Genomic DNA, 240595 nt, shown 5'->3' with positions numbered 1-240595 from the left:
ACATTTTTGGGTAAACAGTGTTTACCCAAAAACATGACACAATCAATGAGTCTTTTCAATATTTCCCTTCACCTTTTCATTGTGCAGCTCCGTTGCCCTGCGCGCTTGTTCTTTGAGCTGTAGATCCACTCCGGTGTCCCCAAAAGTTTTCAAAAGCACCATTGCTTGTAAGTGCCCAGCCGTACTTTGGTGTCTCGTTGCTACCTTGGTTAGACAACTCAAGTTTGCAAAGCCAGTGTGGCTCCAAACACCAAATCAATCACTTGCAAATAATAGGCATTCCCAGCAGTACAGTTTGCAGTGCTTCTCGGAGCCTGTGAGCAATTGACAGCGCTCGTAGTTGAAACTTTGAAAGTGGCGAGCGAACGAACCCCTTTCCCGCCTGTGACAGGCTTTGTGGCGTCGGGCGACCTCTCCTTACAATGTCTAACTTTTCTTGAAAAGTTCGTCTTGAGAATGGCATTATAATTATATCCTCGACCAAATCGATATCTTCTCCTCCTTCCGCAATTGTGGGTTGAAAAAACAGCTTAGTAGTACACAAATTAATTTGTTTATCAAATTCAGTTTCCTAGATCTGCATATACCTGCCCATAGGACCTGCCTCTCAATATTGGTAATCCAATCAAAAGACGTGCACCCACTACGCCTGCTAGCTGGCTCCTGTGTAACACTGGAGCCAGCCAGCAGGCGTACAATAGCAACTCTAAAGCTGATTGGTTGACACTAAATTTTCATTTCCATTCGCTATAAGCTACAAGCGCCCGCATTGTTGATTCTGAAGGCCTGAGGGCAGATTTTAGACCCCTGGCAACACATGATGGCTGAATATGATTGGATAAAAGATCTAACAAAGACCAGCCCTCCAAATCTCAACCTGGGGCTGGAAGCAGTGCAACCAAGAGGAAAGCTATGAAATGAAGAGTATAACTCTTACTCTGGGGAATAATTTAATACATATTTGTGGGAAAATATATTTAAAAAAAATATATATATTCTGATGATGTTTAGGCCAGCAGAGAAGGCCCACCACTGTGAGCTAACATAAATATATGTGGTGTTTTCGCTGTAAAACATTTTAAAAATCGGACATGTTGACTGGATTCACAAGATGTGCATCTTTCATTTGCTGTATTGGACTTGTTAATGTGTGAAAGTTAAATATTTCAAAAAAATATCTTTTGAATTTCGTGCTCTGCCTTTTCATTGGAATGTGGGAGGAGTTCCGCTAGCGGAACGCAGGAGCCAGACAGGTTTTAACAGAAGAATGTGACTGGCAGAATGGGTGTTGTATGTGGAGGATGAGGGTTGCAGTAGATATCTCAGATAGGGGGGAGTGAGGCCTAAGTGGGTTTTATAAATACGCATCAACCAGTGTTGCGCCTGGTATGCAGAGAGGACCAGTTTACAGAGGAACATAAATAGACAAATCATATGCATTAATCATATGCTTCAATGTGCCGTGGTTCACAGTGCTGTGGCAAGACAGCACAATGATAGGTTCAGGTCGTGATGTTAAATTGCAGGCACAGCTGCTCTGATTTCAAAAGGATTTGGAGAACAGTTGAACAGTTAACGAGCTGACTATACAATGGACGAATTAGACAAATAAAAGCAGTACTTTTCATTGCGTGAGATATAAGAGGTGCGGTGAGAGCGTAAGAAGAGGGTCAAATGCGTGTGTCTCACGGCCAATGCGTGAGAGTTGGCAGCTCTGTAAGAATCAGACATTCTGAAATACAGTGAAAAATCTAATGCGCATGTAGTACCCATATGACAGCATATGCACACACTAATCACAAGAAACCAGAAGATGGCGACAGAGGACAACAAATAAAAAATAAAGTCTACTGGATGTTCTAAAGGCTTTTTGATTCACCAGTCGACTTTAAAACATTTTTTTTATTAATTTGACCTTTATTTAACTAGGCAAGTCAGTTAAGAACAAATTCTTATTACAATGACGGCCTACCCCGGCCAAACCCGGACGACGCTGGGCCAATTGTGCGCTGCCCTATGGGAAACCCAATCATGGCCGAATGTGACGCAGCTTGGATTTTAGGCTTACAGCAGTACGCCTATATTCTCTACTCTAGCTAGATACATGGAGACAGGGAGAAAGAAAGACAAGGTAAAATAAAGAAAAGTTTCCATTTAACTATATAGACCTAAACATAAAGACTGTCCATGTCTTCTTACTAACGGGCAGAATGCGCAGACCAACTGGCTGGTATGTTTACGGACATATTCAATCGCACCCTATCCCAGTCTGCTGTCCCCACATGCTTCAAGATGGCCACCATTGTTCATGTACCCAAGAAGGCAAAGCTAACTGAACTAAACTCAGCAAAAAAAGAAACGTCCTCTCACTGTCAACTGTGTTTGTTTTCAGCAAACTTAACATGTTTGTATGAACATAACAAGATTCAACAACTGAGACATATACTGAACAAGTTCCACAGACATGTGACTAACAGCAATGGAATAATGTGTCCCTGAACAAAGGGGGGGGGTCAAAGTCAAAAGTAACAGTCAGTATCTGGTGTTAAGTACTGCAGTGCATCTCCTCCTCATGTACTGCACCAGATTTGCCAGTTCTTGCTGTGAGATGTTACCCCACTCTTCCACCAAGGCACCTGCAAGTTCCCGGACATTTTTTGGGGGAATGGCACTAGCCCTCACCCTCCGATCCAACAGGTCCCAGACGTGCTCAATGGGATTGAGATCCGGGCTCTTCGCTGGCCATGGCATAACACTGACATTTATGTCTTGCAGGAAATCACGCACAGAACAAGCAGTATGGCTGGTGGCATTGTCATGCTGGAGGGTCATGTCAGGATGAGCCTGCAGGAAGGGTACCACATGAGGGAGTAGGATGTCTTCCCTGTAACGCACAGTGTTGAGATTGCCTGCAATGACAACAAGTTCAGTCCGATGATTCTGTGACACATCGCCCCAGACCATGACGAACCCTCCACCTCCAAATCGATCCTGTTCCAGAGTACAGGCCTCAGTGTAACGCTCATTCCTTCAACGATAAATGCAAATCCGACCATCACCCCTGGTGAGACAAAACCGCGACTCGTCAGTGAAGAGCACTTTTTGCCAGTCCCGTCTGGTCCAGCGACAGTGGGTTTGTGCCCATAGGCGACGTTGTTGCCGGTGATGTCTGGTGAGGACCTGCCTTACAACAGGCCTACAAGCCCTCAGTCCAGCCTCTCTCATCCATTGTGGACAGTCTGAGCATTGATGGAGGGATTGTGCGTTCCTGGTGTAACTCGGGCAGTTGTTGTTGCCATCCTGTACCTGTCCCGCAGGTGTGATGTTCAGATGTACCGATCCTGTGCAGGTGTTGTTACACGTGGTCTGCCACTGCGAGGACGATCAGCTGTCTGTCCTGTCTCCCCGTAGCGCTGTCTTAGGCGTCTCACTGTACGGACATTGCAATTTATTGCTCTGGCCACATCTACAGTCCTCATGCCTCCTTGCAGCATGCCTAAGGCACCTTCACACAGATGAGCAGGGACCCTGGGAATCTTTCTTTTTGTGTTTTTCAGTCAGTAGAAAGGCCTCTTTAGTGCCCTAAGTTATCCTAACTGTGACCTTAATTGCCTACCGTCTGTAAGCTGTTATTGTCTTAACGACCGTTCCACAGGTGCATATTCATTCATTGTTTATGGTTCATTGAACAAGCATGGGAAACAGTGATTAAACCCTTTACAATGAAGATCTGTGAAGTTATTTGGATTTTTACTAATTATCTTTGAAAGACAGGGTCCTGAAAAAGGGATGTTTCTTTTTTTACTGAGTTTAAATGACTACTACACCGTAGCACTCACTCTGTCATCATGAAGTGCTTTGAGAGACAAGTCAAGGATCGTGTCACCTCCACCTTACCGGCCACCCTAGACCCACTTCAGTTTGCATACCGCCCTAACAGGTCCACAGACGATGCAATCGCCATCACACTGCACAATCCGATCTGGACAAGAGGAATACCTATGTAAGAATGCTGTTCATTGACTACAGTTCAGCATTCAACACCATAGTACCCTCCAAGCTAATCATCAAGCTGGAGGCCCTGGGCCTCAACCCCGCCCTGTGCAATTGGGTCCCGGACATTCTGACGGACCTCCCCCATGTGGTGAAAGTAGAAACAACATCTCCACCTCACTGACACTCAACACTGGGGCCCCACAAGGGTGAGTGCGGTCTACACAACGCATCACCGGAGGCAAACTACCTGTCCTCCATGACACCTATAGCACCCGATGTCACAGGAAGGCAAAAAAGATCAGCAAAGACAACAACCACCCAATCCACTGCCTGTTCACACCGCTACCATCCAGAAGTCGAGCTCAGTACAGGTGCACAAAGCTGTGACCGAGAGACTGAACAGCTTCTATCTGAAGGCCATCAGACTGCTAAACAGCAATCACTAACTCAGAGAGGCTGCTGCCTACATGGAGACCCAATCACTAGTCACTTTAAACAATGCCACTTTAACAATCTTTATATATCTTACATTACTCATATCATATGTATATACTGTATTTTATACCATCTATTGCACCTTGCCTATGCCGCTCAGCCATCGCTCATCCATATATTTATATGTACATATTCTTGTTCACCCTTTAGATGTGTGTATTAGGTAGTTGTTGGGGAACTGTTAGATTACTTGTTAGATATTACTGCACTGTCGGGAACAGAAGCACAAGCATTTCGCTATACTCGCATTAACATCTACTAACCATGTGTATGTGACAAATACAATTTTTAACAACAATCTAAATGTAATTATTGAGCAAGCTGTCGGCCACAGAGCTGCCATATCTAGAAGGGCGCAGGGCTGGAGCTGAGACGTCAGAGCCGTCCGCTGAGCTGAAACTAAGAAGTGAGCCAACCTTGAATCCAATACATTTAATTATCATATAATGCTTAATCATCCGAGGTCCCCAACGGCGATTAAGCAAGAACATGGAGCATCAGAATACAGGCAAAGTAGGATACCATAAGGCTTAAGCAATTAGGGCACGGTTTGAATTACAAAGTCCAAGTTGTTTGGGCCTCGACGTAAAACTTTAAAATGGATGAAAAATAAATATCAGTTAATTCATTTTCAGTAGTCTGTGGGATTAGAGGAGGGCATTGATCACAACTCTAACATCTCGGTATTCTGATTTCGGAGTAGGCAAATCTTGTCAAATCAGTAGGGTAGTCTAGCAAGAACACATATTTAAAATAGGCCACATTTTAACAGTGTAAACATATTTAAAAAGTTACATTTCTGAACCTAGTAGCCTATGCCTATGAGTTCCATGAACAAAAACTATAAAATGATTTTTTTTTTAACCATTCTAAAAATGTTGTTACCCTAATAATGATAAGATATCAATTTACTCAAACAAACCCTTGTCCCCGCCTACCAATATGCTATATAGTCTAGAATAAATAATGCAAACATATTAATATACATAAAAATATTTTTGATGTTTTACTAATACATTACTGATTAATAAATAGCATAACTGTGACTCAATTTGTCTCGGGCTTTTAACACTCCACAGACACCTCTTAATTCCCAAGGTGGCCCTTGTCAAGCGCGCATCAAAAAGGACGCGCCAGTTCTCACTCTAATACGCTTTGATTAGTTTCCAGAGACTCTCCCCAAACCAACTTCGCACGACGTAAACCACTAGGAGATAGGGTCCTGCATCCCTAAATAAAAGCAATAGTATCCCTCTCATTAGCTTATGACCTTAACTGATAAAATAGCCTACAGGATTATATGGTCTGTTTCTAAATGTTGATAAATGATTGCCTTTAGTAAAAGCACAGTAGGGATCCTATTGATGAAGGTAAATGCCCACATGTACCTCACCTAGCCACAGTGGCGACCCGTCATTCAGGGCAAGTAGAGCAGAGCCCCAACTATTTTGAGCCCCACCTGTTGCCTGTTTTGCATGTTATTTTGGCATTAATACATGTCACATATCTACAGGGGGAGCTCGGAAATTCAAGCCCCTTGGGTGCTGCCAAAGAGTTACATTAGAAATGCGCATCCAAGAAGGCTGAAGGTCATTGGCCACAGATAAAATGACATCAAATCAGTTACATCTACCTTAGCTTTGATTGGACTGATCATGTCAACATTATCCTTTCAAAATCTTAGCTAGCAAGCTAGACAAGCATTCCTCCTTGTGAATCACGTCGACAATCTATTGGCAAATCCATTTCAATTCTTGTCATATGAAGAGAAATTATAGATAAAACGTATTTGTGCTCATCAGCCGTTGGGCATAAACATCATACAACAAGTTGGAAATCACAAGTTCAACAATGAATGGTTTGGAAGGAATCAGTGGCGGTTAACTGCAAGTGTTATGAAGTGTAACAGTGTCGCTTCCGTCCCTCACCTCGCCCCAGCCTGGGCCCGAACCAGGGACCCTCTGCATACATCAATAACTGACACCCTCGAAGCATCGTTAACCATCGCTCCACAAAAGCCGCGGCCATTGCAGAGCAAGGGAAACAACTACTTCAAGGTCTCAGAGCGAGTGACGTCACCGATTGAAACGCTAGTAGCATGCACCCCGCTAACTAGCTAGCCATTTCACACCGGTTACACTCACCCCCCTTTTGACCTCCTCCTTTTCCACAGCAACCAGTGATCCAGGTCCCGGAAGCAATGTAACAGTGTTGCTTCCATCCGTCTCCTTGCCCCAACCTGGGCTCGAACCAGGGACCCTCTCCATACATCAACAACTGACACCCTCGAAGCATCGTTACCTATCACTGCACAAGGGAAACAACTACTTCAAGGTCTCAGAGAGAGTGACCTCACAGATTGAAATGCTATTAGCATGCACCCCGCTAACTACCTTAGCCATTTCACACCGGTTACAGAAGCAATCACTAGCGTGCTATTCAGTGGAGTGGGTGTGTGGTCCTAGTCTGGGTTTAAGGGTCTCTTTTCCAAGCTTAAAATGATAAGCATTCATGCTGTCAATCAATCATGACTTCTGCCAGGTCCAAAACAACTGGAAATTCGGTACTGGAAAATCTCAGACTTCAGTGAGTTCAAGACAACTGGGAACTCTGGAAAAAAACGAGCACAGACTGGGAAAAAAAACTTTTGAACGGTCATCCAACTTGGATTTCCAAGTCGGGAACTCAGGCCTCTTTCTAGAGCTCCGACCTGAAGATCACTGACGTCATGATTCAACTTTGTTTTTTTATGAGTTTGCATTTGTCTTGAAAGCACCATAAATGCAGAGAATGTCAGACCTTGATGACAAAATTTGCTCACAAGGACCACAACGCCACCTTCCTATTCAAGTGAGCACAGCACAACAAGGTGAGTCCAAAATTGTATTGTATGCTGCTGCATAAATTATGTAATATGCCAGGGAGATATGTATACTGTAGCTAAGAAAGTAATACTAAGTGTATGTTGTGTAGTAAGCTGTTAGTGTGCCTCACCCTAATAATGTGGTCCCTCTCCCCTTATAGCCTGTTTTAGAGAAATGTAATCATCGAATATTGTGATTGCTTTCATTGTCTAGTTATATATCCCCTTTATTTATCCTATTGTTCTAACTTGGTGTATAGGGAGAATACTGTAAGAACCATCCATGTTCTGAATTCTGTCGCAGTGTCACGTTCCTGACCTATTTCTGTTAGTTTGTTATGTGTGTTAGTTGGTCAGGACGTGAGGTTGGGTGGGCATTCTATGTTTTCTGTTTCTGTGTTGGTTTTGGGTTGCCTGGTATGGCTCTTAATTAGAGGCAGGTGTTTGGCGTTCCTCTAATTAAGAGTCATATTTAGGTAGGCGTTGTCACAGTGTTTGTTGTGGGTGATTGTCTTCCGTGTCTGTGTCTTACACCACGCAGGACTGTTTACGGTTTGTTCGGTTTGTGTAGCCTATGTTCCTATTCGTGCGTTTTTCTTGTTTTATGTAAGTACGTCGTCTAGGTCTGTCTACACCGTTTGTTGTTTTTGTTAGTTTATTCAAGTTCGTGTTTCGTTAATAAAATATGTCTTTTCACTACGCTGCGCCTTGGTTCCCTCAATACTCCTCCTCTTCAGATGAAGAGGAGGAGGACTGCCGTTACAGAATCACCCACCAAATCTCCAGAACCAAGCAGCGGAGTAAACGGAGTAAGGGACAGGAAAAGAAGGAGGAATGGACTTGGGACGATGTATTGGACGGGAAAGGTTGCTACACATGGGAGGAGATCCTGGCTGGTAGGGATCGCCTCCCATGGGAACAGCTGGAGGCACTGAGGAGAGCAGAGGCAACCGGAGAAGGGAACCGGAGTTATGAGGGGACGCGTCTTGCACGGAAGCCCAAAAAGCCCGTGAGTAACACCCAAAAATTTCTTGGGGGGAGGCTAAGAGGTAGTGAGCCAAGGGCAGGTAGGAGACCTGCGCCCACTTCCCAGGCTTACCGTGGAGAGCGGGAGTACGGGCAGGCGCCGTGTTACGCAGTAGAGCGCACGGTGTCTCCTGTACGAGTGCATAGCCCAGTGCGGGTTATTCCACCTCCCCGCACTGGTAGGGCTAGATTGGGCATTGAGCCAGGTGTCATGAGGCCGGCTCAACGCGTCTGGTCTCCAGTGCGTCTCCTCAGGCCGGCATACATGGCACCTGCCTTACGCATGGTTTCCCCGGTTCGCCTACATAGGCCGGTGCGGGTTATTCCACCTCCCCGCACTGGTCGGGTGACCGGGAGCATTCAACCAGGTAAGGTTGGGCAGGCTCAATGCTCAAGAGAGCCAGTACGCCTCCACGGTCCGGTATTTCCGACGCCACCTCCCCGCCCCAGCCTAGTACCTACAGTGCCTACACTACGCACTAGGCTACCAGTGCGTCTCCTGAGCCCTGTTCCTCCTCCACGCACTCTCCCTGTAGTGCGTGTATCCAGTTCGGTGCCTCCAGTTCCGGCACCACGCACTAAGCCTCCTGTGCTTCTCCAGAGCCCTGTACACACTGTTTCTTCTCCCCCTACTAATCCTGATGTGCTTGTCCTCAGCCCGGTGCCACCAGTGCCGGTACCACGCACCAGGTATAGAGTGGGCTTTGAGAGTCCAGTGTGCCCTGTCCCTGCTCCCCGCACTAGTATGAAGGTGCGTGTCCTTAGCCCGGTGCCTCCAGTTCCGGCACCACGCACCAGGTCTACAGTGCGCCTTATCCGGCCAGAGCCATCCGTCTCCCCAGCGCCATCTGAGCCATCCGTCTCCCCAGCGCCATCTGAGCCATCCGTCTCTCCAGCGCCATCTGAGCCATCCGTCTCCCCAGCGCCGTCTGAGCCATCCGTCTGCAATGAGCCTGCAAAGCCGCCCGTCTGCCATGAGCCTGCAAAGCCGCCCGTCTGCCATGAGCCTGCAAAGCCGCCCGTCTGCCATGAGCCTGCAAAGCCGCCCGTCTGCCATGAGCCTGCAAAGCCGCCCGTCTGCCATGAGCCTACAGAGCCGTCCGCCAGACAGGAGCCGCCAGAGCCGCCCGCCAGACAGGAGCCGCCAGAGCCGCCCGCCAGACAGGATCTGCCAGAGCCGCCAACCAGACCGGATCTGCCAGAGCCGCCAACCAGACCGGATCTGCCAGAGCCGCCAACCAGACCGGATCTGCCAGAGCCGCCAACCAGACAGGATCTGCCAGAGCCGCCAACCAGACAGGATCTGCCAGAGCCGCCAACCAGACAGGATCTGCCAGAGCCGCCAACCAGACAGGATCTGCCAGAGCCGCCAGCGAGCCACAAGCGGCCAGAGCCGTCAGAGAGCCACGAGCGTCCAGAGCCGTCAGCCTGCCACGAGCGTCGAGAGCCGTCAGCCAGCCATGAGCGTCGAGAGCCGTCAGCCAGCCATGAGCGTCGAGAGCCGTCAGCCAGCCATGAGCGTCGAGAGCCGTCAGCCAGCCATGAGCGTCGAGAGCCGTCAGCCAGCCATGAGCGTCGAGAGCCGTCAGCCAGCCATGAGCGTCGAGAGCCGTCAGCCAGCCATGAGCGTCGAGAGCCGTCAGCCAGCCATGAGCGTCGAGAGCCGTCAGCCAGCCATGAGCGTCGAGAGCCGTCAGCCAGCCATGAGCGTCGAGAGCCGTCAGCCTGCCATGAGCGTCGAGAGCCGTCAGCCTGCCATGAGCGTCCAGATTCGTCAGTCAGCCATGAGCTGCCCTTCAGCCAGAAACGGCTATATACCCAGAACTGCCCCTCAGTCCAGAGCTGTCTCTCTGTCCGGAGCTGCCTTTCAGTCCGGAGTTGCCCCTCTATCATGATCTCCCTCTCTATCTTGATCTACCTCTTTATTCTGATCTATCCCTCTGTCTTGTGCTATCCCTCTGTCTTGATCTATCTCTCTGTCCCGGTGCTGTCCCTGTCATTGATGTTACTAAGGGGATTTTGTGGGGGTAAAATGAGGGTGGACATTCTTAGGGGGAGATGGAGGCTAGGATGGATTATGGTGGGGTGGGGACCTCGCCCGGAGCCTGAGCCACCACCGTGGTCAGATGCCCACCCAGACCCTCCCCTAGACTTTGTGCTGGTGCGCCCGGAGTTCGCACCTTATGGGGGGGGGGTTATGTCACGTTCCTGACCTATTTCTGTTAGTTTGTTATGCGTGTTAGTTGGTCAGGACTTGAGGTTGGGTGGGCATTCTATGTTTTCTGTTTCTGTGTTGGTTTTGGGTTGCCTGGTATGGCTCTTAATTAGAGGCAGGTGTTTGGCGTTCCTCTAATTAAGAGTCATATTTAGGTAGGCGTTGTCACAGTGTTCGTTGTGGGTGATTGTCTTCCGTGTCTGTGTCTTACACCACGCGGGACTGTTTTCGGTTTGTTCGGTTTGTGTAGCCTATGTTCCTATTCGTGCGTTTTTCTTGTTTTATGTAAGTACGTCGTCTAGGTCTGTCTACACCGTTTGTTGTTTTTGTTAGTTTATTCAAGTTCGTGTTTCGTTAATAAAATATGTATTTTCACTATGCTGCGCCTTGGTTCCCTCAATACTCCTCCTCTTCAGATGAAGAGGAGGAGGACTGCCATTACACGCAGTACATGTCAAAAGTGCTTTTCAAATAGTTATATTGACTATGTCTGTCCTAGCTCAATAATGTCTTAATCAAAATTATGGATTGCCTCTTATCCGCTCATTGTCCCCTTATGCCATAGTTTGTACATCTCAATTGTCAGTAGAAACCACATGTTTAAGTCAGCCATATCAGCATGTTTTTTTTAAAGGCAGTAAATGAGGGTGAATTAACTGTTTTGCTGCCAGACAAGGCTCCGCTGATAACCAGGTGTAGTGGTGGTAAGGATTCACTCCTTTTTGCTGAAAGGAAAGCTCTGCTGTTGGGACAGCTTTATTTATATTTAATTCATTAAAATGCCTTTATTTGTATGGCATGTTCAATGGAAACAACGTTTTAAAACTCTGACACGTTTCGGCAGCACGGCCTTCGTCATGGAGTACAAATAAATTATAATACAATGTCCTTTTTTGAACAGCTTTTCCAATCAGCCCTGATTTAAAGATGGAGTAGTTACAGAGTTCATTGTAAAACACCTAGTAAGCAATACTATACACATAAAAAGTGAAATACTGTAGATACAGTTGAAGGCAGAAGTTTACATACACCTCAGCCAAATACATTTAAACTCAGTTTTTCACAATTCCTGACATTTAATCAGAGTAAAAATTCCCTGTTTTAGGTCAGTTAAGATCACCACTTTATTTTAAGAATGTGAAATGTCAGAATAATTTTAGAGAGAATGATTTATTTCAGCTTTTATTTCTTTCATCATATTCCCAGTGGGTCAGAAGTTTACATGCTACCAAATACTAATTGAGTGTATTGCCTTTAAATTGTTTAACTTAGGTCAAATGTTTCAGGTAGCCTTCCACAAGCTTCCCACAATAAGTTGGGTGAATTTTGGCCCATTCCTCCTGACAGACCTGGTGTAACTGAGTTAGGTGTGTAGGCCTCCTTGCTCGCACACGCTTTTTCAGTTCTGCCCACACATTTTCTATAGGATTGAGGTCAGGGCTTTGTGATAGCCACTCCAATACCTTGACTTTGTTGTCCTTAAGCCATTTTGCCACAACTTTGGAATTAATGCTTGGGGTCATTGTCCATTTGGAAGACCCATTTGCGACCAAGCTTTAACTTCCTGACTGATGTCTTGAGATGTTGCTTCAATATATCCACATTATTTTCCTACCTCATGATGCCATTTATTTTGTGAAGTGCACAAGTCCTTCCTGCAGCAAAGCACCCCCACAACATGATGCAAGCCTCCCCCTTTTTCCTCCAAACATAATAATGGTCATCATGGTCAAACAGTTCTATTTTCTTTTTCATCAGACCAGAGGACATTTCTCCAAAAGTACGATCTTTGTCCCCATGTGCAGTTGCAAACCGTAGTCTGTCTTTTTATGGCGGTTTTGGAGCAGTGGCTTCTTCCTTGATGAGCGGCCTTTCAGGTTATGCCGATATAGGACTCGTTTTACTGTGGATATAGATACTTTTGTACTTGTTTCCTCCAGCATCTTCACATGGTCATTTGCTGTTGTTCTGGGATTGATTTGCACTTCTCGCACCAAAGTACGTTCATCTCTACGAGACAGAACGTGTCTCCTTCCTGAGTGGTATGACGGCTGCATGGTCCCACGGTGTTTATACTTGCGTACTATTGTTTGTACAGATGAACGTGGTACCTTCAGACGTTTGGAAATTGCTCCCAAGGATGAACCAGACTTGTGGAGGTCTACAATTTTTCTTCTGAGGTCTTGGCTGATTTATTTTGATTTTCCCATGATGCCAAGCAAAGAGGCACAGAGTTTGAAGTTAGACCTTGAAATACATCCAAAAGGTACACCTCCAATTGACTCAAATTATGTCAATTAGCCTATCAGAAGCTTCTAAAGCCATGACATAATTTTCTGGAATTTTCCAAGCTGTTTAAAGGCACAGTCAACTTAGTGTATGTAAACTTCTGACCCACTGGAATTGTGATCCAGTGAATGATGAGTGAAATATTCTGTCTGTAAACAATTGTTGGAAAGATTACTTGTCATACACAAAGTAGATGACCTAGATGACAAAGTAGATGACCTACAAAGTAGATGACCAACTTGCCAAAACTATAGTCTGTTAACAAGAAATTTGTTTTGTTGAAAAACGAGTTTTAATGACTCCAACCTAAGTGTATGTAAACTTCCAACTTAATTTGTATGTTATCAAAAAATTATACTCAAAGCTAGAAGCATCAGAACGCCTAGAAAGGTAGTTCTAACCTTAAATAAGACTGGGCAAAGTGCCAAGAATAGGAGCCATCTATTCCATAGTACACTGTTCATGTCCAGCAAACATGGAAATGAACAGTCTGAACATAGCTGAGGGCAATAGAGCAAAATGTCCATGTCTAGATGACAGCAAATGGACCTATCACGACCCTACAGGAAGGGTGAGAAATCCATTCTTCATTTAAACCAGGGTACTTAGTGGCCTGTGGTTTGTAAATCCCAAAACTTTGGCCGGAACATGATCAATACCCATAGCTTGTAGGGAGGCAGGGTTGCCATGGCGTAAGGACTTGTAGTGCCTTGCCATGGGGTAGTGCCTTGCCATGGGGTAGTGCCTTGCCATGGGGTAGTGCCTTGCCATGGGGTAGTGCCTTGCCATGGGGTAGTGCCTTGCCATGGGGTAGTGCCTTGCCATGGGGTAGTGCCTTGCCATGGGGTAGTGCCTTGCCATGGGGTAGTGCCTTGCCATGGGGTAGTGCCTTGCCATGGGGTAGTGCCTTGCCATGGGGTAGTGCCTTGCCATGGGGTAGTGCCTTGCCATGGGGTAGTCTTCATGGCCTACTGGAATGGAGATCTTGAGTTTCGCTAAGCGGTCTTGAAGACGTTTCTTTGTCCGTCTAATGTAATACGCCTTGCACTGTGGACATTCCAATCTGTAGATGATATGAGTGAATTTGCAGTTAATGAAATGCTTGACTTAATACTCCATTTTAGAAGCGCTGTCAACAAAATACTTTTTATGTGCAATATTTCTGCAATGGTTGCACTGGTTGTATATAAAAGAGCCCTTGGGTTTGTGGTCTGGTCAAGTTTTTTGAGAGTCACCAGGAAGATAGTTGTGGACTAATTTGCCATTTAGGGTAGGACATGACTGGTGGCTCTGGGAAGACTTTGCTTAGTAGCATATCATGTATTGTTTTGTTGTGTAATGGCTTTGCTGGCATGCATCTAAAACACACTTTTTTTTTGGAGTATGCCCCACCAATATTTGCATGCTAAAATCGCCACTACCTAGCCATATTATTCGGATAAGGGGATATTTTTAAAAATAAAACATGGACTAATGAAAATAAATAGTTTTGAATTGATAGGATTCAGTTAAGTTAGATGATTCAGGCTACACATCGGAGGTGCGGAGAGACCACATTTGTGTTTTCTAGTAGATAATGTGCGCTAGATTATGGGTCCTTATTTTACCCATCCGAGTCACTGTAACCAGTTGAATTGACAAAGTTGGTAAAAAATAAATAAATCCAAATGGTAAAAAAGGGGAGCCATACTCAAGGGGAGCCTTCGTAAGCCTTTCTATTGGATATTGGTGAAACATTGTCGACACAGGTTACATGGAGACTGATTGGTGGTTGAATAGAAGAAGAGCTGCCTCTCAAATTAAACAGCTTAATCGAGCGGTTAACATTCATTACTGCGCGCACAGCTTGCAGCCCCACAAAACAAATGAGAGAGAAGGTAAAGTGCATCAAATGGACAGATTAAGGCAACAGCTTTCTTCTCATAAATGCTAAATTACGCGACATGCCAACAGAACAGAACGCCAAAAGTATAATTAAAATCCGAATAAAGGATTCTCAGAAAGGTTAGGCGTGTGGGGATACAAATAATTCATTAATTACGAGTTGCACTTCGCAACTTTGCCTGCACTGGGAGTCACTCTGTTCTTAATAAACATGCTTTAGAATATTGACATAACTGTTGTATTTATAGCATATTCATGTTCAATGACATTATTAGGATTAAGCAAAAGTGTTATGGGAAATTACTTATCTTGCCATTTTCAACAATATTTGATCAAATTCTGTAGCCTATCCATAAGGGTATGTAGCCTAACCTGGAGGTCAATGTGCTTTTGGCTAGTTTATTAAACACATCGTGTTCCTAAATGACAGTCATTTATTTCATTTGCAGAAACAGTCTACGAGAGTTTACGCAACTCAGTATCACAGAGAAAATGTATTGAAAAATCACGAACCATATCTTAATTGCATGGTCAGTGTTTTTTGTGACATCTTCTGATCCGATTTTGCAAATCCTGAAGCACTAGGCTAGATGTAGTCTAACGATCGGCTATAAAGGAGAACATGTAAAGTGTGTGAGCGACTCATAATAATTAACTCGACATTAGTAATATTACTGGATGGCCTCATTAACGCTCGCGCGTCACCCGACCTCCCCACTGTTGGAGCTGATTGGACAGGGCTTGGCCACAAACTCTTGACTTCACAAAAAAAACTGAAGGCGACCCCAAAGATAAAAAACAATGCAAGCTCATTGATGTGACAGAGTCCTCCGTCCCTCTCTCCTGTCAGCAGTCACCTCGCCCGTGCGCCTTTCATCTGAAAGGGACCGCGAGCGCTCCTTCACTTCAAAGTGGACACGGGAACCGTTCCATTCCGGCATAAAGATGCCCAGAGGATTTTTAGTGAAGAGGAGTAAACGCGGCTCAGCTGCTTCTTACAGAACGCGTAACGACGACAACTTAATGCCAAAAGCGGACCTGCCTGTGAACGCACCGGAGTGGCCAACCGGTGTGCCAACTGCGTGCCCAATTGTGCCGTTATCCGAGGACGGTACATTTGAAGAACCATGGACCAGTGCCCCTGCTGAAGCGGACCAGGCGCAGCTGCCAGAGAGCGCAGACAAGGTGGAGATTAGAGAGGACTTTGGGAAATACCCACCACACCATCCCCGCACTGAGCCCGACTACGACGGATCTCCGGGGCGGGCTGACCTCTCCTATAGCCCGATAAAACCAGTTGGCGCTGTAGTGGAAAAATCGTCCCTTGACCGGTGTATGAGTTCACCAACAGTGACAGAGCCGTACGCAATGAGCATGCCAGTGTCTTCAATAGAGAGACTTCTTCTAAATCACGCGCCCTTTGGACACTCTGATATGAAATTCGACCCACCTGTGCACCTCTACCAGTCTTTCCATCATGCTATGAAACGCACGTACATGGAGCAGGAGCGCAAGATCAAGCCAGCAGCCAAAAAGCCTAAAGTAATCCGGAAACTCAGTTTCCAGGACGAAATCTCCACCTCACCCGTGCTTGGGCTGAGAATTAAGAAGGAGACCCCCGAATTTAAAGCAGCTACAGCAACTTCTGCTAATAAGAAACCTCTGGGAGAATTCATCTGCCAGCTCTGCAAGGAGGAATACCCTGACCCGTTCTCCCTCGCACAACACAAGTGCTCCAGAATTGTGCGCGTAGAGTACCGCTGTCCCGAGTGCGACAAACTTTTCAGCTGTCCTGCCAACCTGGCCTCTCATCGCAGGTGGCATAAGCCTCGTCCGGTAAACCACAGAGAGGCACAGAGCGCCAAAAAGTCACAGCCAGAGGCACGGCTGCATGAGAGGACTTTCGTGGAAGGGAAAGAGAACGCGAGCGAGTTGAGAGTTAACAATCAGCACCACGTCTCTCTGGACAGCTCCGCGTGTCAGCGGGCCGTCACCGTGGACAGCTCCCACAGACAAGAGCAGCTGCGCAGGAGGGCACAGGAGAGCCCGCCGCCCTTCGATCCGCGCTACCGGGACCCAGATAAAACTATGGGCCTGCATATCAGAGCGGGTGACAGCCCAGGCATAATGCATTGTCCGGAGACCACTGACGTGGCACTGCCCACCCCTTCCTTCTTAAAGACCTCCGGGACAGTAGAGGAGATTTACGAATGTCACTATTGCAGCAAGAAGTTCCGAAGACAAGCCTATCTGAGAAAACATCTTGCGGCGCATGAGACAATCAAAGCCTCGACCTATAACCAGATAGAGAGTGGGCAAATCACGTTTCCCTGTCACCTGTGCGGTGCCCATTTCCCATCCACTGAAATTTGGGACAAGCACAGAGTTTGGCATGCAATGAGAGATGACATTCTGATGAATCCAGGGAAGATTGCGGGTAGACCAGACTTGGTAAGACCAGAATTAATAAGACCAGACCTCACACAGGGAGACCAACAGATATTCACCTGTAAGCACTGCCCATCTACCTTCTTCAGTTCTCCCGGGCTTATCAGGCATATCAACAAGTCTCACCCCACAGAGATCCGGCAGGTGATGCTTCTACCGATGGCAGTCAGACCCGACTGCTAGTAGCCTAGTTTAGGATGATGTAGGCAAGTCTAGGCCAGGGATTCCCAAACTCAGTCCTTGGGTCACGTTTAGTTTTTTGCCCTAGCACTACACAGCTGATTCAAATAATCAAAACATGATGAGTTGGTTATTTGAATCAGCTGTGTAGTGCTAGGGCAAAATACAAAATGTGCAGGGGACGGGACCGAGTTTGGAAAACCCTGGTCTAGGCTACAGACTTACTGGAACACTGAAACCACTGAAAAACAAGTGGATGAATTAAATACATTTGAAAGTGTGAATGTGTTCTTTTTACTACATGTGTGATTGTATTGTAACTTATTATACTACCTGATCAGGTCAAAAACAATAATAGCATTTTCTATTTTCATGACAAGAGAAACGTTTTTTTGCAATGACACACTAATAGCTGAATAGAGCCACATTGTAACACTTGCTTTTGGCCTACATTCACTAATGTACATTATTGATTGATTTACAGTGTAATGATTGTTAAAACATTTAACAGTAAAAATGGGCATATCAAAAGTTTCAAATATTTTAGAGCTGTCATTTTAAGCATGTAATGAAAATAAGAGGGTGATCCTGTGAATATTACAAGAGTATCAGACCTCACTGCCTTTATCTTAATGTAGTTCCTATGGAAATTGAATGTGCTTGTTCAGTATAGTTGTGGAATTTATTTCTAAACCAGCAAGGCTATCAATATGTATTTTCATACAGAAAATCAAGTTTACCTGTTAGAGTATAAAACTGTTTGAGTTTAAAAAATATATATATATTTATTCTCTGAAATGTACTTGCTAAAAAAATGCCTTCATGATGATGATTGTGTTACAATTTTGATGTTGTATTTTGATATGTAGTGAATAACATTTACATTGATTGTCAATAAACACAAGTCTATGTGCATACCAGTGATGGTCACTATACAGTATTTTACGATATTGTCTAGGATTGGGCAGTATGGAGATTTTCATATCATCATACTGTTCTTCTCTAATCCCGGGATTTACGGTATTATCGTTTTAATACACAATGGGGCGCTAAAAAGTAGAAAAAAAAGCCCATTGGTCATTATTACTAGAATGCTAACAAAATTAGCACAAGTAATAGCGAATTTCCATAGAGACTGCTAGCTAAATATGCTTACGAGCACAAATGAAAGTAAACTAATTGCAAAGACAGGCAATCCAGCTCAGAAAGTTATACATATATAGGTAGTAGCTACCGAATTTCCTTTTTGGTGAGTTTGGATATTTACAAGAAAATGTGAATGAGATTCATTGTGCAAATGAACGTTTGGTTGCATGCTTGTCTGAAGGAAGAACATAACTGGATCTGGAGCAGCATGTGTACACGCTGTGTCTGTATGGAGTCTGAAGAAGCTAGGGCAACAGGCCTGCCTGCTCTGCTTGGAGAAGAGGGTGGAGGAGCAGTCTAAATGAAGCCTCAACTGAGAGGAGAAAATAACACAAGGAAATCAAGATGGCAGTGGCAGCTGTACAGATAACTCATCCAAAGTGCTTTGACTTCTCAAAACAAGGCAAAAAGCTACCACTATATGATGCCCCATCTACTTATTAATTTAGTCACTTACTTAGCTAACTAGCAAGTTAAAACAAATACACAGCTGGACTCACCTGCTCCTGCTTTCTGCCCTTGTGCTATTGACAAACAAACACGTTACTGGCGCAAAGGTTCTGGGGAACTACTGTAAGCTTCATAATGTAAAATGTGACCGGTGAAATTAAGAACGCTTTCTGCTTTATCTCCTAACATATTGCGCAAGTTGACTGCAGGTATTTACTTAAACATTTGCTACAAATACAGTATTAAAATTGATTGGACAACTTCAAATAAATAGTTTCAAGGTATTGTTGGTATTGAAAAACAACCCCGTGGCTATTTCCAAATACCCCGGTATACCCCCCAATCCAAATATTGTCACATAGATGTTCAGAGAACAAGCTTGTGGTAAGAATGTTTTATTGTCAAATTCCATTCCACAGCCACTCTCCTCCTGGAACAACCATTACAAATGTGTAGATACTACAAGTTTGACAATACTATTTTAATTGTGTGTGCATGTTGTGTAGCTGTTATATCATCACATGCAATTAGTATTGGCATCATGCAGCATTTGGTCAGCAGTAACATACAGTATAAACTCACTTTACAGTATGCACAGGTTTCAGTCACTTCTGAGTGCAGGGATAGAGCTAACCAATCTCATCAGCCTAAAGTAAGGATGCAGCATGATTTTCTCACTCTCTCTGGCAAGTTTTTAGTTCTCATCCTCTGCCATTTAAAAAAATAATAAAAAAAATAAATCGGAACTGACCTCACTCATATATTCAAACATAACACAAAAATAACGTGGATTTGACCTTAGCAGTGGTAGCAGTTTTTAAAAGATATAACAGTTCAACCGAAAGGTCCAAAACAGGCATCTACAGTCCCTTTCCTCTCTGGTAGAGAACCTATAGCTGAAAGCAAATAATGATACAAAAAATTAAAATGCAGCGTTTGCTCTGTGTTAGTGTGTTTTATAAGATGCAGTTGGTAGCAGTTTTTAAAAGATTTAACAGTTCAACCGAAAGGTCCAAAACAGGCATCTACAGTCCCTTTCCTCTCTGGTAGAGAACCTATAGCTGAAAGCAAATAATGATACAAAAAATTGAAATGCAGCGTTTGCTCTGTGTTAGTGTGTCTTATAAGATGGACACAGAGTTGGGAACTGGAGTGAAGACTTGCTTGATGCTCTTGTCTTTCCATCCTCATTTGTGTTGTTGCAGACAGACACTGAACCGTAACATAAATTAGTTTGTTCTAGCTCTGGATAAAGCTACAGTACAGCGTTATTTGTATTGGCCAACTTCAGCAGGAAAGCTTTGTGAAGAGGTCCAATGCAGCAGACCTCGCATATGAAATAAGCAGAAGATTTGATCACACCTCCAACTGTTGGTCTATGTGGCTTGAGGGTAATATAGGTTTGGTATTTTTTAGCAGCTATATTCAAATATGTACACAGTTCAGGTATTGTCCTCAACACTATATTTATACCACAGCATTGTTGAATACTCAGATATGATTGGCTAGAAGGGCATTCTAGAATGGCCATTAAAACCAGATAACGGGACAGTTGGAAAAGATATCGGACACCTTGCAATCATGACACAATATGCGCCTTATTACATTCTAAATCACTACACATTTATGAATGAAAACTATTTATGAATGAAAACATCACGTGACCTAGACTAGTAACAAGAGCCAACATATTTACAACTGACAGTGAAACAAAGTAGCTACTTTACAACGATTAGCCTACACCTAGCTACAAGCCTAAAACATGGAGAAAACATGGAGGAATTATGATTTTATTTTTTTATAAAGTCGAACAGTTATCCTAAGCCCGAATGGTGGAAATAAAGTCCCTTTATCAATATAAAAAGAAAACGCACAGAGTCGACAGTTACGGACGTGACGCTCACCAAAATTGAAGTGGAGCGACATGAAGAAAAACAATTAATGAGAAAAACAATAGAATGGGCAGTTAAAACAGAAAAGGATTGGCTCAAGGAGAATAAGGACATTTGACAGCTACCGGCCAGAAGAGCTAAACAATATCCTTCGTGCCTTTTATGCTTCTGTCTGCGCAACAAATGGACAGGAGTACTCGGTACCTAATTTTGTGTAGCCGGAATAAATCGTGCAATGCGGCACAACATCATGACCAATGACAGCTTCAAAACAAGCAAGGACGTCTTCAAGTCCCTTGTGAAGAGGTATCGGATCGAGGAAAGTTCCCAGTGTCCCCAAGACGCTACATCCCTTTACCGCCACCCACTGAGGTCCCCACAAGTTGAACAAAGAAGGACATTTGGTAGGCTACTCTAAGAGCCGATGGGGGTACACTACTTCGGCAACCTGTTACCGTGTCTCAGAGAATAGGCTGGGTTGTCAATGCACTACACGAACCATAGCCTCCGGAGCACAGCCGTGGAGCTGCTATCAAATGCCGGTCTGGTGTACAGAAGAATTATAAGTGTAACCAGGCACAGGTGCGAGAGCAGTTTGAGGAGCTACTGGGCGCCTTCTGTGACAGAGAGGAAGCGGTGGATTCACCTCCTCTCATCCGAGGTAGAGAGCCCACAAAGCCCCACCACAAGCAGCAGTAACAACAACAATACAAACAGATGGAAATGGTACCAAGCGAGTGAGTCATTCGACGTACCCCGCGGCTTGAAGATGTCCCATTTCACCATTAATGACAGCATCCAATTAAATTTGAACAAGTAGCTGGCAAGACAGCTAGCTCCGAAGAACCTAACAAGCTGGTTAACCCCTGACATCAAAACAACTTATTGCATTATTTGAATCTTATTTATATATATTTTTTAATTTAGGCTGTCTTGGTGTTTCTTTAAAAAAACGTTTCATATTGATTAGTTTTTTGATGCCATTATTAAATTGAAAAAAGCACTTCAACATCCGAGTTATTTTCTTGTGTAAGAATCAATCCAATAACCTCAAAGGACATATATCTGCACACGGCCTTTATATTGATGAAATATGTATTTTTAAGCCATTAAATATATAGCTAAACCTTAGCCTTTTTAGCCTACAAACAGTGCTGTCAAATAGCCCCACATGTGCAATCACGGGATAAACTAGCTATGCTACATGAGAAGAACGTTGCCAGCCTGCATAGTGATCGAACTAAAGTAACGAGATATAGTACTAATCGAACGAACGACTGGGTCGGTCTCTGGCAACCACAAGATGAGGAAGTATAAATTAACTTATAAAAATATAAAACAAAACCATGTTATTTCTACAGGTAAATGTGTGCTTTAGTATTGTCTTCTTTGGCAACTGTGGTATGAGTGGGATAAACGCTGACGTTCTGTACATTACCTTGGATCCATTATTTCCAAGGTAACGTACATAACGTTTGCGTTGATCCCTTACATATAATATATTCATTGTGAGTGAAAAAAAGGGGTGGTTCAATGCAACACATTGTATATGAACAAAACAACCCAATCTGCAACATTCTTCATCAGGTGAAAAACTCATTTACAATCATAATAAAAATGTTATGTGACCCCCAAAAAGGCAAAGAGTAGTGAATATTATACTCAGAAAGTCAATCAGTTCCACAGTTTAGTGTGAAAATCAAAACAAAATGTAACAAGAAATGCTTCACCTCAACCAAACGATTTCCATCTTACAACTCTATAGACAAACTTATTTCAACCTCAAAACGTTTATCTCCTTATCATCAAACACTAGCCAACATTGCTTCAGTCCAAGCATAAAGAAAGTGGCAACACTTCTGTATATACAGAGTATAGTACAAATATATAAATGTCTCATGGTGGACACAGTGACCAAATATGAAAAATAAGATTTTTCTTACTTTGTGTTTCTTTGTTCTTTCTTACAAACTCAAGTTCTTACAATCACTTTCCTAGTGGGTCAGAGGCCCAGAGAGCCAGGGGGATGGGATACTAGATATTGATCACTCTGCTCAGGGACTACAACAGCTACAACCACAGCAGAGATAACACTCTAGCTCCTCCTCTCAGTCAAATATCAAGTGATTTCAACCATCAACAATCCTAATCACATTGAAAATACACATCTGTCATGTTGCCTTTACGCTTTCTGTACACAACGGAAGCGATGCTGCTTCTTAAATATATCTAGATCTAAATATATTATATTTTGCTCTCTTTCCATATTTCTCTGGAGTGAAAAGTTCGTGGTGGTGAGCATAGTTAGAAAACCTTGCCCAAGAGACATGTTAATTCTGTTGGAGCTTTGCTAGCACAAGCTCAGTCCTGGGGGACCCTAGGCTGGCCCCCAAGGGCCTGGCTCTGTTCAAGGGCCTAATCCTGCATCTTGGAAGGGTTGTACAGTAGGGGAGATGCGGAGTCTGACCATGCAGGGCAGGTGTGTCCATGTCCATGTAGTTGGAGTACATAACATGCAATGCATTGCTGTTAGCAGGTAAAGGCTGGTAGTTGCAGTGTAGTGCAGTCCTAGCTGTACGGTACAGAGAGAGAGAGTCAGTCTCTTCGTCTGAAGGCTGTGAACTCTCGCTGGGTGTGGCGTGGAGGAGGGTCAGCGGAGGGAAAGTCCGATCAGGTCTTGTTGGCCGAGCCGGAGGAGCGTCGGAGCTTCATGGACATACGGCTCTTGCTAGTACGAGGGGACATTGGCAAGGCTAACTGGTCGGCCCCGTCTAGAAGCGCTGCTGCTGGACTTTCTCCCTGCTGACTCTCGAGGCATGAGCCTGTGGAAGGAGGGAGGGGGGGAAAGGGAGCACAGGTGTTAGAGTCCCCCCTACTGTGACAGTCAATGGTAAACAGTAATGTAGAAGGCAGGGCTAGCTGCTAGCTGTAAATGTTGATTATATTATAATAAATGTTGACACATTTTAGTATAGTTACGGGTAGCTTTCTTTAGCTGTAATGTATCGAGACATCAATGTTCATGAAATAAATCTAAACAACCAATCCCAAAAGGTATGATGGTGGCGATACTATAAAACACAACTGAAATCTAGAACGTCAGAGAATAATAAACAGGAAACTAAAGGAGGAAACAGGGTAAGAAGGAACAGAGAAAAAAAAGGTATTTTGCCATGTTAATGTTTTAGCATACCATTCACAGCTAGCGTGAAAGACCTTCCGTTTCAAGTCTTTGCCTTTTACCTTGCTGAGCCCAATGTTTTCTAGTGGAGTTTTGGGAAGGAGCTGAAATATCAAGCTCTCTTTGGTTGGAAAGGTGAAGACAAGCCACAAAGCCACAGGTGAGAGAAAGGGGAGGAGAGGAAGAGGGGAGGGGAGGAGGAGAAGAGAGGAGGAAGAAGAGGGGAGTAATGGAGGGGAGTAGAGGAAATGGGAGAGGAGGAGAAGAAGAGGATACAACAGGATAAAGGAGGTCAGTAGCACAGAAGAAGGAAAATGGGACAGGAGAGGAGGAAGAAATTAAGTATTAGGCAGGGAAGGAGCGTTACAGCGGGGTAGAGCGAGCAAGGAAACGATTGGAAAAAAGCAAAAAGAAGACAAAGACAACAGGAGAGAGAAAAGGAGAGAAGAGATAAGAGGTGTGAGCAGTGACAAGGCTAAGAGGGAATCCATAGAAGGTGCGCACAGAACAGACAGAAGCACCATCTAAACACATCACACACACTCAATACACAGTCAGGTCTCTCACACACTCAATACACAGTCAGGTCTCTCACACACACAATACACAGTCAGGTCTCTCACACACTCAATACACAGTCAGGTCTCTCACTCACACACAATACACAGTCAGGTCTCTCACACACTCAATACACAGTCAGGTCTCTCACTCACACACAATACACAGTCAGGTCTCTCACTCACACTCAATACACAGTCAGGTCTCTCACACACTCAACACACAGTCAGGTCTCTCACTCACAATACACAGTCAGGTCTCTCACTCTCACACTCAAGTCTCTCACACACAATACATAGTCATGTCTCTCACACACAATACACAGTCAGGTCTCTCACTCACACACAATACACAGTCAGGTCTCTCACTCTCACACACAATACACAGTCAGGTCTCTCACACACAATACACAGTCAGGTCTCTCACTCTCACACACAATACACAGTCAGGGCTCTCACACACACAGTCAGGTCGCACACGCACGCACACACACACACACACACACACACACACACACACACACACACACACACACACACACACACACACACACACACACACACAGAGAGAGAGAGAGAGAGACACACACACAGACACATTAATGCAATGATTCCACTTTCTTACCGACATTTACGCTGTTACTTTAAATATTGATCTTCAGGGCCATAGTTATCATCTATAGTTACATACCTTGTGTGTGTCTATGCCATCCATGAATACAGAGTGCAACTGTACTGTGCTCTGACTGGACTCATAAAAGACTTAAATGACCAAAGAAATCTACTGAACATTCCAGATGTACTGAACACATCAAGGAGGTAAAGAACCCGTGTTACAATAAGTTAGTGCTCAGGAACACACAGAGGAAGATTCTGGTTAGAACAAACCAAATCATTTAGAGTGTTAGTGAAAAGGCTTGGGCCTGTCTGGCCTGCTATGGTGGAAGCATGCAAGGACTGAGGTTCACGTTAATGTTAGATAGACGTTCAACTGACAACATGATGGAGCAGATACAAGAAACAGGAAAAAAGTGAGAGAAGCAGATTTGGTCAGTGGAGAGAGAGACATACAGAGACACACAGAGAGGTATCGTGAGAAGTAGAGTGGTCATAACATTGTTACAAGTCAATCAGAACGAAGCGGCAGCAGAGGCAGCCTCAGTTTGTTAGCTGCAGGGTTTCCAGGAGTCTTACCTTTAGATATACACAAGTGATAGATTATGATCTACAGGGGGAAACATAAGACAAAGGAAAATAAAACAAAAAATGAAATTAAATTAAAATGGCAAACCAAAAAAAGAAAGAGAAATAAAATGAAAATAACAAAAAAGAAGCATAAGAGAAATATGATCATTTGCGGTTTGGAGGAGCAGAAAGTCCATGGTGGACTGGTGTTATCAACACGGGCAATAATTCATCAAGACAAGGTTTTGGGGCTGAAAAACACTAATCATTTCATTCTGTACTAGGAGAACTAAAGTTCGGTGAAGCACATGTCAGTGCTACTATAATTACATTACTACATTACCATAATAATATCAGGTATTTTTCAGTCAAAAAACATGTTTATTTTTCTCATTATGTGGAGAAAAGAACATGCACAGTGCACAGGCATGCATCTTTCTATAAATGAAAGGGTCCCAAATTCAAACTGTCAAAAAGCAACGTCTAATGGACAGATTCAAAATTCAAAAGGCACTCGCACATCTGAGCTATCTTTGTTGCAGGTGCATGGTAACAGTTGAATAACCCGAGAAAAAAATAAGAAACCCGCACACACTTACTAAGCTTTACATATCGGCCCCAAGGCCTTCGTCAGAGCTTTTGTGAATATTTTTAATTTGCACTTTTATGTAGACATTGCTCCACCCACATCCGTTCAATGCATCGAATGGGGTTGGAGTCGAGGGAAAATAAAACACGTGTTACCAAATATAACAATGCGCAGTTCATAAGTATTCTAATAAAGTGTGTACATAAAACGTATTAAACACGTCTGTAAAACCACAATGAGGACATCAACATATCAAGTAAGTTTTCATAAATCATTGAGTACAGTGCAAGAAATGTACAGATACCAAATATTTGTAGATATTTACAGTATCAGTCAAAAGTTTGAAGACACCTATTCATTCAAGGGTTTTTCTTTACTTTTACTGTTTTCTACATTGTAGAATAAACTATGAAATAACACATATGGGATCATGTAGTAACAAAAAAGTTATGTTAAACAAATCAAAATATATTTTAGATTCTTCAAAGTAGCCACCTTTTTTTTGCCTTGACAGCTTTGCACACTCTCTTTGACATTCTCTCAACCAGTTTCATGAGGAATGCTTTTCCAACAGTCTTGAAGGAGTTCCCACATATGCTGAGCACTTGTTCCTGCTTTTCATTCACTCTGTGGTCCAACTCATCCCAAACCATCTCAATTGGGTTGAGGTCGGGTGATTGTGGTATTTTATATTTTTATAATTTTTATTAGGATCCCCATTAGCTGTTGGAAAAGCAGCAGCTACTCTTCCTGGGGTCCACACAAAACATGACATAATACAGAACACCAATAGACAAGAACAGCACAAGGACAGAACTACATACATTTTGGAGGCCAGGTCATCTGATGCAGCACTCCATCACTCTACTTCTTGGTCAAATAGCCCTTACACAGCCTGGAGGTGTGTTAGGTAATTGTCCTGTTGAAAAACAAATGATAGACCCACTAAGCGCCAACCAGATGGAATGGCGTATCGCTGCAGAATGCTGTGGTAGCCATGCTGGTTAAGTGTGCCTTGAATTATAAATAAATCACAGACAGTGTCACCAGTAAAGCACCCCCACACCATCACCATCCTCCATGCTTCACTGTGGGAAACACGCATGCAGAGATCATCCGTTCACCTACTCTGCGTCTCACAAAGACATGGCGGTTGGAACCAAAAATCTCAAATCTTATTATTGGTGTCCTTTAGTAGTGGTTTCTTTGCAGCAATTCGACCATGAAGGCCGGATTCACGCAGTCTCCTCTGAACAGTTGATGTTGAGATGTGTCTGTTACTTGAACTCTGTGAAGCATTTATTTCAGCTGCAATTTCTGAGGCTGGTAACTCTAAATGAACTTATCCTCTGCAGCAGAGGTAACTCTGGGACTTCCTTTCCTGTGGGGGTCCTCATCAGAGCCAGTTTCATCATAGCACTTGATGGTTTTTGCAACTGCACTCAAAGAAACTTTCACATTTTTTGAAAATGTCCAGATTGACTGACCTTCATGTCTTAATAAAGTAATGATGGACTGTTATTTCTCTTTGCTTATTTGAGCTGTTCTTGCCATAATATGGACTTGGTATTTTACCAAATAGGGCTATCTTCTGTATACCACCCCTACCTTGTCACGAACACAACTGATTGGCTCAAACTCATTAAGAAGGAAAAAAATTCCACAAATGAACTTAAACAAATCAAAATATATTTGAACACTTTTTTGGTTACTACATGATTCCATATGTGTTATTTCATAGTTTTGATGTCTTCACTATTACTCTACAATGTAGAACATAGTCAAAATAAAGAAAAACTCTGGAATGAGTAGGTGTGTCCTGACCTTTTCCTGGTACTGGGTATATTGTTTTAAGTGTATACATTTGATTCTCTTACTGTAATTTACTACTTTATGAGCACACATCATCTTCCATCTGTGACTAACATTAGAAATATGACAACAGAGAGAGAGAACAGCTCTGTGTCACAGTATAGTAATCACCTTAAAGATTAGGTTGACTAGTCTTCTGGTTGGGTGACCTTTCATTTTCTGCATGCGTGTACTGCAGCATGTAGCCTCTGAGCAGAGACAATGAGGCTGGAGAGAGAATCAATGTGATGTGAGACCATGGGAAGACCAAAAATGCCCTGGACCTGGCAGAACACTTATCACCCCAGGAGAGAGAGGGGGATAGACGTGGCTAACTGTTCTATCTAGGGGAAACACTGTATTCAGTGTGCATTTTACAATACTTTAAAAATACTGTGGAGGTGTATAGAAGACAGTACTAGTATGGTTAAGGTTATTATGGCAAGTAGCGTGGTTAAGGTTATTATGGCAAGTAGTGTGGTTAAGGTTATTATGGCAAGTAGTGTTTAAATTATTATAATTATTATTTTTTGAACCTTTATTTAACTAGGCAAGTCAGTTAAACAGCCTACCCCGGCCAAACCCCAACTCGGACGACGCTGGGCCAATTGTGCACCGCCCTATGGGACTCCATAGGCCGGTTGTGATACAGCCTGGAATTGAACTAGGGTCTATAGTGACGCCTCTAGCACTGAGAGTCAGTGCCTTAGACAGCTGCGCCACTCAGGAGCCCAAAGTGTGGTTAAGGTTATTATGGCAACTAGTGTGGTTAAAGTAATTATGGCAACTAGTGTGGTTAAGGTTATTATGGCAACTAGTGTGGTTAAAGTAATTATGGCAACTAGTGTGGTTAAAGTAATTATGGCAACTAGTGTGGTTAAGATTATTATGGCAACAGTGTGGTTAAAGTAATTATGGCAACTAGTGTGGTTAAGGTTATTATGGCAACTAGTGTGGTTAAAGTAATTATGGCAACTAGTGTGGTTAAGGTAATTATGGCAACTAGTGTGGTTAAAGTAATTATGGCAACTAGTGTGGTTAAAGTAATTATGGCAACTAGTGTGGTTAAGATTATTATGGCAACTAGTGTGGTTAAAGTAATTATGGCAACTAGTGTGGTTAAAGTAATTATGGCAACTAGTGTGGTTAAGATTATTATGGCAACTAGTGTGGTTAAAGTAATTATGGCAACTAGTGTGGTTAAAGTAATTATGGCAACTAGTGTGGTTAAAGTAATTATGGCAACTAGTGTGGTTAAAGTAATTATGGCAACTAGTGTGGTTAAAGTAATTATGGCAACTAGTGTGGTTAAAGTAATTATGGCAACTAGTGTGGTTAAAGTAATTATGGCAACTAGTGTGGTTAAAGTAATTATGGCAACTAGTGTGGTTAAAGTGATTATGGCAACAGTGTGGTTAAAGTAATTATGGCAACAGTGTGGTTAAAGTAATTATGGCAACTAGTGTGGTTAAAGTAATTATGGCAACTAGTGTGGTTAAAGTAATTATGGCAACTAGTGTGGTTAAAGTAATTATGGCAACTAGTGTGGTTAAAGTAATTATGGCAACTAGTGTGGTTAAAGTAATTATGGCAACTAGTGTGGTTAAAGTAATTATGGCAACTAGTGTGGTTAAAGTAATTATGGCAACTAGTGTGGTTAAAGTAATTATGGCAACTAGTGTGGTTAAAGTAATTATGGCAACTAGTGTGGTTAAAGTGATTATGGCAACAGTGTGGTTAAAGTAATTATGGCAACTAGTGTGGTTAAAGTAATTATGGCAACTAGTGTGGTTAAAGTAATTATGGCAACTAGTGTGGTTAAAGTAATTATGGCAACTAGTGTGGTTAAAGTTATTATGGCAACTAGTGTGGTTAAAGTGATTATGGCAACTAGTGTGGTTAAGATTATTATGGCAACTAGTGTGGTTAAAGTGATTATGGCAACTAGTGTGGTTAAGGTTATTATGGCAACTAGTGTGGTTCAAGTAATTATGGCAACTAGTGTGGTTAAAGTAATTATGGCAACTAGTATGGTTAAGGTTATTATGGCAACTAGTGTGGTTAAGGTTATTATGGCAACTAGTGTGGTTAAGGTTATTATGGCAACTAGTGTGGTTAAGATTATTATGGCAACTAGTGTGGTTAAGATTATTATGGCAACTAGTGTGGTTAAAGTAATTATGGCAACTAGTGTGGTTAAAGTAATTATGGCAACTAGTGTGGTTAAAGTAATTATGGCAACTAGTGTGGTTAAAGTAATTATGGCAACTAGTGTGGTTAAGGTTATTATGGCAACTAGTGTGGTTAAGGTTATTATGGCAACTAGTGTGGTTAAGGTTATTATGGCAACTAGTGTGGTTAAGATTATTATGGCAACTAGTGTGGTTAAGATTATTATGGCAACTAGTGTGGTTAAAGTAATTATGGCAACTAGTGTGGTTAAAGTAATTATGGCAACTAGTGTGGTTAAAGTAATTATGGCAACTAGTGTGGTTAAAGTAATTATGGCAACTAGTGTGGTTAAAGTAATTATGGCAACTAGTGTGGTTAAAGTAATTATGGCAACTAGTGTGGTTAAAGTAATTATGGCAACTAGTGTGGTTAAAGTAATTATGGCAACTAGTGTGGTTAAGGTTATTATGGCAACTAGTGTGGTTAAAGTGATTATGGCAACAGTGTGGTTAAAGTAATTATAGCAACTAGTGTGGTTAAAGTAATTATGGCAACTAGTGTGGTTAAAGTGATTATGGCAACAGTGTGGTTAAAGTAATTATGGCAACTAGTGTGGTTAAAGTAATTATGGCAACTAGTGTGGTTAAAGTAATTATGGCAACTAGTGTGGTTAAGATTATTATGGCAACTAGTGTGGTTAAAGTTATTATGGCAACTAGTGTGGTTAAGGTTATTATGGCAACTAGTGTGGTTAAGGTTATTATGGCAACTAGTGTGGTTAAAGTAATTATGGCAACTAGTGTGGTTAAAGTGATTATGGCAACAGTGTGGTTAAAGTAATTATGGCAACTAGTGTGGTTAAAGTAATTATGGCAACTAGTGTGGTTAAAGTAATTATGGCAACTAGTGTGGTTAAGATTATTATGGCAACTAGTGTGGTTAAAGTTATTATGGCAACTAGTGTGGTTAAAGTTATTATGGCAACTAGTGTGGTTAAAGTTATTATGGCAACTAGTGTGGTTAAAGTAATTATGGCAACTAGTGTGGTTAAGGTTATTATGGCAACTAGTGTGGTTAAAGTGATTATGGCAACTATTTTGGTTAAAGTTATTATGGCAACTAGTGTGGTTAAAGTGATTATGGCAACTAGTGTGGTTAAAGTGATTATGGAAACTAGTGTGGTTAAGGTTATTATGGCAACTAGTGTGGTTAAGGTTATTATGGCAAGTGAAGGAGATTTTAGAGGCCAACACCTCCTAACTAAAAACACAAAAGAATTTGGAGAAACTTTGGGATAATTTCCCAATTAGTACAAACTTCTCTACCGCCAACTAATGTTACAAAATTGCACTACAGATATGGCAAAAAATCCTAGTTAAATCCTAGTATTTTCTGCTCTCCAAAACCATTGCCCCATTGTGGACATGCGTTGTTTGTAAAGCTGGTCCAGAACTGAGAACTGTCCAGTAGGGTGTGACGGTGCCTCTCTGGACTGCAGTATATGAGAGATGTAAGATGGGCTGGCTGTGAATGGCTAGAAACAGACAGACTGAGTATACAGTGATCTTACCTGGGTCTGACGGGAGATGGTGGTAGGGGGCGGGGCAGAAGACCCTTGCTGCATAGTCCTCGAAGGTGGTTAGCTCCAGGTGGTGCTGTACGATGGTCTCCAGGTAACGCGCTCTCTCCTCGTAGCTGGGCCAAAGGTCAAGGGTCAAAGGTCATTCAGCATGAGACACAGAACACATAAGGATCACAGGAACTCTCTCAAAGGGAGATAAAAAAATCAAATAGAAATTAGAGACTGGGAGGAAAAAACAAGGCCCTTTGGGACGGCATTACCTGGTGCAGCACTGTACCCACCTACCTACTCTACAGTCTAGATCAAATCTCAGCCTCTCATCTATTACCCCCCCGCCTCTCTCTTCTCTCTGTCAACCAAATAAGTCTCCTTAATCAGAGACTCTCTGGCTAGAATGACAACTATCCACTGCCATTAGGCGCTCCTAGGTAAAAAGAGACGAAAGACACACAACCATCTCTGTCCGACCCATAATATCAAAAGTGTATTAGGAACCTATCATTGGCTTTTGAATATCATGACATTTGGCAACAGTGGCCTTTTTACTGTCTCTATTATCCAGTTAAGTAAAAATGATGGTATTCTGTTAATGGATTGGATTGGATTAGAGTTGGGATGTTGCATATGGGTTTTCTACATGAATTCGGCAGGCAGAGAGGAGAGAGAAGCGGAGATAGAGAGGAACAGAGAGGCAGACAGAGAGAGTATAGGAGAAAGCGAGAAAAAGCAATGGAGAGAGAGAAAGGGTGATGCTCTTCTCTCCTGCTGGGGTGAGGAAGGGGAGAGGATATTTTGGGAGCAGCCCTATGCGCTGTGTATCTAGGGGTGAAGAGCTGCTTGGCGTGAGCTGACACGAGGAACAACAGCCAAACAGACTCTCTCTCACACACAAGGAAATGGAAGAGGCTGCACAGCAGGGAGAGAACAGCACTCCAGTGGATCTGCCGCCTGCCTTTTCCTGTTTCCCAGCACCCCACTTCCTGCTCGCTGTTAGAGCTACCAAAAATGCTGCTCAGACAGGGCGATGGCTGTGAGAAGCAGGGAGTGTGTGTGTTGTGTGTGTATATATGTGTGACTGTGTGTGTCACAGTAATAATGATCAAGTTAATGCACGTCTGTCAGCAGGTACCAGATCAGACTCCTTAAAACCTCTCCCATTTCATGCCACTTGCAGAGAAAAAAGACGCCCCACACGCCTCCGACACAGAGAGACAACATGTCACACTGACACCAGGGCACTAACACTGGGAGGAAAACAACATCAAAAACCAATCACCTCTCTTGATGGATGTTGGAGATTAGAGAATGAGTGCCTCATCAAGCGAACAGGTTTTCTATTGTTTACCTGCTCCATTTAATTCAAAACATCTCACAAGAACATACGTCTATTGCGTCGTGATATCAGTATCTCAGCCTTTCACTACACCCATGTTACTGTGTGAGGTTCCAACCCAATAACAGAGCCTGGCAGTGTTTCTTATGGACCGATAGGTGTAGAGTATCAGTATTGTATATCAGCCATATTCACTGCACCCATGTAAGTCACTGTGTGAGGTGCGGTGTCTGGCGGCCCTCTAGGTAGGTAAACAGACACATCTCTGGTCAGACCAGGGCAGCTGTGCCTGACATCAGCTTGGAGAGGAGCAGAGAGGAGAAGTGAGGAGGAGCAGCTCCACTGCTGTGTTATTTAATGGTAATCATCATTTCAGCCTCCTTATCCTTTCTCTTCCATCTTGTTCTCGTTCTCCGCCTGTCCCTGCCCTGCGTGATGCGATGCTAATGCCACCCTGTCAGCACGACAACTAATCCCTTCGCACTGTTGACTTGAGATGCTCTTTTGTGCGTCTGTAGAAAAACGAGGTGAAGAAAATAAAGTATTTTTTCAACCATCAAATAGGCCCTGGCCTCAGCTCCGTCTGCTAATATACTGGAATTGAATTTTTGATGTGTATTTCTTTTAACAGCTTGTTAAAGAAGAAAAGTGTCTTTAGGTTCCTCTCTCCAGCCTTACAGCCTCTCGAGTGGGGATAGGAGCAATAGAGAGGAGAGAGGAGAGGGGAGAGGAGTGAGGGGGAAGGAGAGGGGTCTTTTGTGTATTACCAGAAACTAATTTTCCCTGTGGATGAAAGGAAAAAAGAGAAAATGCTCCTGCCCCCCCCCCCCCCCCACCAAGCTTTTCATTGTCACTGTGCTCAACTCCCGGCTCTCGGAGGAAAGAGGACAAATTGCTAGTGAAGAGACACCAGAAGCGAGCTTGTTAGCACATTATGTGTGGTGGAGGGTGTGTGCTTGCGTGTGTGGTGGAGGCTGTGTGTCTCAATGTGTGTGTGTTGGATGGTGTATGTCTGTGTGTGTGTGTTGGATAGTGTTTGTCTCTCTGTCTGTGTGTGTGTGTGTGTGTGTGTGTGTGTGTGTGTCTGTGTGTTGGATAGTGTCTGTCTGTGTGTCTGTGTGTGTGTCTGTCTGTCTGTGCGTCTGTGTGTCTGTCTGTGTGTCTGTCTGTCTGTCTGTGTGTCTGTGTGTCTGTGTGTCTGTCTGTGTGTCTGTCTGTCTGTGTGTGTGAAGGGGACCATGGTGGGCTACAGGAACAGTTCACTGGCGTCGTGTTAATTCAGCACATAGAACATACTGCTGCTGATAGCCTCCAAATGTATGCCTTTTCTCCTTTCTTTCCCTGTGCCCAACCTCCCTCCCTCTCTGTGCTGAAGGAGTGAGTGTGCCAGGAGAAGGAGAGAGCTGCCAGGCCTCCAGAGGAGGAGGGAGAGAGCGCTGTGTTGCTCTAAACAAGACATTGCTCGCCTCTCTATTTGGAGGAGATTCAGGACCAAGAGCGTCTCGCCACTGAGCAGAGCTCACAGTGAGAACACAGGCCCAACATCGACCTGTGCACTTCAGAGCTCACAGAGAGAACACAGGCCCAACATCGACCTGTACACTTCAGAGCTTACAGAGAGAACACAGGCCCAACATCGACCTGTACACTTCAGAGCTCACAGAGAGAACACAGGCTCAACATCGACCTGTACACTTCAGAGCTCACAGAGAGAACACAGGCCCAACATCGACCTGTACACTTCAGAGCTCACAGAGAGAACACAGGCCCAACATCGACCTGTGCACTTCAGAGCTCACAGAGAGAACACAGGCCCAACATCGACCTGTACACTTCAGAGCTCACAGAGAGAACACAGGCCCAACATCGACCTGTACACTTCAGAGCTCACAGAGAGAACACAGGCCCAACATCGACCTGTGCACTTCAGAGCTCACAGAGAGAACACAGGCCCAACATCGACCTGTGCACTTCAGAGCTCACAGAGAGAACACAGGCCCAACATCGACCTGTGCACTTCAGAGCTCACAGAGAGAACACAGGCCCAACATCGACCTGTGCACTTCAGAGCTCACAGAGAGAACACAGGCCCAACATCGACCTGTGCACTTCAGAGCTCACAGAGAGAACACAGGCCCAACATCGACCTGTACACTTCAGAGCTCACAGAGAGAACACAGGCCCAACATCGACCTGTGCACTTCAGAGCTCACAGAGAGAACACAGGCCCAACATCGACCTGTGCACTTCAGAGCTCACAGAGAGAACACAGGCCCAACATAGACCTGTGCACTTCAGAGCTCACAGAGAGAACACAGGCCCAACATCGACCTGTGCACTTCAGAGCTCACAGAGAGAACACAGGCCCAACATCGACCTGTACACTTCAGAGCTCACAGAGAGAACACAGGCCCAACATCGACCTGTGCACTTCAGAGCTCACAGAGAGAACACAGGCCCAACATCGACCTGTGCACTTCAGAGCTCACAGAGAGAACACAGGCCCAACATCGACCTGTACACTTCAGAGCTCACAGAGAGAACACAGGCCCAACATCGACCTGTACACTTCAGAGCTCACAGAGAGAACACAGGCCCAACATCGACCTGTACACTTCAGAGCTCACAGAGAGAACACAGGCCCAACATCGACCTGTACACTTCAGAGCTCACAGAGAGAACACAGGCCCAACATCGACCTGTACACATCAGAGCTCACAGAGAGAACACAGGCCCAACATCGACCTGCACACTTCAGAGCTCACACACAATGACATGGATGAGGACAAGGATGACAGGAAAAGAGGGAGAAGTGACCTGTGAGATAAAGCAGACAATATGAATGTACTATACAGAGAGCACATATCAGGCTTTTGTGCCCAGTGATTCAAATACAGTATAGCCCACTGGTAATTACAACTGCAAATGAGAGGGGAGAGGTGTATACCTAGCTAGGGGTTCAAACTGACACCTACAGGATGTCACCCCCCCCCCCCCCTCGTTTAAAAACATTTGTACACTTGATCATTCCCCCTTCACATCAATTTCTATTATTGGAACCTAACAGTCCTCCGTGGGGTGTTGGATTGCTGGCATCTTCAAAAAGAAAACGCAGTAAGAATGTGGAGAGCCCGGAAGAGCCTACTGTTCTAATGTGAGACGAGAGCAGAGCATAGCTACAGAGAGAAAGAGTGGGGACATGTTTCCCAATGTCTCAATAACTGTCCCCCTACACTGCTTCAACACAGCTCTGCAATCTGCCAGTCAGGCCCCACTACCAAACAGAGAGCCAATCTGCCAGTCAGGCCCCACTACCAAACAGAGAGCCAATCTGCCAGTCAGGCCCCACTACCAAATAGAGAGCCAATCTGCCAGTCAGGCCCCACTACCAAACAGAGAGCCAATCTGCCAGTCAGGCCCCACTACCAAACAGAGAGCCAATCTGCCAGTCAGGCCCCACTACCAAACAGAGAGCCAATCTGCCAGTCAAGCCCCACTACCAAACAGAGACACAATCTGCCAGTCAGGCCCCACTACCAAACAGAGAGCCAATCTGCCAGTCAGGCCCCACTACCAAACAGAGAACAGAGAGCCAATCTGCCAGTCAGGCCCCACTACCAAACAGAGAGCCAATCTGCCAGTCAGGCCCCACTACCAAACAGAGAGCCAATCTGCCAGTCAGGCCCCACTACCAAACAGAGAGCCAATCTGCCAGTCAAGCCCCACTACCAAACAGAGAGCCAATCTGCCAGTCAAGCCCCACTACCAAACAGAGAGCCAATCTGCCAGTCAGGCCCCACTACCAAACAGAGAGCCAATCTGCCAGTCAGGCCCCACTACCAAACAGAGACACAATCTGCCAGTCAAGCCCCACTACCTAACAGAGAGCCAATCTGCCAGTCAGGCCCCACTACCTAACAGAGACCAATCTGCCAGTCAGGCCCCACTATCTAACAGAGAGCCAATCTGCCAGTCAGGCCCCACTATCTAACAGAGAGCCAATCTGCCAGTCAGGCCCCACTATCTAACAGAGAGCCAATCTGCTAGTCAGGCCCCACTACCAAACAGAGACACAATCTGCCAGTCAGGCCCCACTAACCAAACAGAGACACAATCTGCCAGTCAGGCCCCAATACCTAACAGAGAGCCAATCTGCCAGTCAGGCCCCACTACCTAACAGAGAGCCAATCTGCCAGTCAGGCCCCACTACCAAACAGAGACACAATCTGCCAGTCAGGCCCCACTAACCAAACAGAGAGCCAATCTGCCAGTCAGGCCCCACTACCTAACAGAGAGCCAATCTGCCAGTCAGGCCCCACTACCTAACAGAGAACAGAGAGCCAATCTGCCAGTCAGGCCCCACTACCAAACAGAGAGCCAATCTGCTAGTCAGGCCCCACTACCAAACAGAGAGCCAATCTGCCAGTCAGGCCCCACTACCAAACAGAGAGCCAATCTGCCAGTCAGGCCCCACTACCAAACAGAGAGCCAATCTGCCAGTCAGGCCCCACTACCAAACAGAGAGCCAATCTGCCAGTCAGGCCCCACTACCAAACAGAGAGCCAATCTGCCAGTCAGGCCCCACTACCAAACAGAGAGCCAATCTGCCAGTCAGGCCCCACTACCAAACAGAGAGCCAATCTGCCAGTCAGGCCCCACTACCAAACAGAGACACAATCTGCCAGTCAGGCCCCAATACAGGCCCCAAGACAATTATGCCCATCCACTGCTACATCCGATGCATGTATAACTGATATTCTTCAAGAATCAATGTGTATATGGTTAATTTAAAATGATCATAAACAGCTGTACATATTACAGAGTGGGCCTTTGGATGAAGGTCAGGGGTTTTGACACAACATTTCTCCTGCCCTTTGAAATAAGCCCAGATCAGACACATGGCTAGCATCAGTCAACGGACCAGCGACTACAAGAATCCCAGGGCTCCACATTGCTCATCTCACAGCCCAAGAATGATCAAATTGAATTTTGATGAAAATATGGGGCAGCAGACATGGACCCAATATCAGTGATTCTAACTGGCAGTGTTCGTACAGCTACCTGCTTTATTCTGCACCACAGGGCAATGGGAGAAAGAACAGAGCAGAGAGAGAAAGAGAGGGGGAGAAAAAACATCACATAAATAATTGAATTTGACGAGTTTTACAGACTATGATTACAGAAATCTATGTGTGCCCTGAAGTGCAGGGTAATCGGTTTATTCCCCCATCTGATGGCTGCGATATAGAGGATCTAACAGTGATTTTATTACTGTTAGGAGGACGGAGGGAGCTGCGGCTGACTGCCATAGCCCTCCTTGTCATTACAGCCAATGTCCCCCTCGCTCCCTCCATCGCCAGCCCCCAGATGGGAGGAGAAATAGCCCAGCTAATGCTCCTCCGCCTGGGGCCACACAGTCACAGATCTGGGGCCCTCTGGAGTCAGATCCACTCCTATTAATCTCCTACCAAACCGAATTGGAGGGCTGCCTATGAAATATGGCTCCCGGACTTGAAGCCCTGATTTATCTCTCAACCATTCTGCCCCCCCCCCAATGGGATGGGGAGATGGTGTTCACTGCTCACACTGCCTGCTGACACAAATTCAACATTTACTTCATGTTTAAAGGCGAAGCGGAGGGAGTGCTAATGTTATCACGGGCAGGAGGAAACACATACATGGGAATAATGATTCATAAATTAGAGGAGGGAAGTTAACATGCACACATGTATGTCAATTGTTTTTCTCTGAACTGTGATCTGTTCATTTAGCCAATACATGTATTCAGAGCATACATTCATTTTAACCATACATCCACAGATGACACATTTCCTTATTGTAGTGCAGTTCTCATTGGTTTAAAAGTACATTATGAAGAAGGACGCCACAGTGAGGTGGTAACACCATCACATTAACCGCTTGAATTATATATTTTCGGGCAATGATTGTATACATTGCATCGCTCGTAATGTATAGCATTGTGTAACACTGAAAGGCACTTAGAGGAGATGTGTTCTCTGTTCTGATGTGGTTCTAGTGTGTTTATCCAGGCTGCTGGTGGTCGTTGGCCTGGACAGGTCTCAGGTAGTTTACATTCCTTCAGTCTGTAGCCTTCTAATCAGACAACTCATCACTGAGCATACAGCATGCAACCAACCCACGGGACACAAACACATAGCTCATCTCAGAGCCTGTAGCTGACCCGTAGCGAAACCCCTCCCATGTGTGGGCACAGCTCTGACGCTGAGGCACAATAAGTCATTAGAAGTTGAGTCAACAAGTTTGAAGACGTTACATACAGTTGAAGTCTGAAGTTAATATACACCTTAGCCAAATACATTTAAACTCAGTTTTTCACAATTCCTGACATTTCATCAGAGTAAAAATTCCCCGTCTTAGGTCAGTTAGGATAACCACTTTATTTTAAGAATGTGAAATGTCAAAATAATAGTAGAGAGAATGACTTATTTCAGCTTTTATTTCTTTCATCACATTCCCTCCCCCCTTTTCCTCCAAACATAACGATGATCATTATGGCCAAACAGTTCTATTTTTGTTTCATCAGACCAGAGGACATTTCTCCAAAAAGTGCAATCTTTGTACCCATGTGCAGTTGCAAAAAGTAGTCTGGCTTTTTGATGACGGTTTTGGAGCAGTGGCTTCTCAGCCTTTCAGGTTATGTCGATATAGGAATCGTTTTACTGTGGATATAGATACTTTTGTACCCGTTTCCTCCAGCATCTTCACAAGGTTCTTTGCTGTTGTTCTGGGATTGATTTGCACTTTTCGCACCAAAGTACGTTCATCTCTAGGAGACAGAACGTGTCTTCTTTCTGAGCGGTATGACAGCTGCGTGGTCCCATGGTGTTTATACTTACATACTATTATTTGTACAGATGAACATGGTACCTTCAGGCATTTGGAAATTGCTCCCAAGGATGAACCAGACTTGTGGAGGTCTACAATTTTTCTTCTGAGGGCTTGGCTGATTTCTTTTGATTTTCCCATGAAGTCAAACAAAGAGGCACTGAGTTTGAAGGTAGGCCTTGAAATACATCCAAAGGTACACCTCCAATTGACTCAAATGATGTCAATTAGCCTATCAGAAGCTTCTAAAGCCATGACATCATTTTCTGGAATTTTCCAAGCTGTTTAAAGGCACAGTCAACTTAGTGTATGTAAACTTCTGACCCACTGGAATTGTGATCCAGTGAATGATATTTGAAATAATCTGTCTGTAAACAATTGTTGGAAAAATTACTTGTGTCCTGCACAAGGTAGATGTCCTAACCGATTTGCCAAAACTATAGTTTGTTAACAAGAATTTAGTGGAGTGGTTGAAAAACGAGTTTTAATGACACTAACCTAAGTGTATGTAAACTTCCGATTTCAACTGTATACACTAACTGTTATCAGCTGTATAAATATGCATAAATACGGCATTAGGAAAATAATTATGCATAGGAAAATAATGTGCTCGTCAATGTATCTTGATTTCATTTTACATTAGAACGCAATTAGACTGATAACTAGATCTAATATTTCTTAACTAAATTGAATTGACTGCTTTATGAGAGAGCACGGCGGTAGAGTGATACATCTGAATTAGTGTACAGATGAGGTCCATGCTAAAGAAATACATCTGAGTCATCAGCATCACAGTGGTCAGGAGGACAGAGCAGCTAGGGTCAGAGCCAGTCAGAACAAACAGAGAGAAGAAGAGTGGGAGAGCGAGATTAGTTGTGAGCCTGCCTCCCCTTTCTTTACTCCCACCTTCTTTGACAGGAAACAATTAGCTAAGCACCCCGCCTCTCAATCTCTCTCTCTCTCTCACACACACACACAAGGCTCCCGTGGTACTGGAACACAATGGGGCCCATTGTTTTTGATTGATTTATTTTTATTTCACCTTTATTTAACCAGGTAGGCTAGTTGAGAACAAGTTCTCATTTGCAACTGCGACCTGGCCAAGATAAAGCATAGCAGTGTGAACAGACAACAACACAGAGTTACACATGGAGTACACAATAAACAAGTCAATAACATGGTAGAAAAAAAGAGAATCTATATACAATGTGTGCAAAAGGCATGAGGTAGGCAATAAATCGAATAATTACAATTTAGCAGATTAACACTGGAGTGATAAATCATCAGATGATCATGTGCAAGTAGAGATACTGGTGTGCAAAAGAGCAGAAAAGTAAATAAATAAAAGCAGTATGGGGGTGAGGTAGGTAAATTGGGTGGGCTATATACCGATGGACTAGGTACAGCTGCAGCGATCGGTTAGCTGCTCAGATAGCAGATGTTTAAAGTTGTTGAGGGAGATAAAAGTCTCCAACTTCAGAGATTTAAAAAAAAAATTTTTTTTGTAAATGACATCGCCAAAGTCGAGGATCAGTAGGATAGTCAGTTTTACTAGGGTAAGTTTCGCGGCGTGAGTGAAGGAAACTTTGTTGCGAAATAGAAAGCCGAGATTTAGATTTGATTTTGGATTGGAGATGTTTGATATGAGTCTGGAAGGAGAGTTTGCAGTCTAGCCAGACACCTAGGTACTTATAGATGTCCACATATTCTAGGTCGGAACCGTCCAGGGTGGTGATGCTAGTCGGGCGTGCGGGTGCAGGCAGCGAACGGTTGAAAAGCATGCATTTGGTTTTACTAGCGTTTAAGAGCAGTTGGAGGCCACGGAAGGAGTGTTGTATGGCATTGAAGCTCGTTTGGAGGTTAGATAGCACAGTGTCCAAGGAAGGGCCAGAAGTATACAGAATGGTGTCGTCTGCGTAGAGGTGGATCAGGGAATCGCCCGCAGCAAGAGCAACATCATTGATATATACAGAGAAAAGAGTCGGCCCGAGAATTGAACCCTGTGGTACCCCCATAGAGACTGCCAGAGGACCGGACAACATGCCCTCCGATTTGACACACTGAACTCTGTCTGCAAAGTAGTTGGTGAACCAGGCAAGGCAGTCATTAGAAAAACCGAGGCTACTGAGTGTGCCGATAAGAATATGGTGATTGACAGAGACGAAAGCCTTGGCCAGGTCGATGAAGACGGCTGCACAGTACTGTCTTTTATCGATGGCGGTTATGATATCGTTTAGTACCTTGAGCGTGGCTGAGGTGCACCCGTGACCGGCTCGGAAACCGGATTGCACAGCGGAGAAGGTACGGTGGGATTCGAGATGGTCAGTGATCTGTTTGTTGACTTGGCTTTCGAAGACCTTAGATAGGCAGGGCAGATGGATATAGGTCTGTAACAGTTTGGGTCCAGGGTGTCTCCCTGTGGGAGCTGGCAGTGTGTGGCTGTGCTGCCTGTTAGGCGTTTGGCTGCGCCTGGCTGTGTGTGTGTGTGTGAGGGGGTGAGTGGAGGGACAAAAGGAGCCCATGCCCAAACCTTTAATCAGCTCAGTTAGGGAGGGAGGCACTGACCTAACCCTCTCTCTCTCCCTGCCTCCCCCCACCCCCCCCCCTGCCTCCCTTCTCATCTCCCTCCCCCTGCCTCCCTCCCCCTCTCCTCCCTCCCTCCCCCTACCCCCCCCCCCCCCACTATCATGCTTCACCATATGAATGTGTGTGATAAAGCGAGTGAGAGAGGCTGCCCCTACTGCCAGTCTTTTACTGGCTCACATTCACACACCACTGGACTGGCAGGGCCAATGGTGAAATCGCTTAGCAACTCTCCTCTCTCCCCTTCATCCTCCTCCTCAACCAACATTGTTTCTCCGGCTCCACAATCGGCCATTGACAGATGGCTGTGGTGGCTGTGGCTCACAGTTACATTTGACTCTGCCTTCCAGCCTTCCAAACAGCTTGAGAGAAGTCCCTCATCCCCAGCCTCGAGTCAGACAGATCAGATGGGCAAAATAGAGGGAGACGTGTGTGTGTGAGGGGGGTGAGTGAGACCGAAGGTTGTTGAATGTTATCAGGGGGCCTCAGCTCGGATGGACCACATGGTCCAACAGCTGTAGAGGTGGTCCTGTAGAGGGGGTGGATGGTCGAGCCCTTGGCCCCAAGGCCAGAGAGGTCAACCTAGCTTTAATCACCCCCAAACATTCTAACACTTACTAAACAGTGTGGTAACAGCTAACCTGTCCTGTGCTGATCTAGCAAACATCTTTCTTCCAGCCGTGACCGTCACTACACTAAAAACATTTAAACCACACAGCCCCCAAATGCACTGGGAGGCAGTGGGAAGGAGGGCTGAGGATCTAGAGGGTGTGTGGTGTGTGACTGCTGCAAAACAGATCCCCAAACTGGCTGGTTGGTGTGAAAGCAAGCGCACAACAAGGTTTCTGTTACGAAAATGTGGCGATGGACAATGTGACTGGGAAGATTTTAATTTACCAGCCATTTGAAGGAGTCTACCCACAATGATCAGAATGACATTGACTCTTTCTAAGTTCTTTAGCCGCCAATGGATCACGGTGCATCAATGTGTCCATATGGCAGAGGCTGGTGATCTCGCATTAGTTGACTTTTAACTTTGAGATTTTTATCATTTTTATTCACATTTTTTATGATTAACCAGGTGACAATACTTTTAAAAACGAAAACGTTATTATTTAAATGAAACCTTTCTATGAAAATGCGCATATGAAAATCAGAACTGGCACGCAGAACGGTAGAAATGTTACGATAAATTGTAAGCTTCTCAAACTTGAAACTCACGCGCCGCCTATGAAGTCTTTATAAAATAATTGCCTCCACGTTCCCATGGACGGATTTTGCCTTTAGGCTCCTTTAGAGTAAGGTAAGACATGAATCATAATATGAAATAAAACATACAGGTTTCAAACTATCAAGTATGTTTTCAAAATGCACACTGCCTCCAGCTCACATTGTAAAGTGGTGGGTGACCCGCTGATAGCCTGTTGCCTGCAGTAGAATGGTGAGAATGGGCGGCGCGCTTCAATTACCAGTTGAGAAATAGAAATAGTAGCTTGACGGTCAAATGTATTTACATTGATTCATTTTGGCAATAGTTTTATTTATTGGCTTTCATTATTATATATATATTTTTTTTAAATTGGCCAAAAGCTGGCAATTGAAGGCTAATTGGAAACTCTGACACACACACTGGTTTGGGAAGTAGCAACGGTGCATTCGGAAAGTATTCAGACCCCTTCACTTTTCCCACATTTTCTTATGCTACAGCCTTATTCTAAAATGGATTAAACAGTTTTTTCCCCCTCATCAATCTGTGTTTGGACCCCAGGAAGTGTAGCTGTAATGGGGATCCCTAATAAATACAAATACACAATATCCCATAATGACAAAGCAAAAACTGTTTCTTAGAAATCTTTGCAAATGTGAATATATATATATATAACAACTGAAATATGACATTTACGTAAGTATTCAGACCCTTCACTCAGTACTTTGTTGAAGCACCTTTGGCAACGATTACAGCCTCGAGTCTTCTTGGGTATGACGCTACAAGCGTGGCACACCTGTATGTGGGGAGCTTCTCCCATTCTTCCCTGCAGATCCTCTCAAGCTCTTTCAGGTTGAATGGGGAGCGTCGCTGCACAGCTATTTTCAGGTCTCTGTACTTTGCTCCATTCATCTTTCACCCGAACCGAACTTGTCTCCCAGTCTCTGCCGCTGAAAAACATCCCCACAGCATGATGCTGCCAACACCATGCTTCACTGTAGGGATGGTGCCAGGTTTCCTCCAGATGTGACGATTGGCATTCAGCCAAAATAGTTCAATCTTGGTTTCATCAGACCAGAGAATATTGTTTTTTTTGAGGAGTGGCTTCCGAGGCTCTCTCGCTCTCTTTCTTCCTCTCTGGCTGTGTTCGCCCAGCAGCTCCATGATGTGCCATGATTCTTAGCACTGTCTGATGCCAGGTACTGTAGCAGCTTTCTGCCATTTGAGTCCACCATACATTAAGACCAGCAGCAGAAAAAGGGGGCCATTTTCTCCCTTTCAAGCACTGATTTCGCAGTCATGGCAAATGAGGGATCAGTGAGTGTAGGAGGCAGATGGACGAGCCCCAGGGCCAAGAGGAGGAACTTAGTGTGGAGGAGAGAGAGAGGTCGGCGGGCACGTGCAGGAGAGAGGTACAAGGTGTCAGTGGACAGAGAGAGTGGTACAGGCTGGATGGTGGAGACAGACAGACAGACAGACAGACAGACAGACAGACAGGTAGGTAGGTAGGTACAGGATGGATGGTCGACAGAGAGAGATGTCATGAGCAGATTAGTGGCTGAATTTTTTTCAGTGCATGCATTTACAAAAAGATAGATTTAGAGTTTATTTAGATTTTTTCACAAGGACTTATAAAGGATACTACCCTCCACAACATAACCTTTACTCCAAATCAAAACTCCAAACCTACAACCTGATTTTGGATCAAATTAGATTCTTATTCCCAAGGACTATACAGCAAACACTCGGGCAAACCAATGACCAGCAAAAGTAGTACAACAGAAACTTGAAAACACCATCCAACCTGGAACTGAGTGAGTAAAGTTTAGCCTGAAGTTACTTTTAAAGCCAAGAAGAAAAACAAAAATAGATTATTGTAATTTATTTGATAAGGACTGAATGCTAAGTTAAGGCTACCAAGCTTGCTAGGACAAAACAGATCCGGGTGCAACTTCAATTATCACTGAGGTGTGAAGTAAGGGTGTCAAAGCCCTTGAGCCCAACAATGAGAGTTTCATAGCCTCCCCTACCCAAATGCAGAGGTATTTGAACCCCCCTTCTTCATAGCTTCCCTCTGTGCAGAGGTCATCACAATACAGTAACCCTTGGATGTAAAAAATGAGAAGGCACAGAAAGATTTAAAAAATAAGCTCCCCATGGACAATCCAGAGAAATGTTTTGCTAATGTCAACCTGAACAAGTCTGGAACAGTACAGGGCAACCCTAAACAGTTTCAGATGGACTTCCACAGAATCAAAGAGGGAGCACAGCAGGAGAAGCGCTCTCTTGAGGACGACTCCCCCACCTCGAGCGAGTCAAACCAGAACTCTTCTTTAAACAGCCCCACAGACGAGCAACCCCAAGCGGAAAGTCAACCCCCCAGCACAGAGCACTACCTCACTGAAATGAAGGATAAATTCACCCAGCTGGAGGTAAGGCGGAACAGCAGAGGTGAAGCTGGAACAACAGGTGAACACACTCCAGTCAGCACAGACCCAGACAACAGTCCAGCACAACAACACCCCCTCAACCAGACCCGGAGGGGGAGAAAGAAATGTCTACACTTTGGACTGTGGTGAGACAACTTCAATAGGAGAAAGAGCAGGAGTGGCAGAAGGAGACGACGAGAGCACTAGAGGAGAAGGTGAGCGTGCTGGAGGAGAAGGTGAGAAAGATGACGTGTGACAGAGAACAACCCATTAGACATCTGGCCATCCCCGCCGAGAAGCCAGCAGAACAGCCCATCTCAGATCCTGTCCAAAGTCTTAACACCACAGCAGGACAGATAAATGAAGAATCCCATTTACTACGCTGAGCTGTAGTCAATGAACAGTATTCTTACATAAGTGTGCCTCTTGTCCAGGTGGAAAAGGGCAGTGTGGAGTGTGATTGAGATTGCGTCATCTGTGGATCTGTTGGGGCGGTATGCGAACTGGAGTGGGTCTAGGGTTTTGATGTGGGTCATGACCAGCCTTTCAAAGCACTTCATGGCTACCAGCGTGAGTGCTACGGGGCGGTTGTCATTTAGGCAGGCTACCTTTGCTTTCTTGGGCACAGGGACTATGGTGGTCTGCATGAAACATGTAGGTATTACATACTCGGTCAGGGAGAGGTTGAAAATGTCAGTGAAGACACCTGCCAGTTGATCCGCGCATGCTGTGAGTACACGTCCTGGTAATCCGTCTGGCCCCGCGGCCTTGTGTTTAAAGGTCTTGCTCACATCGGCTACGGAGAGCGTGATCACAGTCGTCCGGAACAGCAGCTGCTCTCGTGTATGCTTTAGTGTTGCTTGCCTCGAAGTGAGCATAAAAAAGGCATTTAGCTTGTCTGATAGGCTCGTGGATGGTGGACAAAGAGAGAGAAAGATACAGGGTGGATGGTGGACAGAGAGAGAGAGAAAGATACAGGGTGTTCGGTGGACAAAGACAGAGAGAGAGGTATAAAGATACAGGGGTGGAAAGAGAGAGAGGTACAGGGGTGGTGGCAAGTAGGCAGATAGGTAGGCAGGCAGGCAGGTAAGCAGGCAGTTAGGTAGGCAGGCAGGTAGGTAGTTAGGTAGGCAGGTAGGTAGTTAGGCAGGCAGGTAAACAGGCAGGCAGGTAAGCAGGCAGGTAGTTAGGTAGGCAGGTAGGTAGTTAGGCAGGTAGGCGGGCAGACTCTGGAAGAGAGAAAGACCCTAGTGTTCTTCTACTTTATGATCAGGCTCAATCTGCTCCAGGGTTTGGCTCTGCTGCGCTCCAGGGGGATTGTGAGGGAACTGACCTATGTCACTCCCTCTCCACACGCTCCAGTTTGCTGCTGTAACTGTTGACTGACTCCAGCAGTTTGACCTGATTTTACAATTCTCTCTAGGCAAGAACTACCTGAAATAAGTCCACTTACAGAGAACAATACATTTAATAAATAGGGATTCAATATGTAATTCTATCAATACTTTATCGGTAAACTGTACAATAGCTTCCCAAGAACTAAAACAGCAGAACATAGGAAATAACCCATCATCCTTAGAGGAAGACAGGACATTGTTTCTTCCAGTGGATTTCACTAATAATGCATTACAATTATAATAATCAATAATGCTGTTTGTTCAGATTGTTCTGTGTACAATTACGAGCTGTCGGAGGTGCTCTATCAACAGGTAACCACACACACACACACACACACACACACACACACACACACACACACACACACACACACACACACACACACACACACACACACACACACACACACACACACACACACAAATGGCTGTGCTCTGCTGCGCTATCAATAGGTAACTAGGTACTGCTCAGTGTTTCAGTGTTGCTGGTCCTCTGGGACAGCTCAGTTCTTTCTGCTGCAGCGCTTGCTAAAAGCCCCTGAGTCGAAGGCATTTAGAGAACAGCTTCCTTAAAGGAGAAGTTAACTATTTTACAACTTGATGTTAGATGGTTCCTCACCCTGAAAATAGTCTATAGGCCAGGAAAAACTTATACATGGTAACTTCAGCTAACTTTAGCCACCGCTAGCTAAACATCTATGGAACTGATGGAGGCATTTAAGTAACATCAAACTAAATATGGAGCTGATTTCAGAGGATTTGGACATTTTTATTAAACATGCTCTCATGTCCCCATCACTTCCATAGATTTTTAGCTGGCGGTGGCTAAAGTTAGCTGAAGTTAGGTACCGCTCAGTGTCGATAAAAGACAATACTGTGCAGCCGTATTCATCGACCTGGCCAAGGCTTTCGACTCTGTCAATCACCACATTCTTATCGGCAGACTCAACAGCCTTGATTTCTCAAATGACTGCCTCGCCTGGTTCGCCAACTACTTCTCAGATAGAGTTCAGTGTGTCAAATCGGAGGGCCTGTTTTCCAGATCTCTGGCAGTCTCTATGGGGGTGCCACAGGGTTCAATTCTCGGGCCGACTCTTTTCTCTATATACATCAATGATGTCGCTCTCGCTGCTGGTGATTCTCTGATCCACCTCTACGCAGACGACACCATTCTGTATACTTCTGGCCCTTCTTTGGACACTGTGTTAACAAACCCCCAGACGAGCTTCAATGCCATACAACACTCCGTCCGTGTCCTCCAACTGCTCTTAAATGCAAGCAAAACTAAATGCATGCTCTTCAACCGATTGCTGCCCGCACCCGCACGCCTGTCAAGCATCACTACTCTGGACGTTTCTGACTTAGAATATGTGGGCAACTACAAATACCTAGGTGTCTGGTTAGACTGTAAACTCTCCTTCCAGACTCACATTAAGCATCTCAAATCCTAAATTAAATCTAGAATCAGCTTCCTATTTCGCAACAAAGCATCCTTCACTCATGCTGCCAAACATACCCTCGTAAAACTGACTATCCTACCGATCCTTGACTTCGGCGATGCCATTTACAAAATAGCCTCCAACACTCTACTCAGCAAATTGGATGCAGTCTAACACAGTGCCATCTGTTTTGTCACCAAAGCCCCATATACTACCCACCACTGCGACCTGTATGCTCTCGTTGGCTGGCCCGCGCTTCATATTCGTCGCCATATTCGTCGCCATTCCCATTGGCTCCAGGTCATCTATAAGTCTTCGCTTGGTAAAGCCCCGCCTTATCTCAGCTCACTGGTCACCATAGCAACACCCACCCCGTAGCACGCGCTCCAGCAGGTATATTTCACTGGTCACCCCCAAAGCCAATTCCTCCTTTGGCCGCCTTTCCTTACAGTTCTCTGCTGCCAATGACTGGAATAAATTGCAAAAATCACTGAAGCTGGAGACTTATCTCTCCATTACTAACTTTAAGCATCAGCTGTCAGAGCAGCTTACCAATCATTGCACCTGTACAAAGTCCATCTGTAAATAGCCCACCCAACAACCTAATCCTTAGTTATTTATTTTTTTGCACTCCAGTATTTTTGCACCCCATTATTTTTGCACCCCAGTATCTCTACTTGAACATTCATCTTCATCACATCTATCACTCCAGTGTTTAATTGCTAAATTGTAATTATTTCGCCACTATGGACTATTTATTGCCTTACCTCACTAATCTTACATTTGCACATACTGTATATAGACTTTTCTATTGTGTTATCGACTGAACGTTTGTTTATCTATGTGTAACTCTGTGTGGTTTGTGTCGCACTGCTTTGCGCTATCTTGGCTAGGTCTATCTGGTTAAATAAAGGTTAAATATTTTTTGTTTAGAAAAATCTAAATTTGTAATGCTGTTTAAAGAGAACTGAACCATGAATGACAGTTTCTCCCGTGGACTGTATTCAGGGTGACGAACCATCTAACGTCAAGTTGTAAAATAATGATTCTCTCATTTAACACGCACCCATGCATGGCTTCAAGCATTTCTATGAATCATTCCTTAGAGACTTCAATTAGCTGCCAGCTGGAAGACTAGACAAGACTTCTCTATTTCTGAAGTAAAAGAAAAGAGAAGGAAAAGAAACAAACAAACAAAAGGAGAGGGGGATGGAGACAGAGAGGCAGATAGAGAAAGATGGAGTCTGGAAAGACATCAGTCGATATTGACAGATTACTGTAATTCTGGCTGTCAGGCCCATCGACCGGTGCAACTCACGCCAATCAATAGCTCAGTCCAGTATCGAACCACGCTGTGCTCCACGCTGTGCGCATGCACGCACACACACACGAGATTGGACATGGCAGATGAGAATCGCTTTTCAGCCCCCTATATTTTGCTTTGTTTCGAGCATTATTATATATATATTTTTAAACAGGGGTTAGAGGGTTGATAGAGTATTTAAAGGGTAGATAGAGACTTTAGAGGTGGGGATTTGGAGCATGTGAGCTTGAGTGGTCGCCAGAGTCTCACTTTCCAGGAAGATATAAAATAATAATGACTGAAATGGGGAGAAAAGCATAGGTGAAATGACAAATTATTAGGTAGAAGAAAACTGGACTAGAGGGAAAAGTGGTGCTTTTGTACAGATTTGATTTCTACATGGCACAGAAACTGATGGATGGTTTTTCTACTGACTCCAGGCATAAAATACTGAATCATTAACATTCATATTAACATTATGTTAATTTTGTAACATCGTTACAAACGGCATTACTATCATTGGACAATATTGAAACAATTTGGCAAAAATAAAGCTACTTACTCCCCCCCAACATGAGTTTGCTATTCAAAATGATCAACATTAGTGCTAGACAGAGTTCAAAAGCCATGCTATTGGCGATGGTGTGAGTCACCCAAGTGGGGCGAGAGATTAATCACTACTGAAGCAAATCGCTCTGAATCACTGTGAGGAGACGATGGGCAATGATCGCCGTTTCTCTGCTGGAGAAAAATGCGGTCACCTCTTTGTACCGAGCAGAATGTGATGCTCTACATGTTGAGAAAATGAGCACGGGACGGGATGAGACATCGATAATCATCGAGCGAGAAGGACGCCGTTCTACCATTATGCCTTGTGAGCCTGCAGTGCAGTGAGGAGCTGGTCTGTGTGGCAATCTATCGCACTCCTCAGAACAGACAGGACAGGAGCAAGTCAACACGACGGGAGCTATAGCCGGATTAATTCTTCATGCCTTCCACTGCAAGGTGACACACACACACACACACACACACACACACACACACACACACACACACACACACACACACACACACACACACACACACACACACACACACACACACACACACACACACACACACACACACACACACACACACACACACACACTTCTACTGATCTCCCTTGCTAGTGCAAAATAAAATAACAATTAACGTGACAGCCATGGCCATAGGTAAGGAGAGGCATAACAGATCAGTTAGCGAGTGTGTTGTGGCTTTATCTACCCCCCTACAGGCAGGGTGCTGGACAGGGCTGTGGTTTGGAGAGTGCTGCCAGGCCATGGCAGGGAGATGGACAGATGGAGAAGGATACAAGTTCTGGTAAAGGGGGATGAGGGATTTAAGAGCCCTGCTGGCGTTGAGAGCCGTGGCCCGGACCATGGTGGGAAGGATCTTCTCATTCACTATGGCTCCATCGAACAGGGGCCCGAAAAACGATACCTAGAGGGAGAGGGGGGGGGGGGTAGAGTGAGGGAGAGAAGGGGGGGGGTAGAGTGAGGGAGAGAAGGGGGAGAAGAGAAAGAGGGGGGAGGGAGGAGAGAGAAAACAACTCTGTAAGTTACTATTGATTAGATAAAGCCATAACAATAAGAAACTTTATAAAACTATAACAGTGACAAGTGGTTTTCGTCTATCAGATCCCAGGGAATGCAATGTTCAATGCAACATTAGTTAATTTTATAAAATAACAAAAACACTATTGTTTCAGTGCCATAATTGACTTTCATAAAAGCCAGACCTCTTTTCTGTCCTTATCTGGCCATCTTTCCACATTTCCCCAGACTCTGAAGGGACAAACCCATCTTCTAGCCATATCCATACCGCAATTTAATTCCAAGAATCCTGTTGATCCGATTAGGCCGGACATAACTGAGCAGGAAGCAGGAATACCACGAGACATTTGTTTTGATTTGGTTTATTTATATATTAAAATATAACACTGCAGCAGGGATAGCTGTGATATTGTCAATTGTCGTTTTTCAAAACACAGAAATGTGTCTTTGTAGCTTTTAATAAACTCACAAAAATATCCAGAGGGATTGGAAGCCAGGGTCAGCCACGGTGCGGTGCCCCTATTGCAGTTTAGGAGTTAGGCCTAAGTGCCTTGCTCAAGGAAACAATGGCAGGAAATGGAATCTAGGATACCTTAACGTAAACGTGATGATTAAAACCGATGTAAAACAGTTTTTTTTGTGTGAACCCACCTCTGGCTTCTTGAGGATCTGGATGCTGTACATGTGGTTCTTCATGGGGTAGATGATGATGAGGACGTCTCCAAACTCCGTAGGGATGATGCCTCTCCTGTAGTCCCGCGAGTGCTCAGACCACACAATGTGCACCTCGTCATTCCCAAGATGCCTTAGCTAGAGGGACAGAGGTGAGGGAGGAGAGGAGGTGGGAGGGGAGAGGAGGAAAGAGCGAGAGAGCAAGAGGGTGAGTGTCCATGTACAGTAGTCAATGTAGATTTTTTATTGTGTTTAAAAATTCATGTTCATGTTACTCATTCACATGGCAAAGGATGATTAAACATAGTCACACATTAAAGTAACTGCCTAATGTTTCCAGATTTCTATGAAATATGAATATAATTACTAACAATATGACTGCAATAGTTTTCTTTTCCAATTTTTTTTTATTATGCATGTTAAAAAACATATTTTCTGTGTTGGAATGGTGTTGGCGTATGCCACAACAGAATGGTGTGGGCGTGGCCATTAAAAGTATGGAAGTAGACCAGTGATTGGCCAGCTCATCCTCCTCTACACCGCTGATTGGCCAGCTCATCCTCCTCAGGGAGATGACATGTTCTATGAGGAAATAGCAAACATTTCTGAAACTGTCTATTTGAGATACAAGTTTGAGGTGGGGTTTTTGATGTGTTTTTTTCTCCAATTTATGCTTTGGCCACAAATAATCTACATGACCAAAAGTATGTGGACAGATGCTCGTTGAACACCTCATTCCAAAATCATGGGCATTAATATGGAGTTGGTCACCCCCTTTGCTGCTATAACAGCCTCCACTCTTCCGGGAAGGCTTTCCACTAGATGTTGGAACATTGCTGCAGGGACTTGCTTCCATTCAGTCACAAGCGCATTAGTGAGGTCGGGCACTGACGTTAGGCGATTAGGCCTGGCTCGCAGTCGGCATTCCAATTCACCCCAAAGGTGTTCGATGGGGTTGAGGTCAGGGCTCTGTGCAGGCCAGTCAAGTTCTTCCACACCGATCTCAGCAAACCATTTCTGTATGGACCTGACTTTGTCCATGGGCCAACTTCTCGGCTGAGCCGTTGTTGCTCCTAGACGTTTCCACTTCAAAATAACAGCACTTACAGTTGACCGGCGCAGCTCTAGCAGGGCAGAAATTTGACTGAACTGACTTGTTGGAAAAGTGGCATCCTATGACAGTGCCACGTTAAAAGCCACTGAGCTCTTCAGTAAAGCCATTCTACTGCCAATGCTTGGCTATGGAGATTGCATGGTTGTGTGCTCGATTTTATACACCTGTCAGCAACGGATGTGACTGAAATAGCTGAATCCACTCATTTGAAGGGGTGTCCTCATACTTTTGTATATATAGTGTATGTAGCCAAGTGGTAAAAGCACATAACTGTATTCATTTATAGCCACTAGATGACAGTGTCCCTTTAAGAGAACAGTAAATAATGACGAGTCAACAACTTTATTTGGATATGAGTAACAGAATATGAACTTTTAAAAAGTGAGATATTCATTGGGCAGTTACTTTAAGTGAGAGCCTTGAGCTTGGTGTCCCTGATGGAAATTCACTGTCAAAACTAAGGCTGTCTGGGGCGGATTCTCATTCTCTCAGGGCCTGTATTAAAAAAAAGAGTCTCAGAGTAGGAGTGCTGATCTAGGATCAGTTCTCCCCATCCATATAATCTGTGTCATTGTGATCTTATACCAGAACTTATACCAAAACTGATCCTATACTGATCCTATACTGATACTATACCAGAACTACTACTCTGAGACTCTTTGTGAATACACTGTCCCAGGACTTCTCCATTCATCCAGGACCATCTAACACTGTCACTGTGTCCTGTGTGGGGCAGGTAGCACCAGTTGGCTGTCTAGGACTCCTCCATCCAGGGCCATCCAGCACCGTGTCATTAACCTTGACGAGTAACAGGCGAGAGGAGCCGCCTCAGACCACAGCACTCATCCATCTTCTCACACTCACTCCATCTTTCTAATGTTCACTCCATCTTCACATGTTCACTCAATCACTCCGAGGGCCACAGAGAGCCAGGCTGTCACAGGCAGTCCCACAAAGGCCACGTCACACTGTCCTGGCCTGGGTCGTGTTCATTAGGTGCAAAACTGAAGAAAGCTTTCTCAAAACAGGAGGGACTACCTGGACTACCTTTTCCCGTTGTGTGCCCTAGTGAACATGAACCTTGCCTGTATAGAGAATTCCATTTGGTAAATCGCTCTGCGCATGCATACTCAGGCTGACTGGCTCTCGTTCAGGCAAATGAGAAATAAGTGCACTCAAGCTATCCGGAAGGCCCAAGTTAGTTACTTTGAGGAGCAGTTCTCTCTCTGCGGGTCTAAGCCCAGGAAGTTCTGGAAAATGGTTAAAGACCTGGAGAATAAACTCTCCTCATAGCTCCTCATGTCCTTTAATGTTGATGATGTGGTTGTTACTGACAAGGAGCACATGGCTGAGCTTTTTAATCACCACTTCATTAAGTCAGGATTCCTATTTGACTCAGCCATGCCTCCTTGCCCGTCCAACATTTCCTCATCTAATGCGACTATCCCCGATGCTCCTCCCTTTTTTCCCATGTCCCGCTACAAAGTTTCTCCCTGCAGGCGGTCACTGAGACCGAGGTACTAAAAGAGCTCCTTAAACTTGACCCCCAAAAGACATCTGGTTCAGACCCTTCTTTAAGGTTGCTGCCCCTATCATCGCCAAGCCTATCTCCAACCTTTTTAACATGTCTCTCCTCTCTGGGGAGGTTCCTATTGCTTGGAAGGCAGTTACAGTGCGTATTTTATTTAAAGGAGGAGATCAAACTGATCCTAACTGTTATAGGCCCATTCCTATTTTGCCGTTTATCAAAAGTGTTGGAAAAACGTATCAATAATCAATGGACTGGCTTTCTTGATGTCTATAGTATTCTCTTGGGTATGCAATCTGGTTTCCGCTCAGGTTTTGGATGTGTCACTGCAAACTTAAAGGTCCTAAATGATGTCACCATTGCCCTTGATTCTAAGCAATGTTGTGCTGCTATTCTTTTCAGTTCGCTGCAGCTAGCAACTGTAACGAGCTGCAAAAAAAAACTCAATTTCCATCTCTTCATTCAAAGACTCGATCATGGACACTTTTACTGACAGTTGTGGCTGCTTCGTGTGATATATTGTTGTCTCTAACTTCTTGCCCTTTGTGCTGTTGTCTGTGCCCAATAATATTTGTACCATGTTTTGTGCTGCTACCATGTTGTGCTGCTGCCATGTTGTGTTGCTACCATGCTGTGTTGTCATGTGATGTTGCTTTGCTAGGTTGTCGTCTTAGGCCTCTCTTTATGTAGTGTTGTGTGTTTAGTCCTATATATTTTTATCCCAGCCCCCGTGCCCGCAGGAGGCCTTTTGCCTTCTGGTAGGCCGCATTGTAAATAAGAATTTGTTCTTAACTGACTTGCCTAGTTAAGGTTAAATAAAAAAATAGCACCTCATTCTCATCCTCCGCTCTCAACCAATAGGAAACTATTATTCTTTCCTCCAAGCCAGTCACAAAAAATCTAATCCTCATCCATTGCCGAGCAGATAGTGGCTAGCTGCTGCTTGAGCCATCTTTCCTTTAACATTTCACATTAGCAGCCCTCATTCATAAATCCTTGGTCCATAAGACCCAGAGGGTGTGTACGTATTCTCAGCCTTCAACCTTCAGTACGCCTGTCACTGTCTGTTACGAGGTGGGCTGAGGGGAGATGGGGAAAACAACAAACAAATAAATATGCAGAGTGTGTGTGTTTGAGTGTGACTATGTGTGTGCGCGTGCTTCCCTATGTGTGTGTGCCTGCTGGCTGAGCTGACACGCTTTAGTGTCTGGTTAACATGGTTTAGTGTCTATCTGCAGATCGCTCTGTTGGATAGCGTCTCCTCCAGCCTCTACAAATCCAATCAGCTGCTGAGGAGTCATGGTAGGAGTTTAACCAGGGGGACAGCGACGGCCAGATCTAATTTGGCTACATTATGGCCATGTGCAGCACGGACCGCCGGGTGAGGGGGGAGCGAGTGCAACGCTCCAGGTGACGAGTCCCAAATGGCACCATGTTCTCTATATAGTGCACTACTGAGCTCTGGTCAAAGGTAGTGCACTATATAGGGAATAGGGTGTAATTTGGTATGAACAAGGGGGTTTGGGGGGGGGGGGCACAAACATCACTTAGTTGCTATACATACACACCTAAACTGGAGCAATGAGTTATGAGCAGAGTGGTGAGCGCAGATGCAGAACATGAAGACAGAAAGGCCTTTCGGTGGGCTGGAGGGCTGGATGAGTGATTTCAGACATGAGATAGGAGACGGTTATGTGAAATACGGTGGTTAGAATTGTTTTCCCATCTTACACTCATTTCAAGATGGCGCCGACAGAGATGGTCGCCTCACTTCAAATCCTTATGAAACTACGCAGTATTTTTTTTTGTATGTATTATTTCTTACATTATTTCTTTAATTACATACAGCTGTGAAGAACTATTGGATATAAGAGCGACGTCAACTTACCAACATTATGACCAGGAATACGACTTTCCCGATGCGGATCCTTTGTTCAGACCACCACCCAGGACAATGGATCTAATTCCCAAAAGCCGACCCAAGACAACGGCGCCGCAGAAGGGGCAGACAGAGCGGCCTCCTGGTCAGGCTCCGTAGACGTGCACATCGCCCACCGGTCCCGAGTATACTACTCGCCAATGTCCAGTCTCTTGACAACAAGGTAGACGAAATTCGAGCAAAGGTTGCCTTCCAGAGAGACATCAGAGATCGTAATATTCTCTGTTTCACGGAAACATGGCTCACTCGGGATATGATATCACGGGCTTCTCCATGCATCACACCAACGGAGATAAACACCTCTCTGGGAAGAGGAAGGGCGGGGGGTGTATGCTTCATGATTAACGACTCATGGTGTAATCATAACAACATACAGGAACTCAAATCCTTCTGCTCACCCGACCTAGAATTCCTCACAATCAAATGCTGGCCATATTACCTTCCAAGAGAATTTTCGTCAGTTATCGTCAAAGCTGTGTACATTCCTCCTCAAGCAGACACCAAGCGGGCCCTAAAGAAACTTCACTGGACTCTATATAAACTGGAAGCCATATATCCTGAGGCTGCATTTATTGTAGCTGGGGATTTTAACAAAGCAAATTTGAGAACAAGGCTACCTAAATTCTATCAGCATTTTGATTGCACTACGCGCGGGGGTAATACACTCGACCACTGCTACTCTAACTTCCGCGATGCATACAAAGCCCTCCCCTGCCCTCCCTTCGGCAAATCCGACCACGACGCTATCTTGCTCCTACCATCTTATAGGCAGAAACTCAAACAGGATGTACCAGTGACTGGTCTGACCAATCGGAATCCACGCTTCAAGATTGTTTTGATCACAAGGACTGGGATATGTTCCAGTCAGCCTCAGGGAATAACATCGACCTATACGCTGATTCGGTGAGTGAATTTATAAGGAAGTGCATTGGAGATGTTGTACCCACTGTGACTATTAAAACCTACCCTAACCAGAAACCGTGGATGGATGGTGGCATTTGCGCAAAACTGAAAGCGTAAACCACCGCATTTAACCATGGAAAGAGGTCTGGGAATATGGCTGAATATAAACAGTGTAGTTATTCCCGCGGCAAGGTAATCAAACAAGTGAAATGCCGGTACAAGGACAAAGTGGAGTCACAATTCAACGGCTCAGACACGACACGTATATGGCAGGGTCTACAGGAAATCCCGCTACAAAAAGAAAACCAGCCACGTCACGGACACCGGCATCACGCTTCCAGAAAAACAAAAAACCACCAGCTTTGCCCGCTTTGAGGATAATACAGTGCGACCGTCGCGGCCCGCTAACAAGAACTGTGCCCCCTTCTCCGTGGCCGACGTGAGTAAAACATTTAAACGTGTTAACCCTCGCAAGGCTGCTGACCCAGACGGCATCCCTAGCTGTGTCCTCAGAGCATGCGCAGACCAGCTGGCTGGTGTGTTTACAGACATATTCAATCGTTCCCCATCCCAGTCTGCTGTCTCCACATGCTTCAAGATGGCCACCATTGTTCCTGTACCCAAGAAGGCATAGATAACTGAACTAAATGACTACCGCCCGTAGCACTCACTTCTGTCATAGTCAAGGATCATATCACCTCACCGGCCACCCTAGACCAACTTCAGTTTGCATACCGCCTAACAGGTCCACAGACGATGCAATTACCATCACACTGCACACTGCCCTATCCCATCTGGACAAGATGAATACCTATGTAAGAATGCTGTTCATTGACTACAGCTCAGCATTCAACACCATAGTACCCTCCAAGCTAATCTTCAAGCTGGAGGCCCTGGGCCTGAACCCCGCCCTGTGCAACTGGGTCCTGGACTTTGACGGGCCGCACCCAGGTGGTGAAGTTAGGAAACAACATTTCCACCTCACTGACCCACAACACTGGAGCCCCACAAGGGTGCGTGCTCAGCAGCCTTCTGTACTCCTTGTTCATCCACGACTGCGTCACCATGCACGCCTAACAGCTCAATCATCAAGTTTGCAGACAACACAACAGTAGTGGTCTTGATCACCAACAACGACGAGACAGCATACAGGGAGGAGGTGAGGGTACTCGGAGTGTGGTGTCAGGAAAACAAACTCTTTCTCAAAAAGTCAACAAAACAAAGGAGATGATCATGGACTTCAGGAAACACCAGAGGGAGCACCCTCCTATCCACATTTAAGGGACAGCAGTGGAGAAAGTGAAAAGTTTGCGTACACATCAAGGACAAACTGATATGGTCCACCCACACAAACAGTGTGGTGAAGAAAGCGCAACAGTGCCTCTTCAACCTCAGGAAGCAGAAGAAATGTGACTTTTCACCCAAAACCCTGACTAACTTTTACAGATGCACAATTGAGAGCATCCTGTTGGGCTGTATCACAGCCTGGTACGGCAACTTCACCACCCTCAACCGCAAGGCTCTCCAGAGGGTGGCGCAGTCTGCACAATGCATCACCGGGGGCAAATTACCTGCCCTCCATGACACCTATAGCACCCGATGTCACAGGAAAGGTGCTTCTACACCTGCATTGCTTGCTGTTTGGGGTTTTAGGCTGAATTTCTGTACAGCACTTTGTAACATCAGCTGATGTAAGAAGGGCTTTATAAATACAGTGGGGAGAACAAGTATTTGATAACCTGCAAAATCGGCAGTGTTTCCTACTTACAAAGCATGTAGAGGTCTGTAATTTTTTATCATAGGTACACTTCAACTGTGAGAGACGGCTTCTAAAACAAAAATCCAGAAAATCACATTGTATGATTTTTAAGTAATTCATTTGCATTTTATTGCATGACATAAGTAATTGATCACCTACCAACCAGTAAGAATTCCAGCTCTCACAGACCTGTTAGTTTTTCTTTAAGAAGCCCTCCTGTTCTCCACTCATTACCTGTATTAACTGCACCTGTTTGAACTCGTTACCTGTATAAAAGACACCTGTCCACACACTCAAACAAACAAACTCCAACCTCTCCACAATGGCCAAGACCAGAGAGCTGTGTAATGACATCAGGGATAACATTGTAGACCTGCACAAGGCTGGGATGGGCTACAGGACAATAGGCAAGCAGCTTGGTGAGAAGGCAACAACTGTTGGCGCAATTATTAGAAAATGGAAGAAGTTCAAGATGATGGTCAATCACCCTCGGTCTGGGGCTCCATGCAAGATCTCACCTCGTGGGGCATCAATGATCATGAGGAAGGTGAGGGATTAGCCCAGAACTACACGACAGCACCTGGTCAATGACCTGAAGAGAGCTGGGACCACAGTCTCAAAGAAAACCATTAGTAACACACTACGCCGTCATGGATTAAAATCCTGCAGCGCACGCAAGGTCCCCCTGCTCAAGCCAGCGCATGTCCAGGCCTGTCTGAAGTTTGCCAATGACCATCTGGATGATCCAGAGGAGGAATGGGAGAAGGTCATGTGGTCTGATGAGACTAAAATAGAGCTTTTTGGTCTAAACTCCACTCGCCGTGTTTGGAGGAAGAAGAAGGATGAGTACAACCCCAAGAACACCATCCCAACCGTGAGGCATGGAGGTGGAAACATCATTCTTTGGGGATGCTTTTCTGCAAAGGGGACAGGACGACTGCACCGTATTGAGGGGAGGATGGATGGGGCCATGTATTGCGAGATCTTGGCCAACAACCTCCTTCCCTCAGTAAGAGCATTGAAGATGGGTTGTGGCTGGATCTTCCAGCATGACAACGACCCAAAACACACAGCCAGGGCAACTAAGGAGTGGCTCCATAAGAAGCATCTCAAGGTCCTGGAGTGGCCTAGCCAGTCTCCAGACCTGAACCCAATAGAAAATCTTTAGAGGGAGCTGAAAGTCCGTATTGCCCAGCGACAGCCCCGAAACCTGAAGGATCTGGAGAAGGTCTGTATGGAGGAGTGGGCCAAAATCCCTGCTGGAGTGTGTGCAAACCTGGTCAAGAACTACAGGAAACGTATGATCTCTGTAATTGCAAACAAAGGTTTCTGTACCAAATAATAAGTTCTGCTTTTCTGATGTATCAAATATTTATGTCATGCAATAAAATGGAAATTAATTACTTAAAAATCATACAATGTGATTTTCTGGATTTTTGTTTTAGATTCCGTCTCTCATAGTTGAAGTGTACCTATGATACAAATTACAGACCTCTACATGCTTTGTAAGTAGGAAAACCTGCAAAATCAGCAGTGTGTCAAATACTTGTTCTCCCCACTGTACATTTGATTGATCTTTTTTGCTTTCAATCAAAGACAACAACCACCCCAGCCACTGCCTGTTCACACCTACCATCCAGAAGGCGAGGTCAGTACAGGTGCATCAAAGCTGGGACCGAGAGACTGAAGAACAGATTCTATCTCAAGGCCACCAGACTGCTAACCAGCAATCACTAACCCAGAGGCTGCTGCCTACATGGAGACCCAATCACTGGCCACTTTAACAAATGGATCATGAGGCATTTAAATAATGCCACTTTAAATAATGCCACTTTAATAATGTTTACATACTTTACATTACTCATATCATACGTATACTGTATTTTATACCATCTATTGCACCTTGCCTATGCCGCTCAGCCATCGCTCATCCATATATTTATATGTACATATTCTTATTCACCCTTTAGATGTGTGTATTAGGTAGTTGTTGGGGAACTGTTAGATTATTTGTTAGATATTACTGCACTGTCGGAAACAGAAGCACAAGTATTTCGCTACACTCGCATTAACATCTGCTAACCATGTGTATGTGACAAATACAATGTGATATCTTAGAGGTTATCTGATGGATTGGATGCCTGTTAGTTCACATTATCAGCAGTGTGAGTGAGTAACCACAAGCAAGCTATCAGTGGCGTTTCAGCTCGTTATTTAACTCATCAAATCAGACTGCGATAAAAGATACCCCTCCTCTCTCAAGCCTTCTCACCCAAGCCACTGCAGAACAAGGGGAAGAAAATTAAAACTCACAGCTAATGATCCGTCTGCGTATTACTGGCCATTAGACACCACAATGTTTCTCTGGTACATTTACATTTCTATCATTTAGCAGATGCTCTTATCCAGAGCGACTTACAGTTAATGCATTCATCTTAAGATAGCTAGGTGGGTCCATAGAGATCCTGGGTGAGACAACTACATATCACAATAACCTCCTCTACTACACTAACGTTACAACGAAATGACTACTGCGGCCATTGGCCTACTAAGAAACTGTGTGTGCGTATTATTGGCCATCACACATGCTCAACCAGCCACTTCAATATTCCCCTCCTGTCTGTATGCGTTCATTAATGAGTATGTTATTAGTATTAGCAGCACCTTGGCATCCGGTCAGGGCTGTGTGTGTGTGTGTGTGTGTGTGTGTGTGTGTGTGTGTATCGCCCCTGTTGAAGACGTATGCCAGAGGAAGTGAGGGGACAGCTCTAATGATACTTCATTGTTCATTCTGCATCGCCGCGGCGATCTATAGCTACAGGCCCTCTGTTTCATCGGCCACCCCGGCCTCACAGCCAAACTCATTACAGCTAATGCCCTCTGTTCTCTAATTACATTTCTGCCTGCTGAAAAATAATACCAAGACAGACGGATATTTGTAGAAGAGGAGAAAAACAAGGGAGAGGTGATGTCTATTTTAGGTTAAGAGTGACAGAGAGAGGTAGGGTGAAAGAGAGAGAGAGAGATGCTAGCATGTTCCAAAGGAAAAGAGAGAGAGATGCTAGCATGTTCAAAAGGGAAAAAGTACAGAGGCAGAATGAGGTGAGAGAGATAAAGAAGAGATAGAAGGAGAAAGGGCTTCATGAGAGAGAGGAATAAAGGGAACCATTTAAGGTGAGAATATATTTTCTCCCTCATTGCCACTGTAGCTGGAAGGAGATGGAAGTTCCTCTCGTCTTCTGTAGCAACCCATTGCCCCTGTAGCTGGAGGGAGATGGAAGTTCCTCTCGTCTTCTATAGCAACCCATTGCCCCTGTAGCTGGAGGGAGATGGAAGTTCCTCTCGTCTTCTGTAGCAACCCATTGCCCCTGTAGCTGGAGGGAGATGGAAGTTCCTCTCGTCTTCTGTAGCAACCCATTGCCCCTGTAGCTGGAGGGAGATGGAAATTCCTCTCGTCTTCTGTAGCAACCCATTGCGCCTGTAGCTGGAGGGAGATGGAAGTTCCTCTCGTCTTCTGTAGCAACCCATTGCGCCTGTAGCTGGAGGGAGATGGAAGTTCCTCTCGTCTTCTGTAGCAACCCATTTCCCCTGTAGCTGGAGGGAGATGGAAGTTCCTCTCGTCTTCTGTAGCAACCCATTGCCCCTGTAGCTGGAGGGAGATGGAAGTTCCTCTCGTCTTCTGTAGCAACCCATTGCCCCTGTAGCTGGAGGGAGATGGAAGTTCCTCTCGTCTTCTGTAGCAACCCATTGCCCCTGTAGCTGGAGGGAGATGGAAGTTCCTCTCGTCTTCTGTAGCAACCCATTGCCCCTGTAGCTGGAGGGAGATGGAAATTCCTCTCGTGTTCTGTAGCAACCCATTGCGCCTGTAGCTGGAGGGAGATGGAAGTTCCTCTCGTCTTCTGTAGCAACCCATTGCGCCTGTAGCTGGAGGGAGATGGAAGTTCCTCTCGTCTTCTGTAGCAACCCATTTCCCCTGTAGCTGGAGGGAAATTGAAGCTCCTCTCGTCTACATTAGCAAAACATGTCATGTTTCTCTGTGGGGCTCAAGTCCACACAAAAACAGCTCTCTGCAGGTAGAAATGTGACCCATCTAAGAGAGCTCGACATATAATGGTTTAGTAGTGGACTGAACAGAAAGGTCAGTGTGTTTTTGTTCCGCATTGTATGAGTTGGGGGATACACAGAGAGAGAGAGAGAGAGAGAGAGAGAGAAAACATTGGGTCTCTCTCTGCAGGGGAGCAGTGAGAGCATCTAAAAAGGAAACACAGAATAACCCACCCCCTGCTGACTAGATGAAAGGGGGTGAGAGGGACACAGACAGACATGGCTGCGGTCCAAATACTTAAAAGACACACCCTATCCCCTCAGCCCTCAAGTATACACTTGCAGGGTGAGGGAGGAAGGAATGATTTTTAAATGGACCGCCCTTGGCCGGAAATTCACCATTTGTTCATCCCGCGATGATTGTGTTTTCAGCCTGAGGTAGCTTATGGGTGCTTTATATACGCTACAGTCAATTATGAGAATTATGTCTACTTATATTAAATATATAATTCTTAATATACGCCTAATGTACGATAGCTGGCAAATTAATTTGCTAACTAATGTTAGCCTGTCTAGCTGGAACTTCTGGAGGAGAAAAATGTTTGTCTACAATTTCCAAAAGATGACCAAACAAAAACATATTTACTTTTTACGAGACGTGTTTGTGCCGTCATGTGCATTAGTAGTACAATTTCTAACTTATTTGCATTTGTTGTTACTTACACTTGTAGGTTGACTTCTCCATTGATGTTGTTTTTAAGTTTTCGCAGACTTTTCTTAGCGGATGTACAATCGTCGTGAATTGAATTTTGGGGAGTTTCAGGCCCCGGAGTGAACATAATTATACACTGGCAAAGCCGACTAAAAACGAGGGCTGAGGGGCTTACGTTGCAAACTTCCCTTGCTTGGCTAATCATTTGGACCAGCCTCCAAGATCAAGAAGGGATTCCCGCAATGGCATAAGGCGAGGGTAAGTGGATGAGGGTTAGTCTTGTGTTTGGAACGCAGCCCGAGTGTGTGCATCTCAATAAAAGTTCATAACAGGGTTGCAGTCAGACATGATCTTTTTCACACAGACACCAACTGCCGTTCATAGAACACCATAAGACCTTTTTCGTGAGTGAGTCGTCTGAGTCGGGGGGCATCCGTGTGGAGACGTGGAACATGACCTCAACGGTGGAGGTGGCGAAGTAAGGCGTGGTCAGACCAGTGCTCTTGTTCCTCTGAAGACCTCCCATAAAGCCACAGTGACTGGTCAAGTTCACCTGGTATACAGGAATAGAGATCATCAAACTTCCATAAGATACACTAAAGCAAGAAGTGGGCCATCAAAGTGTTTTCAGTGTTCTAAATCAGGCACAGAAAAATATAAATCAATAGTAATATAACTCGACAATAACCCGCTAATGAATATAAAAAAATAAAAACAGGTAACCACGTTAAGAAAACCTCTCTCTTTCCATGACATTGACTGACCAGGTGAATCCAGGTGAAAGCTATGCTCCCTTATTGATGTCACCTGTTAAATCCACTTCAACCAGTGTAGATGAAGGGGAGGAGACAGGTGAAAGAACGATTTTAAGCCTTGAGACAATTGAGAAATGGATTGTGTACATGTGCCATTCAGAGGGTGAATGGTCAAGATTACATCATTTAAGTGCCTTTGAACAGGGTACGGTAGTACAGTGGTTGCTCAACTAAAAGTTTTGAGATTATGCTGCGGGACTTAGAAGTAATTTGTGGTTTAGTACGGTACCCTGCGTCACTGCTTCATTGCTCCAGAACAGGGCAAGGGGAGCACTGATTATGCTTACTGGAAAATACTCTTTCAAAATTAATGGAAGAGGCAAGTGGTAGGGGGAAAAGACAGCGCTGCTCTGAGACAAGCATGGGGACTGGTCTTGATAAATCAATGAGATTTCTATTTTCACTGAATCTCCGTTTGGGTATTGGTTATGCTACAATTAGGGTGTGGAAATGTTATGCTCTTAGTACTGTAGCCTACTCCCGACTGGTCACATTGTACAGCGCCATATTTTCCTAACGGAAACACTGAGGGTTTCTTTGTTCTTGGAATAGAAACATATTATTAATCAAATTAATTAAGCAACATTTCTTAAAATCAATCCCATATACTATGTTCTTACCAAAAAAGGTTTTAAATTCTCTAGTACAGCCAATATTGCAGACTGTCAAATGCTTCTCAAAGATGTTAGTGCTAGTTTGACCACCAGAGGACTAGCATTAATGGCTGACAATTAAATAACGTGCCATAGAATTCTGAGGTAGCCCGCAAGGTGGGCTCCAGTATGATGCAACTTTTACAGGAAAAAACACTGTAGGTTCATGTCAAGAACTGCAACACTGCTGGGTTTTTCACACTCAACAGTTTCCTGTGTCAAGAATGGTCCACCACCCAAAGGACATCCAGCTAACTTGACACAACTGTGGGAAACATTGGAGTCAACATGGGCCAGTGTCCCTGTGAAATGCTATCGACACCTTGTAGAGTCCATGACCCGACGAATTGAAGGGGTTGCAACTCAATATTAGGAAGGTGTTCCTAATGTTTTGTGCACTCAGCGTACAGAGATGCTGAAAGGTTGTAATGGAGAGAGAGGGGTCTGTCTTACCTCCCAGCCCAGCCCAGAGACAAAGTCCTCGTAGGCCTGACTCCCCCTGGTATTACACAGGATAGAGTGCTTGTCCTCCTGCCCCTCCGCCACGTAAAACACGGCTATTTTGTGCGTCTCTCGACTACAGGAAAAGATGTCAAATGAAAGGAAAGATAAGGAATAAGAAAAAATATATAAGAAACATAAGGAAACATTTTTGTTGTTCCCTAAAAGTAAAACAGTCTGAGGAAGAAGAACCACTAACATACCACTGTCTGGAGTCAAGGTTCTTAAGCTCTCTAAGCAGCTTCTCGTTCTTCTTCAGGAGATGGAAGTTGCCCCTATAACAAAGAACAACAAGTGTATAAGCCATTGGCATAAAGAATTGTGACATAGCCTACAGATTCTATGTAGAATCTATTTACAACACAGTGATGTCTTGGAAAATATTCTAAAGTATTCGGAAGCTTGACAGCAACAAGACACTGAGAATGGACAATAAAGTATAACTTTTATTCTATTCACAACAACATTAGCCAGGCCTGTCCTCACTCCCTACAGGCAGACAGTGATCAGGTGATTAGGTCTATACTGCACAGATATTCACTAAGTAGCCTTCAGACTTCTCCCTCCGCCTGCTGCAGACTACCTCTCCATCATTAGCAGGCCCACATGTCTAATTGGCCTCCTCTTTGTTTTTGTCACAGCATTTCCTGGAACATCAGACCAATCGAGTCAAACCACAGTCAAACAAGTGGTGGCAGGAATTCTGGGAAATAAATACAAAATCCTTATCACAGTACTTATCACAGCTAAAAACACGAATACACTGCAACTTTATAGCAAGCGATGGACAGCTCGAGATCCTGAGAAATCAATACGTTTAGATCTTAGTTACCACCCCGGTGTAACAACACGTGAGATCTGGAGCTTTAAAACCTTGCCTTATTTCCCCCAATCTGGAGTTTGAACATTAGCTGCTTATGTCTGGTCAAGTTCGAACAGAGGGGGGGACAATGACGGCTCATGTAAAAGCCACGACTACTTTTAAAAAAATGACTTTGTTTCGTGGTGTTTTTCCTCCTCCCTCTCACCATTTGAGTATGGGCCTATTTATTAGCTTGTTATAATGTAACAGTCTTAATTATTTCCATTGAAAGTGAGCCATTTCAAAGGCGGCAATCAGGAACAGCACACTCGCTCGCCCACGCACCGCGGTATGAATGCCAGGAGAGAGAGTGAGAGAGAAATAAAGAGAAAAAGAAAGCGCGAGCAGGACAATGGCTCATTAAAGGCTATCTCCTCCTGACTCCTTTCTGCTCCCCCAGTAATTGAGGAAAAATGTACTTACTACGACTGTGATGTGGTTGTGTCACCGAGCTATCTTAAGATGAAAGCACAAATGGTTAGTCTCTCTGTATAAGATCATCTGCTAAATTGCTTAAAATGTCAAATATAGTCCATCCAGGGTTTCGCAGGAATACATTTTTATAACATTTGGCCACAAAAATGCTTGATTTTGCTGTGGCAATTCGGACATTTTGCAAGGCAATATGAGATGATTTTGTAAAATCTGTCGCAAAAAAGGCGCTGAAGAGGGAAGACATTTGTTGACCTGAGGTTGAATGAACCATAATATAATGTGCAGTGATTGGTTGAAATGGCAAGCCCTCGCTTTGTGCTGTGGTGAGGGGTCAGTTCTATGCAACAAAATCGCGATGATTTGACAGTTTTTTTGTGGAAATATTGCGGTGACTGGTCAAATTTGCATGCCCTGCGATCGCAGAATTACGGAATGCTGGAGGGACTGAAAATGTAAAATGTTTGGTATATTTGACATTTTCAGTCCCTCCAGGATTCCGTAATTCTGCGTTCGCTACAGTTGCAGGGCTCTGAAAAGTCTCTGTGTTTGTGTGTCTTTGTATTCTCTCTTTGCATGATGTGAGTAGGCTAATATACTGAAGACAAATATAAAATGCAACATGCAACAATTTCAAAGATTTTACTGAGTTACAGTTCATATAAGAAAATCAGTCAACTGAAATAAATGTATTAGACCCTAATCTATGGATTTCACATGACTGGGAATACAGATATGCATATGTTGGTCACAGATACCTTAAAAAAAGTCTGTATCTGGTGTGACCACCAACTGCCTCATGCAGCGCGACACTTCTCATTCGCATAGGGCTGATCAGTCTGTTGACTGTGGCCTGTAGAATATTGTCCCACTCCTCTTCAATGGCGGTGCGAAGTTGCTGGATATTGGTGGGAACTGGAACACGCTCTGTCGTACATGTCAATCCAGAACATCCCAAACATGCTCAACTGGTGACATGTTTGGAGAGTATGCAGGCCATGGAAGAACATTTTCAGCTTCCAGGAATTGTGTCCAGATCCTTGTGACATGGGGCCATGCATTATCACGCTGAAACATGAGGTGATGGCAGTAGATGATTGGCAACACAATGGGCCTCAGGATCTCGTCACGGTATCTCTGTGCAATCAAATTGCCATTGATAAAATGCAATTGTGTTCGATGTCCGTAGCTTATGCCTGCCCATACTATAACCCCACTACCACCATGGGACACTCTGTTGACATCAGCAAACCGCTCGCCCACATGACGCCATACACGAGGTCTGAGGTTGAGGCCGGTTGGACATTCTACCAAATTCTCTAAAGCTTCCTCAAAACTTGAGACATCTGTGTCATTGTGTTGTGTGACAAAACTGCACATTTTAGAGTGGCCTTATTGTTCCCAGCACAAGGTGCATCTGTATAATGATTATGTTGTCAGGTGGATGGATTATCTTGGCAAAGGAGAAATGCTCACTAACAGGGATATAAACAAATTTGTGCACAAAATGTGAGAGTGAAGCTGTTTGTGCTTATGGAACATTTCCTGGATCTTTAATTTCAGCTCATGAAACATGGGACCAACACTTTACATGTTATGTTTATATTTTTGTTCAGTATAAATTAATGTTCTAGTCCCTCTCCCTCCATTCTACTGATAAGATGACCTCTCATATACATAAATCTGTTAAAGATATATTTTGTGAAAGAGTAACGAATGGGATAAATTAACAGAAGGGGCTATTTTTATGTCCATCATTGCTCCTGGATAGATGTATGTGTTCGCTGATAAACACAGCCATTAGTGCTCAATGTGACGCGCCATTTCCATTTAGCCCAATTAGTTCTCATCATTAAAGATCCAGCCTCCATCTCTAGTAATACAATAGATAATACTTCAAAGACATCAATGAAAAAGCCATCAGAAATAGCTGCTTCAGGAAATGGATCTATGTAAAGTAATATATGTGAAGTGTGGTGATAATGAGGTGGATGAGATGACCATGTGAATAAGTGAGCGAGAGAGAAAGAGATGCGGACAGACAAGCTACTCTAATCTGACTATACTAAATCTCAGTGACGGGCTGAGAGACAAACAAGGCTGGCAGTAGCAGTGACACATGGTGCATTTTTTCACACCCATCTGAATATAGCACAGCACCTAGAACATTTTGAAGTTCCATCAACACATACCCATTTTCTAAAGAGTCTACTGGATCTCTCCAAATGTGCCAGTTCTGTAAACAATAGGCTACCTGCAGAATAAAGTTATTTTGCCATAACAACTTTGAATCAACTATAGACTATGATGTTGGTCATGTTCAGTAGGGCACACCGTAATAAAGCATTTCCAAACTGAAAAAGGGCGTTTCAAATTGAACTAGTTTGGGTAATACAGTGCCTTCAGAAAATATTCAACCCCCTCTACTTTTTCCACATTTTGTTGTTTTACAGCCTGAATCTAAAATTGATTCAATGTAGATTTTGTGTCACTGGCCTACACACAATACCCCATAATGTCAAAGTAGAATTATGTTTTTGCTCACTGTGTGCAATAATAGTGTTATACATGATTTTTAAAAAATCCCTAACTCATCTCTGTACCCCACACATACAATTATCTGTAAGGTCCCTCAGTCGAGCAGTGAATTTCAAACACAGATTCAACCACAAAGACCAGGTTTTCCAATGCCTCGCAAAAAGGGGTACATATTGGTAGATGGATAACATTCTTAAAAAGCAGACATTGAATATCACTTTGAGCAGAGTGAAGTTATTAATGACATTTTGGATGGTGTATCAATACACCCAGTGACTACAAAGATACAGTGCATTCGGAAAGAATTCAGACCCCTTGCTTTTTTCCACAGTTACAGCCTTATTCTAAAATTGATAAAAATGCTTTTTTCCCCCTCATCAATCTACACACAATACCACGTAATGACAAAGCATTATAAAAAAATATTTATATTTACATAAGTATTCAGACCCTTTACTCAGTACTTTGTTGAAGCACCTTAAGCAGCGATTATAGCCTTGAGTCTTCTTGGGTATGACGCTACAAGCTTGGCACACCTGTATTTGGGGAGTTTCTCCCATTCTTCTCTGCAGATCCTCTCAAGCTCTGTCAGGCTGGATGGGGAGCGTCGCTGCACAGCCATTTTCAGGTCTCTCCAAAGATGTTTGGGATCTGGCTGGGCCACTCTGGCTGGGACATTCAAAGATTTGTCCCGAAGCCACTCCTGCATTGTTTTGGCTATATGCTAAGGGTCGTTGTCCTGTTGGAAGGTGAACCTTCGCCCCAGTCTGAGGTCCAAAGAACTCTGGAGCAGGTTTTCATCAAGGATCTCTCTGTACTTTGCTCTGTTCATTTTCCCTCGATCCTGACTAGTCTCCCAGTCCCTGCCGCTGAAAAAACATCCCAACAGCATGATGCTGCCAACACCATGCTTCACCGTAGGGATGGTGCCAGGTTTCCTCCAGAGGTGACGCCCTAGACGTGGATCTTGGTCACCTCCCTGAGCAATCTCCCCCGATTGCTCAGTTTGGCCGGGCGGCCAGCTCTAGGAAGAGTCTTGGTGGTTCCAAACTTCTTCCATTTCCAAATCATGTCCAATCAATTTAATATATATTTTTTTATATCTGAGAATTAACCATTGATATCAGGCCACACCCGGCCATGATTACAGACACCTGTGTGTGTCCTTTGACACGATATAAACTAGTCACCCCGCAGTGTTTGTCATTATACCCTGATTAAGACAGCTTGTCTGTCGAAACGTTGGTTATTAGGTTATTCATTTATTGCATCGGAGCTCCTAGAGTGTGCGGCTCTCGTTAATTTTTGAAGTGTTCCACTCCACTAGCCAGCACCTCGCCTAAATAGGTGTGCGTTTCTTTTGCCTCTAGATCAATCAATTTAATATACCACAGGTGGACTCCAATCAAGTTGTAGAAACATCAAGGATGATCAATAGAAACAGGATGGACCTGAGCTTAATTTCGAGTCTCATAGCAGAGGGTCTGAATACTTTTGTAAATAATGTATTTCTGTTTTTATTTAAAATATTTTTGTAAAGATTTCTAAAACCTGTTTTTGCATAGTCATTATGGGGTATTGTGTGTAGATAGATTTTTATTTATTTAATCCATTTTAGAATAAGGCTGTAATGTATCAAAATGTGGAAAAAGGGAAAGGGTCTGAATACTTTCCAAATGCACTGTATACAGGCGTCCTTCCTAACTCAGTTGCCGGAGAGGAAGGAAACCGCTCAGGGATTTCACCATGAGGCAATTGTAACTTTAAAACAGTTACAGAGTTTAATGGCTGTGATAGGAGAAAACTGAGGATGGATCAACAACATTGTAGTTACTCTACAATACTAACCTAAATGACAGAGTGAAAGGAAGGAAGCCTGTACAGAATATATATATTCCAAAACATGCATCCTGTTTGCATTAAGGCACTAAAGTAAAACTGCAAAAAATGTCCTGAATACAAAGCTTTATGTTCTGGGCAAATCTAATAAAACACATCACGGAGTACCACTCTTAATATTTCCAAGCATTGTGGTGGCTGCATCATGTTATGGGTATGCTCTGCTCGTCATCGGCAAGGACCAAGGAGTTTTTTAAGGATAAAAATAAACAGAATAGAGCTAAGCACAGGCAAAATCCTAGGAAGAAAACCTGGTTTAGTCTGCTTTCCAACAGACACTGGGAGACAGAATCACCTTCCAGCAGAACAATAACCTAAAATGCAAGGCCAAATATACACTGGAGTTGCTTATCAATGTTCCTGAGTGGCCTAGTTACAGTATTGAATTAAAAATCATCTTGAAAATATATGGCAATGATCGACAACCAACTTGACAGAACTTGAAGAATTTTGAAAACAATAAATGGGCAAATGTTGCACAATCCAGGGGTGGACAGCTCTTAAACTTACCCAGAAAGACTCACAGCTGTAATCGCTGCAAAAGTTGATTCGGACTTGTATTGACTCAGTGGTGTGAATACTTACAGTATGTAAATGAGATATTTCTGTATTTAATTTTCAATAAATTTGCAAACATTTCTAAAAACATGTTTTCACTAAGGCATTATGAGGTATTGTGTTTAGATGGGTGAGAATAACATATATTTAATCCATTTTGAAGTCAGGCTGTAACGCAACAAAATATGGAATAAGTCAAGAGGTATGAATACTTTCTGAAGGCACTGCACCTCCCAGTTTCAAAAGGTTTTCTCCTGTTGTGTGCCCCACTGAACAGGACCCTGGTTTGTGGTGTGGTGTGTCTCTCTCACCTCTTCTCCCAGGAGTTCATGCCCAGGATGTTGAGTAGCAGCCTGCAGTAGTAGAAGGCTGACTGGGGCCTCTGAGGCCCTGGCTCCCCTTGCTCCACGGCCCTCATGTTCAGCCCATTCCCCCTGTGCACCGCAAAGTCCTTCTCCTCTGCACACTGCTTCAGGATGGCGTTGATCACGTCGTTCTCCTGCTTCTCCGACACGCAGACAGGGGGTGGGGCGGGGATGTTAAGGGGGCCTCCGGCACGCTGAAGGCACTCGGGGCTGGAGTAACCCAGGTACTGCAGCATCTCATCTAGAACATCTTCTTCTCGCAGGGAGTTCCAGGACGGGACCGCCTCGCGACACACACGCTTAGCTTGCGGGGCCATGAGCACCAACACACCTTCCACTTCCTCCTCTTCTTCCTCTCCTTCCTCCTCCACAGAATCCCCCTGCTCCTCCTCTCCCAGCACCAACACCACCACCTCCTCCTCTTCCTCCAGTGCTGCCCCCTCTTGCCTCTCCTCTTCTTCCTTCTCTATAGGGCCTCCAACCCAGTTCTTCTCTTTCTCCCCCTCTGTAGTCCTTCTCTCTGTTGGTGTGTTACTGTAGAGGTGCAGGGGCTGATTGGGAACACCACAGTGAGGTGGCCCGTACAGCACAGCCGAATCCCACGAGTGTTTTCCGGAGATGTCTCGGACGATAACCCTCACACAGGCACTGGTGGTGGTGAGGCCTGCAGACATTCCTCCACCAGGCACACCGTCCTCAGCACGGACCTGCAGACAGGATAGGAGGGTGGTGCCGTTCAGGACAAAGAACTGTAGGTTGGGCCCATCGAAGAGCTCTGGGGCCAGGTCAGGGCTATCGCTGTAGGGGTTGTCCATGTTCTCACACACCTGGCTGGTCAGGGTAGCAGGGCCTCCAGACATGGGGTAGTGCCCAAGGTGATTGACCAGGTGGGTGATGACTGTCCTGGCCGCGATGGAGATCAGACCGTGCTGGATACGGCTCCGCACTACAGGGGGAGAGGAAGAGGTAAATAATAAGGAGATATTAAGAGCTCTAAAACAAGAACAAGGGGATATAATGGACACTTTAATGTTGACATTGCAGCATTTCTCAAGACCAGTTCTAATAAACAGGAGAAAAGAGAGAAAAAGCCAGCCAGCCAGTCAGTAGATAACATGTGGGTATCAGCTCAACCCAGTGGGACCAGGTATTTCTAGTGTTACCCTCCAACAGAGGGTAAAGGGATGAAGGAATCTAGCCAATCAAAAGTAAAATGCTAGATACCAGTAACAACAATGCCAGACACCAGTAACAACAATGCCAGACACCAGTAACAACAACGCCAGACACCAGTTACAACAACGCCAGACACCAGTTACAACAACGCCAGACACCAGTAACAACAACGCCAGACACCAGTAACAACAACGCCAGACACCAGTAACAACAACGCCAGACACCAGTAACAACAACGCCAGACACCAGTTACAACAACGCCAGACACCAGTTACAACAACGCCAGACACCAGTAACAACAACGCCAGACACCAGTAACAACAACGCCAGACACCAGTTACAACAACGCCAGACACCAGTTACAACAACGCCAGACACCAGTAACAACAACGCCAGACACCAGTAACAACAACGCCAGACACCAGTTACAACAACGCCAGACACCAGTTACAACAACGCCAGACACCAGTTACAACAACGCCAGACACCAGTTACAACAACGCCAGACACCAGTAACAACAACGCCAGACACCAGTTACAACAACGCCAGACACCAGTTACAACAACGCCAGACACCAGTTACAACAACGCCAGACACCAGTAACAACAACGCCAGACACCAGTAACAACAACGCCAGACACCAGTTACAACAACGCCAGACACCAGTTACAACAACGCCAGACACCAGTAACAACAACGCCAGACACCAGTAACAACAACGCCAGACACCAGTTACAACAACGCCAGACACCAGTAACAACAACGCCAGACACCAGTAACAACAACGCCAGACACCAGTAACAACAACGCTAGACACCAGTAACAACAACGCCAGACACCAGTAACAACAACGCCAGACACCAGTAACAACAACGCCAGACACCAGTAACAACAACGCCAGACACCAGTTACAATAACGCTAGATACCAGTTATAACGCTAGATACCTCAATGGTTCCAATGGAGAATCTTTTTACATTTCTGGGTGGCACCACGCAGAGAACAATCTGATGCCATGACACTCAGTGTTCTACCAACCATCTCTTTCCAATAAGCATAATTACAGCCCCACAGAGCTAGATAAACCCTGAGTGAGCCATTACAGGGAAAAGGAATGTGACTATTGACAGGACAGGAGGACAGGTTTCTCTCTCGCTCTCTCTCTCCAATTAAATCTAGGGGGGCCTTTAAGGCACAGATCTTTCTTGGAAAAGCATTTTTTATCTCAATGAGACAAACCTATGTAAATAAAGGTTAAATCTCTCCCCCCCTCCATCTTTCCTCCGATACCCCAAAAGAAAAGGAAAGGAATGAAATGAACAAATAAATTGATAGATCGAGGACCGGAGGGAAAAAGGGAGTTAGTTGCTAAGGAAGGAAGCATGCCTCACAAAGTGCTCCAATGATTAGTCATTATCCCCTGCTGGGAAAAGCTGCAGGTGCCCCCCCCCCTCTGAATCTAACACAGGACACATAGGAGCCTAGCTGCATTCACATCACATCCAGTCCATAGGAGAAGGAATTAGAGTAGGGGAGAGGTAGAGATTAAGACAGAGGACGAGGAGGAGAAGAAGAGGGCATTATGTTCTTACCCTCAGTCACAGGCTGTAGTTTGGAGGAGCGTTCTGAGTCAGGGGAGTGGAGGGGCTCTGGTTCCTTCAGACTCTCCAGTAGCAGGAAGGGGTCGTAGTCTGGACTGGTCAGGTCTGACAGGTTCATAGGAAAATACCTAGGGCTGTTGAAGTTCTGGGCCCCATACACACAGCCATGCAGCACCTGGGGGGAGAAGAGGGAGAGTGGGAAAGAAGAGTAAGACACAAGAAAACAATCAATGAACACTACTGCACTATTTCACATGACTGTAATTTTCTATAGAGAGAAATAAAATGAGAGAGAAGAGAGAGAGCGCCAAAGAATGAGAGAGACAGAGAGAGAAAAGAGAGAGAGAAAATAGAAAGAAACTTGAGAGGTGGAATCCTTTACGGAAATAAGTAATTAAATTATCTGCTGATCCCGTCACAGTGCGTTTCCGTGGAGAGAGAGAGAGAAAGGGTGGTAATGGGAAAAGAGGATGCTGTGATTGAGTGCTGACAACTGAGGGAGTGAGTAGTGAGTGTGGGTGTGCTCAGTGCCAGCTGTAGCATGCATTAGGAAGGAGGCCCCCCAGTCTGTATTAAAGGTGTAACGCAGCAGTCCTGAACTCCATTAGGAAATGAAAGAACACTCAACACAAAATAAGTGCTACTCCATGGGTCAGGTTCCACACTCCACTGAATGCTTTGGTCAATGCTAAGCAAAGTAAAGACGGATATGTCGGCATCAAATACTGTCTTGAAGTATATCAATTCACAAAGCTACTACATAAAGCTACTATTCACAAAGTAACTACTACTACAAAAGTATGGGCAAGGGTTCTACTGGGCATACCTTGTAGATACAGCTGAGGACAGACTTGTCTGGCTTCTCCTTGTCAGGGCTGAGGGTTTGGACAGGCTGCAGCAGAGTTTTAGGAGGCAGAGCCATCACCCAGTCCAGCAGGCACAACAGCAGAGACACCACCAACTAGGGACAGGAAAGCAAAAACACAGTTTGATTTCATAAATAAAGCAGAGAACAAAATACTGTATTATGATGAGGAAACTGTTCTTTCTTGAGCTTCTGCAAGAAACATGTCAGGCCGGTATACTGTAAATAGAAAAGCAACAGTTGTGATCTTGTATTATTACCAGCTCTCCATGTGACTAGGAGAGTTGTGTATGAGAAGTGACATACCCTCTTGTCCAGTTCATGAGGCGAGGATTCTGTAGCGGGAAGCAGGTGAGTGATAGTCGCTATGAGGATCTGAAACAAGAGTTAACATGTCACTGTCATTCAAAAAGGATACTCTTCAAAAACTCCAAGAATAGTTGACACACTTCATTATTAAAATGGACATGCCAATTTACCTCAACTATTTTCTTTGGAGTGTCGAGGGGGAATTTCTGAAGGTCATCGACATAGTTTATGAGCAAGTGCAGAATGTCGGAGGCCACCAGCGCGACAGTTTTATTTGGAAACTGAAAAACAATGAGACACAAACACGCACGCAATTGAGAAAAGTGTAAGGGGCTCAGGGAGACGACCCACCACCTCCTCCTCCCTCCCTCCCTCCTCCTCCTCTCACTGTGACCCTTCCTCATGAATGAGTGCAGAGTGCTTTCCAGTGCAGCACACAAAACAATGGTCCGGATCACCAGCCATCCCATTTGATTGGATAACAATATGGAGAGGAGTTAGAGAAGGGGCGGTGGGGAGGGGGTCAGTTGACGAGCACCCTTATTTCAGAAGACTGAAAAATAACAATTCCTTGAGGTGGGTGTTGTATGTATTCTTCATGGGATTAGCCTTCGCCTTCTGTCTGAGCAGAGTGGAGAGCACACAGAAGCCAAAATGTTGAGTCAGGCCAGATTTAGCTGGGTTGGAGTTGTGTGAGGTGGGCCAGACCAAACCAGCCGGTACTGTCTGTAAGCTTCTTCTGGCTACTTAGAGCAGAACATCTTTCTCCCACTCCAGGCAGACTGACACTGCTGTAACTGTGCCAATCAACAACACACAGACCAGGGCAGGCCACAGAGAGATACTGCTTCTGCGCTACTGCTAACCAGGGACTGCTACAGTACAATTCCCATGGCAAGGGATGAAGGCAAAGCAACACATTTCAAAATTCTAATCACTGTGCATGGCAGATGACTCCAACAGCATCAATAACACCAGGGTTGTGTGTTCAATTCCCATAGGGATCACATATACACTACCATTCAAAAGTTTGGGGGCACTTTTTTTTTTTTTTTTTTTTAATAACATCAAATTGATCAGAAATACAGTGTAGACATTGTTAACGTTGTAAATTACTATTGTAGCTGGAAATGGCTGATTTTAAATGGAATATCTATATAGGTGTACAGAGGCCCATTATCAACAACCATCAATCCTGTGTTCCAATGGCACGTTGTGTTAGCTAATCCAAGTTAATCATTTTAAAAGATTAATTGATCATTAGAAAACCCTTTTGCAATTATGTTAACACAGCTGAAAACTGTTGTTCTGATTAAAGAAGCAATAAAACTGGCCTCCTTTAGACTAGTTCAGTATCTAGACCATCAGCATTTGTGGATTCGATTACAGGCTCAAAATGGCTAGAAACAAAGAACTTTCTTCTGAAACTTGTCAGTATATTCTTGTTCTGAGAAATTAAGGCTATTTTCCATGCGAGAAATTGGCAAGAAACTGAAGATCTCGTACAAAGCTTTGTACTACTCGCTTCACAGAACAGCGCAATCTGTCTCTAACCAGAATAGAAAGAGGAGTGTCAGGCCCCGGTGCACAACTGAGCAAGAGGACAAGTACATTAGTGTGTCTAGTTCGAGAAACAGACGCCTCACAAGTCCTCAACTGGCAGCTTCATGAAATAGTACCCGCAAAACACCAGTCTCAACGTCAACAGTGAAGAGGCGACTCTGGTATGCTGGCCTTTTTTTTGCAAAGAAAAAGTCATATCTCAGACTGGATAATAAAAAGAAAAGATTAAGATGGGCAAAAGAACACAGACACTGGACAGAGGAACTCTGCCTAGAAGGCCAGCATCCCGGAGTCACTTCTTCACTGTTGACATTGAGACTGGTGTTTTGCAGGTAGTATTTCATGAAGCTGACCATTTTTTAAATCCATCTGATATTGACTAAATTATAGCACAGAAAACATTTTGGTGGGAATTCAGGTATTCAATTTATTTTAAAATGTAATTTGTCTTAGAATGCAGTCATACATACATTTTGTAATATTATCAAGTATTTTGTAAAAACAATATGTTAAAATAAAGAAATGATATGTGCACTTATCTATACATAATAATCAGACATAATATCACTATTAATGAGTGTTCATTTTCAGAAGTTGCTTTCATTTCAGCGTATCTAATTTGTAAACATTCAACTGTATTAAATTATAACTTTTGTCTATTACCCAAAAAATGAACACCCATCAAAATAAAGTTCTTTCTTCTCTTTCTTGTTATGCAAGTGTCAAGGCGATACGTTATAGCCCAGACAAAGCTTTATCGCCGTTATAGATGCCCAATTCAGCCATTACCGGAGTGTGTTTGACAGGTCATTACAAAAATGGTTGTAACGTTAACAGGAAAAAACGACAGACACAATTAAGATGATGAAAGAGTCACAGGGGTAAAATAAACGCAATCAATCCAGTACGCTTTAAGTGACTAGTGGATTTTGCAGCTCAAACATAGGAAGTAGATGGCTGAAAATGACAGCTCCTCATGTGAGGCATAGGCATTGTTAACAATATATTCCATTTAGCAGAAGTGGCATATTACTATATCATATATAGCTAGTTACCTTTAGAGTGACACAGATGACATTGAGGGCTTCTTTGATCTGAGGGTGCTGGGTGCCGTGGACCAACTCCTCACACAGCCAGATACCCAGACTGCACAGGGCCACACACCTGACGGGGCCAAACACAACATAACACAACTCCCGTTAATTTTCCATTGGGATGTTTTTTTATTTAACGGACCCAAATGACACACATTAACCCATTATAAATAGCTTTAATATTTTGAGTCACAGTTGGTAACCAATAGACACAAATACACATACATAAATGTATAATCAACTAACAATACCAATGTCAGTGTGATATTGAATGAGACTAACATGGACAATACACAGGGAAGACTACAGTATAACCAAGGCCAGCTTATATTAGTCACCAGAGCCCCATACAGTGACACCCTCCTCCCCATTCCCTCGCCTCATTCTTCTTACAATAATCTGCTGCTTGGCAGATGTCTTCCTCCAGTCAGGGACAGGCAAAGACTGTGTCCTTTATGGTACCCTATTCTCTATACAGGGCGCTGGTCAGAAGTAGTGCACAATTTCGGGAATAGGGTATCATTTGGTTGTTTGGTTTGTGGGGATGGGTGGTTGTGGTTTGTTGGTGGGGATGGGTGGTTGGTTGGTTGGTGGGGGTGGTTAATTGGTGGGGGTGGTTGGTTGGTTAGTGGGGGTGGCTGGTTGGTGGGGTGGGTGGGTGGTTATTTGGTGGGGGTGGTTGGTTGGTTAGTGGGGGTGGTTGGTTGGTCTTCATACCTGGCTGGGGCTGAAGGCTCATCTATGGCTGAACTCAGGATGTGTTTGATGATGTGTTCCTGAAACGAAGGACAGGGTCTATCAATAAATGATCAATCAATCAATAATTAACTGATTGAGAGACTAACGCACCCATCAGCCTGTTTTATTCTCCATTGAACAACAGGTGTGCTGCTAAATCACACACACACAAAACAGACTCTCTACTGGCTGAATTAACCAGTGTATTGTCATTCACAGCCAGACCCAGGCTATCATATGCCATAATGTGAAATTCTCTGTCCAAATATGAAACACTCTCATGCATGAAATTAGCTCTTTAACCAGCAATCAACAACAACATGCGGCACAATAACAACAAGGTCCTGTGAATGGGTGCCTGTGACATAGCTGATCACCCACTAGAGAGTTAGATAACCGAGCACTACTGCTCCCTCAGTACCACAGGGGGAAGAAATTAAAAGGTAATTGGGTTTAATGTGGGTTTGATACAACATCAAACAATAGGTGGCTTGTGTGATCTAATGGTTACCAGTGATCAAGTGGTCTAATGGTTACTAGTGGTCTAGTGGTTACTAGTAGTCACTAATGGTCTAGTGGTTACTAATGATCTAGTGGTTACTAGTGGTCACTAATGGTCACTAATGGTCTAGTGGTTACTAGTGGTCTTGTGGTTACTAGTAGTCACTAATGGTCTAGTGGTTACTAGTGGTCTAGTGGTTACTAATGGTCTAATGGTTACTAGTGGTCACTAATTGTCTAGTGGTTACTAATGGTCTAATGGTTACTAGTGGTCACTAATTGTCTAGTGGTTACTAATGGTCTAGTGGTTACTAATGGTCTAGTGGTTACTAATGGTCTAGTGGTTACTAATGGTCTAGTGGTTACTAATGGTCTAGTGGTTACTAGTGGTCTAGTGGTTACTAATGCTCTAGTGGTTACTAATGGTCTAGTGGTTACTAATGGTCTAATGGTTACTAATGGTCACCAATGGTCTAGTGGTTACTAATGGTCTAATGGTTACTAGTGGTCACTAATTCTCTAGTGGTTACTAGTGGTCTAGTGGTTACTAATGGTCTAGTGGTTACTAGTGGTCAGCAATGGTCTAGTGGTTACTAATGGTCTAATGGTTACTAGTGGTCACTAATTGTCTAGTGGTTACTAGTGGTCTAGTGGTTACTAATGGTCTAGTGGTTACTAGTGGTCTAGTGGTTACTAATGGTCTAGTGGTCTAGTGGTTACTAATGGTTTTATGGTTACTAGTGGTCACTAATTGTCTAGTGGTTACTAATGGTCACTAATGGTCTAGTGCTTATTAGTGGTCTAGTGGTTACTAATGGTCACTAATGGTCTAGTGGTTACTAATGGTCACTAATGGTCTAGTGGTTACTAATGGTCACTAATGGTCTAGTGGTTACTAATGGTCACTAATGGTCTAGTGGTTACTAGTGGTCACTAATGGTCTAGTGGTTACTAATGGTCTAGTGGTTACTAGTGGTCACCAATGGTCTAATGGTTACTAATGGTCACTAATGGTCTAGTGGTTACTAATGGTCACTAATTGTCTAGTGGTTACTAATGGTCACTAATGGTCTAGTGGTTACTAGTGGTCACTAATTGTCTAGTGGTTACTAGTGGTCACTAATGGTCTAGTGGTTACTAATGGTCTAGTGGTTACTAGTGGTCACCAATGGTCTAATGGTTACTAATGGTCACTAATGGTCTAGTGGTTACTAGTGGTCACCAATGGTCTAATGGTTACTAATGGTCACTAATGGTCTAGTGGTTACTAATGGTCTAGTGGTTACTAATGGTCACTAATGGTCTAGTGGTTACTAATGGTCTAGTGGTTACTAATGGTCTAATGGTTACTAGTTGTCACGTAGAGTAGGCCAGAAGGCTAAACTGGAAAACCTAACCTCTATCAAAATAAAAAGATGGCGGAACCGCAAAAGTTCTTCTGAGCAAAGGTGTTTAATTACAAGGTGATTACGGAACAAAAACCAACAGTACTGCCATCAAACGTCTACCTTATGGGACAGCTTAAAACAATGCTGCCCCATCCACAGCTCAATCCAAAATGCCTCCCTATGAACTGAAAGAGAGGCTCCTTTTGTAGCTAGCCCCTCCACTCAGAACAATTAACACTAATTAATTAAGCAATTACGTATAAAAAACCTACATTTTCCATTAACTAAACCTACTAAAGTATATACATTGCAACACGTTTTTTAAACAATACCACAACATTTACAACATTACATCACTACTGACAGTATCTTTCAATATGCCCATTTACATTAATGAGCCATTTGGGACAGGCACTATAAAGTCAGCCCAATCCCTTAGCTCGGGTCCTTTTCCAGCATACCCAGAAGCTACAGAGATGGAGAGAGAGAGGAACAGAACGAACAAACAAAGCGCTCATCCACAACATTGATAAGTATAATAAATATTGCATATCTTAAATATGAACACTGACAAGTATGAAATGTATGTACTAAGACAGAAGTTAATTTGTGTGTCGACCCACATTGTTAACTTATCTTATAACGGAGCAGGGAGGAGTGATGAATGTGTGCATGCGTTAAAGAACCAAATGCTGCCCGTGTCCAGTGACGGACTTCTACGTCACACTAGTGGTCACTAATTGTCTAGTGGTTACTAATGGTCTAGTGGTTACTAATGGTCTAGTGGTTACTAGTGGTCTAGTGGTTACTAATGGTCTAGTGGTTACTAATGGTCTAGTGGTTACTAATGGTCTAGTGGTTACTAGTGGTCTAGTGGTTACTAGTGGTCTAGTGGTTACTAATGGTCTAGTGGTTACTAATGGTCTAGTGGTTACTAGTGGTCTAGTGGTTACTAATGGTCTAGTGGTTACTAATGGTCTAGTGGTTACTAGTGGTTACTAGTGGTCTAGTGGTTACTAGTGGTTACTAGTGGTTACTAATGGTCTAGTGGTTACTAGTGGTCTAGTGGTTACTAATGGTCTAGTGGTTACTAGTGGTCTAGTGGTTACTAATGGTCTAGTGGTTACTAGTGGTCTAGTGGTTACTAATGGTCTAGTGGTTACTAATGGTCTAGTGGTTACTAATGGTCTAGTGGTTACTAGTGGTCTAGTGGTTACTAGTGGTCTAGTGGTTACTAATGGTCTAGTGGTTACTAATGGTCTAGTGGTTACTAGTGGTCTAGTGGTTACTAATGGTCTAGTGGTTACTAATGGTCTAGTGGTTACTAATGGTCTAGTGGTTACTAATGGTCTAGTGGTTACTAATGGTCTAGTGGTTACTAATGGTCTAGTGGTTACTAGTGGTCTAGTGGTTACTAGTGGTTACTAGTGGTCTAGTGGTTACTAATGGTCTAGTGGTTACTAATGGTTACTAGTGGTCTAGTGGTTACTAATGGTCTAGTGGTTACTAGTGGTCTAGTGGTTACTAGTGGTCTAGTGGTTACTAGTGGTCTAGTGGTTACTAGTGGTCTAGTGGTTACTAATGGTCTAGTGGTTACTAGTGGTCTAGTGGTTACTAGTGGTTACTAGTGGTTACTAGTGGTTACTAGTGGTCTAGTGGTTACTAGTGGTCTAGTGGTTACTAATGGTCTAGTGGTTACTAGTGGTCTAGTGGTTACTAATGGTCTAGTGGTTACTAATGGTCTAGTGGTTACTAGTGGTCTAGTGGTTACTAGTGGTCTAGTGGTTACTAGTGGTCTAGTGGTTACTAATGGTCACTAATGGTCTAGTGGTTACTAATGGTCTAGTGGTTACTAATGGTCTAGTGGTTACTAATGGTCTAGTGGTTACTAGTGGTCACTAATGGTCTCGTGGTTACTAGTGGTCACTAATGGTCTAGTGGTTACTAGTGGTCACTAATGGTCTAGTGGTTACTAGTGGTCTAGTGGTTACTAATGGTCTAGTGGTTACTAGTGGTCTAGTGGTTACTAATGGTCTAGTGGTTACTAATGGTCTAGTGGTTACTAGTGGTTACTAGTGGTCTAGTGGTTACTAATGGTCTAGGTTACTAGTGGTCTAGTGGTTACTAGTGGTCTAGTGGTTACTAGTGGTCTAGTGGTTACTAATGGTCTAGTGGTTACTAGTGGTCTAGTGGTTACTAGTGGTTACTAGTGGTTACTAGTGGTTACTAGTGGTCTAGTGGTTACTAGTGGTCTAGTGGTTACTAATGGTCTAGTGGTTACTAGTGGTCACTAATGGTCTAGTGGTTACTAATGGTCTAGTGGTTACTAGTGGTCTAGTGGTCACTAGTGGTCTAGTGGTTACTAGTGGTCTAGTGGTTACTAATGGTCTAGTGGTTACTAGTGGTCTAGTGGTTACTAGTGGTTACTAGTGGTTACTAGTGGTCTGGTGGTCTAGTGGTTACTAGTGGTTACTAGTGGTCTAGTGGTTACTAGTGGTCTAGTGGTTACTAATGGTCTAGTGGTTACTAATGGTCTAGTGGTTACTAGTGGTCACTAATGGTCTAGTGGTTACTAATGGTCTAGTGGTTACTAGTGGTCTAGTGGTCACTAATGGTCTAGTGGTTACTAGTGGTCTAGTGGTTACTAATGGTCACTAATGGCCTAGTGGTCTAGTGGTTACTAATGGTCTAGTGGTTACTAATGGTTTAGTGGTTACTAATGGTCTAGTGGTTACTAGTGGTCTAGTGGTTACTAATGGTCTAGTGGTTACTAATGGTCTAGTGGTTACTAGTGGTCTAGTGGTTACTAATGGTCTAGTGGTTACTAATGCTCTAGTGGTTACTAATGCTCTAGTGGTTACTAGTGGATACTAGTGGTCTAGTGGTTACTAATGGTCTAGTGGTTACTAATGGTCTAGTGGTTACTAGTGGTCACTAATGGTCTAGTGGTTACTAATGGTCTAGTGGTTACTAGTGGTCTAGTGGTTACTAATGGTCTAGTGGTTACTAATGGTCTAGTGGTTACTAGTGGTCTAGTGGTTACTAATGGTCTAGTGGTTACTAGTGGTCACTAATGGTCTAGTGGTCACTAATGGTCTAGTGGTTACTAATGGTCTAGTGGTTACTAATGGTCTAGTGGTTACTAATGGTCTAGTGGTTACTAGTGGTTACTAGTGGTCTAGTGGTTACTAGTGGTCTAGTGGTTACTAGTGGTCTAGTGGTTACTAGTGGTCTAGTGGTTACTAGTGGTCTAGTGGTTACTAATTGTCTAGTGGTTACTAATGGTCTAGTGGTTACTAATGGTCTAGTGGTTACTAGTGGTCACTAATGGTCTAGTGGTTACTAATGGTCTAGTGGTTACTAGTGGTCTAGTGGTTACTAATGGTCTAGTGGTTACTAGTGGTTACTAGTGGTTACTAGTGGTTACTAGTGGTCTAGTGGTTACTAGTGGTTACTAGTGGTTACTAGTGGTCTAGTGGTTACTAGTGGTCTAGTGGTTACTAATGGTCTAGTGGTTACTAATGGTCTAGTGGTTACTAGTGGTCACTAATGGTCTAGTGGTTACTAATGGTCTAGTGGTTACTAGTGGTCTAGTGGTCACTAGTGGTCTAGTGGTTACTAGTGGTCTAGTGGTTACTAATGGTCTAGTGGTTACTAATGGTCTAGTGGTCTAGTGGTTACTAATGGTCTAGTGGTTACTAGTGGTTGGTGCCGCCACCTCCAGTATATTAATACCGGTGTGAATATGGGTAATAACCTCAAACCCCACTGCCATTTGACACACTGTGTCCCCCTCCTATCTTTCCAATATACCTCTCTCTCTGACCATCTGTTCAATAAAATCACACAAACTACCACGTCTTTAAAAAAATATAAAACAATCAAAAAGCAATAGGGGCAATCAATAAATGTTCAATACCCAAACGTGGAGCGGTTCCTACAGGTTGCAGCAATTTAATAAAGCAGGTTGAAAATGTAGAGTTAACCGCCCACCCCACATGAGGACAGTTACCTTAACGTCTCTGAACTTGGTCATGACCACATCAGCGCTGGTGGGGTGTAGGGCAGGCAGCTCCTCGTATAGGTTAGGGAAACACACCAGAGAACCCAGCAGGATCTGAGCCTCCACCCGTGGGGCCTGACAGAGACAAACAGGGGGGCAAACTCAGACTACAGTGTTGAAACAGATCATTTAACTGTACTGGGGGGAGGTGTTGTGTGGTGCATCCAGAAGTATGTGTACAGTATATTGAAGCAAGTTTTCTGATTCAAAATGAGGGGAGAATTAAAACACCTCAAAATGTAAAGTGAATCTGCACTTATGAGAATAAACATCAGTCAGCCAATAAGTCAGTCAGTCCTAACAGACAGCTATTCCAGTGCATTACGATCATAATCAGAGAGATAGTGAATTGCAGCAGTGTTGTTCTCACATTGAGGGAGGAGCAGGCTGTGACTCTGCTGGCTGCGATGATGAAATCCAGGATAAGCATGGTGGCTCCAGGCAGCCCGATGGAGAAGAACCGAGGAGAACAGTGCTTAATGATAGTGTTCACTATGTCCTGAGGAACACAGAGGGAACAGCATTTAACAGAGGGTAGTGATAACTGCAGCCTCTCTCAGAAACACACATGCGCACGAAAACACACACACCTGGTCGACGTGCATAAGGCCACAGTGCATGATGTTGTAGAAGTGTGTGAGGAAGTCTGAGTTGGGCGAAACGTCCTGCCTCCTCTTCATGATCTTACAGATGAGCTTGTAGGCGTGTAGCTTCCCCTGTTTGTACCTCTCTGTCAGCATGGTCGCCTGTACAGGGGACAAGCAGTCGTGACACAGTCACAGATACAAGGGTAGAAGTGTTATGTTATTCACTAAAGTGCAATGTTAAAAATATGGCTCTCCTGTATCTGTACATACTGTACCAGTCAAAAGTTGGGACACATCTACTTATTCAAGGGGTTTTCTTTATTTTTTACTATTTCGACAATATAGAATAATAGTGAAGACATCAAAACTATGAAATAACACATACGGAATCATGTAGTAACCCAAAAAGTGTTAAACAAAATATATTTTATATTTGAGATTCTTCAAAGTAGCCATCCTTTATGACAGCTTTGCACACTCTTGGCATTCTCTCAACCAGCTTCATGAGGTAGTCACCTGGAATGCATTTCAATTAATAGGTGTGCCTTACTAAAAAAAGTTAATTTGTGGAATTTCTTTCCTTAATGCATTTGAGCCAATCAGTTGTGTTGTGACATGGTAGTGGTGGTATACAGAAGATAGCCCTTTTGGTAAAAGACCAAGTCCATATTATGGCAAGAACAGCTCAAATAAGCAAAGAGAAACGACAGTCCATCATTAATTTAAGACATGAAGGTCAGTCAATCAGGAAAATTTCAATATCTTTCAATAACTAAGTGCAGTTGCAAAAACCATCAAGCGCTATGATGAAACTGGCTCTCATGAGGACTGCCACAGGAAAGGAAGACTCATAGTTAACTCTGCTGCAGAGGATAAGTTCATTCGAGATAACTGCACCTCAGATTACAACCCGAATAAATAACAGACACATCTCAACATCAAATGTTCAGAGGAGACTACGTGAATCAGGCCTTCATGGTCGAATTGCTGCAAAGAAACCACTACTAAAGGACACCAATAATAAGAAGAGACTTGCTTGGGCCAAGAAACACGAGCAATGGACATTAGACCAGTGTAAATCTGTCCTTTGGTCTGATGAGTCCAAATTTGAGATTTTTGGTTCCAACCGCCGTGTCTTTGTGAGACGCAGAGTAGATGAACGGGTGATATCCGCATGTGTGGTTCCCACCGTGAAGCATGGAGGAGGTGTGATGGTGTGGGGGTGCTTTGCTGGTAACACTGTCTGTCATTTATTTAAAATTCAAGGCACACTTAACCAGCATGGCTACCACAGCCTTCTACAGTGACAAGCCATCCCATCTGGTTTGCGCTTAGTGGGACTATCATTTGTTTTTCAACAGGACAATAACCCAACACACCTCCAGGCTGTGTAAGGGCTATTTGACTAAGAAGGAGAGTGATGGAGTGCTGCATCAGATGACCTGGCCTCCACAATCACCCGACCTCAACCCAATTGAGATGATTTGGGATGAGTTGGAAGGCAGAGCGAAGGAAAAGCAGCCAACAAGTGCTCAGCATATGTGGGAACTCCTTCAAGACTGTTGGAAAAGGATTCCAGGTGAAGCTGGTTGAAAGAATGCCAAGAGTGTGCAAAGCTGTCAAAGGCAAAGGGTGGCTACTTTGAAGAATGTAAAATCTATTTTGATTTGTTTAACACTTTTTTGGTAACTACATGATTCCATATGTGTTATTTCATAGTTTTGATGCCTTCGCTATTATTCGACAATGTAGAAAATAGTAACAATAAAGAAAAACCCTTGAATGAGTAGGTGTGTCCAAACTTTTGACTGGTACTATATGTTACCCTCAAAGTACATGTATTTTATAACGTAATGGAACAGTGAGAGGTAATACTTACTTTGAAGAGCCAGGGGGTGAGGATCCGGAGGGGAGGGATGAGGACCGGGGGAGGAGGAGATGACTGGTTGTCCAGAGAGATGCCAAGATTATCTCTGATCTGATGAGAGAGGGAGGAAGGAGAAAGAAGAAAAGAGAGATTGAGAGAGAGAAGATAGGAGAAAAAGAAAGAAAGGAGAGAGAAAGAGAGAGAGAGACAGAAAGAGTAAGTTAATGTCGTGAATGAGTGTCTTACATACATTGATCCAGTAACTTCCATTCTTGTATTGAGTGCAGTCTGATTCCTGTATGGTTCCTCACCTTGGCCAGGTTCTGCCATAGCTCACAAAGGTAGTCAAAGACCTGCGCGTGGATCTCTGGGTCCTTAATGGTGTTCACATCACCCAGAATGCCTAGCATCCTCCGCCACATCACCGTGGCAACATCAGCGTGCCAACCGGTCAGGGAGCCACCGGCCATCACACTGCAGTCCTCTGTAGGAAACGCACAGGTTTCTGAGAGGAGGGAGAAGGGGCACAACACTTTTGAGTACACTGTTAGTATGTAAATAAGGCTGAGTGTGTAGTGTGTTTGTGTTGTGTGACAGATAGGTGAGGGACCGTTTAAGTTTGGGTAGTGACTAGATAAGCCAGTTACTATGGAGAGCAGTGTGGGTGTGTGTGTGTATTACCCAGGTCATCAGGAGTGTGTAGTACAGAGTGATGTAGTTTCTCATCCAGCTGCAGGTCCTCGTGCTGCATCCCTATGTGTTCAGCAGTCAGGGTGTTTGGAGACGGGCTCTGTGAGCAGGAACCACCCAGGGAATGCATCGGGGACGCACTCTCTGAACCTGGATGGAGGCACACAGAGATTGATGTAATGAATTAGGTAGACATTGTATAATAATAATTTATTGGATTGAATCCATATTTTATCATGGATTTCTATGAGCTTTCCCAGATGATCAAAGTTCTTTAATGTGGGAAAGTCACTAAGATGTATAAAAGGATGAGTGATGTGGACATTGAAAGCCGATGTGTTCTGATTTGTGAATCTGCAACTCTGACCTGTGATGGCGTCTGCAGACAGGCCGTGAAGGCTCAGACTGCTGGTCTCAGTCTGTGTGTGTGTGTGTCTCTCTCTCTGACCTGTGATGGTGATGGCGTCTGCAGACAGGCCGTGATGGCTCAGACTGCTGGTCTGAGTCTGTGTGTGTGTGTGTGTGTGTCTCTCTCTCTGACCTGTGATGGTGATGGCGTCTGCAGACAGGCCGTGATGGCGCAGACTGCTGGTCTCTGAGTCTGTGTGTGTGTGTGTGTGTGTGTGTGTGTGTGTGTGTGTGTGTGTGTCTCTCTCTCTCTCTCTGACCTGTGATGGTGATGGCGTCTGCAGACAGGCCGTGATGGCTCAGACTGCTGGTCTCTGAATCTATGTGCAGGGTCGTGAGGCTGGACAGCTCCTGTTCCTCTGCAGTCTGGGGAACCCCTCCAAGGCTAGCGTTATCCTGGTCCAAAGACCCCGCACCACAGCCATCCGGACCAAAGCTGAAATCTAACAGCATAGTGCCACCCAGTGGTCAGTACAAGTAGTAGTCCTCCAGCATGTCAAGCGCAATGTACAATTCACGCCCCCTCCGATCCACTCCCCCTCCGATCCACTCCCACTCCGATCCACTCCCACTCCGATCCACTCCACTACTATGTTACTTAGTTACAGAACGAGGTTTTTTACACAACCAATATGCATGCAAAGCAAGTGAGCTATCATGATATCATGATTTATAACCTGATTTAACGAGATGTGACGTTAGCTGTGGTGATGTCACTTACTTTCCAACTTGCAGTTGGCGTACTGGAAGGCGTTGAAGGAGTCTGATTGGCTGTCGGAGCTGATGACGTCGCTGCTGCTGGCGGGGGAGGTCCACTCAGAGGGCACACCGGGGTCGTCCATGGGTTGTGTGACGTTCTGACGGTCCAGGAGCTCCGGCAGGTCTTTGGGGATCTCCAGACTACCGGGGCTACTGCCACGCCTCGTCATGCCCTGCAGAGAGAGGTAGAGAGGAGAAGTTAGTACTCTAATGTTTGGACTAAACATATAGAGAGCATGAGCTGAGAACAGTCACTTATTCACTCAGCTCAGAAATTGTGTGTGTGCACGCGCGTGCATGAGAAATGGAAAAAGAAAATTGAAAGGTGACTTACAGAGGTGCCTCTCGCTCGCAGACGCTCTTGGATAAATTCGTCCATCAGGTCTCCAAAATTTTGGTTGCCGTTATCACTGGACACAGCACGCATCGTCTGACAAGGGTCCTCTTTGTTGCCTGTGTCCAGGCAGAGAGCAAAGGACATACACGTCACCCCACTGTCAGAAGATAGACACACACAGCTACAAGCATCTTCACATCTTTATCATACAGATCTCCTCAACACAATACAAGACCAATGGACTAAAATATTGAATGCATGTCATTCCTATAGGCAGTGGATCATTTTAAGTTCAGAAATGTATGCCTGTGTAAAAGTATCAGTCAATAAAGTAAGGTAACTGTGGTGTTGTATGTGCTGTTAAATAGAGATTAAGAATTAAGGTAACTGCTACACAATTCTCAACGAAACAACCTTAAAGAAAATCCAACCAGCACAACTGAGTCCAACCAGTAAAGCGATGCAGGAGTTACTCACATGCATGCAGTCCGAGAGAGGGAGAGAAAGAGAACCTTGTCTTGTCTAAGCCATGAGTACAGCACACCACAGAACAGAGAATAGTCTACCTATGTAAACTGCACTGTGGTTGGGTGAGGGAGCAGTCAGTTAGTCTAGCTATGTAAACTGCACTGTGGTTGGGTGAGGGAGCAGTCAGTTAGTCTAGCTATGTAAACTGCACTGTGGTTGGGTGAGGGAGCGGTCAGTCAGTCTAGCTTTGTAAACTGCACTGTGGTTGGGTGAGGGAGCGGTCAGTCAGTCTAGCTATGTAAACTGCACTGTGGTTGGGTGAGGGAGAAGTCAGTTAGTCTAGCTATGTAAACTGCACTGTGGTTGGGTGAGGGAGCGGTCAGTCAGTTAGTCTAGCTATGTAAACTGCACTGTGGTTGGGTGAGGGAGCAGTCAGTTAGTCTAGCTATGTAAACTGCACTGTGGTTGGGTGAGGGAGCAGTCAGTTAGTCTAGCTATGTAAACTGCACTGTGGTTGGGTGAGGGAGCAGTCAGTCAGTTAGTCTAGCTATGTAAACTGCACTGTGGTTGGGTGAGGGAGCGGTCAGTCAGTTAGTCTAGCTATGTAAACTGCACTGTGGTTGGGTGAGGGACCGGTCAGTCAGTTAGTCTAGCTATGTAAACTGCACTGTGGTTGGGCGAGGGAGCAGTCAGTCAGTTAGTCTAGCTATGTAAACTGCACTGTGGTTGGGTGAGGGAGCAGTCAGTCAGTTAGTCTAGCTATGTAAACTGCACTGTGGTTGGGTGAGGGAGCAGTCAGTCAGTTAGTCTAGCTATGTAAACTGCACTGTGGTTGGGTGAGGGAGCGGTCATTCAGTTAGTCTAGCTATGTAAACTGCACTGTGGTTGGGTGAGGGAGCAGTCAGTTAGTCTAGCTATGTAAACTGCACTGTGGTTGGGTGAGGGAGCAGTCAGTTAGTCTAGCTATGTAAACTGCACTGTGGTTGGGTGAGGGAGCAGTCAGTTAGTCTAGCTATGTAAACTGCACTGTGGTTGGGTGAGGGAGCGGTCAGTCAGTTAGTCTAGCTATGTAAACTGCACTGTGGTTGGGTGAGGGAGCAGTCAGTTAGTCTAGCTATGTAAACTGCACTGTGGTTGGGCGAGGGAGTGGTCAGTTAGTCTAGCTATGTAAACTGCACTGTGGTTGGGTGAGGGAGCAGTCAGTTAGTCTAGCTATGTAAACTGCACTGTGGTTGGGTGAGGGAGCAGTCAGTTAGTCTAGCTATGTAAACTGCACTGTGGTTGGGTGAGGGAGCAGTCAGTCAGTTAGTCTAGCTATGTAAACTGCACTGTGGTTGGGTGAGGGAGCAGTCAGTCAGTTAGTCTAGCTATGTAAACTGCACTGTGGTTGGGTGAGGGAGCAGTCAGTTAGTCTAGCTATGTAAACTGCACTGTGGTTGGGTGAGGGAGCGGTCAGTCAGTTAGTCTAGCTATGTAAACTGCACTGTGGTTGGGTGAGGGACCGGTCAGTCAGTTAGTCTAGCTATGTAAACTGCACTGTGGTTGGGTGAGGGAGCGGTCAGTCAGTTAGTCTAGCTATGTAAACTGCACTGTGGTTGGGTGAGGGACCGGTCAGTCAGTTAGTCTAGCTATGTAAACTGCACTGTGGTTGGGTGAGGGACCGGTCAGTCAGTTAGTCTAGCTATGTAAACTGCACTGTGGTTGGGTGAGGGAGCGGTCAGTCAGTTAGTCTAGCTATGTAAACTGCACTGTGGTTGGGTGAGGGAGCAGTCAGTCAGTTAGTCTAGCTATGTAAACTGCACTGTGGTTGGGTGAGGGAGCAGTCAGTTAGTCTAGCTATGTAAACTGCACTGTGGTTGGGTGAGGGAGCAGTCAGTTAGTCTAGCTATGTAAACTGCACTGTGGTTGGGTGAGGGAGCAGTCAGTTAGTCTAGCTATGTAAACTGCACTGTGGTTGGGTGAGGGAGCAGTCAGTTAGTCTAGCTATGTAAACTGCACTGTGGTTGGGTGAGGGAGCAGTCAGTTAGTCTAGCTATGTAAACTGCACTGTGGTTGGGTGAGGGAGCAGTCAGTTAGTCTAGCTATGTAAACTGCACTGTGGTTGGGTGAGGGAGCAGTCAGTTAGTCTAGCTATGTAAACTGCACTGTGGTTGGGTGAGGGAGCAGTCAGTTAGTCTAGCTATGTAAACTGCACTGTGGTTGGGTGAGGGAGCAGTCAGTTAGTCTAGCTATGTAAACTGCACTGTGGTTGGGTGAGGGAGCAGTCAGTTAGTCTAGCTATGTAAACTGCACTGTGGTTGGGTGAGGGAGCAGTCAGTTAGTCTAGCTATGTAAACTGCACTGTGGTTGGGTGAGGGAGCAGTCAGTTAGTCTAGCTATGTAAACTGCACTGTGGTTGGGTGAGGGAGCGGTCAGTCAGTCTAGCTATGTAAACTGCACTGTGGTTGGGTGAGGGAGCGGTCAGTCAGTCTAGCTATGTAAACTGCACTGTGGTTGGGTGAGGGAGCGGTCAGTCAGTCTAGCTATGTAAACTGCACTGTGGTTGGGTGAGGGAGCAGTCAGTTAGTCTAGCTATGTAAACTGCACTGTGGTTGGGTGAGGGAGCGGTCAGTCAGTTAGTCTAGCTATGTAAACTGCACTGTGGTTGGGTGAGGGAGCAGTCAGTTAGTCTAGCTATGTAAACTGCACTGTGGTTGGGTGAGGGAGCAGTCAGTTAGTCTAGCTATGTAAACTGCACTGTGGTTGGGTGAGGGAGCAGTCAGTCAGTTAGTCTAGCTATGTAAACTGCACTGTGGTTGGGTGAGGGAGCGGTCAGTCAGTTAGTCTAGCTATGTAAACTGCACTGTGGTTGGGTGAGGGACCGGTCAGTCAGTTAGTCTAGCTATGTAAACTGCACTGTGGTTGGGCGAGGGAGCAGTCAGTCAGTTAGTCTAGCTATGTAAACTGCACTGTGGTTGGGTGAGGGAGCGGTCAGTCAGTTAGTCTAGCTATGTAAACTGCACTGTGGTTGGGTGAGGGAGCGGTCAGTCAGTCTAGCTATGTAAACTGCACTGTGGTTGGGTGAGGGAGCAGTCAGTCTAGCTATGTAAACTGCACTGTGGTTGGGTGAGGGAGCGGTCAGTCAGTTAGTCTAGCTATGTAAACTGCACTGTGGTTGGGTGAGGGAGCAGTCAGTTAGTCTAGCTATGTAAACTGCACTGTGGTTGGGTGAGGGAGCAGTCAGTTAGTCTAGCTATGTAAACTGCACTGTGGTTGGGTGAGGGACCGGTCAGTCAGTTAGTCTAGCTATGTAAACTGCACTGTGGTTGGGCGAGGGAGCAGTCAGTCAGTTAGTCTAGCTATGTAAACTGCACTGTGGTTGGGTGAGGGAGCAGTCAGTCAGTTAGTCTAGCTATGTAAACTGCACTGTGGTTGGGTGAGGGAGCAGTCAGTCAGTTAGTCTAGCTATGTAAACTGCACTGTGGTTGGGTGAGGGAGCGGTCATTCAGTTAGTCTAGCTATGTAAACTGCACTGTGGTTGGGTGAGGGAGCAGTCAGTTAGTCTAGCTATGTAAACTGCACTGTGGTTGGGTGAGGGAGCAGTCAGTTAGTCTAGCTATGTAAACTGCACTGTGGTTGGGTGAGGGAGCAGTCAGTTAGTCTAGCTATGTAAACTGCACTGTGGTTGGGTGAGGGAGCGGTCAGTCAGTTAGTCTAGCTATGTAAACTGCACTGTGGTTGGGTGAGGGAGCAGTCAGTTAGTCTAGCTATGTAAACTGCACTGTGGTTGGGCGAGGGAGTGGTCAGTTAGTCTAGCTATGTAAACTGCACTGTGGTTGGGTGAGGGAGCGGTCAGTCAGTTAGTCTAGCTATGTAAACTGCACTGTGGTTGGGTGAGGGACCGGTCAGTCAGTTAGTCTAGCTATGTAAACTGCACTGTGGTTGGGTGAGGGAGCGGTCAGTCAGTTAGTCTAGCTATGTAAACTGCACTGTGGTTGGGTGAGGGAGCAGTCAGTCAGTTAGTCTAGCTATGTAAACTGCACTGTGGTTGGGTGAGGGACCGGTCAGTCAGTTAGTCTAGCTATGTAAACTGCACTGTGGTTGGGTGAGGGAGCGGTCAGTCAGTTAGTCTAGCTATGTAAACTGCACTGTGGTTGGGTGAGGGAGCGGTCATTCAGTTAGTCTAGCTATGTAAACTGCACTGTGGTTGGGTGAGGGAGCAGTCAGTTAGTCTAGCTATGTAAACTGCACTGTGGTTGGGTGAGGGAGCAGTCAGTTAGTCTAGCTATGTAAACTGCACTGTGGTTGGGTGAGGGAGCAGTCAGTTAGTCTAGCTATGTAAACTGCACTGTGGTTGGGTGAGGGAGCGGTCAGTCAGTTAGTCTAGCTATGTAAACTGCACTGTGGTTGGGTGAGGGAGCAGTCAGTTAGTCTAGCTATGTAAACTGCACTGTGGTTGGGCGAGGGAGTGGTCAGTTAGTCTAGCTATGTAAACTGCACTGTGGTTGGGTGAGGGAGCGGTCAGTCAGTTAGTCTAGCTATGTAAACTGCACTGTGGTTGGGTGAGGGACCGGTCAGTCAGTTAGTCTAGCTATGTAAACTGCACTGTGGTTGGGTGAGGGAGCGGTCAGTCAGTTAGTCTAGCTATGTAAACTGCACTGTGGTTGGGTGAGGGAGCAGTCAGTCAGTTAGTCTAGCTATGTAAACTGCACTGTGGTTGGGTGAGGGACCGGTCAGTCAGTTAGTCTAGCTATGTAAACTGCACTGTGGTTGGGTGAGGGAGCGGTCAGTCAGTTAGTCTAGCTATGTAAACTGCACTGTGGTTGGGTGAGGGAGCAGTCAGTCAGTTAGTCTAGCTATGTAAACTGCACTGTGGTTGGGTGAGGGACCGGTCAGTCAGTTAGTCTAGCTATGTAAACTGCACTGTGGTTGGGTGAGGGAGCGGTCAGTCAGTTAGTCTAGCTATGTAAACTGCACTGTGGTTGGGTGAGGGAGCAGTCAGTCAGTTAGTCTAGCTATGTAAACTGCACTGTGGTTGGGTGAGGGAGCAGTCAGTTAGTCTAGCTATGTAAACTGCACTGTGGTTGGGTGAGGGAGCAGTCAGTTAGTCTAGCTATGTAAACTGCACTGTGGTTGGGTGAGGGAGCAGTCAGTTAGTCTAGCTATGTAAACTGCACTGTGGTTGGGTGAGGGAGCAGTCAGTTAGTCTAGCTATGTAAACTGCACTGTGGTTGGGTGAGGGAGCAGTCAGTTAGTCTAGCTATGTAAACTGCACTGTGGTTGGGTGAGGGAGCAGTCAGTTAGTCTAGCTATGTAAACTGCACTGTGGTTGGGTGAGGGAGCAGTCAGTTAGTCTAGCTATGTAAACTGCACTGTGGTTGGGTGAGGGAGCAGTCAGTCTAGCTATGTAAACTGCACTGTGGTTGGGTGAGGGAGCAGTCAGTTAGTCTAGCTATGTAAACTGCACTGTGGTTGGGTGAGGGAGCAGTCAGTTAGTCTAGCTATGTAAACTGCACTGTGGTTGGGTGAGGGAGCAGTCAGTTAGTCTAGCTATGTAAACTGCACTGTGGTTGGGTGAGGGAGCAGTCAGTTAGTCTAGCTATGTAAACTGCACTGTGGTTGGGTGAGGGAGCAGTCAGTTAGTCTAGCTATGTAAACTGCACTGTGGTTGGGTGAGGGAGCAGTCAGTCAGTTAGTCTAGCTATGTAAACTGCACTGTGGTTGGGTGAGGGAGCAGTCAGTTAGTCTAGCTATGTAAACTGCACTGTGGTTGGGTGAGGGAGCAGTCAGTTAGTCTAGCTATGTAAACTGCACTGTGGTTGGGTGAGGGAGCAGTCAGTTAGTCTAGCTATGTAAACTGCACTGTGGTTGGGTGAGGGAGCAGTCAGTTAGTCTAGCTATGTAAACTGCACTGTGGTTGGGTGAGGGAGCAGTCAGTTAGTCTAGCTATGTAAACTGCACTGTGGTTGGGTGAGGGAGCAGTCAGTTAGTCTAGCTATGTAAACTGCACTGTGGTTGGGTGAGGGAGCAGTCAGTTAGTCTAGCTATGTAAACTGCACTGTGGTTGGGTGAGGGAGCAGTCAGTTAGTCTAGCTATGTAAACTGCACTGTGGTTGGGTGAGGGAGCAGTCAGTTAGTCTAGCTATGTAAACTGCACTGTGGTTGGGTGAGGGAGCAGTCAGTTAGTCTAGCTATGTAAACTGCACTGTGGTTGGGTGAGGGAGCAGTCAGTTAGTCTAGCTATGTAAACTGCACTGTGGTTGGGTGAGGGAGCGGTCAGTCAGTCTAGCTATGTAAACTGCACTGTGGTTGGGTGAGGGAGCGGTCAGTCAGTCTAGCTATGTAAACTGCACTGTGGTTGGGTGAGGGAGCGGTCAGTCAGTCTAGCTATGTAAACTGCACTGTGGTTGGGTGAGGGAGCAGTCAGTTAGTCTAGCTATGTAAACTGCACTGTGGTTGGGCGAGGGAGCGGTCAGTTAGTCTAGCTATGTAAACTGCACTGTGGTTGGGTGAGGGAGCAGTCAGTTAGTCTAGCTATGTAAACTGCACTGTGGTTGGGTGAGGGAGCAGTCAGTTAGTCTAGCTATGTAAACTGCACTGTGGTTGGGTGAGGGAGCAGTCAGTCAGTTAGTCTAGCTATGTAAACTGCACTGTGGTTGGGTGAGGGAGCAGTCAGTCAGTTAGTCTAGCTATGTAAACTGCACTGTGGTTGGGTGAGGGAGCAGTCAGTTAGTCTAGCTATGTAAACTGCACTGTGGTTGGGTGAGGGAGCGGTCAGTCAGTTAGTCTAGCTATGTAAACTGCACTGTGGTTGGGTGAGGGACCGGTCAGTCAGTTAGTCTAGCTATGTAAACTGCACTGTGGTTGGGTGAGGGAGCGGTCAGTCAGTTAGTCTAGCTATGTAAACTGCACTGTGGTTGGGTGAGGGAGCAGTCAGTCAGTTAGTCTAGCTATGTAAACTGCACTGTGGTTGGGTGAGGGACCGGTCAGTCAGTTAGTCTAGCTATGTAAACTGCACTGTGGTTGGGTGAGGGAGCGGTCAGTCAGTTAGTCTAGCTATGTAAACTGCACTGTGGTTGGGTGAGGGAGCAGTCAGTCAGTTAGTCTAGCTATGTAAACTGCACTGTGGTTGGGTGAGGGACCGGTCAGTCAGTTAGTCTAGCTATGTAAACTGCACTGTGGTTGGGTGAGGGAGCGGTCAGTCAGTTAGTCTAGCTATGTAAACTGCACTGTGGTTGGGTGAGGGAGCAGTCAGTCAGTTAGTCTAGCTATGTAAACTGCACTGTGGTTGGGTGAGGGACCGGTCAGTCAGTTAGTCTAGCTATGTAAACTGCACTGTGGTTGGGTGAGGGAGCGGTCAGTCAGTTAGTCTAGCTATGTAAACTGCACTGTGGTTGGGTGAGGGAGCAGTCAGTCAGTTAGTCTAGCTATGTAAACTGCACTGTGGTTGGGTGAGGGACCGGTCAGTCAGTTAGTCTAGCTATGTAAACTGCACTGTGGTTGGGTGAGGGGGCGGTCAGTCAGTTAGTCTAGCTATGTAAACTGCACTGTGGTTGGGTGAGGGAGCAGTCAGTCAGTTAGTCTAGCTATGTAAACTGCACTGTGGTTGGGTGAGGGAGCAGTCAGTTAGTCTAGCTATGTAAACTGCACTGTGGTTGGGTGAGGGAGCAGTCAGTTAGTCTAGCTATGTAAACTGCACTGTGGTTGGGTGAGGGAGCAGTCAGTTAGTCTAGCTATGTAAACTGCACTGTGGTTGGGTGAGGGAGCAGTCAGTTAGTCTAGCTATGTAAACTGCACTGTGGTTGGGTGAGGGAGGAGTCAGTTAGTCTAGCTATGTAAACTGCACTGTGGTTGGGTGAGGGAGCAGTCAGTTAGTCTAGCTATGTAAACTGCACTGTGGTTGGGTGAGGGAGCAGTCAGTTAGTCTAGCTATGTAAACTGCACTGTGGTTGGGTGAGGGAGCAGTCAGTTAGTCTAGCTATGTAAACTGCACTGTGGTTGGGTGAGGGAGCAGTCAGTTAGTCTAGCTATGTAAACTGCACTGTGGTTGGGTGAGGGAGCAGTCAGTTAGTCTAGCTATGTAAACTGCACTGTGGTTGGGTGAGGGAGCAGTCAGTTAGTCTAGCTATGTAAACTGCACTGTGGTTGGGTGAGGGAGCAGTCAGTTAGTCTAGCTATGTAAACTGCACTGTGGTTGGGTGAGGGAGCAGTCAGTCAGTTAGTCTAGCTATGTAAACTGCACTGTGGTTGGGTGAGGGAGCAGTCAGTTAGTCTAGCTATGTAAACTGCACTGTGGTTGGGTGAGGGAGCGGTCAGTCAGTTAGTCTAGCTATGTAAACTGCACTGTGGTTGGGTGAGGGAGCGGTCAGTCAGTTAGTCTAGCTATGTAAACTGCACTGTGGTTGGGTGAGGGAGCGGTCAGTCAGTCTAGCTATGTAAACTGCACTGTGGTTGGGTGAGGGAGCAGTCAGTTAGTCTAGCTATGTAAACTGCACTGTGGTTGGACGAGGGAGTGGTCAGTCAGTTAGTGTGTTAACTGGGTAGCCAAGGGAAACTGAAAGATGAGGCAGCATACATATGAAGGCCATGATACATTAATTAATAGTTATTGTATTCACTTAAATGTTGAGCTGGAATGTCAAAGAGAAGCAGAGGGCATAGAGTATGTCCCCATCCCGTGACATTTCTCTGGTTAGTTTGAACTTTCAACTGTGTTTAAATTCTAAACTAGTGACCTGCCATTAAAAATGTGTGTTTCTACTGCACTAAGAAGCCACTACTGCATGTTCTGCTAACCCAAAGATTATGGCAAGCTGTGTCAACTGCCAATGTTAAAATAGTATCTAGATATGCCAGTGAAATTTAGTGGAAGAATAAAATAAGAGACATTGGACTTTGTGGTAGAGTGTCATTGAAGTGACTCAAGAGGGCCCAGCTCAATGCGTGGTGCTGAAATCCTATTCTCCATCAGAAGAGTTATACTGCCCCCACCTGTTTGGAGGTATATTGACATGTTATTAGAGCATCAGCTTAGACTAGAGGACACAGATACATTTCCCAGTTTCATACATGGAAGAAATGGACTTCATAGACCAGTATCTGTGTTGTGTTCTGTGTCAATTTATCAATGTAAGTGAGTTAGCCAGTTTTGGCCTGTAGATTTGCCCTCAGTGTGAGCAGTGAATGTGTTGTACGGTGTTGAGCTGCTATGATAGAGAAGGCGGAGGGGGAGGTGTGAGGCCGCATGCATCATTCAGGGAAGGAAGAGGAGGGGCAGAAGAGATTTAGTCCAAGAAGCTGTAGGAGGAGGAGGGGAGAGCCATCCCAGGAGGAGGGGCCTTTGGTTCTTTTTTGGGATCGCGTCTGCTACTTTAAAACAGGAAAAAACTAAAAAAGCTTCAATTCAATCCGCATTCAGCAAAAACAGTTAATAAAAATAACTGAAAAAGATGGAGGAGAGAACGGTGGTGCTTTGTGTTTTTGTTTCATTTTGTAGTTTTGTTTTTCCATGTTGTGGTAGTGCCTTGGAGCACAGCGATGCTCCTCAAGTCTCTCACCTGGTGCTTTCTTTCCGAAATAGCCCAATACATGAATGTACAGGTCCCTCAGGGGCGCCTCTGTGGCCACGCCGGGGGCTTTGCTGTGCCGCTGGGGAGACGCGGAGCCGGAGGCGTGGGCCTTGGGCTTGGAGAGAGCATGGACCACAGATTTATACACACCACCCAACAGAGCCCCCTGCTGCTGCCGAGAAGGACTGATCCCTGACTCCGCATCCTGGGACCTGGACCGGGTCCCACGAGGCCGAAGGGAGGAGCGCCCCAGACGGACACGTCCTGGCTCTGTCGCATGACCCCCCACTCCACTGGCCTCCCGTTCTGGCTGCTCCCCGCTTCCGCTCACCCCCTCCACTCCTGACCTCTCTTTACCCTTTGACCCCCCCAACCCTGCCCCAGCCCCTCCAGACCCCACCCCTCCTACAGAGTGGCTGCTGAAGTGGCTGAGGCGGCGCAGCCTGGTCCTCCAGTGGGCCTCCTTGGAGTCTAGAGGGTTGTGGAACTGGACAGACTCTGTGGAGGGCCGGAAGCTGACGTGTACCCCTCCCCCTGCCCCATGGCGCTTTTTGGGGCTACCCCGGACCAGCCTGGGCTTCAGGGAGTGGTGGAGGTTGAGGGAGAAGGACTGCTGCTGGGGCTGAGGGGTCTGTTGGCCTGAACCTCCTGTTTCATTATTATACTCACACTCTGCGGCGTCTTGCCTGACCAAGTGGGGCTCTTCCCTATTCTCTGTTCCCCGAGTAGTTACCTGCTGGTCAAGACTAGAGCTCCCCCTGCTGATCAGCTCCGAGTCATCACTCTGTTCCAAACACTCATAGATGCTCTTCTCAGCAGGCTGCTTCTCTGCCTCTGTACTGTTCTCTTCTGCTGATTTTAAGATGCTATGCTGCCTTACCTGGACCTGTCTCCTGACCTGCTGTGACCCTGACTGTACCATCACAGTGCGACCCTCCACAGCATCACTAGGGCCACCCCTCTCCCCCCCTTCACCTCCCTCCTCCAGGCTTATGTGCATCAGGTACTCCCTGAGAGAGCTAAGTAGGTCCTCCTCCCCCTGCATCTCCCCCTCCTCATCTCTCTCAGAGGACTGGGTGAGGGTGGAAGAGAAGGAGGCTCCACCACATGTCCAGTCAGGGGCAGGGGGGCGGGGGCCTATCCCCTGCCACAGGTAGTCATAGATGCTATCCCCTATCCCCACTTCCAGAGGGGCCACCCTGCTACCTGGGGCTGTGTGGGGGTTGGGGGGGTGCAGGGAGTGGCTGCGGGAGGAGCAAGGGGGGTGGTGGGTGTCGTGGGGGGCAAAGACAACGGTGATGGTGGAGTGAGAGGGGGGACAGTCGGGGACAGGAAGTGCACCTTTGACCCTCTCAGCGATGAAGGGCTCCATGATGTCAGAAGCGCTGCTGCTGCGGGGGAGCGGAGGTCCCTGGGGTTCCAGGTCACTGGATGCTGAGAACACGTCAGAGGCCGGGGTATTCTCGCTCTGGGAGCAGTGGCGGATCCTGGGTGCCCGAGAGGCCATGGCCATGGGGGGGTCCTCCATATCTGGACATAGGGGATACACAGGGCACAGCTCACTGGAGGGGTCCTACCAACTCTACGTGCAGGAAAACACTGCGAAGGGAATGGATCAGTAACATACACCACACCATGGTGCAACAATATGATCATATACAATCATACATTTTCCACATTTTGTTAATTTACAGCCTCATTCTAAAATGGATTAAATAGTTGTTGTTATTTCATCAATCTACACACAACACCCCACAATGACAAAGCAAAAACCGGTTTAGAAATTTTAGCAAATGTATTATAAATAAAAAACAGAAATACCTTATTTACATACAGTACCAGGTAAAATTTTGGACACACCTACATATTCAAGGGGTTTTCTTTATTTTGACTATTTTCTACATTGTAGAATATTAGCGAAGGCATCAAAACTATGAAATAACACAAAGTAGCCACCCTTTGCCTTGATGATAGACTTGCACACTCTCGGCATTCTCTCAACCAGCTTCACCTGGAATTCTTTTACAACAGTCTTGAAGGAGTTCCCACATATGCTGAGCACTTGTTGGCTGCTTTTCCTTCACTCCGGAGTTCAACTCATCCCAAACCATCACAATAGGGTAGAGGTCGGGTGATTGTGGCGGCCAGGTCATCTGATGTAGCACTCCATTGCTCTCCTTCTTGGTCAAACAGCCCTTACACAGTCTGGAGGTGTGTTGGGTTATTGTCCTGTTGAAAAACAAATGATAGTCCCACTAAGCGCCAACCAAATGGGATGGCGTATTGCTGCAGAATGCTGTGGTAGCCATGCTGGTTAAGTGTGCCTTGAAATATAAATAAATCACTGACAGTGTCACCAGCAAAGCACCCCCAAACCATTACACCTCCTCCTCCATGCTTCACGGTGTGAACCACACATGCAGAGAATGAGATCATCTGTTCACCTACTCTGCGTCTCACAAATCTCAAATTTGGATTCATCAGACCAAAGAACAGATTTCCATCGGTCTAATGTCCACTGCTCGTGTTTCTTGGCCCAAGCAAGTGTCTTCTTATTATTGGTGTCCTTTAGTAGTGGTTTCTTTGCAGCAATTTGACCATGAAGGCCTGATTCACGCAGTCTCCTCTGAACAGTTGATGTTGATGTGTCTGTTACTTGAACTCTGAGAAGCATGTATTTGGGCTGCATTTTCTGAGGCCGGTAACTCTAATGAACTTAACCTCTGCAGTAGAGGTAACTCTGGGTCTTCCTTTCCTGTGGCGGTCCTCATGAGAGCCAGTTTCATCATAGAGCTTCATGGTTTTCGCGACTGCACTTGAAGAAACTTTCAAAGTCCTTAAAATGTTCTGCTTTGATTGACCATGTCTTAAATAAATGATGGACTGTCATTTTTCTTTGCTTATTTGAGCTGGTCTTGCCATAATATGGACTTGGTCTTTTACCAAATAGGGCGATCTTCTGTAAACCACCCCTACCATGTCACAACACAACTGATTGGCTCAAACGCATTATGAAGGAAAGAAATTCCACAAATTAACTTTAACAAGGCACACCTGTTAATTTAAATGCATTCCAGGTGACTACCTCGAAGCTGGTTGAGAGAATACCAAGAGTGTGCAAAGCTGTCATCAAGGCAAAGGGTGGCTACTTTGAAGAATCTCAAATATAAAATATATTTTGATTTTCTTAACAACTTTTTAGTTACTACATGATTACACATCTATTATTTCATAGTTTTGATGTCTTCACAATTATTCTACAATGTAGAAAATAGTAAAAATAAAGAAAAACCCTTGAATAAGTAGGTGTCTCCAAACTTTTGACTTGTACTGTAAGTATTCAGACCCTTTGCTGTGAGACTCGAAATTGAGGTCAGGTGCATCCTGTTTCCATTGAACATCCTTGAGATAATTCTACAACTTGTTTGGAGTTCACCTGTGGTAAATTCAATTGATGGGACACGATTTGGAAAGGCACACACCTGTCTATATAAAGGTCCCACAGTCGACAGTGCATGTCAGAGTAAAGACGAAGCCATGAGGTCGAAGGAATTGTCCGTAGAGCTCCGAGACAGGATTGTGTCGATGCACAGATCTGGGAAAAAATGTCTGCAGTGTTTAAGGTCCCCAAGAATACAGTAGCCTCTTAAATAGAAGTTTGGAACCACCAAGACTCTTCCTAGAGCTGGCCGCCCAGCCAAACTGAGCAATCTGGGGAGAAGGGCCTTGGTCAGGGAGGTGAACCAAGAACCCAATGGTCACTCTGACAGAGCTCCAGAATTCCTCTGTGGAGATGGGAGAACCTTCCAGAAGGACAACCATCTCTGCAGCACTCCACCGATCAGGCCTTTATGGTAGAGTGGCCAGACGAAAGCCACTCCTCAGTAAAAGGCACATGACAGCCCGCTTGGAGTTTGCCAAAAGGCACCTAAAGGACTTTGACCATGAGAAACAAGGTTCTCTAGTCTGATGAAACCAAGATTGAACTATTTGGCCTGAATGCCAAGCGTCACATCTGGAGGAAACCATGCACTATCCCTAAGGTGAAACATGGTTGTGGCAGGATCATGCTGTGGGGATGTTTATCAGCGTCAGGGACTGGGAGACTAGTCAGGATTTAGGGAAAGATGAACGAAGCAAAGTACAAAGAGATCCTTGATGAAAACCTACTCCAGAGAGCTCAGGACCTCAAACTGGGGACAAAGGAGGGATCAATTTGGTTTCAAGTTCCTCGGCGTACACATCACAGACAAACTGAAATGGTCCACCCACACAGACAGTGGTAAGAAGGCGCAACGGCGCCTTTGGCTTGTCACCCAAAACCCTGACAAACTTTTACAGAAGCACAAACGAGAGCATCCTGTCGGGCTGTATCACAGCCTGGTACGGCAACTGCACCGCCCACAACCACAAGGCTCTCTAGAGGGTAGTGAGGTCTGCACAACGCATCACCGGGGGCAAACTACCTGCCCTCCATGACAGCTACAACACCCGATGTCACAGGAAGGCAAAAAAGACAATCTAGGAAAATAACCACGTGAGCCACTCCCTGTTCACACCGCTACCATCCAGAAGGCGAGGTATGTACAGGTGCATCAAAGCTGCGACCAAGAGACTGAAAAACAGCTTCTATCTCAAGCACATCAGACTGCTCAACAGCAATCACTAACACAGACAGGCTGCTGCTTAACATTGAGACCCAATCACTGGCAACTTTAATAAATGGATCACTAGTCACTTTAAACAATGCCACTTTAATAATATTTACATATCTTACATTACTCATATCATTTGTATATACTGTATTTTATACCATCTATTGCACCTTGCCTATGCCGCTCGGCCATCGCTCATCCATATAGTTATATGTACAGTTGAAGTCAGAAGTTTACATACACTTAGGTTGGAGTCATTAAAACTCGTTTTTCAACCACTCCACAAATTCCTTGTTAACAAACTATAGTTTTGGAAAGTCGGATAGGACATCTACTTTGTGCATGACACAAGTAATTTTTCCAACAATTGTTTACAGACAGATTATTTCACTGTATCACAATTCCAGTGGGTCAGAAGTTTACATACACTAACTTGACTGTGCCTTCAAACAGCTTGGAAAATTCCATAAAATGATGTCATGGCTTTAGAAGCTTCTGACAGGCTAATTGACACAATTTGAGTCAATTTGAGTGAGGTGTACCTGTGGATGTATTTCAAGGCCTACCTTCAAACTCAGTGCCTCTTTGCTTGACATCATGGGAAAATCAAAAGAAATCAGTCAAGACCTCAGAAAAACAATTGTAGAACCTCCACAAGTCTGGTTCATCCTTGGGAACAATTTCCAAATACAAACAATAGTACGCAAGTATAAACACCGTGGGACCACGCAGCCGACATACCGCTCAGGAAGGAGACACGTTCTGTCTCCTAGAGATGAACGTACTTTGGTGTGAGAAGTGCAAATCAATCCCAGAACAACAGCAAAGGACCTTGTGAAGATGCTGGAGGAAACAGGTACAAAAGTATCTATATCCACAGTAAAACGAGTCCTATAATTGGCATAACCTGAAAGGCCGCTCAGCAAGGAAGAAGCCACTACTCCAAAACCGCCATAAAAAAGCCAGAATACGGTTTGCAACTACACATGGGGACAAATATTGTACGTTTTGGAGAAATGTCCTCTGGGCTGATGAAACAAAAATAGAACCGTTTGACCATTATGACCATCGTTATGTTAGGAGGAAAAAGGGGGAGGCTTGCAAGCCGAAAAACACCATCCCAACCGTGAAGCACGGGGATGCAGCATCATGTTGTGGGGGTGCTTTGCTGCAGGAGGGACTGGTGCACTTCACAAAGTAGATGGCATCATGAGGCAGAAAAATTATGTGGATATATTGAAGCAACATCTCAAGACATCAGTCAGGTTAGTTTAAGTTAAAGCTTGGTCGCAAATGGGTCTTCCAAATGGACAATGACCCCAAACATACTTCCAAAGTTGTGGCAAAATGGCTTAAGGACAACAAAGTCAAGGTATTGGAGTGGCCATCACAAAGCCCTGAGCTCAATCCTACAGGAAATCTGTGGGTAGAACTGAAAAAGTGTGTGCGAGCAAGGTGGCCTACAAACCTGACTCAGTTACACCAGCTCTGTCAGGAGGAATGGGCCAAAATTCACCCACTTATTGTGGGAAGCTTGTGGAAGGCTACCCAAAATGTTTGACCCAAGTTAAACAATTTAAAGGCAATGCTACCAAATACTAATTGAGTGTATGTAAACTTCTGACCCACTGGGAATGTGATGAAAGAAATAAAAGCTGAAATAAATCATTCGCTCTACTATTATTCTGACATTTCACATTCTTAAAATAAAGTGGTGATCCTAACTGACCTAAGACAGCGCATTTTTACTCTGATTAAATGTCAGGAATTGTGAAAAACCCTAAGCATACAGTGAAGACAACACAGGAGTGGCTTCGGGGCAAGTCTCTGAATGTTCTTGAGTGGCCCAGCCAGAACCCAGACTTGAACCCGATCAAACATCTCTGGAGAGACCTGAAAATACCTGTGCAGCGACGCTCCCCATCCAACCTGACAGAGCTTGAGAAGATCAATTTCGAGTCTCATAGCAAAGGGTCTGAATACTTATCCAAATAAGGTATCTGTTTAACATGTTTAATACATTTGCAAAAATCCCTAAAAACTTGCTTTTGCTTTTGCTTCGTCACTATGGGGTATTGTGTGTAGATTGATGATATTTAATCAATTTCAGAATAAGGCTGTGTAACGTAAAACAAAAATGAAAAAGGGGAAGGAGTCTGAATACTTTCTGAATGCATTGTACATCTGTGTAAAGGATGAAATGATCAGGTGGTTGAATTTAGTCAGCCCAATAGGCAAGTTTGTATTAATGGTTTACTCTAACCCAATATCACTTCACCCAAGAGCACCAACCAAGTCCATGCAATAACATGTTGTTTTCTTATGTATGCATGTTCTCATATACAAAAACAATGGCAGACAAAACATGGAAAAAACTGCATTCCTTCATGGTTAATAGAAATTTAAGCTGCATCCAATCATATCCATATCATTAAAGCCAAAACAGCTGCAGTAGAGGAAACAGACAAATTACAATAAATCAATAAAAACAAATGAGAATTCATCCCAAAAAAATAATAAAAAAAATGGGTTGACAACATGTCATATTTTAGCAGAAGCCATCAAATCAGCAGAAGCCATCAAATCATAAATTGATAGGGACTAGGGGTGCACACCAAACCACATGCAGGGAAAACGGTTTGTATCTGACAAGGATATTAAATAGTGATTCAGAAACAACAGCCTAAAAACACAACACACCCCAAGAGTCTAGGCCTGAGAGAAATATCCTCAAACAAGAGCTCACAAACACACCAAGACAAGCAGGCTGTGCGGAATCACAAGCATAGGCAAGCATAGAAACAATATGCAGAGACAGACAAGAACATACAGATAGTGAGTGAAGAAGTGAAGTGGGTGGAGGGGGGTACAGATAGACACACAGGTACAGATAGAGGTACAGGTACAGGCGTAGAGTAGTGGTCTCTACCTGCCAGCTCGTCAGCTAGGGAGGTGAGGACAGAGTCAGACAGGAGAGGGTTGAGAGGATGGATCAGGACAGGGGCACTTTTAGCGCTGCGGATAAAGGCTTGGGACAGGAAGCTGTCGCCCGTAGAGCAGCTACGCAGGGCTGAGGGACGGACAGACGCCACACAGAGAGGAGAGAGAAGGGAGTAGAAGGAGAGAAAGGAGGAGGGGAGGTGAAAGAAGGAAAGGGGGGAGGGAAGAGAAAATAGAGAAGAGTAGGGGTCATGGAATAGAGGGACAGAGAGGAAATGGATAGAAAAGGAGTTTAGAAAGAAGAGGAAGGTAAAAACGGGAGAGGAGGAAGGTGAGAAAGTGAAAGGAGAAAGTGAGGACTGTGAGCGTAAGGCAGAGAGCAGTGACCTTCAGAGAGGAGGACTAGGAAAAGGCAAAGCTGCTGTCTGTACCTCAGGAGCCAGGTCACAGAGCCCTCCGTGATTACGACTGTAGGTTACGACTGTAACCCCGGTTCTCTGATAGTATGAGTGAAGTATTTCACTACGGGATACGCACCCAGCGTATTCGTCAGAAGCCTTATTACAGTACGCCAGCCATGATTGGCTGGACGTCAAGACGTGTGCGTCGGGGAAGGGTGTCCCTCCTACCCTATAAAGGACCCGACGCAGCATCTCTGAGTCATTCAAGAATAAGCCACACCTCTTCCTCGCTCATGCAAGGAGGGTGGTCTGGTGAAATACCTCTCATACTATCAGAGAACCGGGGTTACAGTCGTAACCTATAGTTCTCTTTCAAGTGTTCGTTTCGGTATTTCACTATGGGATATACTGAGTCCCGTATTGCTAGACAAGCTTATCCTGACGACCGACTGCCCTGTGCTATATATCACACAAATGGGCCTTACCCTCAGAAGATCCTACACGTAAAACATTATGCGCCAGGGTTGGTGCAGTGACATCGAGCCCATAAAACATTGCAAAGGCAAAGCCCAACTCGCTGCTGAGCAAATATCTTGGACAGATATGCCCCTAAATAAAGCCCAGTACGTAGCCATTCCTCTAGTGGAATGAGCTCGTAGACCAGCAGGAGACTGAAGACCCTTACTTGTGCAAGCCAAAGCAATAGCCCCCACTATCCAGTGGGAGAGGCATTGTTTAGTGAGCGCTTTACCTGTGAGGTTTCACCCAGGAAACAAACAAATGATCACATTTCCTAAATCCCTTAGTCCTGTCCATGTAAATGCGCAGAGCACATACTGGACACAACATATGCAATTGTTGATGCCACAATGATACCCTTTTGCTACTAGGTGCAAATTGCACACATGACGAGTGCACCGAGAATGCGCGAATGTCACTTACACGCTTTGCAGAAGCCAGTGGTCGTAATAGTGCAGTCTTAAATGAAAGAATATTCAGTTCCACCTGATCCAGCGGCTCAAAACGCTTTTGGCATAGAGCATCCAAAACAATTGATAAATCCCATGACGGGGCCAGCTGTTTGGACACCGGACACAAGCGACGTGCACCCTTTATAAAACGGGCGACAAGGGGGTGTTGCCCCACTGTCGTGCTCCCAAAACCCACATGACAAGCCAAAATAGCTGCCAGATATACTTTAATAGTAGAAAAAGCCTTTCCCTTTCTACAAATTCCTGTAGAAACGACAGGATTACCGGGACAGAGCACTGGAATGACACTGTCTGTATTTTAGCGCACCATTCCTCAAACACCTGCCATTTATAATTATAAAGGGACCTGGTGGATGCGGCTGTAGCACTCATAGTGGAAATTACAATGTGGCGCTATTAGTATGAGCGATAGCCCCATCTCCCGCACCCTGGCTAGGGTGGGGGAAATCAGGATCAGTGGGGGGAATGCATACAGGAGGACGCGTGGTCACTCGTGCGCCAACTCCCATCGGTGCATCCCGATCCCATAACAGTGGACACTGAGTATCCTCCATTGATGCATAAAGATCCACTGCTGGAATGCCGAAGTGCATCCAAACCTGATTGGCTACCTCTGGGTGGAGCTTCCACTCTCCGTGTAGAGGGTTCACCCTGGAAAGTAAATCTGCCCCCAGATTCAGTACTCCTGGTACATGAGCAGCTCTCTGTGACTGGAGATACACACTGCTCAACATAATCAGTATGTGGGCCAGTGTGTGTAAGTGAGGGGAACGCAGTCCGTTTATGTAAGCCACAACAGTGGTATTGTCTGTTCTGACTAGAACATGACGACCCTCCAAAATGGGAGGAACAACTTTAATGCTAAGGACACTAAGGAGCTCCAGGCAGTTTATGTGAGTAGAACGGAGATGGGGTCCCCACACCCCGTTGACTGTTCTGCCCTCATGAGTCGCAACCCAACCCGAGAGAGATGAGTACGTTGTGACTACTTTTCTGGATAAAACAGTGCACATCTGAGCACCCTGTGACGGACACATCCTATGTCTCCAGGAGTGCAGTGCTACCATGCAGTCTATGGAGATCTGAACATGGTGATGTTTGTGACGTATTGGGCTCAGACCCAGAGAAGAGACCCAGCGTTGAAACCCTCTCATACTCAAACGTCCAAATGAAATGACTGTTAAAGCCGATGCCATCAAGCCTAGTAGCCTCAGGCATGTTTTGAAAGAGACCAGGTTCCCTCTGCGAAACAGTACTAGGCAATCTTGGAATGTTCTTATACGTTCCATCAAAAGGCGAGCTTTGAACGATACCGAATCCAGGATTAAACCTAAGAAAGAGATTGTCTGCGTGGGAATCAGAACACTCTTTACTGTGTTTATTCTGAAACCTAGAAGTGTAAGGTGTTCCTATAATAGCTGACTGTGTTCTAAGATCTCATCTTCGATTGCGCACACAGCAGCCAATCGTCTATGTACGTCATCAGCCGAATGCCCTTCTCTCTGAGTGGGGCTATAGCTGCCTCGGTACACTTCGTAAAGACACGAGGTGACACAAGAGAGGCCGAAAGGGAGCACCAGAAATTTGTAGATCACGCACTGAAAAGCAAACCTGAGAAATGTCCTGTGAGGGGAGTATATTGAGATGTGAAAGTAAGCGTCCTTCAGGTCGACGGATATGAACCAATTGCCTGGGCGCACAGAACGTAGCACAGCAGTGTGTGTCAACATTCTGAACGTGTACTTTCTCATGTGTCTGTTCAGTGCACAAAGATCTAAGATCGGGCGTAGGCTGTCCCCCTTTTTTGGAACCAGGAAATATCAAGTAAAAACCGCAGTGGCTTTGCTCGGGAAGAACAATTCTTATTGTCCTTTTTCCTATGAGCAATGTGATTTCCTCTCGGAGTACATGCGCTGATTCCACCTGAGCCTGAGTGCATATGATTCCCTTGAATCTGGGCAGGGTGACAGTGAATTGCAGTCTGTATCCCCTGTCTATCGTGCCCTGTACTCAGTTTGACACTGCGCATGCCTGCCAATTCTCTCTCTGCTCCGAGAGAGGGCTGACCCGCGCTTTCCCCCATCGATGGTGCCGCAGCACCCTCTGTCGGGGGGAGGGTGTACGACAGGCCGTGACGCACTACGCGTGTCCGGCTGGCTCGTAGCGGGAGCGCGCTCATGAGAAACATGTCTGACTGCTCCCTTAGCCTGTAGCCTGGTTGCGCTAGTGTTAATTTTTTAAAATGTGAACTGACATTGGGGAGTGTTTGAGACAAGAGGGGGGCTTTGTGGAAGCACCCATCTGAATACTGTCTCTTCTCTTTAGGCTGTACTCTTTGACCACCAACTTGGGCCCAGTACGCTGGACAGAACACTGAGGTGCCTGGGAACTTGCACCCTGGAACAGGCTCAGGATTGGAGGAGGGGATAGAACAGTGCATGGGGGAGACTGTTCTTGCCTCTCTGGCGATGGGGACATCGCTAGGCCATGCACTTCTTTCCCCTTACCCCCTGGGTGGGGATAGGAACAGGCTGGCCCCTTGGTGCCATGGGCGGGAAGGAGGGCTTCTTAGACCCTTAGGATCCAAGGTTCCCTGCTGCCCTGGGTTCGCAGCCTAGGTGGCTGGGCGTCTGGGGATCTTAAAGGTTGAGGGTGGTCGACCTGCTGCAGCCTGGGCGAAGGTGCGGCGAGGCACAGGGAGGCACTGGGCTGTGTATTCCTGGGCAGACAGAGCTTCACCCTCCCTCTTTCTCTCATCACACCGTTTCTGCATCATCTCAACAGTGGGTCCGAAAAGGCTTTTAGGGTCTACTGGAGCATCTAGGATCTTCAGCTTCTCACTGTCAGACCCCGTGGATAGGTTGAGCCGTCCAGATCTCTCCTGGGATATTATGAGTCCCATGGCTCTCCCTGACACCCGGACAGCGGCTTTGAGCAGACGCAGGTTGAGGTCTGTGGTAATACAGATCTCATCCCATAGACCCGGCTTTGGTTTGACCGCTAGCTCCTCCTGTAGCTCTGCCTGGTATGTCGAGAGCACGGAGGTGGTGCTGAGAGCCCTCACCGCTGTGGCAACCGACCTGTAGACCTTCTCTGTCACAGAGAACTAGAAGCGTTCATACTTAGTTGGTAAGGTGGGGCCAGCCGAAGTCATGGAAGATTTCTGGCTGGGATGTAGATGGGAAGCCACCAGGGGTTCAATGGGGGGCATGTGGGCCAGCCCAATCCCTGTCATGTCAACACAGTCTAACATTGACCCACCCTGGACAGGGCTCTTGGAGGAGAAAGGTGTACTCCAGGTATGGGTAACATCCTCCAGACATTCTGGGAAGACTGGTAGTAATTGCCTGGCTGCCCGTTTAGCTTTGGGTAGCCTCTTACCCCCATAGTGGGATGTGGTGGTCTCTGCTACTGTGTTGGGCCAGGGAATCATCAGTTTCTTAGCCACGCATTTGCACAATCCTGCAGGGCCACACAGAGAGCTGGTGTGGATTATGACCCGCCTGCGTGTTTGGTTTCTGATTCCCCGGCAGGAAGCTTGGTGGGCTGGCATGAGGGGATGATTCTGAAAGGAGACTGTCGGAAAATCCTGTGGAGTCGGTGTCGTCTCGGATCAGGAAGCCCGGGCAGGGGGGGGGGTCGCGAGCTTGCTGGTGTCCTCCAGCAACGGTGCCATGGCGTCGAGCTGGTCGCCCCAGCTAGCGCTAGCCGTTGCTCCACAATCTCCCGTGGGGATATCCATCACCTCCGGTGCGCCGGTCCCCATGTTAGGAACCTGTTGACTCAGGCTAGCTTGGCGTGCTAGCCTGCGATGGAGGCTCTTCATGGTGAAGAAGGCACAGTGTGGACAGGAGCCAAGGGAGGCTAATGCTTCCTGGGCATGTTGCAGCCCAAGGCAAGCGGAGCACACCGAGTGGGTGTCCTTGGCCGATAACTTATTTCCACAGGAGCAGATTCGTAGTGGGAGCTTCTCCTCGTTTGAGGTGGGAGATGCCTTTGTCGCATAGCTTGGATGCTATGTTTTTAGCTGCCAGAAAAAAATAGCATGGTAAGCTAGTCCGATAGCTAGCGATTAGAGTGGGTTATCTTCGACGGTGGCACTCGGTGTGAAGGCCAGGTACCGTTTCCGAAAGGACAGGTTAGAAAAGATAGCTTGATGTAGCTAGTAAACTTTTTTTTGCCAAAGTAAAAAAAGAAAAGCTAGCTAGCGTGGTGGCTAGTTTGCCGACGACTAATCACTGTTCGGATACAGCTAACTTGGTTGTGAACGAGTTAGCCGTGTCACAGCTGTACCCGTTACTCCCTCAAATAATTTCCCTCTAGCTATGGTGAAGGGAATCCCAAGAAAATCACCCGGCGAGTGAGTTGTAAGCTCACGTCTGTGGACAGTTTAGCTATTTCAGGAAAATGCAGTCGTGTCGAGGTAAGCGTTCTGATGAAAAGCGAGAAGAAGTGTTACAATGACTCAGAAACGCTGCGTCAGGGTCCTTTATAGGGTAGGAAGGACACCCTTCCCCGACGCACATGTCTCGATGTCCAGCCAATTATGGCTGGCGTAGTGTAATAAGGCTTCTGATGTATATGCTGGAGGCGTATCCCATAGTGAAACACCGAAACGAATACTTGAAAAAAAAAAACACAACCCTTATGCTCAGTTGAAACTTTCTTCACTGGAGGACTTCCACACGGTACTGTTTTCCCATTTCATTGATTATGTATAAATGGCTAAAATAATTTAATGACAGTTAACAGCAGTATAGCAGCATTGACCATGAAAATATATCTTAAACACCTTGCTATAAGGTTCAAACAACCACCCTTCCCATATGTAGACATGTAGTTTCCTCTGATAAATATGACGGCTGTGACACTAACCCACAGTCTTCTGGCGTATGATGTTCCTGGCCTTCTCCATGCCCGGGGAGCCAGCGGTGGTGGCACTGCGCTGCCTCATGGCTGCTGCTTGACCGCTCCCAGGCTGGTCCCTGCTCCAGCCCTTAGAGAACGAATGGTCCACAGCCATCTTCTGGCCCTCGTGAGCGGCCCCTAGTGACCAACACAGAGAGGGAAAGATTGGGTACAAGTTGGAACGTCTCTGTGGTGTTAAAAAATAGAAAGGGAGGGAGGGAGGGAGGGAGGGACAGACAGAGAGAGTGATGGAGAGAGCAGTGGTGTAGTGGTCCAATTGCACAGGCACCTAGCAATGTTGTTTGGTTAGCAGTGTTTCTGTAGCACATGAATTGGAGTTTGAAAAATAAATGGCTACTGAATTGATGCAATAAAATAAGGTTTTGGGAAAGCATTTCCATCTACCAGAAGATGGTTAGGCCTATCATTATCATTGCTATATTTTTTATATTTCTTAATTGTTTTAAACCTGGACATTTTACTTCATATTATGAGGAATGCCTTACCTTACTTTAAAAGTAGCCTATAGCCAAAATCCTACCATAGAAACGTGGAGGCAATTATTTTTAAATTGACTTAGTCATATGCTTTCTCCTGTTCTATTGGCTTTATCTTCGTCAAATTAGCAATCCATGATGGTTGTTGCATATTTAAATCCCCTCTCTTTCTAAATTTCTAACTGATATTTCCATCTCTGTCCATGAAACCGCTTGTATCTGCGGTGCACATTTTAGAATGCCCGGTTTCCTGCAAATTGCAATGTGGTACATTCACGCGAAGGCCTACCACCGTTGGTACATTGCTGCGCCTAAATGTGAAGAATTAATTGTTTATCAAAATTGATTTGAAAAGCCATAGTCAATCAATCAATAATTTAATATTTATTTTAGCAAAAAAAGTATTTTTAATTTACAATCTGTAGAAGCTATGAGAATAGGAAGGTTCAATTATTTTGTGAAGCATCACAGCACAGTTGAAAATATATGGCAAATAGAAATCCGAAATGGATGATGTTGAGAGATAGATGGGAGGGGTTGAATGGAGCTGAAGGGTGGGACTAATAACAAGATAAACAATGTAAAGCATACGGATCTGTAAAAAGTATATAGGTTCAGGACTTTTGTGAAATAGTACAGTTACAAATAGAAATCAAACTGGATGGACATCAGAAATAGAGGAAGGACTAAGAACAAACAAGAGAGAAAGTTTGTAAAGTAGACTAAAATGTGTATCTGATGTATAAATTGAAGGTAGAAGCCGAAGTGTTTATTAGTTTACTCCAACTGGGGGATCGGTGGTAGGGTTTGCGGGGAATAATAATAAAGGTATATTCTTTAAAAAAGTATGTATGTCTATATGTGTATATGTATGCATGCGTGTATGGATATATATATATATATATATTTACCCAAAAAATATATGGGGGATTGGAAATGATGCAGACAATTACATTGATGTAAGCAACATTCTTTCCGCAATATTAAGCTGATCCACCCCTTAATTTCAAATAAATAAATAAAAAAAATATCAAAATTCTAAGCTAAACATTCTGATCTGTTTCATCAGCCTTATTAATTAAAATGGCGTATTCCTCCACTACACTACTTTGGTACGTATCAGTGGGTATTAAGAAGTGAGTACATGCAATGCCCACAAAAAAATAAGTGGTTATATGGCGTATACCTGCCTATACCCTCCAGTACACCACTGAGAGAGTGATAGAGAGAGGAGGCAGTGTGTGTCCATCAGAGTGAGTACCTTTTCCCTTGTGTTTCTTCTGTTTCTGTTCGCTCAGCTTGTCCAGGGGCAGCTCGTTGAGGTCCAGACTGTACAGGTTATGGAACAAAATAAAACATTTAAAAAAGGGGCCAGCCCTCACTTAGATTCCATCACAAATTGAACCTCTGTTTAATATTACCGTACAACTTCAATTAAATCGCAGTCTCAAATAGCCGCCGGTCCCTTTTAATAGTCAGGCAACGGAACACATTTCAGCAAATAAATGCCTGTCTCAAATAAACGGCAGGTCTAAATTAATTGTTTACGAGGTTATCATGAATTAGCATCAATTGTTTACGAGGTTTAATGTTTGATTTATTCATTAAATAAATAAACATTAAATAATTTAGTAATGACTTGAAAAAATGGCAATTATCTGTTTTTATCGGCAGTAAGAAACTGCTAGCCACTAGCTAACTGGCAAGCACAAAAACAGTCAACAACTTCGGGAGTACAGACCCCCAGAAATCATCATATCGCCCTCTATTGGCGAATGTAAGAACTACCGAAAATGCACAGTCATTATTCTGTCAAGGATCTTTAAAAAAAAATACATAATTGAGGCATACTAAGACAAAATAAACTTGACAATGTGTAACAGATAACACATTAGTGCAGGAACTAATATAATACATTTATTAAAATGCTGGAAGTGAATGCTGGAATTAAACAATTAACTATGACAATTAACAAAAGCTGTGTGCATTAAGGAAAAAGACTCCTGGCTCGAATAGAAGCCTGTCTCTAATAAGCACCTGTTGTGTTCAGGGATTTAATCAAATATTTGCCCGGGCTATTAATTGAAGTTTTACTGTATTTTCTTTACATGTCTTAACAAAATGCTTGGACTTGCATTTTACAGTATGTGTGTTTAGCACGTTCTCTCCTGTCGTTACCTGTACAGGTTGCGGGCCAGAACTTTGGTGAGCGTCTCCATGGTGAGGGACCACTCTGTGACCAACTCCTCCCAGCAGGTGAGCGAGGACAGCACGTCCAGCAGGTCGTCCCACAGCTCCCTGGAGATGTACACGTTCAGGTTCCCTTTGATCCAGGCCACTATCAAGGTCTACCAGAGGAGGAGGAGAGTCAGAGACAGACAGAGTAGCATGACAAGTAGAAACATCCCTTAGTTAGGTCTCATGCAGAGGAAGGTTATGGAGGCACCATGGCTCTCCCAAACTTATTTTCAACATTTCAGTGGGAAGCGAGGAGAGGATTCAAGGAGAGGACATGAGGAATCATGAAAATACTATTAAGAAAAAGCCATTGTGGTTAGTCACAGTAGGTGTCCCAAATGGCATCCTCTTCCCTATATAGTACAGCGCTGTTAACTCATGGGCCCAGGTCAAAAGCAGTGCATTATATAGGGAACAGGGTACTGTTTGGGACACAACAACTGTATGTTGTGGGGACTACGCTGGGTACCTGAAAGATGGCCCCGGCCAGCCTCCCAGAGAGGGTGATGTTCTTCTTGCCATGGGGCATGATGGAGGGAGGTCTCCTCATCACACACTCAGTCACCCTCAACAGCACCAGCAAGATCTGCTCCCTGCAGACGCACAGACAGACACCAGAAGGGTAGCTGTCACATAGGATCCCTCATGTTACACAAAGAGTGAAAGTTCCTACCCCTCCACCTTGGCCCTAACCTAACATACCAGGCATAAAATAAACGCCTGAGCAGGGTCTCTGCATCCGGTTTTAAGGGGGAAAGGAAGCTAGGTTGAAGATACTGTATCCCTGAAAATCGTATGTGGACACCCCATCAAATAAGTGGATTCGGCTATTTCAGTCACACCCGTTGCTGACAGGTATATAAAATTGTGCACACAGCCATGCAATCTCCATAGACAAACATTGGCAGTAGAACGGCCTTACTGAAGAGCTGAGTGACTTTCAACGTGGCACTATCATAGAATGCCACCTTTCCAACAAGTCAGTTCGTCAAAATTCTGCCCTGCTAGGAGCTGCCCCTGTCAACTGTAAGTGCTGTTATTGTGAAGTGGAAATGTCTCAGAGCATTAATGGCTCAGCCTCGAAGTGGTAGGCCACACAAACTCACAGAATGGGACCGCAGAGTGCTGAAGCACATAGCGCGTAAAAATCGTATGTCCTCGGTTCCAACACTCACTACCGAGTTCCAAACTGCCTCTGGAAACAAATTCAGCAAAATAACTGTTCGTTGGGAGCTTTATGAAATGTGTTTCCATGACCGAGCAGCCGCACACAAGCCTAAGATCACCATGAGCAATGCCAAGCGTTGACTGGAGTGATGTAAAGCTCGCCGTCATTGGACTCTGTAGCAGTGTAAACGCTTTATCTGGAGTAATTAATCACGCTTCAGGTTCTGGCAGTCCGACGAACTAATCTGGGTTTGGCGGATGTCAGGAGTACACTACCTGCCCCAATGCATTGCGCCAACTGTAAAGTTTGGTGGAGGAGGAATAATGGTCTGGGGCTGTTTTTCATCGTTTGGCCTAGGCCCCTTAGTTCCAGTGAAGAGAAATCTTAACACTACAGCATACAATGACATTCTAGACGATTCTGTGCTTCCAACTTTGTGGCAACAGTTTGAGACAGGCCCTTTCCTGTTTGAGCATGACAATGACCCCGTGCACAAAGCGAAGTCCATACAGAAATGGTTTGTCGAGATGGGTGTGGAAGAACTTAAATGGCCTGCACAGAGCCCTGACCTCAACCCCATCAATCACCTTCGGGAGGAATTGGAATGCTGATTGCGAGCCAGGCCTAATCGCCCAACATCAGTACCCAACCTCACTAATGCTCTTGTGGCTGAATGGAAGCAAGTCCCCACAGCAATGCTCCATCATCTAGTGGAAAGCCTTCCCAGAAGAGTGGAGGCTTTTATAGCAGCAAATGGGGGACCAACACAATAGTATTGCCCATAATTTTGGAATGAGATGTTCAACAAGCAGGTGTCCACATACTTTTGGTCATGTAGATTACCTAACCAGACCCTTCAGATCTGCAAACATAGAAGGGTTCGGGCTAATGGGAGTGGTAGGTAGCAAATTGGGTCTGGCCATAAATGTATGCTATGCTTCCCCATTAGAACCAATACGCTGCTCAGTGTTAGAGTGTAGTGTTGTGGTGCTGTACCATGTCTTCTGGTCCATGGTTTCATGCATGACCAGGCTGCGGTAGATGTTGAGGACTCTCTTGCACATGTCAATATGTTCCTCCAGCAACACCTTGAGCTCGTTGGCTGGCTCCAGCAGAAAAACGTTGGCAGAGTTGGTGACAAACACCTGGGGTGAAAGAGAGCGAGGGGTAGATGATGGTGGTGAAGAAAGGCATGGAACTGGACAGTATCGGATGGAAGTTAGTGATCATTACAGAATAAGACTTTATGTGGTTGCCGATTTAGCATAATGTGTGTATGTGTTGGGCAATAGAAAATACCTGTAGAGTGGGCTGAACACCGGCATGCACACTGTACTCCAGCAGCTCTTTCTCAGACACTTTATTCACCCCCTGAGGACACAGAAAGACATACACAAGAAGTGTTAGACTGAGAGACCATGAAGACAGGCTCCATCATGTGTACTTACTTGTCTTTGTTGAGGGTTTTGTTCATTAGACACCAAATGTAAGAAAACAGACTGAAACAAGGGGTCATTTTCCATTGCAAAAATGTTTTCCTTAGTGAACCCTGGTGCTTCCATCCATCCTCCCCCACACAAAGCCCCAGCTCTCACCTCCTCCTCCTTCTCAGTGTCCTGCTGGGGTACAGGCTCTAGGTTGATCCCCCCAGCCGTGGTAAAGAACCTCTCTTCCTCCGGCTCCCTCATAAACACAGGCTTGTCCTCCTGGGCGAACCATTCCAGGTACACCCGCACCACCTTCCTCATGGCTGCAGCCTCACACATCGGCAACAGGAAGGCCTGAGAAAAGAGGACAACACATCAATGTCACTGTGCTGTTTTTTTTAAATGGAGCAGACTTGTTTATCTTCTCTGCTCTCTTTGGGGCATACAGCCACACAATACCAGACTTTTACAGGGGTATTCAGACTTTTACAGGGGTATTCAGACTTTTACAGGAGTATTCAGACTTTTACAGGGGAATTCAAAACATAGTAGTAGTAGTAATATAACTTCAAGAAGGGAAACTTATTTATCACAACCAGAACCAGAAAAACACAATGTACTGTGCATGTGAGTAAGTGTGCTGTACCTGTCTGAAGACCTCGGTGATGAAGTTGACGTTAGTCCTGGAAGAACAGAGGACTCGTCTCACCACCTCCTTGTCAGTGAGGTGCTCCTCGTCCATACTACACAGGCTGGAGGAGCTGGGCTCCCTCTCCGTCAGGGTGGAGGTGTTGGAGTGGGACTGCTCACACCCAATCGCTCTGTCCAGGCTGCCTGCCCTGGGGCCCAGGTCCTCCCCCAGGCCATGTCCCCGCGCTGCCAGCCCTGCTGCTGCCAGCCCTGCTGCTGCCCTCTGGAACACAACCAGAGAAACACAACCACCATTAATGCTTCCATAAGGACTGGAAATGTATGTAACACAATACATGAGTTGGAGGTTCACTAGTATATTGCACAGACAGAGAAATATCACAACTCAAAAGCTGTCCCAGAGGCTTTGTTTAATGTAAAGATAGTTATACTAACCCTGCATACTTCTGCCCTTCAGATGTGCTGCCTGCATGGCCAACCTGGATGCTTTTTGCCACGCTCTCGCTATGATTCCTAGATATAATATATACATTGTGCTAACCCAGGAAAACTCTCCCCTCGGGTATGTATACGGTGATTACCTGGATGTTCTTTGGAATGCTCTCCCTCTCTCCGTCCACCCCGGGGATGTGTGTTCCAGTGTTGGATCGTGGCTCCAACCAGAAGGACACCAGCCAGCGGATGAAGATGACCCGGGCATTGAGGAGGCTCTCCTTGGTACAGTACACTGTGTCGTTGGTCTCTGGGTCTCTCTTCACCACACTGTAGTAAGGCTTTGGTCTCATCGAAGGAACCTCTGGAGGGGGGACAGACGGAGAGGTTGAATAGAGAATGCAGATGTATCACTATTCCCCTTTTCACACCATTGTGTTGACCCAACCCATACTGTGCTGGCTCTGATGTACTACTGAGCCAGCTCAGCTCGGCTCAGTAGTACCAAAAGGGTATCAATGTACTTCTATGCACACTGCACCACTATAGTAAAATGCAAAGCTAAGAATCAGCTTTAGAATGTATATAAACAAAGAACTATCTGTTTCTTTAGCTCATACTAATTCAAATTAGTGTCCTCACCCAGTATGGGATGGTACAAACTGGTCTCCTTGGAGAAGTTGGGGAATATGTGCGGCAGGTAATATTTCTTGAAGTTTCCAAACAGGAATGCAAAGCCCTTCTCGTGGTTGTCTTTACACTTCCACTCCAGACTTTTGGCCTGCAGGGGGAAAGACAACAAGAGACTACTGTTAACAAAGAGCATTTCAGAAACAGGACCAGAGACAGGGAGTGAGAGGAGGCACTGTCTGCGGCAGGGAGAGAGAGAACAGCGCAGTGGTTAACTCAGTGTGTTTGTGTGTGAGCATACAGTACACTGCAGCAAAAGCATGCCGATGCAACTCAGCGTTAATAATGTGTTTGAGCTATACATATGAGCTGTGTTGTTGATCCCGTTTCATTTTGAACTGAACTACTGCTTGAGTTCATTGTGGGTGACTTAACATGATGTAAGGAACTTTTCAGGGGGTTACGGTCATTTGCACTTCTCAGCATGCAGACAGACGTCCATCTCAAAAGGCTTGCTGGTATGTAGTAGGTAATATTGCATCCACGCCAAGCATGATAGCGTTGTTAGTAATTAAGGGAAGAGTACCTGGTTTACCATGTATTTCAGAAGAGCCTCTAGAAAGTATCCTGTGAGGTCTTCCTGGGCTTTATCCCCTGCCTGAGGAGGGACCAGGGGACTGATCTCTTCTGGAGTCACTTGAGCTGAAGGAATGGAAGAAGAAGGGAAAGAAACAAAGGAGGAGATAAAAAGGATAAATAGCAAAAGAATCAGCCCCATGGGCTTGACTGATAATTAGGTTTGACATTGGCCATAGGAGTTTGAATCTGAAATATGTTTAGGCTGCAGAACAGCAGACCTGCCAACCCTGTCCAACGTTTTAGAGTACCAGAAGCGCACAGCAAATTAGAGATAACTATCCATAACGTTTTTCTTAGCACATGCTCCCAAGTTTAGTCTCTAAAGTAGAGGAACGCTTGTCACCTCTCAAACAGGGCCAATCACTAGGGCCAGCTCAATCACTAGGGCCAGCTCAATCACCAGGGCCAGCTCAATCACCAGGGCCAGCTCACAAGTATTGGCTTTTTAGACACGGTTCCTAAGCAATAGTAAAAGCAAAATCATTTTGAAAACATAAAAACAAAACAGGAATGATCGCGTCGACAGACTGGTTACACAAAGCTTAAGTAGGCTACCGCAAAGAGAATCTGAACGCTGTTCGCTAGGCTACCGCAAAGAGAATCTGAACGCTGTTCGCTAGGCTACCGCAAAGAGAATCTGAACGCTGTTCGCTAGGCTACCGCAAAGAGAATCTGAACGCTGTTCGCTAGGCTACCGCAAAGAGAATCTGAACGCTGTTCGCTAGGCTACCGCAAAGAGAATCTGAACGCTGTTCGCTAGGCTACCGCAAAGAGAATCTGAACGCTGTTCGCTAGGCTACCGCAAAGAGAATCTGAACGCTGTTCGCTAGGCTACCGCAAAGAGAATCTGAACGCTGTTCGCTAGGCTACCGCAAAGAGAATCTGAACGCTGTTCGCTAGGCTACCGCAAAGAGAATCTGAACGCTGTTCGCTAGGCTACCGCAAAGAGAATCTGAACGCTGTTCGCTAGGCTACCGCAAAGAGAATCTGAACGCTGTTCGCTAGGCTACCGCAAAGAGAATCTGAACGCTGTTTGCTAGAAGAGTCCGCTGTTTCATCCAGGTGCCTATTGGATCTTTGCAGCACATAAATCATTTCAGATTTTCGAAATTTATAAAATCTCAAATCTAGTGCAAAGGCATTTTAGAAGCATTGCTTCTATAGCTAATACCGGACACTCATTCATTCTCCATCACACAGTCTTCTAAACTCACGACTCCATTTGATGCCAAGATGTTTATATTTATTTTTGATTATACTTTTGTCATGCTTTTTGTGACGTGGATCATAATTACAGTTACAGTCCATCCAACATCCTCGTAATGTTACGTGGAAAATACAACTAATGGGACGCAGAATAAAATGTATATCACACTCGCACAAATGCGACATTTGCATTTCATTTCTTTCACTAGAAAATGCGAGTGAACTGCTGGCACTTTAGAGCCCACTGAATGTCCATCTTATGTTCGCTAACGTTAGCTTGAACCAATGTGTTTACCTTTCCACAACACACAGAGTCGAAAAGGGATTTGTCCATGTGTTTACGTACGGCTGACAGTCGGCAAACTCAACACTTAACACGTAGCTACGTCCAATAATGATGTATTAATCTCCATGTCCATTGACACAAATTCCGTACATGTCTGTATGTTACAGCTTGATAATCGGGATGTTAGATTTACTCAGTGGATTCATTTTTTATTAAAATGTAATTACATTATTATTTATATATATATATATATATATATATATTAAAATCAGGCCCTATTCATTTCTGCATACTTTTAACATTGGATCTCGAACCTGCGTACATGGACAGACAATTGCGTAGTTGGTACGCAAAATGTGTGCATGTTGGCAGGTCTGGAACAGTCAACCTCAAGATTTTTCCTTATAACTACAGTCACTAGCAAGGTGATAGGTGTAGAGATACTAACTCTCCTGGAGGCTGAGAGGGGGATTGACCAGGTTGTCCAGGGTTCGAGGGCCCAGCTCTGACTGGGGAGATGGAAAGCCAGGGATCAGACAGGCAAAAATCCATAGCTGCTCTCTCAGTGCGTTGCCCTGCAAGGCCTGCATCCATAGCAGGAACAGACGTACACCCTCCCTTCGGATCTACAGGGGAGAGAGACACAGTCAGGAACATGCTCAGAAATATAATCGAGCCTTTCTATATTTATGAGCATACTATTACCAAATACCCATAGTAGTCAACACCATTGTGAAAGACGAAGACAACAGCAAAAACAGAAGTACTGCATGTACAGAGGCAGGTTGGCTACTGGCGATGCTACTGACGAATGAAGGACCACTCTGATGTACCTTTAAAGAGTTCCCAGTGTGCAATAACTTCTTCAGAATGAGGCCTGTGAGGACACAACAAAACGCATCACATGGAATATCAACAACTGGACTGCCACTCCCCCAGCTCTTACCACACCCAACCAGCCCCGCCCCCAATACTACAGCACATGTCAGAGTTCTCGGTCAGACCTGGGAGAACCTCATCCCCAGGTCCTTGGCTTTCTCTGGGTGGGCTTTGTATCCAACTGCACAGTGGTCTCAGTGCAGTGGAAAAGGAGAGACCACCAAGTGGAGGGGTGAGGAGAGGGCAGTGGAAAAGGAGAGACCACCTAGTGGAGGGGTGAGGAGAGGGCAGTGGAAAAGGAGAGACCACCTATTGGAGGGGTGAGGAGAGGGCAGTGGAAAAGGAGAGACCACCTATTGGAGGGGTGAGGAGAGGGCAGTGGAAAAGGAGAGACCACCTATTGGAGGGGTGAGGAGAGGGCAGTGGAAAAGGAGAGACCACCTAGTGGAGGGGTGAGGTGAGGGCAGTGCACTAATATGCTTCACTCTCACTCCAAATGCATGTTATAAATCATGTAGCTACAGTCAGTACTAATACAGACATTGGTAAGGGAGGAGTGTGTGAGCCTGATACGCACTTAACAGGCTTAACCTGCTTTTCAAACACATGATGGGACCAAATGTCTGATCATGAGGTAAAATCTTGAGAAGGGATGGGCAACTGGCAAAATGTGTAGAATTGCAGGAAATTAACTCTCTACTGTCAAGAGGGGGGCTGCTAAAATGATGAGTTCACCTACATAAAAATGTTGCCCATCCCTGATCTAGAGAAAAAAACCACATTCCCACTCATCTGATGAAGATGTCCACACTCAATGGCAGCACAACATGTACAAAGGCCTAGTACAAATGTACCTATGCTGTGGAACTGCCATCGTCCTTGTATTCGCTCTGGTAGGAGTTGCAGAATTTTCTGTTAACAGAACATAGAATACAACAGTCAGGAGTGGTATGAAAGCCAGTGTCAGTATTACTACTGAGTTGAAACAAATGAATCCATCTTCATTGGAGAATATAATGTCAATTGACCAAAGACTGTCAGTGGTCTAGCCTCTCTGTTGTGGATGAGCTATATCATCAGCCAAGCGGTAGAAGTCTCTGACTCCATACGAAGAAGACCATGAGGCAACAAGGGACAGGTGAGGTGAAGACACCTTTCCAGGGAAATCTTTGAAAGGAAGACTAGTGAGACTAGTTTGACTAATCTCACACATTTCAACACCTGCAACGACTTAATCCCTGTCACCTCGTCTGACACACAAGGAGAGGAAAGGCAGTTCTCTCAGGGAAACTTTTTAAATATCACTGGCCTTAGATGTGAGGTCAACTGCAGCAGGAGGACTAGGCCCTACCTGTAAGGATACTATGAAGATGTAATGCCACATAACTCATTCACACCCATGTGAACTGGGAAAAGGCCACTAGCTGTTTGGCAAACAGACACTCATTTGTTTTGGGACCATAAACCTGCCTCAGCTCACTGTCTAGGTTTATAAATATGACACAAGACAAGACAATGCCTACAGTATGTGTGTGTGCATGTTGGCAGGATCATTTTGATCCTTGTAATCTAAATGGAACATTTTGCCACGGTCTTCAGGCCTCACTGAGCCTTGCCTCCAGTCCATTCTAATACCCTCCCGTGGGTGGTCACCAGGCACACGCAAGTATGTGTGTGTGTGTGTGTGTGTGTGTGTGTGTGTGTGTGTGCGTGCTGGGGGATATTTCACACATGGGGATTGAGGAGTTGTCAAGCAAACATAGAAAGAAGCACTCCACTTTCTGATTTACAGTAGCCTACACATTAACCTGCTTGGGGGGGAATGTTAGGCCAACTCTGTTACACCTACTCCATTCTGCTTTCTATGCATTCAGAATCCATCCCTCTCAAAATAATTGGGACACTCATTTAAAACAACTCCTCAATATTGCAGAAGTAACGGTCTTACCTCGAATATGAAAAGAATGGAGTCAAGTTCTTCCCTTTGTGATTTGTGACCTGCAAAAGAGAAGAGAATGTGAGGAAGTGTCTTAAACAATACCAGTGTCACCATGACTAGCAACTGTAAAACATCCTGTAATAATAATGTGAAAATACTATTCAGGCCAACCAACCAGACTATTCTCAAACTTTTATTCTCACCTTTTTGTTTGAGACTGACTTCAATGATAACAAAGTTCTCAAAGAACACATAGTAGATGTGAGAGTAGTACTGGTCAAAGAAATACTTCAGGTCCCCCGACTCTGCATTTTCTGCAGAGAAAGAATGAAAGAAAGAGAAGAGAGAGATAGAAAGAAAGAGAGGAGAGAAAGAGGAGAGAGGAGAAAGATGTACTGTTAATCACACAGTAAATGCAAACAAGCAGACATAATGATTCAGAGTTAAGGCTGCTATCTGAGAAGAATAATCAATGTCATACAGGCTTTGAATGCCCTGGATTTCAACTACACTTATGACTAGGGGCCAGGAGGTTTTCCTGGTCAGGTCACACGAAAGCTACAGTAAAGCCTGGAGGTTATAACTGAACTTCAAAGACTCAGTCACTGCTCAACTGCAGTCATTTCCCCACCTGTTATCATTCACCAAAGAGCAACTATGAATAGCTTAGAGGGGCTATTCATAGAAATAGAATGAATAGAATGGGCTTGGAAGCTCTAACTCTGGCAATTAGACTGGTAAACGTTTGGGTTGCAACAATTTCCATGGTATACTGAACAAAAATATAAAATCAACAAATTCAAAGATTTGACTGAGTTACAGTTCATAGAAGGAAATCAGTCCATTTCTGGGATCAGCTCATGAAAAATGGGACCAACACTTTACAAGGCCTGCATACTTTCCAGACGTCACACATGAGCATGCTCTAGATCGACGAGTATGAAACGTGTTACAGTTGCCACAACTTCGCACAGCCATTGAAGAGGAGTGTGACATCATTCCACAGGCCACAATCAACAGCCTTATCCCCTCTATGCGAAGGAGATGTGTCATGCTGCAAGAGGCAAATGGTGGTCACACCAGATACTAACTGGTTTTCTGGTCCACGCCCCAAACTTCTTTATAAGGTATCTGTGACCAACAGATGCAAATCTGTATTCCCAGTCATGTGAAATCCATAGACTAGGGCCTAATTAATTTATTTAAATTGACTGACTTCCTTATATGAACTGTAATGCAGTAAAATCTTTGAAATTGTTGCATGTTGCGTTTATATTTTTGTTCAGTGTAGCTTTAAAACAGTTTTCTCTCTCTCTGACACATGAAAAAATGTGTAGAATTGCAGGAAAATAGTTTCAAAACTGTAAAATTCAGGCCTCCCGACTGGAGCAGCGGTCTAACGCACTGCATCGCAGTGGTAGAGGCGTCACTACAGACCCGGGTTCGATCCCAGTCTGCATAACATGTTTTACTCATATTTAACCCCTTTTTTCCCAGCTCTATACTACTTCCATATTTAATTTTTTTACTGGTACACGGGCTACCTTCAAACGAGTCTTGTGAGCGTTCTAGAGCAAAACCGACAAGTACGTATTCGTGAGTCTCACCTTTCCATAGAGAGGTCAGGTAGCCTAGTGGTTAGAGCCTAGGGCCAGTATCCGAAAGGTTGATGGATCAAATCCCCGAGCTGACAAGGTAAAAATCTGTCGTTCTGACCCTGGGCAAGGCAGTTAACCCACTGTTCCCCGGGCGCCGAAGACGTGGATGTCGATTATGGCAGCACCTCTGATTCAGAGGGGTTGGGTTAAATGCGGAAGATGCATTCAGTTGTACAACTGACTAGGTATCCCCCTTTCCCCATTAGTGTGTAGCCAAAACTGTTCGGACGCTACAGACAGAAGTTGCCAGATGGTACTGACAAGTCCCGTGGGGGTTGTAGAGCAAAACGTAGAATACCATTGTGTCCGTGAGAGTCTCATCTTTCCATAGAGGGGTCATAATAGTTTGCCAAAAGGTTCGGACACTACAGCTGTAGCTCTGAAACCTTCAACTGCAGATGTGGAAGGCAGACATTGGTGGATTGAGACGCAGCCCATACTAAAAGCATATCTCTAGCTTAAGGGGTCTACAGACAATACGCCAACAGAGTGCAGTGCTGCAATGTAATTTTTCGTCACAAAAGTCATGGCTCCTTGTAATACACGCAGTCATTCAACGCAGTTTTTTGAGACCGACATGTCATTCCTTGCAAAGACAGTAGAGTGTGTTTTCTGCAAGCTTGCTTTTTTTGTGCTTTTATTTCGAGATTTGCTAAGCACAGTTATGTCTATGTCCAGTTTTGAGGAGTGCCTGTGCAAGCTGGTGAGAACACGAGAATCTTTACAACCCTTCAATGAGGTCGTATTCCGACAAGCACGCAAAAAAACAACAGCTGGAGGGAAAACTCACGAAATTTGAACAGGGATACTGATATCAAAGAAACATGAAGAAAGATTCGGGACCAGTATGTTCGCAATCTGAAAAGGGTGAGGAGACTAGGAGTGGGGCTGCCACTAGGGTGTGTCCCCCACCGATTGTCTGACAACTGGATTGGCTTTATGTTAACGTGAAACATTCTCAGATAGACACCAATATGCCAGATACGGTGTGTACTCGTCATTGTGTGTGTTTGTGATCTTATGTTTCATAGACCTAGTTAGAACATGTGAAATCAGATCTTTTCTGTCTAGAAGAAATTGTGACTGGGGAATATTCCGTGCCTGTGTAGTCAAATTATAATTATTAGCAGGCTAGTTCAAACATCTGAAAACAGACAGTGTGTGTGCTAATTAAATTGAGATGTTCATGAATTCAGTTCTTTTGGGTAAACATTTTAACTCAAAAGGAGCCCATGGAGATGTTTTAAGATTGCATGCATTGTATTATAATGTATTTTTGCCATCTGCTTGTAGATTTTGGAAGGTAGGGGTGTTTTGGAGAGCTCAGAGACAGAGCAGAGCCCTGAGGGTCCATTGATTCATCTCCTCCTGGGCCCCTTTCCCCAACGCCCAGGCCCTTCTCACCAACACTCAATGCACCATCCAGGTGCACCGTTGCCCTCTGCCCTGCAACTCCATCAACCTCCGCCCCATCTCCCCACCCAGGTCCAATGGACGGAAGAGGAAGACAGCTGAGGATCATTTTGGACACTGACATTATGCAGCAGATGGACTACTTAAAGAAACGGAGTTACAGAAACGGAACAAAAGGCTGTCTACGACGTCATGGTACAATGGATTGTGTCTAATCCTGCTGATCAATGTCTCCCGTTTCTCAGGGACATGATGTGTGTCTGCTCCGTCCGCTCTCCAGTGAGACAGAACCCTCCGTCTCACCCCAGAAACTGATTTTTTTATTTTTTAAATATTGACTTATTTCCTCATTCACATGTTACTGGTGGTTACTTTGTGTCTTTTCTCTTATTTCCCCTTTCATCACTTTTCACATGTGTATTACATTGTACTACATATCACTATTTTCCTCTTGTGATAGTAAATATCTAAAAAGGTCTGCAAATGTATTTGCCTGGTTATTACTGTTTTCAATCAATCGGTCACTCAGTAAACTTGTACTTCTTTGTACATGAGCTATGTAGATGAGGTTAATGTCTTGGGGGGTCTTTATTGTCTACAGCTGGACACTCACCCATGTACCATAGCAGGACGGACTCCATTGAAAGACAACTACATGACCATGTACAACCTTGTTATGTAGATGATGGTAATGTCTTGAGGGTCTATCCCTATTGTCTTCAGCTAGACAGTCAGTCTCAACCATGTACCATAGCAGGAAAGTATTAGATGAAAGGCCACTACACATGACACAAGGTTAGGTAAATGTCTTAAGGGTCTAGCCTCCAAAAGATATGAAAAACTAAAACAAGGATGAAGTGACTGTCATGGTGATACTTTGTGAGAAAAACAGCTAAATCCAAACAGAAAAACCAAGCGTGTAGGCCCACATCATAAACAGACATCGAAGAAAACGTATGTGTGGACATGTTTTCCAAAGCACACTCCCAACGTTTACATGTTTCTTGGGTCCAGGAAACTGTCTCCACTCTCCTGTACGCAGGTCCCCAGTGGTTGTGGAGTGATGACTGTGTTGTCAATGATTATTGTATGTGGTGCAAAGCTAATTGTGTAGGGCCATGCAGGCCTCCACAATGGTCTCTGGGGCAACATCAACATCTTGCAGCAAGGATCCCAAAGCAGTTCACTGAAATTCTTATAGCTTGAGTGGAGGTAGTTGTAGATCTTCTTGGTGTCATCAAGGCCAGAAGAACCTTATAATGAATAAAATAAGCATTTCCATTAGTATTGAACAGGAACATGAAGGTTATGAAATATGTACTGTAACAACTGTGTAGCATATGCTTTGGACATAGGCCCCTATTCTCTTACTAAGATGCCTGTTCATTTTTATGCATATCATTTCAATGTCTATATTGATGTAATTTTCACATCCTATGTACATAGTCACATGTATTTAGCGTATCTTACCCGGATATGGTTCCATCAGGTTTACCCTCAGATGGAACGCCTCGTATCCCACGAAGACATTTGTTTGGGTCCCCAAAACAGCTGGCCTGCAATGAGTTGGGAGCCAAACTTGCTTTGTGAGAAGATTCCCGCATCTCCCTCCCGACCATACGCGCCCACGGCGATGACGATGAAGTGGTACCTTGCATCGCAGACTGCCGTCAGGACCATTTGAGAAAAGCCCTTGTAGTTGTAGTCCTCCCTGCCTGAGTTTGCCGAAGCTCGGATCCAATAATGTTATCCGCACAAAAAGGATAATTTAAATGATCCCCAAAATCCCTGGAGATTTCTGCCCATTTTACAGCAATTGAAATTCAAAAAGAGACATGCTTGCTTCTGCTTCTGTGGCTAAAAAGGAGTGTTGTAACGCACATAACACCAGACTAGGCTAACAAGTAGCTAGCTAGTATTTGTAAACAGGCATTACACCGGATCGGAAGTTCAAATGTTGTCACTAACTAGAGTCAAAAAGAGTGCCTCGGCCCCTCTTGCTTGGTAAGCTACTCTGGCTCCCAAGCCCCTAGCGGTTATACACTACACAAAGCGGACTTCCTCTCTGCATGGAACACAAGGAAAAGAGTCTGCTGCCCCCCAAAAAAACGACTCCACCCATGTGCACACACAGAGCGGAGATTGTAGCCGCCTCTAAACAGCCAGATTTATATAGGGATTTTCTTATTATGCTAATTAGATTTCCACAGGGGCACTGACATCAACTCTAGTGGGTTAAAAGAGCAAAGAAATCTCTGCGTCCCCCTTACGCTAACTTTGCCACCGCTACTGGAAAAAATCAGAGGGGAAACACTGCACACACACACAGATAATAGTTGTTGAATTAGCCTTGAGGGTCTGCTGCCCAGAGCCCACCATAATTATTTACACACTAATCAGCCTGGGAGGGTGTTGTGAAGGAAACCGCCAGGATAGTGTTGAGAAGCCTGCCAGAGGGAAAACAGAACAGGAAAAGACAGGCACATGGAAGCATGCATGTCTTCCTATCTTGTCCAGTCTCCCTGAAGCCTGGAGAATCTCAGGGAAGAGGCTTTTAAATCCCCTGTGACATCATTTAGGCTACTCCTGTAATCCTGAACAGAGTAGAGGTCGACCAATTAATCGGAATGGCCGATTAATTAGGGCCGATTTCAAGTTTTCGTAACAATCGTAAATCGGTCATTTGAACCCCGATTTTGCCGTTTTTTTTTTGTTTTTTTTTACACCTTTATTTAACTCGACAAGTCAGTTAAGAACACATTCTTATTTTCAATGACGGCCTAGGAACGGTGGGTTAACTGCTTTGTTCAGGGGCAGAATGACAGATTTTTACCTTGTCAGCTCAGGGATTCAATCTTGCAACCTTACGGTTAACTAGTCCAATGCTCTAACCACCTGCCTCACGAGGAGCCCGCCTGTTACGCGAATGCAGTAAGAAGCCAAGGTAAGTTGCTAGCTAGCATTAAACTTATCTTATAAAAAACTATCAATCAATCAATCAATCAATCATAATCACTAGTTATAACTACACATGGTTGATTATATTACTAGTGTATCTAGCGTGTCCTGCGTTGCATATAATCGATGCAGTGCGCATTAGCGAAAAAGGACTGTCGTTGCTCCAACGTGTACCTAACCATAAACATCAATGCCTTTCTTAAAATCAATACACAGAAGTATATATTTTTAAACCTACCGGCCGCCTGGCCCATTGCGAACTAATTTGCCAGAATTCTACATAATTATGACATAACATTGAAGGTTGTGCAATGTAACAGGAATATTTAGACTGATGGATGCCACCCATTAGATAAAATACGGAACGGTTTCGTATTTCATTGAAAGAATAAATGTTTTGTTTTCGAGATGATAGTTTCCGGATTCGACCATATTAATGACCTAAGGCTCGTATTTCTGTGTGTTATTATGTTATAATTAAGTCTATGATTTGATATTTGACAGAGTAGTCTGACTGAGCGGTGGTAGGCAGCAGCATGCTCGTAAACATTCATTCAAACAGCACTTTTGTGCGTTTACCAGTAGCTCTTCGCAGTTCTTCAAGCATTGCGCTGTTTATGACTTCAAGCCTATCAACTCCTGAGATTAGGCTGGTGTAACCGATGTGAAATAGCTAGCTAGTTAGCGGGGTGCGCGCTAATAGCGTTTAAAACATCACCCGCTCTTAGACTTGGAGTGGTTGTACCCCTTGCTCTGCATGGGTAACGCTGCTTCGAGGGTGGCTGTTGTCGATGTGTTCCTGGTTCGAGCCCAGGTAGGAGCGAGGAGAGGGACGGAAGCTATACTGTTATACTGGCAATACTATAGTGTCTATAAGAACATCCAATAGTCAAAGGTATATGAAATACAAATCGTATATAGCGAAATAGTCCTATAATTCCTATAGTAACTACAACCTAAAACTTCTTACCTGGGAATATTGAAGACTCATGTTAAAAGGAACCACCAGCTTTCATATATTCTCATGTTCTGAGCAAGGAACTTAACGTTAGCTTTTTTACATGGCACATATTGCACTTTTACTTTCTTCTCCAACACTTTGTTTTTGCATTATTTAAACCAAATTGAACATGTTTCATTATTTATTTGAGGCTAAATTGATATTATTGATGTATTATATTAAGTTAAAATAAGTGTTCATTCAGTATTGTTGTAATTGTCATTATTACAAATATAAATAAAATAAAAATCGGTATCGGCTTTTTTGGTCCTCCAATAATCGGTATCGGCGTTGAAAAATCATAAATCGGTCGACCTCTAAAAGGTACTAACTAAACCTAACTAATTTTGACATGGCTTGGCTGAAGAACTACACTTGTCAACAGGTAATATTAATATCTGCCAAACAGTACATACACACATCCAAAGAATCCTAAAACAGAACACCTCTTTCATAATCCAGCTTCCTCAGTTTGCCGTAACTGGGCCAGCCCAGAACTGCTCTCTCCTAAACAATAGCCTAGCTCGGGGAATGGGGGCATGTTCTTGTTGACTTGCTCTGCTGAGATAGCAGCAAGCCAAGCAGCAGTATTGCAGTTCAAAAATAGAACACAAGAGTCTCTTTATCAGACAAAGGCAGCATGCATCTGAAATGGCACCCTATATACAGTGCCGTGAAAAAGTATTTGCCCCCTTTCTGATTTTCTCTATTTTTACACATTTTTGATACGGAATGTTATCAGATCTTCAACCAAAACCTAATATTAGATAAAGGGAATCTGAGCTAAAAAAATGTATACTTATTTTATTTATGCAAATCCCAATTACACTGTGTGAAAAATAATTGCCCCCTTACACATAACTGGTTGTGCCATCTTCAGCTGTAATGACTGCAACTAAATGCTTCCTGTAGTTGTTGATGCTTCCAGTCTCTCACATCGCTGTGGAGGAATTTTGGTTCACTCTTGTATGCAGAACTGCTTTAACTCTGCAACATTTGCGGGTTTTTAAGCATGACCTGCTTGTTTCAAGTCCCGCCACAACATCTCAATTAGGACTTTGACCAGGCCATTTCAAAACATCAAATTTGTTGCTTTTTAATAATTTTCATGTAGGCTTGATTGTGTGTTTTGGATCATTGTCTGGTTGCATGACCCAGCTGCACTTCAGCTTACAGACAGATGGCCTGACATTCTCCTGTGGAATTATTTGATACAGAGCAAAATTCATGGTTCCTTCTATTAAGACAAGTTGTCCAGATCCTGAGGCAGCAAAGCATCTCCAAACCATCACACTACCACCACCATGCTTGATCGTTGGTATGAGGTCCTTACTGTGGAATGCAGTGTTTGGTTTTCGCCAGACTTAAATGGGACCCATCTCATCCAAAAAGTTGAGTCAAGTTTGCCAAAAAGCACCTGGAAGCACCTGGATGATCATCAAGACTCTTGGAAGAATGTTTTATGGACAGATTAGTAAAAAGTATAACTTTTCGGACGACATGGGTCCCATAATGCCTGGCAAAAAAACGAAATTGTAAAGCGTGTATTTTTCCATATTTAGACACACCCTGTGTTTTAATAAAATCAACTATATGTACTGAGCTTGTCTGACACTTAATGAACGTTGTTTGATTCAATAAATTAAGACACACAAATGACTCATAGATCAAGATAGCCAAACTAGAAGAACAATACCCAGGCCTCCTCCTCCCACTGCAGGCCTTCTCAGATCCTGCCGTTACACTCCTGAAGTTGCCAGTAATAGGCTACACCGGGCGTCGGCACCCTTTTCCATTTGGAGTGCCAATTTATATCTTACCATTTCTACCAATCTGCATATCAGTTATGATTTTCATATGCACATTTTTGTGCAACAGTTACATTTCATTTATAATAGTCATTGTAACTCAAAATCTTTGTCATGTGGTTAATCTGAATTCAATCTAAAAGAAAATTATACAAATCTAAAAGTAACTTCTATTGCCAACTATGTAAAAACATCCTACATAAAGCCAACAAATCAAAAAAATTGCGGCCTGCAGGTCAAAAATATCCTGATAAAAAAATACCCTAGAAATCCAATTGGCTAGGCATGGCTGTCTGCAACCAACTTGAAACATTGTATCATCTAATCAACTGTATCTGTCCCGAAGCTCCAGCTAGCAAACTTGCAACAACAACATTCTGGGCCCTCGGGACAGACACAACTGTAGGCTATTTGTGCAAGAGATAAGAATTAAAATCAGGTATTATATGATTATTCCACTGGATTAGAGCATTACATGTTTCCCTTTCATATCGACTGGTTATCAAAGGGGAGATAGCTGGAAATAATTGTAAAATACATTGAGTAACTATTGTCATTCTCAATGGATTCTAAAAACAGACTGTTTACTTGCTGTTTGATGTGATATTTGTAATCTTTCTTTCTTTTCTTTTTTAAGCTCCAAAACTCATTACTGGTGGTGAGATAAGACAATCAGAAATACTACCAGAGGTCCCCAAATGGACACATTTATAGGCGTACATTTGCACACAGGTCAGGTAGCCTAGGCCTACATTTATATGCAAAATCAGGTGCGTGTCCTTACTCAACATTGAAAGATGCGCTCCAAACAAAAGACAATGAATAAATTGACAAAACTCATGAATTGGAATGAAATAAACCAAAACGTTGGATGGTGAGCTCTGCAAACAACATGTCCACTCCAACAATGAGAACGGTACACGACTAATAATAATAATATATTGAATGCATTTACAGAAAGAAATTTGGTCGACCAACAGCCTATCGACCAGTCGACTTAATGGGGTAAGCCCTAGTCTGCTTTGTGTTTTCATTTTTGCTATGGAAAAAATACTGGGAAACTGGCCCTACTTTTTAACCCAAATATTTGGCCTAAAGTAGTGCGCTACATAGAGAATAGGGTGACATTTGGGAAGCAACCTTAGTGTGTGGAGAGGCTGGCCCTCTCTCTGGTCATGTTAACATGAAGACTGTAGTCAACAACACTGAATTCTGCCAAGTCTTTGTCTACAGCACATGATCACACTACTGTGATTGGGAACACTGACTGGGTCCAACCATACACATTGCCTGTATGAGTTGGTTCTTTTGACCTAGGTATGGGCATTGGTGCCATGGGCCATTTAAAGTTGTCGCCACTATTTCAATGTAATTTCCTGTCCTAGAGAGGAAATGCACCTTTAGGTTCCACCTATGAAGAATGACGAAGGCTACTTATACATGTACACGAATTGGGTGTGGGAATTTCCACAGAGTTGATAAACATCAACAAATAGGGCACTGACAGCTATCAGTGTAGCTAGCATGTTAACTTTATCTAGCTAGCTTGCTATCCTGCTAACCTTATCGAGCTAGCTAATGTTAACTGTTGTTGCTGGGTTTTTTTTACTATACTGTACTTTTTTTTTACTATACTGTATACAAAAGATTAGCCAGCTGGTTCTATGGCTGGTTCTGGAGCTTGATTTATCAGAAGTATTGATTTAGGGAAAACGTTTGAATTCGCCATCAATTGTCATCTCCTAAGTTTTGGCATGTTCTGTTCCATAAATTGCAGCCACTTAGCCGCCTTAGAGAGAGTTACAAAGAATAATATGAAACTCCGGTAATATGGCTAACTATTGAAAGACAGTTAACAATATTCTCTCATAGTGAGAGAGCATCTGGCCATCGCGGTAGTGGCACAGGGCTACTCATTTCTCCTAAGTGGAGATTCACTTTTCTCCCTCTCCCCATTTGAATTCCATGACGTCACTGTCACTTGTCCACTCAAGCTTAACATTGGAGTGTGGTGTCAGGATAATAACCTCACACTCAACGTCAACAAAACAAAGGAGATGATCGTAAACTTCAGGAAACAGCAGAGGGTGCACCCCCCTATCCACATCGACGGGACAGTAGTGGAGAGGGTAGTAAGTTTTAAGTTCCTCGGCGTACACATCACGGACAAACTGAATTGGTCCACCCACACAGACCGCGTGGTGAAGAAGGTGCAGCAGCGCCTCTTCAACCTCAGGAGGCTGAAGAAATTTGGCTTGTCACCAAAAGCACTCACAAACTTTTACAGATGCACAATCGAGAGCATCCTGTCGGGCTGTATCACCGCCTGGTACGGCAACTGCTCTGCCCACAACCGTAAGGCTCTCTAGAGGGTGGTGCGGTCTGCACAACGCATCACCGGGGGCAAACTACCTGCCCTCCAGGACACCTACACCACCCGATGTCACAGGAAGGCCATAAAGATCATCAAGGACAACAACCACCCGAGCCACTGCCTGTTCACCCCACTATCATCCAGAAGGCGAGGTCAGTACATGTGCATCAAAGCTGGGACCGAGAGACTGACAAACAGCTTCTATCTCAAGGCCATCAGACTGTTAAACAGCCACCACTAACATTGAGTGGCTGCTGCCAACATACTGAATCAACTCCAGCCACTTTAATAATGTAAAAATGTATGAAAAATGTATCACTAGCCACTTTAAACAATGCCACTTCATATACTGTTTACATACCCTACATTACTCATCTCATATGTATATACTGTACTCTATACCATCTACTGCATCTTGCCATCTTGATGTAATACATGTATCACTAGCCACTTTAAACAATGCCACTTTTATATGTTTACATACCCTATATTACTCATCTCATATGTATATACTGTATTCGATACCATCTACTGCATCTTGCCTATGCTGTTCTGTACCATCACTCATTCATATATTTTTATGTACATATTCTTCATTCCTTTACACTTGTGTGTATTAGGTAGTTGTTGTGAAATTGTTAGGTTAGATTACTCGTTGGTTATTACTGCATTGTCGGAACTAGAAGCACAAACATTTCGCTACACTCGCATTAACATCTGCTAACCATGTGTATGTGACAAATAACATTTGATTTGATCTACAAGACCATAGTGCTTGCCTACAGAGCACCAATAGGAACTGCCCCTCCCTACCTTCAAGCTATGCTCAAACCCTATACCCCAACCCAAGTACTCCATTCTGCCACCTCTAGTCTCTTGGCCCTTCCGCCCGTACAGGAGGCCAGCTCACACTCAGCCCAGTCCAAGCTCTTCTCTTTCCTGGCACCCTAATGGTGGAACCAGCTTCCCCCTGAAGCTAGGACAGCAGAGTTCCTGACCATTTTATGAAATCATCTGAAACCCTACCTCTTCAAAGAGTATCTTAAATAATCCCACAGCACCCCCCCTCGCATCCCCTTCTCACCTAGACCCCCCCCCCCCAAAAAAAAGTATATATTTTTAAACTAACACTCGCACTTTACGTTTCTTCCCCCCTTACTAGTTCTGACTTTGCTGATAGCGACGTTGAGGAAAAATGTACTTACTATGACTGATGTGGTTGTCCCACCTAGCCATCTTAAGATGAATGCACTAACTGTAAGTCGCTCTGAATAAGAGTGTCTGCTAAATGATTAAAATGTGAAATGTAAATACACTGCTCAAAAAAATAAAGGGAACACTTAAACAACACAATGTAACTCCAAGTCAATCACACTTCTGTGAAATCAAACTGTCAACTTAGGAAGCAACACTGATTGACAATAAATTTCACATGCTGTTGTGCAAATGGAATAGACAAAAGGTGGAAATTATAGGCAATTAGCAAGACACCCCCCAAAACAGGAGTGATTCTGCAGGTGGTGACCACAGACCACTTCTCAGTTCCTATGCTTCCTGGCTGATGTTTTGGTCACTTTTGAATGCTGGCGGTGCTCTCACTCTAGTGGTAGTGTGAGACGGAGTCTACAACCCACACAAGTGGCTCAGGTAGTGCAGTTCATCCAGGATGGCACATCAATGCGAACTGTGGCAAAAAGGTTTGCTTTGTCTGTCAGCGTAGTGTCCAGAGCATGCAGGCGCTACCAGGAGACAGGCCAGTACATCAGGAGACGTGGAGGAGAACGTAGGAGGGCAACAACCCAGCAGCAGGACCGGTACCTCCGCCTTAGTGCAAGGAGGTGCACTGCCAGAGCCCTGCAAAATGACCTCCAGCAGGCTACAAGTGTGCATTTATAGACCTGCTGCTGGGTTGTTGCCCTGCTGTGTCCATTTCCATCTTGTCCAGCTGTGTCTAACATTTCCCGTAAACCTTGTTTCTTGTCTGCATCAAAGTAGTGGTCCTTGTACCTAGCATTGAGCATGGTGGCGCCACAGTAAAGAGGCTCAGAGAGAATGCCACCGAATCGCTTGTTCACAGCCTCTTGTAGAGTACCTTTTGCAAGTTTTAACCCCACGGTATGTGTCGGCAGTTCTGTTGAGCAGGCGTTTCAATGCCATGACAGAGGGTATCACGTCTGCTGCAGACGCAGTTGAGATTAATTCTCGAGTCAGTTGTTCGAATGGAGTCAGCTAGTGTGTTCATGTTTCCAAGTTTCAAACATGTTCTCAAATGCCATTGAAATGGCAGCAACGGTATGAGAACCAGAACATTCTTGAGCATGCAATACGGCTTTCCTCAGTACGAAATCCTCGTCGACCCACTGTGTTGTCAGACTCAGCATGCTCATGCGGCGGACAGCGCTGGTCCAAATGTCAGTCGTGAAGCTAATAGCAGTGACACCCATAGCAAGTAGCTCATAGATGTGCGTTTCAACAATACTGTGTAACTCCGGTAGGGCAACATTTGAAAAATAGCACCTACTTGGTAGAGTGTACCGGAGCTCGAGGTGCTCGACCAGTCGGCAAAAGCCAACATCATCCACGACAGAGAACGGTTGATTGTTAAGGGCAATGAATTTCATTATCTTTGCGTTAATGTATTTCGCCTTTGACTTGTCTCGCTGAAATGTTCTTACTCTTTCAAATGACTGTTCGACTTGAACTTGGTTAGTTGTTGGAAGTGTGTGATTTGTATTTTTCTGCTTTTGTTCTGTGTAGCTCTGCGTCATTACTAGAGGTCGACTGATTATGATTTTTCAACGCCGATACCGATTATTGAAAGACCAACAAAAGCCGATACCGATTAATCGACCGATTAAAAAAATATATATTTGTAATAATGACAATTACAACAATACTGAATGAACACTATTATTTTAACTTAATATAATACATAAATAAAAATGTGTTTAGTCTCAAATAAATAATGAAACATGTTCAATTTGGTTTAAATAATGCAAAAACACAGTGTTGGAGAAGTAAAAGTGCCATATGTGCCATGTAAAAAAGCTAACGTTTAAGTTCCTTGCTCAGAACATGAGAACATATGAAAGCTGGTGGTTCCTTTTAACGTGAGTCTTCAATATTCCCAGTTAAGAAGTTTTAGGTTGTAGTTATTATAGGACTATTTCTCTCTATTCCATTTGTATTTCATATACCTTTGACTATTGGATGTTCTTATAGGCACTATAGTATTGCCAGCCTAATCTTGGGAGTTGATAGGCTTGAAGTCATAAACAGCACTGTGGCAAACGCAGGAAAGTGCTGTTTGAATGAATGCTTACATGCCTACCACCGCTCAGTCAGACTGCTCTTTCAAATATCAAATCATAGACTTAATTATAACATAATAACACACAGAAATACGAGCCTTATGTCATTAATATGGTAAAATCCGGAAACTATCATTTCGAAAACAAAACATTTATTCTTTCAGTGAAATACAGAACCGTTTATCGAAATATTGCTGTTACATTGCACAACCTTCAATGTTACCTCATAATTATGTAAAATTCTGTCAAATTAATTACGGTCTTTGTTAGGAACAAATGGTCTTCACACAGTTCACAACGAGCCAGGCAGCCCAAACTGCTGCATATACCCTGACTCTGCTTGCACAGAATGCAAGAGAAGTGACACAATTTCCCTAGTTAATATTGCCTGCTAACATGAATTAATTTTAACTAAATAAACTAGTAATATCATCAACCATGTGTAGTTAACTAGTGATTATGTGAAGATTGATTGTTTTTATAAGATTTGTTTAATGCTAGCTAGCAACTTACCGTGGCTCCTTGCTGCACTCGTCCAAAAATGCCGATTACCCATTGTTATGAAAACTTAAAATGGGCCATGCCAATTTAAATCGGTCGACCTCTAGTCATTACGTCATCTACCTACGTTATATAGGTATTCATGTCAGCATTGACACAGGTGTTAAACTAGACATCGGAGCGATGCCGATGTTGGCATTTTTAGCTAATATTGGTTGATTCTGATATGCTTACCAATATATCGTGCATCCCTAGTTAAAACTATAATTTTGATATCATGGATGGTCAATCCTTGCATCCATAGGTCTGTCTATACATTTCAGAGTGATTACATTTCTCCAGCCCAATCTCTCAGCTTTTTACTAAACCAGGGTGGGAAGGCAGCTTTGTTATTGTTTCTACTGTTGATTGCCACTTTAAATGGGTATCTACACTAAAAAAAAAAATCACCAAGCCCTGCCCCGTCACTCAAGGAGAGAGAGCACTAGCTTGCTGTTCACTAGTGATGGAAAGTTCGGCTCTTTTTTCTCACTCAGATCTTTAACTCATTCAGTCAAAAGAACAAATCTTTCGACTAATTTCGTTCATTTGAGTCAGTAATGCCTAGAGCACGCAGGAACTCCCTATTGGCAAACTATGATTTGAAAACTTAAGAGTCATAATTCTACAAGCCTTTCGTTCACCATAAGCAGAGAGAGGAAGACGCGAAGCGAGAGGTTTTACTCTGTCCAAAATAAGCCCAATGCGTTTCTATGGACTTATTTTGGACCTAAGCTTGACGCCTGCCTTCCCACCTTTGGGACAACAATTCCCATTGTTCGGACGGAGACATGAGCATCTCGTCATTATATACACACTGGTGGAAAGAGTAAAATTAAAGATACCTTAATAGAAAATCACTTAAGTAAAAGTGAGTCACCCAGTAAAATACTGGTTTGAAATATCAAAAGTAAATGTAATTGCTAAAATGTACTTTAGTATCAAAAGTAAAAGTAGAAATAATTTCTAATTCCTTATATTAAGCAAGCCAGACGGCACTATTTTCTTGTTTTCTTTTATATATATATATATATATATATATATATATATATATATATATATAAGGATAGCCAGGGGCTCCCCAACACTCAGACATAATTTACAAATTACGGATGTGTTTAGTGAGTCCACCAGAGGCAGTAGGGATGACAAGGGATGTTCTCTTAAGTGTGTGAATTGGGCCATTTTCCTGTCCTGCTAAGCATTCAAAATGTAACGAGTACTTTTGGGTGTCAGGGAAAATGTATGCAGTAAAAATTACAATATTTTCTTTAGGAATATAGTGAACTGGAAACCACATATCCTGAGGCTGCATTTATTGTAGCTGGGGATTTTAACAAAGCAAATTTGAGGAAAAGGCTGCCGAAGTTCAATCAACAACTCAACTGTAGTACTCGCGCTGCTAAAAACACTCAACCACTGCTACTCCAACTTCCGGGATGCCTGCAAGGCCCTTCCCCGCCCTCCTTTCAGCTAATCTGACCACGACTCCATTTTGCTCCTTCCTTCCTATAAGCAGGAGCTCAAAGAGGAAGTACCTGTCCTAAAGACTATTCAACGCTAGTCTGACCAATCAGAATCGATGCTTCAAGGTTGTTTTGATCACGCGGACTGGGATATGTTCCGGGTAGCTTCCGAGAATATTATAGACAAATATACTGATACGGTGACTGATTTTATCAGGAAGTGTATAGGAGATGTTGTACCCACTGTGACTATTAAAACCTACCCTAACCAGAAACCGCAGCATTCGCACAAAACTGAAAGCGCGAACCACCGCATTTAACCATGGCAAAGTGACTGGGAATATGGCAGAATAACAACTAAAATGAACGAGTCACTCAGAAAAATTAAACATGACTCGAGTCAGTAAATAGACTCGTTCAAAAGGAACGAATCGTTTGCAAACTGCGCATTACAACCTTTCACTCTGCATGGTCAGATGGATGCAACACATATTGGTTACATGCTACTTCCCACAAGTGTTCTATAATTACACTATTAGTTTGTGCTTCTTACTGTCTGCAAACTACTGTCTGCTAGTTTATCTTTTCTTAGCAAGTTGTTGCGAAAATAAATTGTGTTAGCCGCTAATGTTAATCGCTAGTTAGCTGGCTAGCTATCTTGCTAAATGTACTAAGAGTCAGAGAAAACATAGGCAGCTAGCTAATACAGCCTGGTACCAGAGCTGGTGTAGTCCTAGATAGAAGATATCGTTGCACAAACAACATGCTTAAGTAAAAAAAAAAAATAGGCGAAGCATGAATATGTTAGCTAGCTAGACAGCTACATGAGCTAAGAAAACATGTAACGTTTCACCTGGAAACACTAACCAACACTTCAGTTTCTACCCTGTCAATAATTCCTCCCTGGCTTATTCATTTGTTGTCACGCCAAACAACAATGTATTCAAGATGCTGCCCACGATATTCCAAGTATAGCATTTGAATAATCATTACATTTGTCATGATTCCAACAGGTTACGAATGAACTATGCATAGATTTGTTGCCAATTTCATGCAGCCCTCTGTGGCACAGTGTGGAAATAATTTTTTTAATGTATAGATAATTATTTTTGTTTGGAGATGGATGAAACAGTATAAAACAATCAGAAAAGAAAGCCCCACTTTTATTATTCAAAAACATAAAATACAGTCAAAAAATGTTAATATATAATAATTTGATATTTTGGCTATATCGCCCAGCCTTATGAAGTGGACAGTTCAAATGTCACCTCAAGGACAAATATATCATACTTTGACTAAAACAATAACTTGACTTAAATCGTTGTGCAACATCATGGGTATGCTCTGGCCATCGTCGTTCAGCTCAAAAAAGTGGATTTCTACCGGTGTGGGCATTTAAAGCTAAAGATGCATCCAGACCAGTGCCTGGCTCCAACACACCACACTTTGTCTACATCCCAAATGGCACCCTATTCCCTTTATAGTGCACTACTTTCGACCAAGCCCATTGCCTCTGGTCAACTGTAGTACACTATATAAGGAATAGGGTGCCATTTGGGACAAACATTATGGTAGTTCCATACACAACAGAACAACAACACATTAATTTAACGAAATAACTAACTTCCAGATATCCTAATAATCTCAAGAGCATTGGTTAGTTATACACTAATTTTGGTAGCGTGATGTCTACTGATGTCTAGAGCTGCTCTCTGATAGGCTAATAGAATTAAGCAGCATCTGACTGTAAATAAAGGACAGGGTGTTGACTTGACATCATCAACTTTTCATTCCCAAAGACACAGACAGGCAGATATTGTTGTGAGTCAGTCTACCAATTGCCAGGTGCCACAATGTTTAGCCTACAGCTGCTTGAAATGATCCACATTTGACAATAACTAGATCCCCCACCCCTCTATTTGTACCTCTGCACATCAACTCAGTACTGGTAACCCGTGTCTCTATTATTATTATTATTATGTACAGTTGAAGTCGGAAGTTTACATACACTTAGGTTGGAGTCATTAAAACGTGTTTTTCAACCACTCCACAAATTTCTTGTTAACAAACTATAGTTTTGGCAAGTCGGTTAGGACATCTACTTTGTGCATGACACAAGTAATTTTTCCAACAATTGTTTACAGACAGAATATTTCACTTATCATTCACTGTATCACAATTCCAGTGGGTCAGAAGTTTACATACACTAAGTTGACTGTGCCTTTAAACAGCTTGGAAAATTCCAGAAAATTATGTCATGGCTTTAGAAGCTTCTGATAGGCTAATTGACATCATTTGAGTTAATTAGAGGTGTACCTGTGGATGTATTTCAAGGCCTACCTTCAAGCTCAGTGCCTCTTTGCTTGACATCATGGGAAAATCAAAAGAAATCAGCCAGGACCTCAGGAAAAAAATTGTAGACCTCCACAAGTCTGGTTCATCCTTGGGAGCAATTTCCAAATGCCTGAAGGTACCACATTCATCTGTACAAACAATAGTATGCAAGTATAAACACCGTGGGACCACGCAGCTGTCATACCGCTCAGGAAGGAGACGCGTTCTCTCTCCTAGAGAAGAACGTACTTTGGTGCGAAAAGTGCAAATCAATCCCAGAACAACAGCCAAGGACCTTGTGAAGATGCTGGAGAAAACAGGTACAAAATGATCTATATCCACAGTAAAACGAGTCCTATATTGACATTACGTGAAAGGCCGCTCATCAAGGAAGAAGCCACTGCTCCAAACCCACCATAAAAAAGCCAGACTACGGTTTGCAACTGCACATGGGGACAAAGATTGTACTTTTTGGAGAAATGTCCTCTGGTCTGATGAAACAAAAATAGAACTGTTTGGCCATAATGACCATCGTTATGTTTGGAGAAAAAAGGGGGAGGCTTGCAAGCTGAAGAACACCATCCCAACCGTGAAGCACGGGGGTGGCAGCATCATGTTGTGGGGGTGCTTTGCTGCAGGAGGGACTGGTGCACTTCACAAAATAGATGGCTTCATGAGGCAGGAAAATTATGTGGATATATTGAAGCAACATCTCAAGACATCAGTCAGGAAGTTAAAGGTTGGTCGCAAATGGGTCTTCCAAATGAACAATGACCCCAAGCATACTTCCAAAGTTGTGGCAAAATGGCTTAAGGACAACAAAGTCAAAGTATTGGAGTGGTCATCACAAAGCCCTGATCTCAATCCCATAGAAACTTTGTGGGCAGAACTGAAAAAGTGTGTGCGCGCAAGGAGGCCTACAAACCTGACTCAGTTACACCAGCTCTGTCAGAAGGAATGGGCCAAAATTCACAACTTATTGTGGAAAGCTTGTGGAAGGCTACCTGAAACGTTTGACTTAAACAATTTAAAGGCAATACTACCAAATACTAACTGAGTGTATGTAAACTTCTGACCCACTGGGAATGTGATGAAATAAATAAATGCTGAAATAAATAGTTCGCTCTTCTATTATTCTGACATTTCACATTCTTAAAATAAAGTGGTGATCCTAACTGACCTAAGACAGGGAATTTTTACTCGGATTAATGTCAGGAATTGTCAAAAACTGGGTTTAAATGTATTTGTCTAAGGTGTACATAAACTTCAGACTTCAACTGCATGTTTTACTTTTAGATTATTTCTCTCTGCATTATTGGGAAGGGCCCATAAGTAAGCATTTAACTGCCTGTTGTTTACGAAGAATACATTTGATTTCATGTTTTTCAATTGAAGATTATTTTTAAAAAGGAGCCATGGATGTTGATTAAGCCATGGGAAACACTGACTGAGCTTAGGTTACACATCCTGTGTGGCGCATGCCTGAAGCTTGTTATCCGTTGCTCAGCTGCCATTACGGTCAGGCAGTGCCGCACCACAGCCACACAACTCTCTACTAGGCCTGGCCTATATCCCCAAAATGATTGTTATCTTGGGCCTGAAATTCCCCATGGAGTGAGCTGGCCACGGCACACCCATCCAATTTCCACAGAGCGCAGTTCCTAACCTACTCCCTGGCATACTGAAGCCACTCTAGGTGTACACCATGTGTGCAGCACTTTTGAAATAAAAGTAGCTTCTACAGTTAGCTAAGGCACAGCCATAAAATCATGTTTTTACACTGTCACAATTAGCCTATTTTTTGCTATGCTAAAGTTATATTATTAGCCTATAGTTTTAAATGAATTAGCCTAGATTATTTTTTCAACAACCAATAAGATGAAATGCTAGGCTTAACACATCACATTTAAACACATTACATTATTATTACACAGTATGTGGCTATGCTGTTTCTCAGTAGCACACACACCTCTCCAACTTCATGCTGCATCCAAAACAACTGAGAACTCAGAAATATCAGACTTCATACAGTGCGTTCAAGACAGCTGGGAACTCTGTTCAAAACCAGATGGACCTTGTTTTTTTCAGTCACCCAAGTCGGAAACTCCTTCTAGAGCTCCGGCTTTCCAATCTGAACATCAATGATGTCATGATTTCCATTGTTTTTTTTTTAGTTGTCTTAAATGCTCCATCAGCTACTGGCACATATGCACAATGGGATGATGACAGTCTGTGTTCCTACACCAGTTGCTGTACTGGGGGACATTGGAAACAGGAAATTTGGTATGTGCCTTGAACACAATAGGGGAAATGGGTTCATGAGATGGAGCAGCAATGTTTCACTCACAAGTCACAATGCCATGAAGTTTTCATGTTTTTCATAGCTTCTACAAATACAACAGAATTTAACCATCTCCAGTCCATTTCCTCTCAAAATCATATTTTTAAAGCCTTGGAACAGACCATGCAACAAGAGGGCTTTTGGCTTTAAACTCAGGACACTTTGATGAAACAGTAGGACTCTGTTCTCTCTAGGACTGACTTTCCTGACAAATCCCAAAGGAAGCCCCGGTTTACATCTTCTGTTTTTTCAAAGGGTCCACCCAGTGCCGCCCACAGGCCAAATCTCATCCTCCAGACAGACTCCGTTTTGCAGGCAGTTCTTGATAAACTCCTCCAATTAGCTAATTGCCTGACATCTCAAATCTGTCTCTAGTATATGTTGCATCTTCAGTCCACAAATTGTGCAGAAGGCAAGACAGAGATCAATCACTGAAGACATATATTGACAAATGGGACGGTATATCATTCTTGGGACGTCCCTACCCATTGAAGTTGAAATGTAAAATGGTTAAAGTTCGGTTTAGGTTAAGCACGTCCCAAGGACCCCGGAAACACTGACCAAATCAAAACATAGTTGACATCTAGAATTATTTGCAGAATAGAATAAACTAGATATGGACCAGCTTGAGCCACTGTGAATACAATCAGTATGCAACCAGCACATCACATTCATTTTAAGCATTGCAATTATACAAACATGTTATAATGGCTAGCAACAACTGTATGCTTCCAATCCGTCCAGTGATGGAGTAGCAACAATTAGGCACGTTAGCTAGCTACTCCGCATCAAAAGCAGATCAAAGTCGCGAGCTCACTTCAGCTAGGATAGCTTTGGTTTAGCTGTAGCATCAAGCTATAACTAGTCCAGCAAGATAGCCGACAAAATGTCTAATTTCAACTTACCTATAACGATCCGCAAGTGTTTTAGGCGGGTCAGTACATCTTTTTTGGGATCCAACACTTTCGGTGTTGATTTTTTGACGTCCCCATGAGGCTTTTTTGAGAACATCCCGAAAGAAGGAGACGAACGAATCTGTGTAGGAGGCAGCAAGCCCGTGTTAATCTTCTTCAAAAGATTGCTAACCACAAGAGAGCTGGAGGTCCGTTATCGTTTGATTATGTACTGCGACCTAACAGCCTTCAAGGGCGATAACATGTATACAAATAAATTAAAATCGGTGAGAGGTGTGCATTTTGCAGATAAGAGTTTATGTAAAATGTTGCTAGCAATCCAAACAACACACCTCTCCCCAAAATCTCAAAACATGGCGGAGCTTGATATATGAAAAAACAAGTTAATGGAAATCAGAGCAATTGAACGCTCCAGTCTGGTAGAATTTAAATATATATATATATTTTAATGTAGTGTCTGGTTTGATTCTTTGAAACATTTTAGATGACAGTCAGATCCTAATGAATGGCATGTTTCCCAAGCAAGCAAGCAATCTGGAATTTTCATTTCAAAGACCACTAGTTGTGGGTGCACCATTTATTAAGAAATCAAGTTTCACATTCAATGGAAAAGTGAAAGTGCACTGTATTAGTCTACATTTATCATACTGTGTTCTGTGACTGTCAAACAAGAGGCAGAGTGAGAGGGGAGAAAGAGATAAACGTTTTGTGTGTGTAATGTTTACTCTGATAGTTTTTTCTTTGTTTTGTTTAATTCGCTTTGTTGGTTTTTGTCAATTTTTTTATGTTTATTTCACTTGTTTTAGCAATCTAAACAAGTTTCCATGCCAATAAAGAAAACTAACTGCCTTGTTCAGGGGCAGAATGACAGATTTTTACCTTGTCAGCTCGGGGATTCAATCTAGCAACCTTTCGGTTAGTTGCCCAACACTAACCACGAGGCTACCTGCCACTAGGCAAAATTCTTTAATATATATATATATATTATTATTATCATGGCTGAGCACCCCTACTTTTCGCGACTATGCCTGTCTTCCTTCCTCCAAATGCACTGATTTGATTGGAACTGGACAGGTAACAGCAAAATACCTGAAGCCAGACACCACATTGCTTACCCCAGTTCTGTCATTTCAGTTGAGATCTAGATCTGAACGCTAATTTAGCGAAGTGTAAATACCGACAGTATTTACTGAAATATCTAGTTACAGTAGTACTGTAACTACATATTGACTTACATACGTTTTCACGCATGCTTTAATTATCAGCATATGAACTGGAAATTCGAGACAGTTACAGTACTACTGTAACTACATATTGACTTACATAAGGGTTCACGCATGCTTTAATTATCAGCATATTAACTTTTAAAAAATCGAGACAGTTACAGTACTACTGTAACTACATATTGACTTACATAAGGTTTAACGCATGCTTTAATTATCAGCATATTAATTGAAAATTCGAGACAATGTTCTCATTCTCAACTTATCTTGATTTGATTTGTATGGTCTACCGAGATGGTGCGCTGCTTTGTAAAACCCTGGGGAATGTAGTTTAAGTTCTAACCCTTTTGTACAATTATTACACGGTGAAATTGTTGTAAAACAACTACAATTTCCTGGCATCGAAATGTACGTAAATTACGCGCCATTGAACCACTGCGATTTATCGTTTGTTTTTAGCTTGGACGCTTGCTTGCTGGCTAGCTAGCTAACGTTAGCTAGCTTTCCATCAATGCTTACCGCTTATTCAATCGGACATACAACGAGATTATTTATCTTTCTGTTTTTTAAGTTTACTATTGCTAAAAAAAATTATATGAATCTTACCGACATATTCATGTCATCCGATGAAATGTGTAGTTTTCGAAAGATTGCTTCACTTGCTAGCTAGCAAGCGAGCTATCTTAATTTCCGGTGTTTTTTGTTGTTGTTTTATTCGCTAACTAACGTTAACTTTACAACGATTTTGGAAGCTATTTCTAAAGTAGATATCTATATATTTTTTTTGTTGGAAGTACAACATACAATTACTCTGTTAGTAGTTGAAGGTAAGTTCAAGCTTTGAACTAGCATTATGACTAGTTAATTTATTTGGCATTGTGATACAAGCGTTCTGATTTAAAATCCAGGTAAAATCCAAGGAAGTTTAAAATCCAAGGAAGTCAACATGCCGGTACATTCTCGAGAAAAGAAAGAAAGTAACCACGAGGAGATGGAAGTCGACTATCCCGAACAAGATGGGAGCAGTTCAGACGAGGATGACACTGAAAGCTCGTCCGTGTCAGAGGATGGGGACAGCTCGGGTAAGAATTGTTTTACCAACCCAGTTTGTTTGTAAACTACAAGTTATTTGCTACACATGTTACATGAATGCGCCTGTTTCATTTGTATTTTGGGCATCATGCATGTATTGTAGAGATGGATGATGAGGACTGTGAAAGGAGAAGGGTGGCGTGCCTTGATGAAATGACAAATCTGGAGAAACAATTTGGAGACCTGAAAGACCAGTAAGTCTCTGACTGCATTTACTGATTGTATTTACATTATACATATGTCTCAATTCCATCACAGTGTGTCAAACAGATGAATGTATCTAAGGTTAACCAATTGTAGCCAATGCTGTTTTTGATCAGGTTGTACAAGGAGAGGTTGAGTCAGGTGGATGCCAAACTCCAGGAGGTGATTGCAGGCAAGGCTTCGGAGTACCTGGACCCCCTGGCAAGTCTGCAGGAGAACATGCAGATCAGAACAAAGGTTGCTGGTAAGTCTGTTGCAAGCTAATCTTTGGATTACATTATTTATGTAGCTTTAAACTGATTTCACAAATTGCTGCGGCATTGAACACCAGATTAATAAATTAAGGTTTCCTACTTGTCATCCAGAAGTTGACAAAGTAAATCTGATGAAGAAAATTGAATGAACAGTATGCTGGCATGTCTCACTGTCAAATTGTTTTCCTTCTCAGGGATCTACCGGGAGCTCTGTATAGAGTCTGTAAAAAACAAGTACGACTGTGAAATCCAAGCAGCTTTCCAGCACTGGGAGGTGAGCATTGTTGTTGGGAAGTCCACATATCATAGCTCTACCCATGTCCGTCTTCAAACCTCTGATGACAAATTAATTTATTTCTATAGTGTCTTAATTGATTATCATTTGTAACCATTGATTCCTATTTGTTTGTCTTAGAGTGAGAAGTTGCTATTGTTTGATACAGTGCAGAGTGAACTTGTGGAAAAGATCAGGCGACTGGAGGAGGACAGGCACAGTATAGACATAACCTCAGGTATTGTCAAGTCATTGCGCGACCCACTAACGTAGCATGCATAACCCAGCTCTCATATGGCTAGTTCCCCAGACAGTTGCAAGCCTAGTCCTGGACATAAAAGCTACACTGCTCAAAAAAATAAAGGGAACACTTAAAAAACAATATAACTCCAAGTCAATCACACTTCTGTGAAATCAAACTGTCCACTTAGGAAGCAACACTGATTGACAATAAATTTCACATGCTGTTGTGCAAATGGAATAGACAAAAGGTGGAAATTACAGGCAATTAGCAAGACACCCCCAATAAAGGAGTGATTCTGCAGGTGGTGACCACAGACCACTTCTCAGTTCCTATGCTTCCTGGCTGATGTTTTGATCACTTTTGAATGCTGGCGGTGCTTTCACTCTAGTGGTAGCATGAGACGGAGTCTACAACCCACACAAGTGGCTCAGGTAGTGCAGCTCATCCAGGATGGCACATCAATGCGAGCTGTGGCAAGAAGGTTTGCTGTGTCTGTCAGCGTAGTGTCCAGAGCATAGAGGCGCTACCAGGAGACAGGCCAGTACATCAGGAGACGTGGAGGAGGTCGTAGGAGGGCAACAACCCAGCAGCAGGACCGCTACCTCCGCCTTTGTTTAAGGAGGAGCACTGCCAGAGCCCTGCAAAATGACCTCCAGCAGGCCACAAATGTGCATGTGTCAGCATATGGTCTCACAAGGGCTCTGAGGATCTCCTCTCGGTACCTAATGCCAGTCAGGCTACCTCTGGCGAGCACATGGAGGGCTGTGCGGCCCCACAAAGAAATGCCACCCCACACCATGACTGACCCACCGCCAAACCGGTCATGCTGGAGGATGTTGCAGGCAGCAGAACGTTCTCCACGGCGTCTCCAGACTCTGTCACGTCTGTCACATGTGCTCATGTGCTCAGTGTGAACCTGCTTTCATCTGTGAAGAGCACAGGGCGCCAGTGGCGAATTTGCCAATCTTGGTGTTCTCTGGCAAATGCCAAACGTCCTGCACGGTGTTGGGCTGTAAGCACAACCCCCACCTGTGGACGTCGGGCCCTCATACCACCCTCATGGAGTCTGTTTCTGACCGTTTGAGCAGAAACATGCACATTTGTGGCCTACTGGAGGTCATTTTGCAGGGCTCTGGCAGTGCTCCTCCTTGCACAAAGGCGGAGGTAGCGGTCCTGCTGCTGGGTTGTTGCCCTCCTACGGCCTCCTCCACGTCTCCTGATGTACTGGCCTGTCTCCTGGTAGCGCCTCCATGCTCTGGACACTACGCTGACAGACACAGCAAACCTTCTTGCCACAGCTCGCATTGATGTGCCATCCTGGATGAGCTGCACTACCTGAGCCACTTGTGTGGGTTGTAGACTCCGTCTCATGCTACCACTAGAGTGAAAGCACCGCCAGCATTCAAAAGTGACCAAAACATCAGCCAGGAAGCATAGGAACTGAGAAGTGGTCTGTGGTCACCACCTGCAGAATCACTCCTTTATTGGGGGTGTCTTGCTAATTGCCTGTAATTTCCACCTTTTGTCTATTCCATTTGCACAACAGCATGTGAAATTTATTGTCAATCAGTGTTGCTTCCTAAGTGGACAGTTTGATTTCCCAGAAGTGTGATTGACTTGGAGTTACATTGTGTTTTTTAAGTGTTCCCTTTATTTTTTTGAGCAGTGTATTTTAATGGAGCATGCTTTTTAGTCCAGGACTAGGCTCAGTCTATGTCCAGGAAACTGTCCGATAGTGGCATGTCTTAATATTCCCTTTCCTCATTGACCCTTCTTTTCTCAGAGCTCTGGAAAGATGAGCTGCACTCAAGGAAGAACAAGAGGAAAGATCCATTTAGTCCAGACAAAAAGAAGCCAGTTGTTGTGTCAGATATCCTCTTTCATCATCTGAGTCTCAACATAAATGAGTTAAATACATATATATATTTTTTATTACAATCTTGGTCTGTGTTGTGTGTACTTGTCCCACACACTCACACTTGCCTTTTGTATACCAGCATTTCTTTAACATCCGTACGACCATATATTGTCTACATGCTACAAGACTTGGATATACTGGAGGATTGGACAGCAATCAGAAAGGTACCTTGCCTCGTAGATGCATAGTATGGTCCTCTAGCTCAGTTGGTAGAGCCAGGATAGTGGGTTCGATTCCTGACATCACCCATACATGTATGTGTGACTGTAAGTCGATTTGGATAAAAGCTTCTGCTAAATGTAATTTATTATTATATTGGTATGTTTTGGATTTATATGATGATTATGATCATATTCTAACAATTTTAATATCTTAAAGGCTGTGGCTACTTTGGGACCTCACAGAGGTAAAACTGATGGTAAGACTCAACTTCCATTTTGAATTAATGAATTGTGCTGTAAATTGTTTCCTCACTCTATTCTGTTATTGTGAGATCCTGTCCCTCGTCTCTTTTTGGTTTTCTGAACCAAACTATGAATGAACGCCATGCATAATAAACACAATTTAATGTCAGCAAGTTGAAATGATACTTTAATAGAAGTTACTATACCAACTTGGAGTGTGTACTTTTGTGACTAAATATTTTTGTTTCCACAAATTTTTATTCCAGTCCCCACCAATAAGAATGAAAAGTATCAGCATAAGGCTCGATCAGAAGAGGGAAAGTTGAGTTATGACGGAGAATGGTACTGCCGTGGACAGACGATATGCATCGACAAGAAAGATGAATTTCCCACAAGGTGAGGATACTGGCATCCTTGGGAAATAATTTTTTTTGGAAGCTAAGTATTTTATGTCCTTTTCTAACAATTTCAATATTTAATCTTCTCTTGCCCCCCTCTGTCCAAAGAGCCATAATTACCACAATCAACCACGATGAGGTTTGGTTCAAACGACTAGACGGCAGTAAATCCAAGCTGTACATCTCTCAGCTCCAGAAAGGCAAATACACTATCAAACACTCCTAATTATCAGGTCAACTTGCACCACTCCCTCTCCAAAGCTCAGGAGTTATTCAAAGATCCCCATGGTGCCATCTTCTGCCAATTTCAAGTTTTCTAATGAATTCTGAATTAAATACTTAAAATACAATTTATATGAAATACAATTTTTTGTTAATTTCATGAGATGGGTGTGGGTCCTCTAAATAGTATTGTGTGTGACTGTAGGTGTGAATATGACCATGTTCCAATGGCATTTATATTGGGCAAGACAGACGGATATGAAGAACATGAGTTTCCAGACTCTTTTTCTACAGGTTTGCCTTAACAGTAGCTCAAAGCATTCAGATGAAAAAATGTACAGTATAATGGACTAACACTGCAAGATCTATAGAAAGTTACATGGGACATCAGTATAGATCAGTATATTAGCCTCTCGTGTACATTGACAAGTATCCATTATCTCTTGCCATACCCATCTCTGCCAGTTGTACTTTTTGTAATTTATGATCAATTCTTGGTACGGTACTGGTGATGACTGTCTGTTTAACTTTAACACTTATGTCTTACATCTTCCAATGCAGTATTCATTTGTTTCTTGCTGTCTGTCTTAATGACATTCCTACATAGGGTTTTAAAATTCTAGTAATGTTCCCAAAATTCCCAGGTTTTCCAGATAACCCAGTTGAAAGTGTCCCAGAATCAGAAGCGAATAAGCAGGAAATCCGCCCTAGATTTCTGGAAAACCGGTGAATTTTGGGAAAGTTACCAGAGCTCTGCAACCCTACCTGTACCTCACTTTGAGATGCTGTGGGTTTGCTAGAAAGGAACCACTGTCTTAATGTACAGAATAAAATGGGCCTGCATGTTTTATATAAATAAAGGGAAAAATCTGTCTATAAACTTTCTGTATTTTTTAGAGACAATACATTTTCTGAGAAGATCCAGTGAAATGCACATTACTTTTCTACACTTATCTTTTACCATAATCTCATGTCATGTGTGCTTGAGGTCAGCATCTATGTCCATATTTCTACAACAGAGTAAAAAACATATCTTAAGCTGTTTTACTTGGGATAAAGATATGCCCCTAAATCACAGAACAGTTCGGAGATTCCTGTCTTGTTTCATGTATAAAAGTTGCTGCAATACCATAATTTGCCACAGCCAATTTCTCCTACCTAAACAGCCAAGTGTTTTATGAAAGCTTTTTTTTAACTTGCCCAAACACTACTGCCAAGACTAAAATCAATATCTGAAATGTGTATTGAACTGTACTAATGTGAATGTTGTGTGGAAATAATATGAACTGTTTTGTTTAAAAAATAACAAATTACTTGTATGTTGTATGCAAGGTTGCAGCAAGGAGTAGTCTGTTCTTGCCTTTTGGGAGAGTATCAATATGAATGTGGTGTTAAGTATTTAGATTTCATCATGACTGCCTGTATGTTCATAAACATGAGAAAATTTGACTAAACAAAAAGTAAACATAGTGAAACAATACATAGCTATGTGATTATGTCCTTGCATGCAGTTTGGGAAATGGCAATAAAACATGAATTAATATTTTCACATCTGACAGATGTGAGAGTGTCAGCTACCAGTGGGTATCGCTGTTTCCCTTCCGATGAACTTTTCCAACCCGTGTCACAGCTGACGCTTCGTGGCTGTTGTGTTTTGGTCTCTGCTAGTGTGAACTGAAAATGACAGCGAGAAAGTCTGGGTCACGACTCGAGACAGAGATAGAACGAAGCCGTTCGGAAGGGCAATGGGACAAGATACCGGCGCGCTATCGACTGTCGCAAAAGCATGCTCGTGCAGCACAGTCGATTTCCGCGCTTATAAACCCAGGTTCGTTATACTATATCCACTGTGCATACTTGTTGAAAGTTCCCACTCATTAAATAGTTCTAAAATATTTTACTGAGCTAGCTATCTTACCACTTGCATAGGTAGACAGTGGCCTAATCATAGAGTGGAGCGGCTTACAGAAATCAACATAAACAAAATTGAAATCTGTGCGCAATAGAAAGCATCAAGGAGGGGGAAATTGTGTTCTTGACAGATTTCAGTTCTATTGATGTCTGTAAACGGGAAGTCGCCTTGCTGGAATGATGATGTAATTTAACCTCACCTTTAATGCCGCGTTCAAAACAACTGGGAACTTGGAACTCTCCGCATCTTTCTAGAGTTCTGATCACTGACGTGATGATTTTGACAACGTTTTCTCCGTGTTCCCAGTTGTTTTGAACGCGGCATAAATGTCATATTTTGGCATGCAAGCATGTTTTGTTGACATAAACTGACATGCCTTCTTATGTCAGTCAGACCAGAGCATAGGGGGGTAGTTAACAAACTGGATTAGCCTACAAATGGCTTTAAAATCCAACATAGCATGAAGGATTTTTTTTAATCGACATGAATTAGATTGAGCCATAAAAGCGCCACTTTTATTCCATAGATGCTGGGATCCGCACTATGCAGCTGTTGCAAGAGCACATTTTTCACTGGCAGTCCACTGGTTTAAAAAACAATGATCGATAGGCATCCTCTAAGCGTTTATTTAAGTTTGATAATATTTGGATGCCAACAACAGTCATACCACTGGAAGATATAGCTTGGACTGTAGCCTACAAAAGCCTATCCCTGCTCTTTTCCCGTGATCCATCAAACACATTTGATGTGTCATAGTGGTCTCTGACTTGTGGTTAGACTCGCTCAGGTGGAACAAACTTTAACTTTTTTTCAATGCTGATTTGAATGTAATTGAGAACAGAGAAGTGTCAGTCTATGGAAGGGGGTGAGAACCATGAGCCTGTATTGAAGTCAATGTAGCCAGAGGAGGATGGAAACTAGCTGTCCTCCTTCTACAGTGGTGCTACCGTACAGAGTGCTGCTGAGGGTACTGTAGACCTTCATTGCAAAACAGCGTGTTTTAATAAATTATTTGGTGATGTGAATATATTTAGTATAGTTTTATCTAAAAAGTGTAACTTTTTTAATGTTTCACTATTTTTATTTTTATGAAATTCACTGAGGATGGTCCTCCCCTTCCTCCTCTGAGGAGCCTCCACTGCTGGAGGTATAGACTAAACTCTGTTTGTGTTTCAGATGACCTGGGGGATCTGCTGCTGGGGGAAGCCAAGCTCCAGCAGTAACTCAAGGAGAATCCCATCAAGCAGGGGGCCAGCCCAAGGGGCCCAAGACCCCAGCTTGTGGAGGTCCGCAAGCACCTGACCGCTGCCCTGGACCGAGGGAACCTCAAGGTAGATGTTAATGATATAACACCTATAGCCATGACTATTTTGTCATATGTCCAGTCTCCAGTCTAGTTTAGTCTTGTAAGTGTTATAACAGTGTAGTTCAGTCTTATAACAGTATTATAATACTGCAAAAGGGTAATACTGGTTTAATCAGGATCTGGCTGTACACTCACTGCTTTCCCAAATTGAGAGAATCCCCTTTGAATTGTATAACCTCATATTACTGCCTCACTCCCTCATGCTGCTTGTATGCACCCTTTTTATCTGAAATATGAACATATATTTTTGTGTTCAGGAGAAAACATATGGCTACACAGTAACTGTCTCTTCTCTTTCCTTTTGTGCCTAGCCGGACTACATTCAAGAGACTAGTATGTTGATGGCCAAGCTGTCCTATGTGGAGGGAGACTATAGTGAGACCTTCAACCAGTATGGCAAAGTGACCCTGGACGAGCTGGCGTTGGTGAGAGCCCCCGTCTACCGTCTCTCCATGATTGCCGAAGCATACGCTACCAAAGGTAAGAGCTTTGGGTACCATAATGCTCTCACATTACACCAGTCAGGGTTTTTCCTGGCTCAAAAAGGGGCTTAGGTGGGGGCAGGGGCCACGAAAAAATGCTGTGCTGGAAAAACCTGCCAGTATTTCCCAATTCGAAATCTATGCAACAAAATTGTCCAGGTGAACAGATCTATGGTAGGGGAAACACTGCATAAGCCTACCGTCTATTCTACTACCAAATTTCAGCTTCAATCTCAACTCTGCTTCAGTACTCGGCACATTCATTCTAGTAATTTGGTGAATTTGTCTATTCTAAAGGACATTGAGCCTAATCTATGGTGCTGAAGCCCTCTGTTCTTCCACTGCCTCAGTCATGTATTGAGAAAGTGCTGAGGTTGAGGCTGGGGTGAATGTATTACCTAACTCTGCTGGTCGGGTCAGTCCGAGTCTTAACCTGGTGCCCGCCCTGCCGGTGCACCTCTGAACTCTGTCACTGTATGCTTGCCAGGGGGACGATTAGCTTAGCTGATGAGAACACAATGTGACCTACCTCACTACGCAGTTCCTGTTTGTGGAGGCTTGCTTAGGCTTTCCCCTCAGAATTCTGCACTAATACAGGGGGATGTTTGATTGACCTGCTGTAAAATGGAGATGGTTTTGATGGATAATTAGTGGCGTTTTAAATGTCCTATAATAGAGTCAGTTGCTGTATCTAAATCTAGTGTGTATATTAAAATGGACATGACATGGAGGAAAAATACGTTGTCTTTGAAAAGAGGAAATTGACACAGCAGCACCAGTCCTCTGTTTGAGCTAGTATCCCCTGCAATGTGTTGTTGGGCCATATGGTGGCAGTAGAGGTTCACTGTTCACTATGCTTATGTTTGATCATGCAGAGAGGAGTCCACACACACACACACACACACACACACACACACACACACACACACACACACACACACACACACACACACACACACACACACACACACACACACACACACACACACACACACACACACACACACACACACACACACACACACACACACACACACACACACACACACACACACACACACACACACACACACACACACACACACACACACAGCACCAGTCCTCTGTTTGAGCTAGTATCCCCTGCAATGTGTTGTTGGGCCATATGGTGACAGTAGAGGTTCACTGTTCACTATGCTTATGTTTGATCATGCAGAGAGGAGTCCACACACACACACACACACACACACACACACACACACACACACACACACACACACACACACACACACACACACACACACACACACACACACACACACACACACACACACACACACACACACACACACTCTATCTATCTATCTATCTATCTATCTATCTATCTATCTATCTATCTATCTATCTATCTATCTATATCTATCAGCTTTACCGTAGTGTGGAGCCCCTCAATACAGCAGTCTAGTATACACACAGGGCACACACACACAAATCTGTCCCCCTCTATATATACAGCAGCCTATCCTAGGATTTACACAGACCGACCGATGATGCAAGCCAAGCAGTTGCCCATACAGCATACATCACTGTGGAGCGACTGCATTGCGTAGGCAACCCCACCCCCACATAGTCACACACACGTCTCCTCCCCGGGCCGTATTGCCTGCAATCATACTGTGTATATGGAGTGAAGCGTTGAAACATTAGAGCTTGACCTGAATGTAGGCAAGCTGACTTTATAGCTGGAAACATCTAGAATGGAAGGAAGTCTCTTCAGATGAAGCTCTCTTTTATGTTACACAGCATAATTTCTTATATAGTCCTTTGTTGGCTGTGTAAGGCAGTGTTGATAGATAGCATAACCTGAGTTCATTAGTCATTTTGTGTGACTTTGTCTGGACCAGCCATCTTGTTTGTCCGATGGCGGGAATGGGAAGACATTACTGCTGTTTTAATTTTAATGAGCGTCCTATTCGAGAGGAGTGGAGGGGAGGAGGAGGTCAGGCCGGCCTGTTTAGAGTAACACAGGAGCCTATTAGGCTGTGAAAGTGCCACAGGGGTATGAATAGGTTATCTGGCACGGCAGCAGAGAGAGCAGAGCCATACAATGACAACAGAATCCCCGGCTCCAGTCATTAACATACCCGCATCTCCACCACGGGAAATCTTTATAAGGCAAAGACAAGCATGGCTGCATACATCCATCTTTGCAGATCTCTATCTCTCTCGCTCTCTCCATCTTTCCATCCATCCATCCATCCATCCATGGTGGGGGTCCGTCCATCTGTGACAGAGCATGTTTATCTCTCCATCTGTTTGTCTCTGCCTCCTTCTCTGTCTTTCTGTTTCTTTGCTTATCTATAACTCTCTCTCCTCCTCTCTCTCTCTCTACCTCATCCCTCTGTCTTTCTGTTTCTTTATCTATGTATAGCTCTCTCTCTCCTCCCCTCTCTACCTCAATCTCTCTCTGTCTTTCTCTCTTGCATCAGTATTCATGTTCCAGTCATGTCCTATAAAGAGAAGACATCTACACCTCAATGGTACTGGAGGTTTCAGGGTGTGTAAATTAATCATGTGGGGTTGATGGATGAACCATTTGGCTTGTATTGTTTGGACCCTTTTAGTGAATGGCTCTATTTGAGCATCACACAGTTGGAGTAGTCTTGCGTAATTCCAGAGGCTAGAGCTATTTATAATGAATTAGTTATTAAGGCTATTATCTATTATTAATGCGTTGTTTGAAAAGGGTGTTTTGGGAACTGCAGATTCGGTTTCATAACAACGAGGTGTGTGTAGCCACGATGGAAGTGTTGTTCTTTTCTACATATTGTCTTGTTACAAACAGAATGGTCTGGTGATTGACAGAACCGGCCCACACAAAACAAGATACAGTTTACCCAAGGTCAGACAGGGATACTTTTCTCATAGGATCCTTTTAGGGCCCGGAGTTATTCCTTCCCATGTGAGTTTACATGGAAAAACTCTGCCTTTAATAACAAGGGGCGCAGACTACAACAAAGGCCCAGAGTTTTTCCTTGCCAGGTCACAAAATCAGGGAAACTCAGGGCCATACATGAGGGAAAAGAGTGAGGGCCTTAATTTGTAGAAGAGTGAGAGTCAGAAGTAGAAGGGGATTGTTGTCCTAATCTCCTCTATAGAAGAAAAGAAGGCTGTAAAATAAGGTATCTTCTTCAGTCCTTGGCTGACGTGAGGTGAGGCTGGTGGCTGTCCTTGACTCCGATGATTGTACACTATGCACACGCATCCACGCACGCACAAAACACAAACACACTAAAGCTTGAGCATGAACTTTAACCCCTGGTGGGCTGCATTGTGTACTCTTATCCAGAGGCAAGGCCACAGTACTGTATGTGTAGTGTAGAGCATACAGCCGTTTTTAAAGTTCCTTTCTTTATTTCTTCTCTCCAGGTCTGTGTCTAGAGAAAGTCCCGGCTGCATCTCCGTCTCTGTCCAATTATAACGTGGACAAAGACCAGGAAGTGATTACCTGCTATGAGAAGTCTGGAGACATTGCCCTGCTCTACCTACAGGAAGTAGAGAAGGTAACCTAGCAACCAGCTAACATTGGCTTTACAAGTGGATGTGTTGATGGGAGGGAGAATATGGGGATGCTTTAATCACTGTGACAAAACCAAATCATTTTCAGGTGATCTAGGCTAATACTAACAAAATAATTAACCGTCTTTTAAATGACAGTTTAAGGTAGACTCGGCTAGATGACGTTGCCATGAGCAGCACTGCAGATATTAAGATGAGCGGGATGCAAGACGGCAACGTGATAGCAACGGGACCAAAACAGCGGAGAAGTTTAGTCTCGAGCTTCAACACTCTTAGTTGTTTACTGCTGTTTACTTTGTGCATCTACGTCATCTTGCTGAGTCGATTTTTAAGTTACAATTACAAATAGCCAAGACTAAGGGCCAGTCACCAGTAACTTAACTTTTGTTCTCGGATAGTTGCTGTTTGACATTTTAAAGGGAAGTTTGCAGAATGAGGTTGCTGTTAAACATTCAGATTTGGGTGGCCTCCCGCAGCCGGCCGCGACCGGGAGACACATGAGGCGGCGCACAATTGGCCCAGCGTTGTCCGGGTTAGGGGGGGGGGTTGGCCTGCAGGAATGTCCTTGTCCCATCGCACACTGACACGGTCGCCAGGTGTACTGTTCGCTGCTCTGGCCCCCCAATGGTGGAACAAACTCCCTCACGACGCCAGGACAGCGGAGTCAATCACCACCTTCCGGAGACACCTGAAACCCCACCTCTTTAAGGAATACCTAGGATAGGATAAAGTAATCCTTCTGACCCCCCCCCCCCCCCCCCCTTAAAAGATTTAGATGCACTGTTGTGAAGTGGCTGTTCCACTGGATGTCATAAGGTGAATGCACCAATTTGTAAGTCGCTCTGGATAAGAGCGTCTGCTAAATGACTTAAATGTAAATGTTAAATGTACTGTGTTTCCTCCGACACATTGGTGTGGCTGGCTTCCGGGTTAAGTGGGCATTGTGTCAAGAAGCAGTGCGGCTTGGTTGGGTCGTGTTTCGGAGGACGCATGGCTCTCGACCTTCGCCTCTCCCAAGTCCATACGGGAGTTGCAGCATTGAGACAAGACTGTAACTACCAATTGGATACCACGAAATTGGGGAGAAAAAGGGGTGAAAAAACAACGTTCAAAAGTTTGGGGTCGCTTAGAAATGTCCTTGTTTTTGACATAAAAGCACATTTCTGTCAATTAAAATAACACGAAATACAGTGTAGACATTGTTAATGTTGTAAATGACGATTGTAGCTGGAAACGGCAGATTTTTTTATGGAATATCTACATAGGCATACAGAGGCCCATTATCAGCAACCATCACTCCTGTGTTCCAATGGAACGTTGTGTTAGCTAATCCAAGTTTATCATTTTAAAAGGCTAGTTGATCATTAGAAAACCCTTTTGCAATTATGAAAACCCTTTTGCAATTATGTTAGCACGGCTGAAAACTGTTGTTCTGATTAAAGAAGCAATAAAACTGGCCTTCTTTAGACTAGTTGAGTATCTTGACCATCAGCATTTGTGGGTTCGATTACAGGCTTCAAATGGCCAGAAACAAACAACTTTCTTCTGAAACTCGTCAGTGTATTCTTGTTCTGAGAAATGAAGGCTATTCCATGTGAGAAATTGTCAAGAAACTGAAGATCTCCTACAACGCTGTGTCCTACTCCCTTCACAGAACAGCGCAAACCGTGGGAGGCCCCGGTGCACAACTGAGAGGACAAGTACATTAGAGTGTCTAGTTTGAGAAACAGACGCCTCACAAGTCCTCAACTGGCAGCTTCATTAAATAGTACCCGCAAAACACAAGTCTCAACGTTAACAGTTTATGAGGCGACTCCGGGATGCTGGCCTTCTAGCCATAGTTACAAAGAAAAAGCCATATTTCAGACTGGCCAATACTAATAAAATATTAAGATGGGAAAAAGAACACAGAACACAGACACTGTGTTCTTCACTGTTGACATTCAGACTGGTGTTTTGCGAGTGAAGCTGCCAGTTGAGGACTTGTGAGGCGTCTGTTTCTCCAACTAGTGTTACAGTATGTTTGGGGTAAATCCAATACAGCACATTACTGATTACCACTCTCTATTTTTTCAATCATAGTGGTGGCTGCATCATGTTATGGGTATGTGTAACGGATGTGAAATGGCTAGCTAGTTAGCGGGTACGCGCTAATAGCGTTTCAATCAGTTACGTCACTTGCTCTGAAACCTTGAAGTAGTGTTTCCCCTTGCTCTGCAAGGGCCGAGGTTGTTGGCCGCGGTTCGTTGGTGACTGTTGTTGATGTGTGCAGAGGGTCCCTGGTTCGCGCCCGTGTCGGAGCGAGAGGACGGTCTAAAGTTATACTGTTACATTGATGCTGTTGACCCGGATCTCTGGTTGCTGCGGAAAAGGAGGAGGTTGAAAGGGGGGCGAGTGTAACGGATGTGAAATGGCTAGCTGGTTAGCGGGTACACGCTAATAGCGTTTCAATCAGTTACGTCACTTGCTCTGAAACCTAGAAGTAGTGTTTCCCCTTGCTCTGCAAGGGCCGCGGCTTTTGTGGAGCGATGGGTAACAACGCTTCGTTGGTGACTGTTGTTGATGTGTGCAGAGGGTCCCTGGTTCGCGCCCGTGTCGGGGCGAGGGGACGGTCTAAAGTTATACTGTTACATATGCTTGTAATCGTTAAGGACTGGGGAGTATTTCAGGATCAAAAAATCAACAGAATGGAGCTACGCAACAGGCAACATCCTAGAGGAAAACCTGTTTCAGTCTACTTAACACCAGACACTTGGAGATTAATTCACCTTTCAGCAGGACAATCAACTGAAACACAAGGCCAAATCTACAATGGAGTTGCTTACCAAGAAGACAGTGAATGTTCCTGGGTGGCAGAGTTTCAGATTTGACTAAAATCTGCTTGAAAATCTGTGGCAAAACTTGAAGACGGTTATCTAGCAATGATCAACAACCAATTTGACACAGCTTGAATAATTTTGAAAATTATAAATGGGCAAATATTTTATAATCCACAGTGTGCAAAACTCTTAGACGTACCCAGAAAGACTCACAGGTGTAATCGTTACCAAAGGGGATTCTAACATGTGTTGACTCAAGTGTAACGGATTTCCTCTTTGTCTGAGGAGGAGTAGCAAGGATCGGACCAATGTGCAGCGTGGTAAGTGTCCATAATGAGATATTTAATAAATCCACTGAACAAAATAACAAAGTACAAACAAACAACCGAAACAGTCCCGTATGGTGCAAACACTAACACAGGAAACAATCACCCACAAAACACAATTGAAAACCGGCTACCTAAATATGGCTCCCAATCAGAGACAACGACTGACACCTGCCTCTGATTGAGAACCATACTAGGCCAAACACATAGAAATATAACAACAGAACAAAACATAGAAAAACAACATAGAATGCCCACCCCAACTCACACCCTGACCAACTAAAATAAAGACATAAAAAAGGAACTAAGGTCAGAACGTGACAGTACCTCCGCCCCCAAAGGTGCGGACTCCGGCCGCAAAACCTGAACCTATAGGGGAGGGTCTGGGTGGGCATTTCACTGCAGTGGCGGCTCTGGTGCGGGACGTGGACCCCCCTCCACCATAGTCTTGGCCCACTTATGTGGCGCCTTTGGAGCGGCGACCCTCGCCGCCGACCTCGGACTGGGGACCCTTTCAGCGGGCCCCGAATAGACGGGAGACTCCGGCAGCGCCTGAGTGACGGGCAGCTCCTGACTGACGGACGGCTCTGGCTGCTCCGGACTGACGGACGGCTCTGGCTGCTCCGGACAGGAGGGAGACTCTGGCTGCTCCGGACAGGAGGGAGACTCTGGCTGCTCCGGACAGGAGGGAGACTCTGGCTGCTCCGGACAGGAGGGAGACTCTGGCTGCTCCGGACAGGAGGGAGACTCTGGCTGCCCTGGACAGGAGGGAGACTCTGGCTGCTCCGGACAGGAGGGAGACTCTGGCTGCTCCGGACAGGAGGGAGACTCTGGCTGCTCCGGACAGGAGGGAGACTCTGGCTGCTCCGGACAGGAGGGAGACTCTGGCTGCTCCGGACAGGAGGGAGACTCTGGCTGCTCCGGACAGGAGGGAGACTCTGGCTGCTCCGGACAGGAGGGAGACTCTGGCTGCTCCGGACAGGAGGGAGACTCTGGCTGCTCCGGACAGGAGGGAGACTCTGGCTGCTCCTGACTGAAGCCCGTCGCTGGAGGCTCCGGACTAGAGGGCGACGCTGGAGGCTCCGGACTAGAGGGCGTCGCTGGAGGCTCCGGACTAGAGGGCGTCGCTGGAGGCTCCGGACTAGAGGGCGTCGCTGGAGGATCCGGACTAGAGGGCGACGCTAGAGGCTCCGGACTAGAGGGCGACGCTGGAGGCTCCGGACTAGAGGGCGTCGCTGGAGGCTCCGGACTAGAGGGCGTCGCTGGAGGCTCCGGACTAGAGGGCGTCGCTGGAGGCTCCGGACTAGAGGGCGTCGCTGGAGGCTCCGGACTAGAGGGCGACGCTGGAGGTTCCGGACTAGCTTCCTACGTTGGAGGCCTCGTGCCATAACTCCTCACTGGAGGTTTCGTGCCATGGATCATCACTGGAGGCTTCGTGCCATGGATCCTCACTGGAGGCTTCGTGCCATGGATCCTCACTGGAGGCTTCGTTCCATGGATCATCACAGGAGGCTTCGTGCCATGGATCATCACAGGAGGCTTCTTGCCATGGATCATCACTGGAGGCTTCTTGCCATGGATCATCACTGGAGGCTTCCTGCCATGGATCATCACTGGAGGCTTCGTGCCATGGATCACAACTGGAGACTTCGTGCCATGGATCATCACTGGAGGCTTCGTACCATGGAGCATCACTGGAGGCTTCGTGCCATGGATCCCCACTGGAGGCTTCGTGCCATGGATCCCCACTGGAGGCTTCGTGCCATGGATCACCACTGGAGGCTTCGTGCCCATAGATCATCACTGGTATGGAGAGACACACAGGAGGGCTGGCTCTGGGAGAAGGCCCAGGACTCACCAGGCTGGGGAGACATGCAGGAGGGTTAGTGCTTAGCACAGGCACAGAACTCACCAGGCTAGGGAGACATGCAGGAGGCCTTGTCCTTGGCCGAGGCACCGGATGCACTGGACCGTGGAGGCGCACTGGCGGTTTCGAGCGCAGAGCTAGCACCACTCGTCCTGGCTGTATCCCCCCTGTAGCCCGGCAAGTGCGGGGAGTTGGAACAGGCCGCACTGGGCTGTGCTGGCAAACTGGGGACACCGTGCGTAGGGCTGGTGCAGTATATCCCGGGCCGAGGATACGCACTGGAGACCAGATGCGCTGAGCCGGCGTCATCCCTCCTGGCTCGATGCCCACTCTAGCCCGGCCGATTCGAGGAGCTGCGACATAGCGCACCGGGCTATGCGTGCGCCTTGCGCTTCCCCGCATAACACGGTGCCTGCCCAGTCACTCTCTCGCCACGGTAAGCACGGGGAGTTGGCTCAGGTCTCCTACCTGAGTCCGCCAATCTCCCCGTGTGTCCCCACCCCAAAATATTCTGGGGCTGCCTCTCGTGCCCGTTACCTCGCGCCAATTACTTGTAGTGTCGCCGCTCCGCTTTTGCTGCCTCCAGCTCCTTTTTTTCCCTCCCATGTCCAGGAGTCCATTTTCCCACGTTGCTTGGTCCTTTGTTGGTTGGTGGTTCTGTAACGATCGTCGTCTGGAGAAGGAGAAGAGGACCAAGGTGCAGCGTAGTAAGTGTTCACACTATTTAATTAAAATATGAAACACTTGACAAAACAACAAACACAACAAACGAACAGTCCTGAAAAGTGAAACAAACACTAAACAGGAAACAACCCACCCACAAACACAGGTGGGAACAGGCTACCTAAGTATGATTCTCAATCAGAGACAACGAAAGACAGCTGCCTCTGATTGAGAACCATACCAGGCCAAACACACAGAAATACAAAACAAGGACAACATAGAACACCAGACATAGAATGCCCACCCAAACTCACGCACTGACCAACCAAAATAGAGACATAAAAAGGATCTCTACGGTCAGGGCGTGACAGGCCTTTTATTGTCCCCAGCACAAGGTGCACATGTCTAATGATCATGCTGTTTAATCAGCTTCTTGATATGCCACACCTGTCCGGTGGATGGATTATCTTGGCAAAGGAGAAATGCTAACTAACTGGGATGTAAACAAATTGTACACAAAATTTGAGAGAAACATTATTTTTGTACGTAAAATTCATGGGATCTTTTATTTCAACTCATGAAACATGGAACCAACACTTCACATGTTGCATTTATATTTTTGTTCAGTGTATAAACCATTATTCAACCAAGCTTAATAGGTTTACAATTTTGTTAAAGAAAAATAAAAAAAGTACCGTTAAATGATAAAAAAACATATATATTTTTCAATGTGAACCGTTTGTGAACCCATTTTTGCCATTGAGCCTGGGCATCAGACTCCACATCTGTATTGCAGAGTTGTCAATGATGTGGTCGGTTTTCAATTGGCTTACGCTTATCACATGGTTTGTAAAGGCTGAAATATTGTGCGTTGGGATGCTATCGGAAGCTTTAACATTTGTAACAAGCACGCTATCAAACATCCGTTGTTACACCCCTGTAATTAATAAGTTAGTCATAAATGTTTCCAAAACTAAAAGCATTGTATTTGGGACAAATCATTCACTAACCTCAACTACATCCCGTAATGAATAATGTGGAAATTGAGCAAGTTGAGGTGACTAAACTGCTTGGAGTTACCCTGGATTGTAAACTGTCATTGTAAACTGTCATGGTCAAAACTGATACAACAGTAGCTAAGATGGGGAGAAGTCTGTCGATAATAAAGCACTGCTCTGCATTCTTATCAACAAGGCAGGTCCTACAGGCCCTGGTTTTGTCACACCTGGACTACTTCCCAGTCATATGTTCAAGTGCCACAAAGAGGGACATAGGAAAATTACAGTTGGCTCAGAACAGGGCAGCACGACTGGCCCTTAAAAGTACACGGAGAGCTAACATTAATGACATGCATGTCAATCTCTAATGGCTCAAAGTGGAAGAGAGATTGACATCATCATTACTTGTTTTCGTAAGAGCTGTTGACAAGCTGAAGGTACCAAGCTGTCTGTTTAAAATACTAGCACACAGCTCTGACACCCATGTATACCCCACAAGACCTGCCACCAGAGGTCTCTTCACTGTCCCCAAGTCCAGAACAGACTATGGGAGGCACACTGTACCACATAGAGCCATGACTACATTGAACTCTATCCCACATCAGATAACTGATGCAAGCAGTAGAATCAGATTTAAAAAGCAGGTAAATATACACCTTATGGAACAGTGGGGACTGTGAAGTAACACAAACATAGGCACAGACACATGTATACACACACATGATAACATACACACTATACACAGACGTACACATGGATTTTGTGTTGTAGATATGTGGTAGTAGAGTATGGGCCTGAGTGCACACACTTAGTGTGTTGTGAATTCTGTAATGAATGTATTGTAATGTATTTAAAATTGTATAACTGCCTTAATTATGCTGGACCCCAGGAAGAGTAGTTGCTGCCTTGGCAGGAACTAATGGGGATCCTGAATAAATACAAATGACAGACTGCAATTACCACCAGTTACATGTTGTTATTACCGTGTAACTATGCATTATTACAATTAATTACAATTCTTGTTACAGCGTAATTGCATAAATACACTGTAATAAGGACCCCTTAAAATGAAGTGTTACCAACATTTTTTAGAAACTTTTGCATAAAGACCGTTCAGATGGAATATCATCAATCCACATTGTTAGATTTGTGGAAATATATCATGCAACCTGACTTTTAATGAATCGCTATCCTTCCTTGGTTTCCCCAATAAGTGGATTGGACTTGCCTGTAATTAACTCATTCATTAATTGATTGGATTTGTCTATGGCTTTTCCAGTGCTCAAAGCGGCAACCATTTTGTGCCAGAACGCTCAACACACATCAGCTAATGTTTGGGAGTTGGACCTGCCTGTGTGCTAGTGTATTAGACAGTGCAGTAGGCCTATACCCCATCAGAAGTGCTGGTGTCTGTACTATTAGTACCATAGTGGTCAAAGGGGACCTGGTCCATCAGCAGATCGATGCGGCATTGACAGACTGGCCCAGGGTTTGATGTTCCTGTTTCTGACCTTGGCTACTCTTTCAACCAGCAACTTTTTTCTCCACTCTGATTTGTTCTGCCAACAGGGTTTTCCCTTGCATTTTATTTTCTCTCTCTTTCTGTCTACTCTCTGTTTCTCTCTCTCTCTCTCTCTCTCTCTCTCTCTTCTTTCTTTCTCTCTCTCTATCTCTGTCTCTGCTCTCTCTCGCTCTCTATTTTTGTAACGGCTTTTGTCTTCCTCCTCGTCAGAGGAGGAGAAGTTAGAAGGATCGGAGGACCAATGTGCAGCGTGGTAATTGTTCATCTTGTTTAATAAAAGTGAACACTCAAAATACAAAAAAACAACAAATATGAAAAACCGAAACAGTTCTGTCTGGTGCAGACACACGAAGACTGAAGACAAACCAACACAAAACCCAACACAAAACAGGCTACCAAAATTTGGTTCCCAATCGGAGACAACACAAAACACCTGCCTCTGATTGAGAACCATATCAGGCCAAACACAGAAATAGGAAAACATAGAAATATAAACATAGACTGCCCACCCCAACTCACGCCCTGACCATACTAAATAAAGACAAAACAAAGGAAATAAAGGTCAGAACGTGACAATTTTTCTTTCTTACTTTCTTTCTCTCTATCTGTATTTGTCTCTCTGCTCTCTCTCTTCCTCTCCCTCTCTCTTTTTCTGCTCTCTCCATTCCTGAGTCTCTCCTGGCCTCTCTGAGGGGTTGCAGAACAGTGTAGCAACCTTTTATATATTTTTCATTTCAGCAGCCTTGCTATCTAGTCAGTCTGAATGCATATACAGTGGGGCAAAAAAGTATTTAGTCAGCCACTAATTGTGCAAGTTCTCCCACTTAAAAAGATGAGAGGCCTGTAATTTTCATCATAGGTACACTTCAACTATGACAGACAAAATGAGGGAAAAAATCCAGAAAATCACATTGTAGGATTTTTTATGAATTTATTTGCAAATTATGGTGGAAAATAAGTATTTGGTCACCTACAAACAAGCAAGATTTCTGGCTCTCACAGACCTGTAACTTCTTCTTTAAGAGGCTCCTCTGTCCTCCACTCGTTACCTGTATTAATGGCACCTGTTTGAACTTGTTATCAGTATAAAAGACACCTGTCCACAACCTCAAACAGTCACACTCCAAACTCCACTATGGCCAAGACCAAAGAGCTGTCAAAGGACACCAGAAACAAAATTATAGACCTACACCAGGCTGGGAAGACTGAATCTGCAATAGGTAAGCAGCTTGGTTTGAAGAAATCAACTGTGGGAGCAATTATTAGGAAATGGAAGACATACAAGACCACTGATAATCTCCCTCGATCTGGGGCTCCACGCAAGATCTCACCCCGTGAGGTCAAAATGATCACAAGAACGGTGAGCAAAAATCCCAGAACCACACGGGGGGACCTAGTGAATGACCTGCAGAGAGCTGGGACCAAAGTAACAAAGCCTACCATCAGTAACACACTACGCCGCCAGGGACTCAAATCCTGCAGTGCTAGATGTGTCCCCCTGCTTAAGCCAGTACATGTCCAGGCCCGTCTGAAGTTTGCTAGAGAGCATTTGGATGATCCAGAAGAAAATTGGGAGAATGTCATATGGTCAGATGAAACCAAAATATAACGTTTTGGTAAAAACTGAACTCATCGTGTTTGGAGGACAAAGAATGCTGAGTTGCATCCAAAGAACACCATACCTACTGTGAAGCATGGGGGTGGAAACATCATGCTTTGGGGCTGTTTTTCTGCAAAGGGACCAGGACAACTGATCCGTGTAAATGACAGAATGAATGGGGCCATGTTTCGTGAGATTTTGAGTGAAAACCTCCTTCCATCAGCAAGGGCATTGAAGATGAAACGTGGCTGGGTCTTTCAGCATGACAATGATCCCAAACACACCGCCCGGGCAACGAAGGAGTGGCTTCGTAAGAAGCATTTCAAGGTTCTGGAGTGGCCTAGCCAGTCTCCAGATCTCAACCCCATAGAAAATCTTTGGAGGGAGTTGAAAGTCCGTGTTGCCCAGCAACAGCCCCAAAACATCACTGCTCTAGAGGAGATCTGCATGGAGGAATGGGCCAAAATACCAGCAACAGTGTGTGAAAACCTTGTGAAGACTTACAGAAAACGTTTGACCTCTGTCATTGCCAACAAAGGGTATATAACAAAGTATTGAGATAAACTTTTGTTATTGACCAAATACTTATTTTCCACCATAATTTGCAAAGAAATTCATTAAAAATCCTACAATGTGATTTTCTGGATTTTTTTTCTCATTTTGTCTGTCATAGTTGAAGTGTACCTATGATGAAAATTACAGGCCTCTCTCATATTTTTAAGTGGGAGAACTTGCACAATTGGTGGCTGACTAAATACTTTTTTGCCCCACTGTATATGCTAGCATGTGGGAACTCACTCAATAACATTCTCCCATCCCGAGTGCTAGCCTGTCTGGTGCTTTTCTGGCCCTGAGTCCTTTGGTGTGACTACTCTGTTGAGTTATGGTGTTCACAGTGCAGAGATAGTGAATGGTGTTCAGACCTTCTATTTTGTGCAAGTGTCCTTGAGTGTCCTTAGTTGAAGAGCAATGATGCAAATACTCATTTGGCCCATTTTTGGGGCTCATGGTGTCATTTTAGTTACCAAGCCTCAGGATAGAGCTGTGTTGTTGCTCCAAAATGTCATAACTATATGTGCTATTTGAATTCAATATTTAAACTAATCTAGTGGCATCACTCCCCCAAAAAGCCACAGGCTTTACCCCTGCATTTTCTTTCTTCTGTATCGGCTGTTAGAATTCAATATTGAAATTCTAATTTAGTGCAACTGATTCACATTGGAGTGGCACTTCCCCAAATAGCTCCCTCCCCACCTCCAGCACACGCCTTTCCCTTCCCCACCTACATTCCCAGCCCACCCACACATCCAGAACACCACGTCGGAGAGAGCTGCCCCCCTGTAATTGAATCGGCAGCTGATTCCATATAGCATACAGAGAGACACTGATACAATACCCAGGAGATTAATGGGGCAACAGCACTACAGCCAGGTATCTATCTATCTCTCTCAGTGTATCATGTGCCAGACAGGCAGCACAAGGTGTAAGGACACAAGCTACCTGCTGCTGAATGAAAGAATTTCATATTTTTGACAGACTTAGAGAGAGGAGAGTGGGAACACAATGGGGACCTTCTGGTTGGACTGATGCAGAGAAAATAGGGAGAGGAGGGGAAGAGAGGGTTAGGAGGGGAAGGAGAGGAGGAGGAGGGGAAGGAGAGGAGAAGAGAGTAGCAGCCATGGTTCTTCAATCTTCCCCTTGTCCTCTCCTCTTATCTCTTCCTTTCCTTCTACGTCTACTATTATCTGATGTTATCTAGGTTGTGTTTTCTTATCTCTCTGATTACCGATCTGGTTTTGGAAGTACAATATTGTGGTTTCTGAATTAAAACGTTTGGCTGATTTGCGTATGTACAGTGTACCAGTCTATTGCTGATGCAGAATGTGAACACTAAGCTGATTTGTTCTCTGCATCTTCAAGCATTGCATTGTGGTGCAAGAGGTGGCTCCAATGCTCCAGCCTCTGTTCTCTGGTCAATTTGATGTGTTTCAGGCCCTCAATGCGGGGTTGCAGAATCGTAGTCCAAAGCCAGGTCCAGTAGCCCAGGAGCAGGAGCTGGGATACTTCCTGGAGACGGGACTTCAGAGAGCACATGTCATCCACTTCAAAAATGGGTAAGAGAGTGAGAGCGTGTGTGTAGAATAATCCTACACTGACATCCAGGCTTGTTATGAATTCATCCCTAACCCACTGTGTGTGTTGCTGCTTCCTGTCACTCTTCCCTCTCTCCAATGTCGCTTTTCCCTCTCTCCAATGTCGCTTTTCCCTCTCTCCAATGTCGCTTTTCCCTCTCTCCAATGTCACTCTTCCCTCTCTCCAATGTCTCTTTTCCCTCTCTCCAATGTCGCTTTTCCCTCTCTCCAATGTCGCTTTTCCCTCTCTCCAATGTCACTCTTCCCTCTCTCCAATGTCGTTTTTCCCTCTCTCCAATGTCGCTTTTCCCTCTCTCCAATGTCACTCTTCCCTCTCTCCAATGTCACTCTTCCCTCTCTCCACTGTCACTCTTTCTTCCAATCCAAGGGTCCGTTTGTCTCAGGACGCATAGTAGGTATTCCTCCACTCCTCTCTGCCCTAGAATAGCACTGTGTTTGACTTAAAATCCCCCCCAGAGAGAACAATGCTCTTGTATTACCATAGAGACTCAGGTTGACTTGCAACTCAAAGCCAAGATGCCAAGCCCAGACCTGCCAACCTGCATGTATTTTGCGTACCATGCACACAATTTGAGGTGAAAGTACGCGGTATGAAAAACGACCATAAAATACATTAAAATAGGCTTGTAGTTGGCACTTTGTGGTTTTTGACTCAACCGTCTGAAGTTGAAACTGAGCCAATCAGAGTACTAGGGCGAGGAGGAAATATCTCTTCGCCCTCCAGCTGGATGGCAGCTCCCTACTTTGTCCATTGATACCACTGATGTGTGATGAACACGGGAAAATGGAGAACGAACTGTTTGTCAAATACATTTTCCATAATTGTATGTGTTAGTAAAGCTCATAACCATTATAATGTTGTAGTTAGCTCCTTAGCTAAGGCAAGATTACGAAAAAGGTAGTTAGTTACAGCGTTTAGTCAACTAAGCGAGAACACTTTATTGCCCGCACCTGCTTTGATCTCCTCAAAGGTAGTAGGCGTGAGCGCATTGATGATGAAGGAAACATGTGCAGTGTTGCGGTAGTTCTTCAGTGTGCGTCTCTGAGTGGATGGAAACAAACATGGCAGAGAGATCTGTTTCGCTTATACCGTCCTTCACAGAAAGTTATGCTAGACTTAAGATTAGTAGGCCTATGTTAATTAATCAGTTCTTGATCTGTCCTCTTTATATACAGTTGAAGTCGGACGTTTACATACACCTTAGCCAAATACATTTAAACTCAGTTTTTCAAAACTCCTGACATTTAATCCTTGTAAAAATTCCCTATCTTAGGTCAGTTAGGATCACCACTTTATGTTAAGAATGTGAAATGTCAGAATAATAGTAGAGAGAATGATTTATTTCAGTTTTTATTTATTTTATCACATTCCCAGTGGGTCAGTAGTTTACATACACTCAATTGGTATTTGGAAGCATTGCCTTTAAATTGTTTAGCATGGGTCAAATGTTTCGGGTAGCCTTCCACAAGCTTTTGGCCCATTCCTCCTGACAGAGATGGTGTAACTGAGTCAGGTTTGTAGGCCTCCTTGCTCGCACACGCTTTTTCAGTTCTGCCCACAAATTTTCTATGGGATTGAGGTCAGGGCTTTGTGATGGCCACTCCAATAACTTGACTTTGTTGTCCTTAAGCCATTTTGCCACAACTTTGGAAGTATGCTTGGGGTCATTGTCCATTTGGAAGACCCATTTGTGACCAAGTTTTAACTTCCTGACTGATGTCTTGAGATGTTGCTTCAATATATCCACATCATTTTTCTGCCTCATGATGCCATCTATTTTGTGAAGTGCACCAGTCCCTTCTGCAGCAAAGCACCCCCACAACATGATGCTGCCACCCCCGTGCTTCACGGTTGGGATGGTGTTCTCCGGCTTGCAAGCCTCCCCCTTTTCCTCCAAACATAACGATAATCATTATGGCCAAACAGTTCTATTTTTGTTTAATCAGGCCAGAGGACATTTCTCCATGTGCAGTTGCAAACCGTAGTCTGGCTTTTTTACAGCGGTTTTGGAGCAGTGGCTTCTTCCTTGCTGAGCGGTCTTTCAGGTTATGTTGATATAGGACTCGTTTTACTGTGGATATAGATACTTTTGTACCCGTTTCCTCCAGCATCTTCACAAGGTCCTTTGCTGTTGTTCTGGGATTGATTTGCACTTTTCGCACCAAAGTACATTAATCTTTAGGAGACAGAACACGTCTCATTCCTGAGCGGTATGACGGCTGCGTGGTCCCATGGTGTTTATACTTGCATACTATTGTTTGTACAAATGAACCTGGTACCTTCAGGCGTTTGGAAATTGCTCCCAAGGATGAATCAGACTTGTGGAGGTCTACAATTTTTTTTCTGCCTGATTTCTTTTGATTTTCCCATGATGTCAAGCAAAGAGGCACTGAGCTTGAAGGTAGGCCTTGAAATACATCCACAGGTATACCTCCAATTAACTCAAATGTCAATTAGCCTATCAGAAGCTTCTAAAGCCATGACATCGTTTTCTGGAATTTTCTAAGCTGTTTAAAGGCACAGTCAATTTAGTGTATGTAAACGTCTGATCCACTGGAATTGTGATACAGTGAATTATAAGTGAAATAATCTGTCTGTAAACAATTGTTGGAAAAATTACTTGTGTCATGCACAAAGTAGATGTCCTAACCGACTTGCCAAAACTATAGTTTGTTAACAAGAAATTTGTGGAGTGGTTGAAAAACAAGTTTTAATGACTCCAATCTAAATGTATGTAAACTTCCGACTTCAACTGTAGCTGTATGTCAACAGTAGGCTACTAATGATGTGATAGTCAGTTCTACAGTTACATTTATTTCTAGGACCTCCCGAGAAATAAGGCACTGCATCGCAGTGTTGCGGTGTCACTAGAGCCTGGGGTTTGATCCCAGGCTGCGTCACAATCGCTCGTAACCGGGAGTCCCATAGGGCGGCGCACAATTAGCCCAGTGTCATCTGAGTTAAGGGAGGGTTTGGCCGGGGGGGCTTAGCTTGGCTCATCGCGGGCCGTGCGCCTGCAGGCTGACTTCGGTCGTCAGTTGAACAGTGTTTCCTCCGACACATTGGTGCAGCTGGTTTCTGGGTAAAGCGAGTGGGTGTTAAGAAGTGTGGCTTGGTGGGTCATGTTTCGGAGGATGCATGACTCGACCTTCACTTCCCGAGCACGTTGGGGAGTTGCAACGACGAGACAAGATCGTAATCATAAAATTGGGGAGAAAAAGGGGATAAACATTACAACAAAACATTCTAGTTAGCTACTGAAGAACAGCCAAGTACCCATATTATTAACAGTCAATAGTTACCATTCTTACCATTCCTACTGAGGCAGTCTTCTGCAAAAATCATTATTAGGCAAAAAAAAGTGCATTTTCCTATGATTTGAGCAGTATGGATGTCGCAAGTGTGCCATCAGTGGTACTCTACTTCAAGGTTGGCAGGTCTGCAAGCCTCAAGCCTGCCAGTGGAAAAGTGATTGGACTCAGCAGGCCCAATGGCTTGAATTGGAGACGGTGTGGGATGGATTCCTATGTCCATAGCTGCTGTGCTTTGATCTAGTTAGCCATAGTTTGGTACCTCCCGGCTAGCTCCTCTGTAGGTTAGAGCAGTAGTGTGTGTGAGTAGCTAGTTATGGGTGTTGATATGGAGGTTATGCTCCCTTATCTCCTGGTAGGGGTGTGGTGGTAAAGCTCTGTCGGAGTGTGCATGTGATTTTGTGAGCATGCTGACTGTGTTTCAGTCAGACCTGAAGATGGATGATAGCCTCCTATCTCTCTTAGCCCCGCCCCCATACTGACATTATGACTATCCCAGCATGCTTAGAGCTCACCTCCAACCACACCATTTGGGATGCACACCACTGACACGATTAGGGCTCACAGGAATGTTAACAGACACAGCTGTAGCAGCCACATGGCTTCTCTAACGTTCACAGTACACATCTATGTGACACGCTTCAAAAAAACAACTCTCAACACTCCTTTTGCTATTGCCCAATGCCCATAAATGCATTCTTCATCTCTCACGGAAGATATACTGAATTGATGGTGTCTTGATCAAATAAATCCTCCTCAAGCACCCCTCTGTACTGTCTGGTTCTCCTGGGGGGAACCATCCATACCACAGTCTGCCTGGGAAGCACTGGTTGTGTCCCAAATGACAACCTATTCCCATAGGGCTCTGATCTAAAGTAGTGCATGATATGGAATAGGGACATACCCACTGTATAGGGCAAGGTGGATTTTTCACATGGAAAATGGAGGAAACCACTTAAAAACCAGAGAGGAGAAGAGATAAAGAGATGAGGCTGCCACTACTGCTGCTGCTGAAGATAATAGTTCATAGATGATGCAACACAGTGTCTCTTTCATGTCAACCTGCACCCAGCCTCCCTCCCTACCTCCACACGTCTCTCTCTCTCACTAATAACACACCGGAGGACACACACACACTGGTATAGTGGTGCAAATACATTAATACAAAACACACACTCCATACAAATCACGCACACACACAGCATTTCCAGTGGGAAGGTGCTTTTTCTATCCTCGAGAATGCCAACGCTAAGAAGGACACGTCTTCAGTAAATAGCCAGCTGCATACATGGCTAATGTGTAAGCTGTGAGTAGCGGTAATTATCTGTCGTTAAGGGTGCTAAACTCATGAATAATGCAGCAGTGTGCCTGCCTGTGAATCTCGTGTTGCTCTCTCTGCTCATAGATATTTAAAGTTGAGCGTTGAGATAAAAACATCTGCCAGCATTCTTTTTGTATAATTATTTTCCCCCTTTGTAAAGTGGTCAATCATGGTTGCAGTGAGTTAGGAGGAGGCCTTTGGTACTGAGCAGGAAATGGATCTTACAAAAAAAACAGCAGGACCAAGGCAATTCTTCATAATATGCCTTTATTGAAGTGGCTTGTTAAATAGAGCAGAGGAAAATGCTTGGTTGGTTAAGAGATGTCTAGTGTACACACTAACTGGATCGATGCAAGGAGTGTATCCAAAATAGTACCCTATTCCCTACTGTTATATAGTGCACTACTTTAGACCAAATGCCTATGGGCCCTGGTCAAAAGTAGTGCACTACATAGGGAATAGGTTGCCATTTGGGATGCATTGTCTATGCTTCCTCTAGCATGTTAGGCATCTGAAAAACCAGGTCACTTCTCATTAGCAAATCAAGTCTTAGAATGCTGCCTGCTGCAGTCTTGCATTTACTGTAGCCCTGCCAACACACACACACACCACACACACACACACACAGATTCCTTACTGTCAGTGCTGTATCAGTATGAGCTGATTTATGAAAATGAGGCTAACAGCAAATGCGTATTAAGTCTTTTGATGAAACCCTCATTTGCAAACGGATACGCACCACCACGTTATACACATAGACAGACACACAGACACACAGACACACAGACACACAGACAGACAGACAGACAGACAGACAGACAGACAGACAGACGGATGGACACGGGGGAGAGGAGCAGGCCGCTCACTCGTTTGGTATAACCGGGCAGTTTAGCTCTCTGAGCTGAACCCTAGTCAACATTTCTCCAAAGTTACAGTGTGACGCATCGATAACATAACAAATGCTCACACACTTATGAGATACTTTCTTGCATTAAGCACATAAACACATGCAGTCAGAGAAGGCGTGTGTTTGTGTGGTTAGTTCGTTCAGTGGGAGACTGTTAGCTGTTAGCCATAGAGAAGTGTTGAGCTAGGGTATTGACACCTATCAACTGACAACCTTACACACAAATGACCATACCAGCTCTGACACAGACACAGACACAGACACAGACACAGACACAGACACAGACAGACAGACAGACAGACAGACAGACAGACAGACAGACAGACATGCACATATTCACCATTGAGGTGAGGTTCTCACCCAATATTTGATGGTACATGGCCCCGTCCATCGTCCCTTTGATGTGGTGAAGTTGTCCTGTTCCCTAAGCAGAAAAACACCCCCAAAGCATAATGTTTCCACCTCCATGTTTGACGGTGGGGATGGTGTTCTTGGGGTCATAGGCAGCATTCCTCCTCCTCCAAACACGGCGAGTTGAGTTGATGCCAAAGAGCTCCATTTTGGTCTCATCTGACCACAACATTTTCACCCAGTTGTCCTCTGAATCATTCAGATTTTCATTGGCAAACTTCAGACGGGCATATATATGTGCTTTCTTGAGCAGGGGGACCTTGCGGGCGCTGCAGGATTTCAGTCCTTCACGGCGTAGTGTGTTACCAATTGTTTTCTTGGTGACTATGGTCCCAGCTGCCTTGAGATCATTGACAAGATCCTCCCGTGTAGTTCTGGGCTGATTCCTCACCGTTCTTATGATCATTGCAACTCCACGAGGTGAGATCTTGCATGGAGCCCCAGGCCGAGGGAGATTGACAGTTCTTTTGTGTTTCTTCCATTTGCGAATAATTGCACCAACTGTAGTCACCTTCTCACCAAGCTACTTGGTGATGGTCTTGTAGCCCATTCCAGCCTTGTGTAGGTCTATAATCTTGTCCCTGACATCATTGGAGAGCTCTTTGGACTTGGCCATGGTGGAGAGTTTGGAATCTGATTGATTGATTGCTTCTGTGGACAGGTGTCTTTTATACAAGTAACAAACTAAGATTAGGAGCACTCCCTTTAAGACTGTGCTCCTAATCTCAGCTCGTTACCTGTATAAATGACACCTGGGAGCCAGAAATCTTTCTGATTGAGAGGGGGTCAAATACTTATTTCCCTCATTAAAATGCAAATCAATTTATAACATTTTTGACATGTGTTTTTCTGGATTTTTTTGTTATTCTGTCTCTCACTGTTCAAATAAACCTACCATTAAAATTATAGACTGATCATTTCTTTGTCAGTAGGCAAACGTACAAAATCAGCAGGGGATCAAATACTTTTTTCCCTCACTGTATATATATTATTTTTATTTTTATTTTTTTCACCTTTATTTAACCAAGTAGGCAAGTTGAGAACAAGTTCTCATTTACAACTGCGACCTGGCCAAGATAAAGCAAAGCAGTGCTACACAAACAACAACACAGAGTTACACATGGAGTAAACAAATGTACAGTCAATAACACAAAAGAAAAAAACTATATACAGTGTGTGCAAATGAGGTAAGATTGAGGAGGTAAGGCAATAAATAGGCCGTAGTGGGGAAGTAAATACAATTTAACAATTAAACACTGGAATGATAGATGTGCAGAATATGAATGTGCAAGTAGAGATACTGGGGTGCAAAGGAGCAAAAAATAAAATAACAATATAGAGATGAGGTAGTTTGGTGGGCTATTTACAGATCAAATCAAATCAAGTTTATTTTATATAGCCCTTCGTACATCAGCTAATATCTCGTAGTGCTGTACAGAAACCCAGCCTAAAACCCCAAACAGCAAGCAATGCAGGTGTAGAAGCACGGTGGCTAGGAAAAACTCCCTAGAAAGGCCAAAACCTAGGAAGAAACCTAGAGAGGAACCAGGCTATGAGGGGTGGCCAGTCCTCTTCTGGCTGTGCCGGGTGGAGATTATAACAGAACTATGCCAAGATGTTAAAAAATGTTCATAAGTGACAAGCATGGTCAAATAATAATCAGGAATAAATGTCAGTTGGCTTTTCATAGCCGATCATTAAGAGTTGAAAACAGCAGGTCTGGGACAGGTAGGGGTTCCATAACCGCAGGCAGAACAGTTGAAACTGGAATAGCAGCAAGGCCAGGTGGACTGGGAACAGCAAGGAGTCATCATGCCCGGTAGTCCTGACGTATGGTCCTAGGGCTCAGGTCCTCCGAGAGAAAGAAAGAAGGAGAGAATTAGAGAGAGCATACTTAAATTCACACAGGACACTGGATAAGACAGGAGAAGTACTCCAGATATAACCAACTGACCCTAGCCCCCCGACACATAAACTACTGCAGCATAAATACTGGAGGCTGAGAAAGGAGGGGTCAGGAGACACTGTGGCCCCATCCGATGATACCCCCGGGCAGGGCCAAACAGGAAGGATATAACCCCACACACTTTGCCAAAGCACAGCCCCCGCACCACTAGAGGGATATCTTCAACCACCAACTTACAATCCTGAGACAAGGCTGAGTATAGCCCACAAAGATCTCCACCACAGCACAAACCAAGGGGGGGCGCCAACCCAGACAGGAAGATCACGTCAGTAACTCAACCCACTCAAGTGACGCACCCCTCCTAGGGACGGCATGAAAGAGCACCAGTAAGCCAGTGACTCAGCCCCTGTAATAAGGTTAGAGGCAGAGAATCCCAGTGGAGAGAGGGGAACCGGCCAGGCAAAGACAGCAAGGGCGGTTCGTTGCTCCAGAGCCTTTCCGTTCACCTTCACACTCCTGGGCAGACTACACTCAATCATATGACCTACTGAAGAGATAAGTCTTCAGTAAAGACTTAAAGGTTGAGACCGAGTCTGCGTCTCTCACATGGGTAGGCAGACCGTTCCATAAAAATGGAGATCTATAGGAGAAAGCCCTGCCTCCAGCTGTTTGCTTAGAAATTCTAGGGACAATTAGGAGGCCTGCGTCTTGTGACCGTAGCGTACGTGTAGGTATGTACGGCAGGACCAACTCGGAAAGATAGGTAGGAGCAAACCCATGTAACGCTTTATAGGTTAACAGTAAAACCTTGAAATCAGCCCTTGCCTTAACAGGAAGCCAGTGTAGGGAAGCTAGCACTGGAGTAATATGATCAAATTTCTTGGTTCTAGTCAGGATTCTAGCAGCCGTATTTAGCACTAACTGAAGTTTATTTAGTGCTTTATCCGGGTAGCCGGAAAGTAGAGCATTGCAGTAGTCTAACCTAGAAGTAACAAATGCATGGATTCATTTTTCTGCATAATCTTTGGACAGAAAATTTCTGATTTTTGCAATGTTACGTAGATGGAAAAAAGCTGTCCTTGAAACAGTCTTGATATGTTCGTCAAAAGAGAGATCGGGGTCAAGAGTAACGCCGAGGTCCTTCACAGTTTTATTTGAGACGACTTTACAACCATCAAGATTAATTGTCAGATTTAACAGAAGATATCTTTGTTTCTTGGGACCTAGAACAAGCATCTCTGTTTTCTCCGAGTTTAAAAGTAGAACGTTTTCAGCCATCTACTTCAGTATGTCTGAAACACAGGCTTCTAGCGAGGGCAATTTTGGGGCTTCACCATGTTTCATTGAAATGTACAGCTGTGTGTCATCCGCATAACAGTGAAAGTTAACATTATGTTTTCGAATATCATCCCCAAGAGGTAAAATATATAGTGAAAACAATAGTGGTCCTAAAACGGAACCTTGAGGAACACCGAAATGTACAGTTGATTTGTCAGAGGACAAACCATTCACAGAGACAAACTGATATCTTTCCGACAGATAAGATCTAAACCAGGCCAGAACTTGTCCGTGTAGGCCAATTTGGGTTTCCAGTCTCTCCAAAAGAATGTGGTGATCGATGGTGTCAAAGGCAGCACTAAGGTCTAGTAGCACGAGGACAGATGCAGAGCCTCGGTCTGACGCCATTAAAAGGTCATTTACCACCTTCACAAGTGCAGTCTCAGTGCTATGATAGGGTCTAAAACCAGACTGAAGCATTTCGTATACATTGTTTCTCTTCAGGAAGGCAGTGAGTTGCTGCGCAACAGCTTTTTCAAAATTTTTTGAGAGGAATGGAAGATTCGATAGAGGCCGATAGTTTTTTATATTTTCCGGGTCAAGGTTTGGCTTTTTCAAGAGAGGCTTTATTACTGCCACTTTTAGTGAGTTTGGTACACATCCGGTGGATAGAGAGCCGTCTATTATGTTCAACATAGGAGGGCCAAGCACATGAAGCAGCTCTTTCAGAGATTTCATGACTAGAAGCTCAAAAGACAAAACGTCATTTTTTTTTAATGTAAATTGAAATTTGCTATCGTAAATGTTAACAACACCTCCGCCTTTGCGAGATGCACGGGGGACATGGTCACTAGTGTAACCAGGAGGTGAGGCCTCATTTAACACAGTAAATTCATCAGGCTTAAGCCATGTTTCAGTCAGGCCAATCACATCAAGATTATGATCAGTGATTAGTTCATTGACTATAACTGCCTTTGAAGTGAGGGATCTAACATTAAGTAACCCTATTTTGAGATGTGAGGTATCACGATCTCTTTCAATAATGGCAGGAATGGAGGAGGTCTTTATCCTAATGAGATTTCTAAGGCGAACACCGCCATGTTTAGTTTTGCCCAACCTAGGTTGAGGCACAGACACAGTCTCAATGGGGATGGCTGAGCCGACTACACTGACTATGCTAGTGGCAGACTCCACTAAGCTGGCACGTTGGCTAACAGCCTGCTGCCTGGCCTGCACCCTATTTCATTGTGGAGCTAGAGGAGTTAGAGCCCTGTCTATGTTGGTAGATAAGATGAGAGCACCCCTCCAGCTAGGATGGAGTCCGTCACTCCTCAGCAGGTCAGGCTTGGTCCTGTTTGTGGGTGAGTCCCAGAAAGAGGGCCAATTATCTACACATTCTATCTTTTGGAAGGGGCAGAAAACAGTTTTCAACCAGCGATTGAGTTGTGAGACTCTGCAAAGTCAAAGAACGGCCAGAAGTATTCAGAAATCCACTATCTATAAAATATATCCACTCTATATAAAATGTATCCACTATATATAATATGTATCCACTATCCACCACTCTATATAAAATGTATCAGAGAGAATAAAGTAGACGGCATGGGTCAAACGTCTGATTTATGACCCTATGTCCGGATGACGCGTACATCCCCAAATATGGGCATCCGGCCAGGACATCCTGTTCCTGTTGTCACGTGTTAGAGGGGGTGTTATTTTATATCTATATTGCACCTATTCCTTTGAAGTTGTCATGATGATTGATGTGTAGGGACCTGGTTGAACTGGGGGAGGGGGGGGTGGGGGGATGTGTTTGAACGTTTCATAGAGGATGACCCCACACTCACCCTATTTTATTGCCCTTAGGGTTGTTGTCTATGAAGTAGGAATGTCTGGGGGGGTTGTATTTGCAGCAGACGCATTATAAATAAAGCCCAGAACAAGACATGCGGCTCCAGAACACTAAACAAGATTTTAAAAATAAAACCCAGAACATTAAACAGAAGATTAGTCCAATTCTCGGGGTGCTATGCGTCTCTTGTTACGAACCCAATGATAAAAGCATCGAGGATGTTTTGGGTGAGGCCCCTGAATGTTTTAAAGGAGTTTTGGCTACGAGTGATGGAAATATGTCTTACATATTCCAACCTGAGGATTCTACTGTTAAGATATTCACAGACAGCGGCCCAAACCCCTTTATCATGCAAAACCCGGGAGTTTTTCTCCTGCGCTGCGTATGAGGGAATGGCTTAAGATAAGGCTAGCGCTCTGTCAAATTGAACAGGCCCTGAGTGGTACAACCCTGCCAGGATATGCATTGGAAGAACTTGGGTGCGGGCGCAGTGATTTGAAGGCCCTAAGAATCGCTTCAATGGCGTATAGCCCTGACTCCAAAGTGACAATTTTAGCATGTGAACAATTTGACAGTACAAATGCGACGAAGTCTGTCAGTTCATATGTATTTTCCAAAGCCTGCAAGGATGTAAACTTTTTTATGCCAGTGTTTAGCTTTAAATGGATTGATTACCCTATATTCGTAACCCTGATGAATAAGCTGGACAGTCTTTTCCAAAATCGTGAACAATTATGCGCTGGCCGCGTCTATCCTTAAGACATACCCAGGATCTACATGCCAGACGTTTGATCTATCCCTGGAGTGAAAACTTACGGAGCCTTGACGGATCGTATGTGGGATATCCTGCGAGCAAGAGAGCCTGTCTTGACGCGGGTGAATTGGAGACAGGTGGGGGTCAGGGCTAACCAGGCCCTTTATCTGTAATAAATGAATAGTAAAAATGTTTAATTAATTATAACATGTTTAAACTGTATGTACTAAAGATTTAGAATTAAAGGGGATTAATGCTATATCTCAACCCTTAAGGAACGGGGAAGCTGTCTTTTCTCTTTAGCCCCGGTCTGTCACGGAGAATTTTATACGAAAACAGTCTTTCCTACAACGTTATGTTATAAACATTAAAGGTTATTAAAAGATTAATACTGTCTGGTCTTGATGTATAACTGTTGTACAACCACTGTTTATAAATAAAACATCTGTGCATGTTTCAATATTGAGCAGTAAAATTGTTTTGGATGAATTATAAGATGTTTTAAAAAGGTCTGTACTAAATATTATGTATTAAATAAATGGTTTTAAAGAGGTATCTCGCCATTTAACGAAAGGAATATCACGCGCCCTCTCTCTCCCAATCTGTCCCTGAGAAAAAAGCCTTTCCGGAAAGACGTGTGCGCGTGTGTGTGTGCTGGCGTGTGTGTGCGAGTGTAGGTGTGTGTGTGTGTGTGCGGGCGTGTGTGTGTGTGTGTGTGTGCGAGTGTAGGTGTGTGTGTGTGTGCGGGCGTGTGTGTGCAAGTGTAGGTGTGTGTGTGCGGGCGTGTGTGTGCGAGTGTAGGTGTGTGTGTGTGTGTGTGTGCGAGTGTAGGTGTGTGTGTGTGTGTGCGAGTGTAGGTGTGTGTGTGTTTCAAAAACAAAAGGGGAGGGGTGTGTGTCTCTGCATGGGGCGTTTGAAACCAAAAAAGATGTGCGTCTCTTCAAATGGGCACTTTCGATTCATTTACCACACATGCCTTTGAAATAAGTATTTATCTCACCCCCAAGGACATGGGGGGCTAAAAAGTCAAACAACCCCTGCTGTCACGCCCTGGCCTTAGTTATCTTTGTTTTCTGTATTATTTTAGTTAGGTCAGGGTGTGACGGGGGGATGTTTGTGTGTATTTGTCTCGTCTGGGGTGGTTGTATGGTATAGGGGGTTTTGGTAGAGTGTATGGGTTTGTGTTGAGTGAAGGTGTCTAGGTATGTCTATGGTTGCCTGAATGGTTCTCAATCAGAGACAGCTGTCTTTCATTGTCTCTGATTGGGAGCCATATTTAAGACAGCCATAGGCATTAGGCTGTTGTGGGTAATTGTCTATGTCTAACGTTAGTAGCTTGTGTATGCACTTTCGTTTGTAGCTTCACGGTTGTTTAGTATTTGTAAAAGTGTTCGTTTCGTGTTTCGTCTTCTCTAATAAAAGAAGTTGTATTTGTATCACGCTGCGCCTTGGTCCACTCTTCCTCATCAAGACGATCGTGACACCTGCAGAATATAACTTGTCTAGACAAACTTCTACGGTTTAAACCATATGTTATTTATAATCAGCCCATATACAAACGACCCCCACCCAGGCCTTAAATTTATATCGGACACCCCCCAAGCTGCTACCCATGATGTTGTAGGAAATCAAAAGGAAATACAGACAACCACCTGTGGTGTTGGGGACTCTAAACATTCAGAGGTCCTGCCGCCCGAAAAAACGTCACCCCTGCTCTGTAAGATCATTACAGAATATCTCTCCTTTGAGCCAAGACCGCAGAGCGAGTGACAACAGATACTATCCCCTCTGTACGAACGACCAAAAGCGCAACTCCAGACAAGGCCAACAGCCCAGAAGAGTTATCTGCCCAGAACAGCTAAAAGATAATCCGTGAATCCGTCCCAATGGAGCTTTCTGAAGGTGAGTTAGTGAAAATAATATATTAGATTTGAAGGCGGGGAATGGTATGGATATTATTGTAATATTATTCCGCCGTTATATGTTCTTTTAAACTGGGGGCAATGATTTTTTTAGGTAATATGTCAAATGCACGTATTCTTATAACTTAAAATGTATATATATATCGGATAAATATATGTTAATATTATCTAACATTTGTAGGGTATCCATCCTTTACGCAGTTGCTCAGGGGAATAAAATGATCTGGAACAGCCTTCGTTAGAAGGGGGTTCAGAGGAGCAAAATGCATGCAGCCAGTCCCCATCACATTATTGTAGATGTAAGTCCAAGAATAAAATACATAAGAATATTTATACATTTAAAAACAAAAAGTGTGCACCCTATATTAAAAGCTATTTTTGTGTTTTCAGCTGACATACCGCCAAGAAGGATAACTGCCTCCTTATGGACCCTGAATGACTTCGGAGGAGAAGATGTGTCACGTTCCTGACCTATTTATGTTAGTTGTTATGTGTGTTAGTTGGTCAGGATGTGAGGTTGGGTGGGCATTCTATGTTTTCTGTTTCTGTGTTGGTTTTGGGTCGCCTGGTATGGCTCTTAATTAGAGGCAGGTGTTTGGCGTTCCTCTAATTAAGAGTCATATTTAGGTAGGCGTTGTCACAGTGTTTGTTGTGGGTGATTGTCTCCTGTGTTTGTGTATGTCGTTGCGCCACACGGGACTGGTTTCGGTTTGTTTGTTAAGTGTCATTTATGTGTAGGCTTTTTCCCTGTTCGTGCGTTCTCGTGTGTTATGTGAGTCCGTCGTTCAGATCTGTTCTACACCGTTTATTTGTTTTGTTAGTGTATAGTCAAGTTCGTGTTTTTTCGTCTTGTCATTAAATTCATTATGTATTCAAACTCCACTGCGCCTTGGTTCAATCCCTGCTCCTCTTCGGATGAAGAAGAGGAGGACAGCCGTTACAAGATGACACAGATGCTATTCTCCCGTTCTGTATGAAAGTCTTTTCAAACACACCGAGAACCGAGGATTTAAAGTCCCTCAACTCCCCCTTGAACCTCCACCCGCTCACAACGCACAATTCGCAAGTACATTGCGCAGAATCATCCCCTTGCGAAAAGTGCTACTGGGCAGGGAATTTACTGCTTCAAGAAACGGCGCTCCATGGACACAGTATGAAGCCATTATATATACACTGCTCAAAAAAATAAAGGGAACACTAAAATAACACATCCTAGATCTGAATGAATGAACTATTCTTATTAAATACTTTTTTCTTTACATAGTTGAATGTGCTGACAACAAAATCACACCAAAATTATCAATGGAAATCAAATTTATCAACCCATGGAGGTCTGGATTTGGAGTCACACTCAAAATTAAAGTGGAAACCCATACTACAGGCTGATCCAACTTTGATGTAATGTCCTTAAAATGTAAGTCAAAATGAGGCTCAGTAGTGTGTGTGGCCTCCACGTGCCTGTATGACCTCCCTACAACGCCTGGGCATGCTCCTGATGAGGTGGCATATGGTCTCCTGAGGGATCTCCTCCCAGACCTGGACTAAAGCATCCGCCAACTCCTGGACAGTCTGTGGTGCAACGTGGCGTTGGTGGATGGAGCGAGACATGATGTCCCAGATGTGCTCAATTGAATTCAGGTCTGGGGAACGGGCGGGCCAGTCCATAGCATCAATGCCTTCCTCTTGCAGGAACTGCTGACACACTCCAGCCACATGAGGTCTAGCATGGTTTTCGTACATTTCATGGTTTTGTTCAAAAACCCTAGAGACAAACTACAAATTAACATGCTAGCTCAGCAGATGTACCCGGGAAGGAAATCCTACTTTATGGAGAGCTGTGAGGACGCTACCAAAGCGCCATTTTCTTATTTGATTGTGGATTTAAAAGCAAATACTCCAGAACACCTGAGGCTACGAACCGTAGCTGTTCCCATGGGAGTGGCCGGCTGCGTACATTCCTAAAAAGTAACCGCTATGTCTCTGCGTTTAAAAAGAAACCTGCCCCTCTTGAGAAACCTAGTTGGGGCTACAGCTAAAGAACGGAAGGCCATCTTGGGTCACTGTTCTTCAGATTTCATATTATCCCTATGTGAGATTGCTTTGAATCTTCTCAAAGGACGCATTCCACTCACCCTGACCCAATTACAACAATTAAAGAGACAAAAGACCGCGATCAAACTCTTTGCCAATAAAAGGGCCAGTCTTCAAAAGAAAAGACATAGCATACAACAGTCTGGGGGTTTTCTTATACCTTTACTAAGTATAGCCGTTCCCTTCATCGCCAGCCTTATTGCTGCCAGACGTGGGGGGGTGAACACAGGGTGTGATGGCCCATAAAATGTACTTGGTGCCACAACAAGAGTTGGATAGACATAAAAAACAAATGCAGGTTCCTGAAAATATCAGTCAAACAGCGGAAAATGATTTGGATACGGCCATGAAGGATATTTTGAACCGAAAAGGATTGAACCCCTATGATAAGGTCCAAAAATACAGAAACCTCTTGCAAAGGTATTTGGCCTTGGTAAAACAAGGGGAGAGAGAGACCAACCATTTAACGCTTCCCCTACTGGACCCTTTAAAAGATGACGGGCCTAGCGAGAGCCAAGCCCCTGTAAGGCCTGTACCTGCGATCTTACCGGCTGAAGATCAAATGTCTGTTGAAGATAAAGTTATGCAGGACATGTTGACACATGTTCCGGCACGTAACAGATTTTTTTTTATATACATTATGAACAAGATAAAAGACTCAAAGGGCCCGCTACTTGGCATGACAAAGGAGAGTTTTTCCTTCAGGGCTCTATTGTCAGGGGTTCACATATGCTTGACTTGCTTAAAAGTACCACGGCTGCCCACAAGGTTGCTGATGACAGAAGACCTCCCGGGTGGCGTCAGTTTCTTAAGGCCCTGGCAATCCTCAACATTCCCCTCTCGGGTGTACCCAACTATAAGCTTCATCAACAGATTCAAGCTTTAAAACAAAAATTTTCAATGAGTTACAGCACCCCTAAAGATGTCCCAACAACCCCTCCCCCCAATGAAAGGCATGATGATAACTCATTTACCCACCTGAACGTCTCCAGACCTTTTCCTAATCCCGATCTCTCAGGGTAGTTAGACTTTTGAATGACTTTTGAATGACTATGATTAAATTCAATTAATTTTATTTGAAAAAATAAGTAGTTTAACATTTGTGGCATTCTTGAAACATTTGACATGAACATACGCCTTGATTACACGGTCTTAAAACTTCTTCTTAATAGGGGGCGCTATTTTCACTTTGGGAAAAAATCGTGCCCAAATTAAACGGCCTCGTACTCTGTTCTAGATCATACAATATGCATATTATTATTACTATTGGATAGAAAACACTCTGAAGTTTCTAAAACTGTTTGAATTATATCTGTGAGTAAAACAGAACTCATTTGGCAGCAAACTTCCAAACAGGAAGTGAAGATTCTGAAAATGGGGCTCTGTGTCAGGGCTTGCCTATTCAACTGGCTTATATTTATGGATCTGTATGCACTTCATACGCCTTCCACTAGATGTCAACAGGCAGTCGAATGTTGAATGGGGTGTCTAGCTTGATGTGAGACCGAATGAGAGCTTTTGGAGTGACAGGTCCGCTCTATTGGCAGTATTCAACTGCGCACCAGGGAACCCCACATTGTCTTCTGAAATGTGTTAGGTATACACGACGAAATACTCCGGCTCGGATTTTATTGGATACATATGAGAAAAACATCATAAAGTTGGATTTTCAACCGAGTTTGACCAGTTTATTCAACGTTTATTGGGACTTTTGGAATTTTTCGTTCCATGCGCTAAGAGTTCTTGGACATGTGCACTCCACATGGCTAGCCAAAGTTGCTAATTTGACAGAAGAAATGGACATTCTAAAACAAAACAACGATTTATTCTGGAACTAGGACTCCTTGCACTACATTCTGATGGAAGATCATCAAAGGTAAGTGTCACGACTTCTGCCGAAGTCGTTGCCTCTTCTTGTTCGGGCGGTGTTCGGCGGTCGACGTCACCGGTCTTCTAGCCATCATCGATCCATTTTTCATTTTCCATTGCTTTTGTCTTGTCTTCCCACACACCTGTTTTCAATCCCATCCATTATCTCTTGTGTATTTAACCCTCTGTTTCCCCTCATGTCTTTGTCAGGGATTGTTTTATGTCAACTGTTGTTTATTGATGTATAGGTGTGCGACGGGTCCCCGTACCCATGTTGATTTTTTACGTATGTACATTGTTCGTGTTTGGAGCATTGTTAAATGGACATTTATTAAAAGTCTCCATTACACTCAGTTTAACTCTCCTGCGCCTGACTTCCCTGCCACCTATACACACGGCTCTGACAGTAAGAGAATATTTATGATGTTATTTCGTATTTTTGTGGTTTATGTTGGCTCCAACAAGGCGGAGAATTGTTGGGCGCTGTCTCACAATATTGCATGTTATTTTTTTAAATCTAACACAGCGGTTGCATTAAGAACCAGTGTATCTTTCATTTGCTGTACAGCATGTATTTTTTAGTAAAGTTTATGATGAGTTTTTTGGTTAGATTACGTGACTGTCCAAAATATATCCTTTGGTGCATTATGGCTACGTATTCACAATGTAAAACCACGATTTGTACCTCTAAATATGCACATTTTCAAACAAAACATAAATGTATTGTATAACATGATGTTATAAGACTGTCATCTGATGAAGTTGTTCAAAGGTTAGTGATTAATTTTATCTCTATTTGTGGGTTTTGTGAAAGCTATGTTGGCGGTGAATAAATGGCGTTGTGTGTTTGGCTATTGTGGTGAGCTAATATAAATATATATTGTGTTTTCGCTGTAAAACACTTAAAGAATCGGAAATATTGGCTGGATTCACAAGATGTTTATCTTTCATTTGCTGTACAACATGTATTTTTCATAAATGTTTTATGATGAGTATTTATGTATTTCACATTGCTCTCTGTAATTATTCTGGCTGTTTTGGTGCTATTTGTGACGGTGGCTGCAATGTAAAACTACGATTTATACCTCTAAATATGCACATTTTCAAACAAAACATAAATGTATTGTATAACATGATGTTATAAGACTGTCATCTGATGAAGTTGTTCAAAGGTTAGTGATTAATTTTATCTCTATTTGTGGGTTTTGTGAAAGCTATGTTGGCGGTGAATAAATGGTGTTGTGTGTTTGGCTATTGTGGTGAGCTAATATAAATATATATTGTGTTTTCGCTGTAAAACATTTTAAAAATCGGAAATGATGGCTGGATTCACAAGATGTTTATCTTTCATTTGCTGTATTGGACTTGTGATTTCATGAAATTATATTATATGATATCCCTGTGGCGCTAGGCTAGGCTATGCTAGTCAGCTTTTTTGATGAGGAGGATCCCGGATCCGGGAGGGAGAAGCGGTAGAGGTTTTAACCTGTTTGGGCTGCAAGGGGCAGTATTGAGATAAAAGGTGCCCATTTCAAACGGCCTCGTACTCAATTCTTGCTCGTACAATATGCATATTATTATTACTATTGGATAGAAAACACTATCTAGTTTCTAAAACCGTTTGAATTATTTCTCTGAGTGAAACAGAACTCATTCTGCAGCACATTTCCTGACCAGGAAGTGGAAAGTCTGATATCGATGCTCTGTTCTTCTTCTTCCTGCCTATAAATGGGCACGAGACCTATTAGTATACATGCACGTCATACACCTTCCCCTGGGTGTCAAGAGGCTGTGAGAGAAGAAATGAGGTGATAATCTTGGTCTGAGATGGAACACATCATCTTGGAATGACGTGTCCCCCATTTTCGGTACTCTGAAGAGCGCGAGGTGGACAGTGGGATTGCCTTTTGTTTAGCTGCCGTTATAGGCGACTATTATCCCCGGCTTTGATTTTATTTGATACATGTCACCATATCATCGTAAAGTATGTTTTTTTCAATATAGTTTCATCAGATTATTGAAATTTTTTCGGGAGTTTTGCCGTGTTCCGTTCTCTTCCGTTTGTTGACATGGAGAGCTTTGTGCCACTAGGCTAGCGCGCTTGCTAAATGAAGAGGGAAAGTTGCCGTTCTAAATCCAAACAACGACTGTTCTGGACAAAGGACACCTTGTCCAACATTCTGATGGAAGATCAACAAAAGTAAGAAACATTTTATGATGCTATTTCATATATCTGTCGTAGTCGTCGGCGCCCAAGTGTTTCTGGCTATTGTGCTAAGCTAATATAACGGTACATTTTGTTTTCGCTGTAAAACACTTAATAAATCGGAAATATTGGCTGGAATCACAAGATGCCTGTCTTTCATTTGCTGTACACTATGTATTTTTCAGAAATGTTTTATGATGAGTAATTAGGTATTTGACGTTGGTGTCTAAGTTTTATGGCTGCTTTCGGTGCAATTTCTGATTGTAGCTGCAATGTAAACTATGCTTTATACCTGAAATATGCACATTTTTCTAACAAAACATATGCTATACAATAAATATGTTATCAGACTGTCATCTGATGAAGTTGTTTCTTGGTTAGTGGCTATTTATATCTTTATTTGGTCGAATTTGTGATAGCTACTGATGGAGTAAAAAACTGGTGGAGTAAAAAAAGTGGTGTCTTTTGCTAACGTGGTTAGCTAATAGATTTACATATTGTGTCTTCCCTGTAAAACATTTTAAACATCGGACATGTTGGCTGGATTCACAAGATGTGTACCTTTCATATGCTGTATTGGACTTGTTAATGTGTGAAAGTTAAATATTAAAAAAAATATATCTTTTGAATTTCGCGCCCTGCACTTGAAGTGGCTGTTGTCATAAGTGTACCGACACCGGGCTGCAGCCATAAGAAGTTAAAGGACACATATTTGAACACTTTTGATATTTTATTACAAAACAAGCTACAACGTTATCATTACTTCTTAAATCATCATTATTAAGAGACATAACATCTTCAAAAGAATCTCCCCGGGCTTTTTGGCATAGTGTAACGGCTATCGTCATATTCTTCCTCCTCCTCGGACGAGGAGAGGCGAGACGGATCGGACCAATACGCAGGGTGGTTAGGGTTCATAATGATTTATTATAACGAAACTGAAACTGACTTAACAAAACAAATAAACGAAGTGCATAAACCGATACAGTACCGTGTGATGCAACAAACACAGACACGGAAACAAACACCCACAAAACACATGTGAAACCCAGGCTGCCTAAGTATGATTCTCAATCAGGGACAACGATTGACAGCTGTCTCTGATTGAGAATCATACCCGGCCGAACACAAACATCCCAACATAGAAAATCAAACATAGACAAACCCACCCAACTCACGCCCTGACCAACTAAATAAATACAAGAAAAAGGAAAACAGGTCAGGAACGTGACACATAGGTAGAATACACAGTGTTGACCACATGTAGTGGAAAGGTTATCTTGCACTTCTTTGATGCTGTAGTATGTCTTTGATCCGTTTTTGGTCAAAAACTCTTTAATAGATTGTGGGAAATGTGAAAAACCGGGGGGAAAGCCATAGGAATCAAGATAAGTTGAGATTTTTCTTCCTCCTTCGTCTTCTAATGTCACAGCTAGCCAATGTTCCCCCGGCATGTGTTTAGGATGGGTATTGACAATAAACATGGCCGGCCGCTCCGGCCATTTCTCAATAGGTAATTCATCCCAAGCCAACACTCCACAAAATAGTTTTCCAATCAATCGGCTCATGAGCCTTTCCAACAGTTGGTATTCATGTCTTTGCTTAACGATCCTTAATAATAATCCACTAAGACCTGTCTTCGGGCATTCACTTCCAAGATTGAATCAGAGCATGCATAAACAATCATGCTAACTGTACAGGCTAAAGGTGTACGGAAACGCATTTCCTTGGGACACCACCGACAGATTTTCTGAGGTGTCATCATCAGGTGATAAATTGAAAGCATATAATGTGTAACCCTCTGCAAAATCATTTCTGTCAATAGGTAAAGAGAGATCTTTGATATGCCTCCCTGTAGCCAGGAATAGATTGTAAAATTCTCGCACAGATATGTTGTTATTAAATTGTGGTTGGAAAGCCTTAGCAGGGACCTGACGTCCGTCCTGACAGAGAGCTACATACTCTGCTTGAAGTGTTGAAAATTAAATGGGTTTTTATCTAAGCTGCCCGTATTAGAGGCGTGATCAACCAAACCTATAACCACGTATCGGGGTAAAGGGCCTAGAAAAAGGTTTTCTTGACTGCAGATTCTACTGCCCACAGGTATGCTAAAGGTTTTCATGGTAATTCTTTGGAGAGGGTAAAGGGCATTTCCTTTCATCGAAGCCTGTGAGTGACCCAGACGAACTGCCGGAGATACAGACACTTTTTAAATAAAAAGCGTTGCCCCCAACACTTTTAAACTAAATTCACCGTCCGCTCATCCTTGGCCTTGGTTAATTTTAGTCTTAAATCAACTGAATTTAAGAGTAAACATTCTTGAAAGAAAATGTCAGAGTGTTTAGGCCCTAGCAGATGAAACTCTCGAGATTCGGCACAGTAGCGAGCGTGTGCCTCCAGTCCTTTGTTTGCACCGGTAGAAGGGCCTGTCGATTCCATAGAGACTTCTGCAGTATCCTTGCTAAACAACCCGGCGCTGATTCCATGCTTCCATGATGGCCCTATAAGGGGATGTGGCACTGCTTTGACTGATTAGGCGTTCACCCAAAGTCACATCCACTTGGGAGAAGATGGTGGCCACTGGGTAATTAATGAGATTCACTTTGGCATCGTCTGCAATATTAGTACCATCTCTTTTGGTCACTTTTAGACGTAAATGCAGCAAGGTGTCCAGATAGTTGTCACGTGGCCTGGTATGAAAGGACCGTTGTATAGGACCGTACGACCGTTGTCTGTAATGGCAGAGAGTGGGGCTATCTCCACATAACTGGACCTATCTATTGAATGTTGGGTTAAGGCGGCTGTGAAAAGATCGAGCTCTGTCTTTATAGCTTCAGAGGACATGCGGTGTAAAAGAGCCATGTTGCTTGTTCTTTTAGAAAATACTTCCGATTATTCTTTTTGTCGTTTTTGGTCCAGACCTCCTCACTTTACCACATCTTTGACTTACTGAGTTTCTTTTAATGGTTAACCTCTGCTTTTTAGGGGCAGGCCTGTGCCTTATACCTGGAGGTCTCTTTTTTGGTCTTCGAGACAACATCATAAGCCCCGAGCCTTCTTGATGCTCGGTATCAGGTGACGCCCTTCTGGTCATAGCATTGGCTACAACCTCACTTACTGTATTTTTAGTCGCTGATTATAAATGTATTTTTGCTATGCTGAGGCCTCTCTTCATAAACGTTAAAACTATCCTAAAGAGGTTACGAACTATACCTCCTATCCCCGAAACGTACATGGTCGGGGATCCATAATAGCCGGGTAACCCATTACCCACTTGAGCAACATAGTATGAGACATAGCGGTTAGGGTCGAGATGTTGGTGGTCCATAACCCTTTTCATTTATTTGTATTATGTTTATAAAAATATATAATACTAATATTATATATGTAGAGTTTTGGTGGGTCTAAAGTGGAGTTTTACAATCGTTTTACCATAAGTAAATTCAATGTTTTTGTTCTGATCCGTTTTAAGCTCAACCAGAAGGTTAACAAAAAAAAATCCCAGCTTATAGGTACGTAGTGTGGCTTGTCGTAGGTAACAGTGACTATTTCTCCATCCTTTCCGTCTATATGAACTGTTCTCAGGAGGGGCCCACAACTGTCTCCGACCCTTTGATAGGATATGATGTCGGTATACACAAACATGTTGTAAAACCCTGCATGTATATCCGCAGGGAATGGGAATAATTTATCTTTCACATACGTCCATTTATTGGGACTCATCCCCAACATGTAGGCTAAATTACCGCTGGTCTTTATACCCCCAACAGCATCCCCTGAGATTTGTACATGTTTATGTATAGGGTTATTCTGGGTTAGGAGTTCATTCAACTCTGAGACGATCCTGTCGACGGTTCTATAGAACCCTTTTTTAGGCTTAATAAGTTTCGCAGGTTCCGATATCCTTTTGCAATTAAAATCACGGTCCTTATCTTTGATATTATACCAACTAATCTCGCTGAGACCTACTTCCCAGGCCTCTGATAACTTTATAGGCTTTGGAAAATTGGTTGTGTAATTCGAACTTTGGTTATTATGATATATATGTGCAGACGCATTACTGGGGAGAGTCAGGTAGAAGCCGCTGTGTCCCATGATGCACTCCTGTGTACACGCGAATGATGTTGTATTTATCATGCATGAGGGTTTAAGTTAACCCCCGATGCCTCCACCACATCGTGCTCTAATACCCAACTGTTAAACTTTTGGGGCCAGTTTTTCCAGTGGACCAGCACCCATTTTTTACCCTTTTCTCTCTTTTGATCTAGAATCTCCTCCACGTGAAAGACTTTGTCTTTACCCAACTGTACCTTCTGTAATTCCTTCTCATAAAAAGGTCCCTCTACAAGCTCCCCGTCATAATCCTTTAACTTGTAGACAGGGGGTATGCGCGGTAGACATTCGGCAACGGTGAACACCTCATTGCTGTAACCTTGCTCATATTTTTTGTTGAAAACACCCCTCAACTTGGATATACGCACCAAGTCAGATTTTTAAAGACTTGAAAAGAGTTTTCAGAAGAGACCTCGGAGGGCTTCATCCGTATACTCTTATCGTAGCTGTTGTTGTACCCCTTTAATAAATCTTGAACTATATCGATATATCTATGCGTGTTGTGATCTGTAAAATATCGCCACATCTGCTCCTTCAGAGTTCTGTTAAAGTGTTCAACAACTTAAGCTTTCAAATCTGAGCCTGTAGCAAAATGTACTATATTGTGCTTCTTCATGAGTTTCTGAAAAGTATTATTAAAAAATTATTTTCGCCATCAGTCTGCACTTTCTTGGGGGCTCCTCCTTCCTCCAAGATAGAGTCAAAGGCCCGGGTCACCTCTGCCCCGCTCTTATTTTTTAAGACCCTTACAAATGCTATTTTAGAGAAAATATCTATAACCGTTAGCATGTAGCGATTTCCATAATTTTTATCTGCAAGGGCCTGCATGTCACATAGATCCGCCTGAAATTGGGACAAGGGATGAGTAGAAAAAACTATATTTCTTGGAAATTGTTTTCGTACAGGTTTATGTAGAGTATGAGCATCCTGCTCGGCTAACCAGTCATTCACTTTAGCAACGCTTAACCGGCTACCTGTTTCTTCGGCTATAGCTCTGTGTAAACGCTCCTTACCCCCATAAGACCCGGGGTTAGAGGGGTTATAATAAATGTTTTTCAACATCTGCTCCGCCATCCTTCTTGCCTCTCTGAGGTACAATAAAGTTAATGAGCCACTTTCAAATAACAACAACTTTAATTATCATTTTTGAATTTGTATTTTTTGCAAACATCAAGTATTACGCATACAGACAATTCAGGATTCGTTGCAGGATACTTGTTCCCATTTTCTTAATGATCCCAGCATGCAACACCCTGTATATTTGGTTTAGATTTACAGGCTTGTGTCGCTGAATTTTTAAAACACACACATCCGCTATATAAGTATATAAACAACAAATATGATACATGTTACAATTAAATGGTGTTTCAAACAAATAAAGTAAAATCTTAGACAAAGTTGTTTCTAGTTCTTCAGAATCATCCACAAGACGGGATACCATTTGTGTCCATTGTAGACTCTCGCCCGTATGTCGTACATGATTCATGATTTGCTCCATTCTTAGCACACGCTCTACATTAGCCCAGGCATTGTGTGTTGTGTAGAACGATACATTGTTCACTTTATTTTCAATAATTTGATGCATAAGATTTGTAAGTTCTCTCAAAAGAAAAAATTTATTTATTCTCTCTAACATCGTATGCATATAGTTGCCCATTGCTTTACATCTAAATAACAAATAGGTATTGTCACTCGGTCTCTTGGGGTTTATTGAGCCAGAAAGTCATCACATCAGCCACTACAGCTTCCCTGTATTTGTTGTCGTCCACCAGGGTGTGTCGGATTTCTTTGAGTTTCTCGTTGATGTAGATTGCCTCCTTCAGTTCATGTAGGAATGCCTCGGTTACCCCGTAAACTCTGGGAATAGACGGCACAAGACCCATAGACTCCAGGGCTCTGACCAGCGAAGGTATAAACCTGCAGGACCACGGTCTTTTCACCAGTTCCTAAAAATGGTTGAAGAAGTAGTATCTTGGGGGCTCGTATAGGCAGAGATGACGGCGCTGACTGGGGTGATTGATCTCACAACCGATTAATTTTTCTCTTATATACTCTCCAATCACCACGTGGCTACAGATGGTGTCCACAAAAATAGTACTGACCACCCCATCAAACACATCCTCAGGCTGTGTACATGTAGGTGGTGTCGTGGGTCTTGCCTGGGGGGAGTAGAATGGTGGGCTGCGAGGCATAGAGTCCTTAGGGTCTGGCCCCCATGACGTATCGGAGTCCTGGTATGTTGTATGAATATCCATGGTATATGCTGAAATGAAGAACTGGAGGCTTTAGGGGCACTCCTTTTATTGTTGAACCAGTCCTTTGGTTATCAGGGCGTGGTTAACGCAGCCGCGTACTTAGTTTTCTTCGGGGGCTGACCCTTCAGAGGATGTACCTTCTTGGGGATCCATTGAATCATAATCCTCAGGATTCGTAGTATATATTATGCACTTCCTTAGCTTAACAATGCTCTGCCACTGTTGGCTCTGTACAAAAAGAGCATCCAACAACTCTAACATTTTCAATTCCATTAGATCCCAACTTTTAAAAGGAATAAGCATGCGCAACCTAAAATCCCCAGTCAGGCCGCCATCACAAATGTTTTGGTTGCGGGTTTTCTCGTTGCTGATATAGAACTCCACGCATCCACATGGAAGTCCATTCTTTCTTTGTATTTTCACCCTGTGAAATACTCTTCCTGAGGAGTCAGGGGTACCTTCCCAACGGGTCTCATAGCCCGTGAACACGCTATACCCCTTTATGATAACTCTCAGTTCGGGACACACAACCTTGTGAAAAACCGACCAGTCTTCAAGCCCTAGTCCACTCCTAAAGTCCGGTCTGTATATTCTTCTCCTTCGGCTACGGTATAGAGCTTCACTCTACAGGCCTGGTAATCCAACTGATACCCCCATTGCTGTCCATTAGACATCATCACTTGATCTTTCAGTGCAGTTGCGGGCAGTATTTGGGTTCTATACACACTTAGAAACCGCTTTTTTGGCGCATCGTATATTGTGGCTTTATACTTGGCCCTTTCTCTATGTTTCAACCGCGGTCCTGCTTCCGTTGTTACAGTCATCACTGCTTTGCCACTGCTCATAAAATCCATGCTTATTTTTAAAATCTTGTTTAGTGTTCTGGGGCCGCATGTCTTGTTCTGGGCTTTATTTATAATGCGTCTGCCGCAAATACAAACCCCCCCCCCGGACATTCCTACTTCATAGACAACAACCCTAAGGGCAATAAAATAGGGTGGGTGTGGGGTCATCCTCTATGAAATGTTCAACCCCCCCCGCCCCCAGTTCAACCAGGTCCCTACACATCAATCATCATGACAACTTCAAAGGAATAGATGCAATATAGATATACCATAACACACCCTCTAACACGTGACAACAGGAACAGGATGTCCCGGCCCGGATGCCCATATTTGGGCATGTACGCAATCATCCGGACATAGGGTCATAAATCAGACGTTTGACCCATGCCATCTACTTTATTCTCTCTTGTATCCACCACTATATATAATATGTCTCCACTATCCACCACTATATGTAATATGTATCCAGTATATATAATATGTATCCACTATCCACCACTATATATGGTGCATTCTGAAAGTATTCAGACCCCTTTACTTTTTCCACATTTTGTTACGTTACAGCCTTATTCTAAGATGACAAAGCAAAAACAGGTCTTTAGAAATGTTTGCTAATTTATTAAAAATAAAAAACTGAAATATGAAATTTACGTAAGTATTCAGACCCTTTACTCAGTACTTTGTTGAAGCACCTTTGGCAGTGATCACAGTCTCAAGTCTTCTTGGGTTTGACGCTACAAGCTTGACACATCTGTATTTGGGGAGTGTCTCCCATTCTGCTCTGCAGATCCTCTGTCAGGTTGGATGGGGGACATCGCTATTTTCAGGTCTCCAGAGATGTTCGATTGGCTTGAAGTCGGTCTCTGGCAGGGCCACTCAAGGACATTCAGAGACTTGCCCCAAAGCCACTCCTGTGTTGTCTTGGCTGTGTGCTTAGGATTGTTGTCCTGTTTGGAAGGTGAACCTTCACCCCAGTCTGAGGTCCTGAGCACTCTGGAGCAGGTTTCGTCAAAGATCTGTCTGTACTTTTCTCTTTTCATCTTTCCCTTTTCATCTTGTTTCTCATGGTCTGGGATTCTTTAGGTGCCTTTCGACAAACTCCAAGCGGGCTGTCATGTGCCTTTTACTAAGGAGTGGCTTCCGTCTGGCCACTCTACCATAAAGACCTGGTTGGTGGAGTGCTGCAGAGATGGTTGTCCTTCTGGAAGGTTCCCCACAGAGGAACTCTGGAGCTCAGTCAGAGTGACCATCGGATTCTTGGTCACCTCCCTCACCAATGCCTTTCTTCCACGATTGCTCAGTTTGTCCGGGCGGCCAGTTCTAGGAAGAGTTTCCACTATCCTCCATTATATACACTACCGTTAAAAAGTTTGGGGTCACTTAGAAATGTCCTTGTTTTTTAAAGAGAAGCCGACAAATGCTGACGCTCCAGATACTCAAGTAGTCTAAAGAAGGCCAGTTTTATTGCTTCTTTAATCAGAACAACAGTTTTCAGCTGTTCTAACATAATTGCAAAAGGGTTTTTTAATGACCAATTAGCCTTTTAAAATGATGAATTTGGATTAGCTAACACAACGTGCCATTTGAACACAGGAGTGATGGTTGCTGATAATGGGCCTCTGTACGCCTATGTAGATATTCCATAAAAAATCTGCTGTTTCCAGCTACAATAGTCATTTTCAACATTAACAATGTCTACACTGTATTTCTTATTAATTTGATGTTATTTTAATGTAATTTTATTTAGCTTTTCTTTCAAAACAAGGACATTTCTAAGTGACCTCAAACTTTTGAACGATAGTGTATATGTATCCACTATCCACCATTATATATATAATGTATCCACTATCCTCCCCTGTATATCATATGTATCCAATTTCCTCCACTGTATATCATATGTATCCACTATCCTCCACTATATAATAATATGTATCCACATCGGCTGGGCGATATGACGATATATATTGTGTGACGATAGACGCAAATCACACTGTTTACGGCAATATTTTTTGTCAATTGGACGACGCTTTGCGTCACGTGTGGGAGGAAATTTGCAACACAAACAAACATGGAGGAGAGTGAACGTGACACAGAGCCCGGAGACACGGAGCTCGTACCTAAAAGAGGGGCTACTTCGGTCGCGTGGACGTGGTTTGGGTATGAAAAGTCTGACATGGACCAGAAAACCGTCCACTGCAAAATATGCCGCAGGCCGGTCCCGACAACAGACTCAAACACCACTAACCTATTTTACCACCTACGCAAGTATCATTTGAAACAGTACGGAGAGAGTCTACGGATGAGACCCAAAAGTACAGTCGAGTGCTCAAAAATAAACCCCGACTCAGACGTAGCAAGAGGCTTTTGCCCGCGGCACACCAAGGAAGGAAGGAGGATGTAAGGAGATAACAGCTGCTGTTACAACTTACATCTGCAAAGACATGGCCCCAATTTACACGGCCGAGAAACGGGGGTTTTGTGAGTTGGTGCTAACACTCGACCCAAGTTACCAAATGCACATTGATATGTGACACGTATTAATGCAAAAATAACATGCAAAACAGGCAAGCCCCCCAAAAAATATACAAAGGCCTATATTTATTTTGTTTGTAACTAAAGTTGTGTGGTTTCTATGTACCTTTTTATATGTTATACATACATATTTTATATTTTACATAATTAATTGAAAGTTGGCACAAAGGTTCTAAATAAAAGGAGAAATAATCAAACATGAGTGAGTACCTTTTATTTGTTGAGTATAATTGAACATGTAATAAGAAATAGACCTTTACATGTGGTCATTTTGTATAAACTATTTATTCATTGAATTCGCATAAAATGTGCTGTATCGTGAAATGTATCATTGTCGGGATATGAAATGACCTATATCGGGATATGAGATTTTGGCCATATCGCCCAGCCCTAGTATCTACTATCCACCACTATATATAAATGTATCCACTATCCTCCACTATATATAATATGTATCCACTATCCTCCACTGTATATCATATGTATAAACTATCCTCCACTATATATAATATGTATCCACTATACAGTTGAAATCGGAAGTTTATATACACCTTAGCCAAATACATTTAAACTCAGTGTTTCACAATTCCTGACATTTAATCAGAGTAAACATTCCCTGTCTTAGGTCAGTTAGGATCACCACTTTATTTTTAGAATGTGAAATGTCAGAATAATAGTGGAGAGAATGATTTATTTCAGCTTATATTTCTTACATCACATTCCCAGTGGGTCAGATGTTTACATACACTCAATTAGTATTTGGAAGCATTGCCTATAAATTGTTTAACATGGGTCAAATGTTTCGGGTAGCCTTCCACAAGCTTCCCACAATAAGTTGGGTGAATTTTGGCCCATTCCTCCTGACAGAGCTGGTGTAACTGAGTCAGGTTTGTAGGCCTCCTTATCGCACACGCTTTTTCAGTTCTGCCCACAAATTTTCTATGGGATTGAGGTCAGGGCTTTGTGATGGCCACTCCAATACTTTGACTTTGTGGCCCTTAAGCCATTTTGCCACAACTTTGGAAGTATGCTTGGGGTCATTGTCCATTTGGAAGACCCATTTACAACCAAGCTTTAACTTCCTGACTGATGTCCTGAGATGTTGCTTCAATATATCCACATAATTTTCCTACCCCATGATGCCATCTATTTTGTGAAGTGCACCAGTCCCTCCTGCAGCAAAGCAGCCCCACAACATGATGCTGCCACCCCCGTGCTTCACGGTTGGGATGGTCTTCTTTGGCTTGCAAGCCTCTCCTCTTGAAATCTATATTATTCAATTATTGCACCCACACTGCTCGCGTGGGCCAACGAGCGTCTGCGTTGCCAAGGGCTAAAATAGAAGTCAATTCTATTTGTGACGCAGATCGTGCTGCAAGTCCTGCCTCTCCCATCTCCTCATTGGTTTATAGCAGCAGGTACCCACGTGCTATCTCCTCATTGGTTATACCCACGTGGGTGACTGAAAGACGAACGAGGTCGGTGGCGGTAATGCACCTAATTTATGAAAGTTGTCAATCGCAATATAAAATTCAGAGAAGAAAAAGCCGTTTTATGTGTGGATTAATTGTCGGAGTAGAGTACCTTGTGCATTTCAGGTAAAATAACAACTCAATGTTTTTATCCCAGGACAAATTAGCTAGCAACAGCAAGCTAGCTAAATAGGGCAAATTAGCTAGCAAGTGCTAGCTAGCTAGCTAAATTGCCATAACTGTTTAATGCTTTTCGACCTGTCCCCAAATTAATGTAATTGTTTCAGTTTGTTTTTTGATATTTTAACCTGCGTGTCGTGATCGCGTTTGGTGTGGGGGGACAAAATAAATTTATGCACAATGGCGCACGTGCGCAGCTGGTTTGGGTTCCATGTAACTCTCATTCCTTCAAAAAATAAACGCGAATCCGACCATCACCCCTGGTGAGACAAAATCCAGCGACGGTGGGTTTGTGCCGATAGGCAACGTTGTTGCTGGTGATGTCTGGTGAGGACCTGCCTTAGAACAGGCCTACAAGCCCTGAGTCCAGCCTCTCAGCCTATTGCGGATAGTATGAGATCTGATGGAGGGATTGTGGGTTCCTGGTGTAACTCGGGCTGTTGTTGCCATCCTGTACCGGTCCCGCAGGTGTGATGTTCGGATGTACCGATCCTGTGCAGGTGTTGCTACACGTGGTCTCCCGCTGCAAGGATGATCAGCTGTCTGTCCTGTCTCCCTGTAGCGCTGTCTAACACGGAACCCAAACCGGCTGCGCACATGCGCCATCGTGCATACATTTATTTTGTTCCCCTACACCAAACGCGACCACGACTCACAGGTTAAAATATCAAAACAAACTCTGAACCAATGACATTAATTTGGGGACAGGTCTAAAAGCATGAAACATTTATGGCAATTTAGCTTGCACTTGCTAGCTAATTTGTCCTATTTAGCTAGCTTGCTGTTGCTAGCTAATTTGTCCTGGGATATAAACATTAGGTTGTTATTTTACCTGCACAAGGTCCTCTACTCCGACAATTAATCCACACAGTAAAACGGTCAACCGAATCGTTTCTAGTCATCTCTCCTCCTTCCAGGCTTTTTCAACGTTTAACTTATATGGTGATTGGCATCTAAACTTTCATAGTATTACCACGACAACCGGCTAAAGTTCGTCTTTCAATCACCCACGTGAGGAGATGGCCCTGCTTCTTTAAACCAATGAGGAGATGGGAGAGGCAGGACTTGCAGGGCGATCTGCGTCACAAATAGGAATGACTTCTATTTTAGCCCTTGGCAACACAGACGCTCGTTGACACGTGCGAGCAGTGTGGGTGCAATAATTGAATAACATAGATTCCTAAATTTATATAGGAATCTATACAACTATATAAAATATGTTTCCGCTATCCACAACTATATATAATATGTTTCCGCTATCCACAGCTATATATAATATGTTTCCGCTATCCACAGCTATATATAATATGTTTCCGCTATCCACAACTATATAAAATATGTTTCCGCTATCCACAACTATATATAATATGTTTCCGCTATCCACAGCTATATATAATATGTTTCCGCTATCCGCGATGTCAGGGTATTAGGCTTCTCACAGTATGGACATTGCAATTTATTGCCTCCTTGCAGCATGCCTAATGCACATTCACGCACATGAGCAGGGACTCTGGGCATCTTTCTTTTGGTGTTTTTCAGAGTCGGTAGAAAGGCCTCTTTAGTGTCCTAAGTTTTCATAACTGTGACCTTAATTGCCTACCGTCTGTAAGCTGTAAGTGTCTTAATGACCGTTCCACAGGTGCATGTTCCTTAATTGTTTATGGTTCATTGAACAAGCATGGGAAAAATGTTTAAACCCTTTACAATTAAGATCTGTGAAGTTATTTGGATTTTTACGAATTATCTTTGAAAGACAGGGTCCTGAAAAGGGGACGTTTCTTTTGCTGTGTTTATGTATAATATGTATCCACTGCCACGACTATATATAATATGTATCCACCACTATATATAATATGTATCCACTATCCCCCATATGTTTCCTCTATCCACAACTATATAAAATTTGTTTCCGCTATCCACAGCTATATAAAATATGTATCCACTATCCCCCATATGTTTCCTCTATCCACAACTATATAAAATTTGTTTCCGCTATCCACAACTATATAAAATATGTTTCCGCTATCCACAACTATATATAATATGTTTCCGCTATCCACAGCTATATATAATATGTTTCCGCTATCCACAACTATATATAATATGTTTCCGCTATCCACAACTATATATAATATGTTTCCTCTATCCACAGCTATATATAATATGTTTCCTCTATCCACAACTATATAAAATTTGTTTCCGCTATCCACAACTATATATAATATGTTTCCGCTATCCACAACTATATATAATATGTTTCCGCTATCCACAACTATATATATAAAATGCATCCACTATATATAATATGTATACACTATCCACCGCTATATATAATATGTATCCACTATCCACCACTATATATAATATGTATCCACTATCCACCGCTATATATAATATGTATACACTATCCACCGCTATATATAATATGTATACACTATCCACCGCTATATATAATATGCATACACTATCCACCGCTATATATAATATGTATCCACTATCCACCGCTATATGTAATATGTATCCACTATCCACCGCTATATATAATATGTATACAATATCCTCCACTATATATAATCTGTGGCCTCAGATGTCCAGTGCTTCCCCCATACTTTAGAGACAGATGATGACATAATAATATTTGTTGTTGCCACAGTAACCTGACCCAGGGAGTGGGCCGCTTCCGGGAGATCCTCCAAGCTGTAGAGACCAGGACCACACAGAACCTACGAATGGTGGGTTCTAGTGTGTGTGCACCTGCCTGTGTGTCTGTGAGTGTGTGCTTGCCCGCACGCGCACACCTGCGCTGTAACACAGTGTTTCCCTTTGTAGACCATAGCCAGACAGCAGAGATCCTGCTGAGGGGGATGTGTGAGCAGAGCTACTGGTCTTCTCTGGAGGACCCTCCTAGCCAGTCCCACCTGGACGACCCCCTACTACGCCAGGGAGCCCCCTACACCAAGGACTACGCCCTCAGCTGCAGGCCACGCGTCTACTCCGGAGAGAAGTACGGACCAACCTGTCTATCTCTCTCTTCTCTCCCTTCTCTTCTCTCTCTCTCACCTTCTCTCTCTCAATACTAGTATCTGCCTGTATACAGACCTGAGATGTGTATGTATCTACATTGGCACAATCTGACACTCCTAGGCAGCTTACCTACACATGAGAATCCCAATGGGAATCCGCTACGCTGGCTTGTTCATCAAGCTGAGCTGACTGAGGTGGTTTGCAGGCTCTGTCTCTACACTCGTTTGATAACTATCTCTCTCTGTGTCTCTCTATTGCCCTCTCTTTCCCTCTTGCCCCTTTTCTCTCTCGCTCCCCCCTCACTTTCTTTCTCTCTTCCTCTCTCTCTCCCCCTCACTTTCTTTCTCTCTTTCTCTCTATATCTCTCTTTTCCCTCACTTTCTTTCTCTCTCTCTTTCCCCTCACTTTCTTTCTCTCTTTCTCTCTACCCCCACTATCTTTCCCTCTCTCGCTTTCTCTTTCCCTCTCATTGCCCCCCTCCCTCTCTTCCTCTCCTTCTCTTTAGTCTGTTTTGTCCACAGGAGAACACAGAGGAGGCTCTGCTCCTGTTGCTGATTAGTGAATCTATGGTAAGAATATCCCTCTGTTCTTCCCGGGCAGGTAGATTCATCTTTCAGGTCGTGCACCTTTTCAACAATAACAGCAACTGAACTCCCCTGGTTCTAATGTTGACAAGTAAATTTTTTCTCTCAGCCACATCAACTGTTTCATCCAGTACAGTTTCCCCATCACACTCCCAAAGCAAGGCCTTAAAGGCATTGTTTGGTAGGTCTGACTCTGAACTTCCAGTAACAATTGTCCTAGTTCTCTCTCTTTTTTTCAGTTGATCCATTAGTTAAAAGGGTGTTAGATTTCCATTCTGTTTGTTTTTCCTTCTAATGGGTGTTTTTAAAAGCAGGGCCCCCAGTCATCCATCAAACACAACACTCCTCTTTCCATTCTTCCACTCACCACACACTGCAATGTTCCCACAGCTACTCTGCTAATACTCTCCCACTGAACTAACTAACACACACACAAGCTCCTCTTTCTACTCGTCTCCATCTGTGTGCGTGTACGTGGTATGATGATGATGAGTGTACGTGTGTTCTCCCTGCAGGCCAACCGAGATGCGGTGCTGAGCAGGATCCCAGAGCATAACAGTAACCGCATCATTAGCCTGCAGAGTGCCTCTGTGGTCTACGACTTGCTGACCATCGCCCTGGGGCGACGGGGACAGTACGAGATGCTCTCTGAGGTGAGGACATACACATACTGGATGTATACACACACACACCCTTATCCTACACCTACACACACCTAACCGCCCAATCAATAACCGTGGGAACACCCGAGAAGAACCACAGAGACCAATCATGGCCTATAGTTGCCCCGGTAACCGAAGCTGCCACTCTCCGTCTCTGGAGCCAGTAGCCTTCCTGCAGTCCGGTCGATGGCTGAATGGATCTGATCTCATTGATCTGGAGATCTTAAGTTCATCCCTCCATCCCCCAGCGCTGCTCTCTCTCTCTCTCTCTCTCTATCTCTAAACAAGAGATAAAGCACAAAGTCTCAGTCACAACAGAGACTCCAAGACACTGCTACTGTTAGTGCAGTCATCATAAACACTAGTCCAAAACACTTTAAAAATTGCCTTGTCATTCTCCTTGAGAGAGAGAATTGTGTGGATCTTGGTTTTGATAGCAGAAAGAGACAATGGTTTGGCATTGTTGTGAATACAACAAGTAGTCTAGGGTAGTCTTGTGTGCCAAGGTTCTGTAAACTATGGTCTTGAATATTCAACATTTGGCCTTGTTTGTCAGTCTCACTTGAAAGTTTTATATCACAAAATGTCCATCTGAAATATGTTGGACATCAGAGGGAATCCTATTTGAGTCAAAAAATTATATTTATATGATGGGTAAGATATACAAAACCTTGCAGATAGCCTATCCAACTGACAACATCTAAACCGTTGGAACCAAGACTTAACTGATATTGGCACGATATGGAGAGAGTGTTGGAACATAACCAACGAAATTACAGGTAACAAAAGTGTACGCTTAATCCAGTATAAACTAATGTATAGAATTTATTACACAAGAGACTAAATTCACAAATTCTACAGCACAACGGCAGAGTCATGTTCAGAGTGGCGCGGCGGCCTAAGGCACTGCATCTCAGTGCTAGAGGCGTCATTACGGACCCTGGTTCGATTCCAGGCTGTATCACAATTGGGAGTCCCATAGGGCGGCGCGCAATTGGCCCAGCGTCGTCCAGGTTAGGGTTTGGCCGGTGTAGGCTGTCATTGTAAATAAGAATTTGTTCTTAACTGACTTGCCTAGTTAAAAAAAAAATCTAAAATATGCAATGATTCTGTAATTCATGCCTTCTTGGAGTGCTATATAGTCCAAAAGTTATGGCCAGAGTTAGAAAGTTGGCTGTCAGAAATGTTACAATTGAAATTGTTTTTATCCATCTATCTGCATATTTCAAGACATAGCATATGAAGGTGTGTGAGATACTCAATGGGTTGGACCATATTTCCTCGAAGTCAAATGATGCTCCATCGTTAAGACAGTGGAAGAATCAAATGCATTATTATTTAAATCTTGAAAAGGTGTGGGTGACAGAGAAAAGCAGAATAGCGCAATTTGAAGCCATATGGCATAGAGTCTTATAAGCACTGGAAATAGATGCTGTGGGAACATGTGGGTCTGGGCAGGTGGGATGTCCTTGATGTTTGTTTGCGTCTGTCTGTTGTCTTTTGTCTGTATATGTTTATATTGAAAGAGAGTGATCCGGCTCTACGTATTTTTCCTGGTTTGTGACTCACTGACACTGCCCCCAGTTAGACAGGAATAAAGCAGCCCAAGAGTTAACACACACATTAACTTTATTTGAACACACTGAGGAAGATGAACATGGGATGAAAAGTGGGAGAAGTAGTGGAATGGTAGTGTGGTGCTGATAAGTCACTGGCAGGAAATTTGTTACATATAAAATGCATTCGGAAAGTATTCAGACCCCTTGACTTTTTCCAAATTTTGTTACGTTACAGCCTTGTTCTAAAATGTATTAAATTGTTTTTTTATTCTTCAATCTACACCACATAACTACAAAGCGAAAACAGGTTTTTAGAAATTTTTGCAAATGTATTAAAAATAAAAAACTTAAATATGACATTTACATAAGTATTCAGACCCTTTACTCAGTACTTTGTTGAAGCACCTTTAGCAGCGATTACAACCTCAAGGCTTCTTGGGTATGACGCTACAAGCTTGGCACACCTGTATTTTGGGAGTTTCTCCCATTCTTCTCTGGAGATCCTCTTAAGCTCTGTCAGGTTGGATGGGGAGTGTCGCTGCACAGCTATTTTCAAGTCTCTCCAGAGATGCTTGATCGGGTTCAAATCCGGGCTCTGGCTGGGCCACTCGAGGACATTCAGAGACTTATCCCAAAGCCACCCCTGCTTTGTCTTGTCTGTGTGCTTAGGGTCGTTGTCCTGTTTGAGGGTGAACCTTGCCCCCAGTCTGAGGTCCATAGCACTCCGGAGCAGTTTTTCATCAAGGAGCTCTCTGTACTTTGCTCCATTCATCTTTCCCTTGATCCTGACTAGTCTCCCAGTCCCTGCCGCTGAAAACCATCCCCACACCATGATGCTGCCACCACCATGCTTCACCGTAGGGATTGTTTTTCATGGTCTGAAAGTTCTTTAGGTGCCTATTGGCAAACTCCAAGCGTGCTGTCATGTGCCTTTTACTGAGGAGTGGCTTCCTCCTGGCCACTCTACCACAAAGGCCTGATTGGTGGAGTTCTGCAGAGATGGTTGTCCTTCTGCAAGTTTCTCCCATCTCCACAGAGGAACTCTGGAGCTCTGTTAGAATGCCAAACACTTTAAAAATTGGTGGTGCTTGGTCACCTCCCTGACCAAGGCCCTTCTCCCCCGATTGCTCAGTTTGGCCGGACGGCCAGCTCTAGGGAGTCTGGGTAGTTCAAAACTTCTCCAATTTAGGAATGATGGATGCCACTGTGTTATTGGGAAACTTCAATGCTGTAGAAATATTTTGGTACCCTTCCCCAATCCTATCTCCGAGCTCTACGGACAATTCCTACAGCTTTATGGCTTGGTTTTTGCTCTGACATGCACTGTCAACTATGGGACCTTATATAGACAGGTGTGTGCCTTTCCAAATGATGTCCAATCAATTGAATTTACCACAGGTGGACTCCAGTCAAGTTGTAGAAACATCTCAAGGATGATCATTGGAAACAGGATGAACCTGAGCTCAATTTCGAGTGTCAAAGCAAAGGGTCTGAATACTTATATAAATAATGTATTCCTGTTTTTTATTTTTAATACATTTGCAAAAATTCAAAACCTGTTTTCGCTTTGTCATTATGGAAAATTGTGTGTAGATTGATGAGGAAACATTTGTATTTAATACATTAGTATAAGGCTGTAATGTAACAAAATGTGGAAAAAGTCAAGGGGTCTGAATACTTTCCGAATACACTGTATTGTTTGAAAAATCTTACAAATATAAGAATGCTGCTCTTACATGCAGTTATCTGCCCGTACTGAAACACACCTGGAGCATGATACAGGACCTCCTCCCCCCGTGTCTTCCTGTTGGCTCATGCTATCCTCAGTGTGTCTGTGTATTGTGTGTCTGTGTGAGTTGTGTGTGTATTATTACACTAACTTTTCATCTGCCTTTGATTGTTCTGCCTGGGCCACTCTGCCACCCTGTTCAATTAAAGTGTCCCCAGTAAGCTCGGTGTCTGTGATTAGTCCTAATACCCCACCAACTGCCTGGAAATGCTCTCAGTTAAGCTCCCTGCTCCACTCCTGCAGACATGGCCTCCTGCAGCCACAACCTACTGCAGCCACCACAACCTACTGCAGCCACTGCAACCTGCAGCCACAACCTACTGCAGCCACCGCCTCCTGCAGCCACAACCTACTGCAGCCACTGCCACCTGCAGCCACATCCTACTGCAGCCACATCCTCCTGCAGCCACAGCCTCCTGCAGCCACAGCCTCCTGCAGCCACATCCTACTGCAGCCACATCCTCCTGCAGCCACAACCTCCTGCAGCCACAGCCTCCTGCAGCCACAGCCTCCTGCAGCCACAACCTACTGCAGCCACAGCCTCCTGCTGCCACAGCCTCCTGCTGCCACAGCCTCCTGCTGCCACAACCTTCCACAGCTCCTGCAGCCACAGCCTCCTGCAGACATACACACACTATCTGTTATCTCCCCAGTGTGAATAGAGAAGCATGTTCATGAGAGCAATGGATTTATGGACCAACCTATTCGACGAAAGGACTTCACTTGGGAGGTGTTGGCAGGAAGTGGCAAAGCGTTGTAATTGGTTCTCGGCTGGAGCTGTGAGCCACTGATTTGGATCTGCTGGCTCCTGAGGGTTGATCTAAATATGGCTCCCCGTCTGTCACTTGGCCTTGTTCCTCGAGGTGATGGTGTTTTCAATGTGTTAAGGAAGGAAGGATGTGCTTCTTTTTAGCACATTCTGGTGTCTTGCTCTGCTCTGCTGTCTGCTCTGCTCACAACTAAGAACTCTCAGCTCTCCCATTGTAATTTAAATAAAGAGTTGATTAAGGCCTTTCATGGTTTTGACTTAGAAACCCTCAAATTCATCAATTTATTTTACCAAACAGGATATTGTGTTTTTTAATTTAGGTATTCCCCTACTTAAATGTGATGTCAAGTGATTCTGACCTTTGTCTTGCGTCTGCAGTGTCTAGAGAGGGCCATGAAGTTTGCCTTTGAGGAGTTCCATCTCTGGTACCAGCTAGCCCTGTCACTGATGGCTGCTGGGACGGTAAGTCTGACACCGTGACATCCCTATTAGTGGTGCGCGGGTCAGCTATTTGTTCACCCATACCCGCCTGTAATTGCTAATCCATCTGCGACCTTCCCACTATATGTGATCATTTTAAAATCTGAGGCCCTCAGTCAACCCTAACCCGCTAATATAGAAAATGCGCTGTAGGCTACAGTCAGAGACAGCTGAACTATTTATTGACAGGGTTTGCAGTATTATTTTGGGCCTGATTTAGATACAGTATGTTTCAGCTTATAATTTCAGACATTTTAGTTGTTAGTCAACTTGTCTATAATTAGATACATGTAGCTTCTTTTCTGTCATTATATGTTGCCCTAGAAGACTAAATAAACCCTGGTTCACCAGAATAATGTAATTGTCACGATCGTCGTATGGTGGAAGAGAGGAGGACCAAAGGGCAGCGTGGTTAGAATACGTTCTTCTCGTTTAATGACACGAAACGAAGAACACTTTACAAACGAAACAAAACAACAAACCGACGACCGTGAAGCTATATCAACAATGTGCTAACATGCAACATAGACATAGACAATAACCCACGAACTATGGCTGCCTAAATATGGTTCCCAATCAGAGACAACGATAGACAGCTGTCTCCAATTGAGAACCAATCTAGGCAACCATAGACATACATACACCTAGACTAGACACTGCCCCATAAACATACAAAACCCCTAGACAATACAAAACACATACATCCCCATGTCACACCCTGACCTAACTAAAATAATAAAGAACACAAAGATAACTAAGGCCAGGGCGTGACAGTAATAGATCAATTGAATCAATGCATAAATCTAGTTGACTTCGGGTAAAGTTTTCTCTGCCATCTCTGCTTCTTTTGCGGAGCAAAGACGTTTAGGGACCGGAGAGAAAATGCAATAACTCAACAGGAAATCGAAAGCTGTAAAAACTACCCAACATGTTTCTGATAAGATTTCATTTTGGCTTGGATGCATATTTTATTTGGAAATACTATCAGCTTTTATGATGGTGATAAGAATAGCACCTCTACAGATGGTATCTAACTGTGCATTCGGATACTCTCAAGATGCTGAAATAAATAAATAATGTTTCTCCACTCTTGTTCCTGAGTAAACATTTTGCCTTATACATATTTGGTGTATAATTTTACTGCAAGAAATGCCTAATTCTGCAGGAGTTCATATTAAGGCTATGTGAGAGGTTATAGATCTACAGTCAGTATCCATATTTCAGTTTCCATTTTCTGAACAGTAGGCTACAGTTTCCTTGCAATGCCATAGGCCTATTTAAAGTCCCTGTCTTGTGACTGTCGAATTTGAATAGCACCTTACAATCATCATACATAATAGCCGGCACCGCCATCATCCTCTTTTTACCACTTCACCAAATCTTTCCCAAACATTACTTTGCTGCTCCTCCCTTTTTTATTCTCAACTCTCCATTTCGCAGCTTTTCTCTTATTTGAATTAAACTCTGAATCGTCGTTAACTTTTTCTGCCCATTCCCAAAAGCAGTTGGTGATTGGCATGTAGGTTACTTGGCGTGTGTACAGTTAGGTCCTAAAGCTTAGGCCTATGCACTAATGCCTGATAGCCTAAAATAATGAAAGAAAAACCTCAATGTAGCCTATAGATATAAACTGCACAAGAATGATGGATTTTTTAAGTTGTTGTTTTCTCTTTATTAAATTTGCCAGCCACCCACCTCCCATTCATCCACACAATATTTCATGACCCTAAACCCGCCCCCGCGGATATAACCGCGGTGACTGCAGGTTATGAGTCAGCCCGCGCATCACTGATCACTACTGTGACATCCTGCTTATTTTATCAATGTACACTACAGCGTTACTTTGTGCTTCACCTATTGTGTGTGTGTGTGTGTGTGTGCGCAGTCGGCCAGGGCGGTGAAGGTATTGAAGGAGTGTATCCGTCTGAAGCCGGATGACCCCACCATCCCCTTACTAGCTGTCAAGCTGTGCATTGGAGCACTCCATTGGGTGAGAATGGCAACAAGCCCTGCGATTGTCCCTCAGAGATCTCTGATATAAATCACTATATTATTTGTCCTTCATGATTCATGATTCCTTCATGTTTTCTGTACATTATAATATTCTACTAATCTTTTATTCTCTTTCTTTCTCTCGCTCACTGTCTAGCTGGAGGAAGGAGAGTGTTTTGCTAAGATGGTGGTGGACATGGGGGAGAAGGCCTCAGTTCCGAGCTAAAGGTTACCATCGGCCTGGTGTACAGCCTCAAGGCCACAGACGGTGAAGGATAGCTCCCACTTTCAGCCACAGACCTCGTACAGCATTGCACCTAGGGCCAGTGCTCTGTCTCAATTGCTTAAAAACATGTCCTCTCCTTGTCTTTTCCCTTTCATTTGCCCTGATTGGGCAGGTAAAAACAATGGTGGAACTTCAGTAGGATAGCTTCCACCTGCTCAGTTCTTTTAAATCAGAGTGAGGTAAGGAGAGGAGGGATTTTCAAGGATTTTTTATGTGACATGACCAGGAAAAGCTCCTGGCTCTAGATTCTACCCTCTCTCTCGCCCCACAGTTATCATTTACACCCAGACACACTAACAGTAAATGCCTAACTCTGATGTATGACAGTCCCACTGTACATTGCTCTCCTCTCACTACCACATTCAGCTTATCTCCACTGGAACATATGGTGTAGACAAGCTGAATTTTTATGACATAATGTGAGCATCCTTCCCTCCCTTCTTCCTGAACATAATCACTCTCCTCTGGCTTCTCATTCTCTCCCTTTCTCTCAATCTCCTTTCTCTGCTCCCATCTGTTGTTCACTTTATTTCACTCACTCTTAAATGCTTTCTCAATTGGCTCTCGCTCTTAAATGCTTTCCCGTGACTCTCGCATATGCTTCCTTCTCTCTTCTCTCCTATTCTTTGTACTACTTTCTTTCCCTTCATCTGGCCACTTTCTATTCTCATTTTATCCTTCATCTCTCATATCTCCTTTCCCACACTGCTCAATCCCCCTCATCTCTCTCTCTCTCTCTCTCTCTCCCTCCCTCCCTACAGCTTCCCTACAGGGGATGCAGGAGGAGTATCAGAAGAAGGCCCTGGGTGCGTTCCAGAGGTGAGTCAGTTTTGTAAGAATTTGGTGATTTAGATGTCACTGTGTCTCCCCTGTCCCCGTCTCTGTCTCCCCCTGTCTCTGTCTCCCCCGTCTCTGTTTCCCCTGTATGTGTGTTTTCCCTCTCCCTGTGTCTCCCTTGTCTCTGTGTCTCCCCTGTCCCCATCTCTGTGTCCCCCTTGTCTCTGTGTCTCCCCTGTCTTCTGTGTGTTCCTGGGGCCCACCTGTCCCTGGTTTACCTAATGGAGGCAGAGTCATTCTCAGTGTCACACCACTCTCCTTGTCCCCCATTCCACCTCCCTGTGTTTCTCCTCCCTGTCCTTTTCTCTGTGCCTGTCCCTGGCTCCCCTAATGGAGGCAGAATCATCCTCACTCTCACACCACTCTCTTGACACATTAACTATGCAGTGGTGTAAGAGAGTCCATTTAAGCCTCTGACACAGAGAGTGTTTGGGAAGAACCATGTAAGCCAACCTCCCTCTTAGATACTCTGTGTCTCTCAAGTGGTTAGGACAGGACAGGGCTGGGCGAGGCTTGTTCAGTAGGGGATGGATGGATACCTCACTTGAGGTTAGTCCCCTTGTGGTCCCAGTGTAATAGGACCTGATACTCTGTAGGATAGTGGTTCAAAAAATCCCACTGAGTTCTTTCATTTCCCTGCTTTATGATATGATACTACAAGCAAGCAGCATTCTCGGTAGCAGTCATGCAAGTTTAAAAAAAAGAAGGTATTTGAAGGACACTTTTCCTCCTCACTCATTTCTCCTCATCTCTCTGTTTCAGGGCCCAGAGCTTGTCCCCCACAGACCACCTGGCTGCCTTCTACCGGGCCCTGCAGCTGGCTGTGTCACGACAGGTAAGGTCTAGAAACACACACACACACACAGTGGCTCAGAGAGTCATGATGGGACTAATCTGTGTGTGAAAGCTTGTCACGGAGCACTGATACTCTCCGTAGATAGAGGTGTGTGTGGTCAGTGCTCTCTGTGGGTCTAACCCCAAGAAGTTCTGGAAAATGGTTAAAGACCTGGAGAATAAACTCTCCTCATAGCTACACATGTCCCTTAATATTGATGATGTGGTTGTTACCGACAAGGAGCACATGGCTGAGCTCTTTAATCACCACTTGATTAAGTCAGGATTCCTATTTGACCCAGCCATGCCTCGATACTCATCGGTCAACAGTCCCACAGCTTCACCTTGACCTGGTAAACAGTCTCACAGCTTCACCTTGACCTGGTAAACAGTCTCACAGCTTCACCTTGACCTGGTAAACAGTCCCACAGCTTCACCTTGACCTGGTAAACAGTCCCACAGCTTCACCTTAACCTGGTAAACAGTCTCACAGCTTCACCTTGACCTGGTAAACAGTCTCACAGCTTCACCTTGACCTGGTAAACAGTCTCACAGCTTCACCTTAACCTGGTAAACAGTCTCACAGCTTCACCTTAACCTGGTAAACAGTCTCACAGCTTCACCTCGACCTGGTAAACAGTCTCACAGCTTCACCTTGACCTGGTAAACAGTCTCACAGCTTCACCTTAACCTGGTAAACAGTCCCACAGCTTCACCTTAATTTGTTCACTTTATATTCCACAATAAGTGAGCTGCATTTAGAGAGACTTTAGTTACCAATACTAGTTACCATGACTTGGTAACTAGTATTAAGGCAACACGATGTCAATTAACAGGATAATGGCGGACGGAAGACAGGGTGGTGCGGCAGGTGCCGCTTCTCATAAGAATGCTGTTATTTCATCTAAAACATCAGGTGTACGCCGACCCCAGCTAAGTAACTCATGTAAAGAGTTAAAGCGCAATTATGTGTTTTAAAATATCAAAACAAACTCTGAACCAATGACATTCATTTGGGGACAGATCGAAAAGCATGAAACATTTGTGGCAATTTAGCTTGCACTTGCTAGCTAATTTGTCCTATTTAGCTAGCTTACTGATGCTAGCTAATTTGTCCAGGGATAAAAACACTGAGTTGTTATTTTACCTGAAATGCACAAGGACCTCTACTCCGACAATTAATCCACACATAAAACGGTCAACCGAATGGTTTCTAGTCATCTCTCCTCCTTCCAGGCTTTTTCATCCTTGAATTTATATGGTGATCGCATCTAAACTTTCATTGTATTACCACGACAACCGGCAACAAAGTTCGTCTTTCAGTCACCCACGTGGGTATAACCAATGAGGAGATGGCACGTGGGTACCTGCTTCTATAAACCAATGTGGAGATGACTTTCAGCGCGATCTGCGTCAGAAATAGGAACGACTTCTATTTTAGCCCTTTGGCGCGCGCAAGCAGTGTGGGTGCAATAATTGAATAACATGGATTTCAAAATGTATTTAATGACGCTCGCGCACGCGACGTGTCCGGTCTGGTCAGCATGTTAGGTGGTGGGCCTGGCAACTATTTTGAAAACGCAATTAAGGGAATTCACTGTAATGATCTCTTGTCCTATACAGACGTGGAAGCTGATAGTCAGGTTTTTCTATCCACAATCCAGACTACAATAAATGGTTTCCTAAAGAAAATCAAATCCAAACCTGGCCAAAAGAGTACTCTTCCTTGGCTAAATAGAGAAATCTGGAAATTGATGAAAGAACTAGATTATGCTTTAAAAATAGCCCTGAGATCCAAATTAGAGCATGACAGACATAGGTTTACCATGTTGAGAAATAAGGTGATGAAAGAAATCAGACAGGCCAAGGCAAACTTTTTTATTAACATAATTGGTGAAGCAAAGGGAAATTCTTAATTGATCTGGGAGAATCTAAAAAAGTTAACAGGGAAAGACCATAGTAACACTGCAAAAAGACTAGAAATCATGGTCAATAACAATCTAACACAGGATGCAGTCAAAATAGCAATAGCCTTCAATTCCTACTTTATTGACTGTCAGGGTACTGACACAGAACCCCTCCACTGGTTTCTTGGGCTCAGTGCTAGTAAATGACACTCAACCTGTCTTCATCATAAGGGAGGTTTCTGAGTCAAAGGTGAACAAGGTGATTAGCTCACTAAAGAACTCTAAAGCCAAAGATGTGTTTGGCCTGGACTCTACCTTTCTTAAAAACTACAAAGAGTCACTCATTGGCCCCATTACTAAGGGCACCAACACATCTATTGGTCTCGGGGTGTTTCCAAGGGTATGGAAGTCGGCCATAATAACGGCCATCTTTAAATCGGGCGACCCTGCTGACGTGAGTAACTACAGGCCCATTAGTATACTACCTGTGGTGTCAAAGGTTGTTGAAAAGTGTGTAGCAGAACAACTGATTGCCCACCTCAACAACAGCCCCTTCACATTACATTCCATGCAGTTTGGCTTCAGAGCGAAACACTCCACAGAAACGGCCAACTGCTTTCTTCTGGAAAATGTGAAGTCCAAGATGGACAAAGGGGGCGTTGTTGGGGCTGTGTTTCTGGACTTAAGGAAAGCTTCTGATACTGTTAACCATGAGGATCTCATCACAAAACTGTCCAAGTTCAACTTTCCCCCGATACCTTGAGATGGATGAAATCATACATTGAAGGCAGAACCCAGTGTGTCAGAGTGAGCAATGAGCTGTCGCCCACTCTCAGCTATGATGTGGGTGTGCCCCATGGGTCAATACTGGGGTCCCTCCTGTACAGCCTGTACATTAATGTTCTGCCTTCTGTCTGTACTGGGTCTGAAGTTCAAATGCATGCAGATGATACAGTGATATATATGTGCATGCAAAGAGCAAACAACAAGCTGCACAAGAACAACCTACTGTAATGGTCCAGGTTACAAAGTGTCTCAGTGACTCGTGTTTGCATCTCAATGTGAAAACAAAATGTTTGTATGTTCTTCACAAAGAGGGCAACAGATGCTACTGAGCCAGATGTCTATGTGTCAGGGGAGAAGCTCCAGGTGGTATCTGATTTTAAGTACATTGGCATCAATACAAGCCAATACCTTGACTTTGTTGTCCTTAAGCCATTTTGCCACAACTTTGGAAGTATGTTTGGGGTCATTGTCCATTTGGAAGACCCATTTGCGACCAAACTTTAACTTCATGATTGATGTCTTGAGATGTTGCTTCAATATATCCACATACTTTTCCTGCCTCATGATGCCATCTATTTTGTGAAGTGCACCAGTCCCTCCTGCAACCCCCACAACATGATGCTGCCACTCCCGTGCTTCACGGTTGGGATGGTATTCTTCGGCTTGCAAGCCTTCCTCTTTTTCCTCCAAACGTAACGATGGTCATTAAGGCCAAACAGTTCTATTTTTGTTTCATCAGACCAGAGGCCATTTCTCCAAAAAGTACGATCTTTGTCTCTGTGTGCAGTTGCAAACCATAGTCTAGCTTTTTTTATGGTGGTTTTGGAGCAGTGGCTTCTTCCTTGCTGAGCGGCCTTTCACGTTATGTCAATATAGGACTCGTTTTACTGTGGATATAGATACTTTTGTACCTGTTTCCTCCAGCATCTTCACACGGTCCTTTGCTGTTGTTCTGGGATTGTTTTGCACTTTTCGCACCAAAGTACGTTCATCTCTAGGAGACAGAACGTGTCTCCTTCCATGACATAATTTTCTGGAATATTCCAAGCTGTTTAACAGCACAGTCAACTTAGTGTTATGTAAACTTCTGACCCACTGGAATTGTGATACAGTGAAATAATCTGTCTGTAAACAATTGTTGTAAAAATTACTTGTGTCATGCACAAAGTAGATGTCCTAACCGACTTGCCAAAACTTTAGTTTGTTAACAAGAAATTTGTGGTTGAAAAAGCTGAGTTTTAATGACTCCAACCTAAGTGTATGTTAACTACCGATTTCAACTGTATAAGGTGCTACTTACTGATGGCTATTTAACATTCCGATGGACTTGAGATAGAAGCTGTTTTTCAGTCTCTCGGTCCCAGCTTTGATGCACCTGTATTGACCTTGCCTTCTGAACGATAGCGGGGTGAACAGGCAGTGGCTCGGGTGGTTGTTGTCCTTGATGATCTTTTTGGCCTTCCTGCGACATCGGGTGGTGTAGGTGTCCTGGAGGGCAGGTAATTTTCCCCTGGTGATGCGTTGGGCAGACCGCACCACCCTCTGGAGAGGGAGTGGAGAGGGAGGTGAGGAGCATAGAGGAGAAGGAGAGCTTGGAGAAAAGAGAAGAGAAGGTTGAGGAGGAGAGGGATAGGAGAGCAGAATGGAGAGAGAGGGATTGTGAATCATAAATTATATTCAATAACAGCCATTATAATATAAAACTCCCAGGTGACTCTTACAACCAAATACTGTCTCCGATGAGATTCATCTGCTGGACAGTATTGATACAGTATTGATACTCTCCTCCTCAACCTTCTCTTTTCTCCCAACTCTCCTTTTCCTCTATGCTCCTCACCTCCCTCTCCACTCCCTCTCCAGAGGGTGGTGCGGTCTGCCCAACACACACAACCACCCACACAAACACACGCTGCTAACATACGCTACAAAAGTATGTGGACACCTGCTATTCAAACATATCATGGTCCCCCCTTTGCTGCCATAGCAGCCTCCACTCTTCTGGGAAGGCTTTCCACTAGATGTTGGAACATTACTGCGGGGACTTGCTTCCATTCAGCCACGAGCATTAGTGAGGTCGGGCACTGATGTTGGGCGATTAGGCCTGGCTCGCAGTTGGTGCTTTTGGCCATGTAGTGTATACCATTGATTTCCGGCAGCAGTAGACTAATGAAAAGGACCTGATATTGGTCATGACCTGGTAGATTTAAGCAGGTGTTAACAACTAAGTTGTGTCTGATCATGTATCTACTCCATCAGAGATCTGATTGGCTGAGCTGGGAGAGACATTAGCATAGATATAATAACCCTGTTATATCTGTGATTGGTTGTCACAAGATAGGCATGTATGGGGGGAAAATCCATAAACACTGATGAGCAAGTACATGAGCTATTTGCCTTTAATTAATGTCAAGGGTAAAGGTTAGGGATTAGTGATTCAAATAAAATTGTTCTGAAAGGGCTTGCTACCGTAACATTGTAGCCAGATGTGTTCAGATGTAGTAAGGGTTAAGGTTAGGGTCCTCTCCAGCATGGCCAGATATCAGCACCCCTTGCTGTGGATGTCTGGTGGGGATCTGACCCGTGTCCTCTGTGCTATAGATCCCGGGGGCGCTTGGGTACGTGCGTCAGGCTCTGCAGCTGCAGGGAGACGACGTGCACTCACTCCACCTGCTGGCCCGGCTGCTGTCGGCCCAGAAACACTACCACGACGCTCTCAACATCATCGAGATGGCCCTCAGCGAGTACCCTGAGAACTTCATGTTAGTCTGGAGTCTGGCCTTTCTCCACAACAGACTCAATGTTATACCCTCTTATTTTGTATATATTAGGATCCTTATTAGCTGTTGCCAAGGCAACTGCTACTCTTCCTGGGGTCCAGGAACAAAACAACACATCACAAGAAAACAATAGTCTACATCGGGGGTATTCCACTCTTGCCCTACGAGGTCCGGAGCCTGCTGGTTTTTTGTTCTACCTGATTAATTGCACACACCTGGTGTCCCAGGTCTAAATCAGTCCCTGATTAGTGGAACTGGCTTAGAGGTCCAATACATAACAGAAGACACTGTGCACTATGCACATGTACACTGCTCCACCATTACAGATGTACAATATAACATTTACAATATTACAACAAAACAATATTACTGTGTGTGTGTGTGTGTGTTTGTGTGTCTCTCCACAGTGTTGTTTTATCTTATACAACTCATGTATGCTATCACAGAGGCATTCTACAACATTGGTGTTAGCATTTAGACAGACACATTAACCAAAGGATCAGTCAGTGTGCCTCTGCTCAATGCCAGCCATCCACACACACACAAAGATCCACTTGGTTATTTTGGCGGCAGAGAGAGAAAGCGATTTCTAATTAATTGTATTTTTCGAGTATTTGTTACAGATAGAAATCGCAATGCTAGCTATACAGAAGATATCTCTTCTCCTCCCCATCTCCTCTCCTCCTCCCCATCTCCTCCTCCCCATCTCCTCTCCTCTTCTCAATTGCCTCTCCTCTTCTCAATTGCCTCTCCTCCTCCCCATCTCCTCATCCCCATCTCATTTGCCCCCTCCCCATCTCCTCTCCTCCTCCATCTACTCTCCTCTTCTCAATCTCCTCATCCCCATCTCATTTGCCCCCTCCCCATCTCCTCTCCTCCTCCATCTACTCTCCTCTTCTCAATCTCCTCATCCCCATCTCCTTTTCCCCCTCCCAATCTCCTCTCCTCCTTCCTATCTCCTCTTCTCAATCTCCTCCTCCCCATCTCCTCTCCTCCTCTACGGTGTCTGATGGTTAATTTGTATACAAACACTTGCCCTCTCACACATCTGTCTCTGCGTAATCCTGAGATACTTTTAATTTTATTTTCCCTGCTCTGTTTGTTTCCAGAGTTTTGAATTTCTCAATTTATAATAGATTTAGCCTGCTGTACCCTCAGGGCACCACAGTGTTGGCTGCTGTACCCTCAGGGCACCACAGTGTTGGCTGATGTACCCTCAGGACACCACAGTGTTGGCTGCTGTACCCTCAGGGCACCACAGTGTTGGCTGCTGTACCCTCAGGACACCACAGTGTTGGCTGCTGTACCCTCAGGGCACCACAGTGTTGGCTGCTGTACCCTCAGGGCACCACAGTGTTGGCTGCTGTACCCTCAGGGCACCACAGTGTTGGCTGCTGTACCCTCAGGACACCACAGTGTTGGCTGCTGTACCCTCAGGGCACCACAGTGTTGGCTGCTGTACCCTCAGGGCACCACAGTGTTGGCTGCTGTACCCTCAGGGCACCACAGTGTTGGCTGCTGTGCCTTCAGGACACCACAGTGTTGGCTGCTGTACCCTCAGGACACCACAGTGTTGGCTGCTGGGCCCTCAGGACACCACAGTGTTGGCTGCTGTACCCTCAGGACACCACAGTGTTGGCTGCTGTGCCTCTCTCTCTGCCTCAGCCACTTACACAACATGAAAAATAACAAGGGTTTTTTCACAAGCTTGATTGAGCTTCAGCTTTCCCTGTGGGAGAGTGGTGTGTGTGTGTGTGTGTGTGTGTGTGTGTGTGTGTGTGTGTGTGTGTGTGTGTGTGTGTGTGTGTGTGTGTGTGTGTGTGTGTGTGTGTGTGTGTGTGTGTGTGTGTGTGTGTGTGTGTGTGTGTGTGTGTGTGCACTTGTAAAAACATGAGGCTGAGGGTGAATGCTGTGAATAGGTGTGTAAAAAGAGTGTACTGTTATTATTTGTTTGAGAACATTGCAGAGAAGATTCAAGGCATGCGGTTTGTTGTCCATGACCTCAATCTCCTGTGTGAACAGTAAGCTCCAACTTTAGCCTCATCTCCTAAAAAAGGCTGGTATTAACTATGGCGAGAGAGCGCAGCACTGCTTCCCTGATTATATCCATGGCTTTTTAATATGCTTTAAAGAATCCACTGAAGCTATACTGTACATAAAGAATCACAGGCCTGAGATCAGAGGACTGTACAGTCATGGCCAAAAGTTTTGAGAATGACACAAATATGAATTTTCACAAGGTCTGCTGCCTCAGTTTGTATGATGGCAAATTGCATATACTCCAGAATATTATGAAGAGTGAAAATTACAGATCACTCTGTCATGCTGATTGAGTTCGAATAACAGACTGGAAGCTTCAAAAGGAGGGTGGTGCTTGGAATCATTGTTCTTCCTCTGTCAACCATGGTTACCTGCAAGGAAACACGTGCCGTCATCATTGCTTTGCACAAAAAGGGCTTCACAGGCAAGGATATTGCTGCCATTAAGATTGCAACGAAATCAACCATTTATCGGATTATCAAGAACTTCAAGGAGAGCGGTTCAATTGTTGTGAAGAAGGCTTCAGGGTGCCCAAGAAAGTCCAGCAAGCACCAGGACGTCTCCTAAAGTTGCTTCAGCTGCGGGATCGGGGCATCACCAGTACAGAGCTTGCTCAGGAATGGCAGCAGGCAGGTGTGCATCTGCACGCACAGTGAGGCGAAGACTTTTGGAGGATGGCCTGGTGTCAAGAAGGTCAGCAAAAAAGCCACTTCTCTCCAGGAAAAACATGAGGGACAGACTGATATTCTGCAAAAGGTACAGGGATTGCTGCTGAGGACTGGGGTAAAGTCATTTTCTCTGATGAATCCCCTTTCCGATTGTTTGGGGCATCCGGAAAAAAGCTTGTCTGGAGAAGACAAGGTGAGCGCTACCATAAGTCCTGTGTCATTTCAACAGTAAAGCATCCTGAGACAATTCATGTGTGGGGTTGCTTCTCAACCAAGGGAGTGGGCTCACTCATAATTTTGCCTAAGAACACTGATAATCTCCCTCGATCATAATTTGCAAATAAATTCATTAAAAATCCTACAATGTGATTTTCTGGATTTTTTTTCCCTCATTTTGTCTGTCATAGTTGAAGTGTACCTATGATGAAATTTACAGGCCTCTCTCATATTTTTAAGTGGGAGATCTTGCACAATTGGTGTCTGACTAAATACTTTTTTGCCCCACTGTACATATACTGAACAAAAATATAAACCCAACATGCAACAATTTCAATGGTTTTACTGAGTTACAGATCAGTTACAGGCCCTAATCTATAGATTTCTCATGACTGGGCAGGGGCGTAGCCATGGGTGGGTGGGGGTGGGTGGGCCCTTGGGTGGGTGGGCCGGATGTGGAGGTCTTGGGCTGGTGTGGTTACACGTGGTCTGCGGTTGTGAGGCTGGTTGGATGTACTGCCAAATTCTCTAAAACGACATTATGGTAGAGTAATTAACATAAAATTCCCTGGCAACCCCTCTAGTGGACATTCCTGCAGTCAGTATGCAATTGCACACTCCCTCAAAACTTGAGACGTCTGTGGTATTGTATTGTGTGACAAAACTGCACATTTTAGAGTGGCCTTTTATTTTCCCCAGCACAAGGTGCACCTGTATAATGATGATGCCGTTTAATCAGCTTCTTGTAATGCCACACCTGTCAAGTGGATGGATTATCTTGACAAAGGAGAAATGCTCACTAACAGGGATGTTAAGACAATTGTGCACAACATTTTAGAGTAATAAGGTTAAGAATGGCAAGAGTGTGCAAAGCTGTCATCAGGGCAAACGGAGGCTACTTTGAAGAATCTCAATTATAAATATATTTTGATTTGTTTAACACTTTTTTGGTTAATGCATGATTACATATGTGTTATTTCATATTTTTGATGTCTTCACTATTATTCTACAATGTAGAAAATAGTCAAAAGAAAGAAAAACACTTTAATGAGTAGGTGTGTCCAAACTTTTGACTGGTACTGTATTTCCCCTTCCGTCCCTGTCAGCAGTGTTAAGACACACCCTGCATCCTGTCAAAGTATGAGCTTTGGTTTTAGACTTTCATTTTGTCATAATGAAGGTATTTTTTACTGCAGTGTTCAATGTCCAACAGTTTTTCTTTCCTACCACAATAAAGGCTTTTATATCTGTGTTACCCCATTCAGTATTACATTTTGTCACTGATCAACTGAAAGGTTTCTCTAAGTCAGCTTTGCCATTTTTCTCTTCTTTCAGTGAGATGTTACTAAGGGAACAACTGCAGTTCTGTGTTTTCTATATATCTGTGTCATCGCTTACTTTTCTGTTGTTTCTAAGTCTCTGGCTCCTTCTCTCTCTCGGGGTCTTCCGCTCTCTTTCACACCGGCCCCTCCCTACACCCTCCTCCACTCCTCCACATCCCAAGGCCGACCTCCCTCTGCATCCTCCGAAGCCGGCTGGCAGCTATCATGCTTTCTGTGACCATAGCCTTCAACGACAGTCCAACAATAGTAATGCTCCTCTGCACCGCCCACCACCATGTGCGGCCAATGGCATGGTTTGGTGTGCGTGACTCACAGCCCAATCACAGCAATGCTTGCTGAGTGTGCATTTTTAACTCACTGGGGTTGTGTCCAAAATGGCACCATATTCCCTATATAGTGCACTCCAATTGACCCTAACATAGTGCACTATATAGGTGATAGGTTGCCATTTGGGACGCATCCTGGGTCTGTGCTCCACTGCTTATTAGAGCAACCCGTAGATACACAGTAGCTGTTGTGTTGTAGTGGTCTAGGCTGTGGTGTGTGTTGTATGTACACTGAGTGTACAAAACATTAGGAACACCTTCCAAATATTTAGTTGCACCCCCTTTGGCCCTCAAGGTGTCGAAAGCGTTCCACAGGGATGCTGGACATGTTGACTCCAATGCTTCCAGTTGTTAAGTTGGCTGGATGTCCTTTTGGTGGTGGACCATTCTTGATACACACAGGAAACTGTTGAGTGTGAAAAACCCAGCAGCGTTGCAGCTCTTGACTCACTCAAACCGGTGTGCCTGGCACCTACTACCATACCTTGTTCAAAGGCACTTCAATATTTTGTTTTGCCCACCCTCTGAATGGCACACATACACAATCCATGTCTTACTGATTTGAAGTGGATTTAAAAGGTGACATCAATAAAGGATCACCTGGATTCACCTGGTCAGTCTATGTCATGGAAAGAGCAGGTGTTCCTAATGTGTTGTACACTCAGTGTATAGTTGCTTAACAGTGCTGAAAATCATGCTGGAAAGGACAAGTTGAAAACAATACCCAGTCAGCACAGTACTATTCAGGTCGGCCTAACAGAATTATTCAGGTCGGCCTAACAGAATGATTCAGGTCGGCCTAACAGAATGATTCAGGTCGCCCTAACAGAATGATTCAGGTCGCCCTAACAGAATGATTCAGGTCGGCCTAACAGAATGATTCAGGTCGCCCTAACAGAATGATTCAGGTCGCCCTAACAGAATGATTCAGGTCGCCCTAACAGAATGATTCAGGTCGGCCTAACAGTATGATTCAGGTCGCCCTAACAGAATTATTCAGGTCGGCCTAACAGAATGATTCAGGTCGGCCTAACAGAATGATTCAGGTCGCCCTAACAGAATGATTCAGGTCGGCCTAACAGAATGATTCAGGTCGGCCTAACAGTATGATTCAGGTCGGCCTAACTGTATGAATCAGGTCGGCCTAACAGTATGAATCAGGTTGGTCTACCAATATGAGTCAGGCCAGAGTGTCCTGTCCTGCAGGCCTAACAGGATTCTGTCAGCCTGTCACCATCTCATTGAAAGGGTGACGTTAAGTCCCTATTCTGCCTGATAGGCCGTCCCGTCCGGTTTAGACAATGAGTCAGCAGCCACTGAGGATATGAGAAGGAAAGAGAGAACAATGGAAAGAAAGAGAGGTGAACTCAGGGCACTGTATCTATATGTCTGACCGACTGGGTCTTAAGACAGATGGGTTATTTTCTATAATCGTATCTGTCACTGAGGACAAAAGAATAAAACGACAACGTCAGACAAATAAGATGTCAGTTCAGTTGGCATGGAGGTTGTTTGGGGTTAACAGAGGTAGTACAGTATACAACGTTTGAGGAATTTCCAGTCAGGCACTTGTACTACAGGTTTATCTACAGGTTGAACCCACCCACGTTAGCTCAAGCATGCTCCCTCTCCACACACACACACACGTCACTCTACTACCTATTCTCTCCTTTATCTACCTCTCTTTGTCCCCTGGCTTTCTCTTTCTAGTAATTACTTTGTCCTTTGGTGTTCCACAATCTCTCTCCCCTCTGCCTTCCGTTGTACCATTTTATGGTTTACTGCTAGATAAAGGGTTAGATTGGGGCACTTCAAATAACCATTGTGTATTTAGACATGCACTAGAGGCCCAAAGTTTTTGTGTTTGCCATAATAATGTAATTGATCTTTAAATAAGGAACATGATATTTATGATTAGGGAAGGAAAAACTTGCAGCTTCAACCTTTGTCAAGGATGGCAATATGGCAACCACAGAAACCTGCAGTGGTGAAGCACAGTTTAGGACGGATTGGATTTGCGCAATGATAGTGTATTTATGTGGATCAAATTTCCTAATTTCATTAGCAGTTAGTAACAATAGCATAAATAACATGAATAAAAGTGTTAAGTATTCCGTGAAGTTAAAAATGACCTTTAAAATGTTTGACTCCAAAGTCTGCTACAGTTTTCTTGTTTAGTGAAAATGATTCTCCTGGCTGTATCTCTTTAATTACTCCTCTTTAATTTATTTTCTCTTTTCAGTAATCCTCCTTCTTTGTTTGTTTGTTTGTTGATTTGTTATTTTAAAGGCAGCCCTCCGGACGCTAACTCATCAGTATCATGGTTTTTACTCCATGTTTTCAGTTTGTAAGTAGCGCTTTTCTCCCTCCGCTCCCTCTCTCTTTGCCTACTAAGACGCTGGACTTCTGGCCTTGGCCTGATATCTCCTCCACAGTCAGAATCTATGCAGGTCTAAAAAAGATCTGCCCTGTGCCCACTGCCCTGTGCAGGGTGCCGTCTTTCGGATGGGACGTTAAACGGGTGTCCTGACTCTGTCTTTATAGATCCCATGGCACTTATCGTAAGAGTAGGGGTGTTAACCCCGGTGTCCTGGCTAAATTCCCAATCTGGCCCTCAAACCATCACGGTCACCTAATAATCCCCAGTTTACAATTGGCTCATTCATCCCCCTCCTGTCCCCTGTAACTATTCCCCAGGTCATTGCTGTAAATGAGAACGTGTTCTCAGTCAACTTACCTGGTAAAATAACGGATAAATAAAATAAATAATCTAATCTATCTGCCACCACCAACAACCTGCCTGGCTCTCTGTCTGTCTGTGCTCCTGAAATCAGTCAGTCACCCACCATGTGTGGACTGTACTGGAGGCTGTCCTGTTCGCTACTCGCTAGTTCACCTTTTGTTCCGTTTTGTTTTTTGTTTAATTTTTAAAATGTTTTCCTCAGGCCCTTTGTGCTACACCTAAACAATTAGCTCACTGACTCGCTGGGCCAGCTATGGAGTAGGCAGCTCCATAATTAAAGAGGCAGTATCGTTTCCCCCGGCTGGATGCTCTATTCTGTTCACCAGATATGCAGCCTTATCGTAGACACTCCCTCCACCTGACCATACAATGTAGAGCTCATTAGCCAGACCAGCTCCAGTCGGACCAGCTGTTTTTTCTCATTTTCTTTGTGGTTTATTTGCCTTAGTTATAGGGCTGTCAGATGGAGCCTGTCAGTCAAAAGGACTACTTTGTCCATGACTGCTGACGCCTGGCTGTCGTATTGTGGAGACCAGTCAGTTTCGCTGCTAGGCATCTTGGCTTTCACAGATTATTAACAGTTTTCCTTTGAGCTTCTCTGACACTGAACACGCACTGGCCACTTTCTTTTCATGTGGCCGGCCCGGTTTTCTTTGACATGCACTTGGACTTCACTAGAAACAAAACAAAAAGAGTGAATGAGCACTGCCTCTTGTAGTGGAGGAGGTACATAAAGATGTCTAAATTCAGATATGATGGAATTGTTTTACCACTATCCATGGAGTTTTTAAACTATGGCGCCAATAAATCAACACAATCTACTTTTGTGTTTTATTAAATTGCCTGCGTCTTGGAGCTTAAATTGGGATCATGTGCTAATGACGATAAATAAATAAAAAAGAGCAACAGGGCAATGTACTATACAGCAAACTTGGTAAACAAGTGCTTGGAGGTCGCCATCTTTATGCATCTTCCCCATTCCTGCTGCCGCTCTGTGCTCTCAAGCCCCGGTGAAATGAATACTGTTTCTTTAAGAACGTGAAGATTCTTTCTGTGCTGCTGTGAACTGAAGCCCCACCCTCCACATCGCTCTCCATCAATGCCTTGCACTTTGTACCCTGCATGAAGGCCCTTTTAGCTAACATTTTAGGCCGCTGTGTGTGTGTGTGTGTGTGTGTGTGTGTGTGTGTGCGCGTGAGAGTTTGCGCTATTTTTTCCTAACTGCATGGATCACAATTGTCACTCATCCAGGTAAAGAGTATACCAGTTTAATCCAGGCTTAGTTTGACTCGTTCACCTGAAGTGTGTGCCATTTATTGATATAACTGGATAACAACAGTATCTACAGCCTGCTTGGTGATACAGCCGTCTGTCTTGATGGTACAGCTCCTGGTGCTCTTTCTCTATCTATTCAGGGACCTTTTAAAACAGTCAATCCCGCCACTCATCTGGGTGTTCCTTCCTTCTGTGATAAACCTTATTAACCTTCTTCAGCCATATCATATTGTTGTGGTCATAGAAATAGAATGGCTGGAACAAAAACATCTCTTTAGTCCAAGACATTACACTCAGTATGGTTGACGCTGGCTGCATCCCAAATGGCAGCCTATTCCCTATATGGGTCAGGACTTTTGAACAGAGCAGGTGTCTCCGGTCTGTAGCTCTGCTAAATGTGGGAGCTGGAGCTGAGGTGGGTTGACCAGCCAAAAGTAGTGCACTATATAGACAATAGGAAGCCATTTGGGACGCACCAGGGTTGGTTTTTAGAAGCACACTGTGTCCCTTGCCCATCGCTTCAGTCAATAACCAGGGAGCCAGAGAGAAAGCAAAAAGTTCTATTTATGATAGCCTGCCTGCCTGTAATCCTGTGTGCAGTGGTGTGGGTGTTCAGATAGATAGATTGAAGGATGAGGATGTGTAGAGGTAGGAGAGAGAGTGCTTAGAGTAGCTACTGTGTTCATAAAAATTGTTCTGACATCTAGATTAGATGATATTTTTCTGGTTTAGATTGTGTTCATTACTAGTGTGTTGAGATAATAAGAGGAGCCTTTACAGTGTTCAGATGTTGTGCAGCATTGATGGCTGGTGTGTTTCAGTGATGTAGAGCTAGTGTAGAGTATAACACCAGTCTATAGTGTAACGTAAAGGGGATTTCAGGATCACTGTTTAGTTTTATGGGCAGCCAGTCAGTAAAGGTGAGTGAAGTGTGTTGAGAAGAGTAGGTTGTTAATGGGTTCATATGGACACTGGAGGTGTTTTATGGATGTTACTGGTTGTTAAAGTGTCTATAGCTTAATAGAATCACTTACGCAGAAAGTGTGTGTCCACGCCCCAGCCTGCCTCTGCTGCAGGCCTGTTATGTTTTAACGGGACGTGTCCGTGCGAGCGAGTGTGTGTTTGAAGTGGCCTTGTGTGCCTCACCAGAGGCTGTTCCCTATTCCCATTTCACTAAATCCTCTTAGCACAATTTCAGTTTAAACGCAAGTCAAATCTCTACTCTCAACTCACAAGACTTTATCAAAAACATCTCTCTGTAGCCAGGGGTATTTTCTCCCCCCCCCCCCTAAATTCATCACAGGCATTCTCTTTGCCCTGCCCCTTTCACCAAATTTTGTGCAGCTTATGTCCTTAAAGTGGAGAAATGTTAGCCTGCAGTTGCATCTTTTACCATGAGGAGGTGCTGCCTTGCTGACCCCCTCTCCTCCCATGTCCTTCTCCCTCTCTCTCTCTCTGTGTTTCTCTGTCTCTGTCTCGCTCTCTCTCTCTCTGTGTCTTTCTGTGTGTCTCTGTCTCGCTCTCTCTCTCTCTCTCTGTGTCTCTCTGTGTGTCTCTGTCTCGCTCTCTCTCTCTCTCTCTGTCTCTCTGTGTGTCTCTGTCTCGCTCTCTCTCTCTCTCTCTGTCTCTCTGTGTGTCTCTGTCTCGCTCTCTCTCTCTCTCTCTGTCTCTCTGTGTGTCTCTGTCTCGCTCTCTCTCTCTCTCTCTGTCTCTCTGTGTGTCTCTGTCTCGCTCTCTCTCTCTCTCTCTGTCTCTCTGTGTGTCTCTGTCTCGCTCTCTCTCTCTCTCTGTCTCTCTGTGTGTCTCTGTCTCGCTCTCTCTCTCTCTCTCTGTCTCTCTGTGTGTCTCTGTCTCGCTCTCTCTCTCTCTCTCTGTCTCTCTGTGTGTCTCTGTCTCGCTCTCTCTCTCTCTCTCTGTCTCTCTGTGTGTCTCTGTCTCGCTCTCTCTCTCTCTCTCTGTCTCTCTGTGTGTCTCTGTCTCGCTCTCTCTCTCTCTCTGTCTCTCTGTGTGTCTCTGTCTCGCTCTCTCTCTCTCTCTGTCTCTCTGTCTCTCTCTGTCTCGCTCTCTCTCTCTCTCTCTCTCTCTGTGTCTCGCTCTCTCTCTGTGTCTCGCTCTCTCTCTGTGTCTCGCTCTCTCTCTGTGTCTCGCTCTCTCTCTGTGTCTCGCTCTCTCTCTGTGTCTCGCTCTCTCTCTGTGTCTCGCTCTCTCTCTGTGTCTCGCTCTCTCTCTGTGTCTCGCTCTCTGTCTGTCTGTCTGTCTGTCTGTCTGTCTGTCTGTCTCTCTCTGTCTCTCTCTCTGTCTCTCTGTCTCTCTCTCTCTCTCTCTCTCTCTCTCTCTCTCTCTCTCTCTCTCTCTCTCTCTCTCTCTCTCTCTCTCTCTCTGTCTCTCTGTCTCTCTCTCTGTCTCTCTCTCTCTCTGTCTCTCTGTCTCTCTGTCTCTCTGTGTCTCTGTGTCTCTGTGTCTCTGTGTCTCTGTCTCTGTATCTGTGTGCAAGCTCGGTCCATGCCACATCCATGGCGGCGTCGCGGGTGGAACAGGCACTGTCAGAGGTGGCCTCCTCCATGCAGAGCAGCGCCCCCAAACAAGGTCCCCTACAACCCTGGATGACTCTGGCTCAGATCTGTCTCCATGCAGGTATAATTGTACACTACACCACTAACACACAGCTAGGGTAGTATACTACACCACTATAACACACAGCTATGGTAGTACACTACACCACTAACACACAGCTATGGTAGTACACTACACCACTATAACACACAGCTATGGTGGTACACTACACCACTATTACACACAGCTATGGTAGTACACTACACCACTATAACACACAGCTATGGTAGTACACTACACCACTATAACACAGCTATGGTAGTACACTACACCACTATAACACACAGCTATGGTAGTACACTACACCACTATAACACAGCTATGGTAGTACACTACACCACTATAACACACAGCTATGGTAGTACACTACACCACTATAACACACAGCTATGGTAGTACACTACACCACTATAACACACAGCTATGGTAGTACACTACACCACTATAACACACAGCTATGGTAGTACACTACACCACTATAACACACAGCTATGGTAGTACACTACACCACTAACACACAGCTATGGTAGTACACTACACCACTATAACACACAGCTATGGTGGTACACTACACCACTATAACACACAGCTATGTTAGTACACTACACCACTAACACACAGCTATGGTGGTACACTACACCACTATAACACACAGCTATGGCAGTACACTACACCACTATAACACACAGCTATGGTAGTACACTACACCACTATAACACACAGCTATGGTGGTACACTACACCACTATAACACACAGCTATGGTGGTACACTACAACACTATAACACAGCTATGGTGGTACACTACACCACTATAACACACAGCTATGGTGGTACACTACACCACTATAACACAGCTATGGTGGTACACTACACCACTAACACACAGCTATGGTAGTACACTACACCACTATAACACACAGCTATGGTGGTACACTACACCACTATAACACACAGCTATGGTAGTACACTACACCACTATAACACACAGCTATGGTGGTACACTACACCACTATAACACAGCTATGGTGGTACACTACACCACTAACACACAGCTATGGTAGTACACTACACCACGATAACACACAGCTATGGTAGAACACTACACCACTATAACACACAGCTATGGTGGTACACTACACCACTAACACACAGCTATGGTAGTACACTACACCACTATAACACACAGCTATGGTAGTATACTACACCACTATAACACACAGCTATGGTAGTATACTACACCACTAACACACACAGCTATGGTAGTACACTACACCACTATAACACAGCTATGGTGGTACACTACACCACTATAACACACAGCTATGGTGGTACACTACACCACTATAACACACAGCTATGGTAGTACACTACACCACTATAACACAGCTATGGTAGTACACTACACCACTATAACACAGCTATGGTGGTACACTACACCACTATAACACACAGCTATGGTGGTACACTACACCACTATAACACAGCTATGGTGGTACACTACACCACTATAACACACAGCTATGGTAGTACACTACACCACTATAACACACAGCTATGGTAGTACACTACACCACTAACACACAGCTATGGTGGTACACTACACCACTATAACACACAGCTATGGTAGTACACTACACCACTATAACACACAGCTATGGTGGTACACTACACCACTATAACACACAGCTATGGTAGTACACTACACCACTAACACACAGCTATGGTAGTACACTACACCACTATAACACACAGCTATGGTAGTACACTACACCACTATAACACAGCTATGGTGGTACACTACACCACTATAACACACAGCTATGGTAGTACACTACACCACTATAACACACAGCTATGGTGGTACACTACACCACTATAACACACAGCTATGGTAGAACACTACACCTGGGTAAATAACACCCAGTCTGGACAGACAGGGGAGTTTGTTAGTATAATGCCGCTGTATTAACCAGCTCTTATTGTATAATACTCCTATCCTACTGTCTTTAATGATGTATACAATTTTTTAAAATATATTATCCAAAGTGCAAGAGGCGTCACTGCAGTACCTGGTTCAAATCCAGGCTGCATCACATCCGGCCATGATTGGGAGTTCCATAGAGCGGCGCACAATTGGCCCAGCATTGTCCGGGGTAGGCCGTCATTGTTCCGAATTTGTTCTGAACTGACTTGCCTAGTTAAATAAAGATTTAAAAAAATGATATCCTGGAGTAGGGAGTGTTTGTGTTTGTCCGTGTGTGTTGTTAGTGATTGGCAGGGTGTGCGGGAGTGGTAAACCATGAATTCAGGGGCGGTGGGGTTGTGGTGGGAGGAGGGTGGTGGACTACTAGCAGACAGCAGCTTAATGGAATCAAAATATGTTGCTGGGAGGTGATCTGACTGTGGACCATTATCATAATCCAGGCAGGGCGATAGGTGGGAAGAAATCTACTAGGAATGAAAGGGTTATCGGTTTCACGATAAATACGGTAAAATTCCAGATGGTTAGTATTTCCATTTAAATTTGAATTATCATTAAAACCGTGTTTGATTACCACAAAAACTCACAGTAAATACTGTCTGTAAGGGCTGTCGTTCTCCTCATCCTCGGACGAGGAGATGAGAGAAGGATCATCAGACCAAAATGCAGCATTAGGGAAATAAGCCATCTCTTTATTTGTAACGACGATGGCAACACGAAAAACAAAACACTTTCAAAAATACAAAACAAGAAAACGACGTAGACGAAACCTGAACATAAACTTACATAACTCAACGTAACACTTACGGACAGGAAACAGACTACATCAAAATAAACGAACGAACAACCGAACAGTCCCGCATGGTGCAAAACATAACACAGATACGGAAGACAATCACCCACAAACAAACAGTGAGAACACCCTACCTAAATATGACTCTTAATTCGAGGAAAACGCAAACCACCTGCCTCTAATTAAGAGCCATACCAGGCAACCCAAAACCAACATAGAAACAGAAAACATAGACTGCCCACCCAAAACACACGCCCTGACCATAAACACATACAAAAACAACATAAAACAGGTCAGGACCGTTACAGAACCCCCCCCTCAAGGTGCGAACGCCGGGCGCACCAGCACAAAGTCCAGGGGAGGGTCTGGGTGGGCAGTTGACCACGGTGGTGGCTCAGGCTCTGGACGCTGTCCCCACACCACCATAGTCACTCTCCGCTTCTGTCTTCCCCTCCCAATGACCACCCTAAAACTAACATCCCCTAAATGAACGGCCAGCACCGGGAGAAGGGGCAGCACCGGGACAAGGGGCAGCACCGGGACAAGGGGCAGCACCGGGACAAGGGGCAGCACCGGGACAAGGGGCAGCACCAGGATAAGGGGCAGCACCAGGATAAGGACCAGCACCGGGATAAGGGGCAGCACCGGGATAAGGGGCAGCACCGGGACAAGGGGCAGCACCGGTACAAGGGGCAGCACCGGGATAAGGGGCAGCACCGGGACAAGGGGCAGCACCGGGACAAGGGGCAGGTCCCGGCTGATATACTCAGGCAGATCCTGACTGAACGGCTCTCGACGCTCATGGCTGGCTGACGGCTCTCGACGCTCATGGCTGGCTGACGGCTCTCGACGCTCATGGCTGGCTGACGGCTCTCGACGCTCATGGCTGGCTGACGGCTCTCGACGCTCATGGCAGGCTGACGGCTCTCGACGCTCATGGCAGGCTGACGGCTCTCGACGCTCATGGCAGGCTGACGGCTCTCGACGCTCATGGCAGGCTGACGGCTCTCGACGCTCATGGCAGGCTGACGGCTCTCGACGCTCATGGCAGGCTGACGGCTCTCGACGCTCATGGCTCGCTGGCGGCTCTGGCAGATCCTGTCTGGTTGGCGGCTCTGGCAGATCCTGTCTGGTTGGCGGCTCTGGCAGATCCTGTCTGGTTGGCGGCTCTGGCAGATCCTGTCTGGTTGGCGGCTCTGGCAGATCCTGTCTGGCGGGCGGCTCTAGCGGCTCCTGTCTGGCGTGCGGCTCTAGCGGCTCCTGTCTGGCGTGCGGCTCTGTAGGCTCATGGCAGACGGGCGGCTTAGCAGGCTCATGGCAGACGGGCGGCTTTGCAGGCTCATTGCAGACAGATGGCTCAGACGGCGCTGGGGAGACGGATGGCTCAGATGGCGCTGGGGAGACGGATGGCTCAGATGGCGCTGGGGAGACGGATGGCTCAGATGGCGCTGGGGAGACGGATGGCTCAGATGGCGCTGGGGAGACGGATGGCTCAGATGGCGCTGGTGAGACGGATGGCTCTGGCCGGATACGGCGCACTGTAGACCTGGTGCGTGGTGCCGGAACTGGAGGCACCGGGCTAAGGATAAGCACCTTCCTACTAGTGCGGGGAGCAGGGACAGGGCACACTGTACTCTCAAAGCCCACTCTATACCTGATGCGAGGTACCGGCACTGGTGACACCGGGCTGAGGACAAGCACATCAGGATTAGAAGGGGGAGAAGATACAGTGTGTACAGGGCTCTGGAGACGCACAGGAGGCTTTGTGCGTGGTGCCGGAACTGGAGGCACCGGGCTAGAAACACGCACTACAGGGAGAGTGCGTGGAGGAGGAACTGGGCTCAGGAGACACACTGGTAGCCTAGTGCGTAGTGTAGGCACTGTAGGTACTAGGCTGGGGCGGGGAGGTGGCGCCGGAAATACCGGACCGTGGAGGCGTACTGGCACTCTTGAGCATTGAGCCTGCCCAACCTTACCTGGTTGAATGCTCCCGGTTGCCCGACCAGTGCGGGGAGGTGGAATAACCCGCACCGGCCTATGTAGACGAACCGGGGAAACCATGCGTAAGGCAGGTGCCATGTATGCCGGCCCGAGGAGACGCACTGGAGACCAGACGCGTTGAGCCGGCCTCATGACACCTGGCTCAATACCCAATCTAGCCCTGCCAGTG

The 240595-nt window shown here is 44.3% G+C and overlaps 5 protein-coding genes across 7 annotated transcripts in view; 4 read left to right on the top strand and 1 right to left on the bottom strand.

Moving 5' to 3' along the window:
• Nucleotides 1–15569: 15569 nt before the first annotated feature.
• On the top strand, nucleotides 15570–18316 carry LOC129813075 (insulinoma-associated protein 1-like). Its single transcript, XM_055865232.1, has one exon. It carries the CDS (start codon nucleotides 15714–15716, stop codon nucleotides 17397–17399), a length of 1686 nt encoding a protein of 561 aa, XP_055721207.1. The 5' UTR covers nucleotides 15570–15713; the 3' UTR covers nucleotides 17400–18316.
• A 1055-nt stretch (nucleotides 18317–19371) lies between these two features.
• On the bottom strand, nucleotides 19372–149803 carry LOC129813074 (ral GTPase-activating protein subunit alpha-1-like). The gene is made up of 42 exons (XM_055865231.1): nucleotides 149407–149803; nucleotides 127502–127612; nucleotides 127308–127357; nucleotides 126214–126271; nucleotides 125314–125357; nucleotides 124929–125106; nucleotides 122936–123051; nucleotides 122362–122500; nucleotides 121869–122083; nucleotides 121283–121549; nucleotides 120805–120990; nucleotides 120509–120580; nucleotides 120206–120354; nucleotides 118511–118634; nucleotides 117990–118151; nucleotides 117065–117140; nucleotides 115274–115444; nucleotides 108995–109135; nucleotides 102752–102940; nucleotides 91392–91510; nucleotides 91020–91230; nucleotides 90559–90741; nucleotides 89882–90040; nucleotides 89512–89705; nucleotides 89213–89311; nucleotides 87337–87492; nucleotides 87117–87245; nucleotides 86696–86821; nucleotides 80774–80832; nucleotides 80018–80126; nucleotides 77570–77680; nucleotides 77397–77465; nucleotides 77052–77186; nucleotides 76217–76400; nucleotides 73395–74394; nucleotides 66998–67069; nucleotides 66747–66870; nucleotides 65223–65378; nucleotides 52806–52964; nucleotides 51914–52041; nucleotides 31990–32114; nucleotides 19372–23706 (listed from the first exon to the last, which is right to left on the bottom strand). The coding sequence occupies exons 1-42, from the start codon at nucleotides 149510–149512 to the stop codon at nucleotides 23555–23557; spliced, it is 6513 nt and encodes a 2170-aa protein (XP_055721206.1). The 5' UTR covers nucleotides 149513–149803; the 3' UTR covers nucleotides 19372–23554.
• Nucleotides 149804–150914: 1111 nt separating this feature from the next.
• Nucleotides 150915–157128, top strand: LOC129813072 (breast cancer metastasis-suppressor 1-like protein-A). Of its 3 annotated transcripts, none has more exons than XM_055865228.1 (11): nucleotides 150915–151465; nucleotides 151547–151720; nucleotides 151834–151924; nucleotides 152051–152178; nucleotides 152383–152462; nucleotides 152604–152700; nucleotides 154490–154613; nucleotides 154704–154788; nucleotides 155003–155042; nucleotides 155295–155424; nucleotides 155535–157128. In XM_055865228.1, exons 2-11 carry the CDS (start codon nucleotides 151585–151587, stop codon nucleotides 155650–155652), a joined length of 1029 nt encoding a protein of 342 aa, XP_055721203.1. In that variant the 5' UTR covers nucleotides 150915–151465; nucleotides 151547–151584; the 3' UTR covers nucleotides 155653–157128. The 3 variants fall into 3 exon arrangements, with proteins under 3 accessions (XP_055721203.1, XP_055721204.1, XP_055721205.1); XM_055865229.1 differs by having other exon boundaries at nucleotides 150915–151470; nucleotides 151576–151720; XM_055865230.1 differs by having other exon boundaries at nucleotides 150920–151465; nucleotides 154490–154576; nucleotides 154724–154788.
• Nucleotides 157129–158764: 1636 nt separating this feature from the next.
• Nucleotides 158765–223167, top strand: LOC129813071 (tetratricopeptide repeat protein 7B-like). The gene is given in 15 exon segments (XM_055865227.1): nucleotides 158765–158891; nucleotides 159238–159406; nucleotides 162817–162950; nucleotides 174754–174875; nucleotides 208794–208876; nucleotides 208970–209144; nucleotides 209670–209733; nucleotides 210264–210401; nucleotides 214906–214989; nucleotides 216893–216997; nucleotides 217157–217209; nucleotides 217211–217231; nucleotides 217233–217267; nucleotides 218047–218104; nucleotides 218885–223167. Coding segments are annotated over 14 exon segments (1359 nt in total). The 5' UTR covers nucleotides 158765–158891; nucleotides 159238–159261; the 3' UTR covers nucleotides 219027–223167.
• Nucleotides 223168–239610: 16443 nt separating this feature from the next.
• LOC129813070 (tetratricopeptide repeat protein 7B-like) overlaps nucleotides 239611–240595 on the top strand; it is a 33505-nt gene continuing 32520 nt past the window's right edge. Inside the window, exon 1 of the transcript XR_008753110.1 lies at nucleotides 239611–240595. This exon is cut by the window's right edge and continues 1157 nt beyond it. The gene's annotated coding sequence lies outside the window, so the exon portion shown is untranslated.

Source organism: Salvelinus fontinalis, chromosome 16 (genome assembly GCF_029448725.1).
Source record: "Salvelinus fontinalis isolate EN_2023a chromosome 16, ASM2944872v1, whole genome shotgun sequence".
NCBI lineage: Eukaryota > Metazoa > Chordata > Actinopteri > Salmoniformes > Salmonidae > Salvelinus > Salvelinus fontinalis.
The sequence above is the reverse complement of the archived record's forward strand: the minus strand, read 5'-3'. Positions and strand labels throughout refer to the sequence as shown.

Coding starts and splice junctions, on each gene's coding strand:
- LOC129813075 (XM_055865232.1), top strand. CDS start 15,714: ATGCCCAGAGGATTTTTAGTGAAGAGGAGTAAACGCGGCTCAGCTGCT.
- LOC129813074 (XM_055865231.1), bottom strand. CDS start 149,512: ATGTTCTCAAAAAAGCCTCATGGGGACGTCAAAAAATCAACACCGAAA. Junction 125,107..125,313: donor ACACTGGGAACTCTTTAAAG/GTACATCAGAGT, acceptor TCTCCCCTGTAG/ATCCGAAGGGAGGGTGTACG. Junction 109,136..115,273: donor CATACGCCAGAAGACTGTGG/GTTAGTGTCACA, acceptor TCCGTCCCTCAG/CCCTGCGTAGCTGCTCTACG.
- LOC129813072 (XM_055865228.1), top strand. CDS start 151,585: ATGCCGGTACATTCTCGAGAAAAGAAAGAAAGTAACCACGAGGAGATG. Junction 151,721..151,833: donor AGAGGATGGGGACAGCTCGG/GTAAGAATTGTT, acceptor CATGTATTGTAG/AGATGGATGATGAGGACTGT. Junction 152,463..152,603: donor CAGCTTTCCAGCACTGGGAG/GTGAGCATTGTT, acceptor TGTTTGTCTTAG/AGTGAGAAGTTGCTATTGTT.